At 27.8% G+C, this 247,211-nt stretch overlaps 1 protein-coding gene across 1 annotated transcript; it reads left to right on the top strand.

Annotated features, from left to right (window-relative positions):
• Nucleotides 1–69,657: 69,657 nt before the first annotated feature.
• LOC103576100 (voltage-dependent calcium channel type A subunit alpha-1) lies at nucleotides 69,658–234,706 on the top strand. Its single transcript, XM_053740947.1, has 29 exons — nucleotides 69,658–69,893; nucleotides 141,074–141,191; nucleotides 149,965–150,356; nucleotides 159,728–159,831; nucleotides 160,111–160,266; nucleotides 164,193–164,413; nucleotides 168,150–168,253; nucleotides 171,019–171,134; nucleotides 172,493–172,552; nucleotides 174,314–174,418; nucleotides 182,844–183,056; nucleotides 185,658–186,085; nucleotides 186,166–186,488; nucleotides 186,740–186,856; nucleotides 188,326–188,889; nucleotides 188,989–189,334; nucleotides 191,663–191,827; nucleotides 203,692–203,802; nucleotides 204,705–204,788; nucleotides 210,825–210,941; nucleotides 211,885–211,950; nucleotides 212,565–212,656; nucleotides 213,236–213,717; nucleotides 213,791–213,895; nucleotides 215,649–215,755; nucleotides 228,796–228,917; nucleotides 230,268–230,437; nucleotides 231,023–231,055; nucleotides 233,945–234,706. Exons 1-29 carry the CDS (start codon nucleotides 69,658–69,660, stop codon nucleotides 234,526–234,528), a joined length of 5,841 nt encoding a protein of 1,946 aa, XP_053596922.1. The 3' UTR covers nucleotides 234,529–234,706.
• The last annotated feature ends 12,505 nt before the right edge of the window (nucleotides 234,707–247,211 follow it).

Genomic DNA, 247,211 nt, shown 5'->3' with positions numbered 1-247,211 from the left:
AATAAAAGTTTTGCGCCGAAACCTCACTATAAGACTAACAACCAGTACGACTAAAATCGAGATAAAATGTACATACTCAAAGATTGTAGATTAAGTAATTTATTTTCATTGAAATTACTTAAAATTTCGTGGTATCATACAATTAATTAACAGAAAAGAAACACAAAACTTTGTTTGTTTATGATTATATGTAAAATAGATTCACTAGAGTAGAGTTGAATCGAATACATAAAAAACGCAAAACGGCGATAGTCTTATAGCGAGATTTGGACGCAAACGCTGTTAAGCACAATAGTGGGGGTATCTCAATTCTAAGAATTTTTTCCCCTACAGCCCTGAGCTAGTCTTATAACGAGATCCTACTGTACTTTACAAAAATCAGAGCTTTTTTTTTTTAATTAAAATTTATCTACATATACTTTAAATATTATATATATTTTTTGACGGAATACCTGTACCTTTTTAAAATATAAATATTAAAATTTTTTATAAATAATTTCATTAATTTAAATCAAATTAAATTTATTTCTACATTCATACATTTAATTATGTATAAAAAAATATCTTATCAAAAGTATTTTTTTTTTCGCTTAACATTCGTGGAATTAACAGTTTCAGTATATAATATTAAAGTAGTTAATCCTGATAAAGTTTCAAATTAGAGGATTGTTAAATCAACAAATACACACAGTGCAACATTAGTGACCAGTTAATTTACAAATAATACCAATCCAATAATACTTGATTTAAATTTAAAGTAAATTGTATTTAATTTCATTTACGCAAATTAAATTTTTTTTTTTTCATAATTTTTAAATGAATAAATTTAATAATTAAATAAAAGATTGTTTTATTTCCATACTTAATATTCGTTATCATTTGACAAGTAGATTTATCTATATTGTGATACCATTTATGTTTCTTCTCTCTTTTCCTCGCGATTAAAGCCACGCGATCGTTCGAACGTACATATATACGAGGCTTACAGTATGTTACTAACATTTTATCGATCCGGCTAAATTTTCGTTCGTCAGAAAGTCTGTAGCAAGGAAGGATAATATAAGATGTTTCAGTTAATACAAGTTTTGAGTTTAATAAACCTTTTAAGTAAAAAGTTAAGTTATGAGTTGGGGAGAAGGACAGGCAAAGGGGATCGCTAAAAAGTAATGAATTTTCGTGGATTCAAATACGCTGGATCTTCTTCTTTTGATATCCATTTGAAGTAATTAAACCAAATTTTTGGTTACCATGAATCGTGGACTCTGTGCCAAAGATTTAATAAGTGGGCCCGTGATACATCGGCTGCCCAACTTCAAAACACAGTAATTGACAAAAATATAATTTTTGAAATATGCCCCGGGTCAAAAAAAAAACTGGATTTTGACTTATTGGACTTGCTTTTGACTTAATTAACTTGGTTTTGGCTACACTTTCTTTTTTTAACTTCAATATGACATTTTTAACTTAAAAATTTAAGTTAAATCCAAGAAAATGTGACGTTAACTTGACTTACTTGGCGTAAATTGGTACTAAGTAAAACAAATTAGTCAAAAGCAACTCAAAACCAAATATGTTTCCATTTCTTAAAATTTGTTTTTCATCTATTAAACAAAGAACTTAAACTTGATTTGCTTGTGTTTTGCTAGACTTACTTTTTACTCAATTTTTAAAATTACGCCAAAATCAAGTTATTTTTTTGACCTGGATAAATTAAATCATGCTCACACGACTTAACTATAACTGAAAATATTAAAAAATCAATTTTAGAAACTTTGCCCCTTACAGTGTTTTGAAATTGCCCGGGAAAAAATGTTCAGACATGATCATGCCTGTCCATGCATGATCATGTTTAAAGCGTTAAATCCTCCAGGTTTGATTATGCATGACCATGCCTGACCATGTCTGATTCAGCCTAATATATGGGATTAATTTTGAAATACTTAATTTCAATTATATATAACTTAGTTACAATTATATATAGCCAACTTAGTTATAATTATATAGGTTTCAATGATGAAAAAACTGGCCGTAAAATAAATGGGTTTCAATTCCAAAACTTAAATTATCAGGAAAATTTTTGAAGAAACACAAAACAAATTGAAAAAAAAATTGTGGTACACTTCAAATGGTGCAAAAATTATGATAAGAGTCATATATGACGGCTATAACCAATTTTGGGAAATAGTTTATTGCACTCCAAGAGAGGAAAATAGAACATCCCACCACGCGCGTAGAATTGCCTATCCGAGTTAAAGGCGAGGGTGGCAAACACAGGGATTGGGACATCCTGCCTTCCTCCGTGTTGTGTATACAATTTTTCATCAGATCTACACCTAAAGTTTGAATTTTCGTCTTTGTTCATAGGAAGAATGGCGCATGCGCTAATTTTTATTATTTACTTTCTCATAGGGTGCATTCGGAAATGATCTAGCTTTAGGTCTCGCTATATGGCAACGCTTGGCTAGAGCTAGAGCTAAATCATTTCCGAATGCACCTATAAAAAAAGTACAACCTTCTTCCTTCTAAACAAAGCAGGAATTCAAATTTTCAGCGCAGGTATGGTGAAAAAAAATTTTTTGTTTTTTCAAATTTTTGGAGAGGTCCATTTTACCCGCTCTTACTCCATAGATAATCTTTGTTAATTATTATTTTATAAACTTTTATTTTGGCAATATTGCACAACTTTAATATCTTCACATTTTATTATAAGTTATGATCACATCGTTCTCTTTTATCATTCATACCGACATTTTTTTAAATGTCTCATAAAAGTATTTATTTTTGCCAACTTTTATGTACACTTAGACGTCTAGTAGACTGTTATTACGACATTTATTGTTCTTATAAAGTATTAGAGATTATTTATTTATTTCTATTAAAATATTTCTTTAGTTAAATAACGAATACAGTGATTTGAATAAACGAATTATTATTCAAACTTACAGGAACTAGAAACTTTAATTTTTTTATTCACATGAAAAATCCATAGAAATATTTTATCATATTTTTATTCCAAGGATTATCATGATACTTTCAAAGACATCTTATATACAGATGTAAGCTGGTATTTAATAATTTTCTAGGTCAGTTATCATCATCCAAGCTTAGAGATGAAATTTATATTTTACTGACAGGAAGTTAACAAATGATTTTTTAAATTTTATAACGAGAAGCTTTGTTCATTATTATGCATCAAGGAATCTGGAGTATAATGAGACACTACTTTTTGAGAAAAAAAAAAGTTGTACTTCCAGAATCTAAAAAATAATGGGATAAGTTGACTCCAAAATTTTTTGAATCTTATTTTATCCTGAAGTTATCTTTTGTTTTAGATTTCTTTAATTAAGAAAAAATTACCCAGAAAATAAAATATGCAAAAAAATAATTTTTTTTTTTTACCGAAAAATTCGGCTGCACTGCCTGAAGTGGTCGAATTGCCTCACTCTCTCTTCGAAACCGGAAAAAAAAATGTTTATTTTTTTTTTTTCTAAAATAGTGTCTCATATTGCCCCATGTTGCCTAAGATTTTTATCAGAATTATTGAGTGAATCAGATTAATTAAATTTACGCTCAACAATTGAATTTAATATTCAAAATAAATGAAATTGAATAACAATTGAAAGTCATATGATTGAATTTAAATTTAAATTTAAATTATATGCAATTTTGTAGTGTTTGTACACGTCACCAAAGATTTAATATAAATAACATTAACATTGGGTTAATTACATTTGATATGTGAATAAGAGAAATTGAGCTCATTCACTCACGCAATCAATTAACCGTATATTATCATCATAGGATATTGTTACTTCGTGATTGCAATGTTATAGATATATGTATAGATAAACATACTTAATTTCACAAATGATTGACTAAATTAACTTCCATTATTTTATTTCGGGAAAAAGTTAATTCAATCCCGGGTCAAAAATAAAATTTGATTCAGGCTCGCTTCACCTTACATTCTTTTCAAGTTATCGATTTACCGACGATTTTTCGATATGATCTCGATTTTTTCGCTTTATATTTTAAGTCGAATAAGTCTAAACCAAGTGAATTTCGACTTGATCTTGATTTTTTAGTTTTAAATCATGACTAAGTAAGCTAATTAAGTCTAAACATAGGCGAAAACTCAATGTATTTCATATCTCCGTAAACAAAAGTCAAGTTTGTCTTGTGAAAAATGGCTCCAAATTTCGAATTGGTAAGCCAAATCTAAATCAAGTTTTATTTTTGACCCGGGTGTTATACTGTAAAAAATTTTCCCAGTGAACGCGAATTAAATGTAAAGCGGGTGACTGTTTATTTATTTTAATCCTTTTGGAGTGAAATTCACTCTGAAGAGGAGTTTATTTTAATATTAAACTTCGAATCGGAGTGAATGCAGATTTAAATAAAATCCAGTTCACTCCGAAATTACTCCATTGAAAAATACGAACTCCTTATTTATTTCGTGTGCTGACTGATTTTTTTTTCAACTTCGGAACTCTGATGAGTGACGGAGTGAATTTGGATGTAAATAAAATCCGTAATCACTCAAAATTTTTTACAGTGTATTAAGTTTGAGCGATTTATTAATTTTCGATGACGGCTCGATTGAAAATAAATCGATGATGACTAAATATTTTTATTTTATAATAATAAAGACAATAAAAAAAAAAGTTGATGCATAGTACCTTCGATACTGCGAAGAAGTGAAGCGTGTATTAATCAAGCATGTACACACTTTTGATGTGGTGAAAACTTTTAGTAGTATCAGCTTCGATCAACTGAACAGAACCGTCAAGTAACATCAGTAGTATAGTGCAGATGTTGCGGCAGACGCAATGGGGAATGTAAAGGGTGTCCTACGGGAATTTACTTCATATCCTGTCACGTTAAACACACGATAGTGTCTCCCTTGTCTCTCTGGTTGTCTATCTCCCTGGTGTCGGTGTATGATCCGCGTGTAAACTCTTAGCTTGTAGACTGAGTAAAGTGTCTATCGAACATTCTTGGGAATAGTATGTTATGACACTGCTAAATTTATATACCTCATTTCTATTATAATTATCGTCATTATTATTATTATTATTACACGAGTCCTTAGTTTTCAATTTATTTATTTTACACTTCAAATTGCAATTTATAGTATTTAATGTTATTTCACAGTTTCAGTCGCCTATTTACGTACTTGCTATTATTTTAAATTAAACAGCAGTTTTGATGAATAATGATTCAAAAATTTTTGAAAACTATTTTTAAAAATTTTCGGTAAAAAAAAAAAAATTAATCTAAAGTTTTTTTGCTCGTATCCTTTAATTCCTGATTATTGTTAATGCCTTTGGAATTAATTAGAGAGGAAAAAATTAATATCATATATATTGAACGATAGTTTTTCACTCATTAACGAATGATGGTCATTTTAGCCCTTATGGGGATCGGTGACCTCTATGGTTGCGGCATGACTAGTGTCTTATTTTGCTTTGCTCTCTAAAGTTGATTAATAAAATTCACTACGAATTAGTGAATATGGACTGGGTACCAGCTATAGATATACCACTGGTTGAATTAGTAGTATACTTATAGCTGGAGAAATAGTGTAATTGATTCGCAAAGAATTTCACTGATTCATTTTAGAGAGTAGGTTCCTGAATATTCAATTTCTTTTCGGTGTACACCCGGGTTAAAAAATTAGATCTGTTTTGAAATAATTGGAAAATTGATATATTTTTTTCTTTAATTTAAGTTTGTAAATCGTATTTATTTTATATAGGAGTTTAATCTGTTTTTGTCCATACTAGTCATTATCCAGGCCAATATCAGACTTGTTTTTGTATGATATTTAGTCTGTTTTAAATCGCGTTTAGACTAAAAACAGACTTTTTGTTATAATTAATGGTCTGTGTTCAATTATTTAGGGACAAAAACAAACTTTATTTACTATAATTTTTAGTATGTTTTTGATCGCTTTTAGATCAAAAACAGGACTTTTTACTAATATGATAATAATAATAATCTAGATTTATAAATTTATTTTAATTTTCTTAATATTTAAAACGCTTATGCGCTTCCGTAATAAGATGTCATAAGAATTTTGATGTTATCTAATGCCAAAATATTTTCGATTTTATCCGGCAAATAAGAAAAATTTTTTTGACATTTTGAGAGTTATTTTATCACTTTTATTCAATGCTATAAATATTCAGTTAAGACAACTAAAAAATAAAGCTGTCAAACTTTCATTAACTGCCGACATTTTTAAACAAAAGACACTGAATAAATGGTAAACAAAACATAATCAATTTTGTAACTTTGAATATTTTTTATAAATATTGTCCATAAATAAAGATTTTCTAAGTCCATGATTTAAGCTAGTTTTGTCCTTGCAAATTTTCAAAACTAAAATTTTTTAAAGTTCAAGAATTAATGTAATTTTGTCTGCCCGTAACGCAATTGTTTTTGAAAACAACAGCTCGAAAATAGCTTAAAATTTTTCTAAAATATCAAATAGTCCAATTAGATTAAAATCAGATGTACCTGAAGATCGGAACATTTTTTGCGGAGCGAAAATAAAAAATAAAAAATCTACTGTATCTAGATTTCTGAAATGTTTCAAAGAGACGCTAGTATATTAGTCGAAAATTCCAGCTACCCCCAATTACTCCTCAAGTCACCCTTAAGTAGTAGAACTTCATAAATTATTTCATTTTCGTTGCGCAAAAAATGTTCGAATCTTCAGGTACATAAAATCAGAACAAATTTTTCGATCAGGGTAGAACAAAAACAGATTAAAATTTTTATAGAAGTTCAATAACAGACCATGTAGTTCAAATACAGTTCAGTTAGACTAAAACCAGATCAAATTTTTCGACCCGGTCAAATAAATATCGCAATAGTTCTGTTATCTTTAGGTACCATAGTTGGGACATAGTTCGTCAGACCATAGCTATAATGTTCAGATTGCATAAGCCCACTTTTCACGACTTTTTGGTACTATATATACTTTCATATATATATATATACCAGCCAGAGCTTGTATAGAAATGTCGTTTTCAAAACGTTAAACGCTGACTTGCAACGAACAACTTTTCTCAGTGTACATAGTAGTATTTATAGTAACTATGGTATTTTTATTATGTGTGTGTGTGTGTGTGTGTGTGTGTGTGTGCGTTTCTATATGTATAAAAGGGGATAAAGGGCAACAGTATTTTACTGTGATCCAGGCAAAGGTGTTCGAGCAAAGGCTTGTACGACAGTATACTTCAGAAAGACGTTTTAACCACAAAAACATGAATATTTATGCATATATATATATACATATATATTCTTTGCTCAACTTTCTAACTATTTTGTTTTAATGTCTGACAACTTTTAATTACTTTCCCTAGGCTGAATTCATTTCTCTAATACCATTTTATTTTTTTGACGTTAATGATTATTTTTTTTATTTTAATGATTTGAAAAAACCAAAAAAACAATTTTTTTTTAATTCACATCAAAAACAAAATATTATTTAATTATATTGGATATTTATCTATAATTATTAAAAAACTATCCTATAAGTAAAATGAAAAATTCCACTGTAATTTGATTCAGTAATGCAATAATAATTGAATTTCGGGGCAAATCCAAATTGGTCGTCGTTAATACTGAATATAATCTATGTCCACGTAATATATATTGAGTGAATAGTGTACCTGAGGTCTATCAAGTTCAATATATCGCCTCTGTTGTACAAGCCTTGAACATTGTCATCAAGTCTTTGATGTGCAGACACTTACGCGCATATGAAATTAGGTGGTATATACTCAAAGGTTAATAGAGAGTAACATTGATAAATAGACATCGAGATTTTAATTAAATGGATATTTATAACTTAGTTATTTATCTATTGATTGACAAACAATTAGATTTTTATTTATCATTATTCAATAACTCATTAATTTTTTATTAAAAAAAAACGATTTTGTTGTTTCCTTATTGTTAGTAAATCAAATTTAAGTTTATTTAATTATTTTCTTTTCAAATTTTCATGGAAAAGTTTGTTGAATGTCAATTTTTCATAAATCGCGTTTAAAAATAATTATTAGTTCATTAATATTTATTTATGATAATTTTCAATTATCATAAATAAACATGGTGGCCATAAACCAGGAAAACCGGGAATTATCAGGGAATTCAATGCAGACGGGAAATATCATGGAAATTTCATGGAATTTTGAAAAGGATCCGAGACTTTAATCGCCACAGTTCAAAATTGAAATTTTTTCAATAATCCACTATTCACAAAAATTAAGAGAGATTAAAAAAATTCCAAATTTTTAAGTGATTTTCAACAGGTTGTAACTCGATGGAAAATGGTCGTACAACGAAAACAAAAACGGCAAATTGTAACTTCAAGTGTCTAGTTTTCAGATCTAATTATGAACTTTTTTATTATGAACGGTTCCAGAGAAATCCTAAGAAAATCAGTGAAAAAAAATTTTCAAAATTTTTGGTCGTCTTAAAAACAGTCTATGGGCTTCAATAAATTTTTCCGATAGTTATGATTGATTTTTAATTACTCTGGAACCATGCATAATAAAAAAATTTCACGACCAGATCAGAAAACTAAACACGGAGCTACAATTTGATTTTATTGTTTTTGTTGTATGATCTCTTTCCTTCGCGTTACAACTTGTTGAAAATCACTTGAAAATTTGAAATTTTTTTAATCTCCCTTAATTTTTGTGACTAGTGTATTTTGAATTTATTTTAATTATAAAATTTCTTGTTAAGCATATTAACTTTTATATTTTTAACATCGAATAATAAGCAGTAGGCCTTATCAATTTATTTTATTGAAATTTTTTTGTTTTCTCCATGATTTAATCATCAAATTTAATTATTGACAATGAAAATATAATCAAAACGTTGAAAATCTTAATGACACAAATAAAATTTCTGAATCAGGAAAAGTCCCAAAAATTTTACTGGAAAATCGGAAAATATCAGGAAATTTTGAAACCATTCCTTCGTGGCTACTTTGGTTTATAATTTATAAAATAATTTCTTAAAAGTTATTACTTTAAAAAAAAAAAAAATCTTTATCGCTTATCTTTGATACATTTTTTCTTATTTTTTTTTTGTCACATTTTTAAATTACTTGAGAATATCAAAAAGTATTGGACGGCAAATAGTGAAAGCTCGTGTTCAAGTGAAAAAGATTCTAAGTAGGTATGAGTTATTCAGATACGATTTATTTGACAAACGAATGATATTCCCGTCGTAGTGGGAAAAAGATTGACATCACTTTAAGTTTACACTGCGTTTACTTTTATTGAAAATATACTTTTCAATATTTGCTATCACTTTTCACGATTTTATTTACTACGCAAACAATACCTTAAAATATTTTATTTTATTTTTGTTATCTATGTTAATATTAAACTATTTACTTTATTTATTGATTCTGCTAAACTTTTAGTATCTATTTAAAATTCAAGTTAAAATTATTAATGGAAAGCTCGTTGCTTTATTTATTTATGTAAGTGACTAGTCGAGATTTAATAAGACGGAAGTAAATTGAAGTAAAATAGGAAATAAAACTGGAAACTTTCGTTTGCATTATTGCAGTTGTGTAATTGCAAGACAAGAAAGTACAGCATAAAAAAAAAAAACTTAATTTTAGTTTTTTTTTTTTATCAAATCTTAACAACAGTCGGGTGATGATACATTTTTTTTTAAGAAAAACTAAAAAATAATCTATATTATTAAGAGAATAAGGAAAATTTTGTTCCCGGCATATCTGTATGATAGAATTGGTTAATGTTATTAAATTTGGTATCGTTATATATACTATAATATATACTATATTATTTATATTGCGTTACTTATTCCAAAATGACAAAGTTTCATATTTCCATGTGGTTTTAGGAAGCTTCTCAAAGCCAAAAAAGTGTGCATAGATAAAAAAGGATTCACTGACACAAAAAATCTTTACTTGCCTAAAGAAAATTTTTACTTACCCCAAGAAATTTTTCGCATTGTAAATTAAAACTAAAAGTTATTTAGAACTAGAAAAAATTTTTCGGTGCAAGGAATCATTTCTTAACCAAAATCATTTTTACTCGCCCCAAGAAAATTTTTGTATTGAATTTATGATGCATGAAATTCCTTGGTGCAAATAAAATTTTTTGAGGCGAGAAATCGTTTTCTTCTGAGTATTTTATAAAATTAGTAGTGATATTTGGGCAGTCACGTAGTGACTTCAGGTTGCTCGTTTTTTAATTATTTTTAAAAATTTGGATCTAATCAATTTTTTTTTATACAAGAATTATTTGTTTGTAGAATATGATATTTATGTACATGTATATTTCAATTTCAATTTTACGTGTGTCAATGTTTGAACAATGATGCATTAATTATTATAAGATTTAATAAAAAAATTTAATTTAATAATTAAAATATATTCATGAAGTAGACATTGTAATTAATAACGTGGAAGTATGATATAAAATGTATATTGAAAGAATAAAAAAATAAAAAAAAAAAAAAGTAAAAGTAAAAGTAACAAGAGCGAGTACGTGAGAAAGTTAGATGTGTAAGAGGGTTAACAGGCTAAGGGAATAAAAAACAACGGCAGGAGTTGCCCCTGAGATTCGACGGCGCTTACCAGGAGAACTAGGGGGTGAACAGGGCATTCGCTATATATAGACAGCCGCCCGGGGCATCGATCGACGAACCCCTGTGCCTGGGAGAGAGTTCCGCACTCACTATTTTCCCTCTCTTCTTTAGTCATTCACTTTGTCCAGGGGTTCGTACATATTAAGCCCCCGAATCCGAGACGGCACAATTTTATACGTCCACGTATCTGACCATCCACGTTGCCTCTGATATCTACTTTTCATACTCATTAGAGTCGATGTTTTTTCCTTCCTCTTTTTCATGAAATTTCTATTCAAATAATTTTTACTCGAGGTAATAAATTAAACGAGATGTTTATTTTTTTATTCCCATTGTCTTTTAGTTTCAATTAATTCGAATTTAAAATTTTAAAATACTTTTACATGATCTAATAATCGTAAGGTTGCGAGTTCGATTCCCATTCAACGCAGTTTAAAAAAATAAATTTTTTTTACATAAATTATGAATGCCGTTCCTTGAAAACTATTTTCAATTTTCCAAAAATTGAATAAAAAATTTTACAATTGACTTAGTCTACTTGAACTTTTATTTTCTTCAACAAAAGCCATTTCGTCTTAGAGTAAACTTTAAGAACAAGCTTAAATAAGAGACTTAATAAATACACACGTACACTTTTCTATGATTTATGGCTATAAATAAATCACAAAACGTACAGACTATTGCATACCTGAAGAAAATACTGAAATCTAGTCTCTGCCCATGGGAATAAATTGTACGGATTACCAAGCACTTCTCTATCAAATCATGCAACCTCAGCTTTTTTATTTTAAGAACTTTCAACTCTGCTAGCAATTTTCTATATGGCTCATCACGCACAATTCAATCCTGTACTTTTTATTTATTGAGTTTTTTTTTTTTTTGCAACTACAGTATACTAAAGGAGACAGTGATCGATGACAAATAAAATTCAGATATTTTTTTATCGAATTTAATTGAAGATTAAATCATAACAACTGGACTTTTTTCTCCCTTTTGGAGCGACGATTCCTATGAATATTTTTATATTTCTTTGAAACAAAAAATAACCTAAAAATGAATAACTGTTTTATATTCTTTTTTCTTTTATCAGCTTTTATTTTTAGTGAGACACGAAAAAGCTCTTTCTATTTACTATTATACTCAAAATAAATATATGTAATAAGAATTTATAGAGTAATAAAATGTAATATTTAGTGTTCGGAGTTTACAATTTTTTTTTTTAATATTTTCGGTCTTATTATTATCAAAAAATAAATCTCAATTTTTGTACACTGTAAAATATTTGCGAAGTGGATGATTTTTTATTTATTTAATTCCCTCAGAGAGAAGTTCACTCCGAAGAGGAGTTTCGGAAAATACTAATTATAGAAAAAATTACTAATGAATAGTGATCTTAGGTCTTTGATATTTTGACATTTATATCGAGTATGGAAATAATTACGAGTTTCCCTGGTCAAAAATAAAACTTGGTTTTGACTTGGTCGTTTTAAATCGTGACTAAGTAAGACCAGTTAAGTCAAAACTAAGACGAACTCACGCAAATTCGCCTTGGTTTTGACTTAACTGGTCTTACTTAGTCACGATTTAAGACGACCAAGTCAAAACCAAGTTTTATTTTTGACCCGGGTTCTTTTCTATTAAAAATAAATTTATTTAAGTATTAAAACTCCGTACCGGAATGACCCGTGTAAAAAAAAATTCATTCCAAAAAGATTCCAATAAGAGCTTCCTTAGAATGTTAGTAATTTTTATGGTAAAAAAAAAGTTTTTATGAGAAAATTTAAAGTAAAAAAAGGACGTTCTTGGAACTTTTTGGGAACTTTTTTATGAATGATTTTTTAGTTCTATAAAAAAATCAGAAGTAGTGATTTTTGAACTATTTTGGCATGTTTCTAGAAAGTCTTTATTTTACAAAAGATGCAAAAGTAGTGATTTTGGAATGTTTTTGGAATGTCTTTTTTAGTCTATAAAAAAGTCAAAAGTGATGATTTTGGAACTATTTTAGAATGTTTTTGGAACATCTTTTTTAGCTCCAAAAAAAGGCCAAAGGTGTAGTTATGCATTCAATGCAGATTGAAATAAAATTATGTATCTGAAGATCGGAACGTTTTTCGCGCAACAAAAATGTCAACTATTTAATTTGACTGCTTAAGAGAATGAAACAGGTGATTTTCAAATGAACCGGTTTCATAGATAAAGGTCCAAATAATTAAATTTCAATTTTTTAAAAGCAGTGAACAATAGAAGTTGTAAAAGGGTCAAAATAAAAAAAAAATTCAAAATATCTGTAGATACAACAACTGATACGATGGAATTAAATAAGGCCATTGACCTAACAAAGCTCGTGAAAGAAACTTATTTATATAATATTTTCTTTTGTATATTTTTTTTGTTATCATTAAAGCTTCACAGAATATTAGCTTTGGACAGCTGATGAAAGACCGTAAGATGTGAAGTGCAAAAGCGTAAGTGATGAAAAATCGAGACGCGCATCTATATGTATATAATAAAGTGTGAAAGCTGTTACGTTTTATACTGAATTATAGAATGTATCTTGAGCTTTTTCAATTTCTCCAAGCATACTATCACAATATATATTTTTATCTCTGCAAATAACTAGTGAAAGTTTCATTTAAAATAGATTGAAAATCGTGACAAAATTTAAAAATGAATATTTAAAATTTAAAAAAAACGAAACAGAATAACAAAGTTATTATTATACAATTTAAAATATGAAAGATAAAAGAAAGCCCGAGGCTATTGTGGTTTTAAGCGTGATTTTGAAAGCTATTGTAGCGAAAAATTTGACGATATTGCTTGAAGCTCTTTCCTTTTTTAAAATAATTTTTTAGTTGCTATACACTAGATCATTTTATTCTGACATAACAATAAGAGTTCAGGTATGTTGTATATGAACAAGCTTAAACCTCTTGTATCAAAGATAAACATTCTTTATGTTAGATTCTTTATTGTTGATCTATTGAAACGCAGCTTTCACAGTAATGTCATGAGTGTTTCATTCGTTTGTCATGCTCTGTACTGCCTCTTGTATATTTTCCCTTCTCTAACCATTCTATGCGATGAAATTTATATTATTTTGTAGATTTTATTTAAAGAATATTGTTTTCACTTTCACTTGAACATTATCTGTGTCAAGACTATAAATTTATGTATTTATGACGACTTTTTATTTGATTAATACTCGAAGTGAAATTCACTTTCAAAGGGAATTTATTTCATCATTAAAAATCCGAATTGGAGTAAATGCGGATTAAAATAAAATCTGCAATCATTTTGAATTCACTCTCGATTTTTTTACCTTTAATTATTTTTATTTTACTTATTATTATTTAGCCAACTAAAGTTATTGATTTAAAAAACGCATATGAATTTCGTTAATTATTAATGGTCTTTAGTAATAATATCATTTAAGATCATCTGGTTTTTTGATTGATAATAAAAAATCATAATAATGTAAAATCAATAAAAATAAAATTATTTTTAGTCTGAGATGGATGGTTGAGTATGGAGTCTATCAAAGGTCACAAGACTACATAGATCGTTACTCTTGTGTATCTTCAAAGCGTTGATCGTTGAGAACGTAGGTTCGAATCCTGTTAGCAAATAATTATTTATAGTTAGTAATTAATTATAATTAATGCATAATGTGTATTTAAATTTAGAATTTCATTTTCTACGTAATAATTAATACAAAATAAATATTCAAAATTTGTATTTGAAGTTGGAGACAATTTTTTTTTTATTAATAAATTACTACGGTAAGAGACTCAGTACCCGATCACTCGTTTCCTTGTTTATCTACATTTACTACTTTTGACTAAATATAGACCCGGGTCAAAAATAAAATTTGATTCAGGCTCGCTTCGCCTTATTTTCATTTCAAGTTATCGATTTGCCGACGATTTTTCGATAAGATCTCGATTTTTTCGACTTAAATTAAATTTTTTTCAACTTTTTCATTTTAGTTTCAACTTATTTGTATCTTTTGATCTTAGTTTGAACTTATTCGTCTTTACTTCAAGCACGATAGTCATTCACCTTACTTTTGACTTGCTGAGCCAAGTCGAAAAAAAGTTATTTATTCGCCTTACTTTCGCCTTAATATATCAGAATTATTTCACCTTAGTTTTGACTTTTCGCCTTATATTTTAAGTCGAATAAGTCTAAACCAAGTGAATTTCGACTTGATTTCAATTTTTTCGTCTTAAATCGTGACTAAGTAAACCAGTTAAGTCTAAACCAAAGCGAAAACTCAATGTATTTCATATCTCCGTTAAACAAAAGTCAAGTTTGTCTTGTGAAAAATGGCTCCGAATTTCGAATTGGTAAGCCAAGTCTAAATCAAGTTTTATTTTTGACCCGGGGATATACAAATACGTGGAGGGATTGAGTACTAGTTCCTTGATTGGATACTAGGTCTTCTACTTTATAAGTTTTTTTTCTAATTTTGATTTTGAAATCATTTTTAAAAAATCATTAAGACACAACAATTTTACATTTATTTTTTGCCAAAAAATTACGAGATTAAAATTCAATCACGCTTCGAAAAAAAAGTGATCATTTAAAATCAAGTAATTGCTAAATTAAAAAAAAAATTACCCTGTTCGTAGTTATGACGAATGTTATGGTTATTAATAATAAATTATTGATTGAAAATTCATGAAATGTGTATGAAATGTTGATATCTTCATAATCAATATTAATGATAGATTATCATCCGTATCAATATTTTATTTTTTTATTTTTTCATTAATCATTTTTATGTTGAAAGATTGAATATATTTAATATAAATCATATATTATCCAACCTCAACATCAATAAATGTCAAATATATAAAATTTATAGTCTCAAGTTATGTCTTTCTATGTGATAAAATTACACGTGTAAACGTTGCACTCGCTCTCTCTCGTAGAATGCAAGGCATGCAAGTACTCACCGAGTACAACGCGAGTCCCACCTGTTGCAAAACTCGGGGATAAAACGATTCAACCTTTTCTCCCTCAAGGCTTCTAACTTCATTTTAAAATCTACTATTTTCTTTACAACACTGTATTCATGTTTCCACTGGTTATACGATAAAAATACACTTTTTTCTACACTTCTACTACATTTTAATTTTCATACATTTATCACTTTGGTTATGCATTAAAATGTTTTTATTTCTCAGAAATGATAAATTTATATTACTTAATTGAGTCAATTTTTAAATTTCATTTAATGGGATATTACGTATAATTTAAGCGTCAGAACGCCCTGATTTACATTAAAATTGTTAGACATACCTTCCCTACATAATTGAGGTAAAAAGTTTTTTTTTATTCTTATTAAGAATAAGGCTTAAATTTCCTTATAAACTTTTGTAATAAGGAAAAAAAAGACAAAAGAAAATAAAACAGTTTTACTTCGAAATTAGGGGCACATGTAAGCTGTAATAATTTTGATGAAAAAGTCACGCAATGTTGATAAACTTTTTACTAACTTTTAATAATATTTTTTTTTTTCATTAATTTATTTTTTAAATTTGTTTTATTTTTTTCCAGACAAAAATAGCACGTAATCACTCTGAATCCACTTCCAATTTCTTAGTGTAGAAATATTCTTAAAGTTTTTAATAAAAATTTAATTTTGAGGGTCTGTTTTTCAACCCGAAATTTAATGTGGGTATGGAAGAAGAAACGGAAGCGCACCCTTTCTATACCCTATACAAAACACGCCACCTAAAAATTTTCATAAATTTAAACTACAAGGGGCACAATAGGCTGCTAGAATTTTTTTATAAAACGTGCTTAGGGGCAACTTAAGCATGAGGCGATTTCGACCGCACTTTAAATGTTTTTTATGGTTATCCTATTGTTATCAAATATTTATTTGACACTCAAAATAAAGTAAAATTATTGAAAAACAATTAATCTTTTCCATCTTTAGGAAGGGGAAGAGAAAGGCATTTTTTCCTAGATGTTTAATATTTATTTTGTAGCTGGGTTATACAAATACTGCATACTTATTTGGGGAATAAAAACAAATACTGGTCTTCCTTTTATAATAAATTTGATACATATTAGGGTGCTTCAAAAAAATTTTTAATTTTTTTTTTCACTTTTACCCCTTGAAACATTAGTGGTTGCCGAAAAAAAAATCTTAAATATGGGTTCTCTATAAATTAAACTTTTAATGAAAAAATTAATTTTTCCATGTTAATCAGATGTGAAATTGAAATTAAAATATTGTTCTCTTAAAGTCGAGCTAGAAAGCCCACAGTTGGGAAGATTTTTGTTTCGGCAACCACTAACGTTTCAGGTGGTAAGAGCGAAAATAAAAAAATTAAAATTTTTTTTTTGATCATCCTAATGCGTATACACAGAAAAAAATAAACTTTAAAAATTAGTGTTTGAAATTATGACCCTGAACCCAGGTGTCAATATGGGGAATTTTAACATTCCAAATAATCAATTTTATTGATATATATAACCAAATTTATACATTATACTCATTACTAATTCAAGACCATTCCTGTAGCTGCAACAGAAATATATCTAGGAACTAAGTCTTGTAGCTGCTACATGGCCAGGTTCTGCTGCAGCAACATTTCTTTTTTTTCCATGTATAATTCATTTTTTTCCGTGTAGATATAGTATGTCAGTCTCGAGTTAAAAAACTGGCTTTAAAAATATCAACATCAAATTTTTTTTATCTTAGTACTCTTTCATTTTATTACTTTGGTTATTTTTATTTTCCGTTGATTGTAACTTACGAAGAAGTTAAGAAAAAAGTAGAATAGATGGCAGGTCGTAAAAATCGATTAGAACTGATAGTTTCTTTACAGAAATTTATCTTTTTTTTCTATTTAGTAGGTTTCACGTCAATTTCCACAGCCACAAGAAAATATATGTCTTGAAAAAAAGTAATGAGATATCTTCAGGTTTTTGTCTTCATTTTTTTACTCAACAAAACCAAGAGTATTGACCTTTATTTATTTTATTCTCGTACCTCGAACTAATATCATTCGCTCAAAACTTAGTGCTAATTATAATTAAGTGTACAAATGCTACACAAGTATTTTAAGATATCATCAATTATTGTCAGCATTAGTGCTGTCGGAGTAATTTACTTTTAATTAATTGTTGTATGAATTATTAAGATGATTAATACTTTTCTGAGCCTTTGTTTCTATTGTTCTTCATCAATGAAAATCATTTTATTCATTAAATATTCAAATGTATTTAAGCTCTCTGGATATAATAAAGTCGTTTGAGAATTCGCGCTACCGTTTGATGAAAATAATTTATTTTAAATAGTCAAATCTGGACTTTTGTTGCATATTTAAAATTTATGATTTACGTGGAATTCGCAGGTATTCTCTTCATTTTAAGTTTGAATTTTAATTACTACTGTTCAATATGATTATTTTTTTGGTTTTTTTTTATAAACTAAAGAAAAAATGAATTAAATGCATTTAGAGAAATAATAATTTAGATCTACGGAAATTCAATTCTCGTATTGTTAAAAATTATACAGAAAAAAGCATTTTTCAGCGCAAAAAATTTTCTGCATATTAAATAAAATTGATCAAATTAAATTTTTTTGTTAGCAATTTACATAAAGAAACGTTACATTTTACACAATTATTGAATGCAAAAAAAGGAAAAAAAAAAAATTTACTGGTTTTCATCATAAATCAAAAGCCATCAGCATTTTTTGACTGAAACTCGAGTTTTGAAAAAGTTACCCACACAGAAAAAGATATATCCAAGAATATATGCCGGCAAAAAAGCATACATACGACAATACTAAAGATTTAAGCCGGATATATACTATTTTGCCGGTATATATATTTTTTCGTGCGGGTTCAACAAAAAATATTCATAATAAAACTCAATTATGTGTACAAAAGTGATTTCGAAATGTTTAAAAAACACTTAAAAAATAAAATTTTTTTAAATAAAATTTTGGAGGTACCCCGTTTTACCTTTGGCCCCTTTTCCCCTATCTAAAAAAAAAAGCAAATTATCAAACTGTAAGAATTTGAAATTTCGATTTTAAAAGAAATTTCGGCGCTTACAAAAAAAAAGTTCAATATAATTTTAGATCCAAGGAGATCTAAAGAATCTGATTAGATCTAAATAGACCGGTTGATATCAGTGCAGATCATATTAGATCTCCATTATTCCCGGGCATTGTAGTAGAATATTTTTCATATTTTATTTTCAAGGATTACTTTTAAATTAGATTTTTATTTCATTTTCAAGGGAAATTAAAATTTTTGTGAAATTAATGAGCAAAATAATATTTACTTGAAGATCGGAACGTTTTTCGCTGGACGAAAATGAAAAGTCAAAAATCTATTAGATCTCGATTTTTGAAATGCTTCGCATAGATGCTAGAGTGCCAGCCGAAAATTGCAGGCTATCCAACGATCCCAAACAGGAAAATTACATAAATTTTTTTCATTTTCGTTCCATGAAAAATAGTCTGATCCTTAAATACATAAAATAATTTTAATTAATCTATTAATAAGTGCATGAGATGGAAGACCCAATTATTGACATTATAAATATAAGTGACATTATAATTTATTTATTATGTATGAAATATATAGGATGAAATAACAGATCAAATACTCAATATTCTCTTGATACCTCTAATAACTAAATTAATCATTTTAGTTATTTATGGTTTATAATAAAGTGTAATAAATCAAAGGCATTAGATATTATTACTCTAATGACCAGATTATTGACCCATGTAACCTTCACATAATTTTAGCTTGCGTGCAGTTTCCAAAGACGTAGTAAAATTTCATTTTTTATTTGTTTAGTAAGCTCGTGATACATTTTCTAATATTTTATAAAAGAGGGCTGGGCAAAATACGGACGGAAGAAATCACGCACTGTTTAGAAGTATAAAATGCTGTATTGTATTTTTCACGTTCTTTGAACAGAATAAGGTCAATCATGTCAATCAATTTAAAAACTGCTACCTATATAAAGAAAAAAATTAATTTTAAAAGTGTCCCGTATGAGAAAATTTTAATTTTGAGATAACTGAGTTTTACTTTTTGATTTAAAAAAAAAAGGATAGGGGGCACTTAAGGAAAATAATTATAAATAATTTTATTATCTTTAACTTTCTTAACAAATTATATTTAATGTTTTGATGGTCTGTTTTAGTCCTCATTAAATAAGAAATTTTGATAATTTTATTGTCCGTCAGAATTTATTGACGTATAGAAAATTTTGAGTGGTTTACTTTGCTTCCAGAGGCCCATTTTGCCCCCCCCATCCTCTAATTAATTAACTTTCCGGTAAACTATTAACTATTAACAAAGTTGATTTTAAGCACAATATAAATGAGCAATTAGTAAAGATAATAATTTACGTAACAGACCAAAAGTTTACAAATTCTCGGTCGTAAACATCAATAACTCAGAATTCTCATTGTGAACACAAGTTTGATGTAATTTAAAACCACTGAGAGATAGTTGGTTACTTGTTTTTGCTTCACCAGTAAGCCAAGAGTACAGACAACAGACTTTCTGCATTGAGTAATTTCCATCTAACTTTTCCTTTAGTTCAACTAACAGTTGAATTAAATTGAGCTTCGTAGGTTGACTTGAGTCTTTTTATTTTTATCTTTATTTTTTTTTCTTCAAATTCGCTGTAACATTATTCTTTATTTTTAAAGATTTAATTACCTTCATTAGACAAAATTTCATCAAACTTTTTTTGTTAGTAAATAAAAAAATTTAATCATGTTAATGACTAAATTTATTCTGCGTCATTAAATTTTAAATTTTTAATAGATGGTTGATGAATGATGAGTTATTTGCCGTAATATATTTATTTAATTTATATAAATGAACATGTTGATATTTATTGTGGCAAAATCGGCTATTGAATTTCGACAAGTTATTAAAATATATCAATTCATTATTGTAGGGAGCATTAATGAATTATAGTGAAAATGTATGAGGAGGATTATAACTAAGTGATAGATGTCAAGGATGAGTTGATAATTAAGTTAGTAAATTACTAACCAAGCTCAGCAAATTATATGGAGTTTAATCGCTCATGCTCTCATGTAAGGGAAGGAGGCGGGAGAGGGCAAAAGGGGGTAAAGTAGGCAAAACAGGGTACCTCTAAAATTTAACAAAAAAAAAATTATATGTTTTAAATGGTTTTTAAACATTCAAAAATCACTTTTATAAATATAATTGAGCGTTATAAATACAATTGAGTGATTAAAAGTAAAAAAAAAATTATTCCATCAGATATTTTTATTTCTTTTAAAAAAATAAGAATATATATACATACATTTAAATATATCGAGTTTAACCGAATGCTTCCTGCCAAAATGTCTATTATTGGCAATATTTCAAGTTCCCTTGTCTAACTATTTTTTTTTTTTTTTTTTTTTTTATATATAAATTGTCGGTTTTAACACAACCATCAGGGAGTTTTGATTTTGTATATGAAAGAAAAAAATTTGAATAGAAAATAAAAAATAAATTTTATTTGTGCTAAAGCGGAAACATTTTGTGGCCAAATCAATAGTGTAAAAAGACAAGGGAAAATAATGTTTGAGGGTGGAATATAATTTAAAAGATTTCTATCTATCCCTCTGGAAACTAAGTTTTAAAAAATTTAGCTTAATAAATATTAATATAAAAAATATAGATTTAAAAATTACAATAAAAATTTTAACATCTTATTAAATCAAAAAATACTCAGTCTTGTTTTACTAAATTTTTCTTGCATGGAGAAAAATGCAGGTCAAAGTTGAATAATAATTACAATCACAATGAAAAATTTGCTATCTCAAATAAAAAATTACAATCCATAAAAAAAATTACGATGATTTGTAGAAAATTAATTTTTTATTTCAATTATTACTATCTAGATTGTAATTTTCACTTATCATCATAATTGCAATACAGCTTCGTTAAATCTTCGCTTGGAAAAAATAAATAATTACTTATTCATATAAAAATAGTTGAATGTTACAAAAAGTGTAAATTGTTTTTAGAATTATTAAAAGTTAGTACATTAGTCGCAATTTTTATTTCGTAGTTGATAAATATTACATCTCCAATGTAATTCTACGTAGGTCATTGCACATTTTAGAATGTCGGTAAGACAAATTGCTCCCGGGAGATAAAATTGCTATTTGGAATTGTAAAAATTACCCGCCAAAATACATCTTTCACACAGCGTGTTAATTAATATTTACTAAGTACAATAGTCAAAATTATTGGTACATTATAATTTTTATTTGTCACCAGTAAATTTTATTTTGAATATAGTAATTTTTATAATCAATAGAAATTATTATTCTAAATAATGTGTTGTAATTTTTACTTCGAGTTTTGTACAAGTTTTGATTTTTTTAACGTTTCAAGATTACTTGTCGGATTGTAATTTTTTTTTCAAATTTAATAAAAATCACTTCATTTTTTTCTCCGTGTACTAAAATCATAAATAAAAAAAAAAAAAATAAATTTAATTCCTAGGATCAAAAAATATAACTTAAATTATAGATCGTTAAATTTTCAAAGTGAATAATAAATCCCTTGAGATCACTGAATCTAGTATAAAGCATGAGTAATCATTGAGTATATACCACAGTATTTAACTTCAATCACAAACCGTTCCAACTCAACTTTCAATTTGAGAGTAAACGGTCGTAGGTTAATGACTTGTAGATATCAAAAGAGTCAAGTAACGTGAAGTTTTAAAAAATGAATGAAATAAAAATCAACTATGGATGAAACGAAAAAAAAGCGGGTAAGAATAGTGACGATGCGTAAAATGAAGGGTGAAGGCTTTTAAAGCTCCGCATTATACTTCTAGAGAATAGATTCAAATGTGAGGGAAGAAAAGTTGGTCAATCTTCTATTCAATCATTTGGTTATCTTAAGTGCTAACATTAATCTCAATGCAAGATTATATTTATTATACATTAAAATTTGTATCCCTCTCTCGACCTATTTTTCAAATGCTATTTTTTTTTTTTCAAGGGGAGGATTTCGCTTCATATCTAACATCTCTGACGGAAATTTTCCATCTATTAGGATAAAACGTATTTACAGTTATTTATTTTTACGAGGGTATAGAGGATATAGTTTAATATAATTTATAAATTAACATTTTTATGGCACGTCGTTAAAATATTATTCAGTGATTGAAAATAATGATATGGTATATAATGGATTAGGGGTATGGATTTGTAGTATTGGAGTTACGGGAATCGATAGCCGATAAACTTGTTGCTTCAACATGTTTTCAGTAGCTATATTTATGAAGTAGTAGGTATGAGAGTGTAGATACTTGTGTATATAGATACACGAAGCTGTAGCTTCAATTTACTTGTTCACTCGTTTCCTATCTTATGCAATCTCTTTACTTTAGTCAGTGAGATTCGAATTGTCGGATTGTTATATTAAATCAATATTCATGCTAGTCTATATATTCGCTCCATTTATTCTGCTAAAATAGTTTTGCTTTAAATGAATATTTTAATTTTAATTATTTGTTCCAAATACAATTAAGTATCAGACAATATTTACTTTAAATAACTTAACAAATTTTCATATTTATGATAGATTAAAGCAATTAAACGTATTTTTACTAAAGTATATGTTGTTTCATATAATTTTTAAATTTGTAAAATAAATCCATTTTTTCAGCTGAATTGGAAAAGAATTCGGCGCGTAACCGACATGGCCTGAGTTCGACTCCCAGTTTGAAAAATTTATATTTTCTTAATTTATTTAAAAAATTTTCATTGGGAAAATTCCTTCCTTATCCTGCCCAATCCCCTCTTACTGTAGAAAAACTGAAGAAGTGAACGCGGAGTGAATCCGGAATGAAAACTTCGAATCGTGGTAAATGTAGATTGAAATAAAATCCAGATCACTCCGAAATTACTCAGCTGAAAAAATTAACTCCCTATTTACTCCGCATGTAGATTGATTTTTTTTTTCACTCTGGAACTCTGATCGGAAAAAAAATTCGTTCCAAAAAGATTCCAAAAAAATTCCGCATGTGGAACTTCTAAACATGAGACAGATTAGAGCTTCGAATGGAACTTTTTTGGAACGTTAGTAATTTCGATAGTAAAAAAAATGTTTTTATGAGCAAATTTAGAATCAAAAAAGGACGTTCTTGGAACTTTTTTCTATTTTTTATGGACATTTCAAAAAAGTTCTAGAATCACCACTTTTGACCTTTTTCTGGAGCTAAAAAAGGCCTTTCAAAAACATTCCAAAATAGCTCCAATTCCAAGATTATCGTTTTTGACTTTTTTATAGACTTAAAAAGACATTTCAAAAACATTCGAAAATCACTACTATTGCATCTTTTGTAGAATAAAAACATTCTAGAAACATGCCAAAATAGTTCTAAAATCACGATTTTTGAGTCTTTTATAGAACAAAAAAAAAACGTTCCTAAAAAATTCCAAAAAAGCTTCAAGAGCTTTCTTTTTGATTCTGAATTTGATCATAAAAATTTTATTTTTACCATCAAAATTACTAACTCTCCAAAAAAGTTATATTCGAAGTTCTCATCTGTCTCATGTTTAGAAGTTCCATATGAGTAACTTTTTTGAAATCTTTGTGGAACGAATTTTTTTCACTCGAGTGATGAAGAGAATTCGGATTGAAATAAAGTCCGAATTGACTCAATTTTTTACAGAATATGAACATTTTAGTGTATTGATTAAAATTATTTTTCGTTAGTGTCCATGTATGAAAAATTTATCTAATTGACAGTGAATAATTACTAATGACAGTAGTGATTATTTATCAATTCCATTAGTGCAATAATGACTATATCCGTCACTAATCAGATTACTAACTAAAGCTATTGATTTGATTAATTAACATTAATAATAATAATTCTTCATTAGTACGTTAGAATTTTTCCATACGAAAAATTAGCAGCTATTTCCTCTTCAAATTTTATACTCACTTTCCGGTGATCTAATACATCTAAATTTCATTTATGTAAATATTTAATTTAACAAAATTTTTGGTAGCCAAATTTTGAAAATTCATTGTTTATAATTGAATTTAAAAAAGAATGTAAAAACAGTAGGATGAAAAATGATATATTTATTGCTTATAAATTTAATAGATCGGCCTTTTCTATTGACGATAATTTAATATTGTCATATTAAATATTAGGAATTCCGTATAATAAACCTCGAAGTTCAGTGTATCACTGAACTGGAACATAATTTTAATATTGACGTATAATAATTTATATAATATTGAAATTTTTATTATTATGAAAGAATGCTGGCACAATGATAAAATTCCGGTGTCAACATCGGAAGCATTCCAATCACATATTTAAAATACTTTGAATACTCATACAGAATAGATTTCCTCTTTCCGTGATACATTTTATGTCAAATGTTATAAATTTCGATTTCATTAAAACTTAATAACACACTGAACAATTTATGTATTTTTTTTAACTTCCCGCTAAGAAAATCGACGATTTTCAAAAATTTCGGGAAGTTATTGTTTTCACCCCGATTTTCGAAAATCGAGTTTTCATCAGATGTCGACGTTTTGAGGTCCTAGGAAGCTATTCTGACTATTTTCAGAATGATGTCCGAGTGTGTGTGTGTGTGTGTGTGTGTGTGTGTGTGTGTGTGTGTGTGTGTGTGTGTGTGTGTGTGTGTGTGTGTGTGTGTGTGTGTGTGTGTGTGTGTGTGTGTGTGTGTGTGTGTGTGTGTGTGTGTGTGTGTGTGTGTGTGTGTGTGTGTGTGTGTGTGTGTGTAAACTCTTTGTAACTTTTGAACTAAAGAATTGATTTGGATGGTTGAGGTAGCAATCGAAAGAGCTTGTTGGCCATCAACTTTCCTGAAAATTTCGGATTATTTGATCGAATAGACTCGAAAATATTTGCGAATTACGAGAAAAAAAAAACTTTTTTTTTTTAGTTTTTTATTGATTTCTCAAAAACAACTTATACGATCGACTTCAAAATCTAATCAGCTCTAATAATCAATAAAACGCGTCGATTGCCACCTCAAACATCAAAATCGGATAATTCGTTCGAGAGTTATCGCGGGAGAAAGAAATGGTGAAAAACGTTTTTTTTTTAATATTTTCGAAACGGCTGACGCGATCGATTTCAAATTTTAATTAGCTCTAGAATTCAATAAAACGCGCCGATTGCCACGTCAACTATCAAAATCGATTGATTAGTTCAAAAGATATCGGCGTTGAAAAGTTAAAAAAATAACATTTTATGTTATTTTTTCCGGATAAATCATAATATAACGTACTAAAATGTGCCTGATATTATACCAACTCATCTTTTTTATGGTTTCCTTTGATCATATAATGTCATCTAACTTGGTTTTTAGTTTAAATCATATTATCAACAAAAAAATCGATAAAACGTAGTTTTTAATATTTTTATCGGATATTTCATATTTTATTGTTTCTTACATGAGTCAAAACTTCTTTAAATCCTGATTTTGATCCCTGACATCGATTTCTGCCTTAATACACTTATTTTACTGAACATAATCAGGAACTAAATTTTAAAAACCGCTTCATTGATGATTTTCGATTCTTAAATTTTCAAACTTCAGCATAACAGGTAACTTGTTAGAGCTCAAAAAGATCGTAAAAAAACAATTGCATGTGATAGCATTTTCGAGCTCGAAGAGCTCGAAAATATATCTACACTAATGTTTTCGAGCTCTTTGAGGTCGAAAACAGCGGGAAGTTTTGGGGCTGGCCCGCAGGGTCAACCGACGCCCAGATTTTTATTTTTATTATTGTTATGAATTTGAATATGGCTATTAACCTACGTCACAAAATATTAAGAAAGATAAAGAGATAAAATTTTTCATTGCTTTATTTTACGTAAACTAATAAATCCTGAGTTTTTGTTCGCGGTACATCGTCATCATTGCTCTACACTAATCTTTCACTTATTTTTACAAGCCCGATTAAATTCTGAATTTATAATTCCTCCATTTCTGCTCCTGACAGGCAATTTGCTTTTCTGCATCATAACAATAGTCGCTAGTAACAACAATTAATAAAATAATGCTGCTATGGATTATAATGAATTTACTTTTTATTTAGCGTAGGTAGGGGAGACCGGGGCAAGACGGCCCACCTAAGCCAATTATTATTCTTTGTGGCTTTTAACCACCAAGTCGATTTACTCTCGTCCAACTTTAACTCAATTCACCAAAATTTTGGTGAAGCTTCTGAAAAAAAAAATTGTTTTGGGGGCAAGACGGCCCCCTCCGAAAAAAAAATTAAAAAAAAAAATTTTTTTTTTTTTTTAATTGTAAAAAAATTTCCCGCGTTATAAATGTTTATATTTTTCTATTTAAGAACTGTATTTACTTTTATATTACTCGAAATAACCTTTTTTGATATAATACGAGTAATTTGTTCACTTCTGTAGAAAAAAATTGAGTGTTTTAATTTTTTTCCAAACGATTGTTACTGTCTCTCCTATGACTGTATTCGGAATCAAAAGAATCATGGATTCAATGTCAAAAATGTAAAGAATGGGCTCATGATTCCTGTGCAGGAGTTGACGAATATTTTTCCGATATGTACATTTGTGAATATTGTGAGGATTAATTTATAATACACTTAAATTAAATTTAATATCTAAAAAAGTATTATTGTTACATTTTAATAGTTAATGTTGTTAATTTTATGGATATAATATTCATAATGTTGCATATAATAATTATAATTGTTCTGTTGGATTCTATACCAAATTATATGAATAAATTAAAAGTTATTTAATAGAAAATAACTTAATTGATTAATAATTATTTTTCTATTGAATAAAAAATAGATTATTGGTATTTTTAACTTTTTCAAATGCTCTATTTTACTCCAAATCCATAGAATTAACAAAAAAAATGATATTTCTATTAAATTAATCATGACTAGGTTATAATAATATGAAATACATTTTTTTTAGAATTTTTGAGTGGTTCATTTTACCCCTAGTTTCACGTATAGGGCTAAAAATGAGTAAATAATCTGAAGTTGTGACAATCAAAAGAAAACAAGAAAAAAAAAAATTTTGGTTAATTTTTGAGATGAGCCTTCTTGCCCCAGAGGGGCCGTCTTGCCCCGGTCTCCCCTAATCACGGGTAAGATAAGACACCATTTTGGCAAAAAAACTTTGTTTGTATGCCCATCTAGTTGTGAATGAGAAAAGTTGATCAATATTTTGATCGTTAAATTTTTATTTTCTACTGGTTCTTTTATCCCAATTTTGTTTTCTTTTGGCTTTACTTGTTAACAATAAAAAAAAAAAATCAGTCTATCGGTTGACCCTGCTCTTCGAGCTCGAAAATACTTTTGTATGCCGTTGTTTTCGGAAAAAATGTTTTTTATCATGTTTTTCTCCAACGAAATCTTTCGAACGAATTAATTGATTGATTGAGACGGCTAAAGTGGCAATCGACATGTTTTATTAAGTTCTAAAGCTGGTCAGACTTTGAAATTGATTTATTTCGTCGTTTTCGAGATATTTCAAAAAAGTAAAAAAAAAATTTGTTTTTAATTCTTTCGATGACGGTTTCTTTTGAACAAATAAACCGATTTTGATGGTTGAGGTAGCATTCGACGCGGCTTATAAAGTTTTAGAGCTAATTAGATGTTGGAATTAATCCCTCGAGCACATTACAAGTTATTAAAAAAAAAAAAAAAATCCTTTTTAGAAAAAAATTTCATTTTTGGAATATTTTCGAACGTAGTTTATCCGTTCAAAAGTTACAGATATTTACATACGTACGTACACACACATAATAACTTCCCAAATTTTTGAAAATTTGCAATTTTCTTAGCGGGAAGTTGAAGAAACGAATAGTGTAACAGTACCGAATATTAATTGAGCTCCAAATAATGATTGGGTACTTGAAGACTCTTAAAAATTTTTCACTCCAAGGGGATTGAATAAATAAACAGTCATCTGCATTTCATTCACTCAGGATTTAATCCGCATACACTCCGCAAATTTTTTACAGGGTAGCTAGTCTTATCCTCTTTTAGATTTTTTGATATATTTTTTTAATTTTCACTGCAATCATCAATGAGTTTTTTATTATATAATTGAAAAAAACATGTATATAAATAAATTAAAAAGTTAATTACGCATTGTACTCAAGGACAACGAGTATGTACTTTAAATAGATTACCCTCATAAGAAACAAATCGATCAATTGTCGCCTTGGAATAATAAAACAGTGCGTTAATGAATTAATTAGAATATTATTATTTTATTTATTTGTCGATAAATTTTTAACGTCAAGTAATGACAATAAGTTTAATTTACTAATCTTTGATATTATTAAATAAAAAGTTCGCTTACAAATTTTTTAAAATACTCTAACATTGAATATATTTTACATTGTGAGAATTTAAATCAACCAGAGTTATAACATATCAATTTCAATTACCGCGTGACAGTTTTAATATTAACGTTTATAACGAGGAAGAAATGAAATAAAATAAAATTTATCGTAAAAAGTGATAAAAAATGGAATAATAAAACTTGTTTGTATAAATTCCTTTTTTTTTTGTGGCTTAATTAAAAAAAATGTTTATACATACATTCACTTCAATAGAGATTGGAATAATTGAAAATTTTTTTGAAATAATTAAAACTTTTTTTTTTATAATTCAAAAATTATTTTATTTTAGTTCAGTAGTTGACTTTTATAAATTATTTAAATACCTGCTTCAGCAAATCAATTACAAAAAAAAAAAAAAACTAAAAATATGCATATGTATAGAAAATTAAAAAAACTATAAGTACAATTTTTTCAAGATATTTCTTTTTTAAAATTTATCGTTTTAAAAAAAAATCCGAAAATTATAAGGCGCCGGCTAACTTTACACTGAGAGAATAATTTATTTGAGTCAAATAAATAGATTTATTTGAAACTATTGAGTATTTATTTGATTGAAATAAATATTTAATTCAATCAAATACTTTCGTCAATTTGATTGAATAATATCAGTTATTTCATTCAAATATAGGGGAGAGGATGGGCAAAAGGGGTTAGGGTAGGAAAAACGGGGTACCCCCAACATTTTATAAAAAAAAATTTTTGTTTTTTTTCGTCTAATTACTATAAATCCGATATATTTGCGCATTTTTTGCCCTACGCAAGACCTCTGGGGCAAAATAGAACAGCCGCAAATTCTGAAAAAAATGATTCTTTCGTATATTTATCGTCAAATTAAAAAAAATTTAATATAACAGTTCATTTTTCGGCTGATTTTCTAAAGCTGTGATAAATTTGGCTTCTAAAAATATTTGAAAATAATATTTTAATTTTTAATTGATAAAATTTTTCAAATAATCTGTAATCTAAAAAATAAAAAAACACGTTTTTTGGGTTCAAAATAATGACAAATAAGAAATATAGAATTGTTTTTTTTTTTTTTTTTTTTTTTTTTTATCAAATAACAATTAGTAATTAAGCTAATCGAGGGGGAACGATTTATTACACCTAAAAAAATTTTTTTTGAGTATTTTAAAACCAAAAATAGTTGTCGAGAGAAAGAAATACATTCTTAATGATAAAAACAATTAAAAAAAAAACCGTTTATAAAGCACCCTCAGCGCTTTCGCGCTTGAGGTGTGTAAAAAATTTATCATTTTTTGGAGGGGAGCCTCTCTGTTCCACAAAGGAAAAAAAATTTTTTATTGCCCTCGTATCCACTAAAGATGTGAAATGTAATTTTTCTTAATGTATATTACATATATAAAAAATTTATTTTAATGAAATTTGATCAATTTTCTGAATTTTTTTTTAATTTTTCAAAGAGTATCCCCTTTGCCCCCCCCCTCCCCCTATATTTGTTTATAGTTAACAAATCTTGGTTGAATAAAATTACCACGGCTGGTGGCGCCACAGTGCCATCATCCAAATACTAATTTGTTAACTATAAACAAATCTTTATATTATTCAAATAAACCATATCTTTGTCTCAAATGAATGAACATATTTGTCTTAAACAAATATTGATTCGGTCTAATAAATTGTTCTCTCGATGGGCAGTATCATATTAATACAAAAATATTGACATTCGAAAACAAAAAAAAAAAATCTGGGCGTCGGTTGACCCTGCGGGCCAGCCCCAAAACTTCCCGCTGTTTTCGACCTCAAAGAGCTCGAAAACATTAGTGTAGATATATTTTCGAGCTCGAAAATGCTATCACATGCAATTGTTTTTTTACGATCTTTTCAAGCTCTAACAAGTTACCTGTTATGCTGAAGTTTGAAAATTTGAGAATCGAAAATCATCAATGAAGCGGTTTTTAAAATTTAGTTCCTGATTGTATTTAGTAAAATAAGTGTATTGAGGCATAAATCAATGTCAGGGATCAAAATCAAGATTTAAATAAGTTTTGACTCATGTAAGAAACAATAAAATATGAAATATCCGATAAAAATATTAAAAACTACGTTTTATCGATTTGTTTGTTGATAATATGATTTAAACTAAAAACCAAGTTCGATGACATTATATGATCAAAAGAAACCATAAAAAAGATGAGTTGGTATGATATCAGGCACATTTTAGTACGTTATATTATGATTTATCCGGAAAAAATAACATAAAATGTTATTTTTTTAACTTTTCAACGCCGATATCTTTTGAACTAATCAATTGATTTTGATAGTTGTCGTGGCAATCGGCGCCTTTTATTGAATTCTAGAGCTGATTAAAATTTGAAATCGATCGCGTCAGTCGTTTCGAAAATATTCAGAAAAAACCGTTTTTCACCATTTCTTTCTCCCGCGATAACTCTCGAACGAATTATCCGATTTTGATGTTTAAGGTGGCAATCGACGCGTTTTATTGAATACTAGAGCTGATTAGATTTTGAAGTCGATCGTATAAGTTGTTTTTGAGAAATCAATAAAAAACTAAAAAAAAAAGTTTTTTTTTTTTTTCGTAATTCGCAAATATTTTCGAGTCTATTCGATCAAATAATCCGAAATTTTCAGAAAAGTTGATGGCCAACAAGCTCTTTCGATTGCCACCTCAACCATCCAAATCAATTCTTTAGTTCAAAAGTTACAAAGAGTTTACACACACACACACACACACACACACACACACACACACACACACACACACACACACACACACACACACACACACACACACACACACACACACACACACACACACACACACACACACACACACACACACACACACACACACACACACACACACACACACACACACACACACACACACACACACACACACTCGGACATCATTCTGAAAATAGTCAGAATAGCTTCCTAGGACCTCAAAACGTCGACATCTGATGAAAACTCGATTTTCGAAAATCGGGGTGAAAACAATAACTTCCCGAAATTTTTGAAAATCGTCGATTTTCTTAGCGGGAAGTTAAAAATAAATAAAACATTTATTATTTACTTTACTTTGTGATGATGTCCATCAAAAAGTAATCATGTATGGTATTGATCACAGATGAATCACACATACGATTGAATGTGACAGATGTAACGAATAGTGTAGTGACGATTTGATAGGAAATCTACCTACCCCGAATTCTCGCATATTTTATTCTATTTTTACCTCTATATTGATGGAATTTTTCGTCCATTTCACACGCCCACTATTCACCTACGCGTCCATTCAACAGCAAATAAAATGAACCGTATACTCAAATGTGTTCGAGTGCCGTGAGCTGGAATTTCAGCAAAAATTCACCAATGCAACAGGGTGCTCATAAATTGAACTCTGTTTTTGTAAATTTACCATGTTTTAAGCTTTCAAATTTTTTATCATCATATTTATTTCACTAACTAACAAGTAAATTTATCTAATCATTAAGTTCATAGTATCTAGACAATCAGTATCATTATTATTATTATCATTATTATTTATAATGCTATTGTGATGCATGTAAACTTCAGACTTGTGGAATATACACTTGTATACAATAGATTAGCGTTAGATGAAGATATTATGGCTTAGAGAATTCATATATAAATATATATATATATACCGAGTCAGAGGAGGATGAGTAGAGCTTTTACACCGTACACATCAAAGTACATGGATCTAAATACATACGTGTATAAACTTGGCGTCACTATGGTAATAATGCTAGGCAGGCAGGCAGGCATTTCCGATCAGAACTCGTTCTCAGCATGGAGTAAATTAATCTAGATAGCTTTACAAAAGCGTTCGTTGATTTAATTTCAAACAGCGATTAACAACAAAATATTTTGTGGTTTTAATTTTTTAAATTATTTTCCTAAATATGACTACACTGAGAAAAAAGTTTTATTCTGACATCTAAATTTTAATTATGACAAAAAAATAATTTGATTGCCTATTGCCAATCATATATTTGGTTTTAACTACATATTGCACGACTCTTAAGGCGCAGCATTAGAGAGTGCTTTACGATCGAAAAATTCAGTTTGCCTCTTTTTCGCGACTGTTTATCCTGTTTTACTCTTGTAAGTCTACGAAACTCAACTAAGTTACACATCATCGGATAGAAAATTTAATAAGGATTAATTTTATTACTTATGAAGACCAATTTGATGCATTAAATACCTAAAAAAACATCAAAATGTAAAATAAAATTTTCCCGTCAAGCAGTAGAAAATGTGTCCGTAACCCGTAAACACAAAAACTCGAGGAAAAAGCCATTATTTGAATCACTTTTTTTTTTTTAAAGATTATTTTAGGGCCGAATAGTAAATGTGTCATAAATGGCCATCAAATTCAGTCTCGTTTAATTATAACTAATCAAAAAACATAATTAATTTTTTGTATAATTATATATGTTTTTTACATATACTTTCGTCACACCAGTCGCACCTGCGCGAAGACACCCAGCTGACTATTTTTTGGAGCAAAATTTGAATTTCTAGTGTAATAGAAAGGAATAAAAAGAAAATTGTCCTTAAAACTTTTATCGTACATTTTTTTGCACGACTCTTAATGCGGAGCATTAGAGTGTACTTTACCATCAAAAATATTCAGTTTGCCTTTTTTTCGATACTGTTTTTTTTTTTTTTTATTTTTAATTTACAAAAATTTTATTTTTATATATTTTCCACGATCGAATGAGCATTAAGAGCCGTGCACTTTTGGATTTAGCGAATTTTTTATAATCCACCAACAAAACAAATTATTAGAGATTACAAAATATTTAGTAAATATAATTGCGCGTTAAGTAGCAAACATAAAATCAAATTGATTATCTGTAGAGCTTATAAAGTAGGCATAATGAATTATATTAGTAAGCCTTAAAGAATGAGTTATTAATAATAATTAAATATTATTTTAAAATGACAGAATATTTATTAAGTAATTAAATAAATGCATATTTAGAAAAATAATTTATTTCCTTGACACGTACTTTTTTATGAACTGTAACAAAAATTGTTTAGGGAAACATTAATATTAAACATTAATGTCATGGTGTAATAAAGGAAGGATACCCCTATATTACTATCAAAAAGGGTTTTCATTGCTCTGCTAATTAATAGTGGAGAATCCGTCTCATAAAGGCTTCAAGTTTTGAATATAATAACTCTGAAATAAGTTTCTTACCAGGGACACTACAAAAGGTGGGCGCGATCTAGTGACGAGCACTGAACTACTCCCGCTACTGCTGCCTAGCACCATAACTTTTAAATCAATAATCATTAGGTTTTAATATATATTTATTAACATCAAACATATATATATTTATTCTAAATGAATATATTTTTTGTGTCTAAGTAATATTTATTAGAGATAACATAATGATATTTTACTTTAATATTTGAGTTTGTTGGCACTATTAAATAATTTAGTTGTCTATCAAATAAATATTTTCTTGACTTTATCAAATGATTTTATTATCGTAGCAAGAGAAATATTAAGGTCAACAAAATAGAGTCTATTAAATCATTTGTTAAAAATGACAAAATAGATTCTGTTGACGTAATAAAATTGAGTTATCCCAATTATATATTAGTTTTACAGAATTTAACATTTTAATTGTCCGAAGAGAAATTTTTTCTCAATGTACACTGTAAAAAGAGCGGTGTTAAAAATGGGTTCAGTTTAACACAACGGCGTATTAAAATGAAATAACACCGGGAAATGTTTTTAACACCGGGAAATGTTTTTAACACCGGTAAAGAATATTCACACCGACGGTAGTGTTATTTTAACACCGCTTTCGGTTTTGAAATTTAACACCGCTGATTTTAACACCTACACGGAGAAAAAAATATAGTAATATTTACTAAAAAATATGGTAATAATTACTAAATTTATATAGTAATCTTGAAACGCTTATGATTTATATGAAAAATTCATAAACAGATAAGTAAATTTTATGTTTATCTTTACTATCCCGTTAAGTAAATTGTACTATTCCGTTTAGTAAATTTTACTATATTAGAATGGAAAAAAATAAAATTAAATTTTTATTCGCTTTTAACTTTTTATTATTATTACTATAATTTTGATTATAATTGCTACTTATGTCATCTGTATTGGTGTTAGTGTCGATTTTTGTTTTTTAAAAAATCACTCTGTTTCAACCGAGATTCAAACCCTGATCTCCTGCGCGCGAGTCCTTTCCTATGTTTGACGGCCCGATGTCTCGTTTGGACAAAAGTTTCAGAACTTGTAATACATATTTGTATATGCTATCCCCACCAAATTTTAATTTTATCTATACATAGTAGAATTTACTATACAAATACTAAACAAATATAATCGTGTTAGCAAAAAATTCATTACGCATAATAATTTTTAATATCTTTGTATAGTAACAAATACTGTATTGTATTAGAAAATATACTTTCTCAAATCTGTATTTATTGAAAATACTTATAGTAAAATTTACTATACGAATAATAAAAAATATAATTGTGTTAGGAAAAAATACATCACGAATGAGAATTTTTAATAATATTTTTATGTAATAATTGCCAACTAGTAAATTTTACTAAATGTTTTGTAATAATTAAAATACAGAATGTATTTTTTCATATCTGTTAGTAAATTTTACTATAAGATTGTAATTTTTACTATATTTTTTTCTCCGTGTACACCGTTTGGATTTATAAAATTGTCATCACTTAAATTAAAAATAATGATTTTAATTTTTGTGCTATAAACAAAATAATTTTTGAAAATTATTAATTATTTCCATTAATCATATTTTTGACTGAAGCTAATTTGTAACGATTAACTTCAGTAACAAACGTTTGCTTGAAGGCAAAGACAAATGCCGGATATTAAAAAAATAGCTTTGAAAAGTGGGGTAAACAATTTAAAAAATTTACCGACATGCTTTTAAGATAAAACACTATCTATCAAAAAGTTTTTTTTTCTGTGGGTGGATTGCCAATTTTTCAAAAGTCAATTTCCGGTGAAATTTAATGACATTTATAAGAGCTCAGATGTTTTCCTTATCTTGAATCAATTATTTTTCTTAGATAAAAAAGTAAATTTTTTTTTTCTGCAGACTGAAAAATTATGATCGTTTGATAAAAAAAAAAAAAAAATCGAAATAATTATTTATTTTCTATGTTTATGAAAATAATTATCTCATTTAATTTGACGTTATTTTGTTAAGAGCTAAATCGATTTCCTACATTTTATAACAACTGACGAGCTCTTGAAGTCATTCAATTCGACGTGAAAATTTATTCAAAATTCGTTACAAACTCCATTTTATGGCGAGAGTTGAGAAGAGGATTTGCATACGAACACGCCCAATTTCAACTGGATTTACCATAGACGAAAATAATATCAGAATATCACCACGAAATATATACTATACTATTAAATATATACGTATATATTTATAACCATTATTTTTATACTTATATATAGAGAAATTTGAGCCCCTACAGCTACACATGTAAAATAACCCGATCGATAATCCATGAAGAACATTTATTTTCTTGTTATCTTTTCGTCGTTGTGGAAGATTCCCAACAACGTTTACTTTTCTTGTTATCACTATAATCAGTTTAGCCATGGGCTTTACTTAAAGTCTCTTCTTTACCCTACTTTCATTTTATTTTACATACATCAATTTTTTTTCCATCTTGGTTTTTTTTAGCTTGACTTTTTTTCCTCTTACAAATTTGACTTGAATATCAATTACCTCTAATACAATTTATTTCTAATCATTTCTTACTTTTTTCGTTATTGAAAATAAAGTGGGAAATGGGGTAGGAAGCAGAGCATTTTTCCGCTATTTATAATTTTCTACCTTTACCAAACGATCATTTGATTTGATAAAATTTAGTTATTATAAAAATAAAGAAAAAAAAAAAGGTGGGGTAAAGTGAACTCCACAGAAATTTTTTTTTGTTTTTTAATTCCCACGAGCAAAAATACGAAAATAAAATTTGAAAAAAGTTGACAAATTTTTTCACTCGCATTATATTATATACTTTATATATTTGAAATATCAGCAAGTTAATTATCTAGGTTGTAAGAAGTCGGGAGTGAATAGTGATTTTTTCATTGGCGGAGTGATTTCGGAGTGACGCGGATTTTGTTTCAATCCGCATTCATTACGGTCTGGAGTTTTAATACTTAAATAAATTTATGTTTAATAAAAACAATTGTTAATTAGAAATATAATTATTTCAATAAATCATTCATTTGGATATTAATAATTAAAATTAAAATATTGTGTTTTTAATTTATAAAATGCTTTAGTAACTCACTAAGTTATAATTTCATATATATAATATATAGTAAAAATATTAAATTATTGAATAGGTATAGTGACATTTTCCAAGTATTAGAAATTTTTTTTATAATTAATATTTTCTGAAATTCCCCTTCGGAGTGAAATTCACTCTAAGGAAATTAAATAAATAAAAACTTATCCACTCCACGACAACTCTGATTCGGAGTAAATTTCATTCCGAAGGGAAGTGAAGAAATAAAAGGTCATCCACTTCGCAAATTTTTTACACTATTAAAAATTTGAATAAATTAATAAAAAATTAATGTCAGTCTCTTTAAGTGAGGTTTGTAAAAAATTTAAAAAGACCCAAATTACATAATTTCTGTTTTGTTTTTCCGAACAGTTTTCAAAAAAAATTATCAGAGGTTTATTGTACTCCATTGAATTTTATTTTTTAAAAATTTATATGGGTTTCAATTTCTCTTTTAAATTTTTTCTAATTCTATAAATAAACTTTGTCTGAGTGTAATTGCAGTTAATAAATTAATAAACTAACGTTAAACAGTCGTGTACTGAGTTGAAATGAGCAAAAGTTCAGAAGGTCATTTAATTGCGTTTTAATGTGAGCTTGAAATTGACAAGTGGCCTCGCGTGTTTGCAAAAGGGCGCGATAGGAAGTTTAAGTCTGAAGTTTTTTTTTTTAAACTTTTTTCTCACTTTTTCTTTCTAGCTTACTGGTCATTATTAAAGTAGTGCATAAAAAAAAATATATACATAATAAAAAATAAAAGTTTAATCGGGCGGTATAAAAAACTAACATTGGTAAAAGTAAACCATAAATTATAATAAAACAAACATTAATCATGATATATGTGAGTGACTCTAGTATATAAGTTCCGTAGATAAGATGCACGTGAATTTTATGAATGTAGTTGGTATCGATAGGGATCAGTGGTCATTTTTTGAGGATGTCAAATCTACATATATGTGTTATTGGTAAAATAACGTCATACATGGAAAGAAAATTATGGCAACGGTTCCCATAATTCTGTGAAATTTTTTCCTATACCACCATAAAAACTACGACCATAAATTATGGGAGCAGTTCCTACAATTATAGGAACGATTCCTATAATTATGGAATTGATACCTATAACACTTTAGGAATGGTTCCTATAATTATAGGAATGGTTCCTAGAGTTTGTAGGAATATTTCCTATAATATTATGAGAATCATTCCGATAATATATAGGAACGCACCTTATATATTATAAGAAGAATTTCTATAAATTATAGGAACTATACCCATAACATTATAGAAATGGTTCCTATAGTAGTATTGGGACTATTCTCATAATATTATAGGAATGCTTTCCATAGTGCAATTCGAAAGGTCCCATACTATGATTGGAATGGTTCCCATTATGATGTGGGAATAGTTCCTGTAATATTATAGGAATGGTTCCTATATTGGTATAGGAACTATTCCCATAATGGTATGAAAATGGTTCCCATAATAAAATAGGAATAGTTCGCATGATGATATGGGAATAGCTGTCATGATGATATGGGAATAGCTCCTGTAATGTTATGGAAATGGTTCCCATATTGGTGTAGGCACTATTCCCATAATTGGTATGGAAATGGTTCCCATATTGGTCTAGGATCTATTCCCATAATGAAATAGGAATAGTTCCCATGATGATATGGGAGTGGTTCCCATATTGGTATAGGAACTTTTCCCATATATTATGGGAACCACCCCTATAATATGGAGAACTATTCCTATAATGCATAGCAAAAATTCCCATAATTTGCTCTCCGGGTACATATATAAAAAGTTATTAGTTCATATGTAGATATTTGACATGTACTTTATATATAGTAAAGCTATGCTATATATACGATATTTCCATGAACGGAACTGACATAATATTGAGCGGGGTGTATGACCTGGTTGGTTAGGGAAGCGAACCAGTCAACCATCACCAGCTTCAGGCGTTGTTAACGTGATGATCTCACCCTTAGTGTTATATATTATAATTATTTGAGCATGGTGATTATTAGATATGGTAACTTGCGTGATATTTGAACGATAACTTCTGAATATTGTGCTAAATTTGCATAAAATACTTAAACTATGTTTATTTTATGGAATATTATTTACTTATTTATGAGCCTTGAATTATTTTTATATTTTATTATTATGACACTATATACCGTAAAAATCTAGCAGAGTGAATGCGGACATGATGGCTGTTTATTTATCCCCCGAGGGGGAGTTTATTTTAATATTAAACTCCGAGTCCGCTTTCTAAACTCCAGACCACTTTCAATTTTTTACAGTACAATAGTTATATTTAAATTTATACAAATTTCCCGCCAAAATTATTGTGTTAGTAGATTTGAATTTATGATTTGTAATTTATGAAAATTATGATAATTTTCCAATCATTTAAATTTAAGTTAGCCTGATCGCTAAACTGAAAAATTTGAAAAATTTATAGAATATTCTTATCTAATTTTTAAAGAAATCACCTGGGACTGCGAAATTTAATAAAAAGCTCAGGAAATACGTTTTTCTTTTTTACCATAGGAATTTTTTATAAGAAATTTTAACATAATTGATTTGACGAAATTTTCTAACAGAACGCGCGTAAAATTTATTCAAATAAAAATTCAAAATTTTTTTATAAACTATAAGAGAATTATCAATTTGTATTTATTATATATTGACATTGAGATCACCTTGAGAGACAAGTGCATGGTTGTGGTACCTAGAAAGGGATGGGAATGAAAAAATGGTCATCTTAACTAATATTTCTTCGCGGGTAGTAAGGCCTGTCGGGTAATAAGGCCTAAGTGACAGAAACGATATTTAAAATAATCGCCTCCGCTAAAGGCTACTCTAGTTGAATGATCTTGCATAGAGAGGTTCCAACAAATTTATAGAGTCCTGATACCACGTTCCCTGTCTTCTCTATTTCGTCATTCGTCATATGCTGTTGTAGCGCAGAAGAAATTATAAAAAACAATCTAGTCTTCTGACTACTAAAATGATACTGATCGTTTCAAGTGCTGTTGAGCAAAGCAATCTAGTCTTCTGATTCCTAGAAAGTATTGTTGCTGAAGTTAAATGATGATTCATGTCTAATATCCATTTTATTGAGTATAGTTAAACTATTCCAGTTTATTTAACCCAAAGGCCGTATTACCTTACCGTAGTAAAATAAGGCCTATTTGTATGGTTTTTGTAAAAGTTATTGTAAAACCTCCCTTAGCTAGGCCTTATTACCCGCCGGTAACTTATATATTAGCTATCTGAACTGAGGGTAATAGTAGCGGCTTTATTGAACTATGCCCTGGTCAAAAATAAAACTTGATTTAGATTTGGTCGTCTTAAATCGTGACTAAGTCTAAATCAAGTTTTATTTTTGACCCGGCTGTTCTTCATAGTTCAGAAAACCAGTTTTTTTTTCTCAGTGCAGTTACGCAGTATCAAAAAATAAAATGTCTAAAAATTCCTTTAATCCGTTATTATTTTATCATAATGATTAATTAATATTAATATCAAATCGTATAGCTATGGATTGCAATCCATGGATTGTAAACTTGGATTTGTAATGTTCATGATTTTACAAATTCGTAAGCTTTTGAAAATACCTTTCAAATAACAGAATTATTATTATTGTGCATTTTGAATCCCTCTTGACTGCTCGCATTGTTATGGCCAATTTTTTGTAGGTTTGTGAATTCGTACGATTACAACTAATAGCTATTGGAACTTAAGCTGCACTTACATTGTAAAAATTTGTGGAGTAAACGCGGATTAAATCCGGAGCACATGAAAAGAATTTTTTTAAAATTTAAAAATTCCGAGAGACGAAATCCACCCGAGACGTTTTAAAGTATAGCCAGTCCAGAGATTTCTAAAAATACTTCCGATGTAGCTTATAATTTTTTTTATGTGCGCCCTCACGGCTTCCGAACTGCCGGAACCGGCATAATATAACCTGATTTTTTGCCATCAGGTGATAAGTCCGCCTATAAAGTGCAATCTGGAAAATCAAAGCCAGCAACTTATGTTATTCGATATTAAATCTTGCCAAGTATTCCGTATAGACCACATATATGCGGAATTGGAAAAATACAAAATAATATATCTATGACATAAAAAAAATATTATTCTAATAATAAAAAAGTCATTAATCTAAAGCAGAAAATAGTTTTTCAAATTCCTCTCATCTTCAAATTGAGTTACTGTTTTTCTCTCGTTTGTTATTAGAAATATATTTATTTTTATATGAACGAAATATATATATATAAATTCTATAGTAAAAATATATTAATAATTCATGTAATCTATATTCATATCATAATATATTGAATCCATATATATTTTCGATGGCAAACAGTTATATATTTATAACATATTTTTCTATTATTTATTAAATATATCTATGTATATACATATATGGGGTGTATTAAGTAATTATCTTTAGTCAAGATTTTAGAAGGTCCATAGAAATATTAAATAATGATTTTAATCGCAATATATATTGATATTGATAGGGGAGGATGGGACACGACGGTCCCTTGGGGCATGATGACCCTCCTCAAAAATTTGGTGAAATTTTTTTTTTCATTTTCGGTCAAATCATGATATTTGTGATGTTTTAAAGATATTCGAGGCTGATCTGCATTATCTGGGGCATAATGGACCACCTGAAAAAAAATCCGTTACAGAAAATTTTTTTTTTTTCTAAACTAAAATGAATTTGAAAAATTTAATTATTAAAGTTCTTTTAGGTCAATAGATTATATTGTGGTTAAAATAAAAAAATAAAAATTTCAATAAAACTGGTTATAAAAGCTAAATAAAATTTTTTAAATATAATAAATTTAAAGTCAATAGGATTATAAAGGTACGGAAATAGTATATTTGTGTTTAAAATATTTTTTTTCAATAAAAAAAAAACAAAATTTTTTTTTAAACTTTCTTTTTAGGGGGGCCGTCGTGCCCCAGAGAAAAAATGAAATTTTTTTTGAGTTTGGTAAAATCTTAATGGATTTACTTTAGTTAGGTCCAAAATAGGTTGACCTAGAGGTTAAAAGCCATAAAAAATTATTAGCGGCTTAAGGGGGCCGTTGTGCCCCCCCTCCCCTAAATATCTTATATGACAGTCTCTTAACTTCCTCAGGCTATTCAGTATATAAAAAAAAAGTAATAAAACAAAAATAAAAATAGAAATTCTGAACTTTCATTTGTTTTTCAACTAAGCGTCTGACTATAATTTGCTTGAGCTACTTCATGAAATATTACGTCTGTTGTGTTATCAGATAAATAAAATTTATCATTTGTGTTTTCTTGTGTCAACATTGGCAATGAGAGTAATGATGATACGCCAGAAGGAAATACGGAAAGAAATGTATAACAAAAAAAAAACACACACACACACACAGGTAAAAATCGATACTTCATACGCGCCACCTTATCGCGATTGTCCTGGTTGATGTATGACTGATCGAACGGTGTGTAGTTCAAGTATTAGATAACGAGTCATAGTACTGAACCGCGTTTCACTAATAGGCAGCCTTATTTGCACGCAAAACGGGTGTCGAACAACTGAAAAACATTTACTGGAGTGTTAATGTCTGATCCGTACGAATTATATTTTTTTTTTTTTTTTTTAATAAGAGCTCAAGCACTACAACTATTACCGTGACTTGCGGTGCGAATAATTTTTACTCGTTAAAAATAATTGTAGACTTTTATGCTTTTTTTTTTATTTTTCTCTTATTATTGACGACTGAAAATATTTATCAGACTCGAAAATTTCTTCTATCGGGGTCCAGGTCACAACCGTCCATTGCTAAAAAAACAATTTATTTTTGGCTGAAAATTTCTTTGTCTGTTTATTTATTAAGGGACGAAACAGAGTATCCGGGGTAAAATAGTAAACCCAGAAAAATAAATTTTTTTTTATTTATAAATTTTTCAATACATTCTTCATATATCATATCTATTGATACGCAGAAATAATAAAATGGTAGTATAAAGAATATTATTGGGGTTGGGCCATTGTATCCGGAAAAAATATTCGTTTTTAGAAGAAACTATTGTCAAATAATTATGCACCTGAAATCGAATCGTTTTTCGCGCAACGGAAATGAAAAAAATTTATGCACGGAGAAAAAAATATAGTAAAAATTGCAATCGTATAGTAAAATTTACTAACAGATATGAAAAAATACATTCTGTATTTTAATTATTACAAAACATTTAGTAAAATTTACTAGTTGGCAATTATTACATAAAAATATTATTAAAAATTATCATTCGATGTATTTTTTCCTAACACAATTATATTTTTTATTATTCGTATAGTAAATTTTACTGTAAGTATTTTCAATAAATACAGATTTGAGAAAGTATATTTTCTAATACAATACAGTATTTGTTACTATACAAAGATATTAAAAATTATTATGCGTAATGAATTTTTTGCTAACACGATTATATTTGTTTAGTATTTGTATAGTAAATTCTACTATGGATAGACAAAATTAAAATTTGGTGGGGATAGCATATACAAATATGTATTACAAGTTCTGAAACTTTTGTCCAAACGAGACATCGGGCCGTCAAACATAGGAAAGGACTCGCGCGCAGGAGATCAGGGTTTGAATCTCGGTTGAAACCAAGTGATTTTTTAAAAAACAAAAATCGACACCAACACTAATGCAGATGACATAAATAGCAATAATAATCACAATTATAGTAATAATAATAAAAAGTTAAAAGCTAATAAAAATTTTATTTTATTTACTTTCATTCTAATATAGTAAAATTTACTAAACGGAATAGTAAAATTGACTAAATGTAACTAAAAATTCATATGAAAAATAATTATGCTGTATCATAATACTTACTACGTGTGAGACACTTATCGATAAGATTTAATAACAATTACTTCCATACAATAGAATAGTTGTGATGCGGCATAGTAATTTTTCATACGAGCATAATAATTTTTTTGATGCTTCCCTTCCTGTTTCAAGGTTTGGTCGACAGCATAATAAAAATTGGTAGGTTTTGAGCCAACATTTTTCTTCGTATAGATTTTTTACTTTCCAATTTTCGTTTTCGTTACGTGAAAAACGTTCCGATCTTTTAGGAACATGAATAATGAAAAAATTTTTCATAATAGATTAAATATATAGAAAACCACGAGCAACAATTACGTACTCAGATGGGCCGTCATACCTCAGTCTCTCCTAAAATTAATTTGAAGAAAAAAAGAAAAAAAAAATTTTTAGTTGAAAAATAAAAAATTTTATTTATTTATTGGTCAATTATATTCGTTAAAATAATTAAATGAACCGGGATAAAATAAAGTGATTACGATCCATTTAGTTTGGTATTAAAATTTTTCAACGTTGCTGGATATCATCCCACTAGTCTTCAAATCTAGGTGGCGTCCCGACGCCTAGGATAAACGGATTTACTGTCAGAGTCAAGCCCGTTAGAGAACGTCGACGTGCTCGGGTTTAGGGTTCAACAGTGTAATTTAGTTTTATCCTCGTGACTGCACCACAGATGGTTTAGTTAACTTCGTGCAACGATAACTCTCTCGTTTCGTCGCTTTATTTCTTTTTCATTCTTCGTTTTTTCTTGCTACCGACCACTCAATTTATTTTACATTTACACCTCATTCGTGTCATCATCTTTGTAATAAGCATTTAAGTATGAATTTTATTTTTTTTTAATCATGGGATTCACATAATTTATTACTAATTTGATAGACGAGAATAAGTTCAAGTTTTTATTATAAAAATTTTTAAATAAAAAATTATCATTTTTTTTTTTTATGCTTATAGATTTCACATATGAAATGTAATATATTAATGTTAAAAATAATGCTTAAAGTTTTATTGATGCACATGAGTCAAAAGTTCACAGTCGAGTTCGGAGTCTAACAAAGGGAAAAATACGTAATTTTATTTCCTCATTCCAACTTTTTAATTCCCTATAGCTTTACTTGAAAACCAATCTTAAATATTTTATTTTAGATCACTCTGGGATAAAAAAGTTAGTTATAGACCAAAAAAAAAAAAAATAAATAATAATAATAATAATAATAATAATAATAATAATAATAATAATAATAATAATAATAATAATAATAATAATAATAATAATAATAATAATAATAATAATAATAATAATAATAATAATAATAATAATAATAATAATAATAATAATAATAATAATAATAATAATAATAATAATAGGGAGGGGGGGAAGAAGTAGGGTAGGCAAAACGGGATACCCCAAGATTTTATAAAAAAAAAAATTTTTATTTTAAATGGTTTTTAAACATTCCACAATCACTTTTGTAAATATAATTGAGCGTTATTTAAAATTTTTTTTGTTAAACTGTTTCAAAAATCAATTGTCAGTTGAAAAATATTAATGACTTTTTGGGTAGATTTCTTTGGAAATCGGCCTATTGCAATGGGTCTCACGATCGAATTATCGTAGAATTTTGCCACCTTATATCTTATTTTACCTAGTAGAGTCAAAAAATACCATTCACTCAAAAGTTTATATATATATATATATATATATAACGCACCTTGTCATCACGATAGCGTCCGCAATTTAGATATTTTGTAGGTTTAATTACATGATAATAATTTTCTTCAATTTCTAGATCCGCTATCGAGTAAACAAATAAGATAATTCACGTTTTAATATATATATATATATAACTTTGAGTATGGGATTTCGGAAAAACTGTCATTTTATGTAATTAATCTCTGCAACAAATTTATCACTTCAATAAACATTGTCTTTAACTTAAAAAGATTTATGTATTGCATTTCAAAATTAGTTCCAAAGAATGTTTGAATTTGTTATTAATAATTTAATTCAGTAGAATATAAATTAATTCAAAAGGTTCTTTGTCATGTTAAACATTGATCTCAGCCCACGATTGAAAACTAAAATACAAGTGTCAATAACAGCGATCGGTTATAAAAACATATATATATATATATATATATATATACAATAGATTATTGACGAACGTTATGAAATTAAAAATGCAATCATGAATATTGTATTTGTTTAAATAAATGTTTGCTAATTATTTTGAATTTATGAAAGAAATAAATTGTACTCTCTAAAAATGAATTAGTGAAATTCACTGTAATTCAGTGGACAGTCACTATGTATCCAGTTATAAGTATATAACACTAATTCAACCTGTGGTATACCTCCAGTGCATATTCATTGTCGCAGTTAGTTTCACTAATTATATACAGTCGGTCCTCGTTATAAGACTAGTTCGGGGCCTAAGGAGAAAAAGTTTTTAGAGTCGAGGTTCCCCCACTATTATCCTTAAGACCCTGGTCAAAAATAAAACTTGACTTAGACTTGATCGTCTTAAATCGTGACTTGACTGATTTCACTTATAGTCACGATTTAAGACGATCAAGTCTAAGTCAAGTTTTATTTTTGACCCGGGCAGTGTTTGCGCTCAAGCCTCGCTATGACTATCGCCATTTTGCGTTTTATTTATGTATTCGGTTCAACTCGACTCGATTATACAGTGAATCTGTTTTATGTATAATTATAAATAAACAAAATTTTGTTGTTTTTTCTCTGTATAGTTTTATAAAGAGGTCCAACTGTAGTAATAATATTCAAATATGACTCATGCGCAGGGTATAAACGTCTTGAATAGAAATCATTAAATAAAAAAAAAACTGATTTTTAGTAAGGTAGCTTTGATATCGAGACTCCTTGTTACAATTTGATCTTTCATGTGAATATAAATTGACGACAAATTATTATTGTTATTCAAAGAGATAATTCTTATTTGTGATTTCATTACTGTGTTAATAATATTCGATTGTTTATAATTGAATGCCAAAAGCTTCGATTGTAGTATATTCAATGGTCTAATATTGAATACTACAATATATATAGGTAACATTCTCTAACCGTCTTCGGAACAGTACAGATAACCAATTTGTCGAGTTTAGTTCAGAATGATTGTCAAATGTTTTTTAAAAATATTCTTTTGTCTATTGTTATAATAATCGGAAATTGTAAAGATGAATTTACTCGGAAATAATTAGAATTTATATCACACTTTTGCAATTAGGTGATTAAAAATTTTTAATTTATTTTATAATCTAAGTATTACTTTATTCGTTATAAAGAGACGTACTTAAAAAAAATTAATTATGTCACTAATAATAATAATATATTTCCACACTCGAGTAAGAAAAAAATATATATATATATAAAATTTAGTAGAGTAACAATTCTCTGGATTTTTCAAACGTTATCTCTTTAATACAGTATTCGTGAATTTCATTACGTTAAGGTAATTTTAATGCATATGAATACACAAATACTATAAATATGAAATATACCGAATAATGATATAGTATAATCGAAAAATTTAATTAAAATAATTTTTTATTACTTAATAATTCGTCGCATATAATTAAAACTTTTGTTTTAAAAATAATTTCGAATATTTCACATTAATAGTATTTTATTTAAAAAGTAGACATAATTCAATTTTTTTTAATTAGTACTTAGGATTCGAAGATTCAATTTACACCTTTTAGTGAATAAGTAGTAAAGTAATTATGGAAATCTTCCAATGATATAAAAAGATAAATTTAAGTCGGTTTCTATGTCGCAATAAAAGTTTGCAAAAGTAAAGCGTCGGTTTTACTTAAGCTCACGAAATATGTCGGTTAATTACAAATTTTGATTATTGAGAAAAAAAAATAGTATATTACGCATCTAGAGAGAAATGTAGAATATTGCAACTTGTGTAATATTTTCACCCAAATCGAAATCAAGGGTAATATAAACCCGAGCTGGAATACCCTGATATTTTTTAAAATACACAGAGAGAAATGTCAAGTAATTATGCCTATGGAGTATAGTGATAATTGCATGACTCTATAGTTTGGGTAAGTAGTCACATAAGAGCTGCAGTACACAAACTATAGAGTAATGTAAATATTACTGTGCTGCATAGGCATATTCACTTGACATTTCTCTCGGTGTAAAAAATAAACTGAGTTCAAAATCTCTGGTTAGAGAAAAGGAGAGCTTTTGTACTTTTTTAAGTGGCAAGAAGGCTTCAATTTACAGAAAATTTTTGTTTGCTCTCAAAAAGACCCAAAGACTTGAAAATAAGCTTTGTAGAGATAATAGTTGTCGGGTGATTAGCATAGTGTCAGAAAATTCGAAATTTTTTTATAATTATTAAGGGTATTAAGATACAATTACCATTAAAATTTGATGTCAATTGATCATCTCCAATTTAAAATATTTATAATCAAAGTTTGAAAGTTCGGATCATTAGCATTGCGAGCGATGAAGAGTATGCATTTCAAGTCGCGTTCGTGATTCGAATAAACATGTAGTCATTTTTGAAAAATTTCAAAAAAACTAAAAGAAAAAATTTATTGTAACTCTTTCGACAACGGTTTCTCTTGAACGAATGAACCGACTTTGATGGCTGCGGTAGCATTTGACGTGGCTTATAAAGTTTTAGGGCTGATTAGATTTTAAAATCGATCGAATTGATTTAAAATTGAACTTGATCGATCAAGCTCAATTTTTCTCAGCTTTTAGATATTGATAAGCCGCATCGAATGACACCTTAAAGATCGAAATCGGTTCATCCGTCCAACAGATACAGATATTTACATACGTACATACGTACACACATACATACACTCGGACATCATCATGAATTAGTCAGAATAGCTTCATAAGACCTCAAAACGTCAAGATCTGATAAAAATTCGGTTTTCGAAAATCGGACCGAAACCAATAGTTTTCCGAATTTTTGAAAATTTTCAATTTTCTGAGCAGGAAGTTAAAAAAAATTTAACAATCGATATAGAGATGATTGGACTAGATGAGTATCAATTTGCCGTTGACAATTTTTAAAAATAATTATTAATTATTATGAGACATAAATATGTATTTGTGTATAGTCACATATATGTGTTTAGTTAAAATTTCAATATCCTTATGGAACAGGTCATAACCTTTTCTAATTGTAATTGAAGAGTATGGAAAGAGAAATCGATTTCCCTATCTCAGTTTAAATTCTCTCATCTTTATCTTTTTCATTTGACCAGATGTATGTTCCTATCACTTTATCCAGCGTTCTATCCGCTGGCACTTAATTTCACTTGTGAACACGACGATCGGTGAAGTGGCTCTGTCATTCCCATTTTCCACGTCTATCTCTGACTTTCATCCAATCGTCGAGACCTATTCCAGCCTTTTATCCATCGATTGTGTATTTTACGAGCAAGAGCTTGTCTTCTCTCGCCTCAACTCAATACAAACACAGATGCTTTATTTTAGCGCACTTGACCACGTTGATCAAATATCCACCGCTAAAACCTGATAAAAAATAATTAACTATAAAAAATATAATAATAATAAAAAAGTAATAAATAATAAAAATAAAAATAGATAACAGAAAAATATAGCTATTGCGTGTTGATGATTTTAAATGATTAAAAAAGTCTTTGAATAAAAAACTGTATTTTTTTTTTTTATCTTTTACAATATTTTATTGCTCAGACCAATTTCTTTTCTCATATCAATGATACTTATCGATAGTTGCACTGTAATTCACAATAATGTCAAGTAAGGTTTCTTTACGACTTTTCTTTTGTTATCTTTCTTTTCCTCCAATCATAAACTTACTCTTTGATCCTACAGGATTATTTTTTCAAACTTATTTTTATTTATTTCTTTTATTTTACTTACTTTATTATTAGTTTTTTTTTTTTTTTATTTCTCTGCTCAAACGTTGCTATAACTTTTATATAGGATTTTTAATCTCTAATATCTGAAACTATTTTCAAATTATACTTTTTAATGTTATTGAAATTGATAACATGTAATTCTTGTCTATGTCACATGATTTACAAGCCTTCACGGAAAAAGAACTTTTGTAACAGAATACGGCTTTGTAGCAGTTACAGGAGAGTTCTGTGAAAGCTAAAGGACTTGCCCAGCTGCAATAAGAAAGTCCTGTAGTATTCACAAAACTTCACTCCAGTAATTCACATTATTATACTTATTACGAATTCAAGACTATTCCTATGGCTGTATAACAGGAATAGATGTGTGGTTGCAATAGGAATAGATCTGTGACTGCAACAGAAATAGTCCTGTAGCTGAAACAAGATTATTCTTGTGGCTTCAATAGGATCGATCTTGTAGCTGCTACAGAATTTTCCTATTACACACGGAAAATAATATGTAGTATCTTTTATAACAAGGTTGTAGTAAATGTGTTTGTAGTTAAAAATACCAAATAAATGATAAAAGTTACTAAATGTGCGACAAATTTTACTAAGTTAATAAGTTGAATTTACTCCTATCTTGCGGTTAATTCTGTTGCACACTGCAGTAACAAATACTCCAGGCGGGAGTTGAGAGTACTACTGAAGGAGCACTTCCCGCTATTTCGCCATTTTGAGGTTAATCTGCTGTCTATATTCAATTATTAAAGCGTCTCATAAATAATCATCTGACTTTTTTAAAACCCAAAAATGAATAATTTTTAATTTTCTTTTATTCTGCTTGTTCTTATGGCGCATTTATGATAAAAAATGTCGTGAGAAAAAAAATAAAGATTTCGATAGCTTTTTTGCCTTTAAACGTTGGAAAAAAAATTGGCTTTCATGTTTTTGGATAAAATTTCTATTTTATCTTTTTTGATAATATTGATGTATTTTTTTTTAAGTACATAAAACAATGGACAATTAAAAAAAAAATTGATCAATTTGATCAAAAAAAATTTAACATGACCCAGCATGGGTAAACCCTATTTGTAAATAATTACCATGTTTAGTATATACAAATAACTCAATAAGTGATTTTTAAAAATAATTTATAAAAATTTTAGGTTATATACTGTTTATTTTTACGTAACCGCAAATCGAGTAAATTGAACTACTATTGGAGTTACAAATACCACATGCTGTGGCATATCTTACTTTTTTCGATAGTTGACGCTTAACTACAATATTGTAGTAAATCTAACCACAATTTGGAGTTGCCTCATGTCATACTACAGCCTGTGGTAAATGGAATTCCAGTTGTTGTTGCCATTACTACAATTTATTTTCCGTGCACCATCAGTTCGTTTTTTCCGTGTATAAAACTAGATTAATTGAATAAAAAATAGTCATGGTACTACACTGAAAAAAATAATCGGTAGCGGCTACCGAAAAATAATCGGTAGTGGCTACCGATTATTTCGGTAGCCGTTACTGATTGGAATTGGTACCACCCAAGTCGAAATATTAGACGTAAATTGAACGTTTTCAACGTAAATTGCACGTTTTGGAAATTAAAAACAAATTGACTGTTTTTAACTTATTCATAACGTAGATTGGACTATCACTAATCCAAAATGTTACTAAAACCTGTTTAGACTTAAAATGAAAAAATATAAGCATACACAAAAATTTTTTCATCAATTTTGTACTCCTGGATTATAATCACGTTAATTCCCCAAAATTTGTTAGTACACCCTTCTGACTCTTATGCAGATACCGGGAGCTATAAAGGCGTTGCAAAAAATGCAGATTTTGAAAGAAAAATTGTTTCGGTTTCATGCATTTTGAATGTTTAATACGTTCAATTTACGTTCAAAAAGTTCCATTTACGTCTGAAATTTCGACTCTGGCAACTACCGAAAAAAACTCAGTAACTGTTACCGAAAATTAGGTAACTAGTACCGAAATAATCAGTAGTGGCTACCGATTGCCAATAGGTAGCTGCTACCGATTATTTTTTCAGTCTAGAGAGTAGCCCACGAATTTGAAATAATTGGGTAGGCTTTTGTTATATTTTCAAAAATTTTTAAAATTATGATCCTAGAGTCTAAACAACTTGCTATTAATAAAATATTTTATAAAATACTTTTGAATAAAAATTACCCATAAAATTTGCTACTGTACGGATATCTAGCCAGTAACTAAATTTTGACTATAATGTTAGTAGAAATAACCCTTGATTTACATACTATTGAATAGTATATTTTACAATATGCGTGGGAAAAATTTAGATATTTACTACATGTCCTCGCAGTATCAAACTTTTTGGGTAATTTTTACTAAAAATTTTCCTGCGCGTATTTATCTGGCGTACAAAGGCTTAAAAAAAATTACAACACTAAAATATCATAAAAATTAAATACTAAGCCCTAAATAGTAAAAATAATTTCAAAATCAGCCTTCTGTTAACAAAAAAAAAAAAAAAAAAAAAAAAAAAAAAAAAAGTGGAGCTCTAAAAATTAATACAAAAAACGTATAGAGAAAATTTGAAACTGTCTTTTTCTGAAGATTTTATGCGAAAAAAAAAAAATTCAAGAGTTAAGTCCTTTCAGAAAGAGGCTAACAAAGTTTACAAGAGTCAAAAACTTTCTTAAAAAGTGTCGTCAATCATCTTTCTTTTACTTTTATTTTCAAAAGTTGAAAAAAATTGGTCATTGTTTCACGTTTTGGACGTCAGTAAAACAAGAAAAAACTTTTTGAACTTTTTTTAAATGAATTTCTTTTACATGACTCATAAAAACGAAATTTTTAAATCTTTCTATACACCATAATAAAATTAATTATATTATATACAGTAATATAGTAATAAATTAATAAAACGAGTGGTACATATATACTTTTTTTATACAAACAGCGATACGCTATTGTTACAAAGTCTTCATTATTCGGCTCCTGTTCACAGCAGGCATTGTCATGAGATAAATGGACGGCCAGATTAACCCGCGGAGAAGCTTGCTTAGACCCCGTTGTGCTGAAGGGTCACAAAGGGTCTTTTCTGGGCTAGAATATTAATATCTTGTGTTCAATCGATCACACCAACTCAAGTTATTCTTTTTCGTTGTATATAACCAACAAGATTGATTTATTTCCTTTATTAAAAATATTACTCTTTTCATTAACTTTTATTGCTATTTAAATCTTTTTTTTTAATACCTGACTCAAGTACTTAAAAATTATTAAAATATTTTTCGAGTTGAAAACACTCGTCTCATATTCAATTTGCATTTTAAAATACAGTCGAGTACTCAACAGAACAATAAAATCAGTTTTAATTTACAAATAGATTGCCTCAAAGTATTTACGGCACGTCCATAGCTTCCGGTACTATTAACGTACGTGCTGTGAAATCGTTATCTTTTAAGAGCAATGGGAATTTGTGAATTGTCGTTTGTTAAAGAAAAGATAAATAAAATTTATTAGAAAGCAAAAGCAACAGTGTTTGGCTTGTGTACTTATTCTTTATTTTTATTTATCTTTTTTCTTTACTCTGCTTTATTTATTTCCGTTGTCTTTTCCGATAGTTTAATTTTTCATTTGTTAATTCTAACGAGCAAACAAGTTTATTTTGTTTACCGCAATTTTATTTCAAGCTAAAACTTGTTTATTTAATTATATTATTGTATTATAATTTTAACGACATCCCTCGTAGGAAATGACGACGGGTCCAAGCTTGCCGGAGGCTTGGTCCAAAATTTACAAACTATGGGCCAAGATAGAAATCGAGGCTTCACTGAAAAAAATAATAGGTAGCTACTATCGATTATTTTTCGGTAGCCGCTACCGATTATTTCGTCAGCCGTTACTGATTGGAATCAGTACCAGCTACCGAAAAAAAATTGGTAGCTGTTATCGAAAATAAGGTAACTGGTACTGAAATAATCAGTAGCGGCTACCGAAAAATAATCGGTAGTAGCTACCGATTGCCAATGGGAAGCTGCTACCGATTATTTTTTTCAGTGATTGGCTCGAGCTTGTTTATGTATCGGGATGATAACTTTATATCAGACTTGACATCAAGTCTCGGCCCAATATCAAGAGTCAGTATTGTACCAAGCCTGTAATTTAACATTGTCTCAATATTAAAAGTCTGTGTTGTACCAAACCTATAATTTAGCGGCTCAATATCAAAATCCAATATTGTACCAAAAGTACTCTTATCATTTTTTCATCCACTTTATCAATAATAATTTACTATTGATGTTTTAAGACCTAACAATTGAGCTCCTAAATTTTAAATTAATTTAAATTTTAAAAAAGAAATTTATATGCCATCTCACGAACTTGAAAATAAATTTTTTATTTCGATTCTAAAATTAAAATAAAAAATATTGTTAAAAAAAAAAAAATTCGGGTTCTCTATTTTGCCTGGCTCTTATCTATGAACATATGTTTGACAATTAAATTTTTTAAAATTATTCACCGAAATTTGAGATTATGACGTAATTTTTAAAAGCTCACCTCATGGAATTTCCAGCACTAATGAAAAAAAAAAGAATAACAAAATTATTGGGTTGTTTTCATTTAAAGTTATGAAATAATAGTTATATTTAACGGATGATACATGTGTTGATATTTTTTATTCATACTTAACATTGTCTACTATTAACTTTTCTTATCTCATCAAACATGATAACCTATTTATAACTTTATCAGATTAAAATTAAATATGCTAATCTATTTAGTCACGAATTCACATTTATCCACAAAAATTATAATCATTTTTTTAATATTAATGTTAATTTTTATTTTATTATCACCATTAAGTCAAATTTCATTTATCAAAATTATGAATCTTACTCGTTTGAAAAATCTTAAAAAAAATATCCACTGTAGTTCATAAATATATAATACCTCAATAAAGCTATATGTGATATAATTTTTTACTCAAACTTTTATCACGCCTTAAAATCTAATTCTCTATATTTAGTATGCATCATAAATTATTATAATGACTCACTGTGCGTGAGCATTTAATTTTTTTGTCAAGTAAGAAATAAAATATAAAATTTTATATAATATATGCTGAAAATAAATGCCGTTATATGCCTAGCATCAGCTTCATAAACTTTTTCATCAAACCCGGATCAAAAAATAACTTTATTTTGACTTGCATTTGACTAAGTTAACTTGATTTTGGCTACACTTACTTTTTTCAATTTCAATACGACTTTTTTAATTTAAAGATTTAAGTCAAATTATCGTAACGCTGACTTAGACTTGACTTGGTTGGCGTAAATCTGTAATAAGTATGACAACTTAGTCGAAAGCAAATCAAAACCAAAAGTGTTTTTATATCTTAAAATGTGCCCAGTATAAAAGGATTCGTTAAAATAAACACATATCATGTGTAAAACAAATGTTTTACACTTATTTATATGTTACTTTGGCATGTTGTACGTGTTAAAAAAAGTTACACGCGTATATGTTAGAAGAAGAAAATTTTCCAAGAATTCTTTTGTGATCGAGATTATTTTTAACATATTTTGTGTGTTGATTTGACAGGAACATATAAAAAGTGTTACTTTCGTATAAAATAATATTTTTGTATGTTAAAAAATCAATCGATTGCGGCAATTCAAATAAGATAAATACTGTGTGTTAAATTGACACACAAAAGTATTAAAAATTCAACACTCAGAATTTTAACACACGCTTTTTTTAACACTTTGACGATTTTATTTTCTGTGTATTTTTTCTATTTATTAGAAAAAGAACTTCACTTCACTTGCTTTTGTCTTGCTAGACGCTTTATTTTCAATTTTTACAACTACGCCAAAATCAAGTCAATTTTGATCCGGGAACACTTATCATTTCTGATTGGCCGGGTGCAGTGTTTAAATTTTCTTAAAGTATTCATGCATCCCTTCTACCCCAAATTTTCACAAAAATGGGCGTAATATATTCCCACACGGGAGAAAATTATTGGAACGGTTCCCATAATTTTGTGAAATTTTTTCCTATACTATTATAGGAACTACGATCATAAATTATGGGAGCAGTTCTTATAATTATAGCAATATTTCCCATAATTATAAGGATAATTCCTATAATTATGGGAATGATACTCATAACATTATAGGAATGGTTCCCATATCATTATGAAAATGGTTCACATAATGCATAGCACAGCTTCCCATAATTTTCTTTCCATGCACTCTATAATCTAAGTTATCGAAATGTTAAAGAAAAGTTACCGAAGTGAACTCACCTTTACTTACAGCTACACCACGAGCAAAAATAAATTCTCCAGACTGAATATGTACTTTAAAGTTAACGGCAAACGATTGTAGTGTAGATCATCATCAATCATTGAATTAAACTTTTTATTAGGTTAGTGTTCATATTTACTAATCATTGATTATTTTTAAAAAGTGGGGGGTACTGTCAGAGAATGTCCTTAATAGAACAATGAATTATAGATATGACTGTAATTCCGATTCAATGAAAAAGCAATTAATTTAATTTTTAATAATTAAATAAATGAACAGTCAAATAATTTTTTTTTTGTAACTGAATAAATAAATTTAACAAAATGATGAATAAACATTGATTTTTATAAAGACCAAATATCATAATAATTATGACTTCCTGACAGCAAATTTAGAGATGTAATGGCGTGTTAATTGTGAGCATTAACTACATAAAATATCGTAGACGACTAGTGACGTAGTGATTTGTTTTTTTGGATAGGATGAGTGGTTGCCGGGTTACCGGGTTAGTCATATGGATAAGACTTCCTCGGAGTGCTTAGCAACAGGTTGCTATCCGAAAATTTAAGCTATATGTTCACGCCACTGTTCTTCGTACATGCGGTGACTCTGACCTTTCTCTTACACTATTTATTATATATATGTACCCATAAATTCAATATATATATGATAAAGAAATATAACATAAAAACGCATCTATACATCGTTATATATTTCACAAGCTCTTCGATGCACTCTATTGAAAAAAAAAATCTGTGCTTTTTTCCTGCACTAAAATGTATGAAGCTTTAAAAAGAATTTTTCAATTCTTCGTCGTTTTTGTATTTACTTCATTTTTTGTTTTTATATTCTTTCTTGTTCTTCCACGTCAGTCTATGAGATTCTTCATCTCGAAACTTTTAGACTGACTGTATTGACTTTCAAGATATCTGATATTATTAGATTTTTTATATCAATAAATAATATATTTATTAAAAGAATGAAAGCTTGAAATAAAAAAATAATAAAATTTTTACTTGATATTTTACGGGAGTACACTGTAAAAAATCAGAGTAAATACGAATTTTGATTCAATCCGCATTTACTCCGGTCCGGAGTTTTAATACTGAAATAAATTTATGTTTAATGGAAATAATTCTTAATTAGAAATATAATTATTTCAATAAATTATTCATTCAGATATGAATATTTAAACTTTTATTATTAGCTGTTCATAATTTTCAGAAATAATTTCGCGGGAATATTTGGAAAGGGTGCTCTCAATTATTTTCGTATTCAACCCGAGTCAAAAAACAAATTCGGATTTAAGTCTCAAAGTTCTCAATGAGGTTTTTCAAGATCGATTCAGAATTTCAAGGTTGACAACAGTATAAAAAGCTATCCTAGTTTAGTCCTCAAAGTAGTAGTTACGACCCATTTTACCACTTTGAGGGCTTAACTGGAATAACATAATCTGGATTAGAGTCTCAAAATACTCAAAAACATACAAGAACAATTTTACCGACATTTGAACCTCAAAAGTTTCATTTGACGTATTCTCTCCCTTCCCTTTCCTATCTAAAATTTTTAAAGTCCGAAATATAACTTTTTGTTCGTTCAGGATTTTGATGTTTTTTAGTTATAATTCAAAATCGATAAATTATCCGCATTTAGATCTCATAGTTCTCATTGAGGATTTTAAGTACTGAAGCAGAATTACTTCCTGGGCAGCGAATAAAACATTAAAGAAATTGAGGCTTTTGAGGACTAAACTAGAATTTGTTTTTTGACTCGCGAATATAAATGTCAAAATATCAAAGACCTAAACTCACTATACATTTGTAATTTTTTTTATAATTAACATTTTCTTAAACTCCTCTTCGGAGTGAAATTCACGCCAAGGGAATGAAATAAATAAATAACCATTTACTCCATGATAATCCTTTCGAAGTAAATTTCACTTCGAAGGAGAGTGAATAAATAAAAAGTCATCCAGTCCGCGTTCACTAAGATAATTTTTTACTGTGTATAGTGATTGGTATTTTAAATTTATTACCATTGGTGATAATGGCTGATAATGGTAATAAGTAATGGTAATGATGTTTGATGTTTGATGGTTGACGTATATTTCAACTCGTGAACAATAATTATACCATGACAATGAGTAATATGCCATCGACGTATTTCATATAACTAAATTAACGTTACGTCGAGTAGTAATAGTTTTGATTAAACATTCTCGCACTGACAATTCGTTAGGCATTATGCAATTATGATAGTCCTTTATGCTCGATATGTCATTCGCTCGAGCATTATAAAATTCTATATATGGAAATTGTTATTATTATTTATGAATATTCAATGTTTTTGCCATCACTTGAAATTTAATTGGACTCACTTACGTATTTTATTATTTTTATACGGTTAACATTTTAAATTAAAGTTTTAATTATTTTTTCAAATAATATTGAAAAAAAAAAAAAAAAAATCAAATTTTTTTTTTTACGAATTCCAATTATTGAAAAACAAAATATAAAACATATGAAGACAGTAGGTGTGTAAAAATCGTGTTCGAATAAAATATAACTATTCGATTCAAATTCGAAAATTTTTATCATCTTTCAAAAATTAAATTTTTCTTTAACGGTAAGCTTATAAATTTTTTATAGTAATCAAAAGTAATTATCGTGTAGATTTGTGTTCAAGTTCTATTTATCCCTGAAAAAACTAAATTATTGGAAAAAATATCACAGTTGTACGTTTTTCAAAAGAAAAGTTTTGAATTACTTGGAAATCTATGAATAACCCAAACACCCCGAAAAAATTTTAATACCTTTTTATAAATATTGCATATACAGAACAAAAAAATTTTCTTGGTGCAAAAAATTTTCACTCGTCCTAAGAAAACTTTTACTTGCCCTAAAAAATTTTTCGCTTTATGAATTGAAAACAAAAATTTTCTTGAGACAAGAAGTTTTTTCCGAAAGCAAGAAAAATTTTTTGCTGCCCTCCGGCCACAAAGTGGCAACTTTCGGGCTGCTGCCCTGAACAAAGTTGCAACTTTCCGACTCTGTCCAGCAGAAAAAAAGTATACACGGAAAGAAGATTATAGGAAGTATTCCTATGTATTATAGGAATTGTTCCTATAATGGTATAGATATTGTACCCATATATTATAGGAACCATCCCTATACCATTATGGGAACCATTTCCATAATACATAGGAATACTTCCCATAATTTTCTTTCCGTGTAAAAATAATTTTCACACTTTTCTTTGAATTAATATTTCCATGGTAGTATGGGAACCATTCCCATAATAATATAGGAAAGTTTCCCATAATGGTGGAGAAACGATTACTATAATATTGTAGGAATGATTCTCATAATAATATAGAAAATATTCCAATTGTATTATGGGAACCATTCCTATAATTATAGGAACCATTCCCATAATGGTATGGGTATCGTTTCCATAATTATAGGAACTATTCCTATAACTATGGGTAACATTTCTATAATTATAGGAACTGCTCGCATAATCTATTGTCGTCATCCCTATACTGGTATAGGATGAAATTTCACGAAATTATAGGAACCATTCCCATAATTTTCTTTCCGTGTACGCACCTTGGCCAATAAAAAAAATAACTTGCCTTTTCTGGAAAATTTGCAATTTTTTTATCGGGCAGTTAAAAACAGCCTCGGACCAAATGTTTGTCAGCCTCGGTCAACAATTACATGTGATCTGAGACATTTTTTACTTTACTGCCCTAGATGTGTAATATACTATTTACGGCGAAAACAAATGTCTTACGTCAAGAAATTTTTTTTTACTGTATACCCTTTTTATTGATCAAAATAATTCATTTTTAACTGTCACGGGAATTAAAATTTTCTGACTTGTTTTTATTCATAGTTATTTTCTGTCAAGATTTAATATACGTAATTAAAAGTTTAAGCAAAATATTAACGTCAGTCTTTATGTAGTTTATTAAAATCAAATACAACGAGATAACATATCTCTGAAATGAAAAGACATAAATGAAAATAATTTAATGAAACCAGTTATGAGCTAAATTAAAATTTATCTTCTGTTTTCATTGTCTACTCATTTTTCAAACTTCTGAAAAAACAATCACGCTTTTATTTACGTTCGAACAATAATTAGAATAATGTACCTTTATTTATTTATGTTGTTTGTTTATTTTAAATTAAATTTTTTAAATATTGAAAGTATAAAAACAAAAAAATATTATATTTAATAACTGTTAATTAAAAAATATGTTCACTTTTAATTAATATAATTTCTAATTAAGTTAAAAGTTTAATTAACCAATTAAAAGTTTTAATAAAAAAACTATTTTTACTTAAATCAATGAATTGAAATAGACTGTATAAATAAACATTGGAAATTTTGTTTTTATTAAAATAATAAATTATTTTATAGCAATTAATTTATCAGCATCATAAAAATTTTGATGTGTTTAAAAACAAGTCTCAATATTTTTAATTTCAATTTATCTGCAAAAAAACGCTATTTGGCAGCCGAAATGGAAGTAGATTTCTTATGATATATTAATTATTGAACCATGTTAAAAGTTTTAAGGACGTTCCCACTAAAATCATTTTTCTTACAATCTTCCTGAAATTTTGAATACACATACTTTTAAGTGTCCTTTGTGCGTAGAAATTTTGCAAAATAGCTCTTGCCGTAATAAATTTACATTATTAACAAGGGAACCCTATCTCGATCAGTGTTGTAGCATGCGTTTTCATGAATAAAAATAGAAATTTTCTCACGATTGTTTTAAAAAACAGAAAATCATTTATTGAAGATATAACGAATAGGTTTCTATAAAAATAAGAAAAACAAGCGGTATTTATTTTGTTGTAAAAAATGCTAAAAGTTAGCTACTCTTAACAGTTTTAGAATTTTCTGCCGTTGCTTGAATCGTGAGAGATAGCGACTTGGTAACGTTACACTGGGCGGGAAGTTTGAAACCTGGAATTTCACGTTGAGCTGTTTCATGAATTTCTTTTTGATTTTTTTACTTTCAATCTCAGACATACTCGTTAAGGCTTTAGTTATTTTGTTACCAATTTTTTTTTGCACACCTCAAGCGCGAAAGCGCTGAGGGTGCTTTATGATCGCTCTACATTTTTTGACTCATTCACTCACATTAAATTATCTCTAGACTTTTTCGATTACACTAAAATGGGTCAAATTTTTTACCAACACAAAGACAATTTATTAAAGAATAATTTCGACCTAACATTAAATCGACTAATTATTCCATTAATTAAATACAAATTATTTTAATCCCAGTGACACGAGTCGTCGATTGTCCTGTATGAAACTTAGTAAACCAAATAACTCTCGATAGACACAATCAATCGGCCTAACTTTTTTTTTATTATCTCTGTATTCTTGATCACAAGAACCCTATTGAAAATTACTGTCTAAATCCTTTTAGTTAAATTTTAATTAATTAAAAATGTAAAACTGATTATTCACGAAAAGTTGAGTGGCCATTTTTATTTTTACTGTTGTTATTATTACAAAAGTAAATTTTTATTTCTTTATTTCTCCTTATCAACAACTAGCAGCAGCACTAGCGTAAAACTGTAGAATTGAAAGAAAAGAGCGACATCTACAACAAAATGCGGAATATTAAAGAAAAATTTAAATAAAAAGAAAAAAATTAAACTGGAATTAAGAAATAAAAAAATCAAATCAATAGTTTAAAAGTTGAATAAAAATTCATAATAAAAAAAAAATATAAGTAGTGATTCAAAATAAAAGAAAATGAGCGATTGAGGTGTGCAGTTTTGGATTTTCCAATATTTTTTTAATAAATATTTATTTACAATCACTAATATATAAGTAACCTCTGAAAATTTTTCAAAACATTTAAATTCTACAACACGTGTCTCCACATAAGAATAAACAGTGAAAAGAACACCGCATTGCCAGATCGGAAAATCGACCCAATATGAATATTTTTGGAATTCTACGCATCTGGGAACAAGGGAAAAAGTACACTGTACCTTAACTAGTTTTCATTATATTGGTAGTACTTAACATAGGGAATCGTCTTTAAAGTTGAGCACGACTGCTCGGTGTAAATGTCTTTAATAGTAGTAAGCAACATTTCAAATTAATAACACGAAAATTGAATGACAATAGTTTAGACAAATTATTAAAGGTTAAGTATTAACTTGAATAACTGAAATAAAAAAACTAACCGTAACATCCAATAAATTAACGAAAAAAATTTTTCAAAAAATTTCAAAAATTTCAAACACGCATTACTCCTAAACTTATTGACCGAATTGGCTCATTTTCAAACTCGATCAAACTAATAGCTCAAAGAATAAATATGCTAAGTTTAATCACGATCTGTTAAAATCTGTGACTAGCATCCGAGTAGCAAGGCGCGTTATCTCCGTATATATACATTTTATAATATATATAAACTTTTATATATATATATATATATATATATATATATATATATATATATATATATATATATATATATATATATATATATATATATATATATATATATATAAACTTTTGAAAGAATGGGATTTTTGGAACTTACCCGACGAGTTATAGGGAAGAGTGAGGCAAAGTGGACCTCCATAAAATTGTATGTAGGCCCACTTTACCCCAACCTACCCTAATGGATTGTGGCAAAAGTTTTTCAAAAATCCACCATGAGAAAAAATACAAGAGTTAGATTTCTATGAAATATAAAGTCTCCTAAGAAGAAAAAAATTTGTTTAAATTATATTTAGATGAATTATATACATGTCTTTTTATCATAAAGTATTTTTGTCGCAGTAATTTAGCAAATTTTGTTAATGAATATGAACATAACTTGACTCAAAGGCTCGGCCAAGTATTCTCAATCATATCATAGTGCATAATTTCCAAGTTTCCCTCTGCTATCTATAATATGAAGAGCATAATTACGTACTGTAGTATAAGTATACACTAAAACAACTTTATTAAAGTTTCAATGACATTTGAAACTTAAAATTTGGCATCACACGTTTCTCTAACCATACTAATTACTTATCTCAATAACAATTATATGTAAAGATAGCTATTGTAATAATTATGTAAATTATATAAAAAATTTGTAAATTGCCATAATAGTTATATTTTTGATAAGAATATGAAAAAGATATTTTTTCCATTTTTTAAGCTACGTCGATTTGGCTAAAAAAATTTTTTGTTATGGTTAAAGCTTCAATAGAATAGTCAAGAATTTTTTTAACGGGTATGTAAGATAAAAAAAGCGCATTGTTTAGTATTATCCCATTTCTAACCTCAATATATTTTGTGTATTTATCATTACTAGTTACTAAAGATTTTTTGATAATTATAATACTAAAAATCTTGAGTGAAGAATAATTTCAACACATTCGTTCAATGCACAATTTTATTATGTTTTTTTATCTCTCATCTTCGTTGTTTATTTCCATTAAAGAAATTCTATATCCTCAGGTCTATAATTTTCTCTATTCCCTATAGTGTTGTATTAAGAAAAAAAAAAAAAAAAATTCATGTATACATCAACTTTTCCGCACCTCATTTGCACTAGCTTATCGAAGTCGATGTTGTGTATAATGGGACACGGCGAGTGGATGAACATGGATAAAAGAGCTCTGGGATAAGAACGAAGACTGAAAAATATTTCCAGTGGCTTAACGAAGATGCAAAAAGAAGGAAAAGTAAAGTAGACCATTAAAATTTTTAATGAAAAGTAAAAAAAAAAAAAAAATAAAAAGTAAAAAGAAAATTTAAATAAAAATAAAAAATTACAAAAATTGATATTTTTTGTTGCTTTGATACGAAAAATAATAACGACTATAGATAAAACAAAAAAATCGGTCTGTCGGTTGACCCTACGGGCCAGCCCCAAAACTTCTCGCATATTTCGAGCTCCTTGAGCTCGAAAAATTGTTGTAGATACATTTTCGAGCTCTTCGAGCTCGAAAATACTTTTGTATCCTTTTGTTTTCGAAAAAAAAAACGTTTTTTACAATTTTTTCTCAAACGATATCTCCCGAATAAATAAACCGATGAAGACGGTTAAGGTGGCAATCGACGCGTTTTATTGAGTTTTACAACTGACCAGATTTTGAAATTGATTTATTGAGTCGTTTTTGAAAAATTTCGAGAATACTAAAAAAATTTTTTTTTTAATTCTTTCGACAACGGTTTCTCTTGAACGAATTAACCGATTTTGATGTTTGAGGTGGCATTCGACGCGGATTATGAAGCTTCAGAGCCCAGTCGATTTTGGAATCCATCCATCGAGCACATAAAAAGTTATCCAAAAAAAAACATTTTTGAAAAAAGTTTATTTTTGGAATATCTCTGAACGAGCCCTGCCGATCAAACTCAATTTTTTCAGCTTTTAGATATTGACAAGCCGCGTCGAATGACACCTTGAAAATCAAAATCGCTTCATCTGTTCAAAGGTTACCAGATATTTACATACATAAATACAAACGTACGTACGTACATACATACATACACTCGGACATCATCGTGAAATTAGTCAGGATAGCTTCCTAGAATCTCAAAACGTCAAGATCTCTTAGAACTTTCATTTTCGAAAATCGGACTGAAACCAATAACTTCCCGAATTTTTGAAAATTTGCAATTTTCTTGGCGGGAAGTTAAAAAAATTGACCCAAGAAATTAAAGAGTAGGCTAATGGTTAAGTTTTAAATTACCATCGTATCTTAATGTTGTTGTAAATTATAATTAGCAAGTGAGTTAGATTTACGAGTTCTGGTTAGCAAGGTGAGAGTTGATAAATTATTCTTATATTTAATACCATTTAAATAAGAATATATGTTTTCTTATTTATTTGCCTACAATAATTCAATTTGTAAATTAAACCGTGGCGTTTATAAATTTTATTTAGCAATAAAAGTTAAATTGTTTATTTTTAATATTATTATCATTTTCATCAACATGATTATGAAAGCACATGATATTTAATTGTTGGCGTGTCATATTTTCCGTGAATTTATCGTAAAGTTGTGATTATTTAATACGAGTACTTGCCTGGTAAACATTTTAATGCATGCAGAAATAACATTAAAAGTATATTTATGTATGAATTAAGGTTATATATTTATAGATATATTTTTATTTTTAATTAAAATTGCAAAATTTAATGTTTAGAGTTATTAACTTGATATGATATCTCGGAAGTAATTTACTGTCTGACCACAAATAGAGATCACTACTGATGCAATTTGATCTATCAAAGCAAGTAAACGAAGGCACTGAAACCTTTCCTTGGATTAATTACTTCACTATAAAAAAAAAATGGTGTAAGTCCATACTATCCCAGTCTTAAGGTTATCGGTGTCAAATTTAATCCCGAAAATGGTATTGAATTTTTTTTGGTTTCAGTAACAGAAGTCGAATTGTATTTCAGATTCAAAAGAAAATTGCCAGATGTCTAACAATGGTGTAGATTAGATCAGAGTTAATTCGCTTCACATGTAGCACCGTTACACCAGCACGAGTTTGTTTGAACACCACTTTTTGTACAGTGGCTTTATCTTAAAAAATTTAATACTATCTCTATTATTTCTACAAAAGCTCATTTGATAATTTCTTATCGAATGTTAACGGGTCGAAAAAAAATAATTTGATTTTGACTTGTTTTTGACTTAATTAACTGTATTTTGACGATACTACAACTTTTTTGACTTGTATTTGACTTAGTTCAAAAAAAGATTTTTTGAGGCAGGAAAAAATTTTTCGCGCTAAGAAATTTTTTGTCGTCCCGAGAAATTTTTTATCTTCAGTTCATAATGCAAAATATTTCTTGCGCCAAGAAATCGTATTTACTGTCTAGAGATAAATTTTTTATACAGAAATTTTACGACAGACAGTAAAATAAAATAAAAATAAATTGATGAAGATAAAGTTCTTTTCTAGATTAAATACATAATAAAGCCATTTGGTATGAACTGTAGGAAAAGATTCGATAGATTTTACTTCGGAAGAGCCACAGGCAAAATACAACGCGGAAAAATAAAAATTTGTCGAGTCCGGCGTAAAATAAGACAGTTCTAAAGAAAAAAATGTTCCTTTCCAATACTTTTAGTTCTTTGGTACAATACCTACTCAATTTGTCACGAACAGCTTTTTAAAAAATTATAAATAACTGAAAATAATGGAAAAATTACATAAAACAAGAAGCTTGAAAACATTACTGTGAATAAATTTTCGAGTTCGAAAATGCTATTACATGCAGTGGTTTTTTTTTTATGAGCTTTTTAAGCTCTAACAAGTTACATTTTATGCTAAATTTTTAAAATTTAAGTATCGGAAATCATCAATGAAGAAGAGGTATTTAAATTTTTATTCCCCATTTGTTCAAAGAAATAAATGTATTGAGGCAGAAATCAATGTCAATCATCAAAATTAAGATTTGGATGAATTTTGATTTATGTCAGAGCAATAATATATGAAATATCTGAGAAAAATATTAAAAACTGTGTTTTTTCAATTTTTTGCTGATAATATGATTTAAACTAAAGAACAAGTTAGATGACATTATATGTTGATCAAAAGAATCTATAAAGAGGAAGAGTCGGTATGATTTCAGACACACTTTACTGTAGTACATTACATTATAACTTATCCGGAAAACGTAACATAAAATCTTATTTTTTTAACTTTTCAACGCCGACATTTTTTGAACTAATTATCCGAATTTAACGTGTGAGGTGGCAATCGGCCTTTATTTTATTAAATCCTAGAGCTGATTAAAACTTGAATTCGATCGGTTCAGCCGTTTTGAAGATACTTGGAAAAACCCATTTTTTTTGCCATTTCTTTCTTCAACGATATCTCTCAAACACATAAACCAATTAAGATGGTTCACTCTACTACTAAGTGTGTAGTCAAAATTAACACACTTCCCAAATAGCATTGAAACCCTATAAGCAATCTATAGATATTTAATACATCGTGAAACGTGTTTTAAATGACTACAAAAAAGTATAGCTTCGCGTATGGCCTTAAATATAGAACACATTTAATATGTGTTAAAATAATACACTTTTAACACACTTGGTTTTAGAGTAAATCCAAATCGGTTCATTAGTTAAAAAGTTATACAGCGTTCACATCCAAATCCACACACACACACACACACACTCGGACATTAAAATGTTGACATCCCTGGTCGAAAATAAAACTTGGTTTTAACTTGGTCGTCTTAAATCGTGACTAAATAAGATCAGTTAAGTCGAAACTAAGGCGAACTGATGCAAATTCGTCTTGGTTTTGACTTAACTGGTTTTACTTAGTCACTATTTAAAACGACCGTCTCAACCAAGTTTTATTTTTGACCCGGGATCTGATGAAAACTCGATTTTCGAAAATCGGGTTGAAAACAATAACTTCTCGAACTTTTTGAAAATCATCAATTTTCTTAGCAGGAAGTTAAAAAATAAGTGAATTTGTTGCAAATTACCAGTGTTCGATCCTCCTGGATTTTCTATTGAAATAATACTTTACTGGATTAAAAATATCTTTCTTAAAAGAATTTTATCAGTCAAATGAATAAGGAAGACAGACACTTGCAGCGAAAGCTGGCTATCGGTTCTTTGATGGAAATAGTTATTTTTAAAGTAAGAATACTTCATTTATCAAAGAACAATAATACATTTACATTTTATTGCGTTTGATTTACATTTTACGAAAATAAAATATACTGCTCAAATCGCAAAAAATTTTTTACTGTATAAAATGTGAAAATTTGAATATGCATATTAATTTTTATAGTTTTGAGATCGAATAGCTTGTTTTTACATTTTATGCTGCAATTATTCTTGTTTTTTTTTTCCGTGTATATAAAATAAATTTTGAATGAAAGAGTTCAAAATATTTTTTCAAAAATATGTTAATGTCAGACTTAATTGGCGGAAAGATTGTATAAACTGTCCTCTGTGTCGTTTCTCTCGTTATCCTTGAAACGTGGCAATACCCCGAATAAATGGACTATTAATTTCCAAATTAGAATTTCTGATTACATTTAGTAGTTTGAAGAACGTACGTTATATTAAAGCTTTTAAAAGATTCTGACAATTCAATTCAAACACTAAAAAGCTCACGGATGAAAATTATATTATGATAATTCAGTTTTTATTATATTCACAGTAAAAAATTAAAGCTGTTATCTAAAAAAAAAAAAAAAATATTAATGACAGACAATTTAAAATGAAGATATTTTCTGGCAAAAAAGATGTTTTAAAAAAGTGAGGAGTGAGCATAAAAAATATAAGGTGTATGTTATTAAGGAAAAATACACGAATAGATCGCGTGACTTCTCGTACTTTCTTGATGATCCAAGATGATAAGACCAGTCAACCTAACCTAATTAACCAACTGACCGTTTCACTGAATTTCTTACCCTCAGGTTCATAGGCCGTGCCGATAGTGTCGGTAGTAATGTTCGCTCAACCGTCAAATAATGTCAGAAAGGAAGGAGGAGGTAATGTTGGAGTCGGGGGTGGAGGTCGATCAGAATACGCAGCAGTTCTAGTTTTCCTCTAATATCTCTTCCCTTTACATTATTATATACACTATCATCAGACTGTAACAAATTCACTGATCCCTATCACCTCGTAACTTCCAGTCGATCACACTTAGATTTAACTCTATATTCCTACAGTACTCTAGTAAAAAAAAAAAAAAAATAAATAAACCGAAGAAAAACAAATTGTCTAAGCAATTTATTTTATTATTATTGCGGCATAGCAAAAAATATTCGAAATAAAATCTATTTTTAGAGTTCAATTATTTGTGTTTTTTTTTTGTACCAAAAAAAAGAATATATTGACTCAAAAAATTTTTTTCATTTTAAATTGAGAATAAAAATTTTTTTTAAGCGAAAAGAAGAATTCTGGCTCCAAGGAATTTTTTTCTAGTTCTAAAAACATTTTTTCTCCTCAATTCATAATGCAAAATATTTTTTGCGCCAAGAAATTCTTCTTTTCTGTGTAAAACACTATCTCTTATTAATTTACTGTCTAAAATTCTTTGTAAAAATCATGACTTATTGTAAATTAATTATAAAAATTAAATTTTCAGGATGCTGGGAGGTGTAGGAGGCCGGCATGTGTCTACGCGTCGGCGAGGCAGTAGCCCGCTGGTGCGTGCAGGTGCAGGCCTCAATCCACATGGCCCACCTGGGGCCTCAGGGGACAATAATGTATTGTCCTTACCTGATGGAGCACCGAGATACACGCGGAGACGAAGAGCTGTTACCACCAGTGACCACAAAAGCTGCGCACTCATACAGACTCGTCTTAAGCTCGGTGATATTATGTGAGTAATAAAAATTTTCATTCAAAATTACTTTGCAGTATTCTATTATACCGGTATCGGAAAAGCAGAATTTTATTGAGCTTGCAAGCTTTTGTCAATAATATAGATCGAAAATTATCGTGCGCCGGTAACTTACTGACCAGAGCTTTAATCGGTAAAGTAAATTTTCGAAAGCTCACAATAGCCGATAACTCTAGTCGGCAATACAGGTCTCATTATCTGTTGTCGGTAATTTACTAGAGCTTTTGGTGAATCTCAGCTGAGGATAAAGTGACGTAAGTGGCAATTATGCGTATACTTGTAGAAAAATAAAAATAATACAATCGATGAAATAAAAATACAGTAGGCCATAAAGTTAAAAAAAAGAGGTTAATAGTAAAGAATGAGGAATAAATTATTAACAGATAACTAGGATTGAAATAATTACAAAGTTTACACCACATGCATGGCAACATTTAACATATCGATTAGTCTTCGATTACTCGGCCATTAGCTTTTATTTTTAGACACTGTTGTTGTTCGATATTCGAACCGAAGCCTAATTGGAGTCTCTCTTCATCAACGTATCAACTACTACAACTATTCCCTTTGAGAATCGTATTTAGATCCGTGTTTATGTCCATACACGTCTAATTCACCTCGGGTTTAATTACCTCCGTAATTTTATTTTATTATTTTCTTATAAGTAATTGCGCAGCTCCCGTTTTTTATATATTCCGTACCTTCATTGCAGCATCAGCTTAGGATTTTCTACTTTACTACTCTCGTCTTTTATAATTTTTTTTTTGTTTTCCATCCCAATCGCTAACAATCTCACTCGCTCTTTGTTCAGTTTCTCAGCTTCCTATATATTTTAGTTTGACCTTTGATCTTCGCCATGGCTTGCGACAAAGACATCGTGAGAAATAAATTTTATTTTTTCTCTCGCAAGCGTTAATATTTTCTACTGTATGTTTTTTACATTACCATATTTTCTTATGAAACAAAATTATCTATTACTATATTTATTTATAAATATTTTGCTTCATATTACCTTCACCAAATAACATTGTATAAATATTTATATCAAACTGTTTTCATTACTGAAAATCTACTAATTATAATTTGTATTTTCATACATCAAATCATCATTTTTTTTCAGTACTAAAATCGATTACTAAAAAAAAAAAAATGATCCTGAAGTTAGCAGACAATTAACAATTTTTGGATTTCTTTTTTCAACAAATAAATTATAAAAAAAAAAAAAACTAAAAATATGCACATGTAGAAATTTTAGAAAACTAGAGGTGCAATTTTTTCAAATATTTTTTTTTTTAGTATTTATTGAAAAAAAAAAAAAAAATCCAAAAATTATTGGACGTCGGCTAACTTCAGTATCATAAGTTAACACACAATGAAAAATTTTCGGATTTTTTTTTTTTTCAAAAAGTAAATTACAAAAAATAAAAAATAAAAATATGCACATGTAGAAAATTTAAAAAACTAGAGGTGCAATTTTTCAGAATATGTTTTTTTTTATAATTTATCATTTTAAAAAAATCCAAAAATTTCTAGACGTCGACTAATTTCAGTATCATAAAAAAATGATATTTTATAATTTGATAATTGAAAATTACCAATTATTTTAATTTATAAAAATATTGATAGCATCAAAATAATTTTTTATCCATTTAAATAGATTAAGAAAATTTTAATTAGTACATGGATAGTAAAAACCGTCTGGTAAATAATTATAACCTTTAAACAAGAGAATAAAATAAAATAAAAAAATCAAAGAAGATGAAGATAAAGAAAGAGAGGAGACAATTTGTAGATTTTGGCGAGAAACAAGTCGACAGACTCAACTGGAGTCGACTCAGGGGCGCCTGGGTGCCTCTGCCACCGCCGTGAATCAATACCCGCATTGCGCGTGCCACCTCTCTTTCTCTCCGACAATCTCTATCTCTTTTGCTCACCCGACTAAAGTCCGTCAGTATCCCCTCTATTTTAACATTCACCCTCATGTCCCCTTCGTTTTCATCCCCTTCGCCCTTCGCCCTTTCCCTCCTCAGTCTCTTCAGTTTCCTCTGTCTCCTCCTTTACCGTTTCCATCTCTTGCTCCGCCGTTGCTACTCTACACCAGCAAACCCTCTGGCCCTCCAGAATACACTTGGTGTCTGCCTGCCATCCCTCTTACGTCCTCGTTCCGTCATCCTCCTACAAACTACAGACAGCCTGAGAGAAAGTGATACGAGTAAAGGAATCAGGAGTCCACTGGGTATTTTAGCTACAGACTAAACAACCTGCGTTAACTATTTTGTTTATCTTATAATTATTTGTCTGTCAACCTCGATGACTCTACATTACCAATGACAATTACGAGAATTACGATCATTAATTTTTAATATACTGTAAAAAGAGCGGTAGTAAAAATGGACTCAATTTAACCCCGCGCGGTGTTGAAATAAAATAACATCGGTGTAAGAGGCGTAAAATAAAAATTCCATGTATAGACAAAAAAAATGTATTACATATAAAAAATTGTATAAATTTAATGAATATTTTCTGGAGGTAATTTTAATTTTGCTATGTAACTCACTGGGAATGAATATTTTTATAAAATTTTTTAAAATTATATAAAATTTTATACAGTTCGATTAAATTTTATAGGATTTTATAAGATTTCACAGCAAAATATTATAGAATTTCATAGAATTTTATAAAATTTTATAAAGTAAGATATGAGTAAGGAACATAATAATTAAATAGAATTTTATAAAATTGTATAAAATTTTATAAGATTGTATAAAATATTATCAAATTTTATAAAGTTTTACACGATATCATAAAATTATACAAAATTTTATAAGACTGTCCAATGAAATTTTATAGGATTTCATATAATTTAATAAAATTTAATAGAATTTTATAAAATCTTATAAAATTTTATATAGTAAGATCCTAGTACACAGAAAGAAAAGAATAGTTCTGATTCCTATGCTAGAATGGTAACCATTACTATGTTACATAGTAACGAAGATTTTTGTGAAAATCCTGAATGAATTTGCTGGAAACAATCTTTAGAATTGCGGCAAAAACATGAGTGATTGCTCATTTGATGCGGAATTAAATTTTGAGCAAGATGTGTTTTTTATTTTTTTTTTATTCATCGAATTTTAAATTTTTTATTAACAAAAAACATGAACAAAATACAGAATCTTAGCTTTTTGTTACTAACAATAACTATAAGCGATATCGAAAATCTAAAAAAAGATCCTCAAAGAGGAGGAAATTTCTAAAAAAAATCTCGACTCCCGGAACTCCAGCTCCATAAACAATAATTTTTATTTAATGTTGAAAATGGGGTTTCACGCGGCTGCTGCCTTACTCTAACCTCGACGCGCCATGTGACAGCAGTATTTTTAACTTTTTCAAATGCTCTATTTTACTCCAAATTCATAGAATTAACCAAAAAATGATATTTCTATTAAATCAATCATGACTAGGTTATAATAATATGAAATACATTTTTTTTATAATTTTTGAGTAGTTCATTTTGCCCCTAGTTTCACGTATAGGGCTAAAAATGAGTAAATAATCTAAATTTGTGATAATCAAAAGAAAACAAGAAAAAAAAAATTGGTTAATTTTGGAGGTGAGCCTTCTTGCCCCAGAGGGCCGTTTTACCCCGGTCTCCCCTAATTATTTTGATTGCAATATCTGTCTTACTTGGCAATTTTATTTTCATAATAATAATTACTGTAATGAGTTACGGTAATAATACCTCTTTACTCTATATCTATTTAACTATTTCATTTTAATTTTAAAATTGTCTGAGTAATTAATATGATGTTGACAAACAAGGTAATCCACTTTGATATTTTCATTGCAATTAATGTATATAATAATAATAATTAATAATGAACTGGGTCGCCAAATATACACAGTGGATCACTAATTACATTAAAATGGGGCCCTTAATTTGATTAGGTCATTTTTATTTGAATATAAAACTCGGAATTTTGAACATGATAGGATCTAAGGCCTTTTGATCAACTCCGACATATGGGAGTAGCTCAAAGTGTCACCCAATCTGAGGCTTGGCGTTTTTGCCAGTTGTACTGCTGAAGACGCCACTGGCTGTACATTGACGTCGTAGCATTAGTGGATTTTTATGATCATGCATGGAATAGAGTGTGGGACGATTTCCCGTGGGCGAAATTGCTGTCGTAATACTCAATGGCCACCTGCTACCGAATTCATTAATTTATTAAAACTGACTCAAAGAAAACAATATTACCATTAATAGCTCTTACACCGTAAATAAGCGGGATTGACTCCGAATTTGATTCGCATTCTCTCTGCAAATTTTTTACAGTGTACACAGTTCACCTAAATGACAACAATAATCTTAATTAGTTATTTAATTAATAATTACTATCCGGAAGATGATAATTCAGATCTCGTATTCTGTTTAAAATTAGCGAAGTGAATACAAAGCAGATAGCTGTCTATTTATTTCTACCCTTCGGAGTAGAATTCACTTCTAAAAGATGTTTATTTTAATATTAGATCTCCGAATCGGAGTGAATGCAAATTGAAATAAAATCCAGATCACTCCTAAATCATTTTTCTAAAAAAAAAACAAATTCCTTATTTACTCCGTTTGCAGAGTGACTTTTCGAAACTTCGGGATTTTGAGCAATGGAGTAAATTCTGATTTAGGTAAAACCCGCATTCACTCCCAATTTTTCAATATAAAAAACTTCTTAAAATTATATTTAAAATTTTAGATCTATTGACATCAAAAGAGATCCAAAATTGAAAATACTAAGATTTAAGATCTATGTCGATGATCTAATCAGATTTTGTTAGACATCTATTATTTTTTTCCGGGTGTTGGTAAAAAAAAAAATGAAGTCCGTCAGCTTCTTAGTGTCTTTTAGTAGTGCTAAAGAAAAAATAATAAGACTAGTATAGATTATTAAATTAACCTTGTTTAACAATCGTAATAATATAGAATTGAATTGTTACGAAATCTATTCGACCTCCTACAAAGAGACGGATTATTATGTCAACTGACTTATTCCCGTCATTTTATTTACCATTCATTGATTGGATTGTTTCGTGCTTTATATACATGATCAATTGGATTTATCAAATCCGTACACGGAGGAAAAAATATAGTAAAAATTATAATATTATAGTAAAATTTACTAACAGATATAAATAAATATATTCTGGATTTTCATTATTACAAAACATTAAGTAAAATCTACTGGTTGGCAATTATTACATAAAAAGATATTAAAAATTATCATGCGTAATGTATTTTTTCCTAACACGGTTATATTTTTTACTTTCTGTACAGTAAATTTTACTATAAGTATTTTCAATAAATACAGATTTAAGAAAGTATATTTTTTAATATAATACAGTATTTGTTACTATACAAAGATATTAAAAATTATTATGCGTAATGTATTTTTTGCTAGCACGATTATATTTTTTTACTATCTGAATAGTAAATTCTACTATGCATAGATAAAATTAAAAGTTGGTGGGGATATCATATACAAATATGTATTACAAGTTCAGAATCCTTTGTTCAAAGGAGACATCAGGTCGTCAGACATAGGAAAGGACTCGCGCGCGGGAGATCAGGGTTCGAATCTCGGTTAAAACAAGTGATTTTTTAAAAATACAAATCGACACCAACATCAATACAGATGACATAAATAAGAATTATTATCAAAATGATAGCAATGATAATAAAAAGTTAAAAGCTATTAAAAATTTAATTTTATTTATTTCCATTCTAGTATAGAAAAATTTACTAAACGGGATAGTAAAATTTATTAAATATAACTAAAAATTAATATGCAATATAGTAGATTTTCCATAACCAGTATATAAGAAAATACTAAACGAGTTGTAAAATGTACTTATCTGTTTATGAATTTTTTATATAAATCGTAAGTGTTTTAAGATTACTATCTAAATTTAGTAATTATTCTCATATTCTTTATCAAAATTTACTACATTTTTTTCTCCATGTGGTGTATTGAAATGTTCAGGAGTATTGAGTTAGATAAGGGTATCTATATACTATTATAATTGTATTTAAGCCTTATATATTAATATATGAATTTTAATTACTATCGATGTACAGGATTTAATTTTTTTTTTTTAAATTACTTTAAAAATGTTATTTGTAAATTTATTCGAGAGCATTAAATTTTATTTTGTACTGAAGAATTTGTACATTAGAATTTTATCTCTAGAGGAAGTCGAGATCAAATAATAGTCTGGATTATTTTTTCTTTTTTTATGTGAAGAGGCAGCCTCTTTGTCGCCACGTGTCGTCTGGCAAAAAATATCACACCCTTCGGTGTCATTTTTAAAAACCCCGATCTCTCATACCCTTTTATAAATTTCTTTTTTAACCTAAAATAACTATTGAGCTTTTGAAATAAGTCCTTTGTGTTAAAGCTTAATAGAATAAAGGGAAAAAAGTAACAACTAAACATGGACTGAACCGGAAGATCGGCTCGAATCGATTACACGTTGACGCGCACGAGAATTGAGAAGATAAATCGATTATCTTCGCTTCTATCCATTACGTAATTAGATTGCGTCGAGCAGGTACGTCAGTTCGACGCTCTTCTGTCCTTCTCATTATTATGTGCAGCACTCCAGCATCATTATCATCAGCAACATACATTCTACATAGTTTAATTGAGAAGGTGTTATATATCAAAAGCTTCAGATTTTATGAGCTCAATTTAATTAAGTGACAATTAATTTTTTTACATATTAATTTTAATTATAAATCCTATGAAACGTAAAATATGTTTTTATGAATATTCAAATATTGGGAAATAATGGCAACTATATTTATTGTATTCAAATATATAATGAAATCGTAGTTTTGGGTATTTATTATTTTGATTCGTGTTTATACACGTTCGTTGACTCGCATATTAACTTAAATTGTTACGTCATACTATTGGTACAGTAGACTCTTTGATCGATCAGCCGAATGATCGGATTAAAATATCAATGAGCGAATTATCCCTCTGGATATAGTTATCTCAGCTTCGTAGCTACGGCGATGTAACACAACCACCCAGGTGGTGATGGTGGTAAAGCAACGACGTTATTGTCGACACAATGTCGTGTGTAATCAAAATTTAGAGATGGGAAACTTTGGGCTTACAAGCAGTACATGAATTTGCTACCATCATCATTTTAATCTCTGTCGGGATGTTTATTACTTTAGAGGGAAAAGAAAATACACAAACAGTTGATTTTTTTTAATATAAAATGTTAATAAACTGTTTTCTTAAGGACATTAAATAAATTTACATATATTGGAGGAAAATTTTTGCACACCATTGAATTGATGAGGCTTTAATTGCTTTTTTCAACAAACATTTTCTAGATTATTACTTATTGATTAATACACACCGTTCTGTATTTTGATTTTGTTTAATGTTAAATTTTAATTGATGCACACCATCGTTTTTTTGTCTATAATTAGAACATTAATGCGCAATTGTTTTTATTCATATTTATAGAAACTCAAATATACTATCGTAAACAAAATATCTAATAGTACAGATTTTTCGCAATGGTTATCATTCATATCAATGTTAATACGAATATACTATCATAAAAAAAGTCTATAATAGTATAGATTTTTTGCACACCATATCGTGATTTTTTTTTCTTTATAATGAAAAGATCAACGTGAAGTTCTTTCGTTAAATTCATTTGAAAATTCATGGAAATCGTAAGTAATTTATTAAAGATAATTGAATTTATGCACACCATCATATATTTATTTTGTTGAGAGTTTACCAATTATAGAGCAATTTTTTTATGTCAATTCAAATTAATACGAATTCAAACAAAGCTTTCTAACTAAATTGGTAAATCGAATTAAATTTGGACACACCATATATTGTTTTTTTTGGTTTTGATGTACTATTGACACATTTAGTCAATATCGGTATTTTCAAATTTTACTGAAAAAAGATCATAAATTATGATGAACAAAAAATCTAAATATTAATATATGAGTCGTATATCACAATAATGTCATAAATTTGTATTATTATTCCAGTTGTCAGAATACCTGTATTTATTAACTATTTTATCATACCAAAACTAAAGCACCTGAGTATCTTATCGTATAGAGGACACGATTTAAAAATATTTTTTATTTTTTCTGTCACATACCTTTTGGCCATTGCTCAAGATAATACGATAAAAACAATAGCGTTTCGTAGCATAGACATCCATGTATATCTAGATATATACACGCACACAATGTCATGATGATTGGTGATGTCTTGACGTTGCGTGGTGTGCGCACTAGAAAAAACTTTTATTCAAACAGTGAATACACGTGAAAGTATCTAGGACACAGGTGGTTTAGACTAGTATATCATCGAAATGTCTATATGCATATGAATGTATAAATATATAAAGAAGTATGCATGGATGTATAAACCTAGAGTGTGTATGTTGATAAAGAAACGACGTGAGGGTGTGCAAAGGAAGGAAATAAAGAGTCAGCGCCCAGCATCCGGTTGAGTTTCAGACAGTCCTGAGGGCAGTTCGATGTCCCACATTCTTCCAACCCCTGGCTAAACTAACCCTCACTATCATTCTTTCCATCTCTTTTATTCTCATTCTCTTCTCTCTTTTTCTTTTCTATTCTTTTATTCTTTTCTTTTTTACCATTCTGATTCCTATCCTCACTCACTCCCCGATTCCATCAACGAATGAGTCTCATCTCTTTTCCTTTTCTTTTATACTTTTATGTACTTTGCTTTACTTTCTTTATTCCTTTTAACTTTTTTTGTCGTACTCTCTCTCTCTCTCTCTCTCTCTCTCTCTCTCTCTCTCTTTCTATTTTTTTTATATCCAGATTATAGCATTTATACTAACAGTGGCGCACCTCATTGCACTTATTGTCTTCTTATGAGCTAGACGCCTCACTAAAATCCTAAGGCATAAATTTATGTGTGAAATTGAAGGAAGTAGTTAAAATTCGACGGAAAAGCTTTTTCCTCACGTAAATAAATTTAGTAAAGACAAATAAGTTGAGAAATTAAATTCAGTCACTAGAAAAAAACGAAAAAAAAAATGCACACCCCGAACTTTTTTTTTTTTTACGATGTAATATTTTTAAAAATTATCGTTAATTTGAGTAAAACGAATACCTTTATATTTCTATAGACTTCCGCTCTAATTACTTCGTTGATCCACCACAATGACCTTTTTGACAATAGCGTCACAATTAAAGCAAAAGCCCCGGAAAAAAAAAAAACAATGAATGATTTTTTTTCTCACAGCGAGTTGTATTTTGTTTTCGAATTTATTCCTTTGATAAGATTGTTTTAAAATATATATTGATGATGGATTTAGGAGCACAGTAGTTCATCACCAAATGAAGTGCACTCGCGTCTAATTTCCGGTAGAAGTAACACGGGTATCTGGCTCGCTGGTGTATATCAGTCCTCGATAGGTCCACTAGTCTTCCTACTAGATTTCGATCCTCGAATCCGATTATTCGGATGATACTACGACCCAACACACGAACGGAATAGATCCGTTTCGTAATTTCCCACGGAAATAGTATTCCATTTAACGGATATTCTCTTTCGCTTCATTCCACTTCATATTCTTATTCTTAAATAATTAGTTTTTTGTTTTTTGAGCAAAGGGACAACTGAAATAGGGAACCGAGGGTACAATAGGGTACCTCAAAATATGTGTTTTTTTTTTTTTAAATGTTCCTTCATGATAATTTATTACTTTTTAAAAATACGTTAAGGGTGTAGTCTAGTTCGTGGGCTAAAAAAATAATCTATTTTTGGGAATTTCTTGTGAGCTTGCAATGAAAGATAAGTATACAAACACTGTTAGGGATGATAAATGAAGTCTTGAATTATAAAAAAAAATTTTTTTTTTTCATTTTTATAAGTATGTCTGTACAAAACGTGTACTTTAATGGAACGCCATAATTTAAAGGCAGGTTGGCTCAATCACGATATCTCATCAACGGCTTATCTGGAACAAAAAAATAGAAGTGTTTTAAATTCGGTATGACAATGGCTACGAGGTAGACTAGCGATATTAATTTTGGACTATTTTTCTAATTTTAATTTACAAAAATAATAAAAATTGAAAAAAGTGTTATTTTTTTGCTGATATTTGTAAAAAAAAAAATTAGTTAAAATCAAAATTTTAACATGATTTTAGTCTATCCTGTAAGTACTTATGTGTAGAATATGTGGTTGAAATTTCAGAAGAATAAGCCTACGGGTTTCGGAGAAATCGTGATTGTCGTCGGCGAAAACGTAGTTTTGAGATAAACGCGTTTAAAGTTCTTTTAAATAAAAAAACCAAAATCACCAAAATTTAATCTGCGATGCGTGCACTGCACAAAGTATGCTTCTAATTTGGCCTTCTTTCTCTCCGTTCTGCTCTCTTTTGATGGATCCAAGCTGTGGCAGTTCACATATTCGATATATGTGTAAAATCATGGTTGTCGACCTTTAGATTCAGAAAAATACACTTACTCTGCTCAGATCTTCATAATAATTTGACACAACATGCTTGGATACATATACATTCAAAAGATGTAAAAAAAAAAGAAGAAGCGATTTTTCAAAAATGATCAACTAGACTTCATCCTTAAGGGGGGCCACCAGTGTGATCACCTGAAAAAAAGATGATTTTTGGGAATATTTAAAAAAAAAAACTACTGCATGGATTGTTTTAATGTTTTAAAGATATATTTGTGGATATATAATGAACACAACACGAAATTTTTGGAGCAAAAAATTCACAATTCAGTGAGTTATTGACAATCTCCCAGCGCTCCAGAAAAAAGTTTCTCCACTGCTGCAGTAGTAATAACCTTCACAGTACATGAAATCAAAAAAACCAAAAAATTTATTAAACAAGAAGGTATTTCCCGTATCATGACCCTCGGGCTTAGAAAAAAATGAAATTTAACAAAATGGTGGAGTTAAAAAAAAAATTTCACATTTTGCGCGAAAATTTGATGATTTTTGGCCTGTCTGTAGTACATTTTTGATTCGATCGGAAAACTGGAGGTTCGTAGCACATAGAAACATATATAAAAGAAACCGCAATTCAAATCAAATCGATCGGATGATTTGTCTTCGAGTTATAGATGCAATTTTGAAAAATATATTTTCGCTCTTCAGATGGCTGTAATTCAAAAAAACTATTCGAGATATGCATTAGAAACTGTAGTATGTTATTTTTGAACATATAGATTATCGAAATATGCAAACAAAAATTTGATTTTTTTCAAAATTTCACACTAGTGTCCCCCGTAAAGAATCTGAGGTATCCGAGATTTATTTTTGAAAAATTAATTTATTTTTTAAACAATAAAAATTTGAGTCTTGCAGAAAATAAAAATTCATAGAATTCAGGACCAAAAAATTAAATTTTTATTTCCGCAATTTATTTTACGTGACTCATAATTTGACACTCTTCCAAAAAAAAGTGTTTTAATAATTTTAATTATTTACTGTCAATCCAATTTTAATTTTAAAATATTAAAGTAATAAAAAATAATGAGCTCTATGCAATAAAAAATTTTTTTACACAATTATGTGTATTAAAAATAAACTATTAACTAATGTATGCTCTTTTAAAGTCACGCAAACAAAAATGCCCCAAATTACTTTAACAAAATTATTATAACGTATATATAACATCATAACTAGGAAACAGTACAGCAGTGCCTTATAGTAGTCAGACATCCTTCCGGTAAATTTATAACATACTGACGAAATTATACTGCGTCACGATATTTAACATAATGGCTATATACATCAAGTCTTAATGCGTAAAACGTAGTGCGTAGAATCAATAGTCGCTCTCTATTCTCAGCAATCTTAAAAAAAAATACTTTGCTCAGCAAGTATTAGTCGTATCCCGGACATAAGTAGCGTGTATTAAAGTGGATAGACATAATTTTCCCGTCGTTTTACTGTGTGTACTTGTCAGAAACATATGGTGGGGAAAATACAATCTACAGGGGTTGAACTTAAATCTGGGTCACCCTGCGCCTGGATCCAGAACTCGGTCAAGTTTTCTGCACCTGCGGAGTGAACGACTTTATTATTTTTTTACTAACTTTATACATACTTACTTTTTCGTTTCTAAATTTTTTATTGTTCATGCATACACTGTAAAAAAAAACCGGGGTAAGTCCAAGCGATGCAGGTGTTAAAATTTTCGGTGTTAAGTTTCAATACCAAAAAGGGGTGTTAAAATAACACCGATGGTGTAAATATTCTTTACCGGTGTTGAAATATTTTTCGGTGTTGAAGATAATTAATTTTTTGAATATTTTTACTGACTCGGTCACTACTGATAAACGGTATTTTTATTAATTAATTGAATCATTGGTGATTGAAATGGTGGGCGTAAAATTGTGTCATTTTTAAAAAAATTACATATAATATAAATAATTATTTAAATAAGTACATAACAAAATTGAAATTTTTTTCCGGATACTAATCATTAAATTTTTATATTTTTTTATATGTAATACATGGAGAAAAAAATAAAGTAAATTTTACTAAAAAATATATGAATATTTACTAAATTTAGATAGTAATCTTAAAACGCTTACGATTTATATGAAAAATTCATAAACAGATGAGTATATTTTACAACTTGTTTAGTATTTTCTTATATACTGGTTATGGAAAATCTACTATATTGCATATTAATTTTTAGTTATATTTAGTAAATTTTACTATCCTGTTTAGTAAATTTTCCTATACTAGAATGGAAATAAATAAAATTAAATTTTTAATAGCTTTTAACTTTTTATTATCATTGCTATCATTTTGATAATAACTGTTATTTATGTCATCTGTATTGGTGTTGGTGTCGATTTGTATTTTTAAAAAATCACTTGTTTAAACCGAGATTCGAACCCTGATCTCCCGCGCGCGAGTCCTTTCCTATGTCTGACGACCTGATGTCTCCTTTGAACAAAGGTTTCTGAACTTGTAATACATATTTGTATATGATATCCCCACCAACTTTTAATTTTATCTACGCATAGTAGAATTTACTATTCAGATAGTAAAAAAATATAATCGTGCTAGCAAAAAATACATTACGCATAATAATTTTTAATATCTTTGTATAGTAACAAATACTGTATTATATTAAAAAATATACTTTCTTAAATCTGTATTTATTGAAAATACTTATAGTAAAATTTACTGTACAGAAAGTAAAAAATATAACCGTGTTAGGAAAAAATACATTACGCATGATAATTTTTAATATCTTTTTATGTAATAATTGCCAACCAGTAGATTTTACTTAATGTTTTGTAATAATGAAAATCCAGAATATATTTATTTATATCTGTCAGTAAATTTTACTATAATATTGTAATTTTTACTATAGTTTTTCCTCCGTATAAATTTTTTTTTTCTAATTTCTATACGTGGAATTTTTTTCTGCACCAATTTAGCACTGCTATTTAACAGCGCCAAATTACACTGCCTTCACCGGTTTTATTTCATTTTCACACCACGTGGTGTTAAATTGAGTCCATTTTTAACACCACTTTTTTGACAGTGTATAACAAAAAAAAATTTTTATCAATACAAAAAAAAAAAGGTACCGATTGATAAGTGATGTAGTTTTAATGAAAATCAAAGTATGTTAATTTTTTTTTTTTATCGTAAATGATGAATAAAAAGTATCGATATACTGGATGTTAATTATTTTTAATGGACCAACGAATACGTGGAGCTAGAGTCATTAGCAAGAGTAAAAATTGTTTCTGAGAAAATGTAAATAAAATACTGTAGTAGAAAATATAAAACAGGAAATGATGTAAAAAAATGTGGCAGAAAAATAGTAGCGGTAAATAAATAAAAAAAAAATAAATAAAATATAAATGCAAAGATAGAAGAGTAAAAAAAAGTAGAGTAGATTTAGGGTGTGAGGAAATGTATAAGAGTAAGAAGAAAAGAAAAATGATCGCATGCGGCAAAGTCTTCGTAGTCGATATTTTCTTCTTGGCGACAAACTTTTCTAAAGTCGCCTAAGGGTTACCGTCTGTGTTGCAAAACTGAACGGTCACAGGGAGAATCAATTTATTTCATCCGCCCAAAGATTTCGAATTGGATGTGAAAAAAAAGTAAAAATACTTAATAAAAGATGAAAAAAACTTTATATATTGAAACAACAACTAGAAATAGAAAATAAACAGAAAATAAAATATAGCAAGGCATGCTTTTAACTTTATTTTCTTAAAACTTAAATTTTAACTTAAATTACTCCCATAAATAAACTTTACAATTCATAAATAAATTTATTTATTTATTTTTTTTCATTTTTAAATCTCTCATTTAAACTAATTACTTTTATACAAATTAATATCAATTATTACACTACTCTACGGGAGTTTAATTCAATTATTTTTAAAAACTCAATTTATTTTTCAATAAAATAATTAATGCTTCTAAATGAATTATTTTATTGTGCAAAATTAATTTAATAAATGAATATCATTTAATAGAAAAAAAAAAAAAATGGATGAATATATTGTCTTGCAATGATTGATTTATTGACATATCTATACATATACGCGTGTCTTTATTGAGAGGTTAATAACAAGCATCAACTCGTACTCTACTTTGTATGTTATGGTATATATAACGTTCGTCGGAAAATGTATCTCAATACTCAGGTAATAACATTTCATACTCCAGTTAACGACTGGGTAATAGAGCGACATTTACTACAGCTCTAACGTTCAATTAGTTCTTAAAAATTAACTGTAATTACTTCCACTTATTTATTTAAAATTTTTTTTTATCGATTTATAAAAATATAATTTTCCGATGATATAAATATTTACTGTATTTATATAAAAAAAAATTAAGCCGACAAAATTTATGGCTTGGACATTTCCGGTGGTCATTTAATTCAAAAATATTTTTTGACTGTTGTAAAGCATTTATTTATGTGGGATTCTGGATGTAAAAAAGTGTGGAAAGCTGAAAATCATGCAGCGAGTTGCATCCGGTGATATCGAAACGTATCATAACGTAACGTAACGCAATCGCAATAGCAATCAGTTATAAGGATGGGTGGAAGCTAAATGTACACACACACATGCACATATATGTGTGTATACGAAGTGCGACAGAACGAGAGATAGTTTGAGGGTGAAATGATGAAGAGGGGAATGGTTGTGAGGGTGAAAAGTTGTCTAGGTGGGGATAGGCCACAAGGGTCACGGAGTGCGCTGACCTACTGTTCCACATTCGCCCGTTCCAGCCTTTTCAAAGTTCACTTTGCATCGGATTCACTACCCAGAAACCCAGAGCCCGAACAAAAATATTAAATCTTTTAAATTCATACACCATATTCAATCATTTTTAAATTTTCATCCATTATTTTATATCTCGAAATATGACAACCATTTTTACTTCTATTTAACTGTGAATATTTAAAAAAATTTTTTTTTATTTTACTCAATGAAAAATAAATAAAATTATTTTTAAATTTCAATAAATCTATTATAGATAAAAAAAAAAAATTTTCAATTTAGAATTGAAATTTTCAATACCTCGGAAAAAATCTTAAGATTTTACAAGATCTGAATAAATCAATAAGAATTCGTCAATATTTTTAGATCTAAAAATTATGCTCACCTTTTTTTTACAAAGCCTCAAAATTTCTTTAAAATTCAAAATTTTCCATAATTGCAATTCAATAATTTTTCTCATTATTTAAATCTAAAAAATCTAAGTCGAAATTTTTTTTTTCTCATAAAATTAAAAAAATTTTTAATTCATTATTTTATAGCTCCAATTACAAACACTTATACATATGTATATTATTTCATCTCAGAAAGTAACATTTGTCTTTTCACCTTTAATCTTTTTACCCCATTCTCTTTTATTCGAATTTTCATTTTAGATTTTTTTTTCTTCATCTTCAAAAGCTTCAGATCTTCTCTCACTCCAACTAATTTGCATTTCTAGTTTTCGACGATTGAATTTTCAACTCTTTTTGAGCTGGCGTTTTGACCTCTACCTTTGCCAATATTTAGATTTCTATATATCTATATATATAAAATGGAAAAAAACAATATTAGGTTTTTATAATAAAGTAGATTTTAAATTAAAAAAAAAAAATAAAATAAAACATCAAAAACAAATAGAATATTGTTTTTAGGTCATAGTACGGTTTAAATTAACACGAACGAAGCGATGACGTGGAATAAGGCATTTAATGGCGGATGGACACGGGATAATGCAGAGAAATTTTTTTTATTCAACTCTCATCAGCAACTATTGGATGGTCTTATTTAGCTTAGGGTTCTTAATATTATTTATCCGTCCCTATGTTTCGCAGCCGGACTTGCATTTGTATAAAAGCGCATGCTTGACTACCCCCGCAATATCGGTTAAACACTAACACTAAATTTCATCGAGCTTCATGCACTTTGCTTTACGTACTACTAACACACTTATCACCCAGCTCACTCATGACATCTAGTGATTTTTATTTACACCAGTTATTTTGTCGCAAGCTCAGCTTTAAATGTGTGGCGGGAAATATTTGAAATTATATTTCCCACCCTTACGATCATTTATTTAAATTTATATCTGACGGTCAAAATTTTGTGCCTCGTTGAATTTTCACGGTTTTACTTTGATCTAATTTAAATATTAAATCCATTAAAAATTTTTTTAATAATTAAATTTCATTTGAAAAAAAAAAAATGATTTATTAATAATTTTTTATTTATAGAAATTCAATGAAATTTTAATTTTAAAATAATTTTTTTTTTCGTGGATACCTGGAAGATATTAAAGATCTGCAAGTAAATAAAACCCATTTAAGTAAGACACGAGTAGGTCGAAAAATATTTTTACGGCCCTGGATTCTGTCGGTTTTGGTGGGTTTAATTTTCGGTAGTGCAAGAGAGAGCTCGCCCGGGGTGCGATGATTTCTTGGTAGCAAGCGAGAGATGTCGAAAAAGTATATATATATTATCGTATAAGTCTAAGTGAGATGGCAGAAAGGTTGTATATACATAGATATATAGTGTGGATGATAGAGGGTAGAGAAGTCGAGGGTTGGTAGATTATGGTGGGGGATTGAACGAGAGTACGTAGTCGAGCGACCGTCCCGCTGTGGCCACGAGCTCGATGCTCGCGTAGGTAGTGAGTGACTTCTTGCGAGCGGACAAACGGCTCTTTACCCCCGGGTAGGAGGTAAAGAAAGTGTGGGTTGGACGTCGAATTGGATAAGGTGTTTGTTATACATTTATTGCTCTGGTGGATACACTACAGGAGAGGATTATTTAAACATTATTAAATTATTTCGTGTAACAGATCGCGGTACTCATACCTTAGGATACCTTGGAATATATACATCTATAATAATAATAGTAGGAATAATTATTATTATTTTTTTAAAATACGTCACGCAGGGCTGGAAAGTAGTACAGTGCTTAGAAAATATATCAAGTAAATTTTAATTTCAAATTATTTATTTTTAGTTATATATATTTTATGACAAATATGGCTGGTGGATTGACATAAGAGTTCGGTCATCAATTTTTTAAATTAATTTATTATTTAATTTAAATGTGTATGTATTATTATTTATTGTAAGTGAGTAGTGGCGGTGACAAAGTGGATAAAAATAACGGATAAGGGTGGATTTGTGGTTTTGCCAGTGCCTAAACGGGATCGGATGTTATGCGCCGGTGGTACACTGGTGGTTGAAGTGTTACGAGGTGTGTACGAGAAGCCGGATAAAAAAAAAAAATATTTGTGCTGGTGGTTAACGAAGTGTTGGTAAGAGTGCTGGCTGACGAGAACGAGAACGAGAACGAGAACGACGACGACGAAGACGACGACGCAAACGAAAACGATAAATCCGATGCAAGACCAAAATCAAGACCAATATCGGGTTAATTATTGCAATTGCTATTAGTACTACTACATATTAATACTAATACTACTACTACTACTCCTACTAGTACTATTACTACTACTACTGCTACTACTATTATTATTATTACTGTTATTATTATTACTACTACTACTACTGCGACTACATAAATTATAAGGATAAGGATAAGGACAAATAAGTCCTTGAGTGGATGAGGTGTTGACACGATTGTGGTATTTGTGTGTTTAATTTTAAGTGTTGTGTGTGTGTGCTGTTTGGTTGGGTGTATTTGTGAGTAGCTGTTCGGGGGTGGGTGTTTCTGTGAGATCATCGCCAGCAGGGCATAGGCTCGAACGCATGTAGGAACATGGCCGCATCTAGCCCCTGCCTCCCTCTAGAGGTGAGTGCCACCTGACTGTCTCAATTTTTATTTTCTCATCTTATGTTTTTATTAATTATTCTATTACATTTTTTTTTTGTTTCATTTTTTAAATTTTATTTATTTTTCGAAATTGTGATAACGATTTTATAGGAGGAAAATTTATTTTTTACTGAATGATTTTTTGCAAAAATACTTTAGGATATGATGCAATAAAATTTCATTTTTTCGAAAATTGCAGTTTTATGTAAAAACTCCTTTTTTATTGTTTTTAAATTTTGTGAATCATAACCTAAAATTTGTCATCGTTTTTATTCAATAGAATTTTTTTGTCTCATATTTATATAAATTTTTCAAAAACTTACAATTTAAAAAAAATTTTATTTAAATAAAAAATTTATAGTAAAATGAGAAAAATTTTTTAATTAACATGAAGTTGAAAGACTTTTAGTAATTTTCGGATTTTTTTTTTTTTCATTAAATCAATGACAGAAAAAAAAAAAAATAAAAAAAAAAATTGCACATGTAGAAAATTTTAAAAACTACAGGTGCAATTTTTTCAAACTTTTTTTTTTCTAATTTATTTTTTAAAAAGAAGCCCAAAAGTTATTAAACGTCGGCTAATTTCAGTATCATGTAATTTCAGTGTTAAAATTTTTTATCAAAAATTATTTAGAATATTTTTAAAAAAATATTTCAAGCAATAAAAATAAATTTTTCAAATTAATAATTATTTCAATACTGAAATTTTTGATAAATTATTTTATATTAATTTTATTACTTACCCACATATTTTTTTGATAAAATAACTACACAAATAATTAAAATTAAACCGTAATTAAAATAAAAATGATGAAGGTTGTAAGAACATCTTTGCAACAAAGCTATCCGACTTCTGTCACAAGATCTGACTACTGACTTATTTAAAGTTGTCAATTAAATTATACTTATAGGATGACAACTAAAGAAATAAGTCTCAAGTAGTGGGAACAGTAAGAAATAATAAATAATATTATTGAAAACATAGAAATAACATTTACTTAAGTCATAACTTTATAACCAGTGTCTTTAAATCTTTAAACAACACATTTCTATATAAACTGTGTCAGTTAATTCTTATCGTGAATTTAAATATTTAAACTTGAATATATATAAATTTTTTATCATGTCGGAAGTTATGAAAAATAATAGTGCACATAATGGCAAATGCTCAACAGTTAAGTGGAAAGATGTTACAGAAAATGTTAAAAATTCACATCATAAAACTTCTGATAAGAGAATTAATGAAAATAAAAAAAATCCACGTAAAAATGAACAGCGCCGTCCTTCAGTCATGATATCGCTGCTTATCAAAACGTCTGTATTATTATTATTATTTAGATTAATAATCATTCTTTTATTTTACTCTAGACCGTAAAAAATTTGTGGAGTAAACGCGGGCTAAATACGGAGTAAATTCGAAGTGAATGCGAGGCGGATGACTGCTTATTTATTTATTCGCCTCAGAGTGAAATTCACTCCGAAAAAGAGTTCAGTTTAATATTGAAACTCCGAATTGGAGTGAACATGACATCAAATAAAATCTAGACTGCTCCTAAATCACTCTGCTGAAAAGAAAAACTTCCTATTAACTCCGTATGCGGAGTTTTTTTTAAGCTTCGAAACCCGATTTTTTACACTATATCAAGTTACATACACTGTAAAACGAGCGGTGTTGAAATAAAATAACACTGGTGTAGACGGTGTTAAAATACCAGTGTTAAATTGACGTGAAAGAAAATTCCTTGTATAGAAATTAGAAAAAAAATGTATCATATATTAAAAATAATAAAAATTTAATGAATATTATCTGGAGGAAATTTTAATTTTGCTATGTAGGGGAGACCGGGGCACGACGGCCCCCTTAAGCCGGTAATTATTTTTTATGGCTTTTAATCTATAGGTTAACCTAATTTGGTCCTTCTTAAGCAAATCCGTTAAGGTTATACCAAAACTCAAAAAAAATTTTTTTTTCTGGGGCACAACGGCCCCTCTCCAAAAAAAGCTTAAACTTTTTTTTTTTATTGAAAAAAAAAAGATTTTAAGCGCAAATAGACTATTTTCGTACATTTATAATCCCATTGACTTCAAATTAATTAAAAAAATAAAACAAATTTTATTTAGCTGATATAACCAGTTTTATTGAAACTTGTTTTTATTTTAACCACAATATAATCTGTTGGCCTAAAAGAGCTTTAATCAATAAATTTTTCAAATTCATTTTAGTTTAGAAAAAAAAATAATTTTTCTGTAGTAAATTTTTTTTCAGGTGGTCCATTATCCCCCAGATATCACAAATCAGCCTAAAATATCTCTCACATCAGAGATAACATGATCTGACCGACAATGAAAAAAAAAAAAATTTTACCAAATTTTTGAGGGGCGCCGCTGTGCCCCACGCGGCCATAGCGACCTAGTCTCCCTGAATTTATTTAAAAATGACACAACTTTAAGTCGACCATATCAATTACTAGTAATTTAATTAATTAATAAAGATAAGGGTGCTTCAAAAAAAAAAACTTTAATTTTTTTTTTCACTCTTACCCCCTAAAACGTTAGTGGTGGCCGAGAAAAAAATCCTCCCTTAAGATGGGCTCTCAAGCTCAACTCTAAGAGGTCGCTAATTAATTTTAATTTCCCATCTGATTAACATGTAAGAATGTACTTTTTCATGAAAAGTGTAATTACTCGTAAGCAGTTCAATATTTTTAGAATTCACACATAGATCTTCAAAGCTGATTCCTTAAGCTTTCTAAAACCCTATGTCATAATTATCATAATTAAAAACGTTAATTAAAGTTATCTGAAAAGTATCGATTTTGTATTTCAAAATGAAATTGTTTATTTTCATTTTTTTTTTTTTTTGTAAGCTTCAATTATCATTAATTTTGACTCATCATAGGGTTTCGGAGAGCTTGAAGAATCAGCTTTAACGATCTATGTATAAATTTTAAAAATATTTAGCAGTTTACGAGTAATTCCACTTTTAATGAAAAAGTATATTTTTATATGTTAATCAGATTGAAAGTAAAATTTTTTTTTGGTGCACCCTAATAAAATACAATTTAACTGTAGTTATCAAGTATGTTAAAATACTAACAAAATTAAATATTTTCAATACCGAGAAATATTTTAACACCGGAAAATTTTTTTTAACACCGATAAAGAATAGTTACACCGAAAATTTTAAGACCTACACTGGCTGGCCTTACTCCGGTTTTTTTACAATGTATAAACAAATAATTTCATCATAGTATAAATGTTATATTTTAAAAATAAAAAATTTCATGAGTAGAGTAGATATATGCAACGAAACGACTAAAATCTCAGATAACGAGAGTTACTTTGCACAAGTTGTTCAAACAAAAATGACCTCCTAAATTAAACTTTTCAAGACACTTGCCTTCGTTTATTACTCACATTTTAAAATAATATATAGGATTTTTAAATTTAATTTAAGTACTGAGATATAAAGTTAACGAGATTAGTTTACTTGTTGTCATATTTTTTTTTTTTTTGTTTATTTTTTTTTCTTGCTGGGAATGAAAAATGTTGAGGAGGTAAAGAAAAAGTTGAGTCACCAACGATGACATTAATCGGACGTTACTCTGCTTATGTACACCGGCTCATTTTGTATTGACACGACGCACTCGATAATTCGTCCACGTACTATACATAGTAAATCAGCACGTTTATAATTAGACTTAATTTTTACTAAATATATATTCTTTCAATTCAATTTATGTCATTTGTATTTAAATACATTTTTTATCATCCGTAATTGTAAAAATTGTCACTAATATATTTTCCATCATTGATTAACATTTTTAGTAATTACACTGTAAAAAATCGGAAGTGACTTCGGATTTTATTTAAATGCGAATCTAGTCCTTACCTAGAATTTCAGAGTTTTTCAAAAAAATTATTCCGCATCCGTAGTAAATAGGGAGTTTGTGTTTTCAGCGGGGTGATTTCAGACCCGGGTAAAAAATAAAACTTGATTTAGACTTGGCTTACCAAGTCGAAATTTGGAGCCGTTTTTCACAAGACGAACTCGACTTTTTTACGGAGGTATGAAATACATTGAGTTTTTATCTTGGTTTTAGGCTTGACTGGCTTACTTAGTCACGACTTAAGACGAAAAAGTTTAAGTCAAGTCGAAACTGACAAGTAGACTTATTCGACTTAAATTATAAGGCGAAAAAGTCAAAACTGAGGTGAAATAATTTTGAAGTATTAAGGCGAAAGTAAGGCGAATAACTAACTTTTTTTTCGACTTGGTTTAGCAAGTCAAAAGTAAGGTGAATGACTGTCGTGCTCGAAGTAAAGACGAATAAGTTTAAACTAAGACCAAAAAATACAAATAAGTTGTAACTAAGATGAAAAAAGTTCAAAACGTTGAAAAAAATTTAACTTAAGTCGAAAAAGTCGAGATCTTATCGAAAAATCATCGGCAAATCGATAACTTGAAGCGAGCCTGAATCAATTTTTATTTTTACTTGGCGAGTGATCTGGATTTCATTTCAATCTGCATTCACTCCAGCTTGGAGTTTTAGAATTAGAATAAACTTCCCTTCGGAGGGGATTAAATGAATCCACACCGGATTTAATCTGCGTTCACGACGCAAATTTTTTTCTAAATATTAATTAAAATCATTTTTCATTTAAGTATTTTATGAAAATTATGAATAAAAACCTGAGGTCAATTGAGACACTATTTTAGAAGAAAAAATTTTTTCTTAGTTAGAAATATTTATTTACATTTCGAAGACGGGTGGGGTAACTTGATCACTTCAACTAGTAAAAAAAAAATAAATCATCTGGGCTAAAATGAGTCAATAGAAAAAATTTTTCTTCCTTCAAATTTGAGTACTTTTATGACAACTAAAATAAAGTGATCAACTTACCCCTTTTAAGCAAAAAAAAATTTTTCCACTGCAATGGTTCATTTTTTCCCGGCTTTTTTATAATCAGTTTGTGAAATTCGTTGATAATTTCATAGAATAAAAATAATCCTGTAATTTCTATAACAATATTTGTGTGGAATTATTTAATTCATATTCTACATGGAAAAAAATGCAGGTCAAAATTAAATAATAATTACAATCACAATGAAAAATTTGTTATCTCAAATAAAAAATTACAAATCATAAAAAAAATTACAATGATTTGTAGAAAATTTTTTTGTTATTTCAATTATTACTATCTAGACTGTAATTTTCACTTATCATAATAATTACAATACAGCTTTGTTAAATTTTTGCTTGAAAATAATAAATATTTACTTATTCATATAAAAATAGTTGAATGTTACAAAAAGTATAAATTGTTTTCAGAATCATTAAAAGTTAGTACATTAGTCGCAATTTTTGTTTCGTAGTTGATAAATATTACATCTCCAATGTAATTCTACGTAGGTCATTGCACATTTTAGAATGTCGGTAAGACAAATTGCTCCCGGGAGATAAAATTGCTATTTGAAATTGTAAAAATTACCCGCCAAAATACATCTTTCACACAGCGTGTTAATTAATATTTACTAAGTACAATAGTCAGAATTATTGATACATTATAATTTTTATTTGTCACCAGTAAATTTTATTTTGAATGTAATAATTTTTATACTCAACAGAAATTATTATTCTAAATAATATGTTGTAATTTTTACTTTGAGTTTTGCACAAGTTTTGATTTTTTTTAACTTTTCAAGATTACTTCTCGGATTGTTATTTTTTTTTCAAATTTAGTAAAAATTATTTAATTTTTTTCTCCGTGTACATTTGTATAATTTTTTAATTTTCCTTATAATTTTATTTCAATATAAATATTTAATAAAACATATTCATAACTTTAAAAACATTTTAATAAAAGCCCATAAATATTTAAAGAAAAAAAAAAACATTTTTGTTTTTATAACAAAAGAATTCGATAATTGCGAAATAATTTTTTATTGGAAAACTTTAATAAATATATTTTTGTTATATTATCAAAAAAATATATACTGTATCGAGTAATTAAAAAGCTATTGGATAGAATGCGGTTTGTTGTTATATCGATAAAAATATGGAGTTAGTTATTTTTTAAATTACTTTCTCTAACAAAGATTATAATAAATAATAGACAACTCAGTTAATTAAAGCCTCGGCTAAACAATAGACTAAAATACATAACACAAAAAAAAAAAAATTATCCAAACATAAAACATCAGCTTTACGTGTGTCCATTACCATAAATATTGTGCCTAGTCAGCGTTTAATTTAGCGCAATATGTTAGTGCATGGTGACCGCGGTGTTGTAACCAACGCAACGATATGACCAACAATTTATATATCTTGAGGATAATTTATTGTTTTAATTTAATTTGCCAACTTATTTGTGATTCCAGGCCGGGTTAATGCTCCAAACAAACCGTTTCTTTTAAAACTTCATTTACTAACTTCATTTATTATTACACTTTATGAGTACTCGGCCAAAACTTTTTACATTTTTTTAAATCCATTATTTATGACTTGCAATTACTTTTAAAGTATGTCAATAACATATGATAATAATTATAATGTTTATTTTTAGGTTTCTACTTTAGTCATAAATTATAAATTTGAAAAAATTTTTTTTCATAATTGAAAAAAATCTTAAACATTTCGATGCAAAAAAAAGTTCTTTTTAAATATAGGAGAGAGGAAGAAAAAATATGGGGTAGAATGGGTCATTTACGATTTTTTATAAATTGAAATTTACTAAAAAGTAAAAACTTGGTACTTTGGGACGTGATCTTGAAATTGACTGAAAGTCAACAATTATCGGGTTTTTTTTTTTCATTCAACAAATCAATTGCAAAAAAAATAAAAAAATGCACATTGAGAAAATTTAAAAAACTGCAAGTGCAATTTTTCCAAATATTTTTTTTTTTATAATTTATCGTTTTGAAGAATCATTCTAAAATTATTACACACCGGCCAACTTATGATCCCAAAGCTAGCAGACAATTATTAATTTTCAGATTTTTTTTTCCAATAAATAAATTGCAAAAAAACAAAAACTGAAAATATGGACATGTAGAAAATTTAAAAAACTACAATTGCAATTTTTCCAAATATTTTTTTTTAATAATTTATCGTTTTGAAGAATCATTCAAAAATTATTAAACGTCGGCCAACTTATGATCCTGAAGTCTGCAGACAATTAGTCAATAAATAAATTACAAAAAAACAAAAACTAAAAATATGCACATGTAGAAAATTTAAAAAACTACAAGTGCAATTTTTCCAAATATTTTTTTTTTATAATTTATTGTTTAAAAAAAAAATCCGAAAATTATTAGATGTTGGCTAACTTCAGTATCATATTTGGGACATCCAAATATTTTAAAAAGAATTTTTAAATTTCTACAGGGTGGATTTTTTTCATAGCTGGGTCATATACTGATAGCGACTACTTAGTCGAGAAAAAAAAATAAGTAAAATTAATGAAAAAAATTCAGGCTACAGACATTTTTTTTACGGAGGGTCGATTTCAGTCTTCTCTTCTGTTTCTTCCCTATTTATTTTGTCGGATGTATAAAATTTTATCATAAATCGTGAATCGTATAAACATAATTATCTTTATAAATTACAAATCTAAAGACAAAAGTTGGTATGTATGAATAATGTAGCGCCACGTGTGACGAGTTGTCAGTGGGGTTTTAAAATGAGGTTGGTAGAACTGCCTGGGTTTTGTATGGAGGTTAGAATGTAGTAGAGAAGTAAGCCAAAGCATAGCAAAGCAAACGAGGCTAGAGGTAGAAGAAGTGGAAGTAGAGGGGTTAGAGGTAGGGGAGAACTAGAGGTATTAGATATATATAATATGGAGGTGTAAGTTGAGGGGATGATAAGAGAAAGAGAAAGAAATAAAAGGGCGGCATGAATGAACGATCGATAGATATATAGGTACTTCCTGTTAGATATGTGGATTTCTTCAACACATTATTCTTTTATCTCGTACTATAATTTTCGCTTCGCATCGTCTTAAGTATTAATGCTCTCGAGAGCTTTTTTTCCAATACTCATATTTCATTATTTAAATATATGTTCTTTATATCATTAATTTATTTATTTTTCCTCTGATATATTTTATCTGAAATTTAAATAATTTATCATTTGAATTTTTTTTTTTTTTTTTTTTTTTAGAATTTAGCTGTCAAATTATTTACTGGAATCGTCTGTAAATATAAAACCATTGATTTGTTAAATTTTTTATCAACTGAACTTTACACCAGCTATACTATTAATTAAATAGTTTATTTTTATTTTTATTCTTGTCTACAACAAAATAACATACATATTTTTTTTAATGTCAAATTAAACTTTTATACTCCAAAGCAATATAGTTTAATTAAATTTATAGTTTTTTCAGTGAATTAAATTTTTCTTAATTTTTCACATTTAATAATTATAATTTATTAAACTTTTAGAATTATAAATATTTTATATTTCAAATGTCAGTTTATATATCTTTTTTTTTTTTTTTTTTACTAAATTATGTTCACATTATTAATTAGATTGTTCTGAATGTTTAATTAAAACTTCATTGAAAAGTTTTAAAGTTATGATTCAAAAAAAAAATTGAATTTTTTTTTCCATGTCAGAAAAATTATAAATATATAAATTTCAACCGACAGTTTTCATAATTTTTTATTATTATATTAAATCCTTAACATCATAAATTTTATTGTTTTTGATGTTTGATCAAAATATAATCAAATTGACTGTAAGAAGAGTTCAATTGGCAGCCAAAATGGAATCAGATTTCATTATATCTATATGTAGGGGAGAGTGGGGCAAAACGGGCCCTTGGGATAAAATGGGCTTACATTTATGGCACATATATTTACACACCAGGATCGGAGGCATTGGGAAAGCCGCAAAAAAGTTTTTTTGAACATCGACAAAAGCAAATGCAATAGCAAAATTTCATTTGATGAGTAGTAAAATCTTTGTAGAAGTAATTTCTTCGGTCTACACAGAGAGAAAAACATGGGGATTTTTCCCATTTCGCTTAAGACAAATTCCTAGACATACAGCAAATGTTGCTTTATCAACGTGGAAAATTTTACTAGGGAAAAATGAGAATATAACGATATTTTATAAAAATTTCTTTTACATATACATGGAAAGAAAATTATGGGGACGGTTCCCATAATTTTGTGAAATTCTTTCCTATACCAGTATAGGAATTACGACCATAAATTATGTGAGCAGGTCCTATAATTATAGGAATGGTTCCCATAATGCAATTCGAATATTTCCTATATCATTATGGGAATCATTCCCATAATATTATGAGAATCGTTTCTATACCATTATGGGAATCATTTCTATAATATAATGGGAATCGTTACCATACTATCATGAAAATATTAATTTAAAGAAAAGTGTGAAAATCACTTCTACAATACACAGAAAAATTATTAAACATAAAATCAAAAATTCAAACAATGAAAAAAAAATTCGTATTTGACAAAAAACATCAAAATTGTTAACAGAAATTTTTTGTCAGCGCACAACATTCGAGAAAATTTAAATTTTGGAAATAACAATTGTTCGCACAAAGAGTTTTTAAATATATTAAAATGGATTTATAAGTAATAAATTCGAAATGTCACACGCACTGAATTTTTAAAGTCCATTTTTTTCTATACGTCATGATATTTATTTTTCATTTGAAATAATCTTTATGACAAATTAATTCTGATATTACTAACACAGTTTTATTGAGTATTTAATTTTTGTTGATATAAATTACAAGCACGTAATTTTAAAGATTATCATTCCTACATTTAAAGATGTAGTAATTTTGAGTACAACCGTGGAGCTAGTACAACCACAGTGGAGTAAAAAAGTTTAAGGTGGCGCTGTCGTTTTCGGTTGTCAGTCATTTTACTCCACATTGGAGTAGATTGTACAAATTATGTGATATTGCGTACTCCAAAAAAAGTAATACCAACTACATCTTATAGAATTGTGTGGTTAAAGAAACCACAGGATGAGTTTTCCATACTACATTGAGTAGTTCCTGGGCCTCCAAATTTTTACCCCAGTCGAATAGTAAATAGAATTACTACAGTAGAGATTAATCTTATACAGTGTCATTTATGCTACTCCATTTGTTACGATGACTGCAAAGTGTAGTTTAATTATTACTAGTTTAGTGTGGTAAATTTAACTTCATTTTTTTACGTGTATAGTGGTATGGGTACCATTTCTATACCATTATGGGAACTATTCCCATAATGCATAGGAACACTTTCCATAATTTTCTTTCCGTGTAGGGATATCTTCCATATTGCTCATCTTCGAATACGATCTGAAAAATTGTCTACAGAAAATGTATGCTGAGTTTCATTGACATGTTAAAAAGATTAAATAAATAAGAAACCATCTGCTCCGCATTTACTTCGCGTTCACTCCGCTAATTTTTTACAGTCTAATAAATAAGTCTATATTTCGATTTGAAAAAAAAAATAAATAAAAATGAACTTTCTGTTTATTTTTTAGTTTCACAGAAAAATATAAGCAATAAAATAATAAAAATGTATTTTTATTTCATATAGTTGAAAGATAAAAATAAAATGAGTAAGCATATTTTATTATTGCGCATTTGTGACATACATTTCGGGAACCATTGAGCGTCGTAATGTGTAAAGACTGGAAGCGATACGGCGCCTATTCATGGTCGCAAGTTCATGCAAGATGGGATGGCAAGAAAAAACACACCCCTTCTATTGAATAAATATATATACACATATATGTAGTTCAGAGAATCCTAACATTAATGCGTACATATATGTATATACATAATATATAGCATCGGACATAACGTCGCGTGTGATGAAGACTCTGGGGAAGAGCATGCGTGTGGTCGTATATGTCCTTCGCCAGTTATAGAACATGATTCCTCAGGGGAGAAACATAAGAGAAAAAGAGAGAGAGAGAAAGAGAGAGAGAGAGAGAGAGAGAGATATGAAAAGAAATAAAAAAAATACAGAATAGAAAAGAAAAAAATTAAATAAAGCATTGTAGAAAAAGATATAAAATAGACAACTCTGGCACGTCAGTGAGACTGAACAAGATATCGCGTTCTACAGCCGGCTTGAGCCATCTCTTTATATGTATTTTCCTTTTCTTTTATTCTTTTATCCTTTATTTTTTTATTTCATTTAACTTTATTCTACCATCCATTGCAACACGCGTCTGTAACTCGCCTTGGCTACTGTGCTTGACTGGCGCGGTTTTGTGAAATCTCAAAAAATCGATCTTTCTGGAATCCATATCTGATATAAAGCCAAGGATTTTATTTTATTCTATTTTATTTTTCTCCTTATATATTTACCGCGGCTAAGAAATCATACTTATTAGGGGAGGGAGAAGCAAAATGGGGTAGGGTAGGCAAAACGGGGTACCCCCAAAATTTTATAAAAAAAAAAAATTTTTTTTTTGTCTAATTACTGTATATCCGATATATTTGCGCATTTTGAGCCCTACGCATAACATCTGGGGCAAAATGGACCAGCCGAAAAATCGAAAAAATAGTTCTTTCAAGTTTTTATCGTCAAATTAAAAAAAATTTAATATATTTCTGCATTTTTAGCTCTACCCATAACATTTGGGGCAAAACGGACCAGCCAAAAGTTCTGAAAAATGATTCTTTTATATTTTTATCGTCAATTAAAAAAAAAAATTAATATGTTAATTCATTTTTTAGCTGATTTTCGGTAGTTAGGGCAAATTTGGCCACTAAAAATATTCGAAAATAATATTTTAAATTTTAATTGATAACAATTCAATTAAAAACAAAAAAAAAAGAATTTATCATTTTTTGGAGATGGGCCTCTCTGTCCCACAAAAAAAATTTTTTCTGCCTTCGTATCCATCAATGATGTGAAATGTAATTTTTCTTTATGTATTTTACATAAAAAAAAATTTAATTTAATGAAATTTGATCAAATTTCAGGAATGTTTTTTTTTCAGCTTTTTTTCAGGGTACCCCATTTTGCCCGCCAAAAATAAAAATTTTATTTATTTACGACAGCTAAAAATTTTGTCTATTTACCTTGAATATCATTAAAAAAAAAAGATTTAGCGTATTTTAGTCCTCAAAAACTTAGTATTTCCTTAGGTATCCCGTTTTGCCCCCCCCCCCCCCGCTCCTATATTTATGACTATGACTTAATTTCATACTTACACAAGGACGTGCTGTTAAAAAATGTAATGGATAAGTAAAAAAAAATTTAATGGGCTTTGTATGTTTTATTCGGTGGCATCAAGTGGATCAAATAAATTTTTTAATGCATTAATATTTTATTTGAATTACTTCCCTGGGGAAATTATTGTTTTTTGTCATTATTATAAAGTGAAACAGAGCGAGATATTGAAAATTGAGAAAATAATTACTATATTTTAATTTGCATATTATGCTAAATAAGGTCAGTCAACTTTGATCCCTAAAGACAGAGATAATTATCAAGTTAGAACTAGGGTTAATTTGATTAAATTAACATTTATATTTTTTTTATCAATCACGTAAAAAAATGGAGTTAAATTTATCACACTAAACTAGTAATAATTAAACTACACTTTGCAGTCATCGTAACAACAAATGGAGTAGCATAAATGAAGCTGTATAATATTAATCTCTACTGTAGTAATTCTATTTATTATTCGACTGGGGTAAAAATTTGGAGGCCCAGTAACTGCTCAATGTAGTATGGAAAACTCATCCTGTGGTTTCTTTAACCACACAATTTTATAAGATGTAGTTGGTATTACTTTTTTTGGAGTACGCAATATCACATAATTTGTACAATCTACTCCAATGTGGAGTAAAATGACTGACAACCGAAAACGACAGCGCCACCTTAAACTTTTTTACTCCACTGTGGTTGTACTAGCTCCACAATTGTAGTTAAAATTACTACATCTTTAAATGAAGGAATGATAATCTTTAAAATTACGTGCTTGTAATTTATATCAACAAAAATTAAATACTCAATAAAACTATGTTAGTAATATAATTATTACTTTACCACAAAGATAATTCCAAATGAAAAATAATATTTAAATATTTAAAAAATTCAAATATTAATACGTGCATTTATTATAAATATTATTTTTTAAATTATTTACTCTGTTTATTTATAATTTTAAATTTGTCTGATGTCTGCTACATTCACACTCATAGGTCAATATAGATATTTCTTAAACAAATAGTTGACTAATTTGTATTACTTGCTTTAAAAATATACGCTAGTAATTTACTTGTATCGTGTATTTATGGTTAATAAAATGGCGTGGTTATTATTTTATTAACATTAGGTCCGCTTCGTAATAAACTGCCAGCAGAGAAATAATTAGCGCCACTCAATAGTAACTAAGTTTAAACTTTACTCAAATTCATTGGTCGGTACACTAGAATGAGACTTTTTTTTCACGATCTCTCTCAATTTCGTCTGGGTGTACACGAAAAGTAAGTAAAAAGAAGGAGGGGGTAAAACTTCACGGCCTAGGCCGTGAAAAAAAGACGGTATAGTAGAGTCTCTAAAAAAGAGTCCCTTTACGGACGCCACCCAGCGCTCAAAAGTTGAACCTTTGGAGCGAGTACAACAAAAAGTAAATTAAAGCTCATAAACACCTAAAATATTTTTTTAAATTTAGTATAATTTTATGTATTTCGAAAATTATGAGTGATTTTTTATAAATTAGAAATTTCATGATCCTGAAGTCAACAGAATATTAATAATTTTTGGACTTTTTTTTTTTTCAACATCGATTACAAAAAAATAAAAACATGCACATGTAGAAAACTAAAAAAACTATATGTGCAATTTTTTAAAATATTTTTTTTTATAATTTATCGTTTTAAAAAAAATCCAAAAATAATAAGATATCGTCTAACTTCAGTTTCATAGAAATTTTGCAATTTAATTAGAACATTGGAACTTTTTTTTTCTGTACTTGGAAAGTACTACAGTGTTTATTTATTTATAGATTAGGAGTAAACTCTTAAGAAAATTTTTTTGAATCCTGGATTCACTAAATCTTATTCGTCGCTCATATTTAAATAAAAATAAACAAATTTCCCAACAAAAAATGGAAAAGCTTAAAAAAAATTATAACAAATTTCAGCACCATAATAATTTACGTTTACATTCAATTAAAAAATCTAATTTACAAGTAAACGTCAAAAAAAAAAATTTCGCAAACATAATTTCCGGTAATTTAGAAATTATTTAAAAGAAAAAAAAATTTTTTTTTTAATTTTCAAAATTTGTCTCATTATACCCACAGTTCTCCATTTTATACGGCCTTCCTTTAAATATTTGATGCATAAAATTCACCCCTCCGATTAATTTATGAGAAAAAAAAAATGAATGTTAGAATAATAAAATTTTCTACGCAATTGTGTCGACTTAATTCATTAGAATATTAGTTTTAATGATTAATTTAGTTAACGTGAAATATGTAGGTCAAGCGTTTCCTGCAGTTGATTAGTCATCAATAATTTAGATATCGACATATAAATAGACTCGTGCTGCTATTACTGATGATTATTACACGAATATATATTATATATTATATAAATACAAATATAATAAATAAATAAAACTGACAGTTGGATTTTAAAACAATTAATTTTCCTCTGAGTTACTAATGAAGTAGTATGAAGATATTTTAGTCAGACGCAAGTAGAAAATATGCGTGGAAAAAAAAACTTTGAGTTTTACTCTTGCCAAAAGCTTTTAAATATCTAATGAATTGTTTCTGTTTTTTTCTCGGAAATTAGGTTAGTCTTTAAGTTGGCTCGAGTCGCGCGGGTTTGAGGGAACGCGGACGAAGAAACGCCTTCGAGATACGTTGTAGCGCGGGTAAAAATACTTTGACGGCTTATCGATCTTGTCCCTTATATTTTCCCCGTTTCTTCTCGATTTAGTCCGTCCATGTTATTTTCATTGATTGTTTTTCAGATAATTATTTACTTAATCAAGTAACTCCATACATATTACAATTTATTATTAAATGAATAAAAATAAAATTACTGTTCAATAATTTAATTTTGAATAAAAATTTTCATTATTTTAATGTTCATTTATTTTGAAAAAAAATTTTTTTCTTTCTTGTTTTTTTTTTTTTAATGCACTGAGAAAAGAAAACTTTTGGAATCATCGTATGTTTTCACCACAAAAAATTATGCTGTTAAAAATTTTTTATCTAATATATTTTTAACGTAAAAATTTGGATTTCATTCAAAATCATTTTCTTAACTGAAAAACTCAAGTTTATTTCAATATATCTTAATATTATTTTTTTTGCAATTATTTAAATTAATTTTGATTTTATTCTGTCAAAAAAATAAGTTTTCGCGTTGGATATGAATCTAATAATGCAATAATTCATACACTGTAAAAAATTAGCGGAGTAAACACGAAGTAAATCCGGAGTGAATGTGAATCGAGTGACTGTTTAATCCTGGATCAAAAATAAAACTTGATTTAGATTTGATTTACCACATCAAAATTTGGAGCCGTTTTTCACAAGACAAACTCGACTTTTTTACGGAGATATGAAATACATTGAGTTTATGCTTTGGTTTAGACTTAACTAACTCACTTAGTCACGATTTAAGACGAAAAAGTTTAAATCAAGTCGAAATTTACTTGGGTTAGACTTAAAATATAAGGCGAAAAAGTCTAAATGAAGTCGAAACTGACTTGAGGCAGACTTATTCGATTTAAATTATAGAGCGAAAAAGTCAAAACTAAAGTAAAATAATTTTTTATATATTAAGTCGAAAATAAGGCAAATAAATAACTTTTTTTCGACTTGGTTCAGCAAGTCAAAAGTAAGGTGAATAACCATCGTGCTTCAAGTAAAGACGAATAGGTTTAAACTAAGACCATAAAATACAAATAAGTTGAAACTAAGATGAAAAAAGATCAAAAACATTTAATTTAAGTCGAAAAAGTCGAGATCTTATCAAAAAATCGTCAGCAAATCGATAACTTCAAAAGAAAATAAGGCGAAACGAGCCTGAATCAAGTTTTATTTTGGATCCGGAATTGTTTTATCCATTCGGAATAGAATTCTCTTCTGAAAGATGTTTATTTTAATATTAAAACTCCTAGTTGGAGTGAATGCAGATTTAAATAAAATCCAGATCACTCCAAAATCAGTCAGCTGAAAAATCAAACTCCCTATTTACTCCGTTAGTTAAATCATTTTTTGTAAAAACTCCGAGTGGCGGAGTGAATTTGGGTTTAAATAAAATCCGTAATAAATTCGGATTTACTTCCAATTTTTTACAATCGATTTATTATTCAAGAAAATAATCTTTTCTCCCAAGTTATTTTTTTTTCTCAGTGTGCGATTTTCAACCACATGCTTAAATTTCATTTTTTATTGAGTTTTTTATGTGTAGCTAAGAACTTTATAGTGGGAAGGTTATGAAGATTCATTTTATATTTTAAATGACATTAAAAATTTTTTGTTTCTTTTATGTAAAAAAAAAATCATCTAGTGTTAATAAAAAATCACGAGTTAATCACAAAACACGCTTACGTCAGAATTATCAAAATAATTTTCTTGAACTTCTTAGCAGTCCAAATATAAGCACTCAGGGTAGAATATCAGAAAGTACATTTTGGAAACATACAAAATACAGAAACTGTATATTGAACGAAAAAAAAAAAAAATTATTTTTTTTTTTCAAAATCTTTGTTTAAAATATATGAAAATAAAACGAGGCAAGTTGGACATCAAAACAGTGGGTTCCCTTTAAAATTTTATGTAAACTTTTAGTTTATTTTTTTTTAAATTACGAAAGACCAAGAGAACTAAACTAGAGTACATTATTTTATTCGATAATTTTCATAATTCTTAACGAAATTAATTTCAATAGTGAATTGTTAATTAATTAATTTAATTATATAATCAATTAGTTAAATTATATAAATGAGTTTTCAATGTCGTAGACTAGTAAAGAACTTTTAAATCACAATTAGTAAGCACAAATAAATTTGTTGTAGTACATTTTAACCTGAAGTGCCATTTTTTTTAACACTTCCTAATTTCAGAAAATAACTTGAATAATAAATTTTGAAACAAACTTTAATTGTCAAAAATTGTGTGCTGACCATGCTATTGACTGGTCAAACTGCCCCATCTTTCTCTAGACAGATTACGCAAAAATTTTAATGCGAAAAAGAATTTTTAACTTCCCGCTAAGAAAATTGCAAATTTTCAAAAATTCGGGAAGTTAATGGTTTCACCCCGATTTGTGAAAATCGAAATTCCAACAGATGTCGACGTTTTGAGGTTCTAGGAAAATATTCTGACTGAATTCAAGATGATGTCCGAGTATATGTACGTACGTACGTACGTATGTAAATATTCTGTAACTTTTGAACGGATGAACCGATTTTGATCTTCAAGATGTCATTCAACGCGGCTTGTTATTTACTATAAACACTGAAAATTTGAGCTTAATCGGTGGGGTACGTTCGGAGATATTTCAAAAATAAAATTTTTTCAAAAATGTTTTTTTTGAATAACTTTTAATTCGCTCGATGGATTGATTCCAAAATCTAATCAGCTCTAAAACTTTGTAAGCCGCGTCGGATGCCGCCTCAACAATCAAAATCGGTTCATTCGTTCAAGAGAAACCGTTAACGAAAGAATTAAAAAAAAAAAAAAAACATTTTTTTTAGTATTTTGGAAATTTCTCAAAAACGACTCAATAAATCAATTTCAAAATCTGGTCAGTTGTAGAACTCAATAAAACGCGCTGATTGCTACTTTAAAAGTCTCAATCGGCTTAATCGTTCGAGAGATATCGTTGTAGAAAAAATGGTAAAAAACGTTGATTTTCGAAAACAAAAGCATACAAAAGTATTTTCGAGCTCGAAAATGTATCCACCACAATTTTTCAAGCTCAAGGAGCTCGAAATGGGAGGGAAGTTTTGGGGCTGGCCCGCAGGGTCAACCGCCATACCAATTTTTTTTTTTCCAAAATAGTGGTTCAATTTTTCTCGGTTTTCCTTACAGAATATAATCATCATAAAATGTTAGAGGAAATAAAATTTCCCTTAACGATTGTAAAGTCAAATTTAATAAAACCAATCGAAATGCTAAAATCTTAAGATTTAAACAAACGATAAGTAATTTTAAGCATCGTTCTACTTTAAAACTTAGTGACCTGTAGCAATTGAAGTGGCTGTGAAGTAAAATGCTATAGTTCAAGGATTTATTCTTTGCTAGGTAATAAGTTACTATTTGATGACATTGTCTTAAACTAGGTGTGGTTAGTCCCTGGAGATACGTATATATTTATATATAGCTCATATGAAAGATGTAATTCTCAACCTGTGACTTTTCATGTCATTTTTATCTCGTCCTTCTCTGATATCAGTTTTATGTGTTATATATATGTATATATGAATATCTTTTTTCTCTATATGTATTTTTATCCTGTGTGAACATATCTTTTAACTGTGGGAAAAGACCTTTAGCCAGTTTTTTCATCATTAATTGATACACCAACCAGGGCAGTACACTCGGCACGCGGACGCCAATCGATTTTATTTACTATATATTCATTATTATGCTCTTTTATTATCTCATGTTTTCATTTATTATTTTATTTTATATTCGTCCTGTTTATTTTCATTCCATCAAGTCTGTAGAATATCTATTTTCATATTTTTACAAAAATAAATTTTCTGTTGCTAAACACGACGCTCAAAGTTTTCAAGCTAAAAATATATTGTCTGTTTTTTTTTTTTTTTTTTCAACTTCCCGCCATGAAATTTGAAAATTTTCAAAAAAAAAAGGAAATTATTGGCTTCGGTCCGATTTTCGAAAATAAAATTTTTATCAGATCTCGACGTTTTTAAGTCCTAGAAATTTCCCGAGTCAAAATATTAAACGTAAATTGAACGTTTCAAACGTGAACTGAACGTTTTTAACGTTATGAACGTAAATGGAACGTTTTCAACGTGAACTGAACGTTTCCAACGTTATTAACGTAAATCGAACGTTTTAAACGTAAGCTGAACGTTTTGAACGTAGATTGAACGTTTTCAACGTGAACCGAACGTTTTTAACGTTATGAACGTAAATTGAACGTTTCAAATATGAACTTAACATTTTAAACGTGAACTGAACGTTTTTAACGTTATAAACGTAAATTGAACGTTTTCAATGTAAGCTGAACGTTTTGAACGTAAATTGAACGATTTAAACAGGAATTTAACGTTTTTAACGTGAACTGAACGTTTTTAACGTTATGGTCGTAGAACGTTTTGAACTTAAATAGAACATTGTGAACGATGACCGGCTAATGAAAAAGAAAAGGAATCGGGAAAAGAACGCAGCAAGCTTTATCGCAAAGTTCAATTTGAACTTCATAAAATTAAAAAATTTTTTTAAACATAAAATTAATTGCACACAAAAAGAAAAAATTCCTATCTGGGAAAGTTATTTTTGAAATTCGAGTAAGAATAAGATATTTTAACCTCTTTAAATTTAAAAATATAACTTTACGCCTCAAAATAATACTCGCTATGTAATTTCATATCACGATCAAGTTCACTTTCCACTCGATCAATAATTAAAAATAAATAACTAATTATAAAGAATTTTAAGGTTACATATTTATATAAAATTCCTGTAAATAACTTTTCTTTTTTTTCTCAAGATGAAAATTTTTGAATTTTAATAAACAAGAAAATTTAAAAAAAAAAATGTTTGTAAATTGTAAAGTAAAATTAAATGGTCTTAGGTCAAAAGCTTGAGCTTGTCATCTTGTATGCGGAAGTTGTGTTGTTCTTTATGTAGTATAGTAAACTTGGAGCCTATTGTGTGACACAAGGCTTGTCCCGCAGTGCTTAATCTGCATTCCAATAGACAATTGTAAGACCTTTTGTCAAGGTGTTTAACTATAAGTCGTTGATTTTGTTAGTTCGCTATATTGTCATTTTAATCATGTGAATTATTAGTCACTGTTGACATATATTTTATATTACTTAGATACTTTTATTTCATGGAAATTATTTTCGTATGAATATTGCCATGTCATTTATTTTAAAAATTACTCTAAATCGAGTAATCTTGGGCCATCACGACTTTTTACTTTTACACGGAAAAAAATAATATGTAAAAATGACAGTAATAGGAATGTCAAAATGACATGGATAGATTTTGTTAGACTTACAAAGAAAAACTCTGTCAAATTTACAGATATAATATGTGAAATTACCATATCCATACTATGTCAGATTTACAGATAAAAACTGTCAAATTTACAAAAATAACTTGTAAAAAGTTGATTATCAAGTTATATAAAATTTACAAACCAATTCTATGGTTTTGCAAATTTGGACAATTATTTTACATGAATACCTAATTTTTTTTAGTTAAAACTTCAATTTTTAGAATATTTTTTTGTGTATTGTTTACATTTTACGAAATATCAAATCTTTACTCATAAATAACAATTTCAATTATTGTTCTAATATAAATTTTACATTTTTTTTTTTTTAAGTAAATTTTGAATTTTTTAAACGTAATTATTACATCAAAAAATTGTCAATTGACCTTTTCAGAATGACATTTTCCACAATGTGAAAATAACATTTTCAACTTTGCAAAATTCACATTTTTGGGTTGACAGCAGTAAATCTGTAAATTTGACAGTTTTTCCTGTAATTTTGACAGAGTCGTTTTTTCCGTAAGATTGTTCGGACAGTACTCCGTAGTCATAATAGAATTTAAATTTCGTTTTTATTAAAATTACAAATTTAAATACGAAAATTCATTAATATAATTTAACGGTTACCTAACATTATTATTAACTAGATTAATTAAATAATTTAATTAACAAAAACAATAAATAGTCAATGTTTGACTCAAGTACTTTTTCACAAAACGTAGATCTGGCAACATCGCGCTTAACATCTGTTTATATTTACCTCACTGTGTAGTGTTAAGTTGTAATAGGTTTTTGGTAATAGCAAAATTACTAATACAAATCAATTTAAAAATAAAACATATTAAATTGATTAAAAAAAAACTAAAAGAAAAATGTGAGGTAAAGTGTTGAGTGTTTCTACATTTCCTTTTTCTCCACTGCCAATTGTAGTCTTAATACAATATAATATAAATTTTTATAAAATTTTACCAGGCAATTTTCAGTATAAAATTTTATAAAAATTTAGTACTCAAATTTTGTAAAATTTTATAAAAATTTGGAACTAAAATTTTGTAAAATTTTATAAAAACATTTTTTCCCGGGTATAGTTATATTTTACAATGTATTTTTTTCCACAGTTTAATAAATAGTAGAGTAAAATATAGTCTAGTGATATTAATATTTAAACGAAAAATATTGAAAGTTGAAATAAAAAATACCAATTTTTTGGAATGGCCCAGGATTTCTCGAAACTGCCAAGTAATTTTCATCAAAAAATTCTTTCATTGTATTAATTGTCATATTTATTTTTTTAAGACTAAATTAAATCATTATTTTTTTTTTTTTTTTTGATAAAGAAAATTTTATTCATACATCAACGTGACATATTTAAATAATACAAGTACATACGTCACGCAATATTCTTGGCAAAGAAAATGATTCATGGTTCTTAAAATCTTTGAATTGCAGTGTGATTCGTAGAATCAAGGGCTATCATTTCACACCCACTCATCTCGTTCTGAGAAATAGTATAATATATTTTCGCTGTACTGTATGTAGTAGTGCTTCTCAATTACTTTATCATCCTTTTCACACACATTTAATTGCATTATTATAACACACACGTGGATTTTTTTTTTTACAGACAGATTTTATAATTACAAATTAACAAATAATTGAAAAAAAAAATTGTGTTATTTTTTTTTATGTAAATAAATTGCAATAAACATCATACTCTTTTTTATTGCATAAAAAAAATGAAAAATAAAATGAGACAATTATTTTTAATTAAATTTTTCATTTATTCAATTTTTTTACAGTTTACTACTTTTTTTTCTGTTTATGACTCAAAAAAAATAATGATAACTAATTATTCATATCAACAATTTGGTCGAATAACATACATTTTGTAATTTACTAATTACTCACATACGGTTTATAAAGATCTACTCAAACATTTTTTATTTTAAATGGTTTCAAATTCTGATTTATTGTATGAGACGTTTGTTAAAACATTTTTTTAACACTGCTGCTTTTAACTAATATTTTTATTTGATTTTATAAATCATTATCTTTTCTTCTCTTTATCGAACTTGAAAAAAAAAATTGTTTTAATTATTTCGCAGCTCCCATATTGCTCGAAAATTTTTGTTCATGCCCATGAGAAAGAAAATTGAAAATCTTAAATATTTAAATATATACTTAATTGCTTATGAAAATTATTTGGCAATCATAAAAAAAATAAATATATTAATTTAAATTAATTATTCGAATACATATTATTTTTTTTTGCTCGCTGCACTGTAATAGTATATTGTGTGACAAGGGATGAAACAAAACGATTTCAGACTAGGGTGAGGTTGGCTGACATCACCCGCAGTCTGAAATCGTGTTTTATCCTGAGTCACACAATATATTTTTCATGATTACCTGTATCGGAACTTGAAGATTCAGTGTCAGCAGCCAGTAAGAAACAAGTTAATTTCAAGCCGATGATGCGGAGAACTGTTAGAGAATGAGAAGTATGTGATATACAGTCACTTATTAAATAGTAAATAATACAAAAATATTATTACTCATTTTTTAGTAATTTCATTTGGTTAATTAAAACTGTCACTTAAAAAATGAAATGAGTAAACTGAAGTGACAAGTAAACAACTTAGAGTAATAATTCTGCAAATGAACATTAAATATATCTAGCACAGGGCAGAAACAATTGTGTTTCTTCCCAAGGGAAGAAACACGCATGTGTCTGCCCGCTGTAAAGGGATTTGTGAATTACGAATTCGCTAGCAGTTGTTTGCAGCATCGGCTTGAAATTAGCTTGTTTCGACGGGCTGTAAAGACACTGAAACTTCAAGTTTCGATGCTGGTATCATGAAAACATTTTTTTGGACCCGGTCTAGTGTAAATGATTCGGTGTAAAAATTTTGTTGTGAAAATTACGCCAAATACGGTTTTAAATTTAGACGCTGTGAATTTAAAATTTTTACACCGCCAGGCGTGTAAATGTATAACTCATGATAATTTTGCGTTAAGAAAAATAATCATAAAAATATTTGAATGTTCAAAATACTATTTAATGTCTAAATAAAATTAATGTAGTTATTGATTAAGTAGTTAAAAATATTCAATATCATTTGTTGCTCATTAGTCGAAATTATAATGAGTAACGCGGAATGGTGTAAAAAAAAGTAGATTACACCGTGGAAAAATTACACGGATGAAAAATTTACACCGAGAGAATTTTACACCCTTATTTCACACTACACTGCCGTGTAAAGTTCTCCGGGTCCATTTTTACACCGAAATTTTTTACAGTGTATGCAATACACCATATTAAAAAAAAAAAAATAAACAATTTAAGTAGGGGAGAGGGGAGAATAATGAGCTCCCTAAAATTTTTGTTCAATTTAAACGATTCAAAAATAAGAGACTCTTGCAAAGTGTTCGAGATTGTGGTTTACTTTTAACTCGTCTAAATAAAAAAATTTTCTTAACGTAAAATTTGAAATTCATTTTTTCTTTTTCAAAGCTTGAAAATAATTTGGAAGTTGAACTGAGACCATGCCGTCAACGCGTCGAGTGCTTTTTCAATTGAGCTATCTAAGCTTATGCCCTTTTTTCTTAAGGGGCCCATCTTGCCCCACCCCTTTACCCTATTAAACGGACAATTTTTTTTATTTGAAATGGAAGAAAATTTTACAATATTATATTTTACTTGATATCTATAATAAAACACAATAATTAATCGTGTAAATAAAATGATAATACTAAACAATAACAATAATTCAGCTTATAATCAAATGTTCGCAAGGTGCAAGCAAGTGTAATTGAGTGTAATATATCGAGTATGTGGCTTTGTCAATAACCCACATGAGATTTAGTCGAGTTGATACAGTAGTATGTGGCTAAAATACGTCAGACACACACTCTGAAATTGGTGCAATGTCGATGACTCATCATTTCTAATTCAATAGCTTTTCAATCACTTCATATAACTTTATCCTACTTATATATATATATATATATATATATATATATATATATATATATATATATATATATATGCATCCATTTATCAACGTATTATAACAACGTCATTCTCTAATATAAATATCGCTATACCTTTTCGTCTCTCCCTACTTTTCCCTTCTTATCAATCTATATAAAATAAAATAATATATATGTATATATTTATATGTACACAAATCGCGAAGCCAAATAAAAGTTAAAGGATGACTTTAAACTTTGCGGTTCATGGAAAGTGTGACGGCGCAAGTCGTGACACTTGGAGTAGCTGTTTCGGTATTCCATGTATCTTTATCTCTATCTCTATCTCTCTGTCTTTCACAACATTGTATCAACTCTCTCACTTGCTCTTACGTATGAGCTAATACTCGTTCTTTCGCAGCGCGCATCGATCCAGATTCCAAAATTCCAACATTACCATCGAGTACTCTCACGCTCTGCAAGCACCCGTTCGAATGACGTCAGCCGCTCGTGGCCAACACTATATACTTCTATATTTATTTCTCTGACTTATAATAAATGTGCTTTATCTCTTCACCCATGTCACACTCGTCATCTTTCGCATTTAAATCTAAAGAGATACGTTTGCTAAAAAAAATTTTATTAAAAAAAAAAAAAAAAAAGAAAAAAAACCTCAGGCTATTTTTATTGATTGAAATTTATTCTCCTGCGCAAAATTATTTATTTTTATATCCAACAATAATAATAATACCGATAACATCAATTAAAATGCAGTAAATATTTTTTATTTTTTTTTAAATTATTAAAGCTCATAAATAACTTTTAAAAATCCAATATTTCAATTTAATTTATTATTTTTTTTATTGATAAATTAAAAAAAAAAATTCATATAAAATAGTTATGAGTCATTTTATGGAAATAAATATTTACAACGTGTCTTTATCAGTCCAGAATATGCTGACGTAATAGAAGATTTTATTGAACAAATAGATTTAAAACTAGTGAGGTAATATTTCAAAGGTACGTAGGTGGATTATTTAACTCAGCCTCGCCTTCGTCATCTTTTCCTCTTTATTTATTGATACTCTTACTTTTTTTTATCCTTCTTGTTTTTATTAAATGTTATACTGAGTATCAGATCATCGTCCTCAGACAATTCTCGTAGGTGGTACCTATTAGTCTTATCAATAAACTATCCCACAAATTGTTTGTCTTTGTGAACTATTAAAAGCTTAAGTCTCGATTTACATATCACATCATACATATCTTTAGACAGAAAGGGGGGGAGGGGAATTGCGGCCTGTGTAAAAATGCTAAAATGGAAAAAGATTTTTTTAAAAATTATTTAAGACTTTTCTGAAACAAAAAATCAGAGATTTCTTAAATGAAATTTTAAATTTTTGTGATCATCAGTTCATAGAATATTGATTAGAGAAATATTTTTGTTCTACAGCTGTAGAATTTTTGAAGTTTAACTTAAAATGTTGAAATTTTTATTTTGCTATTTTTTTTACAATTACAAGTTAAAAAAATTTAAGTCAAAATCTATAGATTCTGAAAAAATTTTTTGTCTCAATTTTCATCAATCGTGTAGATTTTAAATCTGAATATACGGAAAGAAAATTATAGGAACTTTTGCTTTGCATTATGGGAAAAGTTCCCATAATGGTATAGGAATGGTTCCCATACCGCTATACAGGTAAAAAAATGGAGTTAAATTTACCACACTAAACTAGTAATAATTAAACTAAACTTTGTAGTCATCGTAACAACAAATGGAGTAGCATAAATGACACTGTATAATATTAATCTCTACTGCAGTAATTCTATTTACTATTCGACTGGGGTAAAAATTTGGAGGCCCAGTAACTACTCAATGTAGTATGGAAAACTCATCCTGCGGTTTCTTCAACTACACAATTTTATCAGAATTTGTTGGTATTATTATTTTTGGAGTACGCAATATCACATAATTTGTACAATCTACTCCAATGTGGAGTAAAATGACTGACAAATGAAAACGACAGCGCCACCTTAAACTTTTTTACTCCACTGTGGTTGTACTAGCTCCACAGTTGTAGTTAAAATTACTACATCTTTAAATGTAGGAATTATAACCTTTAAAATTACGTGCTTGTAATTTATATCAACAAAAATTAAATACTCAATAAAACTGTGTTAGTAATATAAGAATTAATTTGTCATAAAGATTATTCCAAATGAAAAATAAATATCATGACGTATAGAAAAAAAATGGACTTTAAAAATTTAGTGCGTGTGATATTTCGAATTTATTACTTATAAATCCATTTTAATATATTTAAAAACTCTTTGTGCGAACAATATGATATAAATTTTTTATTTTTTAAAAATTTTTAAATACCATAAAAATAATAAATATCGATTGATATATATTTGAAAAATAAATTAAGGATAAAAAATTATAAACTATGATGTAGAGTAGTAAGAACCACAGCTATCATTCGCCAAGGAGTTGCTTTAACCAACGACAGTAGTAGTTGTAACCACAGTTTATGTATCACTATAATCAAGTAGTTATTACTAAATGTGTAGTTATCCTATATATTACTAGTCGGTGTAGTATATGCCCCCCCCCCCCCCAATTGTGGTAAATTCAACTACATCTTTTTTTACATGTAGAGATGGTTCCCATAATGTAATGGAAACCATTCCTATAATATCATAAAAATCTTTTTTTCAAAATAGTGTAAAAGTTTCCCTTATAATATGGAGAGATTCGAATGAAGCTCCTTCAAAATTAAAATTTTTTTTAAATTTGAGATTTTAATAAAGTTCAAATTTTTATTTCTAAAATTTGAATTTAATATTTTCATGATAGTATGGGAACCATTCCCATAATTTTAATAAATTAATTACCCCCTCTACTTTAATTTGTTAAATTTTTTTTTTTTACGAAAACTTTATAAACTCTTTAATAAAAAAGTATTATTTGTAGTAATTACTAAAATAATTAAATAAAACAATTGAATAAAATGAACAATAGCAAAGTGAAATACTTTTACGCACAAGATAATTATAAATCTGATAAATTAGTATTCTAAATGTTTAGTTACCACAATGGCAGGTAATTAAATAAAAGAAAAGAAAATAAATTAGCAAAATCTCTAAATACTGATTCAGCTGAGTTTTAAAGCTTTTCGTGATGCTGACGCTGTCGTGGCTGGGTGAATTTCTCACAGTAAAATTGATATCGAATTGTCGACAATAGAAAGGAGAACAATGCGCATCTTGGAGCTACACCAGAAGGAGTATGTAGTATACAGAGTACAGAGTTGGTAGTGGAGTAGAATAGGATGGGTCAGACCCAGAGAGATTGAGCGAGAGAAAGGACATAACAGGAGATTGGTTGGTCAGAAGTTTAGAGCTCTTGTACAACATTCAACGTCTCTGGTTAAACTGATAATGATAGCCAATCGATCAATGTTAAACGTAACGCACCTGTTTTAATTAACTGTATTGTTGTGTAATAAAGTTAAGGCTAAAGATAAATTGGGTGATAAATTGCGTTTCTTTTAATAAGGGTTATATATTAGTGATTGTAAATAAATATTTATTAAAAAAATGTTGGAAAATCCAAAATTGCACACATCAATCGCTCATTTTATTTTATTTTGAATCATTACTTATATTTTTTTTTTTTTATTATGAATTTTAATTCAACTTTTAAACTATTGATTTGATTTTTTTATTTCTTAATTCCAATTTAATTTTTTTTCTTTTATTTAAATTTTTCTTAAATATTCCGCATTTTGTTGTAGATTTCGCTCTTTTCTTTCAATTCTACAGTTTTACGCTAGTGCTGCTGCTAGTTGTTGATACGGAGAAATAAAGAAAAAAAAAATTTACTTTTGTAATAATAACAATAGTAAAAATAAAAATGGCCACTCAACTTTTCGTGAATAATCAGTTTTACGTTTTTAATTAATTAAAATTTAACTAAAAGGATTTAGACAGTAATTTTCAATAGGGTTTTTGTGATCAAGAATACAAAGATAATAAAAAAAAAGTTAGGCCGATTGATTGTGTCTATCGAGAGTTATTTGGTTTACTAAGTTTCATACAGGACAATTGACGACTCGTGTCACTGGGATTAAAATAATTTATATTTAATTAATGGAATAATTAGTCGACTTAATGTTGGGTCGAAATTATTCTTTAATAAATTGTCTTTGTGTTGGTATACAATTTGACCCATTTTAGTGTAATCGAAAAAGTCTAGAGATAATTTAATGTGAGTGAATGAGTCAAAAAATTTAGAGCGATCATAAAGCACCCTCAGCGCTTTCGCGCTTGAGGTGTGCAAAAATAAAATATAGAAAAATATATTGCTACAGATAACTTTTATGTATCATTAAGAAATTGGGAGTTCTTGAGAAAAGCAATTGTTTGGCGGCAACCAACAGCTGTGTTTAAACAGTCTTTCAATGTATTCGGGTCCGTTTGAAGTTCTGTAGGTCGTTAGATTTGGGCACTCTTCTATTAGGTGATTTACACTTGCGATATTGTCACAGTATCTACATTTGGTCATTTGTTCTTTAGAGATAAGGTGAGCATGTGTTAGATTGGAGTGGCCTATACGTACGCGGAGAGAAATTTATGGTAACAATTACAATATATTATGGGGATGGTTCCCATAACGCATGGTAACCGGTTTTTTTTTAAATGTCGATTATAGGAGCGGCGTTCATATACATTATAGTAATCATTACTATAATATTACAGTAATCGTTACCATAATATTATGGTAACCATGACCATAATCATATGGTAATAACTCCCATACATTATAGGAATAATTACTATAATGTATGGTAATGTTTACCATAGTATAATGGGAACGATTACCATAATATTATGGGAATAGTTACCATAATATATAGGGTTTACTCCCATATGCACTTAGGAACCGTTACAATACTGTTATTGGTTCCTATTTGCTTATGGGAACTATTCCTATGAGTATGGTAATTATTACCATAATTCTTTACCATGCGATATGGGAATTGTTACCATAATGATGGGAATCGTTCCCATACTTATGGGAACTTTTCCCAGGAAGTATAGGCCTATATCCCATAATATGGAGTATTACATGTTCTTTTCTGGTAAAAATGTCTAGTAAGTCAGTCTCATAGGTAATTTTAAATTATTCATAAAAATTTTAATTATTAATTTATTCTATTTCACAAATTAAAATTATTTCTGAATAATGGGCTGGACATAAAAAAAGGTCACCATTTTAAAATTTGTCGCAAAATAATAAAAAATAAAATCAATAGTCATAATTAGGGAAGACCTGAGTGAAAAAGAGTACCTGAATTTATTTTTTTGCAAAATGGTCCTTAATCACCATTTATCATTTTTTAAATTATTCCTAAGTAATTTAATGTCCAGGAATTAATTTTTAAAAAATTCCTTTTTAATTACAGTACAAGTGAAATTTAATATTGAAATTTATTCGAAATTTACTATAATTGTTATATTTTATAAAAAATCTCATTTTAATTTTTTTTTTTATACTTCTAGATTCTTTTTTATTCAATTGGATGAATCATTAATTAAGTTAACTCGGAAACCGTGAGACTCTTATCAAACGCGTACAGATTTTCAATATAAAATAGAATAATAGAGCTGACCTTCCTGACCTCTTTCGTACACTTGATAGAGTCTATTAAGATGGCCTTGAGAATTAACCGAGTATTCCTGACTATTCAGTCTCTTATTTTCAATCTCAACCATTTTATTTTATTTTATTCTATTTTTTTTTTTTTTTTAATTAACCATTTTTACTTTTTATTCTGCAGACATTCGATCTTTTTAAAAATATATATTTTTTTTTCAATTCAAATCTTCTTAACCACTGAAGATTAATTCCATTCTATAATTAACTTCTGAAAAATACCCAAGCACTTCGTTGCTCGGAGTTCCCGAGTTTCAGGAAAAATGACTCTGCGTTCGGAGTAAATTCGGAGTTTCTTTTCCAACGGAGTGATTTCGGACTGATCTGAATTTTATTTAAATCCTCATTCACTCCGATTTGAAGTTTTAATTCTCGAAATAAACTCAAATTTCCCTCCAAGGGGATTAAATAAAATACACAGTCATCTGCTCGGCATTTACTCCGGATTTAATCTGCATTCATTCCGCAAATTTTTACTTAAATAATTTTAATATTTAGAGCATTGAAAATTTTTTTTTCACATACATTTAATAAATAATTAATTGTACTATTCAGTAAAAAAATTTACTATACATAATTTGATAAAATAATAATTGTTAATGAGTGCAAACTCAGAGTGAAATTCATAAAAATCAGAACAAAAAATTTACTAAGATAAAAGCCCCTATACCCGTTCACTTTTCTTTGGAGTGAGATTAAATTACTCAATATAAATTAATAAATAAAATTAAAAACCGTTTTTTTTTTTATAGTTATTTTTTGAAGTTTCGAGTATTAGAATAAAATTTTAGTTTGAAGAATAATGCTGATAATTAATTATTATCAATTTTTGAAATAAGGTCCTTGAGTGTACCCATAGTCGCTCACTAAAAGTTGTCATGTACCATTACTCGATCAACACATGGCCCTATAGTCGCTCAAAGACAATATCAATTAAACTATCATAAGTTTATTGATTTGGACAAATAATTTATAAATAATATTACTTTATTCTTTCATAATATTAAATTTCATGAATTTTAAAAATATATTAAATAGGATACAGTTATAACAATTATTAAAAAATTTGACACAACCTAAATTTAATCTAACGAATGAACGTTAAAGTAAAAAATGCCCAGCTGAGCGCGATTTTGAAAACAGTCACTTAATTTAAATTTATAATCTATTATAAAATAATTTGATACATGATATTTTAATATATTTAGATTCGCAAGTAATTATTTATCAATAACAATTTTTTTAGTTGAAATATATTTATAAAAATTATAAAAACGCATTAAACAGTTAAAGTGAGCCACTAATGGTACTGAGCGGATATAAGGGCTTTTACCTGTATACAAAAAAAATACTAAAAATCTTTTCAAATTCACCGAAAATCAATATTCACATTTTTTGCTTCGTTGCTAGAAAAATTTATTAATAAGCTTAATTAAATTTCCAAAAGAAAAAAAATCCCATTAATGATAATTTTTAAATCAAAAATTTTTACCGCCATTTTATTTTATTCCTTATCAAAACATTTTAAGATGAGACATAAATTTTAAAATCGCAGAAAATACTCGTACTTTATTGATATAAAAATATTTTAATTAGTTTAATTGCAAAAAAACGTGATATAATGATAACATTACATATATAACTGCATGAAATGTAGCATTTCCTTTCGTAAATATTGAAATAACTGAGTAAATAATTCTCGTAACAGTAATAAGATGTATGGTCAAGATGTATAACTACAATACACGCAATCGTCGTTAGCATGTAACTTCGTATATACACAATATATTTATATTAAATTATAAAATTAGTACGAGCTCAGGATAATATACTCAGCAATGTTTATATTTCATCAACATTTGTCTTTAAAATAAATGTCTCGCAGCATGCGTATTACTGTAGACACACAAAACAGACAACAATATTCAATATAAAACTCCTACACGTGTGTCATTGACGTAACATTTTACTAATCTACTTGAGCGACTAAAAAGGTCACGCGGGGGCGTATATTTATTTACTTTAATATTAATCCATTAATTTTATTTGTATCCTTATTAAATTTGTATTCAATATTTATTTATACAAAAAAAATTTATAATAATAATTATTTGAGCAAAAAAAATTTTTTAAATTTATATTGCAAAATTATATGTTGGGTGGATGCAGAAAGACAATGAGAGCTGCGCAAGCTCAATTCGAGTCCCCGACCTGCGGGAAAACACGGTCTCAGTATACACGTGCGCACTTACTGCAAGGTGAGACCAGTGGTCCGGTTTAGCTCTTTACTTTATATATATATATATATATATATATATATATATATATATATATATATATATATATATGTTAATAAAAGGTAGTTACAGTGATAGTTATAGTTATAGCTTAACTTGAAGTCAAAGCCGGCACCGGCACCGTCGCCGTCGTACTGTCGCGTACTTCCTCTTGCTTCTCATCCGCTACTTCGTCCTCTTTCCTCTTTCCTCAGTACATTTCATAGTCCTCATACTCGACCGATGCCCGTTCGTTGTCGTCGTAGTTGTGATACTTACTGACGTCATACTGCAAAATGGCGGCGGTCGCGTCGTTATGACGTCATGTGGTAGCCGGGTGAGTGGTTTATTTTATCGATGATACATACGCAAGTGACGGCTAAAGGATCGCTATGAATTGTCTTAACTACCACGGTAATAAATTTATATCCTTTTTAATTTTAATTTCAATGAATTATTAAATTTTGTTAATATTTTTTTTTCCACAAAATAGTATTTTTAAATAATTAAAGAAATTTTATTTATTTACAGTTAAGCAATTGATTGTTTTTTTAATTAATTTTTGAATACGTCTATGCAATTTAATTTTTAAAAACTTAAATTCCTTTCTTTTTTTTTTTTTTTTTGTTTTAAGTATACATTTATTTATTTTTTAATTTATACAAATCAAATTTATTATTTAATTATTTCAATTAAAAACAATTACAAGGTGTAAATGATCACTGAGTGAAATATTAAATAAAGAAAAAGAAAAATGATGTCGAATAAAATATAAATAAAAGTAAAATAAACTGAGAGATAAAACTGATACTTTGGTCTCGAAGGAGTTCGTTACTGCGGCGACCCCCATCTTATTTCATTCAACTGGCTCGTTAAGCCTCACCCAAGAGATTCCGCATGAGATGCGAGAGATATATAAGTCGATAATATCAAGTGGATATATATTTGAACAAGGGCGAGTCGTTGAATTAATACCTAGCTTTATTTAATCGTCATTTTTTTTTTATACCACTGTCAAATCCAGATCATCGACGTAAGTCTGGAGCTTTGAATATTTACAATTTATGCAGAGAAATAATAAAGAATTTTTTTATATAAATAGGCAGTAAAATAATAAAGGTATATTTCTTATTTATGAAATTTTATACTCACTTTTCGGGTGATTATTCTAATCGGATTCAAGGATGAGCCAAATCAATCGATGATTTAAAAATTTTTAGAATGTGAGAAATTTACCTAATTTTGAAAAAAAAAATAGATCTATCACACGGAGAGAAGAGAATGGTAATAATTACCATTCTACATGGTAACCAGTCCTATTTTTTAAAGCATAGTATATATGTAGCATGGGAATGATTACCATTCTTCTGGTAAAATTTACCGTACTACATAGTAATCATGCTACTGGTAAATATTACTTTGTAGTATAGTAATTACAACTATGCTAGAATAGTACTGCCCCATGCTAAATAGCGTGAAAGCAGTTTCAATATAAAGCGCTGCTATACAGTATATACGTCGGATATAACCTGTACATTAGGGTGCTTCGTTTCCGGCGAAAGTATTTTTTTTGTTGCTCATCAAGCAAAATATTATTTTTTATGCTAAAACAAAAATTCCTGCCAAGTTTGAGCTCTTAATTCCAACCCTAAGTACTTTCCATTTGATTTTCAAGATTTTCCATTTAAAATACACGTAAATTAAATTACTTTTTTTTTAATTTTCTAATAATCAGCTGCGTTTTATGATATCGACGCGGTTTTGGTCGCAAATTGTAGGGCGTTTGGTGTTCTTCAAAAGTGCCCATAGTAACTTAGCTGTAATTCTAGCTGTTTTGCTGATATCCGCTGAAGAAGTCATTTTTCGTAACAAATTGACCTTTATTGGCTTGCAGAACGTAAACCAATGAATGCACACCAAAAATTTGAATGGAAATTTTATTCCCTTCAACAAAAAACCCTATGGCTCAAGTCGCTAACGTCCATAGTTTCCGAGTTATAGGAATTTTAATGATTCGAATATTAACCTTATTTTAATATTAACCTTACTAGCTTCAACTGGAAGCAGCTTTATCGAAATTGTAATAATTCCAATGTAGCATAGGAATGATTCCAACGTAGCATGGTAATCATTACCATGCTAGCATGGCTAGCGTTACCATTCAACATCGGACAAATTACTATGTCAAATAAATAATACTGCTAAAAAACTTGCGTTACCATGCTACATAGTAATAATTACAATGTTACATTGGAGAGTATACCATTCACTTCTCTCCGTGCAGTTGACCCTGCGGGCTGGCCCCAAAACTTCCCGCTGTTTTCGAGCTCTTCGAGTTCATATTTTAAATGAGTTAACTCATGAGTCATGAGTGCTAGCGATAGATAATTAATAAGTCGACATAAATAATTTGGAAAAAAGTTAAAAAGCAATTTTCAATAAATTAAATTTTATCTAACATGACCATTTGGCAACTGTTAACTCGGAATGTCTGTTAAACTTGTCCACACGACGCCACTGACTAAAAACCTTTTTGGCTTGGACACTACATAAATTGCCATAAATCAACTGACGTTTATAATATCTATAACTCATTCATATATTTTAAACTTTTTTACAAATTTATTTCTATCTTTTTTTTCTACATTAAAAAAAACCACCCCGATAAAACAATCTATCCTCTTATAAATTATTCATAATTGTTCATCAAAGTTCATTATTAACTTTACCAATTATAAATAATAATAATTAACATGAGTTATTTTTACTTTATTGGAAATCAAATTCCATCAAGAAATTAGACGGAAAAAAATCTAGAGTGACTTGGACTCTTTTTTAGTTTAAATTCGCCTGGTCACTCAGAGTCCCGGGGTTTAAAAAAAAATTAACTTTGCATTCGGAGTAAAAAAGGAATTTTGTTCATAGCGGAGTGATTTCAAAGTGATGTAGATTTTATTTCAATCTACATCGACTTTGATCTGAAATTTTGATGTTAAAACAAACCCCTCTTCGGAGTGAATTTCACTCCGAGTGATTAAGGACGTTCGACCGACATTAGTGAGTCAAAGTAGTGTTTAATTTTTTTGTTTGCTAAACTCTCCTAATAGTTATAAAAATTCATTATTTTAATTGATAATAACATAACGAATTCATAAATTAATATTTATTACTTATTTAATTAAAGAAAGTTATGAAATTACTTGGTTATTTTTGACTCATATGATTCAATAAAAAGATTTGGCAACAGCGCCTTCTAACTTCTTACACACGAATATTCAAATTAAAGCGGGAAAAATTTATTTCTAATCTCGTCTCTCTTATTAATGTATTTTTATCCTTGTTTTTTTCTCAGCTGCTTCCGCGACGTTGCCAAACCCTCAATAATATGTATCTCTGTCGATGAACGAGATTAAAAAATAATGTTTGACTTGAATTATTTAAATAATTACAACGGTAACACTATATTGTTAAAATTTTATCATATTCTAAAAATATTCAAGTTTATAGCATGTGGTTTTTTATTTCTTAAACTTGGGAGGTTAGTAATGAAAAAAATCGAATACGTCATGACGGAAGCTTATCCGTTATAAGAGCCTGTGTATAAAAACTTCAAAAACGTCATTTTTAAATCTTTTTTTCTAAAAAACAAGACGGTGGATCATATTCAAATTTTGAGAATACATAGACGAAGTACTTCTTTATATGTATTCTAAGTTTCAAATCTTAAAGTTGAAAAATTCTTTTTACATCAGATTCGGTTGAAACTCCTGAAATAAATAAAAAATAATCCACTCTAAATTTAAACTGTTTTCACTCCACAAATTTTTTATTGTGCATAGATGTCTAGAGTTAACGCTACAAATTAGATTTCTAAATATAGAATTTACAATTTCTCCTTGTATCCATAAAAAAAATTACACGTGCCGGCAAAATAAATGCAATTATTATTGTTTACTTGACATGAACAATCGATTAGAACTCAACCATGCTCAACCTCTGGTATTTGTATTTGTCATACATATTATTGTAATCCATTGTGATCATTAGATCACTTAGTTAAATTATCGAGCTTTCAAAAAAATTATTTTCTACATGTTTTCTGATATGAATGTACATTGTTTTAGAAACAGCTGTTATAATTTTTTTTAGTTTATTTGAATTTTAAATTTACTTTGATTAAATCTGAATTAAGAATACAAGAAAAAAAAATAATTCATCTTATTTCGAGAAAACGGTCAAAGTTTTTTATTTATGAGTCCTAATTCGTAAATTCATGATACAAATAATTAAATATCTTCTTGACCGATAAACTTGCTTTCTTTAAATAAAGAGAAAATATTTTTCTGAGCGAGTAAGCTTGAAAAAAATTTTATTTTTAGTTATAAAAATCGATTGTTTCAAGAATTTAATCTTCTTTAAAAGTATATTTATTTTGAAATGAAAAATTACGGTCCGGTTTCTTGTTATAAGTGGGATGAACAATCATATATATTGTTGTAGTTTATAAATTTGATACCAATGTATCTAAGAATGTAAACAAAAATATATTCAATTAGTTAGAATTTTGGATCACGTGGACTAATGCAACCTCACCATAAACGAATGTTGACATTACAAGATTACCGAATTTTTCATTTTCATCATAAATATCTCGAAAAATATTGTTGATATAGTCGTCACGGATTTTTCCCCCTCTATTATAATATTCTGAAAAAGATATTCTGCACATGCGCAAATCTGAATATTATGGTAGAGGTGAAATAATTGTGGTAGGGAAAAATCCCAAATTTTCATTGGGACGACTATAAGGACTGTGTTTAAAGTTCAATTATGAGTAATGAGAATAATGAATTTGCGCAATAACCTATATTGTATGTTTTCTTTTTTATTCCAGTTCCACATTTTTCTTATTTATTTATAAATTTTATTAAAATAAAAATTTAGTAGGGGAGAGGGGGGGCAAAGTGGGCCTTTTAAGCGAAATAATTCTATCATTAATTTTTTTTACGCGTTTACTTATTTTCACTTCATTATGCTGCGTCCATTAAAATTGAAAAATTGAAAATTAGGGGCAAGTGGGCCCTCGAAAATTTCGGATTTGAAATTTGTTATTTTTAACAAGTGTGATTTTTGCAAATAACTATAAAACAATTGTATTTTAATAATATAAAAAATCGTAATAGCCTGCTGCAATATAACTTAAAAACGTAATTTTATTTAATAAACAGCTTTGGTGGTCTATTTTAGCCCTCTTACATAAGAAATTTCGACAAGCTTATTATCCGTCCGAATTCATTGACGCCTAGAAAATTTCGAGAGGCCCACTTTGCCCTCTCCTCCCTGACTCATAATATGAGTAGATTATAAAATAAATTCCCACAAATATTGGTAAATATTTTTGATGGTCCGTTTATTTAATAAAATAATCAGATAATTGATGAAACGAAATAAAAAAACTAATCGGCAATGAATCAAGCAAATAGGTGATTATATTTAGTGATTTGATGGACAAAACGTCAGCAGAAGAACGATAGGAGTAAAGAGACAATAACTCATTCTGAATTTCATGCTTAGAGAATACGTTGAAATCGCAGCGAGTGGCTGCTGTACCACGAGTCCTCGTGACTCGATTCCGGTCTGTTGGACCTTGACCGATGCCGACGATGAATTAATTAATTACGCCGGAACAGCTCGACTATTAATTACGCAAACGCGTATTCCAATATATTCCCTATTTCTCGCTTACACCTATATTATGACTTTTATATTCACAACACACCAAATCATCCCTCACCTCCATGCATCAAACATGCATACCCACATTCGTATACCATCCAAACATATACTTATATGTATGTATAACATAATTAGATATACTACTATACTCTCTGATCTTTCTTTTCTGATACGTACAACTCTAATGCGAGGCCTTGACTATCTGAACTTGATTTTTCGTTACTAAAAGTTAACTTTCGTAACTTGATATTGAAACATAAACCCATTTATATCAATTATCATACTGTTTATTTATTTTCAACGTCATTATTCAATTAACGTACATCATAAATCAATTATTACTTATTTTATTTCGTCTAACTCACAATATTTCATTCTAAACTTTTTCACTCAAAAATTAATAAGTTTAGAAAAAAAATTTTTAATAAACGCTGATCTTCTTTCTCAATCCTTATGATCGGTCAAGTTTAAAGTCGAGTAATAAGTGGCTACTACTACTGCCCTGAAAATTTGTTGAAATTAAAAGTTTATTCGCTCTACAAAGAAAAAAAAAAATTTCTTCAATAATTTCGTAAAAAAATTCACTTCAAATTAGTTTAGTCCTGAAATTTTTAACACTTGATAAACTAATTCGGTTGCTTGTCCAATTCAAATTTATTAATTCGTTCAGAAGTTATTGTAGATTTACGTTGATTTAATTGCTTCCATTTCGGAGATCTACATAAATCTACTCAGGACCGCGTACACTGAAAAAATTTTTTTTTCCTCTCGGTAAATGTTTTGTTCTGGTAGCAATACTGATATTCTTGTGGTAAGAATACCAAAATTTATTTCACAGAACCATACGTATTCTGACTGTAGCAAAACTCGGTATTGCTATAGGCATAACACAATCAAAATAAAATAAACTTAACACTACTTTATTGACATGCATGAATGTATGTAAATAGGAGAATTTTTTATTATAACAGACGTACTGTCAACAATTGAGACGAAAAACGCATAAATACTAATTTATAATTTTATAATTATAAAAAGGAATATTGCACGCATTATTTTAATATTTGTTATCACTTGCACTCTTATTTCTATCTCATGATAACATGAGGTAAAAGTGCGGTAAACAAAAATTGCTATAGGATAAGTATGTAAGCGCTGGAGACACCACTGCATTTGCTATAGTAAAATAGTAAAAAGTTTTAGTCCCACAAGAAAACTCGGTACTGCTGTGGGAATTATATCAGGCTTCTTGTAGTAAGAATACACAGTTAGAAATTTTGTGTTAAATTCAACACAAATCGTGTGTTGCGAACGGTCTACACAAATCTTTGTGTTAATTCAACACATTGCGTTTGTGTTGATCTTCAACACAAATTTTATGTTAAATAAAATTGAACACATAAAATCTGTTCTTTTGACAGAAAATTTGTGTACATTTAACAGAACATTTGTGTAAATTTAACAGATTTTTTGTGTTAAAATCAGCTAATAAACATAAGCACATACCCTAACCAACTCAAGTATACTGATCTACTCTTAGTAGAATTTATGTTAATTTAGCGAACAATTGGACCGGTTCAAAAAGATATGAAAGTTATCCAAATTTTATTGTAAAATGTATATATTTAATTGTAAATAAGTTATAATCGAAATTTCCCTACAAACAATGCTGCTACAATACTTTGCTGGGTTATAGTAATAAAGAATTGCGCAGGAACGTTTAGTCAAACAACACAAATTTTGTGTCAATTTTCGAATAACACAAGAAATGTGTTACATTCTACATTTTCTAATCATTTAACATAAAAAAATCTATTATAGTAAAATAACACAAACAGGTTGTGTTGAATCAACAGATTTTTGTGTTAAAAATCATCACAAAAAATTTAACCAAATAATTTTTCAATAAAAATACACAAAATTTCTAACTGTGTACGTTTACTTACTACAGGAATACTGGATTGATAATACTTTGGAGTCCGGGAGGAAAAATACTTTTTTTTCAGTGTTGACATTTTTTTATGCATCGTTGGATTTATGTAGATCTACATAAATCCAATGATGCATAAAAAAAAAGTGTGTCTACGTAGACCTAGGTAGATCACTTCCATCTACGTAAATCTATTTGGATCTGCATAGATATATTCCGAAAAAAATAATTTTTTGGCGTAAAAAATTTTTACTTGTTCTGAGAAATTTCCTTCATTATAAATTGAAAACCAAAATTTTTTGGAACAAGTACAAAATTATATGTAGAACTAATCCATTTTTGCATGGGTTAATTTATGTTAATGATTAAATTGAAATGCAAATAATGGTTTTATCCATAGCCACAGATTTATATATATATTTTGAATTACAACTGTCCGTATCTAGCCAGACATCAAACCACATAACATTTAACAATTTAACATTAAGTCCAACATTGTTAAAATGACATGAACATATCGGCTTTATTACAAATATTTTATGCTATTATCATTACAATAATAATGTTAATAATAATAATAATAATAACAATTATCACGTATACCTCGTATGTTGACAGGATGTTAAAGTACTCAGTTTGCACATATGTCTAAATATGTTGCTAATATGTACTGAATATGTAGCATCCAAGTATTCTGGGTGTGAATTAAATATTTATGACAATTTAACATATTCTGCTTATTGTTTCAACGCAATATAATATGATATATTTAATTACTTGGTAAGTTAATAAATTTGTAAAAATAAAATTATGGGAGGAGTTGTTTAATAGGAATTAAAAAAAAAAATTAACTTCGTTACGAATTAAATTTTTACAGCCTGTTATCTAATTAATTATTTTGGAACTTAAATTTATGTTGTTGACTCAGTGTAGAATACTACGTTACTAATTTCAAAAGAACGTATTTTATTTCGCTCTTGTAGCTTTAGAGAGCATCTTGAAGTCAAAACTGCCTATGATTTTTTTTTTTCGTTGCCAATTGTTTGGTAGACTCGTATTTTAAAATTAGAAGCTTAAAAAAAAAATATGAACACCTAAAAGACGTATGATTTAAAATTATATGCTATTTTGACTTTAAAAATTTTTTTTTAATTTTGAGTTTTAAAATAAGTCTCCAAAAGGACACAATTAAAAACTTTGTGTTAGACTCAACACAAATCGTGTGTTGCAACCGGTTTACACAAATTTGTGTTAGTTCAATACATTGCGTTTGTGTTGATCTTTAACTAAAATTTTATGATAAATACTTGAACACATAAAATCTGTTATTTTGACAGGAAATTTGTGTAAATTTGAGGAGGTTCGACCGAATCTGATGTAAAAAGAATTTTTCAACTTTAAGATTTGAAACTTAGAATACATGTAAAGAAGTACTTTATCTATGTATTCTCAAAATTTGAATATGATCCACCGTTTACTTTTTTTAGAAAAAAAGATTTAAAAATGACGTTTTTAAAGTTTTTACACACAGGCTCTTATGACGGATAAGCTTCCGTCATGACTTGTTCGATTTTTTTCATTATTAACCTCCCAAGCTTAAGAAATAAAAAACCATATGCCATAAACTTGAATATTTTTAGAATATGATAAGATTTTAACAATATAGTGTTATCGTTGTCATTATTTAAATAATTCAAGTTAAGCTTTATTTTTTAATCTCGTACATCGACAGAGATACATATTATTGAGGGTTTGGCAACGTCGCGGAAGCAGCTGAGAGAAAAAACAAGGATAGAAATACATTAATAAGAGAGGCGAGATTAGAAATAAATTTTTCCCGCTTTAATTTGAATATTCGTGTGTAAGAAGTTAGAAGGCGCTGTTGCCAAATCTTTTTATTAAATCATATGAGTCAAAAGTAACCAAGTAATTTCAATACTTTCTTTAATTAAATAAGTAATAAATATTAATTTATGAATTCGTTATGTTATTATCAATTAAAATAATAAACTTTCATAACTATTAGGAGAATTTAGCAAACAAAAAAATTCAACACTACTGTGACTCACTAGTTTCGGTCGAACCTCCTCAACAGACTTTTCGTGTTAAAATTAACTAATAATTATATGAACATAACCTAAAGAACTCAAGTATACTGATCTAACCTAAGTACAACTTATTTCACTTTAGCAAACAATTGATACAATTTTCAGTGATTTTTCTAAAAAACGGAGCTATAAGTTATCCTTCCGTAAAATGGGAATAAAAAAATCATTGAACTTGATCATAAAAATATTCAATTTATCTATGATTACATTTAATTGTAAATCAATTATAATCCAAGTTTTCTTGCAGACAATACTGCTACAATGCTTTGCTTGGTTATCGTAATGGAGAAATACGCGGAAGCGCTTAGCTAAATAACACAAAGTTTGTGTTAATTTTCGAATAACACAAGTAATCTGTTACATTCTAGATGTTTTTATCATTTAACATAAAAAAATCTGTTAAAGTAAAATAACACAAATGGTTTCTGTTGAAATAACAGATTTTTGTGTTGAAAATCAACACGAATAATTTAACCAAATAGTTTTCCAACACAAATACACAAAATTTCTATCTGTGAACAAATGAAAACTCGCCCTTTTGGAATTTCTAACGCAATATAATCTAGCTCTACATCTTTTTTTGAACTTAAAATAAAATGAAAATCATCCGGTACCTATAAAAATACAATTTTTATATATCACATTATTCATCATCTTTTTGATCTCATGATTTAGAGTCAGACTCAAAGTAATTTAATATGAATAGAAATATTTACAAAGCGAGTAATTGGTATGAGAACGTAAAAACAATAATTATAATGATAATAATTTAAAGATTAATGACAGAATAGTAAAGAAACCTTTCGTTGTTAGTCACGTCGTAATGCAGTATAATAATATACCAACTTTTTTATGTCTTTTGAGATGCTCTGTTAGAAAAAAGAAAAGGAAGATCCGTAGACTATAATTATTATTACCCTTTGAAAATCTCATAACGAGTGAGCTGGGAGGTAAGAAAAGAGAGTTAGTCACTGAGAAACTCGAGATAATATGCCCAAGAGACTGAAGTAGTTTAAAAAAAAATAATATAAAAATTAAATTATTAAACTTTATTTTTTTTTAATCTGATAAATTTAGTAAAATCACTTGTTCTTATTTATTAAAACGCTAAATTTAATAATGAATTTTTTTTTTCTTTGTTTCTGTAAAAATAGTATATATTTATAAAAATTTGATCAAGTAGAAAAATGAACCAATTGTCAATTCCGCGATGTAGAAAAAAAAAATTCGTTCGATCGATTAGTACCCAGTGACCTGGAAACCTTTCCTTATGGGTCATCGAACGTCTCTTACCTTCGTTTAAAATAAATCTAAAAAAATCGCCATATAAAATTCTTTTGTTATTTCAGTTAATTTTCCGCTTTAGTACGATCTAAGAATGGCCTATTTTATTTAACGATACAATACCAGGTTATAAATATTTCATTACAGTGAATAAACATATGAGGAATATATTTAATATGTTATATGTAGCGGGGTTTAAGAATGGTCAATAATATAAAAGGGTTAAATTTTGTCAACGGAAACATTCCCGCGGCAAGTATGAAACCGGTTGCGGATACTGCGGAGAAACCCACAGGATTTCCGACGGACTTGCCACAATCCCCTTTAAATCTTTTTAAATTTTAAACGAGCTAAGACGATGGTAATAAGAGGCATTCTGTAGATTTATATTATATTTATGGCTTTATCTTAATTGCTCGAGGGTGGAAACTGTTAATTGAAATTTATGTTCCTTTTTTTATATCTTAATAATAATAATAATAATAATAATAATAATAATAATAACCTGACTATAATTTTTCATAAAGATTTGATAAGGTCCTTATCAGGTTAACCTTATTTCAAATGAGCTCTAGATTGGGATTTCCTGACGGAGAATTGATATCGATGAAACGTTAATTACCCATGAGGTTCTTATCAGGTCCTTACCAGAATTTCCTCATCAAATCCTTGTCAGAGTTGATAATTACCTTATTAATAATTATTTAAAAAAAAAAATATTAAACTGCGAAGAAAAAAAAAAGAAAATTTTAATTAGATCCGGAATGTCATCTATCGTATTAGGGACGTTTTTTAGAGGATGTAAAACATGTTTTTTGTTGATGAAAAAATCCCGGTGACTGTTGGGCTCGAACACACATTTTCCTGATTCAAGTCCTTGATGCTGAGTGCAAATAGTATATTTATTGTGATATCAAAGAATAACTGATGAAGAAATAAAAAATCCATGATGCAATGATTAACGTAATCTTTACGTATATTATTGGTTCATAATTGAAATCAATGGTTTGGAAATCGTTTTGAATATCAATCACCACCGAAAGTACTGGTGGTACAGGGTGCAAACTCAACTTTTGCCCGCAGTACGGGTTCTTTGTTTAACTTTTAGCCAGTAAATAAAATATTAAAAGGAATTGGAAATTTTATGGTCAAATGGGTTATTGAATCATAAATCTGTGGTCCTTCGAGCAAATTGAGGAAAAATTCCTTTCAGGATTTTAACAATAATATTTGGAATAACTTTTAACTCGATGAGCAAGTGAGAATACTTTGCTATTAAAGCAAATCTTATATTAACCTAAAAAGGTCCTCATTGTATTTTCAGGCAAATCAGGAAAAAAATATAGTCGGGAATAATCTATTATCATTGTTATTTATTAAATATGAAATCCATACTAATATTCTAATGAAAACTATAAAACTATAATTTTTTTTTTTATGAAAATTAAATTTTTTCGTCTTTTGATTGCATACAAATTTTCATATTTTTAATTTATTATGGTACATGTTTCTGCAGAAAGTTTTCAAGAAAATTTTATTTTACTATAGCTCAAAAATTTTTTATCTTATACTTACCGGAGACCTAGTAACAAGTCTCCAAATTGCACCTTAAGAAACGATTTTTTATACAGATGGTAAAAAAAGGTCTAATAGCTTGAGTATAGTGACATTGCATCGCATGAACATAAAATATATTTTATGTCATACGCAAAAGCATAACGTGGATATAAAATAAATCAATAGTTAAATACCAATTTATCATCTGATTAAACTGTACGTCAAACTGTCAAAATTAGCCACTACCCTCTATTAATTTTGATAAAAAGACGGTTTAATAATTTATATAAAACTTTTTTTGACAAATTTTTTCTGCATTAATTCTTTTCATATTAAAATGTCTTCAAGTTCATTGAACCTTAGGTCATCAGAAAGTTCTAGTCTCATAATAATGAATATTTAAAATTCATAAAAAAAATAACATAATATTGTAAAAGCAACAATAAATTACTTAAACATTAATTCATATATATATATATATATATATATATATATATATATATATATATATATATATTTTACTAAAAATATTGAATTACGGCTTAATTTAATATTTACGAAAACACACATGTACATAAAAAAATTAGTCCAATTAAAAAAATTAATCGTACTTCGTTAAGTAAATACTGGTCGGTAGTTCAGTTTCATGAAAATTTATTTACAAAATTAAAAGTATGTAAGCTGATAGGAGAGAAAAAAAAACGCAAAATACACCAAAGCATTGTGTCCATAGTTTCTACATTTTAATAATAATAATGGCACAATAATATATGAGTTTCATTGTCGACATATCAAAATCCAGCTTGCAAGCTATAGGTTACATATCAACATTTGTGAAGTAACTCAGACATAAAAGGCATAGTGTATCAGTAATTTAAGTTTTCAAAGTCGGTTGATAATTTTATATAAAAGTTTAATTGTATTCTCGCGTTTTATACTCTCACTTTATTTTAATTATGCATACTTTGTGTATGGGAATTGAAAGTTCACCCTGAAAAACCGCCAATAATGATTTTTCAGAAAAATATCCACGTGTATATATATATATATATATATATATATGTATATATATAGTGCACGAGCCACGAGCGCAATAACATTGCCAATTATGAGATAACTAGGACAAACCAAGTACTACACTGCCCACTACATATATATCTACTGGGACAATATTCCAGTATCACCGAAATGTCTACATGTCACATAAAAAAAAAAATAATTATAATAACTTGCTGACAATCATTTGCGTTTATTTATTTTCAAAGAGATTTCATTTTACTTTTTTTTTTTTTTTTAATTTCTGTTTTATCCAAATTGTTTTTCTAAATTAATTTCACAGATCAATTAAAAGCAATTTTCTGATAAGGTAGATAATTGAAAACTAGTTGTTTCAATTTAATTGTATTAATTATATGTAAAAACAACTCTATTAAATTTGAAACAGTGAAAATAGTGACTATTCACTGTTTACTAGTGAAAAGTATGTCACTAATTCAAATAGTGGTATACTTTCCACTGGCAATAAGTGACTATTCACTGCTAAATAGTGATTTTCACTAATTCGTTTTTAGAGAGAACGAGGAGTTAAAATAAAGTATCTTGAAATTTTGGTAATTTTTTTTCCCGTGACTTTAAGTTGTAATTTATTTTTTTTAAAAATCTGCAGATGTAGCCTATAGGCGATTGAAATTTTTTCCTACTTCCGTTCAATTTTATAGTAACAAAAAGAGTATAATGTAGTATAACTTAAAAAAATGAATTTTTTCTTTAGCGTCCCGCTTTTGACCGGCTATACTATGACGTATTAATATTATTAAGATTATTTATGTAACGTCGAAAGTTATTTTAATATAATAAACTAATGGTAGTTGATATTGCTATTAAGTAAATAACAGTGAACGATTTCAAGTATTAGAGGAAGTATATAAGATTGTTGGCAAGTAATTGAACGCGTGGCACAATCCATCTACATGGGATTGTAAAATTTCCGTGGTCGGAATCACGCGAGAGCATTTTACGCCAGAATGTAATTTGCATTCCCCCGAGGCTATGCGACGTTATTTTATAATAGAAGGCTATCGAGAAAGATTTTTAATTTTTTTCGACCAAAGGACAAATTATCGAGGGCGAATTTTTTTTTTTTTTACTGCATACCATAAAATGAAGTGATTAATTAAGTTAAAAACTCAAAAAGTAACCCTACGCCGGTACTTTAATTTCTTCTATGTATATCAACTCATTGTATTTTTTTAAAATATCTCATTCACTCGCATTCGTCCACTTTAGTTTCCTTTCTAGCTGCAGAGAACTACCGTAATACATTAATTTGTGGTAGACCACGTTAGTCAAGTTCAAGGTACTCTTCAAGGTCTTTTTATTGCTATCACTATTTTAGAGCATATTATATTTTTTATTTTGTTGAGAATTAGTATTCACTAATTAACTTATTTAATTTTCTTATAACTTCTTAACACAGACTAACGAAAAATTGATATTACTGAAAAAAAATGTGGTTATCATAACCGCCAAAAGTATTGCTAATGATAGATAGTTGTCATAAAAGTGTATCGTTAAATTGTATTTTTCGAATGAAAGAATTGTCAATTTACCTATACTACATGGTAAGAAATTTTTTGTGGATATCACTATGCCACTATGGGCGTGAACGCTATACTGTATGGTATCGAAGATTTTTATACGTTGTAAAATTGTATGCATAGATGATTCGACCATTGCGGGAATAGTAACATTGGCGATAGTTGGCGTGGACGCCGCAATGTCAGTATGGCCGTCAGGCCCTTACTGCGTTGCCGTATCCACAATGCTTCTGGCAGATAAACTTAGTCTAACGACATCTATATAGTTTTGGCGGCAATACGATAGTATACATTGATTGACGCAACGAAAATTATGGCGGGAAAAACTAGTAACATTGTACCCTCAGCATTGTAGAATGGGTATCAGGGCCATGTTGTTTTGCCCTGCCTGCTATGCATATGCGTGAGCAATACAATAGCTCCAGTACTATACAGTATAGTAAATAACGCCATACTTCTGGGACTCGTTACAATACTGTCTTGGAATATTTCGCATACTATCTTAGTATCTGTTTTGAGACCATACCAGCATGGTTTTGAACAATGCATTTCTTACCGTGTATTTAGTTATATTACCGGATATATCGGATTTTATTTCAATCCGAATTCACTCTGTCGCTTGGAGTTCCGGAGTTTTCAAAAAAAATTCACTCCGCATGCGGAACATTTTTTTATTTTTTTGAGCGAAGTGATTTCGGAATGACACAGATTTAATTTTAATTTGCATTGTAATTATTTATGTACTCAATGTAATTGCAAAAATATAAAAAAATTCCATCTAGCAGCCGAAATGGAAGGTAGATTCTTCTAAAGACGTTCTAAAAATTTTGAATTCTCATAAGAGCAGTAAAATTGCCGAAGTGAGGCGAAAAAAATTTTTCGATCGTAAAGCACTCTCTGATGCTTCGCATGAATCATGAGTCGTGCCATAATCAGTCATTGAAACCATATCTAGTAATTTTCTTGATTTTCTTCAAATTTTCAAGAGTATTAGCAATTTACAATATTTTAAACTTTAGATGGTCACTGTAACCTAACAGCGCTGCTCTTTCTGCAAAATTGTTTTTATCAGTATTTTATTATTAAAATTTATTATTTCTTTATGAATACTTAAGGAAAAGTGAAGTACTACAGGCTACTTCAGAAGTCAAGTGTAAAGTTGTTTCTTTCATCGTCCAATTTTTATCATTTTACATGTACTCCAGATTTCGGAGCGATAAGAAGTGATTGAAGTTCAACGGGTTCCTGGTAACTTGCATGAAAAATGATTTTTTTATCGAGTAGATCGTTGGGGTAAAATGGGGCCCATGAAAAATTTAATCAATTTTTTTTTTCTATCAAATATATTGAAAACTCAGTAGAGATTCGTTCAAGTTAAGTAAAATAAATTCACATTCGATTCAACAAAAAAAAAATCATAAAACTTTAAATACTTTTTTTTAATACTCGTGCCCTAAAAATATTTTTAAAAATCAAAATTTACTGATTTCACTAAAATTTCTTACAATTTAAAAATTTTTTTCCGAAATTTTATTTGCTAATTTTGTTCAGTCTCACGTGTTCATAAATAAACAAGCATCTATTAATAAATTGTCTACGAAAAATTTTTAACAGATTTATGGAAATCCGATTAATTGATTTAGAAAAAAATGATCTTATTAATTTTTGAAAAATTTCATTCAATGAATAATTGAAACATTTTTTTCCCCTATTTTTAGAATAAAAAAATAATTACTTTAATTTTCGGAACAGTTTTTTGCTCTTCATGTAATAAATCATTCAACGCAACCAGGAAAAAAAAAATTATCGTGAATACTTAAAAGAGGTCATTCAGATCAATGTCCCAGTGGTACAATTTAGTTTTCTGAAAACTGGAGAAATTAAAACAATTGTCTAGTTACAAAACATATTAAAAGTTGGATAAAAATAAAATTTCCATACTTGAAATATTTTATTGGTTTATGGAAAAATTTGTCTGATAAGCCATTAATCATAAAAACAATGAAAAATGCTCGAAAAAAGTTAATTTATAAAAAACAGTTGGATGAAACAAATAATAAAAATGACAAGTCTATTATATTTAATAGCTTATGTACTAGATAGTAATAGTTAAAAGATTTCTCTTACAAATGAATTTATTTAAAAAGTTGACTCATCGCAAGCAGAGAACGAAAAGCACTTAGAATATTAAACGTCGTGCCTGGTCGCGTAATCGTCGCGGCTGTACAACCAATTTATATAACAAAGGACCGTTGCGCTCACGCTAGCGCACTGTGAGTGAAACAAAGGGGTGCTCTATCGGTTAAAAATAACCCAAATTACTGGGTATGAATTACTCGAGGCCACTGCCGAGTGTGCGACGAGCGATGAATAATAAAAAAAAAAAAAAAAAAAAAAAAAAAAAAAATGAAAACTAAAAAAAGTGGTTGAGAAAACTCGAGCTTGGGGATAGATATGAAAATTCATGGGTAAAAAGTTAAATTCAAGTAGGAATGATTGCTATTTAGGAGAGCAATTCAAGAAACGAATGAGGGGATAATTAAGTTTCCGTTGGGTCACCGACTAAAATATAATCAATAGAGTCCAGTTTCTTTTACGTATAACTTAAAAATTAAAGCACTCGGAGTTTCATACAAGAGACACTTGATCGCACTTAGTGTCTTAAAAAACTATTCTAGTTTTAGTCAATGTAAATTTTGTAATTATAATTATTTAATTTTAATAAATATTGATTTTGTCTTAATTATTACTAATATTGATTATAATGATAATTAATGAAAACAGTTGTTTCATTACTTGTAAAAAAAAAAAAGTCATTTTTTTTGACTTGGGATGTGAGTGCCAAACTACCTTAAATTGACTATATTAGATTGCTGCATTAACTGTCTTCAATTTTAAATAAAAGTATTGTCAATTCAACCGTATTCTTTGGTTATATTCCCCATACTTGGTATCGTTTTAACGATTCTTATAGATAGCTATTATAGCAATTCAGATGGTTAATATAGCAATCCGGATTGTAAATATATCAATACGTATTGTTAATATAACAGTACGTATTGCCGTAGCAACCACCTATACAGATAGTTGATTTAACAAAACATTGTATAGGTCAAATGGCAATCTAACCTTTACGCAAATAAAGTATTGCTACATTAACAATCTACGATTTTCCAACCTATTGATGGTTACTATAACCTAAAAGTATTTCTATTACAACAATATTTTTCTTTCGGTGTAATACTTTTAAATACCTCAACAGAATTTTTTTCCGTTTTCACTTTTAAATTATATTAGTTATAAGTTATAGCTCATAACAAATCAAATTTAGTTCAAAAAATTGCATGTGAATCATTATCTACATTAAATTTTATTAAAAAGAAAAACAAACCAAATTCTGATAATTTTGCTTAAGATAACCTATTTTACTTGAAAACGAAAAAATTTTATTTGCATAGGAATTTAAAATTAGTCTAATTTTATTTAAAACATATGTAAAACGTAGAAAGCATAGTGTAATCAGGGTAAACAAAGTATATTTTTTCTTAGTGTTTCTATTTCGTTCAATTCTCTCTATGATTATTTGTTATTCTATTTGTGACCCACTGAACAGTAAACAAACAGTCACTTCAGAATAAAATAATATTCTATACGGAGCAGACAACGTCTTTTTTAGAATTTCAATGTATTAAACTCATTAATTTGTTTGTTCAACGTATGCCTGATTATCGGGCCTTATCATATCTGCAAAGCAAATCCTAAATGGCCGTTTACCGATCGGTGGTTAATAATTTGCATAAACAACAAATGGCGCCCTGTGTTCTTCAATAGTGTTTGATTATGGGGGTCATAAACAAACTCATTTGAATGCATAATCACATTCCTCTCTAAAGTCACTAACGACCATTCTCAAAAATAAACTTACGCAAATTCGCTTTGGTTTTGACTTCACTGGTCTTACTTAGTCACGATTTAAGACGACCAAGTCTAAACCAAGTTTTATTTTTGACCCGGGACATGAATAATGTGTTAAATTAACAAAAAAAATTGAGTGGACCGTTTAGGACATGTGATTTGTATTAAATTTAACACAAATTTTTCAAATATCTGCATAAATACGTTGGTTATTTTTTATTAATTTAAGTAAAATAAAAAAAGTCATTCGGCAGCCAAAATGGAAGTAGATTTCTTATTATTTGGTTACTTCAATCTTTTAAATGAACCTACCGAGAAATCTTGACAATTTACGATAAGAGATACATTATAGAGAATAAAATTATTAAAATATTTAAAATAGCTATATTATTATCATATTTAATATTATTTTTGTAAATGATCTATCAGGTTATTTATATATTCTCAATACAAAAAAATAGATATAATTGCTTGAATTAAAATGTTTTGATTTTAAAAGTGTTACACAGCAATAATATGAATTCGAACAGTTTCATAGATTTACTAAAAAAATAGGAGAACGCAATAGCTAAATTTCAAAAATGTCAATGAATAAATGATAAAATGATAACATGCATATAAATACATATATAAAATTTTGAACCAATGGTATTTTTGGAAACGACTCGACTAACTTAGATGTTCAGTCAAGAACTAGTATCATATATAACCTCACCTGATTTAGGGATTACTTTGCTGATATAATAATTCGCAAAAATCAGACATTTGTTGAATAAAGTATGGCGTATAGCACCTAGGCTAAGTAATTATCCGTCTAACACAATGTTCTTAGCTCACCCGCTATGCAAAGTACTATTAATTTTCTATAAAATATTCTGAGTACCTAAAATTTAATTTACCTAGCAAAGATTTCGGAATTATTCACTCAATATGTAGTTACTGAGACGAGATTTTAACCATCCAAATTGTTGCCAATAAACTTATATAGTAACGACCATAATAATGCATCGAATAGTGACTATAATTATTAAATTTAACATTGCGAAAAATTTTTTTAATTGTAAAATATAACTACGTATTACTTTTGATGAAAAAAAAAAAAATTATTTTACTGTTAAAACTAATTTCGCTCTCTTCACAACTAATCACGTTTTTTATCTCTATTTTCTTTCGGTATATAATAATTAACTTCTCCCTACAACAAAATCGACGTATTGACAAAGGCTTTAAGTAATCGCCATACACTGACATACTATATCTTGATATCATCTGTGTATCTGAGCCGAGTTACTCTTTAACCAGTTCTAGGTCGTCACACCGAGCCTACCAACAATGTCTTCATGTCCTCGATTTTTTTTTTCTCATGTTTTTTTTTTATGCCATACCAATCTCTGTATGTACGATGGTATTATAGCTATTTTTTTTTATTAATGCTTCAGGTTGGCAGCAGCGCAAGAGGCGGCACAAAGGGATCCTGGATACGCGAGTCAGTACAGGAGAAGGCAGAGGTCGGCCGGACTGAGTGGTCTCGGTGACTGGGCTAACTTTGGAGGGGAGGTAAGAGTCATTTATACATATATATATATACATATATATATATATATATTTTTTTTTTTTTCTAATAACATATTAGTTATTTGTTTACTTGAATGAGCCAATGATCATATTTATCCAAAAAAATTTTTTAATTTGAGTTGAAATCTTTTTTTAAAAATTATTACGAATTACTAATTTTTTGATAAAATTTTTTTTTATTTGTAAATGTTAATCTATAATTCCCAGAGAAAATATGGAGTAAATTGGCCATCACAAATGGTAAGACCATTTCGAAATTTTGACAAAAAAAATTTTGTTTGGGCTTATTATTTAAGTTACTTTATTACAAATAGGCAAAAAGGCTGAGTTAAGGGTAAAATAAACATTAGGAACGATTCCTTTTTTTTTGGCTGCAATTCTAAAATAGATGGACTACTCGGGTCGATTAATTTACTCCACATTTTTCTTTTAGATGCTATAAATAAACATTTACAAAAAAATGTTTTATTTGGCCCCCAACACTTGAATTTAGCGAAAAATGCTAAGAGACATTTTTTGTAGAGCATTAAATTTCCTTCAAAAATATGTATCTTGACTAGAAAAAATTTTAATATTTCTAGCAGTTACGAAAATCCAAAATAGAAACAAAGAATTTAAAAAACAAATCAATATTTAAGGCACGGTTACAAGGAAACGGCTCGTTTTATGTCAATTTACTAAGAGAGATTTTTTGTAGGGAATTCACTTTCCTTTAAGAATATAAATTGCTCAAATTTTTCAGACAAATGATTTACGAGTTTTGGGTAAAAAATGAAAATTCTTTCAAAAAACGAATAGTCGTAACGATACATCTCTTAATATCAAAATTAAGGGCTCAAACTTGCACAATAATTTTTTTTGGTCATCAGGAATAATATTTTCACAGTATCGAAAGAAAAAAAAATAGTCGATTTTTTTGGCCCAGCCTAACATATATATATATACTGGTGCAATTCGATTTATGACGCATTCAAAGTTATTTGATATAAATAGATGAGTAGCAATATCAATCTATACAGTGATATAATATTAATTAGTATATCTCGAAATAACTGAATAGATGAGTGATAATCTCTTGATAATAAATGAGAATCTTCTATAAAAATAATTTTCACTTTCGAATAAAAGTTACATATTCATTGGAAGATTAATTATTATTAATAAACTTAATTGAAAAGTCTCAAATACTGAACGGCTTTTCTATGAATTGAAAAAACAAGGTATTCAATTTAAAATATTTTGAAAATTAAAATCAGGTAACAAATAATTGAATGCTCTTTTTTTGAGTAAAAAATGATAAACCATTTTTATTTGTACGAATAAAATATATGTTTTATAAATCAATCGAATAGAGTAGTTTGTATCATTTTTACAAGCATTCAAAGCCAATCAAAGTGTATTTACAAAGTCAAAGTGAATCAATATGTAACGAAATGCATATTCAAATATCCGCTTAACATGTAACTTCATAAGATAGAAATTTTAGTTCCTTTTAGATTCATGTGATTTATGGTATTGATTCAGTTCAATACTGTTAACAATTTAGTAAAAATTTTTCTTTTTTAAATTTATAAATTTTTTTTTCTATCAATTAAAATACTAATTTGAAGACCAGACAAAATAAAGTTATTAATAACAATTATATATTCTTCCTCTAAGTACTGCTTCTAAGACATTAGATCACATTTCGGATCTAATTAAAATTTTCTTATTTTTTTTTTCTTTCGTAATTTAATATTTTTTCCTAATAAGGATCGTTAATTCGAAAATACGTAGATTTTACCTAACTAGGGGTGAAGAGGGATTACCCGATCGGGGCCTACGTACGATTCTGCGTTACATCCCAATGTATGGTCCCCATAGAGTGACCCAATCGGGTCCCAAGCAGGTGTACTCAAAAATTTCTAGCCGCGTATCGTTTTGAAAATGCCTATATCTAGACACAATTAGCTTACATCGTTTGTAATTGATCTTTATTTAGTCCCTGATTAAAAAAAAAACAATTCGAAACGGTTAGAAATGATTCAATACAATTCAATGTCAACGTCTATGTAGACATACATTCATCATTGAGTAAATCGCTTTGTTTAATCAGGAGTAGTTTTCTGCACTTGGAAATTAACTTAATATCTATATTAATATAATGTATATTAACAAAGGAGTACTAAGATTGGCTACTTAAGAATTCCATTGGCTAATAATAAACCAATCATCATATTAAATCTAATTATGCGTTTTTTACACACACACACACACACACATATATATATATATATATATATATATATATATATATATATATATATACACAAGCTGGGTGAAATGAGCGTGGTGACAAAATAAAGATAAAAGTTTGATTCTCTTTATTGTTTAGGAAAATATCAATTACTTACTAAAAATAACTCCATAAACCTTTTAATCTTAACCTCAATTATTTCTGGGGTGAATCAAACCATGGTCTTATTGTGTACAAAAACTCAGAAAAAATTACAACTTATTTAGTATCATTTAATGACGACAAGTGAATGGATCTACGTAGAGTATTGGAAGATTATTTATTATCTTCAGTCATATAATTTTTTTTGTTTCATTTATTATTGTGTTAATCATTTCACCCTAGTGTTACTTATACAGTACTTTGTTAATGAAAATCAAGCAGAACTCTACTCATAAGGATAATCCTGTATTTTTAAAGTGCGCACACATCATTTTTCGGTATTTTGAATTTTAAAAGGTAAAAATTAGTTCAATTGAGATTGTTTTTTTACAATCGAAAGAAAAATTATTATTTTATATACAAATAAATGCAGCAACTATTTGTGAAATTATTAAGCATCATTCCAAAAATATTCTGCTAAATTTTCATAAAAAAATATTGAAAAATAAGCTAGTGGCAGTTAGTCCACTCAATTTACTCTCAAGTGTTGTAGGGGGAAATTAACTACTGGATTTTTAACTTCCCGCTAAGAAAATCGACGATTTTCAAAAATTTCGGGAAGTTATTGTTTTCACCCCGATTTTCGAAAATCGAGTTTTCATCAGATGTCGACGTTTTGAGGTCCTAGGAAGCTTTTTAACTAATAAATCGATTTGGATGGTTGAGGTGTCAATCGAAAGAGCTTGTTGGCCGTCAACTTTCCTGAAAATTTCAGATTATTTGATCAAATAGACTCGAAAATATTGGCGAATTACGAAAAAAAAAAAAATTTTTTTTTTAGTTTTTTATTGATTTCTCAGAAACGACTAATACGATCGACTTCAAAATCTAATCAGCTCTAGTACTCAATAAAACGCGTCGATTGTCACCTCAAACATCAAAATCGGATAATTCGTTCAAGAGTTATCGCGGGAGAAAGAAATGGTGAAAAACGGTTTTTTCTAAATATTTTCGAAACGACTGACGCGATCAATTTCAAATTTTAATCAGCTCTAGAATTCAATAAAACGCGCCGATTGCCACGTCAACTATCAAAATCGATTGATTAGTTCAAAAGATATCGGCGTTGAAAAGTTAAAAAAATAACATTTCATGTTATTTTTTCCGGATAAATCATAATATAATGTACTAAAATGTGCCTGATATCATACCAACTCATCTTTTTTATGGTTTCTTTTGATCATATAATGTCATCGAACTTGGTTTTCAGTTTAAATCATATTATCAACAAAAAAATCGATAAAACGTAGTTTTTAATATTTTTGTCGGATATTTCATATTTTATTGTTTCTTACATGAGTCAAAACTTATTTGAATCTTGATTTTGATCCCTGACATTGATTTCTGCCTCAATACACTTATTTTACTGAACATAATCAGGAACAAAATTTTAAAAACCGCTTCATTGATGATTTTCGATTCTTAAATTTTCAAACTTCAGCATAACAGGTAACTTGTTAGAGCTCGAAAAGATCGTAAAAAAACAATGCATGTGATAGCATTTTCGAGCTCAAAGAGCTCGAAAATATATCTACACTAATGTTTTCGAGCTCTTTGAGGTCGAAAACAGCGGGAAGTTTTGGGGCTGGCCCGCAGGTTCAACCGACGCCCAGATTTTTTTTTATTGATAATATATAAAAAAATTCCGTAGATCACGAAAATAATAATAAGAAAGCTCAATTCGGCCGCGTTTTTTAAATAAATAATAAAATAACAATAGGGATGCCGAGACACCGTGTATTTTCATTAAAAAACTTCAATTTATTAATGTAAAACCCTATGATGACTGGTATTAAATTAAAGGGCGATAAATTCTTAATAAGAAATATCAAAAACCAATCTCCTTCGTCCACTTAGTCCAATTAAGTGGACTAAGTGGGGAGAGACAAGTTACTTCAAAAAAAAGTCTCCATGCGGTAGTCAGGATAAATTTTGACTGCTTCATCTAAAATCAAAAAAGGATTTATTTTCTTTTTCAATAACTACTTATTTTTTAAAAAACAAAAGGAACAATTTTTTGACGAAAATCAGAGTTTTTCGATTGTACCATTACCAAAATTTCAAAAATGAATATTTTGTTTATTTCTTCGTTCAAATCCAAAATTATGCACGAAAGAAATCTCTTTGGTTTTTTTATTTCAAATGAGGCAGTCACGAGTTATCCTGCCCACGGCATGGAGACTTTTTTTTTTAAGTGACTCGGTTCTCCCCACTACCACTGGCTTATTTTTCAATATTTTTTTATGAAAATTTAGAACAATATTCTTGGAATGTTGCTTAATAATGTCTTAAGTTTTAAGAATGTTAATGAAAAAGAAACTCTGAAAAGAAAAATAACGAAAGTATGTTCTTTTTTTTTTTGTATCTCAGACACTTTCCCCCCCTTAATAGAAAAAAATAATTGCTTGGCACCATTTTAGTAACTAAAATAAAATTAAGCATTTTTTCTTAAAAATATACATTTTTTTCTCTTGGTGTTGTTATGTTCTGGCTTTAATTATATTTATATAAAAATTTTAAAATTTCTTTTGGTGATATATAATAAAACTTTGGTCGCTTTGATAAAGAAAAATTCTTCAACAGAGCAACTACAGCAGATAAGCGATTTCCGCGGACACCGTCGTGGCCCGTATTCTAAACTCATGACCAGGCATGCGACCCGGCCCTCGACGACGTTCGCTAGGGTAACCTGAGATGTGACGTTGGAAGATTTATAATTTTATAATTTTTTGTACTGGATCTGAGAAGACAGAACATCTAAGTCACCGGACCTCGGTCCTAATCAAATATTGTAAAAATTCATAATCACTAATAATCGACGAAGGACACGTCTGGGGTCAATAGATACCCTAATAATGTCAAACCTGAACATTTAAATTATTAATATAAATTTATTTATATTTTTAATTATTGTGGGGTAATACCCCAGAATGTAACAGTGTACAAAAACATTCAATAATATATTTTTGTGAACAGAAAAATATACTTCGAATATGTCAATCGATCAATGATCACGATTTTTAATTCTAGAACTATATAAAATCGACAAATAAACTTTGTTTTCCCTATTCCTCTTCAAAGCGTGTTATTCAACACATTTAGGGTCTTGGTTTTCGATTGAAATTACAAAAATACTAAAAACTGACTCTTCGCACCTTTTGGAACTGAGCTAAAAAATTTTAACTTTGGAAAGAATACTTTTTTATCAATTACATTTTTTTTTAATCGACTGCTGACAAAAAAAACGGTTTTTAAAATCATTCAAATATACATGTATGTAATGTATAAATATATTGTATTTCATTCTATACAAATTCTCTACTTTTCCCTTCATAAAATAACATTACTTGAATAAATTTGAATTTTTTTTATACACATAATGGCAATCAATAAAAACTTTATCTACTATATAATTTTATTCCATAACATTGTAGTTGTTTTTATTTTTTTTTTTTTTTTCTTTATCCGGCAAATCAGCAATATGAGCTTACATTTTTATAGTCTTTACATATATTTTATATGAAATAATTTATTATGTTTTATTAGTTTGTAAAAGGAAAAAAAAGTTTACTAGTTTAAAAGTTAAAAATCTCTGTTATCCAACAAAGCTAAAAAGTTTTCCACGAGCTTTATAGAGGAAGATAAAAGAAAACATTATACTTATAGAGTGAGGATAAAGTCCATCGAATGAGTTAACTGAAAAGCCAATGCGGAAATTTAACATCCGCGAATTAATCCGCAAAAAAAATTGCTAGTTTACATAACTTTGATGATCGTAACCACTAAATAAATTATAATTTCCAGTAATAATATATTGCAACCTGTATTCGATTATTTTTAAACGCAACTTCAAAACTTTGTGGAAATTAAAAGTTAAATAAAATTATTTTAAATAAATTTATGTTAACGCATTTGAATATTTAATTAATTCAAAGTTTAGTTGGAATAAAATACGTCAAAAAGTTAATCATAGAAAAGAAGCTTATAATTTTGAATATATATATGCGACAATTTTAGATATTTATTATAATTTTAGAACAATATCGAATTTAATGTCCCGGCAATTCTTTAAATCTATAGTTCCTTTAATTTCTCACTTTAGCAAAATGCTCTTGTCTCATAGTGAAAGCTTTTACTGAATGCGATCGCGTTCTAAGGTAACTTGAGCCAACTACCAGGTCATTATTGCACTAAATCTATTGTCGCTTTTACCCAAAGTTTGTTGTGTATCATGTAAACTTTACCGTGCAAATATGTATTCTATAATAGTAGTATTAGTAATAATAATACCGCACATTCAAATATAAATTTATAATTATTTAATTACATAACCGCGTTCAAAACTTGTTACTTCAATTTCATTTTATTTAAGGCTCAATATAATAGTATATTGTACACCTAGTGCGGTAAGTTGGTGATTGCCCACGAGAGCGAAGTTAAGCGCACGAACCAAGTCTACATGCGACTAGAAGTAAATTTGCGTGCGAAAAGTTTACTTGTGAAAAACGTTCTAATCATTATCGATAATTGGAATTAAAAATTTAGCATAATAAACACAATTATTTAATTTTCTGAGTGTAGATCAAATTGATCGGATTACATTGAAAAAAAAGTGTTTTTCCTCCCGGAATCCAAAATATCATCGATCCAGCATTCCTATAGTAAGTAAACGTACACAGTTAGAAATTTTGTGTATTTTTATTGAAAAATTATTTGGTTAAATTTTTTGTGTTGATTTTTAACACAGAAAACTGTTGATTCAACACAACCTGTTTGTGTTATTTTACTTTAACAGATTTTTTTATGTTAAATGATTAGAAAACATAGAATGTTACACATTTCTTGTGTCATTCGAAAATTGACACAAAATTTGTGTTGTTTGACTAAACGTTCCTGCGCAATTCTTTATTACTATAACCCAGCAAAGTATTGTAGCAGTGTTGTTTGCAGGGAAATTTCGATTATAACTTATTTACAATTAAATATATACATTTTACAATAAAATTTGGATAACTTTCATATCTTTTTGAACCGGTCCAATTGTTCTCTGAATTAGCATAAGTTCTACTAAGGGTAGATCAGTATACTTGAGTTGGTTAGGTTATGTGCTTATGTTTATTAGCTGATTTTAACACAAAAAATCTGTTAAATTCACACAAATGTTCTGTTAAATGTACACAAATTTTCTGTCAAAAGAACAGATTTTATGTGTTCAATTTTATTTAACATAAAATTTGTGTTGAAGATCAACACAAACGCAATGTGTTGAATTAACACAAAAATTTGTGTAGACCGTTTGCAACACACGATTTGTGTTGAATTTAACACAAAATTTCTAACTGTGTATTCTTACTACAAGAAGCCTGATATAATTCCCACAGCAGTACCGAGTTTTCTTGTGGGACTAAAACTTTTTACAATTTTACTATAGCAAATGCAGTGGTGTCTCCAGCCCTTACATACTTATCCTATAGCAATTTTTGTTTACCGCACTTTTACCTCATGTTATCATGAGATAGAAATAAGAGTGCAAGTGATAACAAATATTAAAATAATGCGTGCAATATTCCTTTTTATAATTATAAAATTATTAATTAGTATTTATGCGTTTTTCGTCTCAATTGTTGACAGTACGTCTGTTATAACAAAAAATTCTCCTATTTACATACATTCATGCATGTCAATAAAGTAGTGTTAAGTTTATTTTATTTTGATTGTGTTATGCCTATAGCAATACCGAGTTTTGCTACAGTCAGAATACGTATGGTTCTGTGAAATAAATTTTGGTATTCTTACCACAAGAATACCAGTATTGCTACCAGAACAAAACATTTACCGAGAGGAAAAAAAATTTTTTTCACTGTACGCGGTCCTGAGTAGATTTATGTAGATCTCCGAAATGGAAGCAATTAAATCAACGTAAATCTACAATAACTTCTGAACGAATTAATGAATTTGAATTGGACAAGCAACCGAATTAGTTTATCAAGTGTTAAAAATTTCAGGACTAAACTAATTTGAAGTGAATTTTTTTTCAGTTTGTAGTATAGGGCTGGATAGCTCAACTTGTAGGGCACTCGGCTCAATACCAACATGGTTTGGATTCGAATCCCAGTTCGGGCTATCTATATTTTTCTCAATTTATCTATAAATTGTTTTATTGAGAAGGTTAATTTTAAGTTTAGGTTTCACTATATTTAAAAACACTAATGATAAATATAATCCCATATATAAAAATAGCTAGTATTCTATCTCTTAATTACTTTAAGTTTTTACAAGTGATAATAGTAATGATTAATGTGCAATTGACGGTTCTAGTCACCTGGTCTGGAGGTCATGCCGGCAGGCCGGGATCAAGGAGGAGGGGCGGGTGCCGGCGGGGGCACAAAAGGACCCTCGTCGTTGTTTATCCTGTCGGAGGACAACTGTATACGTAAGCACACCCGTTTTATAATCGAGTGGCCGCCCTTCGAGTACGCCGTCCTACTAACCATCATCGCCAACTGCGTGGTGCTCGCCCTCGAGGAACATCTGCCGAAGCACGACAAGACCATCCTAGCCCAAAAGCTCGAGTCAACGGAGATATATTTTCTCGGAATTTTCTGTGTCGAGGCAAGTCTTAAGATCCTGGCGCTTGGTTTCGTTTTACATCGTGGGTCTTATCTTCGCAACATCTGGAACATCATGGATTTTTTTGTCGTCGTCACTGGGTGAGTCAATCTCTTTTTACTTTTTTTACAACCGGAGAAAAATTATTTCATTTTCACTCATTTATAGACTGAATAGTAAATCATTTTAATCCTTATCAATATTCAGTGATGAGAAAATTTGCTAAAAGTTTTAATTAAAAAATTTTTTTTAATTAAATATAAAAAAAAAATCACTTTTTGCCCCACAATAACATGTGCAATCTTCTGCGTTACAAATGCTATATAACAAATATTTATATCCTTTATATCACTCAGAAAACTATAAGGGCGTAAAATTTTTTTCTTTTTTTTTTTTTTTTCTAAAAGTATAAAGAATTTACATTAATAAAAGAATAATTTTTTACTGTACTGGAGAAAAATAATACAAATCAGTGATAAATTTTTTTTACGCTCTCATACACGGAGAAAAAAATGGAGTAATTTTTACTAAATTTGAAAAAAAAATTACAACCCAAGAAGTAATCTTGAAACGTTAAAAAAAAAAAAAAATAAAAATTTGTGCAAAACTCAAAGTAAAAATTACAAAACATTATTTAGAATAATAATTTCTGTTGAGTATAAAAATGATTACATTCAAAATAAAATTTACTGGTGACAAATAAAAATTGTAATGTATCAATAATTCTGACTATTGTTCTTAGTAAATATTAATTAACACGCTGTGTGAAAGATGTATTTTGGCGGGTAATTTTTACAATTTCAAATAGCAATTTTATCTCCCGGGAGCAATTTGTCTTACCGACATTCTAAAATGTGTAGTAACCTACGTAGAATTACATTGGAGATGTAATATTTATCAACTACGAAACAAAAATTGCGACTAATGTACTAACTTTTAATAATTCTGAAAACAATTTATACTTTTTGTAATATTGAACTATTTTTATATAAATAAGTAAATATGTATTTTTTCCAAGCGAAAATTTAACGAAGCTGCATTGCAATTATGATGATAAGTGAAAATTACAATCTAGATAGTAATAATTGAAATAACAAAATAATTTTCTACAAATCATTGTAATTTTTTTTATGAATTGTAAATTTTTATTTGAGATAGCAAATTTTTCATTGTGATTGTAATTATTATTTAATTTCGACCTGCATTTTTCTCCGTGTAGTTTCCAGAAAAAGTTTCATAATTGTAATCAATCGGTTTAAAGTCACTTAACAAAAAATAATTTTTTATGCCTTTATACCTTTTACTATAGCATTTGTAACATAATTTATTAATTTTTTAAATCTATAAAATAATTTTTCTCTGTTTCTCTAACAAAAAAAAAAATTTACTCCATACAGTATAAGGAGTATAAGGAAGTGGTATAAGTAAATAAATCCGTCCATTCCAAAACCTTGAAACCCTACTAAATATTAAACAGAAAAAATAATTTAACAACCAAAGGGAAATAAAAAATTGTAAACATACCGTCTATATATTTAAAATTTTTTCTAAAAATTCATGAAATGTTTACAGTTAAAAATGATTCGTTTATCTAAAATAACCTCTTATCCCTCTTGTCATAAAAAAAGTACTAAAAAATGAAGGGACGACTAAAATAAGTAGCAGTAAGATTTCCCAAAACCGTTCAATCAAAATGTCCCTTATTATCCAAAGAGGGTTCCTGTCTTTCCTTCTTCTCCTCGTTGATTATAAAAAAACAAAATAAAAATAAAAACAAATAAATATATGATACGGTTATTACGTGAGGGAATAGAATTTTAGAATGATGCTTGGATTAGGTCGATGACCGTGTTCGCTGAAACAAATGTGGACGTCGACCTGCGTATGCTACGTTCCTTCAGGGTTCTTAGACCACTAAAGCTGGTATCAAAAATTCCAAGTGAGTCGAGCTATAAAATAAACACTAAATTCTTATAAAAACACTTACTTTTGAGCTTAACTCTGTTGATAATAATTATGTTACTTAATATAACAATATAATAAAATAAATTTAAGTGTTTAAGTGTGTTAAATAACAAAAATAGGTTCTTAAATAATAAATAGTTATTTATTAATTTAATCGTCACACTGTAAAAAATCAGGAGCAAACCCGGATTTTATTTCAATCCGGTAAATAGGGATTTTTTTATGGGTGGAGTGATTTCGGAGTGACGCGAATTTTATTTCAATGAGCATTCACTCCGGTCCGGAGATCTAATACTTAAATATGTTTTTATTTACTGGAAACGGCTGTTAATTAGAAACATAATTATTTAAATAACTAATTTATTCAGATACTAATAATTAAACTGATAATATCATGTTTTTAACTTATAAAATGTTTTATTAATTCAGTAAATTATAATTTTATATATATAATACATAGTGAAAATATTAACCTTCGGAGTACACTTTCGAACAGACCTTCGGAGTATACAGGGGGTCAAATTGAGCCCACTTCACTTTTGAAGAGTTATATTTCAAAAACTATGCATTTCATTGAATGCAGGTTATGACGTTTTTTGTAGGTAAAACAATGCTCTTTCGAATACAATTATCATTATTTCGAATTAAGTAATTTTTAACGGCGAAACGATTAATTAAAACCAAACCTAACTTGAGAAATATTTTAGGATATAAAAAATTCTGGGGTCAAAATGACCCTCAGCGTACTCCGAGGGTATAATTATTGGATAGCTGTAGTGAGATAGTTTTTATGGGGAAATTTGATATTTCAGTACAATATGAAATGTTATCTCATAGGATAGTTAATGTAAGTCATATGACAGTTTGTGACTCAGTGGAATTATATTTGTTCAAGTTTTAGTATCAGCTGCTTATAATTTTTTAAAATCATTTCGCGTGAATACACAGATAGAAATATTGTGTATTTGTGTTAAAAAATTATTTGGTTAAACTATTCGTTTTGATTTTGTGTTCAATTATTCAACATAAAATTTTTGTTAAAGATCAACACAAACGCAATGTATAGTAGGATTAGCGAGACTTTGCGTTTCGTATAATTTCAGTTTTTTACCCCTACCATCTAAATTTAATACCTAAGATATGCGCAAGTATTAAATATAGATGGTGGGGGCAAAAAACCGAAAGTGTCCGAAACGCAGTCTCGCTAATCAAACTATATTGAATTTAACGCAAAATATCTAACTGTGTATATGGAAAAGGTTTGCTCAATATAAATGTCAAAATATCAGAGACCTAAGGTCACTATGTATTAGTATTATTTTTTATGATTAATATTTTCTGAAATTCCTCTTCGGAGTGAAATTCACCTCAAGAGAATTAAATAAATAAAAAGTCATCCACTCCACGTTTACTCCGGATTCACTCTGCGTTCACTCCGCAAATTTTTTACAGTGCAATAGATGAGCTACTTTATTATTATTTTTGTTTAAAATAACTTTTAATATTTGTTGTACAAACTAGTTAAAACTAACAGTCTTATGTATCTTTAGTTTTGTTTGCTTTAGTAATAAATAAATTTTATATAAATTACCAACCGGGTAAACTTTGTTTCATTCACTTTTTTTTTATTTTTTTTCAGTAATAATGGCACAAGTGTGTCCATTTTTAATTAGTTTAAATAAACATAGTTTAAATTATAAAATTAAAATGAACATAGGAATAATAATAATAAAATTGATAATAATAGTTAGCTAAGCTGCTAATAAATATAAATATATATGTAGATTTTATAATACTATTTTGGTTAAAACATAGACGACTCAGTAGTCGTATAATTATGTGTGTCTATCTTGTAATTTTCTTATTAGTACTCTCAGCTAGTTAGATCACTGCTATTGACTTTTTTTTTAAATAATGGGATAACGATTTAGGTTGTATAAAATTACCATATTCTTCTTCATTGATCCTCGACTAATTTTATCAAAAATTGCCAAATTTTACTTATTTGAAAATTGAAATCTATATATAGTTTGATACCTAAAGGTCACATCTTTCAATTTAGGACTTCCATAGGGGTTGTAGTTTGAATATTTAAACTTTACGCGGGAAAAATTAATATTTAAATGTAACATCTATTTTAAAACAGGTCTAATTTTTTGACCCGGGTTATTTGTGCGAATTGCAATCATAGAAATTTTTTTTTATCGGTTTGGAAAAAAACTTTCGTCCATATGGGTAGGGGGTCATTTTCATAAGAATGGTAACGGACGTCATGTAAAAATTTTTCACAAGTATAAGGACAATTTTTTAATTTTCGTATAAAAGTTTGAAGAAATTAAAAAAAAAACTTGTTTGAAATTTTTATTTTATCAATTATCTGAAATATTTATAAAGAAATTGAAAAGGATTAAAATACAGATACTTATTATTTTATAGCATAACCTCATTTTGATGTATAAATAAAACAAAAAATTAATTTAGAGTAACAATAAAAATCAATAATATATGGAACAAACCATTAAAAATGGATTAAGTAGAAGCACAAAACATAAAAAAAAATTTCGAGTTCAAATAGTCAGAGGTAAAAAAAATGTTGGTCATCTTTAGTCGATATTTATAAATTATTGTTTGTCACGCATCAATTTCCCACGCAAAAAAATATAGTATAAGTAAAACTTACCATTACCGAAATTATAAGTACTGTCTGAATTATTTTTATCTACTATTTATTTTATTACTCGAACCAATCAATAATTTATATATTTACATTTAGCAAAAAAAAAATAATCAATAGTCGACTAATATCCCATAGCAACTGTATACACGGAAAGAAAATTACGGTAACAATTACAGTATATTTTAGAAATAGTTCCCACATCGTATGGTGGTAGGTTTTTTTGGGTATCGATTATAAAAATGGCAGCCATATAAATTATGGTAACCATTCTTATCTATATGGGTTCCATTCCTATATGATAATAGAATAGTTCATATAAAAGTATGATAGTAATTCTTATGCCATTATGATAATCATTCCTATACTATTATGGTAACTGTTACCATACTGTTTTAGTAGCGTTACTACATGAAACGGTAATGTTTCTCATAATATATGAAAATCATTATTATAATATTATGGTAACGATTACTATCACATCTAGAAGTTCTTCATGGTATGACCACCATTACCATAATACTATGTTAAGAGTTACCATACTATCATAGTAATTTTTACCATACTATTATGCTAACCACTTCTACCTACATGGTTTTCAGTCCTACATGATATCAAAATAGTTCCTATCAAATTCTAGTGTCCGTTTGCATACTACTATGCAAAAGTTTATCATATATAACGGTGCATGGAAAAAAATAACTAGGTGGGTTACCATGAAAAATCATGTTGGTGTAACATGATTTTTCATGTTGCACCAACATTACATCCATGTTGCCCCACATAACATTCATGTTGCACCAACATGAAACGATCATGTAATGTTACTACAACATGAAAACTCATGTTGCTGTAAAATGAATATCATGTTACCACAACATGATTTTTTATGGTGACCCACCTAGTTATTTTTATTCATGTGATAATTTCCATAATGTATGGAGATCATTATTATATAATAATGGTAACCATCACCATAATTTTCTGGTAATAACTACCATAATATTATTGTAATGGTTACCATACTATCATAGTAATCGTTACTATATTATTATGTTGACTTATTATAACAACCATCACCATAATTTTTTAATAATAACTGCCATAATATTATTTTAACAGTTACTATACCATTATGATAAACATTACCCTAGTAGTATAGTAACGATTACCATAATAGTATGGGAATATTTTACATATATTATGGCAACATTTACCATGAAATATGGGGTTTTTCCCACACGGATCTAAAAATAGTTCCAATATGGATACAATATTTATTCCGATGTGACTATGGGAACTGTTCCCATAATTATGGTAATCATTACCATAATTCAATTATCATACGATACGGAAACTTTTATCATAACTACAGAAATTTTTCCCATAGTTCAACTTTTCCCAGAAATTATTAGCATATTCCCATAATTCCAAGTAATTATTACCATAACGTTCTGGATTGTTATTTCATTAACGTACTAGAAACAGTTACCATAATTTCCTTTCCGTGTACACTTCAGATAATTCAAATAAGTGTTGAAAAATATTATTGTGCAGCGATTGATTTTCAGCGACACTATTTTTTTTTTTTTCTAAATATACTATATCTATTTATATTAAGAAGAAATAATAACTTGACATGAAAGCAGCGCTGACGTATTAGAGCACAAGAAATACGGTGAGACAACACGCAGCTCTACTCGGTATATTGGCCTGTAAGGTGTCTCTACCTATCTTTAGCGAGGACTATCTTTAGCCAGCAATACTGAATAATAGATTCAATCTGGCTATACAATGATAAAACATGCTCTAGAGCTGCACCAATGTATACTTTGTCGCTCTCTCGCTCCATATGTTCGTATATATATATATAGAAATATGCATATGCATATATATGCTACAATGGGTATGTAGGACCTGTTTATATCAAACCTTTTCATCGTCCCTTCAACCTTAGCTCATAATAAAACTATTGTAGTATATAAATTAAAAATTATCTATATCTAATCGCCAATTGATTTTTCAATAAACTACATTCTCGATTAATGAAGTCTTCGTTTCCTATAGCATTTTTATTATTCATTGACGTAAACATTATTTTAGACTTCTTAATTATTTTATAGACTCAACTAGAATAGCCCAGTCTGGCGGGAAAAAAAATATCGTACATTTTTTTTTTTTCGAAAAATATTATTACTCAATAAAATAATTTTATCGTCAGAACTATATATTTTAGTTATATTGTTTATGAAAGTTTTTTTTTAGAAAATTTAATTTGAAATAAAAAAATTGAAATAAGACGAGAGACTCAGTACCGATCAGGGAACTAGTATCCGATTACTCATGTATTTGTATATCTATATTTAGTCAAATTTTACTAAATATAGATATACAAATACATGGAGTGATCGGGTACCTCGTATGAAAAAACAATATATGGTTAAAATATATAAAATCATGTATGCTTGCAACAAAAAAATATATGATATATTATATTGTATATTATAAAAAATCACATAGAGATTTTCACCGATTTAATATAAAGTTATATACATTAAATATATGTAGTCCATATATGTAACTTATATGTTTTTTATATTAAGCCATATATACATTTATCTTATAAAATATTGTATTGATATATTTCCTTTTATATTCAAAAAATATAAAATTTTTATATGAAATGAGATGCATGGTAGCATATAATTTATATTATATATTTTCATCGTTATATTTAAGCATATATTTTATTTGGTGTATGTGTATGTATATGAGTATATTATATATTCACTTCAAATGAACTAATTTCGAGAATTTTATCTGCAATTTAAAGAGTATATTAAAATTTAGATCTCATTCAATTGGAGTGGGTCATACGAATAAAAAACTTTTTTTTTTTCCATACACAATATAAATATATGATTTCATATATGATCAGAATATATTTTTCGTATATGATAGAAATATATATTTTTATGTATGATAAAAATATAGTTTTTGTATATGACAAAAGTATATATTTTCATATATGATGAAAATATATTTTTTGTATACGATTGACATATATATTTTATATATGCTAAACATATATGGACTCGTATATGATGCATATTATATTTTTTAATATAAAAAAAAATATCAGAAAATATAGTTAAATTCGCTACATATATTTTCTGATACTTATCATCTATTTTTACATATATTTTGGCCATATATGTTATTTTCATACGGGGTATACGGAAAAAAATAGGTGCACCAACAGGATTTTCATGCTATAGCAACAGGACACACATCCTGTGAGAGCAACAGGACAAAATCCTGTTGCAACAACAGGATTTTCCCTGCGGAATAAATAAATTAAGGAATGAGTTTTATGTACCAATTTTTTTTGTCAGTACAGTGAAATTTCAAAATTTGAAAAGGAAAAAATGCAATTAAGAAAAAAAATTCTAATTTTAAAATTGAAATTTTTTTTCAAAATTTGAATTTGTTTTCAAAATTGGACTTTTCTTTCAAAATTGAAATTTTTTTCCAAACTGAATTTTTTTTCAAATTTCAAAATTTTATTATATTGACAAAAAAAATTGATATATGAAACTTATTCCTTATCATATTGTTTCACAGGAAAAATCCTGTTGCAGCACCTATTTTTTTCCGTTGACTAGTTTCCTGATTGGGTACAACACAGTTGAAAAATTTGTGTTAAATTTAACACAAATCACATGTCTCAAACGTTCCACTTAATTTTTTGTGTTAGTTTAACACATTATACTTGTCTCAAATAATACAAATTTAATACTTGTTGTGATCAGATAACACATATGCATTCAACTTTAGTTAAATTTACACTTCACGGTGTCAAATAATTGACACAAAATATTCAACTATTGAATTTTTATACACAAGAACACAAAATTTTCAACTGTGTAGGTCTTTTTCCTTATACTTTTATCATATTTAAATCAAGATTATGATTAATCTAAAAAAGTGATGATATAATTGTACTGAACTAGTATTTTCTAGGAAACAAAATTTTTTTTAAAAAAGATATTGAAAATATTTTGCGTAATATCAGTGATCGACATGTTCGATGCAAAATAACTATGACAGCCGTAAATAAAAATAGGGGGTGTGCGAATAATTTGAACTTTTGAATCTTTCGTATAAAATCGAATATTAATATTCGATTTAAAACTAAAGTAAAATAATTCGTTATTTGTAAATTATTATAAAAAATTTTATAATATACATACACGTGTAAGATTTAATACACTGTCAAAAATCGGAAGTGATTTCGGAGTGATGTGGATTTTATTTAAATCTGCATCTACTCCAACCTGGAGTTTTAATATTAAAATAAATTCTTTTTTGAAAAAAAACTTCAGTTCTTTAAATAAATGAAATTTACTCTGAAATTTTTTACAGTAAATTCAAATTTTCAGTAATTCGTTATTCAAAAATTATAATCAACTATTAATATTCGATTTGAACCCTATTCGTACACTCCCAATAATTTTTTTTTTTCATACCGATACTTAGTACTATTAATAACAAAATAAAATAAAAATAATCGAATTTACGAAATGATTAATTGGACCACAGACAAATGATAGTTATATTTGACAAATATTATTGTATTATTGATGATGAAATAACTTCCTTAATCCTTATCCTCTCACTAAATAAACTAGATTAATTAATAAGTTTAGTATACATAGTAACATATAGTAACGCTAGAGATAATAGATGTAGTTTAAGTAATTAATTAGTGAAATTAGTGTAATAGAGTAGTAGGTAGTAAAGTACGATGGGGTGTGTGTATGTTTGGGGCAGGTTCATCACGGTGTTCCCGCAAGGTGTGAGTATGGAGATGGATCTGCGTACGTTGCGTGCAATACGTGTGTTGCGACCGCTCAAACTAGTCTCCGGCATCCCAAGTGAGTAGTGTTGCCAATTTAAAATAGCCAACTGTCCTAATGTGTAAAGTAGAATCACCTTTTTTGTTATTTACTATATAAAAATTACATTTGTTTTTAAAATATACAGAATAATAATAACACACATGAACTGTTATGTGCAAAATAGCTTATTTCTTTTACACTCTTTAGTTTATGGTTAATTAAAATAACTGTATTTTTTTTTTTTTTTTTTTTTTTTTTTTTTATTGTAAACCATTTGTTAGCTGATTTATTCCCATGGGTAATTGTTTTTCACAGGTCTCCAGGTGGTGCTCAAGTCTATCATCAAAGCTATGGCACCGTTGCTACAGATTGGTTTGCTGGTACTTTTCGCTATCGTGATATTTGCCATTATCGGGCTCGAGTTTTATTCGGGTACTTTACACAAAACATGCTACAGTATAGAAGATCCTAGTAAGTATAATTATTAATTTATTTTCAATTAAATTTACATTCAAATAATTATAATATTTGAATCCACTTCGCGTTCGAGGTCTGCAATTTAAAAAATTATTGAGGCATCAAATTTTAATATAATTTATATACTGATTTTTTCAAATTAACATTCTGACTAAACTATCAAGTTAAGGTAAAAAAAGCTTTATAAACTTTTTTTGTAAAAAATTAAATTTCCTATAAATTACATCGATACATTTTTACTATATTTTTAATAGTTTAGCCATAACTTGTATTTAAATCTATATATTAAATTCTATGATTTGTCCATTGATATCTTTCATTATTTTTTATTTTATTATGCTTCCTTTCATATATACTAAGGTAGCGCAAAAAAACCAACTAATTTTTTTTTTTCGATCTCGCATGAAAATTTGTTGGTTTACGATGTTTTAAGAAGCTTCTCCGAAAATCAGCTCAATAAAAAATTTTCAAGAGGTCGCTCACGAATTTTGAAAATATCAAAAATGATCGAAATTCGAATTTTTAATTTCTAAATTTTTTCTTTCTCGTGGCAGCAATAGTTCATACTTATGAATTGATGACTATGATGAAAATTTTAGCCCAAAATTTAAATATTTAAACGGCGCTCAAGAATTTTGAATATTAACTGATAATTCATAACTAATAGTTTGAATTAATTTATGTATTTTATTATGACTCAATTATTGTCATTTCAGTAAAATATAACTTTTGCATAACCAAAAATATACAGGACAGTCTTAAACAATAAAATTTGGTAAGTTTTGAATAAGCGAAAAAACCTAAAAATTGAATTAATAAATAAAAAAGTATGTAAATAACTTATTATTTATATTTCTCAGGTTATATTTTCATTCATTGTGATGTCAATTGATGATGGAAAAGTCGAGAAGCTTTATTACAGTACAACCTGGTTATAAGTTACTGTTAAGGGATGTAGGAGAAAAATTTCTTGGAAATGGCTCTCCCCTACTCTTATCATTTACTCGGTGACGGCTCAGTTATCTGCATATATATACGTCGTGTTCGTGTTTGTGTCCGCAGTCCTTTTATAAGTTAGTTGACGTTTGTCATTTATCTACGCACATACTTTATTAACTTATAAAAGGACTGCAGAAGGAATCTCTTCACAACAACCGAAAAACTGCGTTAGTGGAACTAGAGTGGGGGTAGTATTTCGAGACGAGCGAAAACAAATAGAGGGGAAGAAATTTATAACCGAATAACTTATAACGAGGTTGTACTGTATTAATATTCAAAGGTCGCTCGAAAACGTTCAAAAGACAGCACTCGGAAACATTCAAAATTCTTGAGCGAGGTTTAAAAATTTTAATTTTGGACTTAAATTTTCAACGTACTCATGATTTCACAAATATAAACTATTGCTGCCACGAGAAAGAAAAAAATTTGAAATAAAAAAGTCGAATTTCGATAATTTTTGATATTCTCAAAATTCGTGAGCGACCTTTTAAAAATTTTTTGTCGAGCTCATTTTTGGAGAGACTTCTTAAAACATCATAAGCCAACAAATTTTCATAAGAGACTCGAAAAAATAAAAAATAGTCGTTTTTTTTCGCGCCACCCCATTATATACAGATCAATCGATGCTTCAACTGAAAATGAATTTACTTAAAACTATAAAAGGTCCACTTTATAATGGTTATTTTTAAAAATACCATTTTATTACACTGATGAAATTACTGTATAAATCGCAAATACAATTTAGTATCAATAAAAAATTATTAAGTGACTGGCACTTTGCTAGACAAAAAATTTAAATCTATTTTATGCTTTAAATTAAATTATTTGACCACTTAAAAAATTAAAAAAAATAAACTTATTTTGTAAATATATTTTAATAAAAATTGGAATATACTCTGATAGAAGGATTTTATTATTACTAGGACACACATAAATATGAAATTCATTTTATCAATTATCCGATAAAAAAAATATTTCGTAAAGATTGACGATTTAATTTTACCGTAATAAATATTGACTAATGACAAAAAAAGTTTTCATAATGATGGATTTCAAAATGTGAGACAATGATCAAATTTTCATAAACTATTTTTGAGCTATCGGAAATACAAGAAAAGAAACAACTGTTGCTAGCGTGCAAAAAATATCGAAGTAACTTATTCAGTTACCTTGTCACACAATTTTTCATCATATTTTTGTAAGTGGTCTTTATTACCTGCCGTCTGTAAGCACTTATTGACGTACTTTTCGAGTATTTCTTATAAAAACTAATTTATATATCTAGTACGATTCCGTCTATGATCTCACACTCGATATGTAAGCTATTATTTTGACTCTTATATGAATTTTTTCGAGTCTGTTTTTGAAGTGTTCTATTCTAAAATGAAATAAGACAAGACCACTCTGATTTTTTTTCGAACGTTTTTTGAATCAATTGCAAAGCGTTTTTTAAAAATTTTGTTTCTTAATAAAACATTAATAAGAAGCCAATTCTTAACTTTTTTTGAACTTTTTTTGACTCTGTATAGAATGTTTGTTTTGGTATTTTTGTCTACTTATAAAACATTAAAAAAATAGTTTCCAGTAAATTATCGTTTCTTTTTTTGTATTTTCTGATCAAAGCTCAACTTAAAATTTGTTTATACACGGAGGGAAATTTATAGTAACGATTGCAATATATATATATTGGGAATGGTTCCCATAATACATGGTAACCGGTTTTTTTAAAATGTTGATTATAGGAACGGCACCCATATATATTATTGTTGTCATTACTATTATACTATGGTAATGGTTACCATATATATAGTAACCATTACCATATATATTATGGTAACCATTATCATATATATGGTAACCATTACCATATGCATGGTAACCATGGCCATATGTGTGGTAACCATTGTCACATGTTTGGTAACCATTGTTACATGTATGGTCATCATTGCCATATATGTGGTGGTCATTACCCTATATATGGTAACCATTGCCATATGCGTGGTCGCCATTGCCATATATGTGGTAACTATTGCTACATATATTATAACCATTACCGTAATGTTATGGGAACGATTACCATAGTATAGTGGGAACGATTACCATAATATTATGGTAATCATTACCATAATTCTTTCACACGCGATATGGGAACCGTTACCATAATGATGAGACTTGTTCCCATACGTATGGAAACTTTTCCCAGAAAGTATAGGCCTATATCCCATAATTCCAAGTAATCGTTACCATAACGGTATGGGATGATATTTCATAAACGTACTAGGAACGGTTACCATAAATTTCTCTCCGTGTAGAATATTCCTGCACTGTAAAAAGAACGTTGTTAAAATGAAATAACACTGGTGTAGGGGGTGTAATTTGATGGTGTTAAAATACAGGTGTAAGATCGGTGTAAAACAAAATCCACGTATATTTATTAGAAAAAAAAAATGTTTTACATATTAAAAAAATATAAAAAATTATTTAATGAATATTATCTGGAGGAAATTTTAATTTTCCTAAGTTCTTATTTAAATAATTTCAATCTCCAATAATTGAATTAATTAATAAAAACACTATGTTAACTGTAGTGATCGCGAAAAAGCTAAAATATTTAGAAAGTAAAATATTCTCAATACCAAAAAATATTTTAACACCCCTTTTTGGTATTGAAATTTAACACCGAAAATTTTAACACCTACACCCCCTGGACTGACCCTAGTTTTTTTTACAGTGTTATTATCTAAAGTTCCACAAAGTGAATCCTTTTGGAATCATTTTTTAACAAATATATATTATATCGGAAACAAACCCTTCTATTGGTGTGAATAATTTGATAATAATAATAATAATAATAATAATAATAATAATAATAATAATAATAATAATAATAATAATAATAATAACAATGAAATTATTTATAGGTAAAATAGTAAAGGAAGGTGATCTAGCAAGTCCGTGTAATACAGATTATAAGCCAGACGCACCTGCGGGTGCACACGTATGCGATCCGGATGTGTCAGTGTGCAGAGAAAATTGGGAGGGACCAAACGAGGGTATCACAAGCTTCGATAACATCGGCTTCGCCATGCTCACCGTCTTCCAGTGTATCACTATGGAGGGCTGGACTGCCATATTGTACTGGGTAACGATAAGAGATATGTTCCTCAGTGTTAATCACTTTTAATCCCCTCATGTGTTATTTTCAACTATAACTATTAATTATAATAATAATTATAATTAATAATAAGATAATAATGAGTTTCAATAAATTGTAACTCATTTTATCTGAATGCTTTTTCAAAATTTATTGTGTGATAAGTGTTTTTTTTTTCTTTTTGTCTACTTTTTCTCTAAATGTTTTCTAAATTCTATAAATGTTCACAATATACTATACTGACCAACTGCTATTTTATAATTTTTATATAATTTATATATTATATAAAAATTAAAGCTTTATTTGTGGAAATCTGTGTTATTATAAATGTCATAACAAATTGGCTTGAAATGAAATCTATGCTCGAAAAATATCTGTCTCACTCACCTAAATTTTATAAATATATTTTTGTCTATAAATGTAATTACCCATAAATTAATAATACGACAGACTCGGATCAAAAAGTATTTTTATTTTTATTGGTACCTGGGGATACTAACACTGATGTATATATTGACATTGCTCAGTATGACACTGTCAGTTTCAACCCTCATTTTCAAAAAAAAATCTATATATATGTGTGTATTTATTGGTATTGACTTATCATGACAACTTGACAACTGGTCAAATTCAATCAAAGAACATGGATGTTTTTTTTACATTCGATTTTATATAAATATCACTTATAAAACTATATAAAAAATTTTTTATACATTTCTTTATCTGAAGTATTCATATTTATGTACAGATTTAAGTTTCGATTAAAACTTTTAATTTTTTTACAAAATTCAGATCAATAATGAGCATAATGTCAGAAAATTATAAAATTTGTATACTAATTAAGAGGATTGAAATACAATTACCATTAAAATTTGAAGTCGATTGACCATCTCCAATTTGAGATATTTATTATCAAAGTTCAGGTCATTAACATTACGAACAATGAAGAGTCACATACTGACGTCACATGTGTCTAGAAGCTAAGAAATGACGGCAACAGCGTAAAATTACACAACCGCGGGAAATTTGAATAAATAATAAGCTTGTAGCACCAGTATCATTATGACTGTGTTTAACCTCTGAAACGTCTAGCGTGTAAACTTCTTTTTTCTGTTTTTTTCCCTTTTTTGATAGTTTTGAACGTTTATTATAAACAGCCTCGGATACTAATTTACCTTTTCAATATTTTCTCTTTTGCACGACTCATGATGCGAAGCATCAGAGAGTACTTTACGATCAAAAAATTTTTTTCGCCTCACTTCGACAACTATTTCTATTATTATACTTTTGTTAATTCATGGAATTAAGATATGTTGCACACCATTTTGAAGATAATTTAATGGAGATTAATTCCATACTTTTCAAAAATTTATTTAGTTCAATAAAAACCGACAAAACATCAAAATAGTTTAAAAAAATTTCCTGTCCGTCAAGTATGAAACCGGTAGACACGATAACTTGTGAAAAAATTCAGTAATTGAAACAAATTTTTTTTTTTTTTAAATTCTTTGAAAGATTTGTAGATCCCCTATTGAAAATGGCTAGGTAACTTAGTGTCGTTTAATTACAATTAATAAAAGAATAGAAAGGCTGTATAACTGTACATATATATATATATATATATATATATATATATATATATATATATATCTATGTACAATTAACATGAATGGTGATATATCTATACATTATACGTACATTTATTCCACCAGGGGCGCTTGCACATTACCGTCCTAGTACAGCTGTTTTTTTTGTGTTATTGCTAATTGGTAAGCCTGAATTTTTTCAATTCAATTCTTTTTTTTTTTATTTGTTTTTACTTACATATAATTTTTTTGTTATTAACCGATATATTTTGAGAAAATTCTTTTATAATTATAAAAAATGACTAATATAATTAAAAAAAAAAAACAACAACAAATTTTAATGACAGAAAATGATATATATTTTAAATTTATTCGTGCTTTCCGCCATTTTGTTATTATTTTATTATTTCATAATAAATGAGCATTATGAGTCGTGCACTTTTGGATTTTCCAAATTTTTTAATATTACTTTCTTCCGTAATTAATAAAAACAAAAATCAGCTAGATTCTTTTCTGTTTACTTACTAATATATACTACCGCATAGTACTCGAGTTAGACCTGAGCTCCATCTATAGTAATAAACCTTATGACCAACAATAGTACAAAAAAAAATTACTACATATTAGCGCGCTGTTGCCGTACTTCCGCGTTTATTTTTTAATCACTTATTATTAATTAAGAAAAATTCAAATTGTGTCAACTTTCTATTTTTTATTAATTATTTTTATTTCAATTTTTTGACTTTTCACATTTACCTAAACCTTTATGCACCATATTATATTTCTTAATATCCATGTTCTTTGAAATTCATCTCAATGTTTTTCTATTGCAATTATGATATCAAATTATTATTTTTTTTTTTACCTGCCTACTATTTGTGTTTTTTTGTTTTATAAAATTATCCGTTTAATTTCAACAGGAAACTATTTTTAAAAAAATAATTGATATATTTTATAAATTGATGACAGCACACAATTGAGATCATTTCCTTACTCCCGAAAGATTTCTTAACCTCAATATTAAAAAAAAAAAAAAAAGAAAATGAATAATCAGCTATAATGATCTTGTTGAAATTAAAATAAAAAAAAATGTTTTCCATTCAAATAATAACTAAATGTACAAAGAATAGTGATGCGCGTCTGACCGGTCAGGTCATTTTTGACCGTCACATTATGGTCACAAAACCGTCAGCGGACCATTCTTAAAATGATAGGCCATCACAATTGTGACATCTTACAAATGTCTTTATAACCTTTGTATAAATTGAAATTTTTTAACCGCCATTTTTTTTTAAAATATCACAAGAAAAGAATACGGAAGGAAAAATTACTTTTTTAATCATTTAAAGAAAAATTAAAAAAAGATTACGCCTTAGCAGATTCGAATTACGATAAATTGCCATATTTTACGGTAAATTACCGCACTTTACTATTAAATACCGTAATTTACGTTAATTTCCGGCTAATTACGGTAGAATACGGCAAAATACCGCATTTTACAATATTCAGAAAAATTATCTCAAAATACGGAATTTTAGAATAAAATTCCACAATGTTACTGCAAATTTGCAGTAAAATATCGCACTTGTACCGTAAAATACCTGCGGTATTGCCGCAAATTATCGCAATTGCCTTTAAATTACCGAATTATCCCGCAATTATTCTGAATACCGTAAATTACGGGATTTTGCGGTAAATTACGAGAATTAACCGTAATTCTGATCTATTAGGGCTTTCAATCATCTAGCTGATTGTGACTAACAAATTCTTGACTAAGCGTTAATTTGTGACCAAAAATTTGATGACGTTGACAAATCATCTAGCTAGATGTTACTGACCAACTGTACGACCAAAAATTTTTTTACGATCCGAAATGACGGACTCTGACCGGAAAATTTGTGACGATCATTTCGCATTTGAAGGCTCTTCATTTAGGACCATTGGTCACAAGACCCTGTGACCGAAACTACAAATGACCGTCATTCCGCATCACTAATAAACAGCTTTTTTCTTCTTACTCATGATTGATGTTTTCACATAAAAATCTGGTGTTTTGTGTTTAAATTTAACAGAATCAAAGTACACTAAGAAAGTAAATAATTATAAATTTTTACGATTATTTATAAATAATTTTCCAGACGAATGATGCTCTCGGTAGCTATTTCAATTGGGTATATTTTATACCATTGATCGTCCTCGGATCTTTCTTTATGCTGAATCTAGTTCTCGGAGTGTTAAGCGGGTAAGTAACAGACTATTTTTTATTTAAATATCTCAAACAGTCAATTTATTCATCATTCGAGTCATCTCGCCCCATAAACTCCATCATTGTTTTTTTTTTTTTATTTAATTTAATCTTTCGTATCATAAGGATCAAAGAAAAAATATCAAGTGAATCCTCATGGATTTGAAAAAAAAAAAAAAAAAAAAAAAAATTTGTAAACAAGGACACCGTACACTTATCACTCTATATCACTTTATTCTTCTTTATTCTTCTTCTTTCTGCTGTCAGAGAGTTTTCTAATGAAAGAACCCGAGTCGAAAGACGAACGGCGTATCGGAAAGCGAGGACAAAGAAACTATTCACAACTGATTTCAATTCATACTTAAAGTGGATCACACAAGCAGGTTTTTTTTTATTATTTATTATTTTATTATTTTATTTATTTATTTATTTGTTCATTTAGTTAATTAATTAACTATATTTTTTTTATTTGTTATTAAATCTGTTCACATTGTTGTTTTTATCATTAATTCGCCTCAATACCATGCCACCAAAGTACGCCAGTATTTTGATATTAATTAACCCTATAAAAGCTTCGCCAGAATGATATTGACATATTGAGTTATTAAATATTGATTAATATTTATCTAGGTGGAACTCCCCGACAATAATACTCTGCTATTTTATTTATTTTTATTTTACAGGCATAATAGTTTTAATTTTAAATATTTTATTCACTATTAGTTGAATATTTTTTGTGATTTTTTTTGTGGATTTAAATTCAAACTAATTAATCAGTAATTACGATCGGTGCCTTTCTCAATTACCTAGACCGCGACAAAATAGCTGGAACAAAAATAAATCATACAAGAACAACCGAAACTTATCTTATATAACTTATAATTATAAGACATTCCTATAAAAAAATCCATGTAGGCATGGAAACCCATAGAAATCTATATAGGAAAGTAAGGATTTATGTAAAAATCTATACATGGAGAAGTTATTCTTGTTTGGAAAGCCATGGTGTTATAGTAGTCCGGGACCATGTTGGCCACCTATCGGAAATTGAAATAAATATATGCAAAAATTACTCTGGTCATAGTAAAATCGACAACGATTATATCACAAATTACTGTAACCATTGGATATTTTACTATGGCCATAGTAATTTCCGCACATGTTTATTTTAATTTCCGACTGATGGTCAACATAATCCGGCACTACTACGACACCATAGCATTCCAAACAAGAATAATTTCTTTATGTAGGAATTAATATAGACGGAAAGATTTAAACCCGACTGGTTACTGTTCTGCACCCGACTCAGTACGGTGCAGAACAGTAACCAGTCGGGTTCCCATCTTTCCGTGTAGGAGTGTATGAATTAATTCAAGTTTGCCTTTGTTCCGACTTAACTGGTCTTACTTAGTCATGATTTAAGACGACGAAGTCTAAATCGTTTTATTTTTGACCAGAGAAGTGATTTGATCAACGCAAAGATTTTTTGAGTGGTTCATTGAACTCTCATGAGCCCCGAAAAAAATCCAGAGATCGCCAAGACTGCGGAACTACACCAAAACTACCCCTAAATATATTAATTTTTCATTAATATACTATTTACTATACTGTTATTTGCTATACTGTATAGTGCTGGAGTTATTGTATTGCTCACACATATGCATGCAGGCAGGGCAAAACAACATGGCCCTGAGACCCATACTACAATGCGAGGGCACAATGCTACTAGTTTTTCCCGCCATAATTTTCGTTGCGTCAATCAATGTATATTATCGTATTACCACCAAAGCTATATAGATGTCGTTAGACTAGTTTATTTGCGAGAAGCATTGTGGATACGGCAACTCAGTAAGGGCCTGACGGCCATACTGACATTGCGGCGTCCGCGCCAACTATCGCAAATGTTACTATTCCCGTAATGGTCGAATCATCTATGCATACAATTTTACAACGTATAAAAATCTTCAATACCATACAGTATGGCGTTTACGCCCATACTGGGCATAGTGATATCCGTAAAATATTTCTTAGCGTGTAAGGCTTCCTACATGGATTTTTTTGATAGAGATATGAAATTATCAAAACCCTTTTATTAACGATTCTGATAGAAATAAATAAAGAGAACAGGCCAATCACAAAAATTGAATTCATTCCCGAAGCTTTGGAATGTTCGTATACAAATCTTGAAAGTATGTCTTAAAATTGTCAGCCATTTACTTTAGACCAACAACTTGCGACAGTTAATTGACTATTCACATTAAAATATATACTGGTAATATTAATAATTAATTTTGGTTTTAAATAGTTGTAACTGTTTATGAATAATTTTTTTATCACCGTCTATCAATTAAAAAAAATAATTTGGTATATGTTGATTTTTGAAAGTATTTGATTAAAGTAATGGAATAATTATTCATTAATTACTTAAGATAATCAGGGGTTGAACTATTCCTGAACAGATTAATTTATTTTTTATTAGATCGGATCATAATAAAAGCAACTTTGCTAAGGTTGAGATTACGAATTGTAACTTCTGCAAACTTAAATTAATTAAAAATAAATAGGAATTATATAAAAATAAAAAAAAAAAAAACATAACTTTTTTTTTACAATGAAATAAATTAATAGTGAATAAAATAATTAAATTGAATTATGCTTAAGAAATAAAAAAAAGTATACCCATTATTGAAGTAAATAAAGCTAAACATTATTTAAAAAATTGAATACCATAAAATTTCCTGTAATTTTGTACGGCTTTGTAGAGAGTTTGCAAAGGAAAGAGAAAAAGTGGAAAACCGTCAGTCGTTTTTAAAAATGCGTAGACACCAACAACTAGAGAGAGAACTTAATGGCTACGTCGAGTGGATCTGCAAAGCAGGTAGAAATATATAATTGCAAAATCACTTATTACATTGTAAAAAATTGAGAGTAAATTCGGAGTGATTACGGATTTTATTTAAATCCGAGTTTACCCCGTCACTCGAATTCCGGAGTTTAAAAAAATCACTCTGCATATGGAGTAAATACATGGAGAGAAAAGAATAGTTCTGATTCTTATGCTAGAATAGTAACCATTACTATGTTACATAGTAACAAAGATTTTTGTGAAAATCCTAAATGAATTTGCTGGGAAAAATCTTTAGAATTGCGGCAAAAATATGAGTGATAGCTCATTTGAGGCAGAATCAAATTTTGAGCAAGATGTGTTTTTTATTTTTTTTTTTTTTTATTCATCAAAATTTCAATTTTTTATTAACAAAAAACATGAACAAAATACAGAGTCTTAGCTTTTTGTTAATAACTCAATAACTATAAGCGATATCGAAAATCTAAAAGAAGATCCTTAAAGAGTAAGAAATTTCTGAAAACAGGCTCAACTTCCGGAAATCTAGCTCCATAAACAATAATTTTTATTTAATGTTGACAATGGGGTTCCGCGCGGCTGCTGCTTTACTCTAACCTCGACGCGCCATGTGAGAGCAGCCGCGTGGAACCCCATTTTCAACATGAAATAAAAATTATTGTTTATGGAGCTAGAGTTCCGGAAGTTGAGCCTGTTTTCAGAAATTTCTTACTCTTTAAGGATCTTTTTTTTAGATTTTCGATATCACTTATAGTTATTGTTAGTAACAAAAAGCTAAGATTCTGTAGTTTGTTCATGTTTTTTGTTAATAAAATATTGAAATTTTGATGAATAAAAAAGAAAATAAAAAACACATCTTGCTCAAAATTTGATTCTGCATCAAATGAGCAATCACTCATATTTTTGCCACAATTCTAAAGATTTTTCCCAGCAAATTCATTCAGGATTTTCACAAAAATCTTCATTACTATGTAACATAGTAATAGTTACCATTCTAGCATAGGAATCAGAACTATGTTTTTCTTTCTCTATAGGGGGTTTTTTGGCAGCGGAGTAATTTCGAATTGATTTAGATTTTATTTCAATTCGCATTCACTCCGATTCGGAGTTTTAACATTAAAATAAACTTCTTTTAGAAGTGAATTTCACTTCGAAAGGGATTAAGTAAATAAACAATCATCCGTTGCGCATTTACTCTGGATTTACTCCGCTAATTTTTTACAGTATGTTACACTTGAAATAATAAAAATGCTCACTCACTACTTGCTAGTTACTCATCAATATCTAATTTATCAACTTTTATGTTTTTACTTCTCACTATTTTGTTATTCTCTGCATTTATAATTAATCATTAACACAATTATAATTTACAGAGGAAGTCATACTTGCTGAAGAGAGGACTACAGAAGAAGAAAAAATGCATATTATAGAAGGTATTCTTATAATTACTTTATTTTACTTTAGTTGTTTGTTTTTGAATATGTATTCACAGAAGATTCTAGTCTGAGTAAAAACTATTCCACTGCTTGAAAAATTTCAATGAATTTTTAAATCATGAATATAAAATAAATTTTTATAAATAGTCATTTTAATAATTTATAAATTAAAATCATAAAGTCTAAATACTATTTTTAATGTCGTATATTTACTGAGCGTAAAATAACTTGATTAAAATTTTTTTTATTTATGTTAAAAAGGTTCTAATTACAGAAAAGTTTTTTTTTTTTATATTCGCGACTGTGATTTTACGCGGGGATTTAATTACTTTACATTTCGTTATGGAACTTAATAATTTGGTTGTAGATTTTTGTAACATATTAAGGTGTTAAATTACATATGATTGTAAGAGAAAAAATTTCTAATTATTTTGACAAAAATTTTCTCTATTTAAATCAAAAATTTTAATCAGTTAATTATTTTTTTTGTTGTTTAATTTTAAATTTTAATTAAAAAAAAAAAGTATTTGTTTTGAATCAGCCCGGATCAAAAATAAAACTTGATTTAGACTTGGTTCATCAAATCGAAATTTGGAGCCGTTTTTCATAAGACAAACTCGACCTTTTTTCTACGGAGATATGAAATACATTGAGTTTTTATCTTGGTTTAGGCTTGACTGTCTTACTTAGTCAGGATTTAAGACGAAAAAATTGAAATCAAGTCGAAATTGACCTAGATTAGACTTATTCGACTTAAATTGTAAGGCAAAAAAGTCAAAACTAAGGTGAAATAATTTTTATCTATTAAGGTGAAAGTAAGGCTAATAAATAACTTTTTTTCAACTTGGTTCAGTAAGTAAAGTGAATGACTATCGTGCTCGAAGTAAAGACGAATAAGTTCAAACTAAGACCAAAAAATATAAATAAGTTGGAATAAGTTGAAACTAAGAAAAAAATTAAATTTAAGTTGAAAAAGTCGAGATCTTATCCAAAAATCGTCGGAAAATCGATAACTTCAAAAGAAAATAAGAATGAAGTTTTATTTTTGACCTGGGCGGGCTCACCACATATTCAAAAGCCTCAAGCGCTTATACCTAAAATACCCATAATTAAATTTTTCTACGTGTTCAATTATAGCGGTTGAAATTATTTTAAAAGCAATGTATCTAAAATTGAATTTTTAGTAGATTTAATAGAAATCTAACTATTGTATTTATTCTCGTGACGCAACTTTTAAAAAATTTTATCATTTATCCATTGAAATTTTCGAAATTTAGCTATTGCTTTAGTTCTTCTACTTTTTAGTAGTCATGAAACAGTTCAAATTCGTATTACTACTGTGTAACACTTTTAAAATCGAAACATTTTAATTCAAGCGTTTAATCCAATTTTGTTTTATTGAGAGTATATAAATAATATGATATATAAATAACAAAAATAATATTAAATATGATAATAATATAGCTATTTTACATATTTTAATAATTTTATTCTCTATAATGTATTTTTCATCGTCAATTATCAAGATTTATCAGTATGTTCACTTGAAAAGTAGAAATAACTAAATAATAAGAAATCTACTTTCATTTCGGCCACCGAATGGCCTTTTCCTTTATTGCTATATGAAACAGGTGTAAGTCCCTCTTCTCAATAAAAACCAACAAAAAAATTCAAACCGATTCTCATTTCCTCTTTTCAAAGTTCTACTTAAATACCAAAAAAAAATATTCACATATTTTTTATCAATTATCTGTGTAGCGAGAAGAAGAGCCATGAAAGCACAAAGAAAAAAGTTAAAAAATCTTGGAAAAAGTAAAAGTACAGACACTGAAGAAGAAGATAATGAGGACGATCAAGGCGATGGTGAGTTGTATTTTTCTACGTCTTTTATTTACCAATACCTTTCCTTCATTATCTATTTGTCTGTTTATATTTTCTTTCTCGTTTTATTTTTCTCATAAAAAAAAAAAAAAAAAAAAAAAAAAAAATTATCCTTTATCTAATCAAGTAATAAATACGATAACCGTACGCGTCACCATCATACGGAAAACTTTTTAATTCACTTTTCCATATTTACTCAGCTCACATCTCAAGACCTAAAAACATTTTTTTTAATGTAAAAAGAAAGAAAAAATTAATAGAGATAAGAATACAGCGCAGGATAAAATAACTAACAAGTTTATAAATTTTCAGTTGCATTAAAACTTATTTATTTATTAAGCAGACATTTTATTTCTGTAAGCAAAAATCGGTAACTCAAAAAATAAATAAAATAAAAATTACGAACCCCTCCACTATTATCAATGAACATTCTAAACACACGCTATCAGATGCTCCTCTTGTTTCAGAGCCTAAGAAAAAACTGAAAGGTAACTACACTATTCATGCCTACGTAAAACAGTAACGGCTAATATTAATTGTCTAAATGTATTATTTATTTGGGTTTGATAAAAATTATTATTATTACAGTCGACTACACGTCATAAGCCTGGTCTAGGGGGCATAGGGGAAATTTTTATTGGAATTTCAGTCTTCCCACTACCGTGCGTTTAGTTTTGATCTCGACTATCCGTTATAAGCCTGTTTTATTTTATATGATTTTTTGTAACAGGCACTTGCAATGTATGACATCGAGCACCTATAAACGGCAGCTAAAAATATTAAATAAGATACAGCTGGTAAAAAAGATACCTAATCGTTCTAATAGTGACGTCATTAACGGATCAAAAAATATTTTTTGGTTATATGTGTGATAGCAAACGACCAAAAAATATCGAAGTAGCTCAACGAGCCATCTAGTGAGAAAATTTATCATCATGTTAATTCGTGCGCTTACCAACATCTCTCATTTTCAACGAATACTCAAAACAATCTTACCAAATAAATAAACGCAGATTTATAACCTGCCATTTATAGGCACAAAATGTAGTAAATTTCAAATATCTGTCACAAAAACTAATGTATTTATCTAGTACAATCGAGTTTCTGACGCTCCTGTGTTGGTCTATAGTTTGTGTCACGCTGCTTATACAAGCTATAGAATAATGTAATTATTACTATGCCGCATAGACATATTTACTTGACATTTCTCTCTGTGTATTCTACATGGTCAGGTTGGCTATTCTAGCATAGAAATAATTACTATTCTACATTAAATATATGTAGAAGTTGAATTAATCTATTGAAATAATTAAAATATTGCTCATAATGTTATAGATCACTTTTTGATAAAAGATAAAACATATTTAAAAGACTTAGAATATTTAGTAATAGCGGATTCTACATGATGATTCTCATGTTAGATAGTGATTTTTACCATTTTACTCGTTTCAATGTCACATAGTAATCATTACCAGAAAAATGGTAATGAATCCTTTTCAACATAGCATTGCTTACCATTTCATAAATAAAATGAGTCTGGTCACTATGTAGAATAGTAATCATTACTATTCTTTTCTCTCCGTGTCATTCACGATTACAATTATGAACAATAAGTTATATTTTACTTACACGGAAAGAAAATTAGGGGGATGGTTCCCATAATTTTATGAAATTCTTTCCTATACCAGTATTGGAATTACGATGGGAGGAGTTCCTATAATTATAGGAATGTTTCCTATAATGTATAGGAAGACTTCATATAATATTATAGGAATCATTCTCATGATGTATAGGAACTATTCCTACAAATTATAGGGTCCATTCCCATAATATTATAGGAATGGTTCCCATAATATATAGGAACCATACCTACAATAGTATGGCTACAGTTCCTATGACATTATGGGAACGGTTCCCATAATGCATAGGAACACTTCCCATAATTTTTTTTCCGTGCAGTAATGATTAAATTATTCTCCGCAAACCATAGTAAATTTTCATCATTTTGTCTAATTTTTCCTATTCTTAGTTTGTGATTTTGACAATTTTACTGAGGCTTACAACGGGTTCTCTAGTACGAAACTCTTCCGAGTGGTTAAGTGGGGAATGCTGTTTAGATTCAGTAGCTTTCGATTGAGGGAAAGAGGCTTATGACGGGTAGTCGACTGTATTTGTTGTATAAAAAGTAAGAGTAATACAAAGTAATGCGTATGGTAATTATACAAATACATATACATATTTTTTTTTTAATTTATTTTAAACATTAAAATGTAATTAACTTGTTATTATTGTGATTATTGCTGCAAATTATGTAAATGTATGAAAATTAATCGCAGCATACAATTGATTGCCATTTACGATACAGCTACGAATATAGAGTTTAACGTGTCGAGTAGTTAGATATCATTTTATTTTATATATACATATATTATATATGTATGGTATACATATATATATATATATATATATATATATATATATATATATATATATATATATATATTTATATATTTATGTGTATAAAATGGTGGTGAGCACATGAATGCTGATTATATACAAATAATATTTAACCTAATACGTAGTGAGACGTGAAATGAAAATATAATGCAATTTAAATTGACATTGTTGCTCGTTTTGCAAAAATTTTTAAATATTTAAATAATGATATTATATATTTTTTATTATTATTATTCTTTATTTACAGGGTAATTAATAATACGCTGTATTATTGATTACTGTTTTATTGAAGCTCATGGTTTTTTACGCTACGAATCATATCATTTTATATACATATACACGGAGAGAAAGTTATGATAAACGTTCCTTGTACGTTTATGAAATGTTGGCCCCTAATGTTATGGTAATAATTAATAGGAATTATGGGATATAGGCCCATACTTTCTGGGAAAAGTTTCCATAACTGTGGGAGCAATTCTGATAATTATGGTAATAGTTCCTATACCGTTTGGTAATTTAATTATGGTAATGATTACCATACTCATAAAAATAGTTTCTCGTAATCGAATAGGAATAGATTTTGTACTCACATTGTAACGGTTACTATAATAGTACGGGAACGTTTATCATAATAACATAAAAACTATTACCATAATTTCATAGGAACTATTCCCATATCGTATAGAAATAACAACTATACAGATGGGAATGGTTACCATTATTTTAATGGGTGCCATTATATAATCGATATAATAAATATTTCTATAATCGATATTTCAAAAAAACGTTTATCATACATTATGGGAACCATTCCCATAATATATCGCAATTACTACCATAAATTTCACTCCGTGTATATATATATTTTTTTTTCATTAATTAATTTTTTAATTAAAGGGTAATGCTTCTACTTGCCTGTTCAAGCATTCATGATTTATGAACTAAATGCTCACGGCATCAATATTTATTTATTTTTACTTCATTTTTAAATTTAACACACACTTTTTTTTTTGTTAATCTGAGGTATCGTTGGTTTACAAAATTTTATGATGTAGAATAACTTTTTGGTCAGATAAATAATAAAACTGAAAATAAAGGTTGCGTACATTTTCATTTCTGCCCTGTTATGACAAAACGACGTATCTCGCGATACGCTGTATTGTCGTAACAGAGCTAAAAAGGTTTATTTAGTGTCACTTAATAATAGGGTATCGTCAATATTTTGCTAATTTAATTAATTATGCCAATAATATTGATCAAATGTGCGTATAAAAGAAATGAAAACAACGTGTCTTTTTTACTGTTTCGTCATGTCAAAATTTAATTCTTCGAGTTATAGCGTTTTGTCATAACAGAAATTAATTTTTCTGTGAAATTGTATTCAAATTCTGTTAAAATTTTAAACGCTATTTTCTCGAAACTATAATTTTTGAGATACGTCGTTTTATCATGACAGGGCAGATATATTGTTTAAATATATTTGAATTTATTTATCTTCTTAGAAAATAGTAATAGTTTTTTTTTATTTCCTTAACCTAAAATTATTGTCCAATAATGTTGTTGTTGCAGGCCAGTCTTTTTTCACAATTGAAATTTTTACCGTAATTTGGATAATTATTACAGAGTAGTTAAATTTTATTGGCACACAGAAAAAAAGACGCAAAAAATTTTCCGGATTATAAAATAAAAACAAAAATTTTCTTTGGACTACAAAAATTTCTTGGTACACAAAATTTTTTATCGCCTCCCGATTCAAAATATTCAATGTAAATTGAACGTTTTGAACTTAAATCGAATATTTTGGACGATGACCGGCCTATGAGGAAGAAAAGAGATCAGGAAAAGAACGCGCCAAACTTTATCGCAAAGTTCTCCAGACTGATTTGCAAAACATACGTAGTATTTAAGATAAATAATTTAATTATCTATAAATAAAATAATTTTTAAACAGGCCAACCTCATGGCAGTGTCAGTCTTCACTTTAATATTCTTGGTTTAGGTGACAGCACCATTAATTTTGTTCTCGAGGAAGACTTTGAGGATACTACGCGGAGAGAAAATTATGGTAACAGTTACAAAATATTATGGGAATGGTTCCTATACTGCATGGTAACCGGTTTTTTTCAAATGTTGATTATAGGAACGGCATCCATATATATTATGGTAATCATTCCTATAATTATGGGTGTAATTCCCATATGGTATCGGAACAGTTCCTATGGAATCATGGTAATTTTGTAATCGTTACCATGTAACTATGATAATGGTTACCATAATATTATGGTAACCATTACCATAATATGATGGTTATGTTTACCATAATATTATAGGAATAGTTACCATAATATATAGGACTTATTCCTATACACACTTAGGAACCATTACAATGTGGTTATAGGATCGGTTACTATTTGCTTATGGGAACTATTCCTATGAGAATGGTAATCATTACCATGATTCTTTCACATGCGATATGGGAACTGTTACCATAATGATAGGAATTGTTCCCATACTTATGGAAACTTTCCCAGAAAGTATGGGTCTATATCCCATAATTCCAAGTAATCATTACCATAACGGTATGGGATGATATTTCATAAACGTACTAGGAACAGTTGCCATAATTTTCTCTCCGTGTACGTATCTTTTTGCGAATCAGTCAGGAGAACTTGGCGATAAAGCTTGGTGCGTTCTTTTCCCGATCTCTTTCCTTCCTTATAGATCGGACATTGTCCAAAATGTTTAATTTAAGTTCAAAACGTTTAAAACATTGAAAACTTTCAATTTACGTTTAATATTTTGACTCGGACTCGCAAAATTCTTTTATTCCTCAATAAAATTTTTGTTTTCAATTTATATTGCAGAAAATTTCTCGGAGCAAGTAAAAATTTACTTCAAATTTATTACCAAGAAATCCTTTTTTTCTGTGTAGTATTAGTGAGGATGTTTATTTATTTATTTTATTATTAGTAATTTTCATTAAAAATATTTCTCAAATTTTAAGATACGTATTTAAGATAATTACCAGAAATTTTTTATACAAAAAATCAAAAATTCATCAACCAAAAGAGCGCATTATGACAGAATACCTAATAATTAATTTTTTCACGGTTTTGTAGTTATTGTACTTACATAATTCGTTTCCATTTATTTGCAAAAACATTCACAATTATTTTTTAAACAAGTTTTTATTGAATGAGTCTATAATACCCATCATTTTCAATAAAAAAAATTTTTTTTTGAGGCCAAACGAGATTATATACACACTGTAAAAATTTTCAAAACGAACGCGGATTAAATCCGGAGTAAATGCGGGGCGAATAATATTTTATTTATTTTGAGGTAAAATTCTGGATCAAAGTGGATGTGAATTGAAATAAAACCCATAATCACTCCCGATTTCGTACAGTTTAAAAGAAACTCAAAATAATACAAAGTTCAATAAAAAAATTTTTTTTCGTTTACAAAATTTTACAAGTACCCATTGTACCCCGTTAACTCCATGGCTCAATAATTTTGAGATCAGATTAAATGGAAATTTTTCCTAATAAAAAAAAATTTTTTTGTATAAAATTTTCAAGGTACTAACTTATAATTATCTTAAATATTTTAATTAATATAATTGATTAAAAAAATTTCCTTAATACATATTATAGTATATCTAATAAATTCTTATAGAGATTATTTTTAAATAAATTAGTTTTTAATAATTTTTCATGCTGACGATACCTCAAATGAACAATCAAACAAATAATAAATATGACAAAATCTGAAAATTCACTTTTTTTTCATTTAATGAAAAATAATATAAATTGAAGCCACGGGTATTTTAATCATGTACTTAATTTAAATGGTTTAGATACGATGGCAGACATTTATGGGGCAACACTGAAAAATTACTTAGTTATTAATTTTAAAAAAATAAATAAAAAAAGGAAATGTTTAGCTAGCGAAATTAGTTTAATTATCAGTAGTAAATTAGCGTTGTCAATATTTATTGATTAACTATTAATTAAATACTTAATATAAGTAGCCAGCAAGTTGTTTTTTACTAAATAAATAAATAATAACCCGTAAAAAGCTTGATTATTAAATTAAAATCTTAGTCTTAAACGCGTTCAGCATTTTTATTACTATTTTAACTGAACTTGTCTAGAGCAATAGTAGATCCCGCTTTGTAGAATTTATTTATAAAAAATAGTTTAGTCGTGCTTAAGTTAATTAGTAATGTACGTTTTAATAATTAATTAAATTTTTAATCCAAAACTAGAATTTTAAATATTTAAAATATAAAAAATTTGCAAAATTTAAACCTACGGTTCATCGCATCCTTCGTTCGTGGCGCCGCGGTGTTCCGCTGCCATGTCTTTATATTGCAGTGTTGCCAACTATCATAACTATGATTTTTCAAAATTCAACCATACAAGCTTATACGACTAGACAATAGTATTTTTTTTTTTTACAATTTCGTTACAAAAATAAAAATTTTACATTAAATAAAAATATTAAGGAAAGAGATGAATTAAATGAGTTGCTGTTGATAACTGGCAATACTGAGCAGAAAATCTGAACAAATTCAACTCCTGAGTTTACTCGCCTCAGCGGCAAAACGCCGCGTTTCTCGGGTTTTCTAACAAAAAAAATTATTTTTCTAATATTTAAAATATTGGAAAAATAATTATCATTTATTCATTAAATACTGAAAAGTACACAGTTAGAAATTTTTTATAATTGTGTTAAGGAGGTTCGACTGAAACTAGTGAGTCAAAGTAGTGATTGAATTTTTTGTTTGTTAAATTCTCCTAATAGTTATAAAAATTCATTATTTTAATTTATAATAACATAACGAATTCATAAATTGATATTTATTACTCATTTGATTAAAGAAAGTAATGAGATTACTTGGTTATTTTTGGCTCATATGATTTAATAAAAAGATTTGGCAACAGCGCGTTCTAACTTCTTACACACGAACATTCAAATTAAAGCGGGAAAAAATTTATTTCTAATCTCGTCTCTCTTATTAATGTATTTCTGTCCTTGTTTTTTCTCTCAGCTGCTTCCGCGACGTTGCCAAACCCTCAATAATATGTATCTCTGTCGATGAACGAGATTAAAAAATAATGTTTGACTTGAATTATTTAAATAATTACAACGGTAACACTATATTGTTAAAATCTTATCATATTCAAAAAATATTCAAGTTTAAAGCATGTGGTTTTTTATTTCTTAAACTTGAGAAGTTAATAATGAAAAAAATCCAACAAGTTATGACGGAAGCTTATTCGTCATAAGAGCCTGTGTGTAAGAACTTTAAAAACGTCATTTTTAAATCTTTTTTTCTAAAAAAGTAGACGGTGGACCATATTCAAATTTTGAGAATACATAGATAAAGTACTTCTTTACATGTATTCTAAGTTTCAAATCTTAAAGTTGAAAAATTCTTTTTACATCAGATTCGGTCGAAACTCCTTAATAAAAATTGCGGCGCTGCGCTCATAGCGCGACGAACGAAGGGTTAATTTAATGTTGATTAAATATAGCTAAACAATTAATGATTTGATACCTTTTTCTACATAGTTAGCATAACTTATTTCTTATAATAAATAATTCCATAAAGTCTGCCCGCAAAAGCTCTTTGGCGGCTTTACGGGGCGTCAGTTTCAACAGTTACACTTGCCTAGCTTTATTATATCTAAGCCAAGTGGCATAATTACGCCAAGTAAAGCCAGTAAAGTCTTGACTAAACCTATATTTAATATTTCATCCATTTATTACTATCAACATTGCTACGAAATTTGAAAAAAAAAATTATTCATAAAATAAAAAACGCAAATAGTATTGGCGGCAAAAGTTTTGCGAGCTAAAAAAATTTGATTTATTTAAAAATCTAGCAACGTGGCACGTTCGATGAGATGAGCGACTAAATATCAAGTGTATGCTTTTGTAGGGTTCTCGAGAGCTTCGTATCTCAGGTCGAGGGTCAAGAACCAGGGCGCTTGCCTTCAATTCTGGCGAGCGGAGAAGAGATTTAGGTTTTGGATACGGCACACTGTCAAAACGCAGTCATTCTACTGGTTCGTCATTGTTCTTGTGTTTTTCAACACAGTCTGCGTTGCTGTTGAGCACTACGATCAACCACAGTGGCTTAGTGATTTTCTTTGTAAGTTTTTTTATTTATTTACCAAAATAATATTATCGACATTAAAGATTTTTAGATTAAATTTGTAACGTCCCAGCAAAAAAAAAGAAAATTGTTTCAAAAAGAATCCAAAAAAGTTTGAAATGTGAAACTTCTGAGCTTGAGACAGAATAGAACTTCAAGTGGAACTTTTTTGGAATTTTTATAGTAAAAATAAAAAGAGTATACAGGCGAATTTCGAGTCAAAAAAGAACGTTTTCAAAACGTATTTCACAAAACGAATTTTTACTACATTATACCCATAAAAATTTTTGAGTAAAAAATATTCATCAATTTATTTTTTAAAAATTTGTTTTCTAAACCAAGCAAATAAAAAATTCCTTAAACTGGATTTGAACCCATGACTTTTTATTAATCTGGCAAATGTGCTGTTTAAGTTACTCAGCTTATACTTCTTGATGATAATAAATGTTTAAAATTTGAAAACAATTATACCTACAGGATTTGAATCTTGTATTCTTATATGATATAAATTTCTAATTGTTTAAGTCTTTTTTGATCAAAGCTATAAAAAGGAAAATTATCAAACTATAAAATTTTAAATCTTGTTAAATTTACAGATTTATGTAAATCAGATTAAAATAAAAATTGATTTTTTACAGTTCGATAATTTTACTTTTTTTTATTTTAGTCAATTAATTTATTCTATAGAAACGAATAAGTGAAAATTATGATTTAGTAGTAAATACATGGAGAGAAAATTATAGTAACAGTTACAATATATTATGGGAATAGTTCCCATACTGCATGGTAACCGGTTTTTTTGAAATGTTGATTATAGGAACGGCACCCATATATATTATGGTAACCATTCCTATAATTATGGGTATAATTCCCATATGGTATCAGAATAGTTCCTATGGAATTTTGGTAATCGTTACTATGTATCTATGGTAATCGTTACCATAATATTATGGGAATAGTTACCATAATATTATGGGAATGATTACCATAATATTATGGTAAGCATTACCATATACGCTTAGGCACCGTTACAATGTGGTTATAGGATTGGTTCCTATTTGCTTATGGGAACTATTCCTATGAGTATGGTAATCATTACCATGATTCTTTCACATGTTATATGGGAACTGTTACCAAAATGATAGGAATTGTTACCATATTCATGGAAATCTTCCCAGAAAGTATGGATCTATATCCCATAATCCCAAGTAATCATTACCATAACGGTATGGGATGATATTTCATAAACGTACTAGGAACAGTTACTATAATTTTTTCTCCGTGTAGTCACTTACTGCCATTGAAAAGTACGCCACTGTTTGAACTGATGACGCACTTTTCACTGGTAAACAGTAAATGGTCACTATTTTCACTATTTCAAATTTAAGAGAGCCGTTCATAAAATACGTCGCACTTTTGAGAGAGGAAGGGGTCTCGCTTACAGTGACAAAAAGGGTCGCGAGGTTCAAGGAAACGTGAATTTTATTTTTTTGTTACAATAGAAAATTATTCGTTTCATATTTGTAAATATATATATATATTTCCGTGATAATAAGGGGGGGGGGGGAGTATATCATTTGTGACGCAAATTGATACGAAGATCGCAGAAAATATGAGATAGCGTGACGAAGAGGGGAGGTGGTCTAAAAAGATACTATCTTGCGTGACGTATTTTATGAATGGCTCTAAAGGAGCAATAACATAATTAATTTTTAAAATGTCTTCCCTTTTCTGGGTTAACCTCATAGCAAAATTTTTTTCATAATTAAAATTATGACTGAAACATTCTTTAATACATACTGCTATAGCGTAAAAAAAGCTTCAATTATTAGTAATTATATACGAGAAAAAAGAGTTTCGTCATAACAAAAGACGGGATAACAAAAAATTTTGTTATCGTGACAAACATAATTAGCTTACGGTAACAAATCGATTTGTTATAATAATAAATGAAATTATGTCGTAATTAAGAACTCGATTCGTTATGGAAACACATGCAGGCATTCAAAGCTGCTATTTGTTACCTAGTAATTTTAGCTTTCGAGTACAAAAATTTTGTCAGTGTTATAAATTTACTTTGTTATTTTAACAAATCACTTTTTTTTCCTGTAACGTAAGTTTTGTTGCAGTTACAAACGATTGCTCGGCGCAACAAAAAATTTTCTAGCGTTACAAAAACATTATTATCATATCGAATGTTTAGTTATCCGTATATTATCATTTAGTTATTTTACCTTGTGGTTTCAAAAATTTTTTTTCCGTGTGACAGAATATTCGAGAGACTTTTAAATTTTAATAATTCCATTAACGGGCGTGTAACAGAATAGATGTTTTAACCGATTTCTGAAAAAATTATAATTTTGCACTTACGAGATTTATCCAGAAAGGGAACGATATGTTTAAAGATACTTTTATCCCACCATTAAAATGTCAAATTTATTCTACACTTTTTCATAAATTAAAATAAAGTATTAAATATCAAAAAATAGAGCAGCGGCCACAAATGGTATCCCTACCCTATAAATAATTTGTTCGTTAACCATCGATCGACCTACTTATTAAGACTTAAAAAACGAATTAACTGATGAATTTTTGTAGATTACACCGAGTTTGTATTTCTCGGACTCTTCATGTGTGAAATGTTCATAAAGATGTACGCCCTGGGACCACGCATATACTTCGAATCAAGTTTCAATAGATTTGACTGCGTGGTAATATGTGGGTCGATATTTGAAGTGATATGGTCGGCGGTTAAATCCGGCTCATTTGGTCTCTCCGTCCTGCGTGCCCTGCGACTCCTTAGGATATTCAAAGTGACGAAATACTGGGCGAGTCTTAGGAATCTCGTAATATCGCTGCTCAACTCGATGCGCAGCATCATTTCCCTTCTATTCCTTCTCTTCCTCTTCATTCTCATATTCGCCTTACTCGGCATGCAACTATTTGGCGGTCAATTTAACTTTCCGACAGGCACACCGCCGACAAACTTCAATACTTTTCCTATCGCATTGCTAACTGTCTTCCAAGTGAGTACTCGCTTACATTTTACATTAACTAAATAAAATAATTATTTATTTAATTGCAATAATTAACTGCGTTATTAAAGATCCTGACCGGTGAGGACTGGAACGAGGTAATGTATCAAGGCATTGAATCTCAAGGTGGACACAAAAAAGGAGGGATGATTTACTCGTTGTATTTCATCGTCCTTGTACTCTTCGGTAACTACACTCTACTTAACGTATTCTTGGCTATCGCTGTCGATAATTTGGCGAACGCACAAGAACTAACAGCAGCCGAAGAGGGTCAAGAGGAAGAGGACAAGGAGAAACAGATGCAAGAACTCGAAAAGGAAATGGAAGCTCTGCAAATGCCTGACGGTACTGGGCCAAAAGTTGAAATATCACCCAATAGTTCGTCGCAAAATTTGTAAGTATATTTCTTTTATAATAATAGTGCCAATAAATGTAATAAAATAAAATACAATTTATCACCCGTGGGTAAATCAAATACCGCTATATATTTTTCGATTTATTTCATTTAATTTTTTTTTTTTTTTTTTTTTTTTTACCAATAAAAATTTATTACTAAAGTACTTTTTTTTTAATTTTCAATTTATATATTATATATATATTTTGTTAACTGTGTATTTTTTTATTATGTAAAATAAATCATAGAAGAGGTGGTAAGGGAGAAAAACAGGCGTCCGAAGAGAAAAAACAGGAGGACGACGAAGACACGGGACCAAAACCAATGCTGCCATATTCCTCCATGTTTATATTATCTCCGACAAACCCGTAAATATATATCACTTTATTTATTATTAAAATTTAATCCTCTGTATACACAAGATTACGAGAGTTTAGGTTTTCAAAGATTTTAATCTTCTTAAAGATTTTAAATTTTTAAAAAGACCGCTGCCTTTTAATAATTAAAAAAATCGATGTAAATTTTTTTTTCTGGCTGCAAGTATATAATTTTGATTTATATTTAATCACACGAAATACAAAAAAAAATTTCTTTTTTTGGAACAAGACGGGGTACCATCAATTTTTTTTTTTTTAATTCTACTTTTAAGGTAAAAGCTCCTACACCCGCTCACTTTTCATTGGAGTGAGATTGAATCACTCAATATAAATTAATAAATAAAATCAAAAACCATATTTTTTTTTTTTTGTTATTTTTTGTAGTTTTAAGTATTAGAATAAAATTTTAGTTTTGAGAATAATCTTGATAATTAATTATTATTAATTTTGTAAATAAGGTCCTTGAGTGTACCCATAGTCACTCACTAAAAGTTGTCATGTACCATTACTCGATCAACACATGGCCCTATAGTCGCTCAAAGACAATATCAATTAAACTATCATAAGTTTATTGATTTGGACAAATAATTTATAAATTATATTACTTTATTCTTTCATAATATTAAATTTCATGAATTTTAAAAATATATTTAGCAAGATATAGTTATAACAATTCTTAAAAAATTTGACGTAACCTAAATTTAATCTAACAAACGAACGTTAAAGTAAAAGATGTCCGGCTGAGCGCGATTTTGAAAACAGTCGCTTAATTTAAATTTATAATCTAGTATAAAACAATTTGATACATGATATTTTAATATAATTAGATTCACAAATAATTATTTATTTATAATTTTTTTTTTAGTTAATTTTTTTTTTTATAAAAATTGTAAAAAAACGCATTAATCAGTTAAAGTAAGCGGCTAATGGTACTGAGCGGATATAGGGACTTTTACTTTTTTTTATCACCAAATTTTTGAAATGCCTGAGGTGCCTCATAGTGTCTGGGCAATTTCAGTAGTTTGAAAAGTAGTGGTTTTTTTAAATTATAATACAGAATAAAATAAATATTTATTCATAAATGTATACTGCAAAAAAATTGCGGAGTGAACGTGGAGTAAATCCGGAGTGAATCCCCTCAGAGTGAAATTCACTACAAAGGGAAGTTTAATTAAATATTGAAATTCCAGTTCGGAGTAAATTTCACTCCTAAACAGAGTTTCTTTTAATATTAAAGCTCCGGATCGGAGTGAATGCGGATTTAAAAAATCCCGATTACTCTAAATCACTCCGCTGGAAAAAAAATCCATATGTACTCCGTATTCGGAGTGATTTTTTCTAAAACTCCGGAACTCCGCGTGAATCCGGATTTAAATAAAATCCGTAATCACTCCCGATGTTTTACAGTGTATGTACAGAGCTTGTAATAAATATAAAAAATGATTCTTGTTTTGTTTTAGTATAAGGAGAGGTGCCCATTGGGTCGTTAATCTTCGGTACTTCGATTTTTTCATAATGACCATAATATGTTTGTCAAGTATAGCACTTGCGACAGAGGATCCAGTTGACGAAGACTCGTTAAGAAATACAGTGTTAAATAACTTCGATTATGCTTTCACGGGCGTCTTTACGATAGAGATGATACTCAAGGTCATTGATCTGGGTATTATTCTCCATCCCGGCTCGTATTTACGCGAGTTCTGGAATGTTATGGACGCAGTGGTCGTAATATGTGCCGTTGTATCAATGGGTTTTGATAAAGCGGGTCATTCAGCGGGTCAAAATTTATCAACAATTAAATCATTACGTGTATTACGTGTGTTAAGACCATTAAAAACAATAAAACGTGTGCCGAAACTAAAAGCAGTGTTTGATTGTGTCGTTAACAGTTTAAAAAACGTCATTAACATTCTCATCGTGTATATATTGTTTCAATTTATCTTTGCTGTAATAGCGGTACAATTGTTCAATGGTAAATTTTTCTACTGTAACGACGAGAGCAAACGTACCAAAGAAGACTGCCAGTCAGTATTTTATAATAACTTTCTTAAACTCTGCTGTTAACTATTTTTATTTTGTCTGCCGTTAATTACAACAAAATTTGATTATCATTCTATTTATAGGGGTTCGTATTTTGTCTTCGAGGAAGACTCATTACTGCCGCAATCGAGAAACCGAACATGGCAGCCACAAAGTTTTCATTACGACAATGTAATGGCCGCAATGTTGACCCTATTTGCTGTACAAACTGGTGAAGGTTGGCCGCAAATTCTTCAACATTCAATGGCTGCAACTCACGAGGACGAGGGTCCGATTCACAATTTTCGTATCGAAATGTCCATATTTTACATTGTATACTTCATTGTATTTCCATTTTTCTTCGTTAACATATTCGTCGCTTTGATTATTATTACATTTCAAGAACAGGGTGAGGCTGAGTTACAAGATGGTGAAATAGATAAAAATCAGGTAATTTCGTTTTTTTTATTTTTATCTCTTGCTGACCTAATCATCCTTTAAAAATTATTTTTCATAATACAGTCGACTACCCGTCATAAGCCTCTTCCCCTTAATCGGAAGTTACTGAGGCCCCACTTAACCTCTCTAAAGAGTTTCGTACTAGAGAACCCGTTATAAGCCTCCAGTAAAACTATCAAAATTACAAACTAAGAATACGAAAAAATAGACAAATTAATGATGAAAATTTACTATCTATATTTCTCGGAGAATAATTTAATCATTACTAAGTAAAATATAGTTTATTATTTATGATTGTAATCATGAATTACATTCAAAGCTTCTGTTACAATTTAAAACTTCTATTGAGTATTGAGTTGATCAATCAAATGATTATTTTTATTATTACTGTAATCATACCGTTATCATTATAATTTTTTTCATTAAAATTATTATTAGTGTGAAAAGATAAGTATTTATTTTAGCGCTATAAGCACGAGAAAAATTAGGATAGTGACGTATGTAACAATGCGTAAATATGATGTTTAAAATCATATGAAATAAAACAGACTAATAACGAGTAGTCGAGATCAAAACTAAACGCACGGTAGTGAAAAGACTGAAATTACTAGAAAAATTTCCCTTACGTCTCTTTCATCAGGCTTATGACGAGTAGTCGACTGTATAAGTATCGAAACTTGTAGTTTTAGTGTCTAAACAGTCAGTCGAAACAAACTAATTTCAGTCCAATGCTGCGAAAAAATATTAACAGATGGGTAAATTGCGAATGCCTTTAGTCAACAGACAGATACAAATTTGTATCGACCCTTGAGAAGAAACAAATAATGTTTCTACTTGCTGAAAGTCAGTTTCACTCTGATTCTTGTCATTTGTTCATTAGTAATGTCAAATCACTAATTTTATTTATGTAAATACAAAATTATGATTTCGTGATTAAATTTTATAAAAATAAGTGTAAATGATAGATAGTATTTATTGTTTCTGCTTAATCATGAATTGCAGATCACAATTTACGCTTACGCTAATAGTTGGTTTCAAATTAACTTGTTTCTGACTGGCTGCTGACTCTGAAACTAAGTTCTTATACAAGTAATCATAAAAAATATGTGTAGTGTGTGACCCAGGATGAAACACAATTTCAGACTAAGGGTGATATCTGTCCTCTCTTACGTTTCGAGCAGCCAACTTCTCCCTGGTCTGAAATAGTCTTGTTTCATACCATGTCACATAATATACCATTGAATTCTTTAATTTACTTAACACATTATTAAATATATTTGTTTTTCATCTACAATAATGTAGTAAAAGATTGTTTAGTAGCGAGTACTCCTATACATAGTAAATGGTACTACGTAAACAGTACTGACAACTAAATATTGCAGTAAGCACTGATAGTAGTTGGCATTACTATACATGTGGTTGAGGTTATTCCCAGTTTAAGTTGACAATTCTGTACTCCAACTTGTAGTAACCTCAACTACATCTGCTGTTGTAGCGACTACAATTATTTTCCGTGATACAATAAAACATATTTTATTCAACCCAGGCCTAATTTGCGCGCTTTATGACATCTGCGATGCGAAGACTAAACGGCTGTTTACCGACCGGTGCCAAGAAGTTGAGTAAAATCAAAATAGATGTCCTCGACTTTCACCGGCGTTGTGAAAAGTGAGTGGTGTAATGACATTTCACCACGCGTCTCAAAATTTTTAACTGAGCTCCATCTATTAAACATCGTAAGAACTCGTTGAACGACTTAAAGTTTTTTATCAAAATCCATGTTGAACGGCTAGTACACTAAATATGGTTACTTTAATAGATCGTATGGGGAGTGGGTTATACCACGTGGTTCTGTTGTATTTATTTTGTTAATAAATATTGAAATTAATAATTAAAATATCCGAGTAAACCTTAAATCAATTAAATATGAATTTTGAATTTCATAGCCGATGGTTTGCTGTAATTTTGTGGGTGAACCGTGTCGCTAAACAACCACAGATTTCGCTTCGCAGATTGTCATTAATCACGTAAATCAGGCAATTTTTGAATAAAATATAGTGCCACGTATACGGGCCTACAGCTCGTGCTGAAAACATTGCCCTCGCCACATAACGGCTATCTTAGTATCCTAACTATGCAATATACTATTTTTTCATCTTCGGTCAAAATGAAGCAGCTTAAAAAAAAAAAAAGATGAAAATTTCTTTTTTCCCATATTTTTAACGATAAAATTTCATGAGTAATTATTAGGTCTGCTTGAGATATTTGAAAATTTTAAAAACAATATATTTAAATTAATAAAAAATTATAAATTTTCAGAAATCGTGTATAGATTTTACAATAGGGGCGAGACCTCTCGAAAGATATATGCCGAATAAACGTAATAGTGTAAAGTACAAAATATGGAAAATCGTGGTGTCAACGCCATTCGAATATTTCATCATGATACTCATCGTTTTAAATACACTCCTACTTATGATGAAGGTAAGCCTCGCTTTATTAATTATTAACTAAATTATATCAAATTAATTCATTCATTCTGATCCATCTAGCCTCAATAATACTCCAGTATTATTACTATTTATTATTAATTAATAATAATAAAATATTATCAAAGAACTAAAGTATTAAATTGAAATTTAAATAATTTTTATTTCTTACAATAAGAAAATAAAGTTATTTACATTATTAATATTAATAAATATTTATCTCTAGGCTCAAAACTATGAAAGTAGAAAGAGAAAAAATATTTAATGCAATAAAACAATCAGTTAATTAATGATTTATAATTATAAATTAATGCAATAAATAAATAATTTCTCTTTCCCTTTCAATTCCATCCTCCTAACTCGACTAACAAAACAATCCGGGCCCGTTTTATTCTCCGTAATTATTCAAATAATTCAATTAAAAAATAATCAGAAATAATTCAGCAATGAGAAATTTTTACCTCCCATAAAATTAATTTTAACCAGGATTCGAACCAAAGTACAATTAAACAAAAAATAATTTATGTTTTTTTTTTTTTACCAGAGATTCGTTGTATTTATTTGAATAAATTTTACCAATCTATTTGTACTGCCGTACATATATATTTTATATATGTATATATTTGTTGAGCAGATGAACAATAATAAACCATATCACCTCTCATCTTTTCTTTTTCAATCCCGTTCATCACAAAAAATAAATAAATAAATTTAAAAAAAAATCCTAAATAAATAATTTATACTCCGGCGTATTCGAGTATCGTTTTTTAATTTAATTACCACTGATAAATATAAAATAATTATTTGATTTGATTTAATTTAAATTCAAATTAAATCACTTTCAATCACTTGATCCATATTTCACGTAACGCTAATAAATATTAATATAAATATTCAAACACTTGAACTTATCGTGAAATTGTGCGAACGATGCGAAGCTTATCGCTGATTCATATATTTATTTACTTAGATATCAATATATATTTATATTTATTTTATTTCTAATTTGTGTTATTTTTTAATCGAACCAAATCTTAGATAAAAAAAATTTCTTTCGTGAGCTTTTATTTTTTACAATAATTAAAATTTATTGTTTAATTAATATAATTATTTATATTATTACAACAATCTCTGGCGTTTCTCCTTCACTGATAAATACTTTTCTATATCCAAATGCATGGCTAGCATCGTGCCCTCATTTCAGTCTCTATCTAAAACCGGCACACATTTTATGCAAAAAAAAAATAATTATTATGAATGATACAATAAAATCTCACAATTAAAATAATGAGTAATTTAACAAACCACTTTACACTTTTTATATGCACCGAATAATAATTTTTTTTTATTCATTCACCCAGCACTTTTTTTATATCGCGTTTAAATAATTTGTCTGAACGATAAAAAAAAAATATAATAGAACTTTTATGTATTTTTAATACAACGCCGTTTTTATCAGACAAATTATTTTAGTTTGAATATAAATATGAGAAAAAATGATTATATTTTATTACATATGATCATATCTGCTTATTTATTGTCATATATAATCATATATAATTATTTCAATAAATTAATATCTTCTATTTTTAAATATTCTTATTAACTGATAAAATATATATATGAAGACAAATTTTTTTTTATATAATATCACATAGAATTATATGTCGTCACATATAATTATGCAGAATAATATTTATTCAAAAATATGAATAATGATACTTAAAAAAATACTTATTTTTAAATATGATGTAAATATGGTTATATATGATGATCATATATCGTCATATATGATTGAAAAATAATAGGTAACTCTATATGATGCTATTTGTTCGTAAAAAAATTTCAGAAATTGTATAATGAAATTATTCTCACAAATACCAGACCATATATGATCATATATAATTATATATCGTCATATATGATTATATGTCCTCATATATAATTATATGTTGTCATATAGAATCATATGTCGTCATATAAAGTCATATGTCATCATATATAATTATGTGTCGTCATATAGAATCCTATGTCGTCATATAGAATAATATGTCGTCATATATGATTATATGTCGTCATATCTAACTATATTTCGTCATATATGATTGTATGCCGTCATATAGAGTCATATTTCGTCATATATTATTATACAGTATCATATTTCTTTAAAAATACGAGTAATAATATCATAAAAAAAAACATTTTCTAAATAAGACATATATGGTCACATATATTAATCACATATAATCATACATATCTAAAAAATATAGATAACCTTATATGATGATATTTGTTCATAAAAAATTTGATAGATCGTATTATAAACTTATTCACATTAAATACGATCATATATAATCATATATAATGTGTAGTCATATATAACCATACATAGTCATGTATAATTAAAAAATATTTGTCGTACTTTTTTTTAAATCTGATCAGATAAAGTTATAAGTGTAGTGTTCGATCATGTATGACACTATCTGATATATGATGACAAAATCATTTTTTCTCATCAATTTTTGTTTTTAATGATTTTGAAGTTTTCTTACTAATTTTAAAAATTTCGCACAAATCTCTTGTTGGGTCATGTTGTTATCGTCGGTTTATTTGCCTGACAATGAAAATTGTTATGTGAAAGCGCACATGCACACGCACTAACCTTTTATTGTTCTCTATTATATTATTAATTATTATTATTATCATCATAATATTAATAAACAATATTTATAATATACATATACAATAAGCACAATTTCTATCACGCATCATCACCCACTGATTGAATTTCGTGCAAGAACAATCACCAATCACCTTGGTACGTTTCGAATTATTACACCCGCTTTGCCTCGCTCGCTTCTATCATTAAATAAACGAATAAATAAATATAATAAATCACAAAATTATATATTAATCAAATAAATTAAATATACCCCTCAACTAACTATTATTATTATTATTATTATTATTATTAAATACTCGGAATGCCACGCACTTGAGAATGTTTTTAATATTAATTATATAATTATAATTATTAAATATTATTTTTAATAATTAAATAGTTATAGTGAAATGATAATACGTCGCAAGGTTTATTAGCTTGTTCACGCACGAATTTCACAAAACACTTATTAATTTATAATTATTATTATAAAACACAAAAGCTGCGTGTCGCATGCTGGCTGCTGCAGATAACGAATTTATATATTATATTATCATATTAATTACAGTACATGTACGAATTACACTTTTCGTATTCTTATTAATATTAATATTATTATTATCAACAATAAAAAAATAATAATAATATTAATATTTTTATAAATTCACAATTATATTAATTGAATGTTATACGAATCCTATATTTTTTGCACGGGGCGTTCGCACGGCCATAACGAATACAAATTTATTTTAAAAATTTATAAAAACAAAATTAACTAAAAAAAAAAAAATAATAACAATAAAAAAATATTAAAACTAATTGTTAAATCCTTGTAAAAAAGAAAAGATGAAAAAGAAATTTCCTAAATCCATTCCTTAAGTCCAATTTTAAAAGCGGATTTATTCCTGGAATTGATAAATTATTTTTTATAAATTTATTAATAATTAATAGTATCTTATACATCATGTGGAATCGATATTATACGAGATTTCACTAGATGTTTACAATAGTTTATGTAATGAATGCACGAAGAAAAGCGCCGTTTAATGTCTAAAGTCAGCGTGACGCATTCAGAGTTATGAATATAATTTACTTTATTATTATTAAAAAAGATTTATACTTATGAAATTGTATACTTTGTTTAGTACTATTTGCTTAAAATAACTTAACCCAATAAAAATAGTCATATTTGGTATCATATACACGGAACGAAAATTTCACTAAAATTTACGATGTTAACAGGACTAGACTTTCATTAGAGTTAATTTTTTAATGTCTTATTTGAAAATGTATTATAGTCTTTGCTAAAATTACGATGTTGAATAGTAAAGAATATAACCTACATCGTAATGTTAAAAAAGACTATAGTAAATTTTCAAATAAGACATTCAAAAATTGATGCCTATGAAAGTCTAATCCACGATTACGATGCTAACGTCGTAAATTTACTTCGTAATTTGTTAACGTCATTTAGTTAATAGAGTTGTGTAAAATTATAAAATTCAGCTGACATTGTCATTATGTTACCCTAGCGGATCCGAATGACGGTTAATTACCGTATTGTACTGTAAATTTGCCGGATTTTACGGTAATTTGTGGTAAATTGCGGTAAAATACGGTGATTTACGGTAGAAGACGGCAATTTACTGTGATTTCTGTAATTTTTACTATAATACAGTGAAATACTATACCTTACCGTAAAATTCCGTAATTTCGCAGTAAATTCGCATATTTACGATGGAATACCGCAATTTCATCGAAAAATATTGCAGGTTTGACGTAAAATACCGGAATTTACCGTAAATACAGTAATTTACTACAAAGTACTTTAGCCTACAGCAAAATGCTATATTTGACCGTAAAATACTGCAATTCCCGGTAAAATTCTGTATTTTACCGTAATTTGGATCCGCCGGGGAACATGCATTAATTAAATGCGCATGTGCAGTCTAGAAACTTTGGTCATGTTAATAAGATATTAACACCCATTTCACTCAAATTCAGTGGTTTAATATAAAAATAAGTGTTTTAATATATATTAAACCACTCTTTTGACCAATCAAAAAAAATTGTATTTCGACATAAAATTTTATGAGGCTGACTTAAGCCAGTTAGCGGCGTATTCTTCAGCATGAGTTACATAAAAATTATCTAGTTAAATGAATTAATTGAAACAAAAAAAAAATATATACTTTCGATTAGCAATGTGATTAATAATTTTACAAATATAATATGTTATATAACGAGATCTATAGCTGTTAAATGATATAGCACTCACTATCCTAAGATAATAGTGCAAGTATCACAGTTATAGTTACAATAACACGGACACTTGTATTACACATTAACACTTATTTAGTTTTAGTAATTAAATAGTAGTAGCAGTTAAAAAATTTTTTTTTAATTACAAATGCGTGAAAAGTTTTAATTCCTGTACTATTCAACAAGGAGGATGTCGCACTTTTTTATGAAAAAACGAGTTGTAAAAATATGCGCATGCGCTAAATTTCTTTTCAACGAGAGAAATTTGAACTTTACACGCAGGTTTAGTGAAAAATAGTTTACATACACGGAGAAAAGTAGGACGTGGCTGCCACCCTAGAGTAGCCAATTACACACATGGGTTATAATTTCCTACTTTTCTCTCTATGCTGAGAAAAAAATTATATTTTTATAAATTTTCGATTAAGTCATCGCTTTATATAAAAAGTACCCGGAGAAAAAAGATTTTATATAACTGTATACCGTTATATATAAATTATATACAATAGTATATAGTTTTATATAAGAATCCAAAAAAGAATAATAAAATTATATACAAATATATATATTTGTATACAATTATATTGAATTGTAAATAATTGTATACAAATATATATATGTACACGTATAGATTTGTATACAATTATATAGAATTATATACAAATTATATATAAATTATATACAAAATATATACAATTATATACGATTGTATAAAATCTTTTTTCATCGGCTACTTTTTTGGTCAAAAAAAAAACCTTTTTTTTTTTTTTTATTACATAGAATACTTCTTTATTTCGAGTATTTTTTTTTTATAATGAAGTAATTTCTTGGAAAATTGAAGTAATCACTTTTTCATGTGAAAATTAATTTTTTTTTTTGATTAGGAAACGAAAATGTATTGACTCAAGAAAATTATTTTTTTTCCATAGTCAATTTTTGTTTCTCAGTGTAGGTGTGTTGTTATTAAATTTTATTTCTTTTTAAATTTTGAAATGAAGACAATTTTTTTTTTTCAGTACAATATTCAATAATTTTTGATAAATTAAATTAATTAAATTTTTTAACTGAAACTACTTTACCACATAATATTATTTAAATTAATAATATTAATTTAAGCGCAATTTATTATTTTATCAAAAAAAAAAAAAAATAATTAATAAACAATATTACTATCGGAAATTCATTATTATTATTATTATTAATTATAATAATAATAGTAGTAATAATAACTATTATTATTATTATTATTATTATTATTATTTTAATTATTATAATTACATATACGTACACACAGCCGCACGTTATTAATAAACACAAGAACAAATGTTGTTAAGCAACATTAATTAAAGTAATGTCATAATTTGAATTTATTTAGAGGAAAAAAAAATTTTAAAAAAAGTAGTAATTTTAATGAAACAAAAAATCGCGAAAAACACGTAGGCTTGTATGTCCGTATGTATGTTTGCTGTCTGTCGGCCGTGTGTTTGTCAATGTGTGCATTGCAGTACCACAAGCAAGGCGACGTGTACAAAGCCGTACTAAAGTACATGAACATCTGCTTCACCGGGATGTTCACCATCGAGTGCACTCTGAAGATCGCCGCTTTCGGCGTCAAGGTTAGCTCCCTTCCCCCCAAAAAAATAAATCAAAATAAATAAAATATATTTTGAAAAAAGGAACAAATCCTTTTTTGAAAGAGCTTTTGCTAGCTCAGGCTCGTAGAATTAACTTTGTCGTTGGGTTTTTATTTTTTTTTAATTAAAATTTCTTATGGCAAAGAGTTTTATTTGTATTAAAAAACAACATAATTTTTTAAATTATTTTATAAGTAATTTTTAAAACCCAATGACAATTTTTTTTCTAAAGACTGGTAAGTCTCGCTTCCTTAGAAAATTCCTAGAGCGTTGATTAAAAAAATCGCTGGCTATAATTATTTTTTTTTTATTCAAAAATTTAAATAAATGAGAATTTATCGAGTGACAGTTACAATTGTTTTTCTTTTTTTCAATTAATTAGTTAAGTAAAAAAGAAAAACTATTGAATTTGTCTAATCTCAGTATGCTAGAGCTAAATTAATATAATATATTTAAAGGTAATCCATGACTGTACTGATGCAATCAAGTGTATTACACGAAATTAAAAAAAATTGTAAAGCTTTTAATGATCCTGAAGTTAGATGACGTCTTATAATTATAGGATTTTTTTTAAAGCGGCAAATTATAAAAAAAAAATATTTCAAAAAATTGCACACATAGTTTTTCAAATTTTCTATATGTGCATATTTTAGTTTTTTTTTTTTTTTTTTTTTTGTAATTGACTTGTTGACAAAAAAAAATCGGAAATTGCTAATTGCCTGTTAACTTCAGGATCATAGCTTTTATTGCATATTTAAAATTTTAGATTCCCTTAAATTTTGTTGTAAAAATCATTGGGGTTAACTTAAAAAATAAAGTAAAAGCAAAAATTTAACTATGCTCTAAGGAGCTATAAATTTCAAACTATCGTTTTTATTGCATTTTTTCTTAACTTAAGTTACAAAGAATTTACTGTAAAAAAAAAAGTTACCGTTTCCTGTATTATAAATCTGCAATAAAAGTGCTAAGAAAATATGGGGTAAAATGAGGCCATTTTGTAAAAAAAATTTTTTTTATATATCTGGTAGAAGATGGCGCGAATTCAGTTGTTTCAAAATTGGTTTTGAATGTTAGTATTTTAAATTATTTTTTCAAATGAGGGTAACTTGTGAAAACAAAAATCTGGGGTAAAATAAGCCATTAAAAAAAACTATTTTAATAATTAAATAAATTAATTAATGAAATCAAATTATTTTAATAATTATCAAAATTAACGAATAAAAAAATTTTTTTTTTCAGTTCATTTTATCTCAGTCTGTTTTCATTAAGTTTCTCATAACTCATGAGAGTATTTCAAGTAACAAAGACTCTAAAATAAAAATTTTCAAGTAGCTGCACTTGCCCATACTTAATTTATCCCCTCATGGAAAAAAGCGCAGTGGAAAAATTACAGTTTTCAGTACAAAAACAATGCCTTCGTATTAAGAATGAAGTATTACAGTTTGCACTGTAATAATTGAAACTACTTGTAGTAAAGTAATTACAATTATAGATACCAAATTTACAGTTTCTAATATATTTTAGCTGAATGAAACTTTATTATGAATGAAACGCTATTAAGGACTGGAAAAATTCTTCTGCGATACTGTAATAATTGCTACGGCTCAAAAATAATGTAATTTTTACAGTTTCGAAGTATAGGGACTTGATATTTAAAGCTGTAATTTTCCTACACAGAAAAAAACGTTGTCTTGAATCAAGAAAGTATTTTAGAAAACAAACGTTTTTGGGATCTAAGTCAAGATTTTCTAGAGCCAAGAGAATTTGTCTTGAGAAAAGACTTTTTTGAGAAAATTTAGGTTTTCAAAATAATTTTTGAATCAAGAATTTACTTTCAGTCGAAAATTTTTCTTTCTGTGCACTATTTTTCCATGCTTTCCTGTCACCCTAAAAAATAGTGTCTTATCATACCTCGTTTACTATCTTTATGGTTTTTCACTTTACCCTGTCTCTTTATATATTAAAAAAAAATAATACACTTGATTGTAAAATAAACAAAACAAATCTTAAATTAAATCTCACAACAAAGCAGTCAACAAACTCAACACCACCGTCGACTGAACACAAAAATAAAACAATTATTTTATTAAAATCTCAGGCTCAATATACTCAAATTACTCCTCTTTACATACAACTCAATAAATTCAATAGGCAAAAATAAAATAAAAAAATATTTAAAAATAAATAAATAAATCACAAACTCACGCCCCTGCATGTAATGGCTGCATTTAATGAGCACGCGTTACACTGCATGTCTTTGATCCTCGCATGGCAAACGCATAAGTATACATATTAATATATTTATTTATACAACAATATATATTTACTAACACGATCATTTTGACTTGCGTATGGACTGAATTAACCACAATAATAATTGTCAGTTGTGAAAGATGTTAATTGTTAAATCCTTTCACTTGATGTGTTCGCATGATATATATATATCACTTGTCATAAATATAATTAAAAAATAAAACGTGTTAAGAATAAACGTTGCATCTGTATGTCGGTACCCTGACACAAACCAAATAAATAAATATTTAATTTATTTATTAATATTAACATTAATTATAATTGCTAAGTATTATAAATTATTTCATTATTATTTATAATTATAAATTTTTTTTTTATGTTGATCAAATTCTTTTCTACTAGGGATTGAATTTAAATATTTGCTAGTCATTAGACGCGACTCCTATTAATTTCCTCTAATCATCAAATCGCCTCGATAACTAAATAGTCTTTGGTAATAGAGTAAACCCTATCAGTAGAATATTTAAAATATGTAAAAAAAAATGTGTAGTTGAATTTACCACAATCGGGGATACATGTACTATACCGACTAGTAATATGTAGGATGACTACACACTTAGTAATGACTACTGGCCTATTGTGGTACATAAACTGTAGTAACATTTACTACTGTCGTTGGTTAAAACAACTCCTTGGTAAATTATAGCTGTGGTTCTTACTACTCCACATCATAGTTCTCGTGTAAAAAAATTTTTATCCATAATGAATTTAGACTTTCATCATGAATTTCTTGCAATTTATCGTCTAATAAATCCGCACCAATTCTAAAAGTAATTTATTACGTCTTTGAACTGGACTTGGAATGACTTCAATAAAAATTTTAATGAATTTTTACTATATTAAACATTGTTTCATTGAATATTTAATTTTTGGTGATATAAAATACAAACACCTAATTTTGAAGGTTATAATTACAGTTATAATTCAAACATTTAACCCTTCAGCAGAAGTAAAACATTACCCGCGTGATGAGAAAAAACTCACACTTCGGCACATCGTAAATTTTAAGTTAAATAAAACAAAAACATTATACACTTTCCCAATAATGACGTAATCATAATTTATTTGAATATTTCATTTGTTTTTATTTTTTAATGTTCGATAATGTACTTTTTTTTAATTTTGTATGTAATGACAGATGTAACGGCTGAAAAAAATGGCGGTGATTGCCGAAAAGATTCGGAACTGTCCGAACTGAGCCGAACCGTATTCATTTTTATGTCTTACTTTACTCACGTGATGAGAAAAAGTCTCGGCTTTTTTAAATAAATCTTTTTAAAGTATTTTTTATATTGGAAATAATTTTGAAATTTCATAATCATAAAAAGCATAAAATTTTATGAATAAAAAACAAATTTCTCTAGGTCATTTCATTTGAAATTACTTAGAAAAAAATATTTTAAGTCAAATGTGAGAAAGAAATTCATATCGCGGGTGCTGAAGGGTTAGAAATGTAATAATGATAACTACACGGAAAGAACATTATGAGAATGGTTCCTATAATTTTGTGAAATTTCATCCTATACCAGTATAGGAATGACGACCATAAATTATGGGAGCACTTCCTATAATTATGGGTAACATACCTAGGAATAGTTCCTATAATTATGGGAATGATACTCATACCATTATGGGAATGGTTCCTATAATTTATAGGAATACTTCCTATAATTTATAGGAATACTTCCTATAGTTTATAGGAATCCTTCCTATAGTTTATAGGAATCCTTCCTATAGTTTATAGGAATACTTCCTATACTATTATGGGAACCGTTCCTATAATATTATGGGAATTATTCCCATAATATATAGGAACGATTCCTATAATATTATAGGAGCCATTCCTATAATATTATAGGAACGGTTCCCATAATATTATAGGAATGGTTCCCATACTATCATGAAAATATTAATTCAAAGAAAAGTGTGAAAATTACTTCTACACGGAAAGAAAATTAAAGGAAGTATTCCTATGTATTATGGGAATGGTTCCCATAATGGTATAGGAATTGTACCCATACTATTATAGGAATGGTTCCCATACTATCATGAAAATATTAATTCAAAGAAAAGTGTGAAAATTACTTCTACACGGAAAGAAAATTAAAGGAAGTATTCCTATGTATTATGGGAATGGTTCCCATAATGGTATAGGAATTGTACCCATACTATTATAGGAATGGTTCCTATATATTATAGGAACCATCCTTATACCATTAATGGAACTATTCTCATAATATTATAGGAATGGTTCCCATAATGGTATAGGGATGGTTCCTTTAATATATAGGAGCCATTCCTATAATAGTATCGGTACAATTCCTATACCATTATGGGAACCATTTCTATAATACATAGGAATACTTCCTATAATTTTCTTTCCGTGTACAATGGTGGAGCTAGTACAACCACACAGTGAGGTAAAAAAGTTTAGGGTGGCGCTGTTGTTTTCGTTTGTCAGCCATCTTACTCCACATTGGAGTAGATTGCATAAATTATATAATATTGTGTACTCCTAAAATAGTAATACCAACAAATTCTTATAAAATTATGTAGTTAAAGAAACCACAGGATGAGTTTTCCATACTACAGTTAGTAGTTACTGAGTCTACAAATTTTTACCCTAGTCGAATAGTAAATAGAACAATTACAGTAGAGATTAATCTTATACAATGTAATTTAGGCTAGTCCATCTATCGAAACAATCACTACAAAATATAGTTCAATTGCTACTAGTTTAGTGTGGTAAATTTAACTCCAGCATTTTTTTAAGTAATATTAAAAATAAAATAATGGGATGAGAAAAGCGTACGGGCTCGGAGAAGAACTCAAGGACCACTATATATATAATTTAAATAAAAATTAATTATTAAAGACAACTAACAATTAACGACTAATAAATAAATAAAAAAAAAATGAGCACAAAAAAACTCAAGCCTTACAGTGATTATTTGGATATGCTACGGCTATGTTGGATATATTTTATAGTATCACGAGGCGCCTCCGGTTCTCTTGGACAGCTTGACCATTGTGAACATAGTCGTCACTCTTCTTTTCTTCATTGAGTGCATCCTTAAAATCATCGCCTTTGGATGCAAGGTACAACAAACAATAAAGACTAATCACTAACTCACTCTACACTTAAAAAAAAAACTAAGTATCAACAATTATAACTAAAAAAATATAAACAAATATCGTCATCAATGGATCTAAGTGCAGAAGATGCAACCAAGAAGGACACGTTCTACAAAGTTGTCTTATTAAAAAAAAAAAAATTTGTATATAAACGGAAATTCGGGACTCCAGTCATTTGTGTCTTTCTCACTTTCTCTGTAGATCTGTCTAAATAAATTTAGTACTTGCAATTAATATAAATAATAATATTATTATTATTATTATAATTGTATACGAACCCGAAATATAATTATATTTCTTTCTACTAGTTGCTTGCTATCACTGGCATGCTCCTGTAGATTTTTTACATTAGAGAGATCCTATTATACTTATTAACAATTCATTTATATATATGTATATGTGTGTACATATATATAAACTGACGAAGAAATAAAAAAAATTAGGGAAACACAAACATTTTATTAGGATACACAATAAAATATTTTATTATGTACATAATAAAAAAAATTTTTTAACCACACCGACACACATGATGCACACATATTAATAAAAAAAGCACACGCACAAGTCAACACGATCAATACTCGTGTCAATAAGTCTATTTAATAATAATTATTATTTTACTTATTAATTATTGTTTTAATTGCTATTTATAAATTTGCGCAATTAGAGCTATAGTGCATTTACTTGTGCTTTTTTTTAAGTCTAATTGTAAATGCACTTGGTTGTTTTACTTTACTTAATGTTATAAAATATTTTTTAAAATTACTCATAGATTAAATCTATTGCTCAAGTGCATTTACAATTTTTAATATTAATAATGTGATGAAATATTTATTAATATATACTTTATTTTGAACAAACAGAATTTCTTCAAAGATCCGTGGAATATATTCGACTTAATTACCGTCATTGGAAGTATCGTGGACGCTCTTGTTGTGGAATTCGGGGTATGTAAAAAAATTATTGTATAGTAATAATAAGTAATTAATGCGTCGCAATTAGAATTCTGCTATAAGCGATCCTGCTAAAATAAAACTACACACTCAAATTATACCACAGCATTCCTAACTCAAAAAAACTATCCACACTCACAATTACTCCTAATCAAAAATTATACTACACACAATCATTGTCAAAAACAAACAACACAAGTAAAAAAAACTCCACCAATAGTTCGGGTGTCCAGTTTCAAAACTGCGTATAAAAAATTTTATTTTGCATTTGTCACACTACACTAAACAACAAAATATTTTTAACAAGACAATATTTATTGATGATCAATGATCATTAATAAAATATATTTTTGTCTCAAGAATTTGTCGATATTATTCAAAAATTTTTTTTTTAGTTGAAAATAATTTTATTTTTATGAAAAATTTTTTGTTCGTTTATTTATTTTAATTGAAAAAAATAAGTATCAACTTTCTTCTAGTAAAAAATATTTTTTTTTTATCAAAATATCTTTTATTAATTGACTTTTATCGAAAAATAGATTTCTTATGGAAATCGAACTATTGTAATGGGTCGTATGATGCTACTGTTGGAAAATCTTGCTAAATTATATCTTATTTCATTGAGTAGTGTTGAAATATAGATGTTGGAACGAAAGCATATATACACAGAAAGGATTTCTTGGCACATGATTTCTTGTCCGCCTCAAAAAATGTTTTTTTGCCATAAATAAATTTTTTATTCCAATTTATAATGCGAAAAATTACTTGGGACGAGTAAAAATTCTTTGCGCCAAGAAATCTTTTTTTTTATGTGTATGTAAGTATAATATCTTGGCACAATAAAACCGGCTAATTTTTTTTTTAATTCTTATATTTTTTATTTTAAAAATTTAAAAAATTCTCGAGTGACCTCTAAAAATTGATGAGTCACAATTATTTTTTAAATATACGAAAAAAAGAGCAGTTGAAAAATTGAAGTCATATTTGTATTTATTACAGTTTCTTATAGTAGTAAAGCGCTGCGACTCTGAAACTGTAAAAATTACATTTTTATTCCAGGCACAACAAATATTACAGTTTCAAACTCGATATTGTCCAGCTCTTTATAGTAAACAGATTTTATAATTTTAAATTTTATTCTAAAATTAGTTAAAATTACATTTTCTACCGTTAATATTACTATTCTGTATAGTAGTGTTCTTCTTAAGATATAGAATTTAAAAATTACAGTGTGAGCTGTGATTTTTCTCAGATCATTCATCATTCTCGATAATCGATAACTCACAGTGTAATTTTTATGTTATAAATAAATAAGAGGTATAATTTCAGAAAGCAAAAAAAACATAACCAATAAATCTTAATTTTTACAATTTCGCCCATCAACTATTAATTTTTAATTAAAGCAACATTTCAAAATAAAAAGCAAATAATGCTTTAAATATTTATTTAACTAAAATTACATTTTAAACCGTAAAATTTACCGCTTAAAATTGGTTTAATTTTATTACTACAACAAATTTCTAAAATTACAGTTTAAGCTTTAATGTTTAAAGATTTTTGCCCCGAAGGCCTGTTTTCACTGTACAAACTGTAATTTTTAAACTGCTCTTTTTTCCGTGTAGATTTTTAAAATTCGTAAAACTGCAAAAGTTTCATAACAAATTGAAGGGAAAAAAAATTTAGAAGTCGGTATTTCTTCATCGGTCCAATGTATAAATATATATTGCGTAAAATTTTTCCTGATAAAGTGGAATTCCTGCTACAAAGTATTTTTGAGTAAAAATGCTACTGTTTGGACAATAGACTCAATGAATATAAATAAATTCAATGAAATTCGGCATAGGCTCGTACAGTATCTGACGTGGTATCGAATCAGTGTGGATTCGATTCCCAATTCAGTCTATCCGAATATTTTTCCAAATTTATTTATAAACTATTGATTGAGAAGATAGTTTTTTTGTCCCTGCCAAATCCTCTTCTATTATAATTTTCCTTACAGAGTGTGAAATGCTTTACGTAAAATTTCCGCTGATAATGAGCAATTCCTGCTACAAAGCTCTTTTAAGTATGTATATATATCCCTGTGTATATAAATATATATACATAGGATATAACGCGCCAGTCAGGTATATTGTACACACAATTAACCAATCTATTAAAATTTCTTACACTTATTTTTTTGAAGCAATACATATTCAAGTCTGCAGATCCGTCTGATCCAGAGGTAAGTTTACACACAGTTGGCATTCAAATTTTTCTGTTATTTCAGAAAAACTAATATGTTATCAAATTACTTTAAAAGAACTGTAAAATAAAAGAGCGATAGCTTTATTCTGTTAAATGCATCCCAAAGTTCATGCGATTTTATTTAATTTTCATAATTTAACGCCGATGATTATTTTTGCCACCTTTATTATGGATATGAAAATTTGAAAAAACAAAAAAAAATTGACCGCCGCCGCTTTACAGTTATCTTCTGATAACTTCTAATAAAAACCTTGTAATAATTTAATTTCATTAACTATATTTATTTCTATAAAGAATTAATGAACTTGTTTGTAAATGCAGAGTATAGTTGACTAACAGATATCAATTACCAGGCCAGCCTACAAAGGCACAAACAAAAAAAAAAAAAAAATGCTTAATGCTTCGATCTAAAAACAAAAAAAAATTAATTCATATTTTAAATTCACAGTCGGATTCCATTGACTCGGACGCTTCGTTTACAGAGAAGCGGAAATTTTTTTTTGAATTTCCGAGTTAACGGATGCCCCTTTTCCCTCAAAAAGTAAACTACATGCATGCGCTCTTACATCACATACATGATGAATATATGAATATACATAAACATATACAAATGTATAACACTGGGTAGGAAACAGCGTAGCTCGTAGTGGGAGTCAAGATTGAAGAGAAATTCCGAGATAATGGAGTTCGACTGTAGTTCAAAATTTCATTAAAGTTAGAACTTATTCATGAATTATCGATAAATGAGCTTTAAATTACATTTGCATTTGATAATTTGCCCAACAAACCCATGGGAAATAGATCATAGACATGTGATCTATATCGCGTTACTAAAACCAAAAGGGCGTATCTCAAAATATACGCCCTTTTGGTTCTGCAGAACCAAAAGGGCGTATAAAATTTTTTTTTTTGCTCCAATCAATGTAAAAATATTGAAAACATTAAAATCTATGGAAAAAACGAAAAAAAAAATTTTTTTGTTTTATGCCCTTTTGGTTTTAAGCAAAAATTTTTTTAAAGTCATAAGGGCGTATCCTATTTTCTCGGTTTATTATTAATTATAGGTCAGAGTAAGAAAAAAAATTACAAGGGTAATAAAAATTATCACTCCACAACTTAATTTATCTGAACAAATATTTATTTAAATAAAAAACCAAATTTCTTTATTTAATTTTGATCGAATCTTAAGTTTGTCACAATTTTTTAAATTCAACAATTGATGTAAAAAATATGTATCATTCGAGAACGAAAAAAATTCATCTAAAAAATTCTAAATTCTATGAGTGCTGTGAAATTAAATTTAATCAAATTAAAAAATGCACATTCAGATTGTTCAATTTTTCAAAGGTGCATTTTTTCATTTTTCAATCAAGGTTTCATTTTCTGTTTCTTGTTTTTTTTTTCTTTTTATTTTCAAAAATCAATTGCCGCTGTTCTTGAGAATTGTTATGGTTCTAGAATACCAATATATCAAAGCAAGTTTAATGACCTAAATCATTTTTGTGCATCAGGCACCGCCCCACAAAAATATTATCAATATTATTAAAGATTAATTTTCAGCGATGGTAATAGTTTATAAATTTTTTTATTATTGTCAAGTTATGTTCTAAAAAAAAAAAAAAAAAATTTTTTTTATACTCTTAGGTACAGATGATCCTGAAGATGGAGACGTTATAGGACTAATACCCTAATGAATTTATTTTTTCTCTATTTTTTATTTGTTTTTTCGTTTAAATAAATTTTTGTTCATATAAATTAAATTGTGGAGTGATAATTTTTATTACCCTGGCAATTTTTTTTCTTACTCTTATCTATAATTGATAATAAATCGAAAAAACAGGATACGCCCTTATGATTTTAAAAAAATTTTTTCTTAAAACCAAAAAGGCGTAAAACGAAAAAAAAAAAATTTCTTTCGTTTTTTCAATAGATTTTAATGTTGTCAACATTTTTACATTGATTGGAGCAAAAAAGTTTTTTTATACGCCCTTTTGGTTCTGCAGAACCAAAAGGACGTATATTTTGAGATACGCCCTTATGGTTTTAGTAACGCGATATACGCTTCATTTTTAGAACATATCTGATTCTTCATGCGAACGAAATCGGTAGCCGCTACCGATTATTTTTCGGTAACTACTACTGATTATTTCGGTGACAGTTACTGAAATAATCAGTAACCGCTACCGATTAATTTTCGGTAACAGCTACTGATAATTTCGGTAGCAGTTACCGATTTTTTCCGGTAGCTGCTACTGATTTCAATTGATAACGGCTACCGAAACAATCGGTGGTAGCTACCGAAAAATAATCGGTAGCGGCTACTGATTATTCTTTTCAAAGCAATACTGATTTTTAGTCTGTTGTCTTTTTTTTTATAAGATGATTTAAAAAAAAAATCCTGAAATTGGTTGACGCTGCGAGCCAGCCCAGAAACTTTTCGCTATCTTTGAGCTCAAAGAGTTCTAATATACTATTAAATATGTATATATGAGCTTTTCTAGCTCAAAAATAGCTTACTAAATTTTTTTATACTTCTACTTTTGGAATATCTGGTAAGCCATTAAAAAAATTTTAATATTCGACGAAATTTTGAGCTTGAAAAATTTAATTAAAATTTTTTTCGTACGATATTTCTCAAACTAATTGACCGATTCATATTGTATGTGATTTTCAGTAATCGAAATAAATTAGATTTTTGAGACTTGAATCTGATTAGATTTTGACCGATATGACCGATTAATTTCAAAATCTCATCATTTTTAAGTCTAAAGATATCGTATGAAAAAAATTATTTTACACACATAAACACATACACACACAGAACACACACGGACACACACTGGTGCCCATCTAAAAATGGTCTGGAATGATTCCATGAACTTTGAAATTTCAACATCTGTTAGAAACTCGAGTTCTAAAAATCAGATCGAAACCAATAGCTTCCTTTTTTTGAAAATTGAAAATTTTCATAACAGGAAGTTAAAATTTAGAATAGAGAAGTTGCATGTTTTGTAGTTAAAATTTTTTTTGAAAATTTAATGGAAGTTGTTAAGAGATGAAAAAATATCCATGTTTACCCTATTAAAACCACAACAAAAAGAAAATACAAGAATTTAACGTGACTTTCATTCGTTTCAGCTCCATGTAATGACGTCACAGCCAATTATGTTATTTTGTTCGCGCCAAAATTTATTAATTTTTTTATAATTAATTTATAAAAAAATAAAAATTTTGACTTAAAAAAAATGATTAAAATGTACTTTTGAAAAGATATTCTTTCATCTATAAATAAACTTGAGATGATAAAAAATAAAAGCAACTTCTCTATTGGATGTTTCGGGATTTTAAAATAAATCTGGCAAATTGTTACGATGACTAACTTGATACAGTTTAATTTTAAATATTCCAAAATTTCTCTCACACAAATTAAATTGACACCGTGTTTAATTCTCAATTATAAATTTTAATTTTAATTACTTTATATTTATAATTATGGGCTCGCTTATCGCAGTTAAAATTAACATTAAATGTTTTTGAATTTTTCACGTAATTTTCTGTAGCTTCGTTCTTGCATCAAGTTAATTAATAATTATTAAATTATAAATTTTTCAAATATTATTACTAAAAATAAAATAAAGTATAAAAATTAACATTGATGATTAATATTTAATTTAATAGTTACATTAATGATAATAAGATGCACGTACGAAGTTTTGTTGTTATACTAGAAAGAAATAATTATTTTGCTTTTTTAAAAAGTGTAATTTTCTTTGTCTCCTACAGGAAAATTTCATCAACGTCGGGTGTCTTAGGCTCTTTCGTGCTGCTAGACTGATTAAATTACTCAGACAAGGATATACAATACGAATTTTACTTTGGACTTTCGTACAATCCTTTAAGGTACTTTATTTATTCATTTACTACACAGTAAAAAAGGATTCGTCAAAATTGACACTTTCGTGTGTAAAACGATCGATTGACACTTATTTATATGCTATTTCAACGTTCGTCGTTTGTTTTGAAAAAGTTACACTCGTGTATGTTAAAAGTAACACGTCATGAGTGTCAAAATTTTCGAAAACGTAACCTTCAGTTTTAACACACTCATATGTTATTTGCAACACTTGAAGAGTGTTGAATTTGACATACGCTTTTGTGTTACTTGGACACTTCTCAAAAGTATTTTTTACATTATGTGGTGTAAAGTTAAAATCAATGAAACAACTGTAGATAATTGATTCTTCAGCAGTGAAATATTAAAAATAACGATAATATTAGTAAAAATAATAAAAAAATAATAATTATAATAATAAAAATAATAATATCATGTATTGTTCAATATATGTACATACAATCATTTATTATTATTTTTTTAAAATGTTCTTAAAATTAATCCAATAAAATTATAAAATGAAATGAATAATAAAAAATGCCAGCCGATCATTACAATAGTGTGGTTACACGATGGGTAGCACGTTCCCCCCAGAAAAACAACCGAGGCAATAGTTTTAACTTTTTACTTGAAATTATCCGGAATTCTTTCGTGTCGGTCGAGATTATTTTTAACATATTTTGTGTGTTGATTTCATAGTAACATATAAAAAGTGTTACTTTCGTATAAAATAACATTTTTGTGTGTTAAAAAATCAATCGATTGACAGTTGAAACAAGATAAATATTGTATGTTAAATTGACACACAAAAGTGTTGAAAATTCAACACTCAGAATTTTAACATACGCTTGTTTTTACACTTTGACGATTCGTTTTTTACTGTGTATTTAATTATTTGTTTTTATTACTTAATGGTAATTATTATTAATACTATTATTAATTGACTTTCAGGCATTGCCTTACGTATGTCTACTTATAGCGATGCTTTTCTTCATTTATGCAATTATCGGAATGCAGGTAATGTTTATAATAAATATTTTTTTAAATAATTAATACTCATAATATTTAAAAAATAGTATCTTATACATCTTGGGAAATTGGTATTCTACTCGACGTTACTAGATGTGTACAAAAGTTTATATAATAAATTTATGACTTCCCGGGATTAGTATAAAAATCATAAATGACACCCTTAATAAACAAGAAATACTGATACTTAAATTAATTAAGCAGCAGATTGATATTTATTTAATTGAATTATTTATTGAGAAATTAAATAAACTATTGTCAGGTATTTGGAAATATATCAAATGATCCAGAGACAGCAATAGAAAGTCACAATAATTTTCAATCATTCACCGGTAGTCTCATGTTACTTTTTCGGTGAGTCGAGCAAGCGACATTCGTAATAATTATTTAACATCATCGGCCAGTAAGCTGCTCGACGCTCATACAATATCAATAAATAATATTAAATTATTATAATACCCAACAATTATAATTAGAACGCTAGAGCTAGAATCAGTAATTAATTATCGATAACCCTGGTATTTAATTATCCATTTATCTCCTATTTAATATGTCAAAGTAATAGCTATTATTTGTTTTTTGTTTTGTTTTGCTTGTATTAGGTTTTTGGAAATATTGCGTTGGATCCCGATACCTCGATATATGAACACAATAACTTTCAAAGTTTTATACAAAGTCTAATGTTACTATTTCGGTGAGTTTTTTAATTTAAACCTGCTTTTAAATTGTATTACAGTACATGTATTTTAGTTATTGATATATTTATATTTTTTAATAGTATATTGTGTAACAAGGGATGAAACAAGACGATTTTAGACTGCAGGTGTTGGCTGCCCGAGCGCTGATATTACCCGCAGTCTGAAATCGTGTTTAATTCTATGTCACATACTAACTTTTTACGATTACCTGCATTGGAACTCAAAGTTTCAGTGTCAACAGCCAGTCAGAAACAAGTTAATTTAAAACCAATGGTGTGATCAACTATTAGCGTAAGCGTAAATTGTGATTTGCAATTTATAATTAAGCAGAAACTAATAAATACTATTTAGTATCAAAGCTGAAATCAAGAGTGAAGCTGACTTTCAGTGAGAAAAGACAGTATTTGTTTCTGCCCGTTGACTGAAGGCATCGCAATTTACGTCTTCGCTAATATTTGTCCGCAGCATCGAGTTGAAATCAGCTTGGTCCGAATGGTTGTACAGACACTTAAACTTAAAGCTTCAATGCTGGTATCATGAAAAAGTATTTAATAACCGTATTGATGTGTTAATAGGTGTGCGACGGGTGAATCGTGGCCAAGCATTATGTTATCATGTATAAAAGAACGCAAATGTGATCCAAGAGCTAAACCATCACCCGAAGGATGCGGTTCAAATTTAGCTTACGCTTATTTTGTATCTTTTATATTTTTCTGTTCATTTCTGATGCTTAATCTCTTTGTCGCTGTTATTATGGACAACTTCGACTACCTCACTCGCGACTCATCGATTCTCGGTGCCCATCATCTCGACGAGTTTGTGAGAATATGGGCTGAATATGATCCAAATGCAACTGGTAGGATCCATTTCACTGAAATGTATGATATGTTAAAAAATATGGATCCACCCCTTGGATTTGGTAATAAATGTCCAAATAGACTTGCCTATAAAAAACTCATCAGGATGAATATGCCTGTTGATGATGAGTGTAAAGTCGCCTTTACAACGACACTCTTTGCCTTGATTAGAGAAAATCTCAGTATCAAAATGAGAGTCGGTAAGTTATTTACTGTTTGCTTCTGATTATTGATTTGAAAGATTACATTTTTTTAATAATATTTACATTGCAGCTGAAGAGATGGACCAAGCAGATGAAGAATTGAAAGATACTATTAGAGCTATTTGGCCATTGCAAGCTAAAAGGATGTTGGACCTTTTGATACCTAGGAAAGAAGGTAAATAATATTACATTTATTTATCATATAAATTACTTCATTATTTTCTCTGTACCAGTTTCTGATTCTTTTGACTTCTTATATTTTTTTAAATGTTATATTTATATATAAATCATACTGGAAATGCTAATAATGTTTCTGCTTTTGTCAATAAGAATTATAAATTACACTTGACATATAGTTTATTCGTTATCAAAGAACTTGTTTCTTTTATTTATAATTTTGAATTTTAAAATGGGGATAAGACAGTGAATATTAATTTTTATTATAATAATAGCACAATTGTAAATAAATATAAATGTCATGAATAAATAGAAAAAAAATTAGACTACTGGAAATTTTTTTCTATGTGACTCATTCTAAAATTCAAAATTTTTATCGATTGAAAAAAAAAGAAACTGGACCATTTACTAAAATAATAATTTTTTACTTCTAATGAACTAATTCTTTATATTTATAATTTTATCTTCTCTTCTGCATGACATTCAAAAATAATAACTGATCTTGGTAATTTAATTTTTGTTATTTACTTTAGTTATTTAGAATTATAATTATTTATTTTTCCTCTTTCTATAACATCGTTAATCTATTAATAATTCTATTGCGTTACTAATTCCAAAAAGACATATTTTTTATGCGCTCTTTTTGCTTAAAGAAACTCTAAAGCCAAAAAATGTTATAATTTTTTTTTTCCATTACCACTCGTTTTGTAGACCTATTTTAAGGTAAAAGCCCCTATACCTGCTCACTTTTCATTGGAGTGAGATTGAATCACTCAATATAAATTAATAAATAAAATCAAAAACCATATTTTTTTTTTATAGTTATTTTTTGAAGTTTCAAGTATTAGAATAAAATTTTAGTTTTAAGAATAATCTTGATAATTAATTATTATTAATTTTTGAAATAAGGTCCTTGAATGTACCCATAGTCGTTCACTAAAAGTTGTCATGTACCATTACTCGATCAACACATGGCCCTATAGTCGCTCAAAGACAATATCAATTAAACTATCATAAGTTTATTGATTTGGACAAATAATTTATAAATTATATTACTTTATTCTTTCGTAATATTAAATTTCATGAATTTTAAAAATATATTTAGCAAGATATAGTTATAACAATTCTTAAAAAATTTGACACAACCTAAATTTAATCTAACGAATGAACGTTAAAGTAAAAAATGCCCAGCTGAGCGCGATTTTGAAAACAGTCACTTAATTTAAATTTATAATCTATTATAAAATAATTTGATCCATGATATTTTAATATATTTCACAAGATTCACAAATAATTATTTATCAATAATAATTTTTTTAGTTGAAATTTTTTTTTATAAAAATTATAAAAAATGCATTAAACAGTTAAAGTGAGCGGCTAATTGTACTGAGCGGATATAGGGACTTTTTCCTTATAGCTAAAAATTTTTTTTTCCAATTTTCAGTCTTAAAATAAGTCTACATTATGATTAGCAATTAAAAAACAAGTTCTACGCCCTTGTGGGTTTAAACTTAGTAACTAAAATAAAAAAAAAAAATACAAAAATATGTATTCATTTAGAATTAGTGACGCGATATCTATTGATATATATTTTTTTTTTATTTTAAAAATTTTCCAATTACCTTTCTCTTTAACCAATACAATTTCTTCTCCCGCAATAACAATAATAAAAATAATAAATAATTATAATAGTATAGTTAATTGTATTTTATAAAAGTCAATGATAATAATAACTTATTTTTTTTTTATAGAATTATCGAAAGGTAAACTAACTGTTGGTAAAATCTATGCTGGCCTGTTGATCCTCGAGAACTGGAAGACAACGAGGTTTGGTCAAATAGAACCAGCAGGCGGCCAGGTGAGTAATAAAAACAACCTTTTAACTAACTGATTATCGTAATTATAAAAAATTAATTACCTAATGTATAAAAAAAACGTGACAATAATTAACCGTAACTGTTAAAATGTGTGAGTGTATTTTTTTATTCGTGTAACTCCATTTTATTTCTTGCCTTTACTTCAATCTAAAAAAAAAAAACAGAATTAAGAAATAAAGTGGAATAATCTTATCAGTCATTAAATATAAATAGTAAATATATATATAATGACTAGTGAGATCGTGTGATTGTCGTTAGCTTATTCGTGGTAGAAATTGATCGTTAATATTCTTATTAATAAAAAGAATAATTTAAAATTGCAACCCAAGTCTCTCCAGTAGCTTGTTAGTACCCATTATAAAAAGTATTCACTTCACTTTGAATATTTATAATCAACAAGATTAATTATATTTTATTTTTGTTGAATTATTCATTGTGAATTGAAGCCTCTGTTTTATATCCTTATCCTCAATATTATATATTTATGTGCTAAGTAGTGCCTCAAATAATTCGATTATAGGTCAGTATTCGATTTAACAAACGATTTAAATTTAACTATAGTTAGTTTATTCATATTTTTTATCAATTATAAGAGTTAGTTTTAGAAGGGGAAAATATTATTTTAATTATGTACCCTAATTAAGAAATTTAATTTGAAATGATTTGAAAAATCTAAATTATTTTATACTGTATGATATCATAAAATTATAATTTGAAGTAATTCAAAATAATTGCAACATTACTTTCTAATTCAATTTAATTTGAAATGATTCGAAAGTTTAATCCAATGAAAAAAGATTTTATGTAACTGTATACAGTTCTAACCTCTAGGTGATGCATAATTATATAAAATTTTTATATAATTATATACAATCGTATATAATTCTATATAAAAAATAATAATAAAATTATATACAAATGTATATATTTGTATAGAATTGGATACAATGATATATAATCTATACGAATACAGTATGTCATTATATAAGAATTATATACAAATTATATACAAAATATACACAATTATATACGATTGTATAAATTGTATGCAATTAGATATAATTATGTACGATTGTTTACAATTGGGTCGAGCCATTTTTTCTATCCAATTTTATACGATTGTATAAAATCTTTTTTCATCGAGAAATCATTTCAAATAATTTCAAATTATAAAATAACATTTCGTTATTTTTTAATTCAATATGATTCAAAATGATTCTTACTAAAATTTATGCTCGAAAGCTAAATAATTCAGACAATTTTGAATGATTCAAAATGAGTAAGAGCTACGTACCCTCAAATTATTACAAATTAGATTTCTTAATCAGAGTAATTATTAATATTTAAATTAGTTAAATATTTTTTTTGTGGAAAAATTTTTACTCGTGATAATTTAAAATAACAATCAATATTTTTTTTAGTAAAAATAATTTTTATCATGAGTGAAAATTCTATTACACGAGTTATTTAATTAAAATATTTATATAAATAATATGATCAATTAAAAAACTACAATTAATAAATAATTATAATACAGTACAACCTGGTTATAAGTTACTGTCAAAGACTATAAAAGAAAAATTTATTGGAAACGCATTTTCCCTACTATTTTTTACTGTACAATCACTTGGTTTTCTTCATATGTGTCCGGTGTGTATTCGTGCTCGCAATCTTTTTATGAATTATTTTATTTATTTATTTATTTATTAACTTCATTAGTGAAACTGAAGTGTGGGTAACATTTCGAGACGAGCAAAAAAATAAAGGAGAAGAAACTAATAGCCGAGTTATTTAAAACCAGATTGTACTCGGCTGCCCAATTTCAAAACACAGTAACTGAGAAAAATAAAATTTTTGAAATATGTATTGAATTATGTTCACGAGATTGCACTGTAACTAAAAATACTAAAATATCGATTTTTTAAAATTTTTCCCTTACTGTGTTTTGAAATTGAGCAGCTGTACTGTATCAATAATTTTTCGAATGATAATTAAGTAGATTAGGTAATTTTAAGTCAGACAAATTTTATTTGTATAGAACTTTAGTGTTTTATAATTAATTAATTATTTAGACGATTAATTAATTATATGATTTAAAAACAATAGGTATTGTTAAATATTTCGTGTTTTATATAAATTTTAATTGACTTCTGTTAAGTTAAAATAATTATAAATATAAGTCGAGGGTTAGCCAGACATTTTATAGGATTTAGTATTTAAGTAGAATAATCATAATAATGATAATTAAAATAATTAGATAAATAAAAACATACTAATCTATAGAAAATAACAGAGAAAGCCATCACACATCTTTAAATCATCCCCCACTGTATAGTTTTTTCTTTATTCTTTCAGACTGATAACGATAACGATAGTGCCGGGCAAACCACTCCAGCCCAGGCGGTAGTAAATCTTATTTCTCTTTTCTCAAATTTATATTTTTTATTTATTTTTTTATTTTATTATTATTTTAATCTTTTATCTTTTATTTTTAGAGATCCCTAGTTTAGTTTCTCACTATTCAAACAAACGTAGAATTTTTTTTTAGGTTTCATATGAATGCCGGGTCTTTTTCTTCAACTTGTAAGAAAGTGGCTCTATCTCGTGTCCACTTTTAACATGTGCACTTCGAATTTGTGGAAAATTCACATCCTCTTCCAACTTCTGCATTTTTAATTTTTGGAAAAGTAAAATCCTCATGTCAGCTTTCAACTTGTGCACATGTTACCTCTTTTCCACCAGTTAAAAGTGCACAAGTTGGAAGGGGTTGTAAGTGTGTCAATTTTCCACTCATTAAAAGTGCACATGTTGAAAATGGACGCGAAATAGATCCATTTTCTTATAAGTTGAAAGTAATCTGACCTGGCTTCGATATTTTTACTGCACACCTCAATAATTTTTTGCAAACACATTAAATCGTGCCTACAATTTTATGAAAGTACAAAAAATATTTTAATAAAAAAGTACTCAAGTTGATATGCTATTTTCGAATAAGAGAGCTAAAAAGTTGAACTGAAATTTTTTATATACATACGTCATCGAAATGTCATAAGTTTCGTTTTAATCTGAGCTGAAACTGGTTTTCTAGGAATCGTATTCAATCGAAGTTTTCAATCAGGACTTAAACTTAACATAAAATCACAGTAAATATTGTAAATTTCGGCGAAATTACCGGTAAATCATAGTAAAGAACTTTTCGAATACGATATTTTAGATTTTCTACCGTTTTTTTGTTAGGTTAAAGTTCTCTCTAAACATGAATAAGTGAAATAAGTGAATATTCACTAATTCTAAGTGTCAATCGAACCACTTTTTGAAATTAGTCTCACTTATAATACAAATTATAACCACTTATTTTCACTAATTCATGTTTAGAGAGTACGTATGGTAAACGTTTTATGATAAATCACCCGGATCTTACAGTATATCATTAATAAAATTACATTGAACAGTAACATTGCCATAAAATTACCGTAAACTGTATCCGCGAGGAATTTTTTTTTTACTGACCACAAATTGCACACCGAATTTTTTTGAACCTCCTAAGGTGTGCATTTTTTGTCATATTTTTGATTTCTCAACTGTAATTGATTTTTTAGAGTGTTTGAGGTGTGCACTCTTAAACTTTGTTTTATTTAATTTTATTATTTCCAATTAATTTACACAACCACACAACACTTTTCCCTAGAAAATATTACTCTATTAGATCACTCACATTAGATAGTCTTAAAAAAAATACGTCAGTACGTATTTTTTATTAGAAAATTAGATAAATTAATAAATGAATTATTTATTAATTATAATTATAATTATTAATTATAATTAATTATTTATTAATAATAATAGTTTATTAATTTATTAATTACTAGTAACCTTTATCAATATATATTTAGATATATATATAAAAAATTGAGTAGGAATATCTGAGCTTATTAATCTTAATTTTTTTAATTAATTAATTTTTCCAATAGTGTCTTCCTTGTTATAAAATTCCATTTTTAATTTACAATTTTATGAAATTAAAAAAAGTAAATTAATAATTATATTAATGTAATAAATATGAAATCCTTCAACAAGGAAATTATGTTGCGTAAATTAAAAAAATATAAAGAATACTATTAATTAAAAATAAAATTGTAAAGTTAAAATTTAAACATCTGGTATCGATGGAACGTGAGTACAAAGTGCGTAAAGTAAACACTTTTCGCAACAAGTACGTTCGTTCTTCCTTTGCGACCAACGTAAATATAGTGGTGTAAGTAAAAGTAAGAGTTAAACAAAAAAAAAATAACCTACAAAAAGCAGCATCAACCTTTATGACAAGACATTAGTCAAAGTCTCAGTAGCTTTATATTAACCGAGTAATTTATTTAAAAATAGTTTATCAATAGTCTGCCTTTTGCCTCATTAACAAAACCCTTTCTTAATCTAATTATCTCTACTAGCTTTCACTCTATTATTAATTATTAATTACTAATATTTTTTTTTTATTCTTAAACCTTTTCAATAAAATTTAAATAGCGAACTGTCTAGAAGGTTTTAGATTTAATTTAGATTATTTTTATTGTAAATATTTATTAATTTTTTTTTTTAGTACATCGAAAAATATTTTGATGTTTCATTGAAAAATTTTGTTTGTAAAAATCAAAAATATTTTTCGTGTAAATTCATTAGATTTTAAACCCTTGTAGTACTGTAAATAAAAAATCAACTGGACTGAAGCATTTTTATCATTATAATAATGAATCTTCATTTTTATTATAGTGACACATCTGTAAAAATTCAGATTGCATATTTTAGATATAGATTTTAGATGACGCTTATTAATAATCTACCCAACAGCCTAAAATCTAAATAAACTACAAAAAACTCAACACACGAATTCTTTAATCTCAACACAATCACGTCAGTAATTAGGACCAATTTTCAAAAATCACACGAATGTACACGATATGATTTGAATATATATACTTATCGATTTATAATCAAATCGAATTATATATATATATTAATAAATCACAGTACTCTGATATTTAATCACAAATCACATGTTTTATCTATCGGCATGTTTGTAATTATAACAATAGATTAATATTTAGTTATAATTGTCTTATATGTAGGGAAGGTATTAATTAAAAAAAAAATGTTCTTTTTTAATTGTATCAATTGTTTATAGAGGTTTTAAAAAATATGTCCTTTTGATAAGGATTAAAAAACAATACAACTGATAATTTTGAAATTAATGTCAGTGAGTATAACTGAACACATTTTTAGGGTCAGTTTTTTAAAACAGGTTTAAATTATTGTTGCTGGTATATCTATATGTCATTAATGAGTTGGTATCGCATCTTGCAATTTGAAGTTGACAATTTGAACTTTGGTGAGTTTGAACTTTTATGAATAAAACAACCTATTAATATTCTTATAAATATTAATGACGATGATGATGAAAAACTCATAAATAAATTAATGTTTATTGGTAAATGAATAATTATATAAAAAAAAAATTATTTTTGATGAAAGAAATAATAAATTATTCGGAATTAAAATTTACCAAAGTTCAAATCGCCAAAGTTCAAATTTCCAAGTTCACAGTGTAAAAGTTAAAATTTTCGAAGTTCATTAGGTATGAAACCATTCCAAAAGGATACATTTTTATACGCCCTTTTGGTTTTAGGTAACTCTCTAAAATTAAAAGGGCGTATAATTTTTTTTCAATGCTAATCATATTGTAAACTTATTATAAAGCTGAAAATTAGAAAAAAAAATTTGAAAGCCAAAAAAGCGTATCAGTCAAAATATATGCCCATTTGGCTTTCAAAAATTTTTTTTTTCAATTTTTAGCTAACGCAAGATAGGGTAGAAATACCCTTTTTGGCCAGTTTTGAACATTTAAAAAATTAAAATAAAATTATTTGTAAAAGACACAATGTGATTAATTTTCTAAAAATGCTTAAAGATACTTTTATCCCACTATTAAAATAGTAATTTTACTCTACACTTTTTCATAAATTTAAATTAAGTATCAAATGTCCAAAAATGGAGCAGTAGCCTCTACTTTACTAGCAATATTAATTAAAACCCAGATAAAAATGAACCCGGTTTAAAAAATTGGCCCTTAATATTTTAAATATTTTTCTTCAATAGATACAATTAAAAAAAAAATCTGTATATTAATAAAAAACAATCGATACCTTCCCTTAGATGTGTATGTAACCAAATAGGGCTAGTTTTATTTTGAAAAATAAAGAATGAACGCCGGCTGTTTGTGACCGTTAGTATCGGCTTGTTTATATTAATTATAATCGTATGTTATTGTACGTGCTAAGCTAAATTTAAATTTTTAATCAAAGGGTAATACATAAGTAAATAACAAACTTATTGTCAATTATCAATACATATCTTTTTTTTTTTTAATTTTATTAGTAAATTTTTTTTATTAATAATTGACAAATTGTTATAATGCATGTTAAATAATTGCATCCGTGCAACTGTTTATATTATTACATGTATACTCATTAATATATAAATATTTATATACATACATATATATATAAATATATATATATATATATATATATATATATATATATATATATATATATATATTTATAACATTAAATACGTATCACAATAACGTCCACGAGTCAATGTCACTTAAAATAATTACAAACTTATTACTTATTTCTACTAAATTTAAAATAATTCAACAAAACATATACAGGCTTTATAATTACATTTATTAACAAGTTATGAGATAATTTATTATGAAGTCTGTTTTAATTACTTTACCAAGCACTTTATACTTCATACTATTATTTTTTTAAATAAATACTTTTTTTTTATCGGATCTACAAGTTTAATATTTATTAAATTACCCTATCGAAAAAATCCATGTGAATTTGCATGGGAACCCATAGGAATCTATGTAGAAAAGAAGGGATTTATGTAAGAATCTATAGGAATTATTCTAGGAGTATTTGGATTTATATAAGAATCCATGTAAAAAATCAAGTGTTAGATTCCCATATGGGGAATTCATATAGGAAACTGTGGGTATCTAGATTCCCATATAAGAACTTGACATAAAAAATTGTATTTATGGATTTCCTTATCGAAAATTCACATGGGAATCTGGGTTTCTATATAAGTAATTTCTATGGAAACCATGGGTATGTAAATTCATATGGGAAATCTACATAGGAAACTCTGGGTACCTAGATTCCTATATAGTAACGATATAAAAATTAATATTTATAGATTTCTTTATGGGAAATTCATACAGGAATCTGAGTTTCTATGTAAATAGTTCCTATCTGGTTTTTTACGTCTATCATCTATTGATGTGTGATAAATAAGAATAGATCAATATTCTTATAGGAATCCTTATGGGAATCCATCCAAAAACACCATCTGGGTACACAGGAATTTAGGCTGTATTCCCAAATGGATTTTTTTAATAGGGTATTTAAATATTTATAATTAATTAATTTAAAAAATTTGTAAATCCAATGATAAATTATTTTCAAAAAATTTTTATAAATTTTAATACTTTGCACTAATTATAATTATCACGACACAAGCATGAATTTTTTTCTTATTAAAAAAAAAAGTCACAAATTTATAACTTCTATTTTTATCACAACTTTTACTATTTTTTATTAAATTTTTAAATAATTAATAAACAATTTTTTTTTTAAATTTAAAAAAGTCATAGTGCATTAAAAGTTAAGGAAAGTCTACGTCGGAAAAGGTAAAAAGCCTGTATGTGCCTCATATATTCATTGTGGACTTGGCAGTGATGCGTTGACTAAAAAAAAAAAAAAAATAATAATTGATAAAAAAAAAAGTAATAAATAAAAGTATACCGAGTCTGACACGGATTTCACAAATTACTAAACAGCATTCAACTTTCTTCAACTGCCTGATGGACATGGCCGGAGTGAATCATACTGGTGGTAATAACCACCATGGAAGCCGACTAAACAGTCTAGAGCCGCCAATACAAAATGGCAAGTCGCAGGATCACAAGGACTCATTACACGACGATGATGTTGATGATGTTGATGATGGTGATGAGGAAGGAGTTTATGGGGCTCTTCTAGGTCCAGCCCAGAAACGTCGACAACGTAGCATCAGGTCTGTTCAAGTTCATTTACTGTAACCCTCAACGGTCAGCAAATTTTTAACTCCAAGTCTGTATTGGAAAAATGGGTTTAAGAATTTTTATTATGATGTCGACCAAATTTGAAACCGGAAGTTAAGTTGCCAGTTAATATTATTAATGAATTAAATAATTTCTAGAGACTCACAATAATAATTATAGTGCAGTATAGTAATTTTTTGACGACTCAACTTCCTGTTTTAAATTTGGACGACACAATAATTAAAATTCGTACATTTTTCGTCTCCATTTTTCTCAGTGGATATTAGGGTATACCAAAAGAACTGACAATGGTTTTTTTTAAATGTTCATGAAATTCTATCAGAGGATATCAAAATAGAGGTCCTGTTAAAATTTGAGCCGTTAATATTGATATGTAGAAGTCGCGAATCAAATTTTTCTGTTTTCCATTTAAATAGCATGAGAAAAATTTTTTTAAAACTGGAATTTTATACCTTGTCGTGAAACTCGTGTACAGGAAAAGTCAATACATATTCTTACAGGAAATTAAACACGCTTCAAAAAAAGTCTCTTATAATTTTTCGATAAATTAAGTCTTTCAAAAGCTATTGAAGGTTAAAGTTGAACTTACTGAAAATTTTCAGATTTTTTTACTTTTATGGCATAATTATTATTCTTTAGAAAAAAAATAGGTATTTATTTTCGAAAATATTTAATTTGAAGTACATGATAAACAAAAAATGACGATTGATTTTAACCTATGACAATTAATGCAGTTTCTAAGTACTTCATTAATGAAATGATTTTTTTATTAATAATGATAAAGAACACACTTAGAAACTGCATTAGTTGTCATGAGTTAAAATTAATCTTCATTTTTTATTTATCATGTACTCCAAATTAAATATTTTCGAAAATAAATACCTATTTTTTTTTTAAAGAATAATAATTATGCCATAAAAGTAAAAAAATCTGAAAATTTTCAGTAAGTTCAACTTTAACCTTCAATAGCTTTTGAAAGACTTAATTTATCGAAAAATTATAAGAGACTTTTTTTGAAGCGTGTTCAATTTCCTGTAAGAATATATATTGACTTTTCCTATACACGAGTTTCAAGACAAGGAATAAAATTCCAGTTTTAAAAAAATTTTTCTTATGTTATTTAAATGGAAAACAGAAAATTTTGATTCGCGACCTCTAAATATCAATATTAACGGCTCAAATTTTGACATCCTCTGACAGAATTTCATTAGCATTTAAAAAAAAAACATTGTCGGTTTTTTTGGTACACCCTAGTATATATAAATAATTCTTCGAATTTTAAAATTTGAATATCTCAATAGCTATTCATTTTTAAAAAAAAATATAAGATACATTTTCTGTTGAGAATTTCAAGCGCTACTAAAAAGGTTTCTTGCAGTTTTTCAAATAACTCAATAATTACAGAGATATTTACAAAAAAACTATTTAGACTTTTTTAAAATGTATTTTTTGGAAAGTATAATTTTTTTAATCGACTTTGTGTCTAAGTAAATTTATTTCTTAAGACTTTACCACAAAATTTAGTAAAAAATTTTACAAATTATTAAAGCTGTATCTTTTTTTACATAAGAAGTCATTTTTTCTGTTTTTGTCAGAACTCGAAAATTAAATTTGTTAAAAATTTTGATAGCTGGTTAAAGACAATGGAGTCCTATAGATAACTATGACTTATGATTTGCGCCGGAAGTGTGACCGCTGAGGGTTAAACAAAAAAGAAATAGTTTGTTTAAATAAATAATAAAAACTGAGGGATATTTACGATATAAGTATAATAATTATGTTACAGAAATAAAAAGGTGAACTGGAAGATGTCTCATCAGTACGATAAACTAGGGAGCAGCGGAGAGAGTAGCCAGGGAGTGGGTGGGTCTGGGGTTGTAGTTAACGGCAAGGAACGCGGCCCCGAGCTAGAGCCATTGCTGGCAGAGTCCTCCCAGGGCCATCATCACCACCACCACCACCACCACCACCACCACTTTCACCACCGCAACCACTATGACCGCCATCACCACCATCATGATCATCATGATAACTACCGATATAACTACGATACCGACAATGATTATAAATACTATCATCACAATTATCATCATCATGACAACTACCATCACCACCACCGACAACCCTCGTACTATCAACACCAGAACACCTACGCACCTCGCTCCTCAATCCGTAACCTCAAGGTGTCGGCTCGGTCCATTTTAAATTCAACAAAAATTTTATTTTGTTTTATTCATTTTTTCTTTTAAGGCCACTTACTTTTTTTTTTAAATACAAAATTAGTCAGTTTAGTTCCTTATTTTTTAATTAATTTTTTTTTTTATTTGATTAATTAAGAGAACAGTTACTTTTTAAACATTTTTTTTTTACGCTAAAAATCTATACGATATTGGAATTAATTTTTTTTATTTCAGATATTTTGTAATTTAAAAGTAATTGCACAAAAAAACAAATTTAAGTTTCAAAATTTTATACCGCTGTTTTTTATTATCGATTTTAAAACAAAAATCAAAAAAGTTTTATCTTTACTTGAAACTAATTTTCAAATTTTCACATAATTTTTTGAAATTTTTTACTTAAAAATGTCAATTATTCCTTCTTTATTTAAAGTATCAAAATCAAATTTTAATTCTGATTTTTTTAAATTTCCAAATACAGACAAAATTTTAATTTAGAAATTAATGGATTTATTAAAAAAAACCGAACTTGTAATTTAAAATGTAACGGTTCTTTTAATTAATTAATTTATTAAATTAAAAAAAAATCAATTCTCAAATCATTTATTTTCATCAATGGCCATTTTAATTAATAATTAACTTCTTTTTATTACAATAATTAAAAACAAGAAGCAGAAAGTCTCAATGTCATTTTTTATTTCTGATCACTTTTTTATACAATTTATCCTCTTAGAATTCAATTACTCTGTTACAAACTGTTTTTTTTATTATTATTTACATAGAGTGTAGATTAGACCGATTAAAGAAAATCAACTATTGTTTATCTCTCAAGGATACACTTTCAAAAGTTTCAGAAGAGTAAAAAAAAACGCCTGTTAAAATTGGAGCTCTTAATATCGACATTTAGAACATGATTGCAATTTTCCATTTCCCATTTAAATATCATGTGAAAATTTTTTTTTAAACTTTAAATGTTATAACTCATCAACGAATACGTATATCAAAAAAATCAATTCATGTTTTTGTTGAGAATTGAATGCTCTACAAAAAAAGTATCTTATCATTTTTTGAAAAATTCAATTTTACAGAAGTGATTCGATATCAAAGTCAAATTTGTAGAAATTTTACTATTATCCGACTTTTCTGGTGAAACTATCAGACTTATTACAAAATCTCATAGGACCTTTTTTGTAGACCATTTCATTTCCAACAAATTACTTCTTACAAACTTTTCAAAATTCCTGAATGCTCTTTAGTTATTCGCATTTAAAATCAATCGGTTTCAAAAACCGTATTATGGCTGATTTTAAATCTAATGCAAATAATTAAAGAGCATTCAAGAATTTTGAAAAAATCCTCAGACATAATTTGTTGAGAATGAAACGGTCTAAAAAAAAAGTCCTATGACATTTTGTGATAAGTCTGATAGTTTCACCAGAAAAGTCGTAAAATAGTAAAATTTCTACAAATTTGACTTTGATATCGAATAACTGCTGTAATATTGAATTTTTCAAAAAATGATAAGATATTTTTTTGTAGAACATTCAATTCTCAACAAAAACATGTATTGATTTTTTTGATATACGTATTCGTTGATGAGTTATAAAACTTAAAGTTAAAAAAAAAAATGTTTTCTCATGTTATTTAAATGGGAAATAGAAAATTGCAACCAAGAAGTTTTTAATGCTGATATTAAGAGCTCCAATTTTAACAACTTTTTTTTTACCCTTCTGAAACTTTTGAAAGTGTGTCCTTGAAAATTAAATAATCGGTTTTTTAAAATCAGTCTAGTGTAGATAGATAACTGTCTTTAGATCAGGAATTTTTTACACTTGATAGACTAGAAAAAAAAATCCCGTAGATAAGTCGTTACACGATAAAAGTTTTCCCAACACACTTAACGCAGATCTAGAAAAATGTTTTTTAAAAAAGGGGATTAGTTATAACAATTAGTTAATTAACGTGTTAGTAAAGTCTCACCCGTCCCTAGCTGCTTTCATCCTCGTGATTTATTTATAATAAAAATAATTGTTTTAAAAATAATAATAATAAGTTAAAGAACGTGGACATAATTCACGTTCTAAAGTTTTCAAATTATAATAATTTAATTATTTTTGTGGTAAGTAATTATAGATATTAAATTAGGTAATCGATAGTCATAAATCATTGAATTAGTTTTTTTATTAATTTATTATTTATAATAATAAATAATACAATTTTAATAAAAAGCATATTTTTTTTTTTTTTTTTCATAAAATTAACACTAAATGCATGTGCATGGTTATTAAGTACGACGCATGTTTAATAATTAAACTGCAATAGCATTTAAATAATTTTTTTATTCATCACTTTTTACTTAAACTTTTTTATTTTATTTTTTTTTTTTTCTTAAATTCATACTCATTTAAATTATTGAGCTCTCTACTTCGCTAATTTAAAATAACGCTGTCTCCTTACGTCTTCTGAATAAGAATTTAATAAAAATTCTCTATTTATTAGACGTGATTTGAAAAAAAAGTTGGAGGCAAAAGGCGTCTATTAATTAATAATATGAAAAATTAATTTTTTGTAAGCAAAGGAACCAACGATACCTATGATTTTAATAAATAACAAATGATATTCCTTTATAAAATTTTATTTATTTGTATTTTATTAAATTGTATATTTTTATTTGAAGGATCTACAGGATGTAGTTAGTGATTCGCGTGTGGGAAGCCTTGAAAGTTTAACGCATACTGGCGATCGTCTTCATTCGCAGCCACTTCATCCACGACTTCATTCACGATCACCGAGCTTAAGGTAATTTATTTAATTATAATTATTTATCAATGTAGTATCTGAAAATTTAACTCTTCAACGATCGCAACTGATGAAACCACATAAATTTTGGATTAGTGATAAATACTACCCGTGAAAAAAAAAAATTTTAACGAAAAATTGAAAAAGCGTTGACTATTCTAAACTTCAAAATGTAACACGACAAACGTTTTTCTTTTTAAATATTTTTTAAACTTCTGAAAATTCAAGGGAAAAATCAATGTTTGACTTAATACTCTTAAGGTAGTTGTCCTGCTACAATATTGTCGGAATGTCCTACTTTTCTCCCTTGGTGTGTAATATACTGGTCGCTTTCTTTGAAAAATAAAATTTTGTGCATGCGCAGATGTTTATGCGCACTGTTTCTGTGCTCGCTTATTTTAAGCGCGAGCACTTAAAAAATTTAAGCGAATCTCTATTACGCAGATTCCGATGACGCAGATGTATTAATGATCCAGATCCCAAATATCTGGATTCCCGATGATACAGATAACCAATCACCCAGATCCCGATGACGCAGATTGACTTACTCTCCGTAGATCTTAAATCAGAAAGAAAATGGTGAATTTAAGATTTTCTATAGATCTCCTTGTACATTGACAAGTCCTGATTTTCTATAGATTTTCTTAGACTGTGATAAGTCCTGGTTTTCTATAGATTTTCTATGAGTTTTCTTTGACGGCGATCATGGGTGAAAGAATCCCAATACATTAATTTACAGTGAAAGAAATTTTTAGAAATCCAGAAACAGTGCGCATCGACATCTGTGCACGCGCGAAAAAAATTTTTCATCACACCTGCGCCGAAAGTTTACATTCCTGCCCTGTTTAGAGGGAAGGAAGTCATTCTTTTCTTTTATGAGAAAACAAATGATAAAAATTAGCGCATGCGTCATTTTTCCCATAAACAGAGGCAGAAATTTGAACTTTCAGGCGCAGATTCGGTGAAAATTTGTATACACACCAAGGAAAGAAAGTATGACGTCTAAATCCGCGTGTTTGCCACCCTTGCCTTTGGCTCGCGGGTCTGAATGTCATACTTTTCTCTCTCGGTGTATAATATACTATTTTTTTCAATGAAAGCGACCACTATTTTACCAGATCGGCACCTGAACGTTTAAATTCTTGACTCTGTTTGCGGGAAAAATAGCGCATGCGCTAATTTTTATCATTTGTTTTCTCATAAAAAGTGCGACTTTCTTCCCTCTAAATAAGGCAGGAATTCAAAACTTTAGTGTAAGCATCGTTAAATAAAAATTTTTTTAACAAAAATTTCTTGGAATTTATGAATTTATAAATTAATAACTAATCGATTAAATGAATAAATTTATAGGAGACATTCACCATTACATAGATCACCATCACCATCGAGAAGACCAAGGTACGATCACCATCATTCACAATTTCATGACGTTGGTTTTAGCGATACAGTGACCAATGTCGTGGAAATTCAACGGCATATTCATCATCCACACTCACAATACAATCATCGGCATAAAAGAGGTACGAATTATTTATTTTATTTTAAAGTTTTATTAACTTGATGATTTTATCGTTTATCAGCTGAGAATTATTCGTTTATTAAAAAATATTTACCAGACTAATAATTAAAAAAAAATCATTTTAATTTTTAAAAACAAATCATATTTAAATTTATGAAATTTAACTGTTATAAATTTATGGAATTGAGTCTTTGACATATCGATTTTTAAAAAATATAATTTTTGCATGAACTTAAGAACTATTAACTTGCAAGTATTCATGACGTTATTTAAAAAATCCTCTCAAAGGATCAAAACCTATTTTTTATCCCATGAATCTTTCAAAGTGTTTGTGTGTGTTGACTGTTTTATTATATGTTTTATGAAAATTTTCTACAATAACTTTTTATAAACTAAATAAAAAATTTTAAAATAAAATGGCGTATGTTGATGTTCTTTTTTTTAATAATTCAAAGCTGACGATAAAAAATCATCTAATATAATAATGAATGTTGCTATAAATGATTTCTCCGCAAGAGGCAGAGCTCTGTGTGACTTGATGTAATATGTTTTTTTCTCATTCTTTTGGGTTATGCGCTCTACACAGACTATTACGACCACTACGACTATTATGACGATGGTAAATTTTCACAAAAAAAAAATCAAAAAAAGAAAACTTAAATAATAATTAAAATATACTTTATCAACTATCCTCCACCTTTTTCTTCTTTAATTGTTTGAACTATTGCAACTTTTTTTTTTTTTTTTTTTTTTTTTTTTTTTTTTGTTTATTATTATGAGTTTTAATCTGAAAAATTATTATGATTGTGTTTAATTTAAAATTTATTCTAATAATCGTTTTTTTTTTTTTTAGTATTATTATTATTATTATTATTGTTATGATGTTATTTGCTTATAGCTTTGAAATATATATATTTGTTTTGATCGGTACTTATAATTTAAGAATAACTTAAGACACATTCGATTCAAATCGATAAAAAAATTTATTTATTGGTAATATTTCATTTATTTTATGAACCAGCATTTTCTGACCAAATCTACAATATTTAGTAATCATTTTTTTTGTAAGTACATATGGATGTACTTGAAGATTGGAACGCGCTTCACTTAACGGCAATGAAAATAATTTATGTAATTTGACTCTGAAAGTGACTTAAAGGGTAGTTGCGGGTGGCCTACTATTTGCCGCTGACGTGTGAAATATTTCAGAAATGTAGATCTAGTAGATTTTTTACTTTTCATTTAGTTTTATTTTTTTATTTTTCTTCCGCGAAAAGCATTCCAATCTTCAGGTACATGTATATTAGGGTGCTTCGTTTCCGGCGAAAGTACTTTTTTTGTTGCTCATCAAGCAAAATATTGTTTTTTATGCTAAAACAAAAATTCCTGCCAAGTTTGAGTTCTTAATTTCAATCCTAAGTACTTTCCATTTGATTTACAAGATTTCCCATTTAAAATACACATAAATTAAATTACTTTTTTTTTAATTTTCTAATACTCAGCTGCGTTTTATGATATCAATGCGGGTTTGGTCGCAAATTGTAGGGCATTTGGTGTTCTTCAAAAGTGCCCATAGTAACTTAGCTGTAATTCCAGCTGTTTCACTGATGTCCGCTGAGGAAGTCATTTTTCGTATCGAATTGACCTTTATTAGCTTGCAGAACGTAAACCAATGAATGTACACAAAAAATTTGAATGGGAATTTCATAGGAAATTTTATTCCCTTCAAAAAAAACTCTATTACTCAAGTCGCTAACGTCCATAGTTTCCAAGTTATAGGAGTTTTAATAAGTTAAAAAATATAATATTAAAAAAAAATGACAATTTCTAATTTATTTTTCAAATTATTAAAACTCCTATAAAAAAAGTACTTAGGATTGAAATTAAGAACTCAAACTTGGCAGGAATTTTTGTTTTAGCATAAAAAAACAATATTTTGCTTGACGAGCAACAAAAAAAATACTTTCGCCGGAAACGAAGCACCCTAATGTATATGTTAAGTTTGACATACCCGACTAGAATTTTTCATTAGGACCTGAACAGGTCTTTACCAAATTAACGTTATTTCAAATAAGGTCCAGATCAGGATATCCTGACGAGGAACTGATATGGATGTAACACTTAAGTCCCATAAGGTCCTTATCAGGATTACCATCTCAGGTCCTTACGAGAATATCCTTATCAAATCCTTATCAGGGTTGCTTTATTCGTAATTATTAAAAAAAAATTAAATTGTAAAAAAAAAATAAGAAATTTTTAATTCTATTCGGAATGTGATTTATTGTATTAATTATAAATATTCTAATGACAACTTATAATTAACAATTTAACGTTACGATTTAATATTCTTTACGTTGATCTTAAAAACATTAGTTATGTAAAATAAAGCATATATTTCTAAAAAAATGTATTTAAAATTATTGTAGATTTCGTCTGAAGATGCTGGTGCATGAAAACAGCGAAATATTACCAATACATAAATTTTAATATCGATTTGGATCGGATGTGTCTTTAATTATTTTTAAATTATTATTATTATTATTATGATTTTTTAATCGAAAAATTATAATTGTGTTTAATTTAAAATTTATTATAATTATCGTTTATTTGAAGTATTATTATTATTAGTTATTGAATCCTATTACAGCACGAAGTACAACACCTTTTTGTTTACACAAACAAAATAACAATCTACACTCCACATTAGGTCTACAAACACAACACTTTAGTTTAGTGTCAGACACAGTGCAATTTTTTTTTCTTAAATAATGTTTTTTTAAATATTTATTTTGTATTTTACTATAATATAGTTTTGTTTATAAAAATTTATTATTATACACTTCAAAAAAAATTGCACGTGACAGAAGCATGTGCTTAAAAAAAAAACACATTCATCTCACCTACACAATTTTTTTCCGAAATTAGCGTATCATGCTGATATCTAAGTATGCGATATCATGTTTATTCAGCTTGCTGCACATATTGAAGAAGATGATGATTGATCATTTAAAGAAATATTAAATTTTATTATTTATTTATTTATTTATTAATCAATCATTAGATTATTATACATTACGCTAATTTTTTATCTCAAAGTTGGGTCGTATCAAAATTAAAAAAATTCTTATCCAATGCTTGAAATATTTTGTTACCAATAGTTTTATTATTAATTTTGATTTTTTTCAACATAAGCTTTTATGGGTTAGTAAAAAATGCTGAAATTTACGGCTATTTATTGAAAAATACTTTTTTTCTCCAGGAAAAACAAGATTTTTCCTACGTATTAAGATTTTTTTTTTAAATATTAGCGACTCCTAAATTGATAATTAATTTCCAACTTGCATTGAATTCATAAATTTTTCAGTACGAGAAAAAAATAAAAACTCACCATCTTCTTCAGTAAAAAAACTAAATCCTCGCATGTATTCCTTGTGGTTAAAAAATTTGCTAGAACCATAAGCTCCTTCAACTCCAGACGACATAAAAATACTAAAAATTACCTTCATAGGTCCATGGAGCGCGTCAACGAGTCCCGCGCGGTCGCCAAGTCCCGTGCATCGAATGGATCATGGGCGCCATCACTACGGAACAACGAGCTTAGAGCAACGTTCTCGTAGCCCGAGTCCAGCGTCACGACGTCAACCAATTCACCCTCATCACCACCATCATCATCCTCATCAGCACAGTTACCCAGTGCTAGTGACTCGTCGCGGGCAAGGACGTCGTTTACCTCCAACGCCCAACAAACCATCAACATTACAATTAAAACCATCGAACATTAATTTTCCAAAACTAAATGCATCGCCAACTCACGGTCCACACTTAATGGGACATCATCAATCAGCACAATCCTCAATCCATCATATGGGGCATTCGGTACCAGGTAATATACCACCATCAGGTCCACCTCAATGTCCATTAAGTTTCGAGCAGGCAGTAGCGATGGGTCGTGGTGGTCGTTTACTACCTAGTCCCGTACCAAACGGTTTCAAACCACAGCAGCAATCACAAACTGCTGGTGGTTTGTCATCAAGCAAACAAAGGATACCACGAACTCGACATTCAGATAGCGATGAAGATGATTGGTGCTAGCCAACGTGGGACCCTGGACGGTGGTCCGGTGATGTTGATACTTCATCAAGAGGTCTTTCTGCTTGTGCATGAAGTATTACAGCAACCATTCCATCATTTTATATATCTATAAGACATATTATTATAATTGCAATAAAAAATTGTCTTATTTATATTTACGACGACCAGAAGGGGTCATTTAAATAAATTCATTGGCGAATAAGCCTTTCATCTAGGACACTATTAATTAATTATATATATGTATATATAGACATATATATATATATATATATATATATATATATATATATATATTCCTAATAAATTTATCTATTTATGTATATAATACGTTTAAAATAAGTATATGCGTATTTATACGACGTTTAATAATAAAATCGACTCGATCATCTATTTGTTAATTTATAATATTATTTATAAATAAATTATATGTCAACTTATGATGCATCCAAAGTTCTGCTGGTCGAGTAATTCCGGTCGGATTTAAAAATAAATAAAAATGAGCCGCTTTTTATACGATTATTCATGCTCACGACCAACTAGCCAGCAAAACTCGTTTCTACTTCACGAAAGAAGTTCATTATTTTAATTATAATTATTATTATTATTAAATAAATAAATTAATTGATTTATTATTGGATGCGTAATACGATGGCATTTTATAAATTATTTAAGTTGGGTATGTGTGAGCCGGATTCTCACTACAGATAATTATTTAATTACGATAATCGTGTGAGTGATTCGTCTCCGATTATCGTAATTTAAATAAAAATCGAGATAAAAATATAAATATTATAAATATTATAAATAAATATAAATAGAAAGAAAAGAAAAAAATAATAATGAAGCAAATCGATCAAGTGCTTATTATATTAATATATAATAATAATAAAATAATAAAAGACTTTTAATTAAATTTCTCATAATAGATTGTCACACTACCTGGGTCACCGGGGTCAGCTATCAAATAAAATAGAGCTTGAAAATAATCTGTGGACTGACAACTGAAAGCGATCTCGGTGAACGGTTTAAATAAAAACAAAAAAGTTATGCAAGATTAAGATTAAATAAAAATAAAATACTAATTATATAATAAATAAATTATTTAAAAAATCCAAAAGTGCGATCGTGTAGGCGAGTTTAATAAAATATAAATATATGTTTGAATCCTCGCCTCTATTAACGCGTGAATCATTGCGTCGTTTAGATATCACTCTCGTGTTTTCACTACACTTTAAATAAATTTAATTAAATCCTAACTAGATTCTCTAGTAATTTAATTATTATTGTGTAATAAATTATGAGTAAATACTTACGGTAGTTAATAATAATAATATAATAAATAAAAGTGAAAAAGGATTTAAATATAAATTTAATTGTGAAAAAGATGACTGAGAACAATTGAGACTCTGATTAAGCGAAATTGATTTTTTAAGATTTAAATATGTAAACAGGGTTTGAATTTTTCCGACAAGGAGGTTTGATGACTATTATTTAGATAATAAATGCATCGAATTTTTTATTGTAGCTAATGCCAAATTTTTCTAGTCTTTTTTTTATTCAGGGTTGAGGTTTACGGGATTCGCTTCGTAATTGGTCATAAATAATTAATAAATAATAAAACAAGACATTAATATAAATAAATAAATATTTGAATTTTAAAACAAAAAATTATTAAACTTAATTACTATTTGTTGTAACAAATTATTAGTAAACTTTTTAATTAATTAAATATAAAACTTTATTAAAGTCTGCTGTTAAAGTTAAAGCGATTTTTAAATGTGCGCATGCGCGGGAAATATTCACGGTAGTAGTGCGCATGCGCGTTGAGATATTTGAAGAGTGGGGACACGGATTCGCGCAGTTGTTGATCAGCCGTTGACTCGAGTAGAAGCATTAAATATTTCGTTTTATTTAAATAGAATGAAATAAAACTGATTGAGTCTATTGAAGAGTTAAAATTTATTGAAATTTTAATTTTAATTATTAATATTAATTAAAACATGTGTTATATAAACAACGTTAAGTATTACTGTCCTTAATATTATTGTTAAATTTATTTAATGTCTATGCTTAAATATTTGATTCATTCGTGGGTTAAAATTTATATTAATTAATTAATAATTATTCGTGTGCTTACAATTTGAATAATAAATAATTACATACATCCACGAATGGAATAAATAACTATTTGTTCAAAATTATAAACCGTGTGTTAATTATTGTTGTTTATTTTATAATAATAATGATATTGATATTAATAATGATAATTATGTAATTTGATCAAAATTTTTAAATATTTGATATACTGCCATCCGCAAATTGCGTATAAATCATACATAATTGTAAATTTATCTGGCAAAAATTATAAAAAGAAAAAAAGTAAAAACAAAAAAATAAATTTAAATTAAAAAAAAAATAATCAGCATAAATTTATTTGATTATTTTTTTGTTTTAATAATTTTATTTTAAAATTATTCCGTATATTTATTTATTATAAATTAATTTGAATCGCGTGATTTTCTTCCCTATGAATTTTTTTTTTTTTTTTAATAAAAATATAAATAATCTGAATAAAATATATTATAAAAGTAGAATGACGGGCGTTTAAATGTGAATAAAATTTATAATTAACGATGTTTTTCTGTGATAAATTAAAACCCAAATTGTAGGATGCATTAACGAAAAAAAAATTCCTCCTTCCAAATGAGTTAATAAATAAAATTAAATTTAAAAAAATAAATAAAAAAAAATTAATAAATCTTAATTTTGAATCAGACCAAATTTATAAAATAAATAATGAATTGAATAAATAATAAATCGTAAATTTATTTAAATAAATAAATTGAGAATATAAACAATTGTCTAAGCTACAAAGACAAACAAAAGACTACTGTAGATAATTGTACGATTGTTCACATTAAATAAATAAATAAATACCGTGAATGACAGTGCTTGTATGTATGTATGTATAAATTTATAATTACAATAATAATAATAGTAGTAAAAATTCTTAACAGTCACAAACGAACGATAAGAAATATGCGCGATTTAAATAAATAGATTAGTTAAAAAAAAAAAATAATAAAAACAATAATAAATAAAACGAAATTCTAGATATTTCTATACAATTGAAAATGTTTAAATTAGAATTGATATGCCGTTTCTTATACAATTAATGAAATCATTACGTTTGCGATAATTACGTGTTTCAGTAAAACAAAATAAAATTTATAAAAAAGAAAGTCATCGGTTAGGAAACGCCGCTTCAAATATATAATAAATAATAATAATACTAATATTAATAATTATAAATAAAACGAATTATTATTAAAGCGAACATATAAGACAATTAATTAATAATACATATATAAACATATGTAAATAAATATTTCTCCCATAAATAATTTGCTATATTCGATCGTCTTCATGTAACTTTACATTAAATAAAAAAAAAAAAAATAAAAAAAAACAAAAAAAAAGTTACAGTCATTACATTGGAGTCAAATTTTAAATTGTAAATTATCTGCCAGTTTTCTTATAATTATTAACTCATTAACTGATATTGAACTTAAACAATTTATTAATTGTTGACTATAATAAAACAATAATAGAATTTATTATTAAGAAAAAAAGTGAATAAATAAAATGTTTGCAAGATATTATTTCGGATAATTATAACTCGACATGAGAAATAATAATTTTTTTTTTTTAAATAATTACTAAGTTAGATAATTAAGCAAATTAATAAAATATACTTAAATCGACAAATAAAAATTTATTACGTAAGTTTTTGCTTGGCAGTATTAAATATTTGAAAAGAAAAGAACAAAATTGATATTATTTATAATTTATCGTTAATTAAATCGTCTACTAAATTATTTTTTAATCTTTGGTAATTTTTTATGAAAGGTTTTCATTTAATGCAGTATTCTATTTTGAACGCTCGAAAAAAAGGCTATTCTTTATAAATTTTTAATAAGGTTATGAATAAAGATATACATGTAGGTTTTATTAGGTTTAACGAATACACTATTGAAATACATTTTAGAAAATTTTATTATATATTTCATATACTTTTAACATACAAAAACATCATTCGAATACAACGCCTCGATTAGTAGGTGGGTTTGCGTTTGGTGTTAAAATTTGAAAAATGGACATTCTGAAACAGAAAATTTTTGAATTTTCAGATTCAATATATCACTAGTAACTGGCTGTACTAGGATTTTTAATGTACATGCAAAAATAACAAAATGGCGGCAGAAGAAGTAACAAAAACAAAAGTCATTTATTATCATTTTCGCCGCCATTGTGTGATTTTTGCATGTACATTAAAAATCCTAATTCAGCCGGTTGCTAGTGATATACTGAATCTAAAAATTCAGTAATCTTCTGTTTCAGATTGTCCATTTTTGAAATTTTAACACCAAGCGCAAACTCACCTACTAATCGAGGCGTTGTATTCGAATGATGTTTTTGTATGTTAAAAGTGTATGAAATATATAATAAAATTTTTTAAAATAAATTTCAATAGTGTATTTGTTAAGCCTAACAAACTCTAGAGGACAGTGGGTGCTCAAGCCTCCTGGGGCACGGCGGCCCCCCTCAAAAATTTGGTAAAAATTATTTTTTTTATTTTCGGTTAAATCATGATACCTCTGATGTTTAAAAATATTGTAGGCTGATCTGCCATGTCTGGGACATAACGAACCACCTGAAAAAAAAATTGCTACAGAAAAAAATTTTCCTTTTTTCTAAACTAAAATGAATTTGAAAGATTCATCGATTAAAGCTCTTTTAGGTCAATAGATTATATTGTGATTAAAATAAAAAAATGAAAATTTCAATAAAACTGATTATATAAGCTAAATAAAAATTTTTTTCATACATTTGAAGTCCATGGGTTTATGATGGTACGCAAATAGTCTATTTGTGCTTAAAATCTTTTTGTTTTTCAATAAAAAAAAATGTTTTAAGCTTTTTTTTGGAGAGGTGCCTTCGTGCCCCAGAAAAAAAAAATTTTTTTTTTGAGTTTTGGTAAAATCTTAATGAATTTGCTTAAGAGAGTACTAAATTAGGTTGACCTATAGATTAAAAGCCATAATAAATAATTAGTGACTAAAGGGGGGCCGACGTGCCCCGGCCTCCCCTAAATTTATATCTTTATTCATAATCTTATTAAAAATTCGTAAAAAATAGCCTTTTTTTTCAAGCGTTCAAAGTAGAATACTGCCTGAAATCAATAATTATTTTGTGAAAGTCATTTTAGAAATTTAAATTCGAACTTTATTTTCGCAATTAAATGATTGGCGTAATTATTTTAATCAATTATACCAATTATAATTTTTTCATCGATAAATTATCCACAATCACAGAGAAAAGCTAACAAACATTTAAAAACTTCGGAGTTAAGATTTGACCCAACATAAAAAAAAAAAATAAATTCAATACGTAAAACATTAAATAAAGTTAATAAATAAAAATATTAATTGGGGATCGTTAGTGCTGTAATATAATTATCAATAAAAATAAATTCACGCCTGAACTTTGATTGAATCCGGGTGAAAGCTAAAAGTATTAAATGCAGTTAGTTAATTTTTTCAAACTGTTGATATAAACTATTTGACTATATAAATAAATCAATAAAAAATGATAAAAGAAAAAAAAATAATAAATAAAATTAATTAATAATAATTAATGCAGAACAAATAAATTAGTTAATAATTTTAAATAAATAATTAATTAATAAGTTTAAATAAAGGAGTGAATATAAATAAATTAAACTGCTAATGCCCATTGATTAGTGAGAGATTTATTCATTTAATAATCTATTTAATAAATTATAACTTAATAAAACATATGTTTCATTACTTGCATTCAATAATATATATATATATATATATATATATATATATATATATATATATATATACATACATATATATACATATATAATTACACGTAAATAATTCAATAATTAAGGATTTTTCTACTTATCTATATAAATATTAAATAAAATAATTAAAAAAATATATATATATATCTGTACACGCCGTATAAATACACATACATTAACACATTATTATTATTATTATTAATAAGTATATATAATAATAATCATTATAATAATAAGTATAAATATATACATATGGTATAAATGATAATGAGAGTGGATTTAAAAGTCTTGATTATAAAAAAAAGAAAGATATTAATTAAATTGAAAAAAAAAAAAATAAATAATTAAAATAATAATAAATAAAATTACCCTGTCGATAATAATCACAATTCGTCACTAGACTTGGACGATCAGGCTCGGTAGAATTTCATACTTTTGCAAATAATCGACACTTCGATCTCTTAATAACCGAATAAAATAATAAATAAATATATATATAAATATAAATAAATATATATAATAAATTAATGAACGCGTTACGTTTAATTATTAAATCGTATTATTTAATTTACGTTTTGTCCCTTTTTCACGAGGATTTAATAAATTTTGATTAATATTGTTAGAGTTTGCATCTTGCGATATAAATATATACATAAATACAAATATATACATGTTGTTTGTGCGCCTGGCAATCAATGCTTAGTCGCTTGGTATAAATGACGGTAATTATTTCATTTTGATTAAAAATTAATTTTAAATATTCAAAGTATACTTTTTTCTTCGACACAAATTTTTTTTTTAAATTCTTTTTTTTTGATAAAATAATTTATTATATTAAGAAATTAATTTATTGGATTTGGATGTTATTTGAATAAATAAATAGAAGAATTTATAAAATAACATATTTATTTCCGTATCAAAGTTAAAAATTAATATTCAAAAAATAAATTAATTTAGTCTGAATAATTGAATGGAATGTAAAGTAAAGAAATAAGCGACGAGCATGATTGTAATAATTAATGAATGAGATATAAATTACGATGTACGATAAATAAACTCTAAAACAAAAATATTTAAAAAAAAAATAAATAAAATGAATGAAGATATAAAATTACGAATAAAAAAAAGTGTGGGTGTAAAAATTGACTTTTAAAAGACGCAAACATGCATTATTTAAAAAAAAAACTAAACCTATGTATTTACGCAGTATCGGAGTATCTACGTTGTATATGTATATGTATATATATATATATATATATATGTATATATGTATGTGTATATATATATATATATATATATATATATAATATACATGTATATGTATATATAAATAATATAAATATATTTATATCGATAATAGATATAAATATATGAATATTATGCATACATAAAATAGCTAGTTTGATTTGCAAACTTAGTGTGTATCGTCGCTTGGAAAAAATGCCCAGTCATTACTCGCCAGAATTTTCAAACAAAACAAACTTTAAATAATAAAATACAAACTATTTCAAGTTTATTCTTTTTTTCTAACGAAAACATATAAATATATATTATTGAATAATATAGTTAATGATGTACTGTTTTGTCATTAAAATTGAATGATATTTAATTTTTACTTTATGAGACTATAAATATATAGTATTGTTTTTATTATTTTAAGTAGAATAAATATATAAAAATTTATGTTTTTTGATTATAATTATAAATACTGTTCAACGGGTTATCGTGTCTGTTAATTTTATTTCAGGATCATAAGATACATCGATACACTAAATAAAATATAAAAATCGTCTAATGTCTATATATATAATAAATAAAAATACTTTGTTATTATTAATTGAATTTTTTAAATAAAATAATAATATCAATTTTATCTATTGTATTTATTAATTACCATTTTTATTATTTCGAATAATGCTTTCTTTTCTTTTCTTATTATTTAAAATTATTTTCAAAAATATATTAGTTATTGTAGTGGAATAAAGGTTAGTAATAAATATTACTACATGCAATAATTGTCGCGCTTCTAGGTCGCAGTTACTTGTAAGAAGAAATAGCAATGAGTCAAACTAAAAGCTAAAACATGTAACACTATTGATTGTATTATTTGTACCTGAAGAACCAATGAAATAAAGAAATTGGAGCTAACCAAATTTCATTAAATCGATGTAGATGCGACTATTCAAAATTTCAGACAGGGAAAAGTGATATGAGGCAAAATGAGATACCCTGCTTTTGTTACTTGAAAATTAAAATGGACCCTACCCTGCTTAAAAAATCAGATAGATTCTTGTAGCTGTATGTATAAGGCCCTATACTTAACTATAGCACTTCTCATAGAACTCATTCATTCTTATAAAATTTCTATAGGAATTTATGAGGATCTATTGGATTCTATGAGATTTTGTAAACAGGGTACACGGAAAAACAGGCCATTCAGCAGCCAAAATGGAAGGTAGATTTTTCCAATTAATCTATATAAAAAATTTCATATATACATATCTTGTGATACGTGTTAGTGTATAGTCATAATATGAAATTAGGCTCGTTTTTTTAAGAGTCAAGGTAAAAGAAGACGACTATTTTCGATAGAGAGCTTCAGATAGTTGATTTGACAAAACATCATATAGGTAATATACCAAACTAACCATCATGTAAACTAAGTATAGATAATTTAATTAGTATGAGATCATAATTGTAATCACTATTACGATGGCAAGACCAGTTATAATTATAGGACGTACAGGTACGAGTGAAACATAATAAATAATTTTAAAATAAAAAATAGCTGTGAAATTTACAGGTTATTTTGTTCACAATAAAATTCAACTGACAAAATTGTATTATAGTGGGAAATGCATAAGTTATATGGAATAAACACCATATTTTCAACATTTTTTTATTCCATTAGAATTTTCAAGGTTATCAAATAATTTAAAAAATGGTCGAACATGAAGTTTAAGGTCAAAAATTAAAGTTTACTAAACAAGCTTTAAAATACTTTTTACTGAAATTGTCTATTAGTTTTAGTTTTAATGTTATATGAACTTCAACAGTGAGTAAAAACAGATTCTTTCGAAAAATTGTGAAAATTTCAAACAGCCATTACTTCAAAACTAATCGACCGATTAAGCTTATCTTCGAATTTGATCAAGAATATCGCCTATAGAATAAGAGGAAAAATTTTCATTAAGGTAGTTCACTCGCGACATTCGTAGTCAAAAATATAGCGTAATCGTAACTACAAAAAGTTAGAGATACTCAATGCGAGAATATTTTATTTTTGTGAGAGACCGTATCCAATACATTATAGTTTTAAATATACAGATACACACTAATACAATTACACTGATGAGTATAATAAATGTGGCAACGTTGCAAACATTTACATTGAATACTCTATAGATTAAACGTATAGGTAGCAATCTTTATATAGTGAGTTTAATATACATGTAGTTTGTTATTATTGACAATCACAAATTTTGGATAGAATTAATTTTTGTGCATATTTTCATAATTTTTTTTTAAACTTACAAGAAAATCGCAATTAAAAAAAAAATTGTTCGATGTGTGCTACCTTCAATAACATAATTTTTAAAAATTCTAAAACTATTAAAAAAGCTCGGCTGACCAATTTCAAAACACAATAACTGACAAAAATAAAATTTTTGAAATATGTATAGAACCATATTCACAAAACTCCATTAGAATAAAAATACTAAAAAATCGATTTTGAAAAATTTGTCACTTACTGTGTTTTGGAATTGGGCAGCCATCATTAATATAAGTTAATATCAAAAAATAATTTTTTGTTTCTTTAAAATCATTGAATAAATATTTAACATTCATAAAAATTATTTCGAAAAATTTTCCAAAAATTTTTTGACCTTCAATACTTTCATGCTCAAAAATTAACCTAAGTGACATTTGAATTTCCGCGGGTTAAGTATGACGACTGCAACGTTGCCGAGTTGTGATTGCTGTACCCCACCACACGTCAAGTATTTAAAAATTATTTATATTTTAAAAATCAATATTTTTTAAACAAATCGGTCAAGAAATTTAGAGTTTTTTTCAAAAAATTTCTAATTTTTTCATTTAACAGTGGATAAGTTTTTTACAAAAATGGTAAGATCCGTTTCCAAGATATTCAGGAAACTAAATGTTTTTCTTATACTTGGTAGATCTCCAGCATGTTAATTATTCACTTTTTGATTGTTAATATCTCGTCTTACAATCGATGAAAAAATTTCGTTTTATTTTCATTACGCCCAAGAATACAGTCGCGTGTATTTATCCCGACAATATAACAATTAAACTTGCGTTGCATAAAAAGAATTTGTATGTATCAAAAACCTTTTTGTTTAAATCAAATACCGTCTATTTAAACCCGTAGGGATTGACCCCTTTTAACAAACTTTTAACTTTAATAATGCACATCACGTGTAAAATATGGTACATTTAACCAATACAATTAATATTATGAGTGATCTAAGTATATACGATTTAATCAGTATCATTATTATTTATTTTCTTGACAGCTCTGCAATAATTTTGCCATTTGCAAATTAATGGTGAAAAAATCGAGAAGCTTCATTATTAATATTGAAGAGGCTCGAAAACGTTCAAAAGACAGCACTCGGAAACATTCGAAATCCTTGAACGAGGTTTAAATATTTAAATTTTGTGCTTAAATTTTCAGCTTAGTCATGATTTCACAAATATAAACTACTGCTACCACGAGAAAGAAAAAAATTTGAAATAAAAAATTCAAACTTCGATCATTTTCGATATCTTAAAATTTGTGAGCGACCTCTTGAAAATTTGTTATCGAGCTGATTTTTGGGAAGGCTTCTTAAAACATCGTAAACCAGCAAATTCTCATAAGACTCGAAAAAACAATAGTCGGTTTTTTTGAGCAACCCTAGTACATATAAATTAATTATTAAATAAATAGTCATAACATCACTGAGTTTTTAAAGTTTTTTAAAATTTTTTTATTGTTTTTTTTTTTTTATCATTACAATATTTTATGGTATACTGTCGTATCTCGTAACCATCACATCATTATCACTAACACCATCCACACGTATGATTAATAATTATTGAAAGAATATAAGAAAGAACTATAAAAAAAATTGTTAAAAATTACTATAATTCACTTATTAATTCTCTAAAACATTGTGATGACGTTAGTGATAATTTCCATCATGGTTTCGTTCTTACAAATTATTAATTAATATATAAAGAAAAAAATCCAACATAAAAAAAAAATTTTCAATTACAATGACAATGACTTTAAAAAAATAGGACGGCGACGAAAACATATAAATGAATAATTATAAAATTAAGGGATTGATTACAAGTGGAAAATATCATTATCACCATTATAATTACTATTATTATTAATATTTATACAGCAAATTTATAATAATAAGTATTAAGACTTTTAATCCTTTATTTTTTATTTTATTTTATTTATTAATTCCAATTTATTCGTATTTTCTCTGTTTTATTTTAAATTATTAAATGTTATGTAGTGCCTCATAGACATTCTGAAAATGTTATTTTCTTAATTAGTTATATTTTTTATTCAATTATTATACATTAACATCAACGTTCTTTTATTACTCGTATACTAGCTGTGCCGAATGCACTTGTACTGGTCGCAACGAGTAAGATAATTGCCCAAAAATAGTTTTCAATAAAATTATATCGTCTTCTTTTATTGAAAAAAAAATCTAACCTCAAAAGATAACCTCAACTATCAATTAGGGTGTGCGAATCGGGTTCGAATCGAATAATTCGAATTTCGGACATAAGAAAATTTTAGAATGATTCAAAAATATTCGAACGATTCGTAATTTATCGAATAATTCGAATCTTTTCGTAGTATTCGGAGCGTATCGAATTATTCAAAACTTCTTAAATTATTAGTGAATTTTATAATCATCCGAAAGTTGTTGAATTATTTGTAACTTTTCAAATTAATCGATTCGAATAAACTGTTCGTAGATTCGTATTTTATTGACCTCTGACGAAAATTATAATTATTCGAAAAAATATTACAATATTAAGTCGTTTAAAATTCGAGAATTTATAAAAAATTCGGAAAATTTCGTATTATCCGAAAAATTACGAATAATTAAAAAATTTATGAATTATTCGAAAATTTTCAAATAATTCGAATTAATAAGTTCAAACTATTAGCACACCCCTACTATTAATTAATTAATCAATCGAAATAAAAAAAAATTTATAACTACTTTTAGTCAATTTCTCTCGATTACGACATTCATAAATGTTAACAATAAATTTTAAATTGTTAACTTACATTAGTGTGCTCGTTTTATTTATTTTGTTTTTTACAATAAAAAAAGGAATTATCTTTTTTATTTATTTTATTCTGTAAACGCTAGTTATTAATCGTTCGTTCATTTATTTATTTTTTTTGTTGCTGTTGTTGTCTCCTTTGTTAATTTAATTAATAAATTTTATTAAATAGCACATTCTATATATCACTCAAGACAGTTTATCTAGTCGACGTATTTATTTTTTATAAACAAATAATAAAATGTGTGTCATTTTTAGACTTATTGTAGAAAATTTCATCACGATTTATGATAATGGCATTGATGATTTATTTATAATATAATAAATATTTATTTATTTATTTATATATAATTGGGTATTTACGCAGTCGGAAATTTATGTATCTTTAGGTTTTTATTTATAAGAAAAATTTATTATGTTTCTTTACCAAGTGAAATAAATTTTTGGAAATTTT

Source organism: Microplitis demolitor, chromosome 7, assembly GCF_026212275.2.
Source record: "Microplitis demolitor isolate Queensland-Clemson2020A chromosome 7, iyMicDemo2.1a, whole genome shotgun sequence".
NCBI lineage: Eukaryota > Metazoa > Arthropoda > Insecta > Hymenoptera > Braconidae > Microplitis > Microplitis demolitor.
This window is presented reverse-complemented; position numbering and strand designations above follow the sequence as displayed.

Coding starts and splice junctions, on each gene's coding strand:
- LOC103576100 (XM_053740947.1), top strand. CDS start 69,658: ATGCTGGGAGGTGTAGGAGGCCGGCATGTGTCTACGCGTCGGCGAGGC. Junction 159,832..160,110: donor ACTAGTCTCCGGCATCCCAA/GTGAGTAGTGTT, acceptor TGTTTTTCACAG/GTCTCCAGGTGGTGCTCAAG. Junction 231,056..233,944: donor CTACGACTATTATGACGATG/GTAAATTTTCAC, acceptor TTACCTTCATAG/GTCCATGGAGCGCGTCAACG.